The following is a 288,358-nucleotide window of genomic DNA, read 5'->3' as shown; positions in this document are numbered from 1 at the left end:
ATTTGAAATCTGGTGTGTATTTTAAACTTACGGTAGATCTCAGTTCACCCTAGTCACATTTCAATTGCTCAAAAGCCACATGTGTCACAGCTACTGTACAGAACAGTGGGTGTCCAGAGAGAATCCCTCGTGAATCATACTCTTGTCCAACCTGTATCTTTTCACCTTGTGGTTTCTTTTTATAAGGAAAAATTCTTCACTTTACTGTAGTCACATTGGATCGATCCTTTTTTTGGTGATATTTTGCATCTTGTTTAAGAAATCTTTCTCTATGGTGAAGTGATATAGTTCTTTATTTTTTTTATCTATTAGAGTTTTCAACTCATGTCCTTCATATTTAAGGTTTTGATGCGTGCAGACTTGTGCATGCAGGCTTGGTGTTTGTTTTTTAAGGTAGAGATTCAATTTTACTTCTTCATGTAATCAGCTCTTCTTGAATAACCCTCTTTGTCCTACTGGTCTGCATTATCAGTCCTGTTATATTCCGGTTCCCATTACAAGTATTGGTATGTTTCTGAATTCTCTCTTTACTTCCGTTTCTCTTTTTGTCTTCTTTTCAAATACCAAATGTCTTAATTACAGTAACTTTAAAATAAACCTTATCTGGTGGGACAAGTCCCTTTGCTTGCTTTTTTCCTTAGGAGTTTCTTGGTATATTTGGCCCTTTGGTTTCAGATATAGTTTAAAATCACTTTGTCATGATCTGTGAAAATCCTTTAGCAGTCCCTTCATTTTCATGGTTAAGCTTCCATTTTCAGATGAATCATGTTGCACTTCTGGTCTGCCTTTTCACCTGTAAAATGGGAATATGTAATCTCATTTTTATATGATTATTTCTATGATTAAATGAAACAATGCACATATAGTATCTAGCACAGTGCCTGAAACTCAAAAAATTTCCAGTAACTGAACAAGTAGTTTTATTATTATTAGAGCTGGGGCATGGTCAGAGAACACCTGCTACATCTGAATTTGAGATAAGCAATGAATACTTTTTTAGTATAAGTGTGTCCCAAATACTGCACAAGATATACTTATATTAAAATTTATTTACTCATCTGAGATTCAAATATAACTGAGCATTTTATGTTTTGCTGACTCTGGCAATCCTAAGTGTGTGTGTGGTGGGGTGCGGGGCAGGGAGGTCTTGTTACTGTGACTACTTCAAACTGGGATTATGCTCTAGTGATTTACTGCAGCAGTTGCCTTTAGATGGTGTGAGGTCCTATGCCTACTTTTGGCAAATGTAGAAACTGAGGTCCAGAGGCTTAGAGCTGGTTAACTGCAAAAAAAAAGTGGGATGCTTCTCAACTCTCATCTCTGGGTTTTTTCTAATGCTTCTAAATGGACAAAAATACACAGCCAAATTTTCTTTATCCTCCAAATCATAGAGAAGTAGGGACCTTTACCACACTGATGACAGACCTTTGCCCATATATGGGTTCTGTGGCCGGTCCTGCTCCCCAGACCAGTATTTGGTCACCCATGGAATTAATTCAGGTCTGAAATGCTCAGGATTCTAGAAAGTACCATGCTGCATGGGAGTTGAAGGGCATGAGGGCAAGTGACTGGTCTTTGAAATGATAGCCTTGTCAAAGTCTTAGTTACCATGGTGATAGGGATCAGAGATACAGATAAAAGCATAGAAATCTTCAGATACAAAAAGGGAATAAAAAATGATGAAGGGGAAGGACAGAGTAACTGATGAGGAAAGATAATGCTTCTTCCTAGCATCTGGAGGGGCTGAAGGACAGATTGGCAGAGAAGAAGTGGGGCTCCACTGGGAGAGGCAAGTGGTATAACAAGGCTTAATATCAGAATATTCTTTTCTCAAATGAAGGCTCTTAGACTGAGAAAGGGCTCCCGTGGGCCTCTTAGACTGATGAACAGTCCCATTGCCGAAGTCATTTAAAACCAGAGCTGAACAAGGCAATGGAAAGTGAATCACAGGAAAAAGTCCCCTGGATATCTTTTGGGATGGACTTGATAATCTAATAGGTCTCTTCCTTCTCTCAATTCCTGTGAATCACTGGCTCATCTGAAAACATGATGCTTAAAACTCTCAGGGAACCAGAAATTGAGAATTTAATTGAAAGTAATTTTCATACAAGTGAAGCATGGTCCAGAAATTCACTGTGTGTATGTGTAATTTTTTTTTTCCTTAAATTCAGGATAAGGTGAGAAACTACTCTCAAATCCTTACCAGGTCAAGGCTTTATTTTCAAACTTGTTGAGTTGTTGCTATTCCTAACCTCTAGTTTCAAATTATTCTTTGTGACACTTGGCTGATTATGTCTATTTGACTTCATTTTTCTAACTAAATAGTCTTTTCAGGAAATAGATCTCCCAGCTTACTTCCAAGCTCTAAATAAACATCCAGAGTATCTGTGCGCTATAAAATCACCTTGTCTATGATAGTGACCCAAGGCATGAAAATTGCCCTCCCGGTGCTAAATGCCAAGCCTGGTTGACCTTCTCAATTTCTCTGCTGCACGTCTGAAAAACAAATCCAGCTGTTGTGGAGAAACATCAGGAGTATACACCCATTATATAAACATTCATGTTTTCCTTCCATTGCAGATGGCCTCAAAGGAGATGAATTGCATAAAAACTCTACCTGTTAGCAGCCCTTGATTGCTGTCATGTTCTTTTCCTTACATCATTTCTAATATCCCTGGCAATAGATGTCTTTTAAAGGCAATTTTGGTAGCAGCTATTATCTTTTGCCTCATATCTTGCTTGCCCTCCGTGAAATGAATGAACAAATACTGCTGATTCTACCCTTTCTTCTCTGACTCTTCACCTCCATGCCAACCGCTGCAGCCCATTGTCACAGCCTGAAGGCCTCGCTTCTGCCCTGCTGCTGACAGCCACATGGAGTTTGCCAAACCAGAGCCTTGATCCTATCTCTTCCCTGCTCAAAAATTGTCAGTGGCTCCCAGTTTTCTTTCTATGTGGCATATTCCAAACATTAATCTTTCCAATACCACCTCCATTGTTTGTTTGCTATTTTTCCTTCTATCTTTGCTGTTGTTTACTTCATATTTATCTTTACACTTTTTTACTTAAATGTATTCTAAAAGGAAACTTTTATCTGTAAGTAAATGGAAAACCAGTATTATCTATCATAATAGATGCTAACAATAAATACAATGAAAGCAAAACAAAACAGAAATAGTGTCTCCTGAGACGGAGCTGCCTGAGGCTATAAGCCTGAGGCCTGCTCCCTCTGTTTACAGGACTGGGCAGGTACTGAGTTATTCCTCCAGATCCATTCCCCCCCCCCGCCCTTCTCTTGCTCTCTGCCGCAGGAGGCTGAACCCTATGGACTAGCCTGGGAGTTCTGCCAGGTTCTTGCTTCCAGTTGGGCTTTGAGAGCCCAGCAGGGTCTTGGAGGGAGGGAAGCTGTGTGTTCCCTCACCTCCCTGGATTACTGTAAACTCTAGAGATAGTGACATCTGGGCCTTTACTAACCCTGGGTTACTGCCCTTGTGGTAAGCTACTCATGTATGTGGTCAATAGCCCCTTTGTTAACCCTTCCTGGCTTCTCCTACTTTTGGTAGTGACACCTCTCTCTCCTTGTGAAATCCTTTACATCATACTGGGACCTGAACCCATGTGCTGGGACTCGAACCCGACTCAAACCCAGGCAAAACCCTGCTTAGGACTTGAACCCAGTCTAAACCCTGATTGGGACTCATATTGTCTCCATTTCAGCAAACCCCGTGTGTCATCTGCTCCATGTCTCCCATGAAGTACACAGTTAAATTCTTCAGGCTCCTGGCTGAGCTGAGACTTTAATGCAGGCTTTCTGGCTACTTGTACCCACCTCTGACACCAATTGGTTATTCTGCCACAAAGTAGATTGTGTTGGAGCTTGTTTTATCATCAGGCCTTCTCTCTGCTTATAAGCCTCCATTCATTTGTTGTAGCCACACGTCCCGGGAAACAAACTCGCTCAGAAGGACAGTGCAGATAGTGGAGTGCAGTTTATTACACCGGCGGGCCCAAGGCAGATTCTCCATTTAGCCAAGGATGCTGACCAATCTTTGTGAAAACCTTATATACCCTAAGTGTATAAGGTTCCCTGAAACTAGTCTGAACAAAGGAAAAAGAAAGATACAATCTTTCGTGATTCATATGCCTTAAGCCTAGGTAGTTAACAGTGGACAATTATCAATAGGCTTGTGGTCATACCCCAATAAGCATAATAGAATGTATGATTCTATTCGGTTACACAGATAATTAGGGTATTCTTTTAGGCATGGAGAGCCCTGGGGCTCTTCCTTCCAGGGGCCTGGTTTTCCAGCTGGTATGTTGTTTCCATAGATACTGGGCATATAGCTCAAAGTCCACAGTCCGGCCCAAGATGGAGTCCTGCTTTCAAGATAGAGTCTATTCTGTTTCCTCCTTCACATTCACTTAGCAAAGTGGTTAAAACCTGCAAACTTTCAGGCACATGTTAGGTGCTGCACATACACTGATGGGTAAAACATCCCTGTGTCGCAGAGATAAAAGGCATAAAGAGGATTGCAGAAACCCTTATAAGAAAGCCATTACCTTGAGACTCCCCATTGCAATATGCAGCCATTGGTTTACCATTTGGGATGAAATTGTCCTGTGTTTGGAGGTCATCCTTCCTTGGGGGACAGTTTCCATCACATACACTCCTCAGAATAAGTCAGAGGGTCAAGATACCACATATCAAAGCTCATCAGGGCTTCCCTGATAGCTCATTGTAAAGAATCTGCCTGCAATGCAGGAGACCCCAGTTTGATTCCTGGATCAGGAATATCTGTTGGAGAAGGGATAGGCTACCCACTCCAGTATTCTTGGGCTTCCCCTGTGGCTCAGCTGGTAAAGAATCCTCCTGAAATGCAGGAGACCTGGAGTGGATCCCTGGGTTGGGAAGATTCCCTTTGAGAAGGGAAAGGGTACCCACTCCAATATTCTTGCCTGGAGAATTCCATGGACTGGCAGGCTACAGTCCATAGGGTTACAGAGTTGGACATGACTGAGTGACTCATTGAAAAAAAAAAAAAATTGAATCCAGCCAGTTTGGGTACAAAATGCCACCAACCCAATTTGAGGATGGCAGTGAGTGCAATCTGTATTTTAAGTATGGACTATTTTGTCTTCCCTGAGACAACTTACAATTGACCCATTGACATAGCTCATCTTTTTGTCTTGACCAAAAGAATGTAACTTGAGGAAGATTGTAGAAGTAACTCTGGCTTCTCTATTATTTTAGTGGACAGAAGAGTGTTAGTGTGTGGGGTTGCCTTGGGTCATTCATCTTGGGTGGCTAGATATCCTTCTGTGTGTGTCCAGGAGAGGAGGAGGACGTGGAGAATCCCTATCCTGGTTTCCAGAGAGAGCCTGCCTCTATGGAAGCCTGTGGGTACCTTTCATGCTATCTCCCTATAAAGAATGAAGAGTTGAGTTTCCTCAGCAAGAATCACAGCTCTCTGTTTATGTGTTTTGTATGAATAGATGTGATATATTTTATTAGTTCATTCTGACAAGAACCCTCTGAGGTTGGCACACTTTTTGCATTTACATATGAGGAATCTCAGGCTCACTGAGCTCAAGTACCTTGCCCAGAGGACACCAAGCTGGTGAGTAGCCCAGGTCTCTGATGCCCAAGCTTGTGCTTCCTGTTGTCTCACATTTCTTGTCAAGACACTGTGTTCATGGTATTTGGTTAGGCTGACCTGACCTGTGAGTATCTGATAGCTTAATACCTTGGCTAACCTCTCTAGCCATTGCCTTGATGGTACAATGAGTGATATTCTAAAGATAAGTCAGGCCCACTGCTATAACCTGAAGAGAGAGATAGAAGCACTGAGCAAAGCCCACAAGAAGGGACTCTGAATCTCACCCCTGCAATGCTACCATCCCTGTTTGTTTGTTCTTTTGCTTGCTAACCACCTCTCTGTCCAGACCATAAACTCCACAGAACAAGGGTCATAATTATGATGTTCACCCTTCTATTCCTGGTGCCAGCAATAAATACCTGTTGCATGCATGAATTCTATCTAAATTATCCAGATATACTACATGTTATTTAATTCTATTTACCAGAATTTTTCAGCAAAGAGTTCTGTCCTTTTTGACACAGCATATTACAATTTGTGTAATTTATTCATAAACTCCTTCATAGACTACTAATAAATTCCTGTGGGACACAGTCCCTTTGTATGCTGTCAGATCCACCACCATAAGGAGAAGGCAATGGCACCCCACTCCAGTACTCTTGCCTGGAAAATCCCATGGACCGAGGAGCCTGGTAGGCTGTAGTCCATGGGGTCGTTAGGAGTCGGACATGACTGAGCGACTTAGCAGCAGCAGCCACCACCATAAAGTCTTCACATGAAATAACTTGAAAAGATCTTCTTTGAGGCTATGCTGACTATGGATTTCTGAATAGCTGTGTCTGGGTTTCTCTTTGTGTCAGAATATCCAGTGTGGCATGTTGGCATCTCTTGTGTTAAACGATGGTTGGGAGGCAGCAGAAGAGAGAGATGAGACGTCTCCACTCCCTGAAGTACACACACTTAACACACCCAGGAGGTAAATTCCTGGTGTGGATTTTAACACACATGTCGCATGTGTACACAGTTGAGTTATGTGTCTAGATGACAGGATGATCTCTGAACAGGGGCTCCACATCTCTCACAGGCAGGAAATCCAACCCCGCATCTTGCTGCTGCCATGAAACCCGGGGCACTATAAAGTTTGTTTTCATCCCCAGATAAAATTGAGGCAAACCCACACATCGACTGAGACCTCAGTCTGTCTGTGAGCTTGCAGCCCCCCTCCCCCATTTGATGGCTTCCCTCCACTCAGCAGATGGGGAACAGGAAAAGGGCCTCTAGAGAGCCAGCATTCTACCGCTTTCTTTGAATTTCGCCAAATGACTTTGCAAGCGCTCTCAAAAGCCACTTATTACCTCTGTGGGTGTGAAAATACCCTGTGCAGTTCAAGGGTTTGTGAAATCACGTGAAACAGATTTGAAAGCTGCTCTGGCAAAGTGATTGCAGTCCGAATTAGCTGTGTCACCAAGCCATATCCTGGCTTAAACGATGTTATTTATATCCAACTGCACTCAACAACTGCCGAAGCCATCTGTGGCTTACCAAACCCTCCCCATAGCGTTGTCGCCTAGCCCCTCCTTTGTGTGCGGGCAAAAAGGGTTGCTCCTCTAAACCTGTGCTTGAGAAAAAAAGTCCCTAATAGTGACGCGCATAAACTCATTGGGATTTCTGGACATGCTATACAAACCCAGAAAGTTGTGGATTAAGAGGCAGAAAGAAGACAAGTCATTGCCTTCTCATGCCTTTAAATGGATCTCTCTCTGGAAAGAGGAAATGTAGGTATATACAGCAATAACTAGCATCACCGAGGTTCAATGTTTTTTGTCTAAAATGGAAGACCAGCATCCACTTCCCAGGGTTGGTGAGAGATCCTAGGAGAAGATGCACTCAGGGCTCTTTGATATGGGCGGCTAATGAGCTCCTGGTACATAGCCACCACGGCCCAAGGTCATCAGAAAGGCTGGGCAGCGTGTGCGCGTGTGCAGGCTAAGAGCGTAGTAACAGCTATCAGGATACCGGATCTGGTCACGTGGGTCCTGAGCTCTGGCAGCTGTTGGGCGCTGGTTCCAAAACTGAAGTCTCATTCATCTGGGCTTATAATTGAATGGGATGCATTTTCCTGGGAGCCCAAAAGGTTCTGTGTGGCCACCTTAACTAGAGACCAAAAGTACAGCGTTTGCATTTTGATGCCTCCATCTGCTGTTTGATGATCTTACTGTTTGCTTTATCAGTTTTTGTGTCTGCCTGTGTTTTCTGTTGGAAAGTGAGGTGGTGGCAGATATGGAACTTTTGTATGTTAGGGACCTAAATCTGACATCATTTAAGGGTGGCAAATACAAATACTTATTTCTCACTACTGCCTTGAAAATAGAATTACTTTGCCTTCTTGGTAATGAACCACATTGCTTTCTACGTTAGTCTGATTTCACAACCACATCCCCATGTTGGGAATCTGTATAGCTCCCTGGTGAGATACCAGCAGCCATAGCTGGGGCAGAGTCACTGCCTTAAATGATTCCAGAATTTCCCCATCCAGTCTACCAGTGCTGAAGAGGGTAAGAATTTACTGCTGAGGGTCTGGGTCTGGGAGAGGAGCCAGAGCAGTCTGCCAAGTGCAAATTTATTTGGAAGGGCCAGTGTTTAGCTAAAAAAGAATTGATACAAAGTTTTCATTTTATTCCATTCAGTATCCATGTTTGTTCTAATATTGATATTTAAAAGTGTTTAATTTATTGTCCCCCAACACAAAAATGTTTAAGTAGAATTAAGACTATAAGAACATCTTTATTAAGTCTACAGTTTCGCTGACTCCCAGCATATGACATTTGCTGACTACATGATTATTAGATATGAGATTTGGAACTGTAAGTCAAATTCTTAATCACCCTTTTATTCCATATTCAAACTTAACTGGGTTTATGTAAGAATAAGTGGGAAGGAACCTAGCTATGGTTTTGGGAAATTTTAGGGGAAGTATATCTGCAGTACTGATGAAGTATATGACGTTCATGTCTGCTCTAACATCCAGGGGAGAATTGTATGTTAGGTTAAAACAGAGATCCAGCCTTAGTTGTCATTCATGATTTAATCATTTAGCCACCACCTCCTAGTCTTATTTGGGCTTCCCTGGTGGCTCAGATGGTAAAGAATCTGCCTACAATGCAGGAGACCCAGGTTTGATCCTTGGATGGGAAAGATCCCCTGGAGAAGGACATGGCAACCCACTCCAATAATCTTGCCTAGAGAATTCCATGGACAGAGGAGTCTGGTGGGCTATAGTCCATGGGGTCGTAAAGAGTTGGACATGACTAAGTGACTTAACACTATACTCCACTCCTAGTCTCATTTAGGCTCTTACCATGAAAAATATTAGATAGTAGATGCTCCAGATATTAAAGGTTCAGATGACCTTTCTGAGGCAACTTGCCTTGAACTAGATAGGTAGGGACTGTTCATCGTGTGTTCAGAGGTAACTTTTCTGACCCTCTTCCAATGTACAGGATGAAATAGCTTTAATTCTGCCCAATATAATTTTACTCATTGGAAAAGTGTGTGTGTGTATATATATATATTTATACAAATAAATATATCAATACAACCTATACGCATCTAATATATGAAGGCCTACTGTATAATAGGTATGAGAATTAGCAGTATACCAGTAAAATATCAATAAATTATACAATTAAGGCCTCTGGTCTGATGGAGCTCATATTCTAAGGTATGGAGAAAGATGATAAACACCCTAAATAAAATTTCAAAACCTGATATGTCAACAAAGAAAAATTCTAAGTGTGTAAGTTTGCCTGCTTTTGAGAGGCCAAAGACAGCCTCTCTGAGTGGACATCATTTAAACCATGATCTTTCTCATTTTAAAAAATTATTTATTTTTGACTATGCTGGGTCTCCATTGCTATGCATAGGCTTTCTCTAGGGGCAGTTAGCAGGGGCTATTCATTGGGAGGACTAATGCTGAAACTGAAACTCCAATATTTTGGCCACCTGATTTGAAGAACTGACTCATTGGAAAAGACCCTGGTGCTGGGAAAGATTGAAGGCGGGAGGAGAAGGGGACGACAGAGGATGAGATGGTTGGATGGCATCACTGACTCGATGGATGTGAGTGTGAACAAGCTATGGGAGCCGGTGATGGACAGGGAAGCCTGGCGTGCTGCAGTCCATGGGGTCACAAAGAGTCGGACACGACTGAGTGACTGAAATGAACTGACTCTAGTGGCAGTGCATAGGTTTCTCATTGCAGTGGCTTCTTTCGTTGGGTAGTTGTGGCTTGTGGGTCCTCAAGCTTGGGCTCAGTAGTTGTGGCACATAGGCTTAGTTGACCCATGGCATGTGGAAACTTCCTGTAGCAGGGATTGAACTTGTGCCCCTTGCGTTGGCAGGTGGGTTTTTAACCACTGGACCGCCAGGGAAGTCCTAAACCATGATCTTAATAATGAGTAACTGTACTGACCGTGGGGCCTCCGTGGTGGCTCAGTGGATAAAAATCTGCCTGCAATGTCGGAGACATAGGAAATGAGAGTGTGATCCCTGGGTCGGAAAGATCCTCTGGAGGAAGAAGATAGCAACCCACTCCAGTACTCTTGCCTGAAAAAAATCCCTGAAAAATGGACAGAGGAACCTGGCGGGCTACAGTCCAAAGAGTCGGATACAACTGAATGACTAAGCAAGCAAGCATATGGACTATTGGGGAGAAGAGATTTCAAGGCAAAAGGTAGAACTAGCTTGTTTTGTTTTTTGTTTTTTTTAAAAGAAGCCTAGAGAAGGCCACTATGTTGGATCCTTAGAGAGAAGATAGTGGCATAAGATAAAGTGGGAGAGGTAGGCAGGGGCAGATTAAGTATCTTATTGTCATTGAAACATGTTTAGATTTTATTCCACCAGCAATCTAGAGCCATTGAAGAGAGACACGTGATGTGAAGGGTTTGAGAAGACCATACAGACTGTTCTGAAAGTAACAGACTTTCAGGGCCAGTTAGAAGACTCTTGTGTTTATCCAAATGTGAGCAGTGGTAGTGGGGGACTAAGGTGGCTGTGGTGAGGAGGGAGAGAAGTGGCTGAGGAAAGAATATGGAAGTAGAGCCGATCAGACTCACTGATGGGTTAGAAAACTAATACTGAGTAATAGCTAGAGCAGTGCTGTCCAGTTGAGTAAAATATGGGTCACTTACATCATCTCAAGTTTTCTAGTTGTCACATTAAAAAAGGTTGGGAAACAGATAAAATCAGCTGATAACATTTTAGACATGCGGGCTTACATAAAATGTATTCCAATATGTAATCAATACAAAAATTACTTTTACTGAGAACTTCACTTTTTTTTTCATTTTGAAGTATGGTATATGTTTTATGCCTGCACCCCTTCTCAAGTCAGATCGGCTACATTTTCAAGTGCTCAACAGCCGGTGTATTGCAGTTAGGCCCAGTTGGCCTTACATCTGAGCATACTGCAACCCAGTGTGATTCTCTGACTAGGTCTCCCCCTCTTCTGGCAGCAGCTTTCTTCTTTCTAATTAGGTGAAAAGGCTCTTCTTTGTGTCCCGGAGGGATGAATTGTGAACGCTCATATTCCCTGTCAGCTTCTACATAAATAGTTTCATGAATATTTAGTGTATAGGATGATGGCCATGACCCTGCCCTTCCTGGGGCTGGGCTGGGCTTTCCCAACTAGAAGGGAATTAGGGAAATTAGGTCTCAGGGTCTCTCTTGTCTACACCTTGTCTAGAGCCTGTGGATTTCTGAGTCTCCTCTTGCCACAGAGCCAGTAGTGGACAATTGCTATCAATAGAAAAAATGAGCAGAAAATGACTTTACATTAACTCAGGGAGTTGATGATGGACAGGGAGACCTGGCGTGCTGTAGTCCATGGGGTCACAAAGAGTTGGACACTACTGAGCGACTGAACTGGACTGAACTTTACGGTAATATCAGGGCTGTGATCATTATTATAATTCTACATATCTAAGTATCTGCAAAATGAGTAACCTTACCTTGGGGTCCTTTTAAAAATTCTTCTTTCTGAAAGGGGTCTTTAAATTCACCAATTCCACTAAACACTGTTCAAAGTGGTGCACAGTTTCCAGAAGCTGGGTGGGTGGGTGCCCATGAAACCAACTCCCATTGCTTGACTCGGTACCCATGAGCTGTGCCTTAAGTTATAACTAAAATGCCAAATACATGACTTAAGCGCTTAAGTAAGGACCTCAGGACTTCAGTTCTTAATCTGGAAACATGGATATTTAGTCTTACTTTGCCTTTGATATCATGTTCACTTTTGATACTTTAATATCGTATCAGGAAAGTCCTTTTAACCTGTAACAATGCAAATTAAAAGTACTGTATTTTGGCTACCTCAAGGATTTTGGAAATGTTCCTGGAAATATAGACACCCTTTAAAGAAAGTAATTCTATGTGAATATAGTATTTCTGAGTTCTAAATTATGGATTTTTAAAGTAAAAAAGAACATTTAAATTAAAAATCTTCCAAAGACAGAAGGATTTGCAAAATGTCTAAACTTCACGTGTGTGCCTTGTATACTCTATATAAGCCATCAGAAAAGAATGTATGGCTTAAAATTGTGTCAGCACCATAGGTGGTCTAGCCATCGTCTCCATATCCTAACCCAGTGGTTCTCATCTTTTAAATACATAAGGCCCTGGTAGAACTCACTGAAATTTCAAGCTTCAGGGCTCGATTTCTTTGGAAATCTGCAGTGAACCTTCTCCCCAGGTGGGAAACAATGCAGCACCTTACGGGTGACACTGCTTGTTGGGATTAGACCACCCACCTGTTCTAGGTCAGAGTGGCCATTTAGACTAACAGCAGAGCCATCCTGGCTGAGCCCCTACTTCAAGGTACAGGCTTCCCTACGTTAACTGGATCCTTGCAAGCTCATTAAGTAGTTGGTGAATGTTTTATGCATGTTGCACATGAAGGGACTAAGGCTCAGATGAGGCAATGCATTTATTTCCATTATTAAACAACTAGTGATTGGACAGAGGCTGTTTCCAAGGGGCTGTCTCCCAAGGCTACTCCTCTATCAGATTGCTTGCCAGATAAACATTCATACTGGGACCTTACATCCCTGCTGAATCAACTGAGTGAACCCAAGGGTCACCGTGGACGCAGGTTGTTTCCAGACCTGTAGGTGTGGCCTGTCTACTCAGTGAAGACCCCATCTGGTTCTGGCTTCACAATCAACTCACTTGCATTCTCTTCTATCCTTGATCATCCACTGTTATTCATATCTGGCCTCTGCCAGACTTGTCCTCAGATCTGAAGTCTCTGCCCTCCATTAATGTTTGCATGAGTGAGCTTGAAAAATGCATTCATTTGAGAAGGCAAATTGCCTCCCTGTGTATGTTTTAACATGAGTTCAGTAGAGTGACACTTTCAAGAGCTGACTCATTGGAAAAGACCCTGATGTTGAAAAAGATTGAAGTAAGGAGGAAAGAGGGGTGACAGAAGATGAGATGGTTGGATGACATCACCAACTCAATGAACATGAGTCTGAGCAAACTCTGGGAAAGCGTGGAGGACAGGGAAGCCTGGCATGCTGTAGTTCATGGGGTCACAACCATTTGGACACAACTTAGCAACTGAACAACAACAAGAGTGGCATTGCTGGGTTTAGCATAGATCATAATGTTTTGAGCTAATGCTGGTCTAAATCATTTTCCCGCTTGGACTATGACAGATTAAATTTCATAGATACATGAACCAGAGACTCCCCCCCACCCCAGGATAAAGGGCTGCCCAAAGAATTGGGAAGCTCTTCCCATCAGTGTAAGTGAACATGAGCTACAAGTATGAATAGATTGCTATTGCTTTTGAGAGCACTTCTGTTAAAGCAGGCTTAGAAGGAATCCTAACTAGACATCAGTATGATGCTGCTAGTAATCACCTTATCTGACCCACTGGTAACTCAGGTTGGATAATGGAGCAATGGATCCTTGTGTGCCTCTGGAGGTCTCCTGATAGGCAGTGAGGGATCTGTAAATAAGCCAGAAATTCAACTGTGAGTATAACCATGAATATCTAGAGGCTAATTCATAAAATAAAAACACTTATCTAAAATTAAAACAGGACAAGACAGAATTGAGGTATCGCCTTGTTGTCCAGAAAATTGGCTGTCTACGTTCCACTTTAATGCTGCAGAAGGGCATTTCTTGTGGGATTACATAATTATTTTGATGTCTTAATAAATGATTTTGCTTTGGAAGGTTAGAGTAGAAAGTCAGCATAAAGTATAAAGTCAGTATTAAGTCAGTATAAATCATATAGAAGGGAGGGGACTGCTGTAGCACCAGTAGCTAGGGAACCTACCTGCCCTGCCACAGGGGAAAAAAGGATGAGTAGTTATGGTGGAGATAAAAATTTATTAACACAGGAGTTTTATTTTTTAAAAAAATCATTCTCCATCCCTTTGAAGAAGCTATTTTCCATGCCGGCTCAGTTTCTCTTCTGCATTTTTAAGGAGAGTTACTTTGCTGGTTCATTTTTATAAGTTTTTGTGATGCAGAACTTTGGGATTGAATGTGTGTGCATGCAATATACAAACACATGTGTGTGTGTGTGTGTGTGTGTGTGTATATGTATAGAGAAATGCACTTATATAAGTACATGACATATATATATATACTTATATGAGTGGTATATCTGACATATATACATACAGATATACATGTGTCTCTATGTCGATAGTTTATCTGTTTCTCAGAATCATGTGGGCTAGAGAGTTAAGAGCATTTCTGGTTAAAAATTGAGAGTAAACGATTTGGAGAGGTTCTGGAATAGTTGTGGAGTTTATAAATTGGAGATAACAGGAAAGAGGATTTTAAGAATCACCTTAAAGAGGATTTTTTAAGAATCGTTTTAAGAATCGTGTGTAAATTAGGGCTTCAGTCATATTCTTTGAGAGCTGCAAGACTGAAACTTTTCAGATGCTTTGGCTGATAGACCCGTGTCTCTGTTATGAGGCAGTACTGGGACTGAATCTCATGGGGCCCCATAATGTATTTGATTTACAGAAACATAAGCTACTGTTCCCTGCCCCCAACACATACAGTCCTCCTTAGGCATGCTATATGCATTTTACTTCACTGGGAAACATGATTGGTGGGCAAGACATCAGGAAAGGGAAAGAATGATTTGTAAAACTAAAACAAGTTGAAGTTTATCTTCCAGAAAAACAAATCTCTTTATTGGCGTTCTCAAAGATACAAACGGAGACACTGTTAGAGAGAAAGAGACAGGAAAATGAAGCGACTTGTCCAGTCAGCTCCTTGCTTACGGAGAAGTCTTCTTTCCAACCAGTGCTGCTTTTCAAAGGAAGAGACAAAAGGAAAGTGAGCAGTGAGAACACGCATGAGTGTTGCTAGTGAAAATGAGGATTCCAGGTCCGGAGATATTTTTTGGTGGGTTATTTTTTGGCTTTGTCTCTGATTTGAGTATACTCCATAAAAAGAATGCAGTGTGTGTGTGCGCATGCACGTGTGCATGAAGGTTTGTACAAGTGCATCATTTTTCTCAGTATCTTTCTCATGGTATCTACATCCTAGATGATGCTGGTTGTTCTCCAGTCACAGGGCTAAGATCTGATTACAAACTGGGTACTAAGAGCTTTGGGATTCGCAGGTGGCGCAGATGGTGAAGAATCTGCCTGCCGATGCAGGAGATGCAGTTTCGACCCCTGAGTCAGGAGATTCCCCTAGAAGGCAATGGCAATCCACTCCAGTATTCTTGCCTGGGAAATCGCATGGACAGAGGAGCCTTCGGGGTTGTAGTCCATGGCTTTGCAGAAGAGTTGGACACAGCTTTGCAACTAAGCACCAACACACTGAGAGTGTTGATGAATCACTGACACAGATTATAAATCTTAACAAGTCGTTTAGGAAAGAACTTGATGGACTAGAAATTATGGCAACTTCTCGTTTATTGTAGGCTCTTTCAGAACTGGATGATAGACTAGAAATTATGGCAATCTCTTGTTTATTATAGACTCTTTCAGTACAGAAGAAAATGGCTATTGGTCAACTGTATCTTCAGATTGTCCCCAGGCCCAGCCCCCACCAGTCCCCCACCAAAAAAATTCTAGATGTTATAGGCTTCATGTTTATCTGTGTGGAAGCTTGCTTTGTGAGGCCATGAATAAATAGTTAACAAACTGGGAAATAAAAATATAGAAACAATTCTCTTGTGTGTCAGAAAAAGGGAGGAAAAAAAAAACAAAGCCGTGTACTTGAGTGCACGTGTGTGTATGTGCAATCTCAATTAAATTAACTGCTTTTAGAGAACTGTTGCTCTCAACACTTCAGGCAAGAACAAATTCTACCAGCAGGGAGAAGAAATCCAATTGAGGGGTGCATGGCACCATCTACAAAGGGTGAGAAATCACTCTGTCAAGCAAGAGAGGATGGAAATTAAACAGGTATGAAAATTACATGCTCCCTGGAAGAGTGGCTTACGCTCAGAAATTGACTGCCGAGTGGGGGGTATGGTAGTAAACTGCTGTCTGTGTAATTTCATCCTGTCACCAGGTAACTGCAGCGGTAGTCAACATGTTCCTACAACAAAGGGGCCTGTCTGCTGTGCGCGCAGAAGGACACGCTGACGGGCCATCAGCGTTTCTGCACTAAAGCACCAAGATCCCTTCCTGGCTCTTAGACCACCACTAGCATTCTGAGGGACAGCCCCTGAGAGCAGCGAAGTCGTTTACATCTACTAATACCAGTCGCACACATACCAACTCCCTGTGAAACACAGGATGAATGAAAGTACCCCACATCTGGTGAAACTTGGGGGGAAAGCTGCAGGGTAAGCAGCGCACTATAATTAGATATCACAGTTGTCACAACTAGTAACGACACACCAGCCTCAGGCCCATGTCCGTAGCATGGTTGCCGAGAAAACCCCAAGTATTTCCAGTAGCTGCTGAATCTCTCTCTTTGTTATTCCGCTGAAGGAGGCTTCTTACATGTCTCTCATAAGGATAATCTATATTTCAAATCAGAATATTCTGCATTCTAACCATCATTAGTAACTGAAGACTTGAGGCATACCTCCTGGCTGGCTGGGACGCAGCCGACTGTGGTCATCCTGCCACTGAGAGTCACCTTTCAGGATGCGGAGGAATCATTCCTTGTGAAGCTTCTGTGAGCCAACCCCCAGTGTAAATTCCAGACTCTTCTGTACTGTAAATGGGGGAAGATGCATATAAGCCTATGTGGATGGAGAAGAACCCTAGATGTTTGTATTTATGGCTAGAAAAGCTTGGGAAATGTGGTCTCTTTTTTTTTTTCTTCTACAAATAATTTGCAGAAGTTTAGAGCAAGGGTCTGCAACCTCCGGGGTCTAATGTCTGATGATCTGGAGTGGAGCTGATATAGAAATAAAGTGCACAATAAATGCAATAGCTTGAATAATCCTGAAACCATCCCCTCCCACTACAGTCCATGGAGAGATTGCCTTCCACAAAACCAGTCTCTGGTGCCAAAAAGTTTGGGGATGACTGGCTTAGAGTATTCAGGTGACTTGCCCAAAGATACTTGGTGGGTTGGAGGATGAGCTGGATCTGGAACTTGATGCTCCAAGCAACATGCTGAATCCCATGATCAGTCTTTATTTTCACATCACTGCTTTGGGCTCTGAAGTTAGCTTCTCATGGTCAGATCCTGGCCTATGTTTACACTGACTGAAATACCTTTGTCATATAACAAATCTATTATATGATCAGGCTTATTAATGCTAGTTGCCATAACAGACAAATCCCCCAAAACTTAATACCCTAAGATTATCTCTTGTTCATATTGGATCAACTGTAGTTTAGTGGCCCTCATAGCTATGCTTCCAGGAATATGTGACCTGCAAGGTCTTGAGTGCAGGGGTAGAGAGAAATGGATAAGACATATTGGCTCATAGTCCAGTGGTAAAATTTGCCACATGACCCTGACCTCAGCATTGGGGTAAGGGGCTGAGTGGGGAGGGAAAGTGGAGGTGGGAATGCAGAAGGGGCACATGGATGCCTGGAAAGCAATCCAACCCAAATTCCAGCATCTCTATGAAGGAGGAAACAGACAGAACAGGCTCTATCTTGAAAGCAGGACTCCCTCCTGGGCCAGACTGTGAACTTTGAGCTATATGCCCAGTATCTATGGAAACGACATACCAACTGGAAAACCAGGCCCCCAGAAGGAAGAGCCCCACAGCATGTACCTAGATTCTCCATTGCCTAAAAGAATACCCTAATTATCTGTCTAACTGAATAGAATTATACGTTCTTTTATGCTTGTTGGGGTGTGACCGCAGGCCTATTGATAATTGTCCGCTATTAACTACCTAGGCTTAAGACATATGAATCACGGGTTAACTTTGATTGTATCTTTCTTTTCCTTTGTTCAGACTAGTTTCAGGGAATTTGGGGAGGTAGGTTTGGGCACGTACACTTAGGGTATAAGGTTTTCACAAAAACTGGTCGGGGTCCTTGGCTAAGGGGAGACTCTACCTTGGGCCTGCTGGTGCAATAAACTGCACTCCACTCTCTGCATTGTCCTTCTGAGTGAGTTTGTTTCCCAGAACGCGTGGCTATAACATCTAGACAGTGCTCTATAAATAGCTCTCAGGTTTGGAGATGGCAGCTCTTATATGGACATCTAAAAACTAAACAAACAAACAATCCGCCTTCCCTTACTCATCAGTATCAATGGCAGGCAGGATACTCATAACAAACACCCTTACTGAGATTCCAAATAATTTCCTACTATTTGGAAAAAGACAGAATGGAGTCACTGAATAGCCCCTGGTCTTCTGTAAGCTGAAATCCACCAGACAGTGGAAAGGATCCTATCCTCCTAGGTTAGGGGGATTCCTTGATTAAGCTCCATAAAAGGAATTCCCTTGCCCATTGTTTTCCAGTGGATGCTGGCCTCCAGAGACATCCTGGGGAATTCGTCTTCCTCTCTCTGTCGTCTTTTTGACATGTGTAAAGTATGCATGGAGCATCATTGTCTCCTGCAGAGCTACACAGATTCCTCAGTCTATTTCCTGTGTCGGGGAGGGAGATGCAGATCTGAGAGTCATTTTAAGTCTTAAAGAGGAAGGTTTTTTAGTTCCAGCTTCCAGTTTCTTTTGGCAGTACATTTCCCTGGAGAATTAAGTAGGCTTCTGATAATTGCTTCTACTGAGTTCTGTGTGTCGGTAATTATACAGTAGTCAAATCTACTTCCTTTTTTTTTTTTTTTCTTCTTCCCCAAATTAACGGCTGCTATCTCCAGGCTATGGTAGGGGTGCAATACAAAAAGTAGGAAAGCCACAGCCCCCTCACTTTTTTTTTTTTCCAGAAAAGGGCATAAAGTATTTAACATGTAACTTTCATAAATCAAAAAGGCAAAGATGAATAGCTCAATAGAAACAAAATAAAGTATATAAGGAGGCATTTCACAAGAAGTGATGTAACTGACCAACACATTTAAGAAAAACATCTTCACAAATTTTAAAAAACAAAATGACATATTTTCTACCTATTAGCTTAGTATGGATTTAAAATTTTATATATTTTTAAAATAAAAAATTATATGCATTTGAGGTGTCCAACATGGTGATTTGATAAACATTAAAGTATTAAAATGATTACTACAGCCAAGATAATATATTACCTCAAATAGCTACTTTTATTTGTGTGATGAGAGTGCTTATGGGAAATTTATTCTCTTAGCATGTCTCTAGCATCGAGTACAGTATTATTAACTATCATCATCATGTCTGTGCATTAGATCTCTAGACTTGTTCATCCTCCTACATCCTTAATTGAGTCTTTCCTCTGAAGCATTTTATCCAGTTGAAATATTTAATTGGGCATCTGAAGGGTAAGACCCCAATGTTGAGGCCTTATATTTATATATTTTTAAAGTTTTATTTACATATTTCCTTGTACTTATTTTTATAAACTGACCTCTTCTTCCACTAGCTCATCTTTCTAGCAGCATCTTGCCACATGTAGCTACTGACAACCAACACACACTAATCATATGTTTTCTATATGATAAGCATGTAGTCTGCTTGCTAAGACAGCAGGGACACAGAGTCACTAGATTTGCTGCCCCCACAAAGCAGCAGTCACAAACTTTCTATCGTCTGCTGTCCAGTCCCTTGCTACCTGCTACCCAACAGCTACTCTGCTGCTTATATTGTGTGGTTTTTGTTATGACAGCATACTGCTTCTGAGTTTCAATTTCTGTATAAGGAAAATTAATACCAAGATGGCAGGAGTTTAACACAATAAAACCCACGTGGCCCTGCCCTGTCTGGTTGCTTTTTGTTGATCAGTCTCTAAGTTCTGTCTGACTCTTTGCGACCGCATGCGCTGCAGCACGCCAGGCTTCCCTGTCCTTCACTATATCCCGGAGTTTGCTCAGATTCATGTCCATTGAATTGGTCATGCTATCTAACCATCTTATCCTCTGCCACCCTCTTCTCCTTTTTCCTTCAGTCTTTATGAGCAGTAGAGTCTTTTCCAATGAATCAGCTCTTTGCATCAGATGGCTAAAGTATTGGAGCTTGAGCTTCAGCATCAGTCCTTCCAATGAATACTCAGGGTTGATTTCCTTTAGGATGGACTGGTTTGATCTTGCAGTCCAGGGGACTATCAAGAGTCTTCTCCTGCACCACAGTTTGAAGGCATTAATTCCTTGGTGCTCAGACTTCCTTATGGTCCAACTCTCACATCCATACATGACTATTAGAAAAACCTTAGTTTTGACTATATGGACCTTTGTTGGCAAGTGATGTCTTTGCTTTTTAATATGCTGTCTATGTTTGTCATAGCTTCCCTTCCAACAAGCAAGCATCTTTTAATTTCATAGCTACAGTCACCATCCCCAGTGATTTTGGAGCCAAGAAGATAAAATATGTCACTGCATCCTCTTTTCCCCATGTATTTACCATGAAGTGATGGGACCAGATGCCATGGCCTTAGTTTTTTGAATGTTGGGTTTTAAGTCAGTTTTTTCACTCTCCTCTTTCATCCTCATCAAGAGGCTCTTTAGCTCCTCTTTGCTTTTTGCCATTAGAGTATCATCTGCATATGTGAGGTTGTTGATATTTCTCCCAGCAATCTTGATGCTACCTTGTCTGAGATGTATGCTGTCCACAGCACATGTCTCAGTCTAGAAGGTATACTTCCACCCAGAGTCCATTAGGTAGAACGAGACATGGGGAACCAACCTAATGGCGAGGAAGCCTGGGGACCTGTAGGGAAGCCTTAAGAATATTGTCACATCTCCACCACATGCACTCAGACACTGCCAAATGGGGCTTCCTGGTCAACTGCTACTTTTAAGTGTAGCCACAGCATCCAAATTCCTTCTGTTTTCCCAGATAACCCAGAATTATTCTCCCTGAATTTTGTCTTCAAACTCCTGCCTGATCCACTAGAGAGTTGGCTTTGTAAAGGAAAGTGGTCTGGGTTGGTGGTGGCAGGCAGGGGTCTCTCTTGAGATTCTGCAAAGCTCTTTCAACCGCACTTTTTGGTATTCTGCTGGGTGACCTCCCGCCCCTCATTCTAGTCTCTTAACTGAGAAACTCCTCAGTTGTTACTTATTCTTCCTTCCCTTCTCCCGATATAGCTTCCTTTTCAGGTTAGGAATACTAGAGTGGAAAGAGCTTTAGCGTTTCTGTTTATTTAATTTTTAAAATAAGGTGTCTTTGCTGTTTCTGATTTTAAGAGGAAAGCATGTTGAGATAAATTTGGAAAATCTGTTAGTATATAAAGAACAAATCACCCACTATTTTATAACTTAGGATGACCACTGTTAGTGTTTTGTATTATTTTATTCCTTTCTTTTGTTCTAGGCATATCTTTTTATATGTATTACTTTGTGTCCTGCTTTTCTTAACAGTGAACATGGGTATTGGGTATTTCTGTAAGCATAACTGGGGGGAAATTAATATGTCATGCAATTATTAACCATTTTAAAGTCTATAATTCAGTGGCATTTAGCATGTTTACAATGTTGTGCAACTATCATCTCTGCCCAGTTCCAAAATCTTTGATCACCCAATAGGAAATCATACCCATTGAGAAATCACTCCCTATTGCCCCAATTTTCCCAGCACCCAGAAACTACCTATCGGTTTTCTGTCTCTATGCATTTGTTCATTCTGGATATTTTTTTGAAAAGTGAAATCATGTGACATACAACCTTTTGTGTCCAGCTTCTGCTACTTTACATAATGTTTTCAAGCTTCATCCACATTATATCATGTATCAGTCAGTACTTCATTCCTTTTTATGGCTGAAACCTACTCTCTTGTTTAACTATAACGTATTTTGTTTATCCATTAATCAGTTGATGGACATTTAAGTTGTTTACACTTTGGGACTATTAGGAATAGTGTACTATGAAAAATAATGTACAAATTTTTGTTTAAATCCCTGTTTTCAGTTATTTTAGGTGTATGTCTAAGAACAGAATTTCTGGTAATCCTATGTTTAAGTTTTTGAGAACCTATCAAGCTACTTTCCGTAGAAGCTGTATCATTTTACATTCCCATCAATGTACAAGGTTTCCAATTTGTTACTTTTTTATCAATTTTTTTTCTTTCTTTCTTAAATTATAACCATCTCAGTGTGTGTGAGGTTGTGTCTTGTGGTTTGAATTAGGATTTCCCTAATGACTAGTGATATTGAGGATATTTTCATGTGCTTATTGGCTATTTGTCTATCATTCTTGGAGAAATTCTTTTCAAGTCCTTTGTCTACTCTGAGTTGTCTTTTTGTTGACACTTCGAAGTTCTTTATTCTGGTCGTTAGACCCTTATCAGATATATCTCTTCCAAATATTTTCTCCCACTCTATAGGTTCTATATCACTTTCCTGAAGCCCAACAGTTTAGATTTTTGTGAAGTCCAGTTTATTGATTTTTTTCTTGCTTGTGCTTTTGGTGTCATATGTAAGAATCCATTTCCAAACCCAAGGTCATCAAGAATTTAGCCCTGTGTTTCCTTCTAGAAGCTTTATAGTTTTAACTCTTACATTTAGGTTGTTTAATCCATTTTGAGTTATTTTGCATGGTGTGAGGAAGTGGTTCGGTCAAAATCATTCTTTTGCATGTGTTTGTCTAGCTGTCTTGATGGCGTTTGTGAAAGAGATTATTCTTTCTCAAAGTGAATGGTCTTGGCACCCTGTTGAATTCAGTTGACCATAGGTATATGGTCTTATTTCAGGACTCTCAAGTCTATTGTATTAATCTACATGGCTCTTACTATGCCAGCAGCACCTCATTTTATCTATAGTAAGTTTTGAATTTGGGAACGGTGAGTCCTCCTACTTTTTTTCTTTTAAAATAGTGCATAAATATACTAGTTTTCAATGCCCCACATTGAATTGTGTGGATATACCTCAGTTTATTTTTCTAGTCTCTTATAGTTGGAAAGTAGATTCATCCATTCAGGTATCAAATATTCATTGTGGGCCACCACTAGCCAACAGTTAAAAAAAAAAATACAGCTTTGGGAAGCATAGTAATGCTTGCCACAACAATTGAAACTGAAGGATGTTCATATACAAAATTGCATTAATAGACTATATGCAAATAAAATATTAAAAATGAAAAAAGAGTACAAGTAGAAAACATTATATTTTCTCTGCTTGATACTGTAGGAAAGTACCCTCAGACTTCCTTCAAATATACCACATGTCCATTCAGACACATTTTCTATATTTGGCATGAGTCATATAATCATTTCCACAAGAATCTCAGACTTAATCCCTTTACTGAGATTTTCGTTGCCTTCCACACATAAGGACTATCATCTATCTGATAAAGATAGAGGGATAAACTGTGACATTCTATCTTATTGATAGTAGAAATTCTAGTATTCTGGATTTTCTATACCTATGTGAATTCTTGAGTTGTCTTATATCAAGGGTGAGACCAGTTTATTTTTATTGTCACTCCTAAAAATCTGAAGGTAGACTGGGATGATGCACCCCTGTGTATTCAGTTGCCCAGTCATGTTTGACTCTTTTGCAACCATGGACTGTAGCCCACCAGTCTCCTCCATCCATGGGATTTCCCAGGCAAGAGTACTATAGTGGGTTGCCATCTCCTTCTCCAGGGAATCTTCCTAACCCATTGATTGCACCCAGGTATCCTGCATTGGCAGGAGGGTTCTTTGCTACTGAGGAACCAAGGAAGCTCTGGAATGGAATAATGGCATTCTGTAAATAAAGAAAGCTAATTTTCTCAGGTTTCTGCTTAGATGATATACAACATACAAATCCATTTGAACAATTCCTGGTTCATAGTAGTGAATAAATGTTTTCCAGAAGGTTCCCCCATTGCTACTCTGCCACCCCCCACCTGTGTTCCTTTACCAGTGTGACCTAGTCTAGCCAGAGGTCATCAACAAGGATGTGCTCTTTTTTTTTTTTCAGTGTTGAAATGATGCATTTATTTCACAAACGGTATCAGCTTTCAGCAATCCCAGTGTATAATCATACAAAAGCTTCTGGAGGATGTGCTTTTAAGAATACCACTTTAATTCTGACCCTAGAGAAGCCTTCTTTCTTTCTTTTTTAATTTCCCGCATGTCCTAGTTCTGTGTTCAAAGCTATCTGAGAGTTTTGGATGCTTTCTGACAATGAGCAAGTTCAGTAAATTTAATATCCAGCTTTTTGGTCTGAGCATAATAGCATTTAAAAAGATATTACATAGGACCATTCCTCACTGATACTCCAGTTGAAGGGTAGTAGAATATACCATCCCCAAATATTCTACTTTTGCATATGGATTATTTTGAGCCAAAGGCAAGTTAGAAGTGGCCGATAAAAAAGAAAAGCTCTCTGCTCTTCCTAATTTGCTCAAAGTTAGGGTATAAATTTGTATAGGTATACCCCTTCCCTCTCTACCAAAAAGGACAGAAATTAATCACTCTAGGCACTTATGAGCCAAGAGATGACATAAAGTGAATCCACATAGCAAACCTTGCTAACACTGGTACTTATCTACCACTGTGTTCAGTCACTCAGCTGTGTCCAACTCTTTGCGATTCCTTAGACTGTAGCCCGTCATCTACCACTAGATTCCTTATATATTTGATTTTCCACAATCTGTTGCCCCTAGAAGCACAAAGTCCTTTTCTTCTGTCTTTTCAAATTTCTAAAAATTTCTTGTTCTTTTGTTAAGATTCTGTATAAGCCCGTGTTCTAACGACATCTTTGAATTATTATCACTGGATACTCCCATGTGTGTGTACAGTGCACATGTTGATAAAACTTTGTTTTTCACTTGTTAAGCTCTTTTTTTTTTTTTTTTGAGTCTAATTTTGTCGATCTAATTTCGTTAGGGCTACAGTCAGTATCTTTTGTCTAAGCAGAAGGTTGTGGTGTTTTCTGACACCAACAACCAATTCTCCAATGCCAGCTAAGTGTCATCCAGCTCAATTCAGCTCTGACATTGTCTACCTGGGGTTAGCATTGTTAAGGGCTAGTCTTACAAGTTAAGGGCTCAGTCTTACAAGCCTGCCTTTACTTCAATGCCAGTTGAAAGTCACAAGTTTCTGATGGGCTATACATTCAGGGGTTCCCACCACCCCCTCCTCAGCTTCAGTAATTTTCTATAACAACTCACAGAACTCAGTAGAGCACTTTACTTACTATGACCAGCTTATTCTAAAGGACACAACTCAGGAGCAGGGGGAAGGGACGCAGAGCTTCCGTGACCTCTGCAGTGCGTCACCTTCCCAGCACCTTTATGTGTTCACTAACGAGAAGCTCTCCAATTCCTGTTAGTTAGGCATCTCCGTAGAGGTTTCATTATGTCGACCTGAATGATTAAGTCATTGGCCGTGGGTGATGTGACTTAACTTCGAGGCCCTGTCTCCTCCCCGGAGGTCAGAAGCTGGAACTGAAAGTTGGAATCCTCTTATGCCTGGTCTTTTGGTCTCCAGCCCACTTTCTGAAACTATCTAGCAGGGTCCCCCCATTCCAAGTCATTGCAGATACTCTTATCACTGTAGAGACTGCAAATGTTTTAAGAGCTAGGGATCAAGACCTTACATTTATTTATTATTACATTGCACCCCCCACCCTTACCCCAGGAAGATTTTGGGGAATCTGAGTTAATGTAGAGGGTAGCAAGAAAGGAGCTAACTCCACCTACTCACTTTCTCCCCACCCTTCACCTGGCTTCTTTGTACAGCAGGAAATCAACTTGGAGAAGCAACCGTATCAGAAGTGCTTTAGTTCATCTTACTGCCCCGATGCTATGAGAAAAAGCAGGCAATGTCTGCAAACTATCTGAATGTGAAAAATCTTTCTGCTGAAGGCAAAATCAAGAATGGGTGAGAGAAAATCACTAAGGGTGAGAAAGTACTAGAAAGTTTTGAAAAGTTGTTGAGTTACAGCCTGCTATTGTTCTCTGCCCTACACTCCTGAAAGATTATGAGAGCTTCAAATAGTGCCCTTTGACTGAACAGTGCTTTATAGTTGCAGTGACCTTGTGTTTGAAGCTAAAGCAAATATAGTAGTTAAAAATGCTTCTCTGAGTTCCTACATTTCCCCACTTTTAATGAGTATTTTCCTTACCTGTAATTCTTCAATTTTTATCATGACCCTTTATCATGTCCTTCATGTTACTCATCCTTTCTAATTGATTCCCCATCTCAAATGTGATGATCCAGTGCTGCTTGCAAGGTTATTCTTTTATTTTTTTGCAAGCTTTTAATACTCACATTTCTGCTTCTCAAAGTTCACACTATCTATCATGAATGACACAAGAACACCACCATAGGCCACCCATATCTACTGTGTTACCCCTCAAAAAACAGGTTAGTAATAATTTATCCTGATTTCTTAAGGCTTTCATTCCAATATGCTTTTTTTTCTTATAGGGCTGCTTTTGCATAAAAATTAATAACTATTTTCATTTTAGGCTAACAGAATAATTGAGTGGAAAGTACTAGTGAAGAGGAACAGTTAAAATTTTACATAACCTCCTGCTCCTTCTGCCTCTGTAACTCAGCCTGCTCCTTGCAAAGTCTGGATCACGTAGGTCACAGTCTCAGAAAGTGGGGACTTACAATGCCAGGAACTGGAGCTTATCTCACCCACCCTTGTCCTGCTCTTTGCAATTGCCTAGCCCCTGCAAACCTTCTTAATTATACCTGTTTGTGTAAAGGTCAGGCATCCCCCTCCCCATCTTGATCACTGTTCCCGCACACATGAAACCCTTTAGTTTAAGTCATTCTATTAGCAACTAGTGTTGCCCACTATAGTAGGTCTATAAAAACTCTATAACCCCTTTGTTCAGGGCTCAGAGCTTGGAGTGTTAACTCCTCTGGACCCACTGGTGTAATAAAACCTGAGTTCTCCAACTCTCCAAGTGGGGTGCATGGTTTCTCAATTACTGGTTTCTGCAACACTAGGAGTTCCTATATATCCTTAAAGCTCCTCCCATCACCCTCACCACAGATCCCCCAGTTATTAACATCTTGGATTAGTGTGCTTTTTAAAAAGCAATTAGTTACAATTGATTTGCTCATACTACTACATTATAGTCCATAATTTACATCAGGGTTCATTCTTTATCCATTCTGTGGGTTTTGACAAATCTGTAATGCCATGTGTCCATGTGCCTGGTCAGTTGCTCAGTCACATACTGCTCTTTGCCACCCCATGGACTGAATAGCCCACTGGTTTCCTCTGTCCATGAAATTTCCTAGGCAAAAAATCTGGAGTGGGTTGCCATTTCCTTCTCCAAGGGATCTTCCTGACCCAGGGATTGAATACATGTCTCCTGCATCTCCCGCATTGGCAGGCAGATTCTTTACCATAAAGGAAAGCCTTTATGTGCCCACCATTGTAGTAGATACAAAGAATTATCTCACTGCCCTTCATTGTCCTCTGTGCTCTACCCACTAAATCTTCCCCTACAGAAATCTGGCAAGTACTGATCATTTTAGATTGGCTTTTTTTTTTTTTAAACTTTGCCATATGCCTTTAAGTTTCCTGATATCTTCTCATGGCTTGATAACTCATTTCTTTTTATTACTGAATAACATTCTATTGAATGGATATACCATAGTATATTTATTCATTAGGGCTTCTTAATTGTGAAATCTGAAATTCTGGCTTTCTTTAGTACAACCAAGAGATTAATTACTCTAGATTACAATTATAACATATTCATCTTGATTTCTATGGAAAGTCCTGATTTTTCAAAATTCAAGATTCTATAAGAGACGAGTGGAAACTGTACTTCATCTTCATCCTCCATCTGGTCTCACATGGGGAAAATTTTGTGTGAACGTCAACAATATACTGGACATGCTAGAGGACATTGTGAATTCTAAGTCAGTATTCTCATTTGGAAAGCATCATACAAGGTAGAGAACATTCCCCACTGATTTCTTTTGGTAAGTTGTCATCTTTCTCATTAAGAAAGAAAATGACATGTTATAATACTTCTGATGTTTGTACTTATCTCAGATATATTTATGTGTCCTTTATGCCATCTTCCAGTCTTCATTTATTTTGTGTCTTGGTCTAGTACAATACCAGATTGGGTAGTTTATGAAGAACAGAAATTTATTTCTCACAGTTCTGGAGGCTAGAAGTACAAGATCAGTTTGCCAAGCATGGTTAGGTGAGGTCTCTCTTTTGGTTTGCTGACTTCTCATTGCATCAGCACTTAGCAGAAGGAGTCACAGAGCTCTTTGGGATCTCTATCCCTAAGAGCACTAATTCCATTCATGAGGGATTCATCCTTATGACCTAATCACTTCCCACAGGTCCCACCTCCTAATACCATTACCTGTGAGGGTAGGGTTATTGGGGGATATAAGCATTCAGGCCCTAGCATTTGGTAGGTGGTCTCCCCATCAGCACAAAGCTGGATGAAATCCAGGTGACTCACTTGAAAGATTCTCTCCCCCACCTCACCCTCTAGTGAAGCTCATGGGCAGGTGAAAAGATGGAGGCAGCCCTGATGGGCAAGTTTGTCGCTAGGTAACCCAGGTAGGAGGACTAATCTAGTGAGTTCTGAATGAACATGTGAAGCACACTGTAAGGAGGGAAATAGTGTAAGTTCTTAGAGAGCAATTTCTGTGTCTTCCATTTCATCCTCTCTCCTCAGAATCTAGTGGCGTTACCTTTCATTGATAAAAACTCAGCATATTCAACTTATTGGAATAGGACGGAGTTTTGGGCATAGTGGATATAAAAGTCAGTCTTGTTTAAGTAGGGTCTGATTTGTTTACCCAAGGGGGTAAATTAGGAATGAAGAAACCTGAATTTAAACTTAATCCACTGATGATTTATTGAAGACCTAATAGACGCTTGAAATTATGCAAGATGGATTAGGAGACAGATCAGAAAGGAATTTCCATCTCAGAGTCTACAGTTTTAGAAAGTCTGATTTATTCACAGCAAGTAGAAAGAAATCTATGTTGTGAGAGAAGAATAATAGAGGTAAAGGAGTTGGTAGAGACTTCTGCATGGGAATATCCTGCAGCATTGAGTACCATGAAGGGAGAACTGAATATTCCTAGAGCGACATGTCTGAAGCCCCAGGTGGTGAAAGCTATAAAGGCAAGAAGATGGGCAACTGTCCCCATCCTGTTAATAAGCAGGGCTGAGTGTGAAACAGTGTCTCTGCCTTCTGCTTCCTACTCCATCCCACTAGAATTTCCTCTCACTGATTCTTTTCTCTAGCTTCTAATATCCTTTTCTTTCCTCTGTCTCTTTAAACTGGCCGCAAATGACTCAAGATTCAGCAAATACATTTTTATGCAGCTTGTTTCCACTTTTTGAAGACATGTGGAGTAGGTTTTTATGTCTCATGATACTGAGTTTTGTTTAATATCTGTGGAGAGTGACTATGCTAAGCCCTTTTAGGCAGGAGTAGGTATATCTTATTCACCCTGTGTCAAGAATAGTGCCTGGGTTGCATCTGGTATCTCTAAGCTACTTTGTATAAAGATTTCAGGCTGGACAATCTGGAGTGTGTATTTATGAGCTCAGTGGCAACAGAAATTCTGCCCAATCACTTTTAAGTATCTCTCCTTATTTAAAACATGGGATGAATAACCATGTTTCAAAGTTTACTTGTAAAAATCAGAGAAAATAAAAGGGTAGGAAAACATCTGAAACCATTAAGTATTGCATGTTGCTATTTGTGTGCATGACATCAGGAGCTCTCAAAAGAATCAAATTTCCAGGCCTGAAAAAGGCCCCATCCAGCCTTTCTAGTTAACTGGGTTTGATATGTTTTTTAAGTTTCTTCAAGCCTTGTAATTGCACATTTCAGGGTCATCTCATTATACCAAGCTCAAGACACGTCTCCTGTGAATCTTTTCACTTGGGCCAATATTTCTAAACCTATTTCCTTTCTTCTCCCCCCACCTCTCCACTACTGAGTACTTTAATGCATGTTAGAGAAAGGTAAATTCTTTGCCTTTCTAACTTGACACAGACATCAAGGTCCTACAGGTTTATCTGTAAAAGGGGTCATTATGCAGCACAGAGCTCAAGGTTGCATAAAGAATATCTGGAACCTTTTCAAATTTCAGCCCATTAGCAGATCTGTCCCCCCACATACATCATTAGAATCTTCTGCGAAGTGAATTTAAATGTCACTGCCTTTGTAAGGGATGTATGGGTGATGCAGCATGTCAGGAAGATGCACATAGATAAGCCAGTCTCTTCCAGACTCAAGGCTGTAGGGATCTGGCCCCAAGATGTCCTCTTGACATGCACGTGTGGATTATAAAAGGCTTCTGAATAAAAGATGCCAGGAGAAGAGGAAGGGAAATGACGTGTTGAATAATTTCCAGGCTCTTAAAGAATTTGAGAGAAGAATAGACAGGAGGTTGGGAGTTCTAGGCCACTCACTGCCCCAGGAATACATACACTTGGGCATGTGCACACACAAACTTACATACCCCATCCAAACTAAACAGCACTGGGAATGGACAGATCACTTCTTTTTTTGAGTTTAAACAATTTTACTATTAAATAAGATTTATTATCTTACTGTTCTCCAGTCAGATATCCAAAATCAGTGTTTTGGTAGGGCCAAGTTTCTTCTAGAGAATGTGCTTCCTTTCCTGTCCCAACTTCTGTAGATCATCTGAAGCCCTTAGCTCACGACCTCCTCCTCCATCTTCACAGCCAGAAACAATGGGTTCTGGTCTTCTCATGCTGCCATCTTTTTGGTTATATAATGCTCTCTCCTACCTTTCAAAGACCCTTGTAATTACATTGGGCCTACTGATGGAGAATAACCTGCCACTTTAAGTACTGCTTCCGTGGACAGGTCACTTCTGAGTGAAGTGATTGCTCAGGAATAGTGTCAGAGCACAGGTGGATTTGGGCTCCCCTTGTGGCTCAGCTGGTAGAGAATCCGCCTGCCATGTGGGAGACCTGGGTTCAATCCCTGGGTTGGGAAGATCCCCTGGAGAAGGGAAAGGCTACCTGCTCCAGTATTCTGGCCTGGAGAATTCCATGGACTGTATGGTCCATGGGGTCACAAAGAGTTGGACGCGACTGAGCGACCTTCACTTTCACGGGTGGATTCCCACTGTCAGTCCCTGCCCTCATTTACTGCGCCCTGGGCAGCTTCACAGTCTTTCACAGGTGCTTTGGGTTGTCAAGGTGAGCTCTTCTGTGGACCAAAGCACTGTCTTCATGTTGCAGCAGTTTCCTCCCAAGGTGGCATGCCTCAGCCATTCTCTGTCATTAACAGGATAGTGGGCCTCAGTTTCCCTAAGTCAGCATCATCTTCTCTCTTGATGATAACTGTCCTCAGGGGTGCTGCTCTCCTATCACTTAAGGGAGCCCACCAGCTCTAGCAAAGATAAGGCGGGATGAGGACTCAACACAAAATCCAGTTCAGAATAACTTAGTTTATCCCAAACCCCCAGCTGGTTGGCACTAAGGTGGCATTTGCTAATTGCTGCCTTATGGAATGAGAACCCAGCAGGCACATTTCATAAGGGAAATGAGGCAGCCAAGAGTGTGCAAGAGTGGGTATGATGAAGTGTCAGGGAGAAAGAAATTTTCCTTTACTCTTCTAGGCTCTTCTGGCTGATCTGAGAATTAACTGAGCATGAGGGATATTAACAGGAGAAAATAAAAAATTAAAAACATGTGTACATGGGAAAGACCCAGGAAAACTGACTAAATGTGCCAAAATAGTTGAACCCTTCCCCTTAAATACCATCTTCAGCTAAAGACAAAAGAGGATATTTGGGGGTAATGGCTTGGGACTTCAAAGGGGGGAAGGCAGTTCACATGATGATGGAGAATCAAATGTTTGCTGGGCCAGGCAGAAACAGGAGACATTGAATGGACCCTGAATTTCCTTCTCTACATGTACTCATGTAGTCTATATATTTTGCAGATATGCCTGGAGATGGCTCTATTCCTGGAACAGCCTTTATCTAAATTCTCTAGCCAGATAAGGGGGAAGTAAAAAGAAAGACTTCCCGACTATCCCTTTTCTTAAAAATAATCAACCTAAGTTGATCCTCATGCCAAAAAGATACTTTTGGCCGGGAACATTTTGCTCTCCTACATTGGGTGGCCAGATAAAATACAGGATGCTGGTAAAAGTTGAAGTTCAGGTAAATGATGAATAATTTTTATATAAGTAGGTTCCACATATGCCCACTTAAATTTGAACTTCAGATAACCAACAAATAGGTTTTTAGTATGCTGCTGTTGTTGTATAGTCACTAAGTCATATCTGACTCTCTGTGACCCCATGGACTGCAGCCCTCCAAGCTCCTTTGTCCATGGGATTTCCCAGGCAAGAATACTGCAGTGGATTGCCATTTCCTTCTCCAGGGGATCTTCCTGACATAGGTATGTTCCAAACATATCCAGTTACATTTAAACTTCAGATACACAAATAAATTTTTAGTATATCACAAACATGCCCAGTTGAATTGAAATTTCTAAAACAAGGATTTTTTTTTTTCCTGCAAGTATAAGTATGTCCCATGTAATATTTGGCCAAGGAGGTCAAATTAGGTGGAGAGAAGGGAGGCCCATGACTGCTAGCCCTTCAGTGTTCTGTGGAATTTGGGGAGTTTCCAATGGAATCAGAAGAAAGTGTGAGGAAAAGTGCTGATATAAAGAAATGCCATCCTCGTCAAAAAGGAAAGACAATTATCACAGTCACTACAAATGGAATAGTTGGAATTAGGCTGAAGAGGAAAAATAACTAATTATTGTAATCCCTAAATGTTTTGGTTATACTTTTAATTTCTAAATTTTGAAGCATTTTTCTTACAGTATGTTCTTATAGTATGAGTGCTTTACTTTAATTCAAGTAAGTTCCACTATTTACTCTAGAATTTGTTTCTTGGAAAACCTGTCCAGCAAGAAATATATCATTGTCCAAGTTCATCTGATTCTCTTTCTCCCTGCTTCCTAAGGGGCTTCCCTGGTAGCTCCGCAGTAAAGTACCTGCCTGCAAGGCAGGAGATGCAGGAGACTTGGGTTCAGTCCCTGGGTTGAGAAGGTCCCCTGGAGGAGGGAATGGCAGCCCACTCCAGTATTTGCTCCAGGAAAATCCAATGAACAGAGGAGCCTGGTGGGCTACAGTCCATGGAGTCACAGAGTCGGACACGACTGAGTGACTGAGCACACATCTGCTTCCTAAAACCTGTTCCATTTATTTGCACATGTTAAAAAAAAAATGCTCACTGTTTCTTCCCATAACCAGAACCAAACATGTAGTTAATCATTTAATGTGGTTTCTCTCCCTGACATCTCAGAGGGGACTCTGGGCATTTTTTAATAGAAACACAAGGCAATGTTTCTGTGCCCCTTGCCCACCTTGGATCTGGCTTCCTCCTAATTTATGCCTTTCTTCTCAGAAGTAGTTCATTGCCAGCCTCTGCCTTCTGCTTCATTACCAAATATGCACCTCCCCTGGTATGTTTTTCCTCGGGTGAGAGGGTGAAATGTCTCAGTTTAATAGCTTGTGAGCAGAGACGGCACCTGAGTAGCAGCATGATGCTTGGCCGCCTGCAGCTTCAGTGGGAAAGGATCAATCTGGCATATAAAAGCAGGCACAGATAAATTGCTAAACACTGTAGTACAATGATAGCATACATCTCTGAAATGAGAATCTTGAAAATCAATAAGAATTGAAATTGAAAAAGGAAGAATTGTAGCTGTCAAAATGCAGAATGTCGGCAGGATATTTGAGTCGAGGTCCACGCTGGCGTCTCATCCCTGGCGCCCAGGAGGATCATCTGTTAAGAAAAGTTGTCTCCGGGGTGACCTTTGTCATGTCTCTTTGAGAAACACTGCATCTCAGCCCAGGAACTGGATTCTTCCCCAAATCACGATTGACCTACACATCACGACATCCAAAGGTTAGAGGGTGTTTTCTGAGTGTGGGAGGGGTGTCCAAGGACAGATGTGAAGCCAGGGTTCAGAGGTCATGTGGGGAAGGGGGTCTGGATATAGTGAGGCTCATTTGAAACACACATATGATTAAAAACAACAATGTGTTTGACAGATTTGCTAGGCGTACAAGCTGCAACAGGGCACAGTGAGAAAGTGAGTTGCCATAAAAACACTGGACCCAGAGACCTCTCTCGTCTCTGTTATAATGTGAAATTCAAAATAAGTGGCTTTACATTTTTTAGTCTCCTTTTTAATCTTTATTTTTTCCCCCAAATTGTACGAATTTATATTAATACAAATAGTTCCTATTGCTTCATATTCTTGCCAATCCTTGTTCATGTCAGTTATTTATGTTCAGTTCAGTTGCTCAGTCATATCGGACTCTTTTTGACCCCAAGGACTGCAGCATGCCAGGCCTCCCTGTCCATTGCCAACTCCTGGAGTTTACTTTGTGTTGGTTTTCCATTTGTTTTTGTTTAGTTATTCTAATGGTTAAGTAGTAGTGGTTTGGCATCACACCTTTCTCTCCTTATTTCTGATGATATTGGACTCCATGGTATTTGTGTAGCACCATTTACAGATCTTTGTTTGTAAACTGAGAGGCTTTTTGCAAATTTTGAATGTGGAGTCTTTTTTTTCTCATTGACTCATTCTTTATATCTTCCAAATACTTTATCAATGATATTAATTACAAATATCATCTCCCTTTCTATGTGTTTCCTTTTTCCTCTTAATCGTGTCTTCTGATAAACATTCTTGATTTTAATGTAGTCCAATTTATATATTTTTTTATGGCTCATGTTTTGTCAGATTCTGTTTGGATCTTTATTTTTCTACCCATTATTTTTTTAAGAAAGATGATGTTACAGCATATCTCTTTGCGCATTGACTATCTCAAGCTATAACTAACGAGCATATCTGTTCAAGGGAACAATTTTGCTTTTCAAGGTAAATCATATAGCATAATTCACAGACCAACCAATATTATCAATTGCTTTAGCAAACTGTGCTTTGAAAATGTACAGACTGCCATTGGCTTGAAGGTAGAGAGATGAAAGGCCATAAACAGACTTTTGATTAGGCCTCTGTTTATACTTCATAGTCAAGCTTTCCTGAGTAACATTCTCTACAGCAGCACTTCCCAAACATCAATGTGCCTCTCTAGCACTCAGGGATCTAGTTAACAGGCAGCTCTAGATTCAGTAGGTCTAAAGTGGGACATGAGCCTGTGCATTTCTCCTGGGTGATGTGCATGCAGCTGGTTAGTGAATCACACTTTGAGGAGCAAGGTTCTAGCACAGGGCAGACTTTGCTAGCATGAAGAATACACAGGAACATTACTTATGCACTAGGTGCTGCCTCAGTAAGATTTTTAATAGATTAAAATGTTCTTTTTGCTTCCCCCCACCAAGATGTAGATAAATGAATTACACAGACCTGTAGCCTTGCTTTTTTTTTTTTCAGATATGAAGTTGACAATTTCAGTTGGCAATTGCTAATTTCAACTTAAAACTCTAAAGTGGTTCACTTGCCTTGCTCATAACTAACAGAAGCTTCTGAGGCTGAATCCTGTACCGCTGAAACCAACCAGTGGTCCAGCATAGATTAGTATCTGAAAGAAATGTCTGACTATAGAATTTGGAAATAAAAGTTTAACTTGAAATAAGTTTATATCCTTTCTCTTTTATCCTCCAAATACTTTTCACTTAGCTTTCCCCAGCCTATTATGAAGACTAACATAATAACAACACTTTACATTTTAGTATCTTGAGCAACACAATGTTTAGAAATACCCTCTGAATTTGCTAACTGCATTTTAAGCTTCAGTTCAGTTCAGTTGCTCAGTCCTGTCCAACTCTTTGTGACCCCATGGACTGTACCACGCCAGGCTTTTCTGTCCATCACCAACTCCCAGAGCCTACTCAAACTCACATCCATTGAGTCGGTGATGCCATCCAACCATCTGTCATCGTCCCCATCTCCTCCCACCTTCAATCTTTTCCCAGCATTAGGGTCTTTTCTAATGAGTCAATTCTTCCCATCAGGTGGCCAAAGTATTGGAGTTTCAGCTTTAGCATCAGTCCTTCCAATGAATATTCAGGATTGATTTCCTTTAGGATTGACTGATTGCATCTCCTTGGAGTCCAAGGGACTCTCAACAGTCTTCTCCAATACCATAGTTCAAAAACATCAGTTTTTCAGCACTTAGCTTTCTTTATAGTCCAGCTCTCACATCCATACATGACTACTGGAAAAACCATAGCTTTGACTTAGCTGATTTCAAAGAAAAGAAAAATAAATAAAAAGGTTTTCAGGGGGAAGCCTGGTTAACATGGTCTAGCCAGGTGATCAAGGTTAGCATTGCCAGTGATATGTTACACTGATAGCGGGTACCCCATTTGATATAACACAATGAGCAAGTCACTTTAAATCTGCAGCCTCTTTTCCCAAAACCCATAACCCATAACCCCAAGGTAGCCATGAAAAAAACTCAGACAAACCTAAATTCTATGAAACACCTGACCAATTCCTCCTCAAAAATGTGAAGGTTATTGAAAAGACTATGAAACTGTCACAGACCAGGGGAGACTGAGGAGACAGGCTGACTAAATGCAGTATCATTCCCTGGATTGAATTTTGGAAAAGAAAGAACATAATTGGAAACCTGATGAAATCTGAATCAAGTCTAGAGTTTAGTACAGTATAGATACAGTACTGTATCTATACTGGTGTCCTAATTTTGACAAATGTACCACAGTAATGTTAAAACATTAGGGGAGGATGAGGGGTATATGGGGAATTAAGTAATACAAAAATCAAAACTACCATGGAGTCAAAGACAAAAAGTGAAGAACATCTCAGAGTCTTAAAAAACTAAAAAAAAAAAAAAAGAGTCCTTAAATCATGAAAGTAAGCTGAATCTCTCAGCTTACATTTACCTAATTGCTTTGAAAGAGTCTAGGGGAACTGTTGAAAAATCTGCCGCGTGACTAATCCCAAGTTGGATCCCAATGAAGAGAATTGGAGAGATCCATTAGGTGGACGAGACCGTCCATTTTCCCGGAACTATCGACCGCGGCGGTGCCCTCGTTCTCCGCGCATGTGCCACCGGAGAAGCTCCCCTGCCGGAATCGAGTTAAGAGGAAACATCACAATCAATAAAAGACACTCTATTTTCCATTTGCTCATTGTTTTTTAAGGGCTTATTTTGTAACAGCACAAAAAGGATTCAATTTAATATCAATTCACCTTCTGGGTGGGGAGAGGACTCTAGATAATTGACTTTTAGTGCCTGATAAGGCTTGTAACAAGGCTCGCATTTGCGAACATTTTGACCAAATGGCAACCTCAGCCATGGAGGACCCAGGGTAAGCGGATGCTCGGCATTACTCTGTGACATCGGAACCCCTTTCAGTGCAGCAGCAAAGTCAATGAATGTCGCTTGAGCACCCACTGGTTGCCGAAATATGCTGGTCAAGCCCCTCTCATAGTTCTCAGTTAGGAAAGTTGATCCAAAAGAGTTCCTACAAATTTGCCTGCCAGGCTCCTCTGTCTCTGGGATTTTACAGGCAAGAACACTGGAGTGGGTTGCCATTTCCTCCTTCAGGGGATCTACCTGATCTAGGGATCCAACCCATTATCTCCTGTGTCTCTTGCATCGGTAGGTGGATTCTCTGCAACTAGCACCATCTTTCATTAAGCTTAAATGGTAAGATCTGTACATCTTTGGGCATAGCCCTGTCTTCAGTGTAGTAGACGCTGAAATATTTGTTGACATGAAGTGTAGAAAAGTTCTAGGAAAATGTTTTCTTATTAGCTTCCTTGTGCTGGGATCTTTGAGGGAGCCTAATAAATAACAACCCCCTCTTGAATTTTGACCAACCTGAGAAATAAGAAAGAGCAGGTGGCAAATGTAGACTAAAACAACTATTTTATTGCTCATAAACTGAGGTTACAGGACATGGCTCATTTGTAAACCAACATGTTTCCTAACTCTCAATTCCAAAATTAAGAGAATGAAGCCACCCAGATACAGTCTGTATTATGCTCGACTGTGTCTGAGTGGCGTTGAAGGTCACTTACCTGTCCCTCCCCTGTTCCACTCCACTAGAGTTCACTCTACTGCCTTAATGTCCCCAGTGTACATTTGCTGTATGTCTGTTTTGGTGTTCACAGCACTTCCTGGTAGTCTTAATAAATTGCATTATAAATTATAGGTCTATCTTCCCCAGCCTCCAGGCCAAGGTTATAACTATTTTAGGTCAAGTCTTGGCATCTATTATTTCTATGTCTTTTGTGCCCAGTGGAGTTCTAGGCACAGAGTTAGTTTTCAGTAAATATTTGTTGAAAGAATAAGCTCTGTAATTCTGTGATTCTGGAGGTAGTTTGACATCAGCTTTCTCACTTCATTTGCATTGAAATCATCACAATTATTATATGGAAGCTTCTTTATGACACACAGTAGCGTAGGGACAGAAGGGGAAACTGAAGCTGTATGTGATATTGATTTTAATAGGCACATGTTTGCTTAAGGAAAACAGCTGGAACTTGACGAAGTAATAAGTAGTAATTAGCACAAGTTTGTGGCCTGTGTGCTAACTTAACCACCTCTCATATTTGCAGTGTTTTTTTTTTTTAAAGACTTAAGGACATTGTGAACATAATATGTTCTCAAAACTGAATAGAGTTATAAGTTAAACTTTTTGTTCTTCATATTCTCATTAACTGTTATATGCAAAATGCCTTTGAGGGTATTTCTGTAAGGAATGTTGATCTTAGGTTCCAGTGGGGTATGTGGTGCTTGGTAAAAATGTGGATCCCCGGTATGCATCCCTAGTGTTTTCTGCTTCAGGAGGTCTGGAGGGAGACCAGTGTTGAGTATGTTTAACCATTATCCAGGTGACTCTGATTCAGGTATCCTATTCCTCATCTTAGCAGTAAGGGATCTTCCAGTTGAAAGGAACAGTGCATGCATGCATGCTTAGTCGTGTCTGACTCCTTGTGACTCCATGGACTGTAGCCTGCCAGGCTCCTGTGTCCATGGGATTATCCCAGCAAGGATGCAGAGTGGGTTGTTGTTTCCTCTTCCAAGGGATCTTCCCAACCCAGGGATCAAATCCACATCTTCTGTAGCTCCTGCATTGGCAGCAGATTCTTTGTCACTGAGCCACATGGGAAGCCCCTGAAAGGAGCAGAGACCTGCTCAACTAGCTCAAGGTTAAAGGCCATCTTTCTTTGGTACAGAAATATCCCAGGAATCTAGATGGTACACAACCTAACTTCTATAAGGTCCAGACCAAGGCAGCTCCTGGGATTGATGTGAGCTTCACTTCTGTTTCTCTCGCTTTCTCTAATTTTGTTTTCCTATGTATCTGATCTCTTCTAACCCTCAGCCACTTGCCTTGAAGTCTTTCTGCGTGTGCCACCACCCACTGCATCCCAACCCTTCCAAAGTTCTCAGCGCCGCCTGGGGACTTAACTGTGTCGTTTGTTTTAAATTCCTAAGAGAGAATCTAACTGGTGTGGTGCATCTTCTGGAGGCCTGGGACATAAATCAGAGGTCAGGACAACCTCTGGAGAACCAGTCGTGGCTGGCTATTCATTCCTCATCCAGGCAGCTGGAGGCTGGTAGCAGAAGGGAAGGATCTGTAGAAGTTAGTAGCTGGAAGGTGAAAGGGCTTCCTGGGTGGCTCAGCAGTACAGAATCTACCAACAATGCAGGAGTCGTGGGAGATGAGGGTTTGATCCCTGGGTCTGGAAGATCCTTTGGAGGAGGAAATGGCAACCCACTCAAGTATTCTTGCTGGGAAAATCCCATGGATAGAAGAGCTCGGTAGACTATAGCCCATAGGGTCACAAAGAGTCTGACATGACTGAATGACTGAACACATAAGTTATGGTCAGTAAGGTGAAAAGTTCATTACAAACACTTGTACCTTCTCACCATTTCAACCTTAGGCTTTGTGACAACTGAAAAAATAGGGAGTGGATTCCTCTTAACAAAAGACCTTTACCTTAAGGAAAGTTTGCCACAGGATAGGCAAAAGACACTGCTATAGAATTGATATTTTAATAGCAGAAGTTCTCGGAGGGGGTTGTTCTAAGATGTTTCCATATTGCAGAGCTTTTAGAACCCAAAGGCTAGTAGATAGGTCATACTCAACCAGGGAACAGCCTCCAGTCAGTTGAGTCAAGCATCCAGTGCTTCTTAAATCTCAATACTCCTGGGAATTAGTTATATTAAGTCCCATCTTAGCCAGGTAGAGTTTTCCATGTGCTTTTTTTTTTGGTGGGAAGTGATTTTATTTTTTATTCATCAGAGTCAGTCTGAGTATAATTTACATGATGCAACTTTACTTGGATCAACTCACTTCACATATTAGGAGTAAAAATTCAAAAAGCCTCATACTCAGGTTTGATTTCCTGGGTAACATAATAATTATTTTGAGTTTTATGTGTATTTCTGCAATAAGAAAAGCTACAAATGTTAGAATCGAGAACCAAATTATTAAAACTTGAAAACTGTCCCTAGGTTAGAAAGATTTCATTTTGGACAATGCAATGAAACTTAGTAATTATCCATGTTGTGTGTCTGTGCATTTGACAGCAGTGCCTTCAAAATATTTTGATATGCAACCTTTCTTCTTTCTCTTTGTGTTGTCAGACAACACGCCAGCTGTCAGATGGAGAAAAGCAGGAAACTTTGGCATCGCTATTCCCGCCACCTTTACCACGGAGTCCCTATAAATAGCATAATAGGATAAACCCGCCACAGAGGGAGAGCAGCAGGTGGTACTCGATGTAGCAAGAGCTGAAGGTGTAAATGAATTTCAATGTCTTCATGATACCAAACAACAATCAGATTATAGAGAATGAAGCTTTTGTTATGGGAGAGTCCAATATTTCAAGAAAATAATAATGATGGTGATACTTTTCATTATCATGCAGCGTCCCCTTTGTAAGAGGTTTCAAAGAAAAAAGCGCTCTGTTTTCAGAACAGCCAATTTCCCCTCTTCTGTCTGGAGTCTCTCTGAACTCTATCTATTCAGAAAGAGGAGGTAACATTGATCTGAGCCAGGTGGTAGGTGGAGGGAATTAAGTGTGTTGTTGAAATGTAACTGTAAAATACATCTTGCTCTAATTACCAGAGAAGGAAGCCACAGTGGCCTCCCTCGGGAATGTTCTTACTTGTTATCCTACTTCTCAGCTTGTCTGTTTCCTGCCCACTCTTTGCCATTTCAAATTTGTCATGACTTCTAAGGCCCATCTTAAGTTCTTTCTCCTTTCCTCTCTGCCCTGAGTGCTCCATATTAAAGGAGGCTTCCTCTGACCACTACACCACCAACAGAACCACAGTACGTCACCGGTTCAGCATCTGTATTGTCCTTCAGCTGTGTTTTACACCCTGTGTTTATAACTGCTTGAGAAAACAGGAGGTGACTCGGCCTCCAGTGGGCTCTCACAGCCTCCAGCATGTGTCTAGATCCATAACAGTCACCTTGTGCTTTAATTCGAATCAACCCAACCAGAACATCTCCCAGCCCCACGGAGAGACCGTTGACGACAGAAGTCGTGGCCCCTCTCACCTTGTGCTGTCTTTTCTTACCTTCTGCCGCTCTCTCTGCCTTCTCAGCTCCCAGCCCTGGCCCTTCGTGCACCTCTGGTCCTGCACTTGCCGCTCAGGCTCGGCTTGAGGTTCAGCTCTCAGTTTGGTCAGACCCACTCTCCCCCCTCTGCCGTATTTGTAAGTCCCTCTGAGTCCTGGTCCCTCTTTCTCCAGCCTCCAAGATGAGGAATCAAACCACAGATGCTCAGCTGCAAACATTCAACCTTATCTCTTGCTATCGATCAAATGCAAGGCAAGCTTTGTGTCACTGCCAAATCCGGGCATGGTCTGATCCCCCTCCCTTTCTCTAGCCTTGTTCTTGTCCTTCTCTCCCCTTCCCTCATCTCGTTCTGGCCTTTCCACCCCTTGAAACTTCAGGACCTTTGCACTGCCATCCCCAGAAGGCTTTCCCTGTGGCTGGTCACATGTCTGGCTCCTGTTCCTCTTTTCAGGTCATGCTTAAATGTTAGGTCACCTTTCCTAAACTGAGCTCATCCAATCACTCTCAACCCGTGTTTACTATCTTCGCAGCATACATCATCATCTCTAATTAACTGGCTTATCTATTACTTTGTTAATGGCATCCCACTCCAGTATTCTTGCTGGATGAGAAGCTTCTAGGTCTACAGCTGGTGGGGTCACAAAGAGTCAGACACGAGTGAGCACACACAATAGAGTGTGATGAGTGCAACTGCAGTTTCTTTGATTTACCATCTCTTGCCATCAGGAGAATAGAGGCTCCTTGAGAGTAGGGATTTTATTTCTTCTATCACTGAGAAGGCATTGAATATGGAAAATGCCTCATCATAGTTGAATGGTTGCACATATATGGAAGGAGTAAAAACTTAGAAAAATAAAGTTCTTTATTGATCTCTGCTCTCTATTTTCTTTCACTCTAGAGACCAGGCCCTTTCTGTTTCTATGTATAGTTTGGCACCTAATTGAAAAGTAAATTGTTAATGTCAGAGATGCCAAGTTGTCTTAGTAAACTGGGGCTGGATAGCCATGTCAAGCCTTGATTAATTACCTGGTTTCCTCACATTTAAATAGAGAGTGACACTAATTCTCATCGAGCATTTGCTGAATCTACCATGTGAACGAGACAGTGGTGCTGCCTATACTAACTGTGTGGCGCATGAACTCCACCAACAGCTCTTTTTGCTTGGCCCTACTTAATGTTCAGATGGGGTTCTGCCCAGTTGTCCTGGTTGATATATACACCGACGCAGACAACTGGGAAGATCAAGTGACATTAATTACCTGCATTGCACAGACAAGCAATCCAAGGCCCAGTCACAAAGCTGAAAAATAACTTGAGCAATAAGAAGTGAATATACATTCTAGCTGTGAAAGCCAATTTTACGTGATTCCTTTTTTTTTTCTTTAACATGATTCCTTTTATATCACTGTCTTTCTCTTGGTCCTCTGCCCCATTTTTCCAGTTTCTTCCATTCCTTACAATCAGTCTACCTGAATGACGTTTTCATGACCAACAAAAGGTGACTCCCATGGTAATCTATGGGGTCCTTCGTGATTTCCCTTAACGAACTTTCCCTTAGTGTTTGTGGGAAATTTTGGAGGCAGTTTCCTTTCTTCACTCCAGGGTGAGATCCGCAAGCTTTTTTTTTTTTTTTTCTGGTAAAGAGCTAGATAGGAATTTTAGACATGACATGAGATACAGTGAATTTCTGCATTTTTTCCAACAACTTAAAAATGTAAACTTATTCTCTGTTCCCAGATAATTAAAAAACAGTCCAGTTGGTCCTGTAAAGTATAGTTTGATGACTTTTGCTCTTAGGGAAGAGCAGAAATATTAGCCCTGGATTCTTAAGCCAATACTATGTTGAGTTTAATATAATATACTAGGTATGTAATATAACATATACACTACATAATATACATATAATATAATAAACATGTATTTTTATATGCACACACACGCTGAGATTTCCCAGGCAATGTCAGTCTCCTAAATTGTTGACCTTGCCTCCTGCCATAAACACATGTCTCTTTTTTGGGGTATGTTTACTTTTACTCTTATGTCCTGGCAGCCTTCTGAGATTCTTTAACATCATGGAAGGTTAAAAGCGTTGGCCATAGGAGAAATGCTCTCCCTGGGGTGTTGCTGAACCTGGCATAAGCTTTATCATGGTGTTCCCTATCTGACTGTTCTTTCTTTCTCACCTTCTCTCCTTAGAGGTCCAACAGGGCCTTTCTGCTCATTCATTCTCCCAGCTCCTTTCTGGGACACATCACTTAACCAAATTGTCATTTGACTTAATTCCCAGATTTTTAGTAAAGAATAAAACTTTGTCTTGAGAGCATTGCTGTACTGGTAAACCACTAAAGCAAACAGGATTAGGACTGTCTATAGTCATTTCTCTCTGTGTATGAGTTAAGGGCCTCATTTTTAAGGGAAGTAGAAAGTAAGAGGTTTAAGAACTTCTAGATGATTCCAGACTGAGTTGTTGGGTGAGGCCTTAAATCATTTTTGAGTGTAACACAGTGACTTGACTTATGTCTATCAAAAGTTCTTCCCAGTGGGCTGTTTTGTTTTCATTAATTTTTACTAGAGTATAGTTTTGATTAATTTTTATTGGAGTATAGTTGATTTACAGTGTTGTATATTTCTGCTAACCCTAAAAAAAATGATGAACTAATGCCCAGTGATTTTTAAGAGGACTTTAAACACCTTCCAGAGACAAAGCCACAAAGACCCCACACATGAGTCCAGAACAGAGCTGCATGCTGGTCGTTAGACCTGGTCCCAGGTACTTGATATTATTGCCTCTTGCCTCCTTCCTGGTATAGGGACGGTTATACTTCTTGCTACCTTGCAGTTAGATGACGTCTATGACTTGCTTTGGGTTAGTCAGTGTGAGAGGAAATGACATGTATCTCTTCTAGGTGGAAATAGCTAGCTGCCAGGAGAAGATGCTGAAGTGCTTCTATTTTTCCCGTTTCAGGGAATGTGGGAGCAATACTGAGATGAAATTTCCATTCACTGGGATCTTGAGTAACTACAATAAGCAGAGTCCCCCCATCAAGCCACATAGAAAAAATGTGGTGTGACAGAGAAATAGACCTCTGTGCTTGTAAGTCACTGAGATCTTGAGTAACTACAATAAGCAGAGTCCCCCCATCAAGCCACATAGAAAAAATGTGGTGTGACAGAGAAATAGACCTCTGTGCTTGTAAGTCACTGAGATTTAAGGCTTTATTGTTACTGCAGCATGACCCAGCCCATCCTGACTGCCATAATCTGGCTAGCCCAGATGCTTAAGAGTTGAATAAGAAAAAAATATCTCTTAAGCTGCTTGTTTGGAAGAGTCACTGTTAATAGTGGTTTCCAGGTAGACAACTTCTAGAGACAGCTGTGCCATGAACCACCCTTGTTGAGCTGGAGCTATGGGCTTTGTATGTCTTTGAATAGGAAACCAAAGGCCAAACCTCTATCACAAAAAGGAAAGAACATGCCCTGGCAAAAAATAAATAAATAATCCAGATACTGGGAGTGAATGCCATTGCATTTTATTCTGCAAAAACCTACAGAGTGCTTCTGTATGCAGGGCACCATTAGAACTTCAGATTGTTTGACCAGACAGTTTCTGAAAGAAGAATTGTAAATATTCTCTGTTTTTTTTTCTTGTTTTCTTTGTGGTCAAGCAATCTGCTCTGAGGACATATAAATAGCAGCTATTGTATCTCTGTGTAGATAATTTACAAGTGTGTTCTCTGAAAAGGGAAACATTGATGAGAGTAGAATCCTGTGGCTGAACCCTGGAAAAGACCACTGTCTCCTTTGTAGTGTGCATGGGGCGGCTGATCCCTTCAGTTTGCTGAACTTGATCAGAAGAGGCCCCTGGCTACTCACGTGACTTGGGTTTGTTTTGACCCCCTTGGATTGAAACTTATTGCTAGTTTAGTAGGCCCTCTCTGCCAGCATGAGCAGGTAATGTGAAAAATCAAAACTGACAGCACATTTAAATCAAACCCCTATGCCAGATTGTGTGTCTGTACATCTCATGGAACAATTTAAATCCCTAGATGGAAAAGCAAACAGCTCTACTGAAATTGCTGAAGGGTGTGTATCGAAGGGAGAACTTACTAACCGCTGAGAACCTGTGGCCAGGCACACCAGGTCTAGATTGCAAGGAGGGAACTTCAGCCGCTGACCATTCAAGAAACCTGGAAAAGCCACACAATATTAAGGTAGCCCTGCTTATTTTGTCCTCCCCACACTTGCAGCCACTTCAGAATTTCCTGCCCTAAGCAACATCATGAAAGAATCATCCTTTTCTCCTCTTACTGCAACATATCCAGATTTATTCAATACTATTTTTTTGGTGACTCTCCACAAGGCTATCATTTTGTTAGTTAATTAAAGAAAGGTAAAACTCATAAACAAGTAGTCTCTTCAGCCCTGGGACTGGGTTCCTTCTGCCTGCAGGTCTTCTGTAGTTGTATTTTACCAGGATATGAATATAGAGAAGAAATGTCGGAATTTTTGAATCATAAATATTTCCGTGTGGGATAGGAGAGTAGAAATGTGGCAAAGGAGGCAAATCAGCGGCTATTCTGAGAAAGAGGAAAGAATAAAAATGTCTATGTTGGCAGAACATTCAGTATTCACCTTTTCTGTCCAAAATCATTACATGAGCCGTGATGTCAATACTTTTGATACAGAAGCCAATACTGGATATTACAAGTAGAGAATTTCTTTTTTGTTAATGTAAAGAGTCAAGGAAATAGCAGTTCCTTTAACATTATGAGTTCCATGGTTAACATGCTCAGAATTGAGCAGACATTCAATTTTGAACACCTTTGCTTCATGAGGTGGGATTAGATGAGTGTGTTGCTTCACATGGAAAGGTTTGTCAGCGTCCAGTCTGCGTATTGCAACCAGTGCAGCCGATGGGCCCCAGTCAGCTCAGAGCTGGTATGTCCCCTGACCTCTGGTTCTGCCGTGGCTGCAGCAACCAGTTCTCAAGGGCTTTAAAGCAGGTTTGCACAGGTAGAAGTAGACAGCGTCTTGCTTGGGTGCGCGCCACCTCCCTCCTGTGTTTGTGGTAGGGGTTCTCTGACCCTGTGGCACAGGGTGACTGTCGGAGCTGCTTGGCAGTTACAGCTTCGGGGTCTGAGAGTTAATGCACCTTAGGTTCAGCCTTGGTCAGTGGGCGCTGAGAGTCAGGGATACGCATTTCCCCTTCTCACCCCCAGCCGGACACTTCCAAAGGCACATTTCAGAAGGCTTCGCAGAAGCTCCTTGGGGATCAGACATCACAGTGCCCATGGTGGGGGCCACTCTGATAGCACATCTTTGCATTGGCCTCCCCCCTTCCCTATCTCCACCTCCCAGCCCCTCACTCCTGCCCCAGATACCCATTTGCCAAAAAAACCGCCTGCATACAAAGTTTGTCTCAAGATGTCTTTTAAGGAAACCTGTCCTAAGATACGTTTCTGTTCATAGGCCTCGCCCACCTTCTGCAGAAGTATACCATTGTAGACTAAATTCAGTCTGACTGCTGTCGGGACATTATTAGTGAATATGAAAGAGCCCCTCATTTTTCCATTTCTAATACGGTTTTAGCACCAGGGGCCAGTGGACTGAAATGATCCCATTAAAATGGTCAGTGACCTATTTTTCCCTTTTGATATAGGAGAGGTTCTTTTAACATGTGTTTCTATTTCACTGTATTGCTCCTCTGTAAGCCTCGTTACAAAGCCTTGACCTTATGAAAGAAATTAAAGTATAGGGCCATTTCTTGATATTCCCCTCCATTCTCTGTATGCTTTTGATCTTTGTAAAGTGTAAACAGTCTGGAGAGAGTGCTGACGAGGACAGCACCGTAGCCTTGATCCCCGCATGAGCTGATTAGACTTGCATGGCAGAAAACCACCACACAGTCTGAAACTGCATTCTGAATTCTGGTGGACCATCTAAGCATTTGCTCTTGGTCTCTTGGTAACCCTGGGTGGCAGATGACAACACACCTTTCATTCTCCATCCTGAACACTGCATGCAAGTGCCTGTGATTCGGATGTGTAGTGTTGCCTGTCATGAGGACACATTTATGTCATGGGGCGTGTTCAGCTGAGGGTTTCCCAGGTGGCGCAGTGGTAAGGAATCTTCCTGCAGTGCAGGAGACCCAAGAGACATGGGTTCAGTCCCTGGGTCGGGAGGATACCTTGGAGAATGAGATGGCAACCCATTTCAGAACTCTTGCCTGGAAAATTCCATGGACAGAGGAGCCTGGCGGGCTGCAGTCCATGGGGTCACAAAGAGTCAGACACAACTGAGCACACACGCGTTTAGCTGGCTGAGCAGGGCCCAGAAGAGACTCCTGTAGGCAAAGCGCTTCGATGGTCAGGTGCCCACGGGTGGCAGGGATTAAGCTCTCCACTGCCCGATGCCTCTGCTGCATCAGCAGGGTTGGTTCCCTGCTAAGCTGGCACAGCCACCGAGACACCCGTGTGTGTGTGTGTGAGTGTGTGTGTAAGGGCGTGGGCACCAAGCTGAGAGAACTGGAGTCCACCACGCTGCTGAATGCTCTAAACCCCACGAGCTCAGGGTGCGTTGACTGTGGCTCTTTTCCTCCTCACCCCAGATGAGCTGATGCTGCTGCCATATTTCTAGTGGCAGTGATGCATTTGGCAACTCAGGAAGCTACTGTTGTCCATGAATTTCGGAGAATGCCCAGTGGCCCCGCAGGATGTCTGCAGCTGGGCAGAGACCTTGTTAAACGTAGAATCGATTCTATAGGGTGAAGTATGTTTGTTTTTAATCTTGCAGTCCAGAGTGTAGGGTGTTCTTTCTTATTTGTACAACATAAAGTTAACCATTTTAAGGTGTACAAGCAGTGGCATGTGGTACAGTCCCAGTGATGTAGGACCACGATTTCTGTCTAGTTCAAAATACTTTCATTCCCAAATGAGTCTGCACAGGGGAGTGGTGATGTGGCTTTAATGCCTGACATCGATAATCACCTTTTCAGGGGAGTAGTAATGTGGCTTTAATGTCTGACATCGATAGTCACCTTTTCAGGGGAGTGGTGATGTGGCTTTAATGTTTGACATCGATGATCACCTTTTTATGAGGAGGGGAAAAAGAAATCCAAGAACAAATCTTATGCTTTTTAATATTCTATTTTAAAATAACATATGCTTTTGGGCTCCTTCAAATTTATAAAGGCAATACATTTTCAGTGCAAAAAACTAAAAAAAAAAAAAAAGTCATGAAAATCAGAAGTACCACCAGACACAAAGCAAGGTACATACAAGGCCAGTTTGGAAAAAATATTCTCAAATCTTCTGTGTCTGGGTGGAGGTGTGGACCTGTGAAAGAATTTGCACAATGACTTTTTGTCAGCCCACTGTGTGATGTTCCTAAGTCTTTTCTAGTGTATGTGAGGGTGGGTTAGGATCACGTCAGACCCGAGGCAAAAATCTGAGCCCTGCAACTTTCTAGCTGTGTGACCTCGAATAAGATGGGTAAAATTTTTCTGAGGCTTGGCTTTCTTGCCTGTAAAATGGAGTTAATAACCTGCTTCATGAGGCTATCTTGAAAAGGAAATGCCTTGCACACAGTGTGAGTGCTGAATAAATGACAGTTTGTAAAGAAGAAGCAAGAAGGGCAAAACCAGGCAGAGAGGCAGATGTTTGGGGGCTCATTCGGCCCAGACCCCAGGCAAGGGCCCTTCCCAGTCATTTCATCTTCACAGCAGGTTTGATTTAAGCTCATGCCTCCACAAACAGTCAGACTCCCACATACTGATGCTGGAATGCCAGATATCTACTGCTGGGCACTGTCATCTACTGCCAGAGACTGTCACCCAGTTTAAAGCGCCGTGACTCTGGGTAGTGAGTGATGCTGTGGTGCACCAGCCCCAGAGGGAACGATCGGAATGCGCCAAGTGGTGCGACTGGGCTGCGTGCTCTGTATCTGGCTGACTTGGTCAGCTGTAGGGAAGGCTTTGGAACCAGCACCTTCCAAGGCTGTAAGTGACACTCTTTGACAGGCAGGGCCCTGGTGGCCTGGGGGTGGCGGCTGTCTAATTCATGTAGCTGAGAGGAGGCTCACATCCCAGATTCCCAAGAGCTGGTTTTGTGCAGGGCCTGAGTGCCCCATCTTCTGTGGTCCAGTTATGGAATGAAATTTAGAATCCTACTACTTCTGCCTGGGTGATGTGTCCCGCCCCTTCAATTTGTAATGCACTTAGCAAATCGTCAAACACCTGTGTTAGATACCTTTCAAGGTGTTGACATCTTGAAGTCAGAAGACATGGTCCTGGCCTTCCTGGGAGTCCCTGTCTAGAATAGCCATTCCCCAGAGTACCCTATAAATTTTTCCTCTTGCAAGGTGTTGTCCGTGGCCAGAGGGCCTGAGTAACAGCGTATAGGGCATGACTCTTGAAGAGTCCTAGCACACATTAGCATTTGAAACTTCTAAGATGTCCCACAGTAAAAGCAAAAAGGAAAATTAAGTGTAACTTGATGTTTGCCACTCTTGTCTAAACATGAAATCTTTTTGCCACTTAACACTTATTAACATCTCTGGGAACTGGTGTTCCCTGCTGGTCTGGAAGAAATCTGTCATAACCTAACAGAAGTTTTACAGAGACTGATACACAGAACTATCCAAAGATTATCCTTCATATAGACGAAGCTCTATGGAGTGCCTTCAGAACCTTTGAGATCTGATTCCATTTCAGAAAGTTCTGAAGAGAGAAAGATTGCAACCTGCAGTGTTTCTCTCACAAACCAGCTTCTGTATGTCAGAGAGGCTAGCAGGTGTGTGTGTGTGTACACCCACTGACAAATTGTTGGTGTGATGGGGACCTGGATACTCACATCCCTCAGCCCGTCAGTCACTGTTGTTTGATGGGAATTCGGTCAGAACACTGAGAGCTTCAAGTTTCTCAGGAGAACATAGAAATCTGTATTATTTAAATATGAAGTTTCACAGCATTAATTTGTCTTCCAATTTATTAAACATTGTGCCACCCAAGCACAAAGAAAAGGACAACAAAATTCTACTGCCGAGTCCCATAGATGAGCTGCCAGGTTGTGACCTTGTGCTGGGGAGATGGCATTGTGACCTATTTGCAAAGTAGTGAGAGGCATAAAACCAAAGGGTCTGTGAGGCCACGCTGACATAATTACACTGGTGACCAGACCCTCCATGCACTGGGGGTTTTCCACCTCCATCTGCTTTGCCTTGTCAGTGGCCTTGGTATTAACTCAAATGATATTTCTTCCTCCCTGATGCAGTGTCTGCAACTAGCTTCCAGGACAGCACAGCCTCCTCCACTCTTGTTGCTATTCTTTCTTTCCTCTCCAATGTTGGAAATGTTGGAAAGCACCAGGCCTTCATGTTTGACCCAGATTCCTTCTTTATTTGCACTCACTTCCCTAGAATCTCACATGGCCTCGTGGCATTCAATGCCATCTCTATGCCAAGAACATGAGTATTTATCTTTCCAGCCCACTTCTCCTTTCTGAACTCCACACTTGTATATCTGAGTCTCTTGTCATCTCCAATCTAGTAGCTCTTGAACCTGGCAGAGCCCAAGCAGACATCCTGGTCTCCCCAGGCCCCTAAATCTCCTTCACACACAGCCTCCCCACCTTAATAAGGGTCTTGACACTAGTTGCAATGGGGCCACACAGTTAACTCTCTCACTTCCTTCAAATCTAATTAAATGTTTGCTTCTCCCTGAGTTAGATGCCATATCCCATCCTTGGCACCTCTGATTTCTCCCATTCTGATTTATCCTCTTCCAGTGCACTTCTAGTATACAACATATTCATATTTACTATGTTTTATTTTTTCTTCAGCGGCTGCCTCATCATGCTAGAATGTAGATTACACAAGGGGAGGAAAAGTTGTCTATTTTATTTATTGTTGTACCCTTAGATTCAATATCAGGCACACAGTAGATGCCCAATATATTCTTGTTGAATGAATCAATGCCAGTTGTCACTTGGCAAAGAACTCAGGAGAAGATATATTTATAAAAGTTCAAGCTTGTCATTAAAGTTCAAGTGTTGTCTACTAATTATATGGAACTGCAAACCATTGGTGTGGTTTGAACCACAAGCCATCTGAATCAAATGTATTTGGTAGATCAAAATGTATTTGGTAGATTGAAAAACTATTATAGTAGGGGCATGGTTTAAGAAATAGTATATATTATATAAGTATACATGCATATATATGTACTATTTTAACAAAAAGTTTTCCTAATCAGGAATTTGATATCTTGTTCTATTGACCAGACATTGTAATGGACATCTCACTGTTTAAGCATTCTACTAGCTTTCTACTAGGCTTCCAAATTGAAAATTAAAAAAATTAAAAAGGTACTGCTGACTTCTCCCTCAATTGAATAGCTCATTTCCCAGTGTGTTGCTAATCTGCAGTTTTGCCCCAAAGATAGTATTTCAAAAACTTTCACACTGAGTTCCTTTGTGTATCAAAGACAAAGTTATTATCAAAATTATTACTCATGTTCTTTGTCATGCAAAAAAGCATAAGTAATGTTTTTAATAATGCAAGCCATTAAAAAGTGGATGGGCTGAATTCATTGTGTCTGTTTCTCACCCACTTTGGGAAAAAGTTTTCTCTGCACAAAGGTGTAACCCCTTGCTGTCTGTATGAGTTTTTCCCCCTGTTTTTGATACAGTGTTGAACATGTATTTCATTTATAGATTCAGAACCAATGCTGCAAATTTTTAAGCTCCTTTCTTTTTAAGATGGAAAGGCTTTGTAAGAGGCTCACTGTGAGGAACAACTTTCTTTGGAAAGAATTGCTTTGTAAGAAAAGAAGCATTAGGGTTTTTTTTTTTTTTTTTAATTTTAAAGTTTGACTGATATTCCTTTGTTCAAAATGGTTTAGTGGATAGGTCCATTGGACAGATGCTGTTTTAGGAGTTAAAATTCCCATCAGGTTTGAGGTCTATCATCACTGGCAACCTTGGAAATAGTCATGTGGTACATGGAGAGCAGTGCCTGGCCCAGATGTCCCTATCCCCCTATCTCAGGTCCAAGTGGACATCACTGAGGTGTTGGGTTCCCTGTTCACTGAGTCTCACAGTACTTTTTTGAACATGGCGGTCCATGTAGCTGCCACCAGTCAATGTGAGTTGACATGTGAAGTGATAATATTAAGTAAGAAAATATTTTTAAAAGATGAATGGTAACATCAAGTAAACTAACACTCATTAACTCTGGAGTCACCGTCATATTCCAGCTGCCTATGCTGCTCTCTCATCACATTTCTTAGAGTCTAAAGTGCAGGTTCCTGGACAGGCTTTTGACCAATACCTGGTGGCTCTCTCTGGGATGTCTCAAACCTTCATAAAGGGCTTTGGAGCAAGAGACATAGTTATAAGAGCTTCATCTTGGCTTATCACGCCAATGCACTTGGAACATCTTGGCTGCACAAGCTTCTCTGTTTCATATTCCTTAAATTACTTGAGTTACAGATATGATATATTCTGAGTTTCCTTCAGTGGAACCAGGTAGCCTATAGCTTTCATTCGTTTTACATATAGTAGTTGTTCTAGTTACGAGTCTCAGCCTACAAAGCAGTTCTATAAGAGAGGATAAGGAAAGGAGGCCAGGGAATAGAATAGCTTCCCAGAGAGAGAAAAACATATCGCCACTTTCTGAAACCCCAAACCTATGGTACTTCTCTGAAGCTGGAAGATACTATTTATTTTTCCTTCTCATTTTCAGAGAAGAAATGTGAAAGGATCAAAAGAATGGAATGGCCTGGATGTCAGTGTGGTCTGATTAGGTTGCAATTAGCTTTTTTCTCTCTTCACTGAGAGAAGCAGAGACCGTCTGCGGAAATTGTTTAAATTCCTGTGCCTTCCAGGGAGGTTGTTCTATTTGCCGCTGCATTTATTGGATCGCCGGGGAGCTTGACAGCCATTCCAGACTTTTGCTGCATTAGCACTGGTGCTGCCCGTGGCCATTAGATTAACAAAAGGGAAAATTAACTTTCCTCCAGCTGAAAATTAACACCTCAGATTAATTAAAAAGCAAATGCAATCAAGGCCCCTGCATTTTTCTCCGAAGGTCCTTTCTATGAGGCTTCAGGACTGCAGTGAGGCAGCTTAGCTCACAGGGAGGGAAGGGCTGAATGTTTCATCAGGATTCATTTATAATGTAATTTGCCCAGTGTGAATAGAGTGGAAACCGGCAAGAGTCTGTAGCCTCTCTTGCTCCATACAGAAGAGATCGTCACGGCTGGGGTTTCTCTTCTTTTTTGGATGAGTGGAGGGAAGTAACATGTGGGTCTGCATGATGCATTCTGAAGTTAGGTTGCTTCTGTCCCCAGCCCAGGCACCCCGTTACTGTCTTTGTGACTTTGGGCAAGCTCAGTCACCTGTTAGAAACTTGGTTGCCTCATCCACAAAATGGGAGATAAGTAATGAACTCACAAGGCACAAAAGCCTTAGTACATAAGATGTATTCCTTAGATGGTAGTCATTCCGGGCAGCATTTTTATGGAGGAGGATGAGTGGTTAGAGGTACCTTGGCACTTAATAATAGTCTGATCTTACACACATAGCCAATATTGGCAGAATTAGCCATTTTTTAAAAATAATAATTATCCATTGTTACTTGATCTTTGGGACTAATACTCATATTCTAAGATACTTGTTTAAATTGTGCTTTTGCAGAATATAATTTCATTTGGAGGGACTTGATTTGACAAAGGGAATATCAAACTCCAATAAGTTATGTAACAGCAAATTCCTTCCTGTTCATTTTACTTATTAATTTTTTTCACTTTGAAGATCACCTCTCTGCTTTAGAAATGTTATGTTTTTTTTTTAATTCCTCTGACTAAGATTTTCTTCTCTACTCTTCCTCATGGTGTTTAGAACTTTTTCACTGTCTTGATCCAGTCATCTCTTTGTACCTCAGCCCATAGACTGCACTGAAATATACCCTAGTCACACTGAAGTTCTTGCCATTTTAAAAACCATCATAGATTTTCATACTCTCTGCTTTGGCTCTTAACAGTTCTTCTGTCTTTAAACTTTTCTGCCTTCTTAATCTGGAAAACTCCTCTTGTTTTTCAGGCCTATCTCACATCTTTTCTCTTCTTCTTTCAAGCTTTTCTCTAATCTTATCTCACATCCTGGTCCCATCCTTCTTTGCAGTAATAATTCATTTCTCCTTACTTTATATTGCCTTTTAATTTTGTGTATGTTGATAACAGTACCATCAAAGTGTTACCAATTTATGTCACAATTGTTTCCTACAATTTCTACAACACTACACTATGTCAGGCATTGCATGAAGAATGCACTTATCTCTTCTGAGCTTTAAAATAGCTTAATGAGGTGAAAACTATGATTTTCTTATTTGGGAAATGAGGAAATTGAGGCTCAGATGTGGTTGGTGCAGCCCCCTAGCTAGTGTATGAGAGAAGGAAAGCTAGAATATGGACCCATCAGTCTTTAAAGTCCATCTTCCAAAACACATGCTGTCCTTCCCAGCTGTTTCCAGGACAAATTCCATTTTATTATAATTTATGCACATGTCTGTCTCTCTTTTTTTAAACTGTAAGTCCTCTGAGGTCCAGGAGCATGGCTCATTTGTCATCCTATTTCCCACAACTAGCATGGAGTCTGCTGCCTGGTGGGGACCCAGATTGTGTTAGAAGAATTGGATCCACGCAGGCAGGGGCTGGCAAAGATAAGAGTTGAGGACAGTGGCCCCCTACTCCCTGCAATATGACACAGTCCCATAAATGACATTAGTTTGTGTGCCCCTCAGACAATGACAGATGATTCTCAGTCTCCTTGAGCACATTAAGATGCGATTACATTCTGTGAGCTCGGCTCTCCAGCCTTCTAAATTAGAGTGGTGAGCACAGTTTCTCTGCTCCAGTCACGTTTTGCTGCAGCAGATTCCATTCAACCTCCTGACACCAATTTGTGTGATATTTCAGCATTTAGCACACAGACGGAGAAAATGGTATTCCCGCCTGTGTCCTCCAGGCAGACAGCCCACTCACGGGCTTGGCCGTGTGCTTTGTGCTTCCCCAGTCTAGTTGACACCATTGAAATTCTCCTCCTGAAATTCACTCATTACAGTCTCCCATGATCCATCACTGTGAAACTGATTATCACGGTGTTGTCTTTTGCCATTATTAATCTTTGGAGATTGATGCTCTCTGGTGCTTCTGACTGACTCACATGATTTCAGCTATTAATCTTTATCTCAATCAAATTATTTACTGTTTTAACTTGGAAGGTCTTACTGCCTCTGGGGTTGAATCTTATAGGCTCTGATGGCTTCACAGTGAAAGCTATTTAAAAAAAAAAAAATCCCACAAACTTTTATGTTCACAAAACCTACTCTCAAGAATCCCTGGATGATGATGTTATTTCCTTGAGCCCCTTTCCAAATGCTGTATATTCTCCCCTGTTTTATCTTTCCTCTTCCATCATAGGGCCAATTAAGTGTGGTACCAGATAAATGACCCCCAAAATCTCTGCAGTCAGATGTCTGATTCGTAGGAGGCCACTGTGGTGGACATAAGCTCCTTGCAGAGCTCCTACTGCAGAAAGCATAACCAATTGAGGATCCCAGCTGCTGCCATTTGCAAGTCACCCTGGGTTCCTAACAAGACCACTCCCCCTACAGACTGCTGCTGGCTAATAACTGAAAGTGTTGGGAATCCTAAGGCAGACTGATTCTGGGAGAAGAGACAGTTGTCTACCAGTTTTGACCCTACTCCCCAGGGTCTTTGCTGAACCTGCCTTAGGTGGCAGGACCTCCTCTCTGTCTCTAGTTCACTTGGGGTCAGACTGCAGCATGATCTGACTCAAAGACCTAGAGTAACCCAACTCACTTTCTACTTCTGTCCAGATAAAGACCTGGGCCACACTTGGAGAATTTAACTTTAAAGGAAAATTACATTGGGCAGATGAAAGAAATAGGCAAATCAGAAACTAGTATCCCCTAAAGGAGAAGACTGAACTAGTAAAATTATTAATGCCATGAAATTGAAATAGCTGGTTTCTAAGATAGGGCATGTGGAATTTGTTATTTCAAGGAGTCATACTGCCTAATTAACCTAATTAAGATGCAAAAATATTCATTAAGATGTATTCACATACTTCTCAAACAATTGAAAGTCAAAGGTAGGGGAAAAACAGGACAAATCAGAGAGAGTGAGTTTCTATATTCTGAATCACCCTACAGATACTAATGTGTTTTTGATTCTGTAACTGGAATGTGAGCCATTTTTTAAAACATATGTAGACTAGTTTCAGACTCACGCAGTAATAATGAGACATAAAGAGATGGAAGTGGTAGTCATTAATAAGACTTAGGTTTCTGGAGACAGAAACCAATCCCAACTAATGATGTTTTCAACAACGTATCTTTAGGAGAGAGGGTATTTTTTCTTTCTCCTCCCCACTTTTTCTGATAAATTAACTGAACTATATAGGTGCATGTTTTCAAAAAACAGTTTGGGTTTCAAATTAAAACAACCATTATTGGAAATGTGAGTAAGCAGTGAAACCTAACTAAAAGACTAATAGTACTCATAGTGATGACTTAGATATATAATTCTTAGAGTTTATAAAACACTTTAAAACAGTTGTCAAGTTTACCCTGCTCTGTATGATCCTATCTCCCCTAATGCCTTCGTACTAGAAAATACAGCAACAGGGGAGGAAATTGAGGCTCAGAGTAGTTGAATCTCACTCAAAATCACACAGCTATAGGGGGTGCTGAAACTGGATGGACCCCGTGGTGATGAGTATTACTCCGCCCACTGTCCCTGCTATGACCTTCCCAAGGTGAAATGTGACAAGTACAGGTTGAAGATTCTGGCAGATCTTGGCTGTGTGATTTGGGGAAACTGATGACTCTCAGAACCTCAGTCTCCTCGTCTTTTCTATCTCTTCTTGAGCATGTGAGAATGGTAGGTAGCAGAGTCACAGTGGAGAGAAATCAGAAAAGCAGCTCATTTTACAGTTGTTATAAACCGATAAGAAGTTGATTTCAAATACTTACTCTAAATTCCTTCCCAATGAGTAGATTGCCTTTGTGTCTTTTAAAGAGACACATAACATCCTTAGTGAACATGAATTCCATTCTATAAATATTTATGTGACAACTTCTCTATGATAAGCATTGGACCTAATGTTGTGGATAAATAGATAAATTAGATGCTGCCAGACTGTCTCCCTTAATCATTTGGGGGGAAGGCTTGTTAAAAATACAGATTCAGATTCTGCTCTGCCTCATGGGTTGTAGAAGCACTGATCACAAGCACCAAAAGCACTGCTGAGTTTTGGAGCATTCTCTGAGAAGTTCCCGCTAAGTTGTCAGGGTTTATTTTTCCTCCTGCCTTTCCTCTTTCCCTATACCAGCTTCAGTGAAGATGTGGCTCTGGATACACTGAGAGCCTAGGCATCAAGCCCTGAGCCTTTGGAGTGGGAGCACCGATTCCAAGACCCTAGACTACCAGAGAACTAACCCTCAGTGCATTTCAGTTCAGTTCAGTCGCTCAGTCGTGTCTGACTTTGCGACCCCATGAACTGCAGCACAACAGGCCTCCCTGTCCAACACCAACTCCCTGAGGCTACCCAAACTCATGTCCACTGAGTCGGCGATGTCATCCAACCATCTCATCCTCTGTTGTACCCTTTTCCTCCTGACCTCAATCTTTCCCAGCATCAAGGTCTTTTCAAATGAGTCACCCCTTTGTATCAGGTGGCCAAAGTATTGGAGTTTCAGCTTCAGCATCAGTCCTTCCAATGAATACCCAGGACTGATCTCCTTTAGGATGGACTGGTTGGATCTCCTTGCAGTCCAAGGGACTCTCAAGAGTCTTCTCTAATACCACAGTTCAAAAGCATCAATTCTTTGGGGCTCAGCTTTCTTTATAGTCCAACTCTCACACCCATATATGACTACTGGAAAAACCATAGCCTTGACTAGATGGACCTTTGTTGGCAAAGTAATGTCTCTGCTTTTTAATATGCTGTCTAAGTTGATCATAACTTCTTACAAGGAGTAAGCGTCTTTTAATTTCATGGCTGCAATCACCATCTGCAGTGATTTTGGAGCCCCCAAAAATAAAGTCTCTTACTGTTTCCATTGTTTCCCCATCTATCTGCCATGAAGTGATGGGACCAGATGTCATGATCTTAGTTTTCTGAATGTTGAGCTTTAAGCCAGCTTTTTCACTCTCCTCTTTCACTTTCATCAAGAGGCTCTTTAGTTCTTCTTCACTTTCTGCCATAAGGGTGGTATCATCTGTGTATCTGAGGTTATTGATATTTCTCCCAGCAATCTTAATTCCAGCTTGTGCTTCATCCAGCCCATGATGTTTCTCGTGAGGTACTCTGCATATAAGTTAAACAAGTAGGGTGACAATATACAGCCTTGACATACTCCTCTTCCTATTTGGAACCAGTCTGTTATTCCATGTCCAGTTCTAACTGTTGCTTCCTGACCTGCATACAGGTTTCTCAAGAGGCAGGTCAGGTGGTCTGGTATTCCCATCTCTTTCAGAATTTTCCACAGTTTATTGTGATCCACACATATTGACTATGATTTGGCATAGTCAATAAAGCAGAAATAGATGTTTTTCTTGAACTTCTTGCTTTCTTGATGATCCAGCAGATGTTGGCAATTTCATCTCTGGTTCCTCTGCCTTTTTTAAAACCAGCGTGAACATCTGGAAGTTCATGGTTCACGTATTGCTGAAGCCTGGCTTGGAGAATTTTGAGCATTACTTTACTAGCGTGTGAGATGAGTGCAATTGTGCAGTAGTTTGAGCATTCTTTGGGATTGCCTTTCTTTGGGGTTGGAATGAAAACTGACCTTTTCCAGTCCTGTGGCCACTGCTGAGTTTTCCAAGTCTGCTGGCACTTTCACAGCATCATCTTTTAGGATTTGAAATAGCTCAACTGGAATTCCATCACCTCCACTAGCTTTGTTCATAGTGATGCTTCCTAAGGCACACTTGACTTCACATTCCAGGATGTCTAGCTCTAGGTGAGTGATCACACCATCATTATTAACTGGGTCATGAAGATCTTTTTTGTACAGTTCTTCTATGTATTCTTGCCACCTCTCCTTTATATCTTCTGCTTCTGTCAGGTCCATACCATTTCTGTGGTTTATTGAGCCCATCTTTGCATGAAATGTTCCCTTGGTAGCTCTAATTTTCTTGAAGAGATCTCTAGTCTTTCCCATTCTATTATTTTCCTCTATTTCTTTGCATTGATCGCTGAGAGAAGCTTTCTTATCTCTCCTTGCTATTCTTTGGAACTCTGCATTCAAATGGGTATATCTTTCCTTTTCTCCTTTGCTTTTTGCTCCTCTTCTTTTCACAGCTATTTGTAAGGCCTCCTCAGACAACCATTTTGCTTTTTTGCATTTCTTTTTCCTAGGGGTGGTCTTGCTTCCTGTCTACTGTACAATGCCATGAACCTCTGTCCATGGTTCATCAAGCACTCTGACTATCAGATATAGTCCCTTAAATCTGTCACTTCTACTGTATAATCATAAGGGATTTGATTTAGGTCATACCTGAATGGTTTAGTGGTTTTCCCCACTTTCTTCAATTTAAGTCTGAATTTGGCAACTAGATGTTCATGATCTGAGCCACAGTTGGCTCCTGATCTTGTTTTTGCTGACTGTATAGTGCTTCTTCATCTTTGGCTGCAAAGAATATAATCAGTCTGATTTCAGTGTTGGCCATCTGGTGATGTTCATGTATAGAGTCTTCTCTTGTGTTGTTAGAAGAGGATGTTTGCTCTGACCAGTGCTTTCTCTTGGCAGAATTCTATTAGCCTCTGTCCTGCTTCATTATGTACTCTAAGGCCAAATTTGCCTGTTACTCCAGGTGTTTCTTGACTTCCTACTTTTGCATTCCAGTTCCCTATAATGAAAAGGACATCTTTTTGGGGTGTTAGTTCTAAAAGGTGGTCTTGTAGGTCTTCATAGAACCGTTCAACTTCAGCTTCTTCAGTGTTACTGGTTGGGGCATAGACTTGGATTACTGTGATATTGAATGGTTTGCTTTAGAAATGAACAGAGATCATTCTGTCATTTTTGAGATTGCATCCAAGTACTGCATTTTGGACTCTTTTGTTGACTGTTATGGCTACTCCATTTCTTCTAAGTGATTCCTGCTCACAGTAGTAGCTAAAATGGTCATCTGAGTTAAATTCACCCATTCCAGTCCATTTTAGTTCGCTGATTCCGAGAATGTTGACATTCACTCTTGCCATCTCCTGTTTAACCACTTCCAGTTTGCCTTGATTCATGGATCTAAACATTTCAGGTTCCTATGCAATATTGCTCTTTCCAGCATTGGACCTTGCTTCCATCACCAGTCACATTCACAACCAGGTGTTGTTTTTGTTTTGGCTCCATCCCTTCATTCTTTCTGGAGTTATTTCTCCACTGATCTCCAGTATCATATTGGGCACCTACCAGCATGGGGAGTTCACCTTTCAGTGTCCTATCTTTTTGCCTTTTCATACTGTTCATGGGGTTCTCAAGGCAAGAATACTGAAGTGGTTTGCCATTCTCTTCTCCAGTTGACTGCATTCTGTCAGATCTCTCCACCATGACCCATCTGTCTTGGGTGGCCCCATACAGCATGGCCTAGTTTCATTGAGTTAGACAAGGATGTGGTCCATGTGATCAGATTGGCTAGTTTTCTGTGATTGTGGTTTCAGTCTGTCTGCCCTCTGATGCCCTCTCTCAGTGCCTACCATCTTACTTGTGTTACTACATCTACCTTGGACATGGGGTGTCTCTTCATGGCGAAACCGCTGCCCCTTACCTTGGACGTGGGGTATCTCCTTTCTGCCGACCCTGCTTCTGCACCACCCAATTATCGCCAGCCACTCCTGTGCTGCGGCCGCCGCTTGCCACTCAGCTGCAGTGCCCTCTCTCAGCACCTACCCTCTTACTTGGGTTTCTCTTACCTTGGACTTGTGGTTTCTCCTCTTTGCTGCTCATAGCTCCTGCTCCGCGCAGCTAACCCTGCTGCTGCTGCTGACACTTGAGTTGTGCCAGATTCTGTGTGACCCCATAGATGGCAGCCCACTAGGCTCCACTGTTCCTGGGATTCTCCAGGCAAGAACCCTGGAGTAGGTTGCCATTTTCTTCCCCAGTGCATGAAAGTGAAAGGTGAAAGTGGAGTCACTCAGTCATGTCCGATACTTCGCCACCCCATGGACTGAAGCCTACCAGGCTCCTCCGTCCATGAGTTTTTCCAGACAAGAGTACTGGAGTGAGGTGCCATTGCCTTCTCTGCAGCTAACCCTAGGGAGTATCAAATAGTAAGAACTCACACAAAGGAAACCTTTGTGTACAACCCTAGGGAGTATCAAATAGTAAGAACTCACACAAAGGAAACCTTCAGTACAAGACCCGGCATCACCCAACCACCAGTAGCAACCCTGTGCAGGACACCTCATCTAAACAACAAACAAAACAAAATTACCAACCACCTCACTCAGCCTTGCCCATTAGAGGAAAAACAAACAAACAAACAAAAAAGAACTCAGCACAAATCTCACCCTATATGAAGCTTACACAAACCACTGGACCAGCCTTAGGAGGGCAGAAACCAAAAGGAAGAAAGAATTCAACCTTGAAGCATGGGAAAAGGAGACCTCAAACACATTAAATTAAAAAAAATAATGAAAAGGCAGAGAAATACTAAACAAATGAAGGAACAAATTAGAAACTCAGAAGTCCAAATAAATGAAGAGGAAATAGGCAAACTACCTGAAAAAGAATTCAGAATAATGATAGTAAATATGATCAAAAACCTTGAAAACAAAATGGAGAAAATGCAAGAATTAATTAACAAAGTCTTAGAAGAGTTAAAGAATAAACATACAGAGACAAAAAACACAATTACTTAAGTTAAAAATACTCTAGAGGGAATCAACAGCAGACTGTCTGAAGCAGAAGAACGAATCAGGGAGCTGGAAGATAAAATAGTGGAAATAACTTCTGAAGAGCAGAATAAAGTAAAAAGATTGAAAAGAACTGAGGATAGCCTCAGAAACTTCTGGGACAATATCAAATGCACCAACATTTGAATTATAGGGGTCCCGGAAAAGAAGAGAAAAAGAAAGGCTATGAGAAAATATTTGAAGAGATTATGGTTGAAAAGTTCCCCAACATGGAAAAGGAAATGGTCAATCAAGTCCAAGAGGCACAAAGAGTCCCAAACAGGATAAACCCAAGGAGAAGCATGCTAAGACACATACTAACCAAACTAACAAAGACTAAACACAAAGAAAGAATATTAAAAGCAGGAAGGGAAAAGCAACAAGTAACACACAAGGGAAACCCCATATGCTTAACAGCTGATCTTTCAGCAGAAACTCTGCAGTCCAGAAGGCAATGGCAGGATATGTTTAAATTACTAAAAGAGAAAAATCTACAACCAAGATTACTATACCTGGCAAGGATCTCATTCAAAATTGATGGAGAAATAAAAAGATTTTCAGACAAGCAAATGTTAAGAGAATTCGGTAGCACCACACCAGCTTTACAACAAATGTTAAAGGGACTTATGCAGTCAAGAAATACAAGACAAGAAAAAAGATCTACAAAATCAACCCCAAACAATTGAGAAAATGGAAATAGGAACATATATGTCAATAATTACCTTAAATGTAAATGGATTAAATTCCAATGAAAAGACACAGGCTGGCTGAATGGATTCAAAAGCAGGACCCATATATATACTGACTAAAAGAAACCCACTTCAGACCTCAAGACACATACAGACTGAAAGTAAGAGGATGGAAAAATATATTCCATGCAAGTAGGAAGCAAAAGAAAGCTGGAGTAGCAATCCTCATTTCAGACAAAATAGGCCTTAAAATAAAGAATATGACAAGAGATAAGAAGGATACTACATAATGATCAAGGGAACAATCCAAGAGGAAGACATAATAATTGTAAATATCTATGAACCCAAAATAGGAGCACCTCAATACTTAAACACTAACAGATATAAAAGGAGAAATTTACAGTAACACAATAATAGCAGGAGACTTTAACACACCACTCACACCAAATGACAAAGCATCAAAACAGAAAATTAATAAGGAAGCACAAGTCTTAAATGATACATTAGATGAGATAGATTTCATTGATAGCTTCAAGAAATTTTATCCAAATGCAGAAGAATACACCTTCTTCTCAAGTGCACATGGAACATTCTCCAGGATAGACCACATCTTGGGTCACAAATCAAGCCTTGGTAAATTTAAGGGAATTGTACCAAGAATCTTCTCCATCCAAAACTCTATGAGACTAGATATCAATTACAAGGAAAAAAAATGTAAGAAACCCAAACACATGGAGATTAAACAACACATTTCTAAATAACCAACAGGTTACTGAAGAAATCAAAAGGGAAATAAAAAAAAAATTTTAGAAGCAAATGACAATGAAAACACGACAACTCAAAACCTATGGGATGCAGCAAAAGCAGTTCTAGGGAAAGTTTATAGCAATATAATCCTATCTCAAGAAATAAGAACAATACTGAATAGACAACCTAGCTTTACATCTAAAACAACTGGAAAAAGAAGAACAAAAAACCCCCAAAATTAGTAGAAGGAAAGAAATCATAAAGTCTAGAAGCAGAAATAAATGAAAAAGAAATGAAAGAAGCAATAGTAGAGATTAATAAAACTAAAAGCTGATTCTTGGAGAAGATAATCAAAATTGACAAACTTTTAGCCAGACTCATCAAGAAAAAAAAAAAAAAGAATCAAGTCAACAAAATTAGAAATTAAAAAGGAGAGGTTACAACAGACAGTGCAGAAATACAAAGGATTCTAAGAGACTATTAAGAACAACCATATAGCAAGAAAATGGATAACCTGGAAGAAATGGACAGATTCTTAGAAAAGTTTGATTTTCCAAGACTGAACTGGAAAGAAATAGAAATTATGAACAACCCAATTACAAGCACTGAAATTGAAACTGTGATAAAAAAAAATCTCCCCAAAAGCAAAAACCCAGGACCAGATGGCTTTACAGGATAATTCTATCAAACATTTAGAGAATAGCTGATGCCTATCCTTCTAAAATGCCTTCAAAAAATTGCAGAGGAAGGAACATGTTCAAACTCATTGTACGAGCCCACCATCACCCTTATACCAAAACCAGACAAAGAAACACACACATACAAAAACTACAGGCCAATATCACTGATGAACATAGATGTGAAAATCCTCAACAAAATTTTAGCAAAGAAAAATCAGCAATACATCAAAAAGTTCATACACCATGATCAAGTTGGGTTTATTCCAGGGATGCAAGCATTCTTGAATATACACAAATAAATCAGTGTGATACAGCACATTAATAAATTGTAAGACAAAAACCATATGACAATCTCAATAGATGCAGAAAAAGCCTTTGACAAAATTCAGCACCCGTTTATGATTTAAACTCTTCAATAAATGGGCATAGAAAGAACCTACCTCAACATAGTAAAGGCCATATATGATAAGTTACAGCAAATGTTATTCTAAGTGGTGAAACACTGAAAGCACTTCCCCTGAGATCAGGAACAAGACAAGGGTGTCCACTTTTGCCACTCTTATTCAACATAGTTCTGGAAGTCCTAGCTACAGCAATCAGAGAAGAAAAAGAAATAGAAGAAATCCAGATCAGAAAAGAAGTAAAGCTGTCACTGTTTGCAGATGATATGATACAATACATAGAAAACCCTAAAGATAGAAAATTACTAGTTAATCAGTGAATTTTGCAAAGTCGCAAGATGCAAAATCAAAAGACAGAAATTACTTGCATTTCTATATACTAACAATGAAAAATCAGAAAGAGAAATTAAGGAATCACTTCCATTCACCACTGTAACAAAAAGAATTAAATATATAAGGCACTAATGAAAGAAATCAAAGATGACATAAACAGATAGATATCCATGCTCCTGGGTGGGAAGAATCAATATTGTGAAAATGACTATACTACTAAGTGCAATCTATAGATTCAATGATATTCCTATCAAATTACCAATTAATTACCAATGGCATTTTTCACAGAACTAGAATAAAAAATTTCACGATTCATATGGAAACACAAAAGACCCTGAATAACCAAAGTAGTCTTGAGAAAGAAGAAGGGAGCTGGAGGAATCAACCTTTTTGACTTTAGATTATACTGCAAAGCTATAGTCATCAAGACAGTATGGTACTGGGCCACAAACAGAAATATAGACCAATGAAACAAGATAGCCCAGAAATAAACCTGTGCACCAATGGGTAACTTATTTTTTACCAAGGATGCAAGAATATACAATGGGGCAAAGACAGCTTCCCAGTTCAAAAGCACCATAGCATCTAATCCATTTTCCCCAGTTAGGTTACTTACATTAATTATTAATAACTAAACAGATTATAATATTTGGGATATATGGCCATGACATAGGAGGAGGGAACTAACTCAACATAAAAGAAAAAAAGAAGACCACATTCCATACATGTATGAGTTATGTTCTTCTCCCCTTGCTCTGCTTGTGGGGGCCTAGTGGAAAGAAAGGTTGATCTGGTGAATCCCTGACTCAGGAGAAACGAAACATAGAACTCAGTCCCCCAACATCCAGTAAGGCTTGCTCTCTGGCTCTGTTTCCTGATTGGTTGTTGGGTGGGATGGGCTCTGTGAGAGTGACATGCCCTTCCAGTGAACATTCAGAGTCTAGCAGAGAACCTAACTCATTGGTTGTAGAAGGTTTTTGTTGATGAGCAGTGTTTCTTGTCTAGAAAACCAAACATGAGAGGAACATTGAAACATGTATATTATCATATGTGAAGCAGATTGCCAGTCCAGGTTCGATGCATGAGACAGGGTGCTCAGGGCTGGTGCACTGGGATGACCCAAAGGGATGGGGTGGGGAGGGAGGTGGGAGGGGGGTTCAGGATGGGGGACACATGTACACCCATGGCTGATTCATGTCAATTATGGCAAAATCACTACACTATTGTAAAGTAATTAGCCTCCAATTAAAATAAATAAGTTAATTTTTAAAAAAAGATTCCAGAATGTTCAAAATGAGTAAAATTCCAGATACATGTTGACCAGTGAAGCATATAGCAAGGTAATTTGTTGCTGCTGTTCAGTTGCCCAGTCCTGTCTGACTCTTTGTGACCCTGTGGAATGTAGCACGTGAGGTCTCCCTGTTCCTCACCATCTCCCAGAGTTTGTCCAAGTTCATGTTGATTGCATTGATGATGCTGTCCAGCCATTTCATCCTCTGATGCCCTCTTTTCTTTCTGTCCTCAATCTTTCCCAGCATCAGGGACTTTTCCAATGAATTGTCTGTTCACATTAGAGGACAAAAATACTGGAGCTTCAGCATCAGTCTTTCCAGTGAATATTTAGGGTTGATCTCCCTTAAGATTGACTGGTTTGATCTTGCTGCTGTCCAAGGGACTTTCAGTAGTCTTCTCCAGCATCACAGTTCAAAGGCATCAATTCTTTGGGGTTCTGCCTTCTTTATGGTCCAGTTCTCAGAACTGTACATGACCACTGAGAAGACCATATCCTTGACAATATGGACCTTTGCTGGCAGAGTAATGTCTCTGCTTTTCAACACACTGTCTAGATTTGTCATTACTTTCATGCCAAGAAACAATTGTTTTCTGATTTCATGGCTGCAGTCACCATACACAAAAGGAATTGAAGAAAGTACAAAAATCTCTGTTGTCTTCCAGAAAGTTTGGATGTCATGGAATTATTTATTCAGATCTATTTATGGAGTTTCTACTATATTTTAAGGATTGGGCTATTAATAATATCAGCATCATTTGGGAGTGGACTGTATTACTATTATTCTGCAGATGACCCCAAATCAACTGTTAGGTAATACCCTGGTATTCCTTCTCTTTCCTGTCAAGCAGAAAGAAACAGTTTGACTAAGTGTAGTAGTGGCAGAGAATCAATTGAACTCTTCTCTGCGTGAAGCCCACACCTTCAAAGGTGGAACTCACTTCCTATCAGAGGAATGAAGTGTATATGAATCCAAGCTAAAAGCTTTCTATCACATTGCCTTTTAACATTTCTTGCTACTTTTAGAAAAGGGAGAGAGAATCAGATTCGGTGGCACCACTTCTAATGGAGTCTTTACCTTTGATGGTTTGTGAAGGAAAAATCATCGTATGTGCTCTCTAAGAAATGCTTTCTGTCTCACAATGTCAGTTTGCTTTTTCCAGGCAGGGATAAGGATTCACATGTGGCACTGTGATCCTGGGGTCTGGAGCAGACAGACTGGTAGCTCCAAGGAGGTCATTAGGGGCAGCCTCCGCTCATGCACTGAAAATGTCTGGGGATGGTTTCCCTCTTGAGGTGGCCTGTGTCTGAATCAGGCCCTCTTAAGCCCTGGTTTTGATCATGTTGACATCTTGCTACCTTCTTGCCTCTTTCAGGCAACACCTCGTTATGGTAAAGTCAGGCAGGGTCCTCACTATGATGGAACTGACCTATGACATGAGTAACTAATCGTCCTTACAGCTGGACTGATTCTCTCTCTAGCCATCCAGAGTCCTCCTGCCCCTACACTGAGTCCCTGGGAGAGTGGTCAACTTTGCCTGTTTCCATATTCTTTTTCAAAGTTAACATTTAATACATTTATCAATATTAATTGCAAAATTTGTGTAGGCTTTCTGAGTTTAGAACACATAGGAAAGCACAAAGAAGAAAAACATTTCTTCATCTTTCTATTGCAAATATTATGTATTTGAAATATATATCTGTTGTTGTTTAGTCACTAAGTCATACCTGACTCTTTGCAAACCCGTGGACTACAGCATACAAGGCTCCCCTGTCCCTTCACTATCTCTTGGAGTTTGCTTAAAAAAATATACAATTTTTAGATACTTTATATTTCTTTATATATAGAGTATATATATTTTATATGCTTTAATAATATATAATAAAAATATATAAAGAGAAAACACAAAACAAAGAATTATAAAGTAAAAATATACATTAAATTTTTTTTTCTGAACACAGATCATATTGTATATATCATGCTGTTATTACCTTTCACTCAACATTGTATTGGAATATTGCCTTGTCTTTAAATATTTTACAGGAGAAGATTAAAACTGAGGATTATTCTGTAGGATTGATGTGCCAAAGCCTATTTAAACTAGGTCTATTATTAGATATTTGCAGGGTTTTTCCCCCTGTTAACTTTGTGTACTGTTCTGTATGAATGCAGAGCTATACTTGCATTCACCTCTTCTTGAACATCTGTGATATTTTTTTCTCCCAGGATAGAATCTTCAAAGTGGAATTTAGCTGTTTTAACCGATTTATTTTAAAAGTTTTAGGAGCATACATCATCCACTGTTGATCCAGGGGGACTCTTGGATTAAATTCACCTGCACACTGCACATGGAGGCACGTGTCTTAGTTGCTCAGTTGTGTCCGACTCTTTGTGACCCCACGGACCGTAGTCCACCAGGCCCCTCTGTCCATGGAATTCTCCAGGTTAGAGTACTGGAGGGGGATGCCATTTCCATTTTATATATATATAAAATATATATATATATATTTCCATTTATTTTTACTAGTTGGAGGCTAATTACAATATTGTAGTGGATGCCATTTCCTTCTCCAGGGGATCTTCCCAACCCAGGGATCGACCCTGATTCTCCTGCATTGGAGGTTGATCTTTGTCATCTGAGCCACAGTGCACTTGTAGTGGTTTATAATCTTGCTTAATTTTATAGGTCAAAATAGGTATCTAATTGTTATGAAATTTTTGTTTCTAAAATTGTTATTAAAATTTTTGTTTTAAAATTGTTTTGATAACTATGCATTTTTAAGTGTTTTCCTCTTAGGATGACTGATTTTTTGTGTATTTTCCTTTATTATTATTATTTCTACTTTATTTGTATTATTTTATGTATTGTCCACTGTAATTAAGATATCTTTTTATTATCTTGTGCTTAACATAATAGATAATTCAAAGGCTTTTCTCTTTTATATTTTAACAATTAAATTTTGATTTAATTTTTATGTGGCCAAATATTTCTAAAATCTTTTTTCATGGTCTCTTCCTTTGCTTTCTGATTACCTCACACAGAAAGTGAGTAAATTAGAAGGAAATGTAAACTACATTCCCCTTTAGTTATTATAGGATTCGATTTTTTTTTTTTTACCTTGGAATTAACTGAGATATATGAGAAGTATATATTTCCTCCCTCCCACAAAAAATTAATCTAGCTACCATTTATGAAATATCTCAACTGATTTAAATGCTTCCTTTCCCCTATATTGACAATGTACATATTTTAAGATTTAATTAACTTGTATTTTTTTCCACCTGTCTACTCTTGGGTCAGTGCAATAGTTTTAGTTATTATAAAATTTAAATATATTTTAATAGCCAGCACTTTGCATTTCCTGGATTTTTCTTTTTTAATTTGGAAATTATCTCAATTTCTACTTTTTCATGTGAGTTTTCACTTTTTAATTTTTTAAATTTTATTTTATTTTTAATTGGATGATAAAACTTTACAATATCATGACTGTCTCTGCCATATAACAACAAAGGTATAGGTATACATTTGTCCCCTCCCTTTTAAACCTCTTTCCCACCTCCCCTTCCATCCCACTCCTCTAGGCTGTCACACAATACTGGCTTTGGGTTCCCTGTGTGTGTATATATATAACAAATTCCCACTGGCTATCTACTTTACATATGGTAATGTATATGTTTTAATGTTACTCTCTCAAATAATCCCACCTTCTTTCTCCCCTACTGTGTCTAAAAGTCTGTTCTCTATGTCTGCATCTCCATTGCTGCCTTGTAGATAGGTTCATTAGTACCATCTTTCTAGATGCCATATACATGCATTAATATACCATATTTGTCTTTCTGACTTACTTCACTTTGTATAATAGGCTCTAGGTTCATCCACCTCATTAGAGCCAACTTAAATGCCTTTATTTTCATAGCTGAGTAATATTTCATTGTGTATATATGTACCACAGCTTCTTTATCCATTCATCTGTTGATGGACATCTAGGTTGCCTCTGAGTTTTCCCTTTTGATTATGTAGAAGAACTTTGGTTGTGAATGTTCCTTGAGTGCTTAAACTGACATTGTCAGCTTTCTCTCAGATTTCCCTCCTTCACTGCCTTATAAAAGGCTCCCATCTTAAACCACAAACTTCTATTGCAGGTGTCTCCAATCCCTGGGATGTGGAAAAATTGTCTTCCATGAAACTGGTCCCTGGTGCCATAAAGGTTGGAGATCACAGCTCTGTTGAGTGCTAGTTAACACCAGACACCAGTAATGGTTTATTAATCATTCTTAGCCTTCTCTTTTACCCCTCCCCTTCTCTCTATTCGTGTAAAGACTGTCTCTCAAACTACACAGTCGAAAAACTCAGACTCTAGGGCAAGTTATAGCACTGTTTTTGTCTGTATTTCTTTTTTCATCCTGTGGGATTTGGAAAGTACCAACATGCCCTCAAACTCTCTAAAGACCCGGAGAACATCAATGAGAGCAGTAATCTCAATTTGTAACTTGCCATGCAGTTGCATTTGATCTCCGTGGAGAGAAAATGAATGCTCTTTCTCCTGAGGTTTGCTCACTTGATAACAGCTCAGTGATCCATGCTAGAAACTGCCATCTCCTTGACCATAGGGATCAAGAGGTAGAAACTGTATGTCTTTACTGCTTTCTTCCACAAGTTGAGTGATAGGCATTATATCAAAATCTAATGTAATACTGTGTATCATTGCAGGGGCAGGGGGGAGCCTTTTACAAACGAAGAGTTAGCATACATGCTTTGCAAGTAAGTTTTCCGTCCCATTAGTTTCACATTTCCCTGTCACTTGCTCTTTTAAGTGACCCAGGGTGTCTGTCACTGTTTGGTCTTTTCTAGAGTCTTTGAGTTCATGCAGACATCTTCTGAGAGGCAGTAGGGCATCGTGGGCAAGAGCAAGAGTTGGTGACCTTTTCTTCATGAGGCAGATAGTACACATTTTCAGCTTTATGAGATGCAGGTCTCTGATGCAGCTACCCAGCTCTGCCATCATAGTGAAAAAGTCACGGACAAGATGTAACTGAATGCGCGTGGCTGTGTTCCAACAGAACTTCATTTACAAAAATAGGTGCCACATTGTGTTTGGCCTGTGGGACATGGTTTCCTGACCCCTAGTTAAGATTATAGGTTCTGAAGCCAGCTTGCTTGGAAATGAATACCTGTTCCTCAGTCTCTAGGTATGCAATCTATAGTAAGCTTCTTAATCTTCTTGTGCCGCAAAATAACAGGGTCCATAAAATGAGGATGGTTATAGAATCTAAAGGGTCATTGTGGAGATTGAAGGAATTAGTACAGATAAAGCTTTATAATTTATGTGCCTGGAAAATAATAAGCCCTAAACTGTCAAATGTTGTATTAGAGGTCAGTATACTACACAGACCATTGATAAATTCATCACTGTGAGAACGTTTTCAGCTGGCTTTACTTTAATGTATTATTTTTAAAATTTATTTATTTTTAATTGAAGGGTAATTGTTTTACAGTACTGTGTTGGCTTCTGTGTGAATCAGCCACAGGTTTACCTGTCTCCTCCCACTTGAACATTTCTCCCACCTCCCTCGCCATCCCACCTCTCTAGGTTGTTACTGAGCCCCCGTTTAAGTTCCCTGAGCCATACAGAAAATTCCCATTGGCTCTCTATTTTACATACGGTAATGTATGTTTCCATGTTCCTCTTTTCACATGTCCCACCCTCTCCTTCCCCCCACCTTCCCAGCCATGTCCATAGGTCTGTTCTCTATGTCTGTGTCTCTGCTGCTCAGCAAATAGGTTCATCATCAGTACCATCTTTCTAGATTCCATATATATGTGCTAGTATACGCTATTTGCTTTTCTCTTTCTGACTTACTTCACTCTGTATAATAGGCTCATTTACAAACATGTTTTAATAAACCTTTTTCTTTCTCTTAATTTCTATTATTTAGACCCGAGGTCCTCCTCCTTCCCACCCAGTGTAACATACTTAAGGACCTGCCGATGGAAAAGTGTGTCTGCTGCAGGCTCTTTTGTTTTATTTCCTGAAGGGCAGATTGTAGGGGCACCAGCCTCTTCCCAGGGTACTGTGTAAAACAAAACAAGGTCGGCTTTGTTACAGCCACAGAAAAGCTCATTGCTTGTATTTCTTTTCACACGGTTTGCCAGTTACTCCATGGTTTCTTGGCTAATTATTTCCAGCATGGCACTGATTGAGCTGTTAATAAAGTGTGAAGGTGCCTCACAGATACATTCTGAGTCCTAAAGAAGCCAGCTACATCTCCAACTGCAAACGTCTGTGTCCTCCAGTCTCCCCCAATATTCGGGCGATAGCGTCTCCAATTGTAAAATTAATCAAACTTCTCTCGGTGACAAAAATGTTAATTTAAAATTTTTGTCACAATTACAAGGAGTGTTATTGCAGCTTTTGACTTGTAATTAATTTCTCCTTCTCTTTCTCCATCACTGGGTTAGACTCCTTTGTAATAGTGATAAATGAAATAGCTGCCTGACCTTTTTTTTTTATTATTATTTAAAATAAATTACTTTACAAGAAAAAAATTACCTCTAGGTAATCAACACCTTCAGATAAACAGGGGAACACGGGACATTAGGTACTTTATTGTCTCTCTCTCTTTCTCTCTTTTTAATTTGCATGTCTTTCGTGATTGAAATGACAAATGGGAAAAGAGTGAAGTGAGTCTCCTTTATGGCTGTGTTCTCAAGTGGAACTAATTTGGATTGCCATGTTGGTTTTTATGGGGATGGGGCAACACCAGCAAAATCAGAGTTTTTGCTTCCCTTTTGCAAAAGGGAATAAAAGGAATGCACAGGAGGGAAAAAGCAAACAAGATGCTTTGAGCAGTCACTAGAGAGTTTAGTGCCCTCTCAGTGTGGATCAATCCCTGACAACTCCCATGTGGGCTGATGACTGGTCACAGCTGGGAGCTTGCTAGAAATGCAGAATCTCAGGCCCTGCCCTGGTCGCACTGAGTCAAAGAAGCTCTTCATGTAACCTGCTTATATTACCACAGTATGGAAAACACTGGAGCCCAGACTTAGAGATGGGGTGCCCGTGGCAGGGAGGTTACGAGTGAGCTTTATAAACAAACAGCCAAGTCCTAGGTACATCACCTCTACTTGCCCAGAGATTGAAGGCTAAGACATTCAAGGTGCATCTTTGAATTGCAGAAAGTGGATGATCCACAGTCTAGGGATAAAAAGCATACTCACACGCAGGAATCACTTTTCTAATTCCCCTGCAAGTGGGCCGGCTTTGGTGTGACTATCAGAACTGTCAACTTTCAAAGGGCAAGGAACATTCGGCTCTATCACAGTACAAGGTCCCCAGACACCTGAGTGAGAGAGCGAAAGGGGAACCTAATCAACTGGACCTTACTGTGGGAATTCAAAGCTGTTGGAGTGAGGTTGTAAAAAGCTTTGGTAGAGCCAGTGGCTCTGTTTGTTTGTGTGTTTAGCGAGAGTGTTTGCAAGAGAATGAATAAAGATTGCTTACCTCTTGAAATCCAGTGACAGGGAATGGGAACATATTAGCTGGCTGAGATGCTGGAGACTGAGAACAGCATGTAGATGCAGCAACACTTACCGGGGACCCACTGCATGCCACCCGTGCTGGGCCCAGGAAGGGCAGTGCCGCCATAAAGACAAGAGGGGCTCTACTCGGGAGGAAATCGGAGAGTCTGAATACAGTGGGGCAACAGACTCTGCCTCTCTGGGGCTTGGTTTACTGCTCTCTTTGGAAGGCCTTACTTTTCTCATTAATCCAGTTGGTGGCTCTTTATTTAGCTTCCATTTTTGCTCCAGATCTTATCACAAATAAAGCTAATGAACCGTGGTGACCTCTGGGGCCACATGCACGCCAGCTGGGACAATTTGAGTACCACTTCCTGATGTCATTGGGAAGGTGCTTATTTGCTCCTGTTGTTATTAGTCATTACGGTAATTAAAGAGGACTTTTTTTTTTTTAATCTCCGTCTTCAACAGAAGGCTCTGCAAATACAGATTCCATACACAGTGCTTTTCTGGGGAAAATAAGACTGGCTTGGGATCTCTGTTGTGAAATCCTCTGTCAAAATTAATTAAGGGAATCCTATAATTACAGTTTATGCATCACGTGGCCACCTGACGGCTTGTTTCTTAATATCGGCTTAGTTTTTAAACACACGAAATAGCAATGAAAAGACTAAATGACCCCTCTCCTCTTTTTTTTTAATTAATAAACCTTAAAGGAGCTAAAATATCTTTGATTTAGTTATATCTTAATGACAATAAGGTTAGGAAAAAGCTGTTTCCTCCCCTTTTAAACCTGCTTGTGTTCATTATAAATCCTCAGATTGGGTCCCAGGGATAGGAGTCCCTACAGACAAACTGGTATTGTTTTTAAAGCCAGACCCCGTTGCAGACAGCCATATTGCACGTGGCAAGGCTGGCAGGAGATAATTACCAGCCCCCGGGGTTCAGAAGGAGGCACACGCCTCCAGACTGAGCTCCTCTGGCCCTTGATAGACTGAGTTATCGCTAACACACATATGCCGCCAAATATATTATTTCATTCACCAAGTGGAGATTTAAAATGACTTTGTAACATGCCAGATTAGGTTAATTATCTTTTAAGAGTGTTTTTTTAAAAAAAAAAATGTTCTGTAATAAGGCTTCGGGGGACTTGATGTGAGTTGGCCTTTTTTATTTATTTAAGAATCGGGCGTTTTTGTTCCTTTCTTACCTCTCCCTCCCTTAAGGGAAAGCCAGCGAGTGTCCGAGCAGGGACCTTCTTCTGCCAGTTCAGTGTTACTTTCATGGAGACCGAGGTCCTCCGGGGGCTTCCCCTCCCAGCTTTTCTATTCTTATCCCACTCTGTGTCCCCGGGAGTCTGCTCTGAATGAGCCATGACTGCGCTCAGCTCTGGTTCTTAAAGGCGCCCACCCATGTCTGTCATCTTGATCCTTTGACAGAGACCTTTCGGGTCAGCAGGGCAGGAGGCTCATGAAGGCAGAGCCAGGGCTTTCTGCACCAGAATATCCTAGCACTGGGCATATTGTTGACAAGCAGACAGTGAGGGGTATGTGTCCAGTGGATGCTGGGGATGAGATCCTGTCCCCAGACTGTTGCTGGACCTCAGAGGTGGTGGAATGTGCCAACTGTGTGCTTTTTCAGCTTAAAGTTTCTCCAACCTCTGTTTTCTGTGAGTTTGAGTCAAAACGCTCTAACATCATATTCAGGGTCCCCTATCAGGAGGTCCTTTCAGACCATTTCTCATTCTATATACTAGACTTTCATTTTACTCCAATTTTGAAGACCCTGAAGGCATCACTTGCCCTGTTGATATTGGATGTCCAACGTGCTCTTCCCTTTCCCTGGAATAGTCTCCTCCTGCCCTGAGCTACCCCTCACGCTCCTTTGCTGGTTATCTCCCACTCCCCTTTAACTCTCTCTCTGGCATTATTTTCCCGGACAGCCTCTCTGAGCCTCCACCCCTGGTTCAGGCCCACGTCTGCTTCCATAGCACCACATACCATCCCCCTATTCCCAGACTGCTCAGGAGTTTCCCCTTCTAGATTGGGAGTTCACTGGGGGCAGAAGACATACCTGTCAGTTACAGCTTGACCCCAGCCCCCAGACCACAGAAGACACACCTGTCAGTTACAGCTTGACCCCAGACCACAGCTCTGTAGAGACCAGGCTCTCAGTCCCTTTGTGTCAAAGGCATAAGATGCCCCTGCCTGGTCATGGGCAAGCCAATTGCCCTGAGATTGGAGACTGAGGCTCCAGATTTAGTGGCATTATTCAGAGTGGAAGATGAACTTGGGAAGAACCTCCAGAGAGAGACTGGAGATGTGCATGACTGGTAGGGATTCTGCCATTATAGTGACTGAGAAATGTCTTGGTCCTATGGGAGCAGGCATGCTCCAAGGAGGCCCCATAGAAGAGTGGATACCAGTATGTCAGGATCCCTGGGCAATCTGATTTAAACAGTACTCCTGTCACGAAGAGTCAGACACGACTGAGCAACTGAACTGAACTGAACTAGTACCCAAGTGTGAAAGTCGCTCAGTCATATCCGACTCTTTGCAACCCCATGGACTATAGTCTACCAGGCTCCTCTGCCCATGGCATTCTCCAGGCAAGAATACTGAAGTGGGTAGCTGTTCCCTTCTCTAGCGCATCTTGCAACCCAGGGATGAAATCCAGGTCTCCCACGTTGCAGGCGGATTCTTTACCATCTGAGCCATCAGGGAAACCCAAGAACTAGTACCCAAAGGCAGGCATTATTTGAAGTGTGTGAACTCCTGGAATTGAGTGGAAATCTTATTTGTGACGGGTAGAAGTTGTTACACATCTCTGAGTGCCTTGCCTTCTCCATCTCCATTAAGTAGGATTACATTTTCCTGCTCATCCCTACTCACTTTTATATGGCACAAGATACAACATGTCGGTTAAGCAACTCTGTTGGTAAGGGATTCTGAAGGCTTTTGTCTCAGAGGTCCTAAGGAGTATATAGAATATTTCATTTCATCCTATGGCATTGCTACCAAATTCTTCCTTACTAGGTATATATGAGAACTAGTTTCAATTAGTATGTCAAGGAGCATCGCTATGTTTGTAGAATGGCCTGGGAAATAAGAATTGTACAATTGCTACTCTTTTCTAGGACTTTTGTTTGTTCTACATGCTGAATAGAGTGCTTTTAAGAATTCTGTTGGGCTTCCCTGATGGATCGGTGATAAAGAATCTGCCTTCGAATGCAGGAGATGTGCGTTCAGTCTGGGTTGGGAAGATCCCCTGGAGAAAGAAATGACAACCCCTCCAGTATTCTTGCCTGAGAAATTGAATAGACAGAGGAGCCTGGTGAGTTGCAGTCCATGGGGTCGCAAGAGAGTCGGACACACCTAAACAACAGAAAGGATTGTATCACCTTGTAACCTTGTAATATTCAGGCAGGTATTATTGCCCCTACTTTATCAATGAGGAAACTGAGGCCCATAGAGAGAGAGAGAGAGATTTCCCTGACTGCCCTCAGCATGTCATTAGTAAGAGACAAAGTCACATCCAGGCAGTTTGTTTCTAGAACCCGTGTTCTTACTCCATATATGTTGTAGCTGATCTTTGGGCTTCGTTTCACAGTTAAGCAGAGTGTGGTTCAGAGAAGTAATTGACCCAGGGTCCCCCTGTGCTCATGGTTGGCAGAGCAAGCTTGGAACCAGCTCTGGTTCCCAAGTCAGTGTTCTGTTTCCTGATGGTACTGCTGGTTTGGAAGCAGGGCTTTACCGAAAACTGCAGGGATTCTGCTGATAACGTCCTGCATACATCCTGCCGTATGGATGCATCAGCTCGGAGCCGCTCATACCTGGGAGCCTCTTTTGTTCCCAGTTCTCCATGAAGCAGACACTCTGGTTACTTACGTCCCAGCCCCATTGCATCTGTGATTAGTGTCCCTCTCAGTGGGTGTTCTGATGGCAGTAGCGTTGCTACATTGTCTCGAATAGAGCTCCTGTGATGTACATTATCACCAGCTATGAATGTCAGTGGGGGCATCACCAGCGTCTCTGGAAGTCTTTTGTCTTGAACACGCTGAGCATGGAATCACTCTTTGTTCTTCACTATTATCAAGTTCAATGTTGCAAAGCTGAAAAATGAGCTCTGACATGGGTCCTAGGAATCTTTTAGAAAATATTCTTAATGATGTACCAGTAAAAGTGTTCCTTCTTTTGGCAAGATCTGTTCTCCAGATGACTGAGTTTGTAGGCCAACAGTGGGTGCGGTACAGCTGAGTTTGGTTTCTGCGAACCCATCGGCCATCTACCAGAGAGTATTCTTGTTTTCTACCGACCTTCCTGACAAGACTTCTTTGCCTGTGTGTGATAGACAACGTTGTTTGCTTTCATTCAATAATTATTCAGTGCAGGTCAACCTCATGCCAGACGCAGAGACAGAGGGTCAATAAGACCATGACTCTTCACCTTGGGGGAGGTGGAGAATCACCAGAGAAAAGAGAGCCGTGGAAGACATAGCTATGCAGCGGCCGAAATACCGTGAGGGCCACAAAGGCGAGCAGCGATGGTGATGGCATGGGCGGGCCTAAATGCCAAGGACCATCAGGGTGGCCTCTTTGAGGAGGTTACATTTATATTAAACCTGAAAGAAGAGAGAAAATCATGAGGGGACAAGTGTTCCAGGAAGAGGAAATCACATATCTAAACACCCTGAGGTAGAGAAAGGTTTGGCAGTTTCTGGAACCTGAAAGTGAAGCAGGCCAGCAGGAGAGTGGGGTGTGAGGGATGTGGGATGCTGTTGGGGACCTAGGTGAAGGGTCTAGGTTGTACAGGACCACACAGACGTTGGTATATTTATTACACCCATGTGGTCCTGTATTGCTAAGTCACTGCAGTTATAGGCAGAGAAGTTCTACTAAAGTAGCTATTAAAATAGGCAGAGAAGCTACTAAAATAGCTTCCTCTTGTTATTCTGTCAAGATTGAATTGGGCTGAAAACTAGAAAATATTGCTGAAGGAAATTTAAAAGATAAAAATAAATGCAAAGACACCCCATGTTCAAGGATTGAAAGACTGAATAGTGAGTACTATGATGATTGACTTCAACTAGCCTCATCCTAATCCAAGGCACCAGCTTCTGCACAAAAGCTTATCTTAGCCTCTGCACAAAATACTTTCTGACTGGTGTGTGGGTTCACACTCTTTCCCCTTCTTCAAATTAAGTTTTCTTTTTAAAGGTGGTAAAATATACCTAACACAAAACTTACCATTTTAACCATTTTGGTTGAAATAAAAGGGTCCTTGTAGATCTGTGAGATTTATAGGGATGGATTATCACCCATTAGTTGTTTTTGTTTGTTTCTTTTTTCAAATCTTGAGCCAAAAACAGAGAACCTCTTACTGTATTTTACTTTGAGTGAGCAACAAGAGTTGTTCAATGGAAAGAGAAATTCCTTAAAGAGACCCTTGGTCCTGGATAAATCAGACTTCACAAAACTCGATATAAGAGTTTGGTTTATCTGAACCCATCGGCCATCTGCCAGAGAGTATTCTTGTTTTGTGCTGACCTTGGGTTTGGGCTGATCTTGTTTTGTGCTGACCGACGGGTTCAGATAAACCAAATGAGCAAACAAAAACCATCTTTTAGGTGTTGACTCCATTGTACTTAGGTGTTTGTTTAAATAACATTTATCTCCAGAGGGAGCCTGGGATTAGAAAACCTGAAACTCGAATCTTAAGTAGTAACTATCAAAGACAGCCTTTTATATATCTAATGGAATAATGAGATTCATTTTACAGACCCATAATCTAGCCTGAGTTTTTAAGAATTCATGTCTTAAGGCAAGAGAAATCTTTTTCCTCTTTTTTTTTTTTCTTCCAACCAAAGATCTCTTAATCCATTCACTGCCTTCAGAATGATACATAAGCTTTAGAATGTGAGAGCTGGAAGGGAGCTGAGAGGAGACAGAATACAACCCCCTCATTTTACAAATGAGGAAAATCTGATTAACTCATTTGTCCAAGGTCCCACACCTAATAGTGGTGGGCTCAGGACTAAAACCCAGATGTCCCGATTCCTAGGAAGTACAGACTGCTTCCAGCCTCAGAAAGGGGTAATTGCTTCCATAATTTGAAATTGAGATGTGTCGAAATCCTTCTGAGTTCATTCTCATCCTAAGATGGATGTGTAATTGTCTAAGGCATCATCTGTTATTGTGCCAAAGATTCAACAAACTCCTCAGTGGGAAACCAGTTCTAATTTAAGTCAGAGCAAATGACGATTTTTTTCCTATTGTGGGGCATGACAAGTTTCAGAAATAATGAGCTCCGTTCACCAGACTTCTCTTTGGCTTGGGTATTGAGCTCTAGAATTGTTCTTACTAATACCCTCTGAGGCACTGAAGGGTTATTCATGGGTTCTCAGAGCCATGTTTTATTATAGAGATCATTCACACCAGTTGTGCATAAGCGCATACCCACAGAAAGAGGACTTTGTATTGTGTGCGTGTGTTTAGCTGAATGTGGAATGGTGTGCTGAGGTTTATGATCATATTAAGATGCAGGTCTCATTTTTATGTAAACCCTCTCTGGCCTGAGGCACTCTTCTCATTACAACCCTACCTGCTATCACCTCCTGCCAAAGGAAGTTCATGGTCACGAACGGACATTTTTCAACTCATTGAAAAATATCAAAAGACGGATAGTTTATTAATGTCAAGCATTTGAACAGCTGGTTGAGATGGAGGAATGGATATAAGTGTTCCTGAGAAACCCCTACACCTGGAAAGAGGCACTGCCTTTTGTGTTATCCAAGCTTCCCCATGCTACTTAAATGCACCCTTACCAAAGCTTCTCTGTGTCTGCTGTGTGACCTAAATAATGTTTCTTAACCCTCTGAAGACACAGGCTCTGTGGCACATCTGATGAAAACCATCGGCTTCCTCCGATACCACACCCCCAATGCACATGAATACACACCCCCAACATTGCTCGTAATTTCAGAGGGCTGAATGACCCTCCGCAACACATTGAAAGGCCCGAAGCTAAGAAACCCTGGATAGCATGCTGACTTTATCTTAGAATTCAGGACTTAACAAGCTTTGAGGAAATTGTCTTTGGTTTCTTACTTGAAGTTTAAACCATGAACACTGATCAATATCTGGCCACACTCCATAGTAATTGAAATAAATTTCTCATAAAACATTCTCTTAACACATACCAGGTTTATCATGCCAGGTAACATGCTAGTGCCTGAGATACCCTCACTTAGAATTAAAATCTAGTTACGGACAAAGTCAAACTAACACATACGATGCTTGGTTGATCACAAAGGAGCAAACCCAACCAGGTAAGGTTCAGAAGGCAGAGAAATCTCCTTGGGTCACAGCGATGAAATGGTCTTTCCAGAAGTGGTAGGAAGTGATCTGTTGTATGAAGCCTGAATAAGTTTAAGTTGGAGGAGGAAAGATATAGGGATGGGAGAAGGATATTTTGAGCAAAGGGGGCAATGCATTAGCAAAGCTGTTGGGGAGAATGTCAGATCAAATAAGCAAGAATGTGAGTACCAATGAGTACATACAATAAAAATTTTCTATTTCTAGAACTGCCTAACATAAATCTTCAAAGCTGATGGTTCTATTGACCTAAATCTGGTAATAAGAAGTAGTTATTTAACCAATCAAACTAAAATGGCCACAGTATGGAGTTAGACGTACAAAATATCATTTATTGAATGCCTTGTGTTCTCAGCTAAAAGAGCTATTCATTTTAATCTTTTCTCTGTAATTCTTTTCAGTTCAAGGGTATTTTCTGTGTGACAGCAGCTCTTAATAGGAGACTCAAACTTCTGCTGGTCTGTCTTACCTTTTTTATTCTTTTTTTTCCTACGGTTAATAAAACAACTTAGATTTTTGTGTATTCAGGTTTGTTTATCTAGTATTTGAATATGTATATCTGTGCATTTGCATATCCATATACAATTGCATATGTGCAAACATACTTACATGTGTGCATAAAAATTAGGAAAGGACTCTGAAAGCTTTATTATAAAGTGCTGACAGTGGTTGCCTCTGGGGACTAGAACTGGAAGGCGATGACGGCAAGAGGGAAACTTTATTTTACTCTGCATGCTTCTGTATTGTTGTAACTTTTTACAAGGAGCATACATTACTTTTGTAATTAAAGATAAAGAGAAAAAAAGAAGGAAAGAAATTGAATTTGACACACCTCCAAGTAATATGAAGCCTTTTGAAGGTATGAAGAAAAACAGTTGTGCCTCAAGGGAAATTTATTTCATCAAAACCTGTACTTTTTTTTTTTGTCTTAATATGATGAAACATCTTGCCCTGGGTTTCCAGTGGGCCTGCTTTGTGTAAATGTGCAGAACTCTGCTAACAATTTGACAATTTATAGTACCTGGAAGAGGTGTTTGTTAGACTGGCTTCTCATCCACGTGGTCACAGGCACACGTGCTTAATGGGTACTGGTGCCCCTCACTCTTCCTCTGGAAAATTTCCCACAATCTCTCTCTCCTCCACCCTGTGCCTGGGGCTGTTTCCTGCACCATGCCCCTGGTCTCGGGATGAGCTCAAGAACATGACTATGGTGTATTTGACAGAGCTCCACCCTTCCTGCTGAGTTCTCACCTGTCTGTCATAGGCAGAATGAAATGCATGTTCTCAGTGTAACATGAGCTAACCAGACACAGAGCTTGCCACTCGGGGGTAGGGGTATTGTGTACCTGCATAAACAGATGGGAAATATAAAAGGATGACTCGTAACTAAAGTGTAAAGGTCAAATACATTTGGGGGAATAGACTTTTTACTGTGGAATTATGCTGTAATGTGATGGGGCAAATGAGCAAACAAATAGCATGTCTAATCTAAAGACTACTGTGTAAAATCACTCATTTAATGAAAAAAGTAATGGCAGGAATACATGAAAACACTCTAACATGCTGTATGAAGAAGGCAGGAACATGGATGTTCTCTAGTTTTGAGAGCATCAAGTTGCTCTAGGAAGTAGAAAAAAAGTGTTTAAGGAATGACTTACCACATGCCTTTCAGGATGAATGTGATAACTGGAAACAATAATATAGAAATGCAGCATGGCATGGTAGTTAAGGGCATGGCCACAGGAGGTCTAAATTCTGGCTTCTTAAGGGCTGTGTGACCTTGGACAAGTTACTTAATCTCTCTGCTTGAGTTGGCTCATCTGTAAAATGAAGTTAGTTGTAGTGACTACCTCTTGGGATTGTTAAGGATTTTAAAGGAGCTCATATTTACACAACATTTAGAAGGTATGTAGTCCGCAGATGATATGATGAAAAACTGAATTAATAAATATATGAAGCATGTATTGAGCTCTTAATGCTTGCCAGACCCTGAACCAATTGGGTTGTACATTATTATTCCTCAGAACCCTGTAAGAATCTTATGACTGCTTCCATGTCATAGATGAGGACAGTGAAGCTCAGAGAAAAATGTGTATTTGTTTAAGATGGTGCCAGCAGCAGAATTTACATACAGGCACTCAGATTTCAAAATTCATGCCTTCAACTATGACCACCTATTAGAGATGAAAAGGAAGGAATTAAAGAAATTCTGATCCCAAACTAAGCATTCAATCCCTGACTTCAGATACTGTTGAGTGCAGTGGGTACAGGGTTTTCTTTTGGGGTGATGAGAAAGTTTTGGAGCTAGATGGTGGCGATGATTGTACAGCATGGTGAATGTACTCAGTGCCAAGGACTCATTCATTTTAAAATGGTTAATTTTACATTGTATGTATTTTACCACAATAATACAAAAAGACTGGAGGTGCAAGGAGAAGCCGCTCCCACATGAAGAATATTTTAACTGTTAATCTTGTCATCAGCTACTGTAACCAGGGTGCCCTAAGACAACCGTCTATCTTCTCCTTGAGGCTGGTGTCTCTTCCAGAAGCAGGGATGCTCTTCCTTTTATTAAAAAGACATTCAATGCAAATTCTGGGTGTGATGAAATCTCCCTGTGGCGAACACATAACAACTGTCCCTCCCATAAACTGAGAGGCCTAATTGTACTTTCCTTCCTGATAATTCAGTTCCTTGCATATTTTAAATCCTGAAAGTGAGAAAGTAGAAAAGCTTAGAGTCCAGGAGGGATTTTGTTTTCTATGAATAATAATTTTACAAGATTGAAGGCACCAAAGAGGAATGAAATTGAGGGGGACTATTAAGAAATAAAGCATAATTTGTTTTTAATTTTTGTTTTTGCTGAAGTCTGTGTTGAGTCCATTGTCTGGTGGCTGAATAAGAAGAGCAGTAGTTTTAAAATCCTTCTTGGCTGCTTAGTACCAAAGATTAGGAAAAGTTTAATCCTTTAGTGAAGAGAATAACAATTGACTGTATGTTGTGGTCATGGGGTGCAAATATTAAACAGAACAAAATTGTTGACTGCTCAATTGATAGTAATAAGGAGACTTATTCAGGGTGGCCTAAGCTGAGCTGACTGTCTAAGAACTAGTTTGTCTTATTTATCATATTTATTATTTCTAACCCCAAACAGGGGTATCAGACCGAGTCATAAAATGTATATCTACAACATGAATCACAGCATTGTCAGAGAGCCCTGTGTGCCTGACTTCTTTTGTTGGCCATGAAGATGAGGCTGAAATCCCTGTCTCCTTTAAAGAACTTCTCTCATTACAGATACCTAGAGGCAGTTAAAAGAATTTTTATCTTGTGGGAAACCCATATGCAAAACCAGATTCTGACATATCTAAAATATGTGCTGCTTGTGCTGACTAATGAAAGAGGCCAAAATAATGGAACAGACTGTTGTTGATACAAATGAAAGCCTGGTTATGGAGCCAAGGCTTGGCTAACACCAGACGGAAATCAGCACCAGCTCCTTACCATTACCCTGCACACTATTTAATTCCTTAACAACTTGCCAGAGGAAACTCATGGGGTAATGCTGCCAGCTCCTCAGTTTTCCAGTTTCAGGACATTATGTTCTGTACTTGGGAAACATGATACTGCTTCTGTTGAATTTGAAAAGGGTGGGCTGACTGGAGTTGTCAACTGGGCTGACTAAATTTTCCAAGGGATTTAGGATCACACTGCTCCATCCCATGGAGATCCTCAATTTAGGACTTAATGTTTTTATATACTCCTTTTAAGACATGGTATTGTTTATAATGTTTATTCTTACAACATTTGGTCAGTTCACTTTGCTAATGTTGGGCATGGAGGATATAGAAATGAAACATTTAATAATTCTTTGAAGGAGTTAAAATAAGATTCTTTAGAGATTTTTTGTTGCCACTGTTGTGATAAGCCTCAGTAGACTTAGAAATGTAAACCCCTGAATTCTATATGATAAATCGATTTGCATTCTAAAGACAAATAAGCAAGCAAACAACCCTGGCAGTGCTATTCTAAAGTCAGCATTACTGGTTTTTGTAGCTTGTGAAAGAGAAAATGAACCTGTGCAAAAACAACAAGAAAACAGCAAAGTCCCCCCAGAACAACAACAAATAAACAACAACAACAACCAAAACAAAAAAGCAAAGCTCCCTGGAAAGGTGAGCTATAGGGGGCAGCTTCTTGACGATGTCATGTGGCCTCATCCCTCATATCTCCCTTTCCTAAAGCTTAATTTATTTCAGAAGTGAAGAAGCACAGAACATGTGGAAGTACAGAAGGGTTTCAGGTTGGATGTTGACAATTGTTTTATTTTATTTCACAGTTCTATGATTGGAAGATGAGATGGCAGATTCAGTGGTTTAGCTGCTTGGATGTTCTTGGACTCAGGTAAGTAACATTTCTTTATATTTACTGATGAGAAACCAAGAATCCAGTTATCCCAAAATTGGATAATGTAGACAACAGAATAGTCCATGCTGAAGAGTCATAAGTAAGTAAAATATACATGAGGAGCAAAGTGCTTTTTTGGACTTCATTGGCTTCACTCATTCCCAGGATGATAAAATGTTCTGCTTGTGTGATAGTATTTTATGCTTTTAAAGGTCTGAATCATTGAACTTTACTAAGTGTTGCAAGATGCATTATTTCTCAAAATTTCTTTGATGTAAGTGTGATCTGCATCTTAATTGTATGGTCTGGAATGGTTACATTTGTCCAGGATGCCAATCTCTGTTGGAAACATGGTATCATATTCCCTAGTCTACCATAAGTCATGCATTACTGGTATGAGGATTTGTGGGTTTTCTTTAAATAACGTAAGACATAGCAGCAGCAGAGTGTTAGCATAAACTTTTATTCCAGTTATTATAAATGGTATGTGTTACAATGTGAAACATGTCACCTCTTTTTCTGATTTCTGTTTTTGTAAATAATACTTGGTGTTATAGACTCTCTGGTGATCTCAGAGCATCTTGTCTATGTTAATGTGGAATGGCATCTTGCTTATTTAAGGTAATATGGAAAGGCCCAGAAGACAAAAATCTTGTAAAATTAAAAAAGGGGTGGGAGGGTAGCAGTATGTCTTTCCCAAGAAAATAGAATTATGCCCTGGGGCTAAACTTGGGCTTTCTTTTCCTTTGCTGATCTGGATTTTATTATCTATTCTTTGGAGATAAGAGATTAGACCCTGGTCCTGAAGCAGCTGTTTAATTGTCTCATGGAAGGTGAAATGGATTTCTAAGAACCTGCCTTCCTATGTGTCTTGGGACCTTATTTGTCATTTGGGTATCTTGGACAGTTCTCCCATTTTGGCCCTTCATATGATAAAGGGCTTCCCCTGTGGCTTAGAGAGGAGACCTGGGTTCGATTCCTGGGTTGGGAAAATCCCCTAGAGAAGGAAATGGAAACCCACTCCTGTATTCTTGCTTGGCAAATCCCATGGACGGAGGAGCCTGGTGGGCTACAGTCCATGGTGTCGCAGAGTCGGACAGGGTGGAGCGACTAACACACATGATAAAAGCCCTTGAATTGCATGGTCTCAGGACCCTTCCACTAACAAGTTACTGAGGACTCCAAAGGGCTTCACTTACGTATTAACTATATTATATATTGAAAGTAAAAAAATTAATTTATATATTTATCTACTTTTAAAATAGCAGCAATAAACCCTTGATGTAGTAGCTAAATATTTTTGTGAACAATAGCTGTATTTTCCCCAAAACAAAGTGAAATTAGTGAGAAGGGTGGTATTTTACAGTTTTGCATGCCTTTTTAATGTATAGATTTATAGAAGACAAATGGGGTCTCTGATCTGTTTCTGTATTCAGTGTATTGTGATCCATTTGTTTTGGCTGAGGTGTAAATGTAATCTGGTCTCACACAGATGTGTAGCTATAAAAGAGATGAATATTTTGTGTCCTCTTTTAGATCATTGTGGGGTTTTGTCTTTGATAATATACCCAAATTTTGACAAGTGATAGTTTTTCTCAAGCTAGTTGTTGTATGAAATTTGAAAACTGAAGAATTAGTTTTATGTTTTGTTATATTATAATTATTGATCTTGCTTGTATTTTGAGTAGGTCTTTTTACCTGTGAACGATTTTGTGACATCATTCATTGACTATTTGAAAAATATTAGTTCAGACCTTCCAACTGCTAGCACATTTCAATGTACAATATGAAAAAAATCATTAATATCACCATTTATCTTATCAGAAAAAAAAATCTTTGTTTTGGGAGTCACTTAAGCTTACAGATACAAATATCTAGCTTGTGCTTAGAAACTCACTTTTTATCATTGGCAACCTATACTGCAAGATGTTCTGTGGAAATGACAGTTACATTTTCTTTAATTTAGAAAGAAAAAAGTCTGCCAAATACTGAAGTGTCAGTACTATTGCTTGTCCACTGTTCTTGCAAATAAAAGTTGTATTCCACTAAAAAATAAAAGGTTGGGTCCACTCTCTGCTCAAACAGTCATTCAAATGCTTTTCATTGGGACAACCATCCCTACTTCAGTGCTAACAGAAGGGTTTTATGCCACTTTCCTACTTTGTCATGCAGAATAATCAAAAGACATGTACTCAAGGGCCTGAATTTAATAGACCGATTTTTTGGGAAAACGCCCTTATCAGGGATATTTTAAAATGTAACTTCCTCCTCCTCCTTCTGTAAGTGCCTGTTTGTGAGGGAGAGAGGAGAGGGGAAGGGAGTGAAAGGGAGGGAAAGAAGTGGGAGTGGAAAGAAGGAGACTGAGGGAGATTGCTATGTTCTGTGTTAAGCCACTTAGCAGTTTTACCGCGATTACTTTTGCGCCATCAGTGTATGGGTTGAGAGTGAAAACAGCAATAAGGTCTTAAGTTGATCACGACTATCGTTTTGACCTGTCAGTTTCCCCAAGAAGCTCCTTGCACCCCACATCTGCCGCAGCCCTCTCCCAAAGGGTTCTGTAGACCCCATTTTGAGAACTGATGCTCTAAGCTAACTCTTGGTTCTGCAGGGTCATGCTTCATGAAGCTTTGTCCTGGCTGTCCTTTGTTACTGACTTTCTGAACTTAACTAACTTATCAACTGTACTGTGACTACCATCCCGAGTGCTTTGCCTATGTGAAATATTTATCTCCAAGTGAATTGCTTAGCAGACATTCCCACTGAAAAATAAGTTAAGACAGAGATTGTCTGAGAAGAAAAAAAATATTAAAAAGCATTGATCCAAACCTTTAGTGACTAGGTAATATTATTGTGATCTAATCACAGTGGCAGAATGTTCCTCAAGCACTGAAACGAACAGCTCCGTAATTTTCACACTGTGCTCTACGACAGATGGCAAAAACTGTTTTGATTTTCCCCAATATCTGAGGAGCAGCAAGTAGAGCTTCTACCACCCATTTTACTCTCGCTCTGTCATTTCTGGCCGGCCTGACAGCACACCACTTTTTACCTCTGTGATCTGCTCTCTGGATGACTATGTTTTCAATAGCTAGTTAGTATAAAAATAAAATGTGCGGGTCCCATCACATAAACTAATTAAGGCTTACAAAGTGTCAAAATCCAAAAGGCAGGGGGAACAGATTAGGCTTTGAGCAGAAGAGACAGAGAAACCTGACAACTAATGTGTTGCTATGGCAACAGGAGAATCAATATCCCTCAGCTGGGCAGCTAGTTGACAGTAATTTTTCCTAGGTCAGAGAATTGGAGAGATGGAGAACCATCTTCTGCTATGCAAAGAATCGCTCTCTCCTTTGTAACAAAAAAGCTTCTGAAGGATTTGTAAATCCCTGTGGTACAATTCCTACCAAGTCTAAGAGAAAGTGACGAACCTGATCTTGGAGAAGGCCCTTGACACGTGAAAGGGAGTTCTGTTTATCACTGCATTTTCTTATGATGCCCTCATTGTCTTCTCCATAATCAAAGTATAAAGACGTGTGATCTCATGCACACTGTTTTCTGTAAATTAGTGCCATGAACATATCTGAAAACTGGCATGTTTTATCTTTTTCTTCCATTTATGAATAACCATAAAAACAGTCAAAGAGGCAAAGAATTTCTGCATGTGATCTTCATTACTGTGTTGCCACATGCAAAATTAGTATTTTCCTGGATGTGGCCAGGCTGGCGAGAGGCAAATTTCCCTCCACCCCTCTGAGTTCTTGCGGTTAGACCATACAAGACCGATTAACAGGAGAAAAAGAAACGAATTTTAATCACACGTACAGAGGTCTCATAGAAATGAGGCCTTAGAAATGGCCAACACAGGCAACTTTTAGCTTCTTAGACAAAGAAACAATAAATTTAAGAGGAGTAGGCAGCACAAAGAAACTCAAGTTTTGGATGTCCAATTAGTGACAAATCTAAACAGGGTCTGGGCTTGGGGTAGTCAATCAAAGAAGTAACAAGTTTTATTGATACAGGCTTCCCGGATTCTGAATCCCCTATCTCTCTAGAGGTTAGGGTGTCCTTTTTTGCCTCTAGAAGCAGAGAGTACAGCCTTTCACATGAGAAATTTATTTCCTGCTTCCAGGCAGACAGGAGGGTCAGAGTGTCCCTCTTGTGCTGGCTGTTTCTTAAGTAACTTTAATTGAAAATAACAAATATGCCATGAGGCACATTTGGGAGCAGACTGCCCTGAACCCCAGCAGGTGTCCCTGATGCTCTAACACCCCATCATGACTACTGAACAGATTGAAGCAGACCTTACTTCGTGCTTTGTGGAAGTTTGTCATTGAGCAGAAAGAGGTCCTCGATGTTAACATCTATTTTCCCAAACATTTTTCTCAGGCACAGCAGGTTTCTGAGTTGGTTGGTGCATAGTAATACCTGATCCAGTAGAACAAGAGATTTCATACCAAACCCACTTAAAAAAATGATGCAGTGCCAAACGGAATGGTTGATAAATTACAAAATGAAGAACAAATATTTATTCCCTCTTTTGTAGCAGTTCCTACTCTAAGGGTCTACATATTCTTCCTTTTTCTTTTCCTTCCTTCCTTCCTTTTTTTTTTTTAAACAACATACTCTTAATGAAACTATTTTGAAACACTGTCCAAGAGTCCATATACAACACAGTCACATAAAGTTCCACGATGTCTGTGGTGACAGCTCTTGATGACTCTCTCTTATTAAGTGCCATGATGTGACATTATGGCAAAATTAAAATACAGGCATGCAGTTTTAGTACAAGGGCATTAACAGAAATGTCATCCCTAACAAATGAGGCACTGGGAAATCTGCCCTGTAGCCAGAGAACCATGCTCATTTTTGCCTTTTGTTATAACTTATAAAAACAAACGGCCTGATGTAAATGCCTCTGGGTTAGATTTCCAGTAGAGAGGCAGGCGACAGGCTCCAGTGGGAAAATAGGGAGAGGCAGAGTTTCTGTTTGTTTGTTTCAGACAAAGGATTTCTGGCCTGGGGCGGTCCAGCTGCAACTGCTGTCAGTATTGAGGTGATGGGACTGTTTTCCTAACTAGATCAAAAAGAGACAATGCTGACTGTGATTCACTGTATCAGTCAGAGAGAACGGGGTGCAGAGGGAGAGGAGAGGAAGAGGAGTAAAGAAATGAGAAACGGGTGATTGTTAATTCTCATGGAAATTATCTGCTGGAGCTGCCGCTCTGAAACCAGAACAAACCGTGGCTGGGTCCATTGGCAAGACCAGAGCCTGAAGGAAAAGACGAGGGAAGTCCTGTGGTTCTCTCCTCTGGGAGGAGGTTGTGGGCGCTGTGCCTTCTGAGAGAGAGAACTGCAGACCTCCGGTGTGACTCAGCTCAGGTTTATGAAGAACATGCTTGACTTCTTATCTGCCCACTACATCCTGTTGTAGTTTTTCTGTCTTCGGCATCTGCATGGTACTGTTTGGAGAACATGGCTTTGGGGCCAGCCAGGTGTCAGTTCTTACCAGTAGCTGGGTGAAATGAACACTGGCCAGAGAGACCTTCTCTGTCCTCACTCAAGCCACCTTGAGTGCGTGGACATGGTGAGAATCTGGACTTGCCTGGGCCTGTGCTCTCCTAGTCTCTTGATATTGGCCCATCGCTTGGGCTACTCTGAGAAATCTGAATATATTAAAAAAATTTGTCTCTTTAATTCTACAATCTGCCTTTCCCCATCCATCCTTTTTTACTTTCAGTTGAGAAAAAAAAAATATAGTAATAAAAGAAAAAGAGAGAAATAAATAAACCTGAGTAATTGAAAAGAAGGACTCTATTGGATTTATTTGTGCATAAAAACATATTACTGAGGGCCTTCTCCATGGCAGCTGTGTTCCTGGGGATAAACATGCCATAGAACTAGCAGACACAGTCTTTGCCTCCAAAGGCCATGGTGCATTGAATCAGTAAGACTGCTATTCTGGTTCATTTTGTTACTTTGGTTAAACAGATACTTGGAGGTTAGCTTAAGGTATTGACTTTCTTATTGTTCTTAAAGATGTTTGAGTTTTGTATGAATTCGGAATTCATCAATAAAATGATTTAGAGAAGTATTAACTGATTTTATTGGACATTCCATCCAAATTTTCTGTTTTATAATATAGGCCAAATTCTATACCCAGGAAAAGCATTATTAAGGTTAATAATGGTGATTTCCAGGCTACATAGGCATGGTTAAGTAGCTCAGAAAAATACCAAACTGGGCTCCAAGTAGCTCCTTCTCTTTGAGTCAGATTAGCTCTTGGAAATAGCTATGTACCTTTCAGTGGAATGAAGGAGTTATCCTATTGTTGTTCATTTGCTCAGTCATGTCCCACTCTTTGCGACCCGTGGACTTTGCAGCATGCCAGGCTTCCCTCACCATCTCCTGGAGTTTGCTCAAACTCATGCCCTTTGAGTCGGTCATGCCATCCAACCATCTCATCCTCTGTGGTCCCCTTCTCCTCCTGCCCTCACTCTTTCCCAGCATCAGGGTCTTTTCCAATAAGTCGACTCTTTGCACTGGGTGGCCAAAGTATTGGAGGTCCTAAAGTGCTTCAAAATGTCAACCAACACTACATGTGACTATTTAAATTTAAACTTAAACTAAATTACAAGTAAGTTAAATTTAAAACTTAGTTTCTCATTCGTGCTAGCCATGTTTCAAGTGCTCAGTAGCCACATTTGGCTACCACATGGACAGAACCTAAAGCAGAATGTTTCCATCACCCCAAAAAGTTCTACTGAGCCGTGCAGCTCACATTCATTCCCGCCAGCCATTCTTGTGCATCTAGTATGTGCCAGGAATGGTCCTGATAAAGTCAAGGCACAGTCTCTGACCTCAGGGACATCTGGTCCAGTGTAGAAGCAGGTTACAAAGAAGACAAGCGGAGGCAGTGATAACATAGGTGAAGGGGAGGACCAGGGTGGCTGGGATGGGCAGTAGTAGAGACGTGTTATGTAGCAGGGCAGGGAGGAAGGGCCCTCTTAAGGAGCTGGTGTTAGAGCTGAAAGCTGACAAGTGAGAAGGAGCCAGTCTGGTGAAAGCCAGAAGATGGTGTTTTGGCACTAGGGCTGACAAGAGCAGAGCCACTGACGGGTAAAGAGCTAGCCTTTCCTGTTGCGCCTCTCATTACAGAGGTTTGCAGGGAACAGTGGAGTGAGGGTGGCTGACAGAGTGACATTTCTTTCCCTGAGGTCTACCCCAGCTTACAGGGGTACTTTCCTTGTTTCTGGGCTCGTTTCCCATCTGTATTAGTACATTTTCTCTGCTCTGGTAAGAGGCCTATTCCCCTCGGCCTCACTATGAAGCTAGGGAGATGCTGAAGAAAGCACCTGTAGCTTTCATGTAAGATAGTTATGTTTCAGGGACCTGACATGCTCTATCTGATTGGAGTTAACAATGAGCTGGGGAGGCTTGTCTGTGCTAATGTTTTTATTATCTTTATGTGCAAAATTTCTTCCCAATTTAGACCTATGGGAGCTTCTCTAGGAAGGTGGGTGTCTGCTTTTGAGGCTTTTGCTGTTCTTTGAGTAGAGTTCTGAGTGCCCAGAGGGGCTAAATACATCTTCCAAGTTCAGGACATCGGGGCCTTTGAACCTGGGAGGGATTCACACATCCTGCTATGTATGCTGTCCTCTGAGAACTTACAGGAAATCACTATGGAGAACTCCTTCCCCTCCGGTACATGCAAGAGGCCACAGCTCACACTGGCACTGGCCAGTGGCCTATAGTTAGAACTCTCTGTGATCTCCAGAAACCCTGGCCCAGCTCTTGGAGAAGGGGAAGCAGTATATGGTTGGCCTGGTAACAAGACTTAGCAGAATTCTTATTGCATCCACCTCCCATAGATGAACAGTAAGAGCACCCCTTGGAAAGTAGGGCTTAAACCATTAAATCTTTTATTTATTTTCAGTAGGACACTCTGAGAACTGGGGCTGGAACTGTTGCTTGCTGAGGAAATGGAGTGGTAATGAAACTAATGAGGCATTAAAACGGGTACATAAAAATGTCACAGTGTTGAGACCATGCAATCAGAAGGTCTTCTGAGAAAGTTCCCCACTTATCAGAAAAGTTACCTGGAAATAAAACCCCAACCAAGCAGGAAAATAGTCCCTGAGCATATTCTGTGAAGATTATTCTCATTCATTGTTCTTTCTGGTTTCCCAGATGCATAATTTGAATCTAACTACAAAGCATACCAAAGAAAGCAAGGAGCATCTTTTGCAAGTAAGAGATGGATTGTATCGCTTTCTATATTATGTGTCTCTAATAGCCGTACACATTTTTTATATTCAGGTGTATACTGTTGCCCATATCAAATATGATTTTCAACTGGGGAGAGTTAATCAAATGTGATTGAAAGGGTGCTTTATGAAAATAAAACCAAGCATTATTTAAGGAGATGATTCTTTTTTTTCTTATGAGAATATAACAAAAGCAACCACAAAAAAGTTTTGTCTCAGTACTTAAACTGAGAGTATTGTGAGTGAGAAGGAGTGCCAGGTACTCTGTAGGGCCTTTAGTGATATTTACAAACTGATGTCCATTGATGAGTCTTCAGTGAGAATTAACAATCATACTAATTCTTAAAGTATTTCATTAATAGGATCCATGGCAGGCAGGTATAGAAAGAAATTATGTTTTGGGAGGGTTTAATTTCCCTAGTAGCTTTGTTGGAATTGGGAGAAAATGATGGAAGGGAGGGTTGGTCAATGTGGTTTATTTGGATTTGATTATTCTTAATGGGAAAAAGTTTATGGCTCTGTGTATGTGTGTATGTGAAAGAGCAGGGGAAAGAGGGGGAGAAACTTGCTCGTTGCCTGCGAATTGAAGGGTGTTAATAAAGGAGATGTCTCCTAGCTATGTATAAACCGGGGCAGAATGCCCCCAAGAAAAATGTGTCTATACACCACTAAGAAATTTTTTCTTAAATTTGATTCATTTTGTATTGAACTGAGTTGCATTCCCTTTGCATTTATACACAGAAGTTCATGATAAAGCATCTCAAATACACCACATATATTTACTTTTTCTTAAATTTGATTCATTTTGTATTGAACTGAGTTGCATTCCCTTTGCATTTGTACACAGAAGCTCATGATATATCATCTCAAATACACCACATATATTTACTTTGTGGGTAAATAAAAACAACAACATATATGCAGAGATATGTAGACATAGTTCCATGACATAGGCTACTGGAAGTATATTTCTATTCTGGATAGACTAGCAAGCAGCTTTTTCAGAGGTAAAATAAAATTAGAACCTGTTGAGTAAAATTGTCTTCACCATGAATCAATTTTATTCTTTAGCATCAAATGGGATTCTCTGTGCTCATTGAGGATGTATCTTCTTTTTGTATTTTTTTGAGTATTTAGGGGGGCCTGGTACATAAATCTGAAAATATAATAGCATTTAAATTTACTAGCTAACCAGATCATCTAGGATTATTAATAATTTTATGGATCCAATGACTCTTTATTTAATAACTGAGTGTTTCCCCCTTTACCACTTTAAGCCCAGTTCTGAAAACTATTTAGTTCCATGAGATTCTTCTGTAGAAATATGAGAAAAAATTATATTTTCTGCATATTCATATAGAATTTTGAAAGGTTACATGGTACATTTTTGTTGGATTTCCTTTTTCTTTATTGTCAACATAGGGTGATAAAGAAGAATCTACTCATAAAATTCACCCATTGCAGTCCATTATAGTTCGCTGATTCGTAAAATGTTGATGTTCACTCCTGCCATCTCCTGTTTGACCACTTCCAATTTGCCTTGATTCACGGAGCTAACATTCCAGGTTCCTATGCAATATTTCTCTTTACAGCATCGAACCTTGCTTCCATCACCAGTCACATCCACAACTGGGTGGTGTTTTGCTTTTGCTCCGTCTCTTCATTCTTTCTGGAGTTATTTCTCCACTGATCTCCAGTAGCATATTGGGCACCTACCAACCTGGGGAGTTCATCTTTCAGTGTCCTGTCTTTTTGCCTTCTCATACTGTTCATGGGGTTCTCCAGGCAGGAATACTGAATGGCTTGCCATTCCCTTCTCCAGTGGACCACATTTTGCCAGAACTCTCCACCGTGACCCGTCCGTCTTGCGTGACCCTCTGCAGCATGGCTTATAGTTTCATTGAGCTAGACAAGGCTGTGGTCCATGTGATCAGTTTGGTTAGTTTTCTGTGGTTGTGGTTTTCAGTCTGTCTGCCCTCTGATGGAGAAGGATAAGAGGCTTATGAAAGCTTTCTGATGGGAGAGACTGAGGGGGATACTGGGTCTTGTTCTGATGGGCAGGCCCACACTCAGTAAATCTTTAATCCAATTTTCTGTTGATGGGTGATGCTGTGTTCCCTCCCTGCTATTTACCTGGGGCCAAACTATGGTAGAGGTAATGAAGATAATGGTGACCTCCCTCAAAAGACGGCATGTATGTACTGCTGCAGTCCATGCCCCCAACCCTGCAGCAGGCCACCACCGACCCACACCTTCACTGGAGACTCCCAGACACCCACAGGCAAGTCCGGGACAGTCTCCTGTGGGGTCACTGCTCCTTTCTCCTGGGTCCTGGTGCACCAGGTTCTGCTGTGCCCTCCAAGAGACTATTTCCCAGTCCTGTGTAAGTTCTGGCAGCTCTGTGGTGAGATTAATGGTGACCTCCTCCAAGAAGGATTATGCCATACCCACTCCCAGAGCCCCTGCGGCAGGCCACCGCCGACCTGTATCTCCACAGGAGACACTCAAACACAGTTCTGTCTCAGTCTCTGTGCGGTCCCTGGGCCCTGGTGTCCCCAAGGTTTTTTTGAGCCCTCTGAGCATCTCTAGTGGGAATGGGGTTTGATTCTAAATGTGAATTCACCCCTCCTATCATCTTGCTGGGGTTCTCCTTTGCCCTTGGACATGGGGTATCTCCTCACAGCCACTCCAGTGCCTACTGTCTTACTGGGGTTTCTCTGACCATGGCCATGGGTATCTCCATACAGCCGGTCCAGTGAAGCACAGCCACAGCTCCTGACCTTGGACATGGGGTATCTGTTCAGGGCTGCTCCAGTGAACCACAGGAATCCCTTAGAATCCCTTAGAAGAAATGGAGTAGCCATCATAGTAAACAAGAGTCTGGAATGCAGTACTTGGATGCAGTCTCAAAAATGATAGAATGATCTCCATTCATTTCCAAGGCAAATCATTCAATATCACGGTAATCCAAGTCTATACCCTGACCAGTAATGCTGAAGAAGCTGATGTTGAACGGTTCTATCAAGACCTACAAGACCTTCTAGAATTAACCCCCCAAAAAGATGTCCTTTTCATTATAGGGGACTGGAATACAAAAGTAAGAAGTCAAGAGACATCTGGAGTAACAGGCAAATTTGGCCTTAGAGTTCAGAATGAAGTGGACAAAGGCTAACAGAGTTCTGCCAAGAGAAAGCACTGGTCATAGCAAATACCCTTTTCCAACAACACAAGAGAAGATTCTACAGATGGACATCACCAGACGGTCAATGCCAAAATCAGACTGATTATATTCTTCGTAGCTAAGGATGGAGAAGCTATATAGTCAGCAAAAACAAGACTGGGAGCAGACTGTGGCTCAACTCATGAACTCCTTATTGCCAAATTCAGACTTCAATTGAAGAAAGTAGGGAAAACCACTAGACCATTCAGGTATGACCTAAATCAAATCTCTTATGATTATACAGTAGAAGTGACAAATAGATTTAAGGGACTAGATCTGATAGAGTACCTGATGAACTATGGACAGAGGTTCATAACATTGTACAGGAGACAGGGATCAAGACCATCCCCAAGAAAAGAAATGCAAAAAAGCAAAATGGCCATCTGAGGAGGCCTTACAAATAGCTGTGAAAAGAAGAGAAGCGAAAAGCAAAGGAGAAAAGGAAATATATACCCAGTTGAATGCAGAGTTCCAAAGAATAGCCAGGAGAGATAAGAAAGCCTTCCTCAGTGATCAGTGCAAAGAAATAGAGGAAAACAACAGAATGGGAAAGACTAGAGATCTCCTCAAGAAAATCAGAGATACCAAGGGGACATTTCATGCAAAGATAGGCTCAATAAAGCACAGAAATGGTATGGACCTAACAGAAGCAGAGGATATTAAGAAGAGGTGGCAAGAATACACAGAACTCTATAAAAAAGATCTTCACGACCCACGTAATCATGATGGTGTGACCCCTTACCTGGAACCAGACATCCTGGAATGTGAAGTCAAGTGGGCCTTAGGAAGCATCACTATGAACAAAGCTAGTGGAGGTGATGGAATTCCAATCGAGTTATTTCAAATCCTAAAAGATGATGCTGTGAAAGTGCTGCACTCAATATGCCAGCAAATTTGGAAAACTCAGCAGTGGCCACAGGACTGGAAAAGATCAGTTTTCATTCCAATCCCAAAGAATGCTCAAACTCCTGCACAATTGCATTCATCTCACATGCTAGTAAAATAATGCTCAGAATTCTCCAAGCCAGGCTTCAACAATACATGAGCTGTGAACTTCCAGATGTTCAAGCTGGATTTAGAAAAGGCAGAGGAACCAGAGATCAAATTGCCAACATCCACTGGATCATCAAAAAAGCAAGAGTTCCAGAAAAACATCTACTTCCTCTTTATTAACTATCCAAAGCCTTTGTGTGCATCACAATAAACTGTGGAAAATTCTGAAAGAGATGGAAATACCAGACCATCTGACCTGCCACCTGAGAAATCTGTGTGCAGGTCAGGAAGCAACAATTAGAACTGGATATGGAACAACAGACTGGTTCCAAATAGGAAAAAGCATACGTCAAAGCTGTATATTGTCACCCTGCTTATTTAGCTTATATGCAGAGTACATCATGAGAAATGCTGAGCTGAATGAAGCACAACCTGGAATCAAGATTGCCAGGAAAAATATCAATAGCCTCAGATATGCAGATGACACCACCCTTATGGCAGAAAGTGAAGAAGAACTAAAGAGCCTCTTGATGAACGTGAAAAAGGAAAGTGAAAATGTTGGCTTAAAGCTCAACATTCAGAAAACTAAGATCATGGCATCTGGTCCCATCACTTCAAGCAAATAGATGGAGAAACAGTGGAAACAGTGGCAGACTTAATTTTTTTGGGCTCCAAAATCACTGCAGATGGTGACTGCAGCCATGAAAGAAAAAGACGCTTACTCCTTGGAAGAAAAGTTATGATTAAACTAGACAGCATATTAAAAAGCAGAGACATTAGTTTGCCAACACTGCCCGTCTAGTCTAGGCTGTGGTTTTTCCAGTGGTCATTTATGGATGTGAGACTTGGACTATAAAGAGAGCTGAGTGCCAAAGAATTGATGCTTTCGAACTGTGGTATTGGAGAAGATTCTTGAGAGTGCCTTGGACTGCAAGGAGATCCAACCAGTCCATCCTAAAGGAGATCAGTTCTGAGTGTTCATTGGAAAGACTGATGTTGAAGCTGAAACTCCAATACTTTGGCCACCTAATGCGAAGAGCTGATTCATTTGAAAAGACCCTGATGCTAGAAAAGATTGAGGGCAGGAGTAGAAGGGGATGACAGAGGATGAGATGGTTGGATGGCATCACCGACTCAATGGACATGAGTTTGGGTAAACTCCAGGAGTTGGTGATTGACGGGGAGGCCTGGCGTGCTGCAGTCCATGGGGTCGCAAAGAGTCGACACGACTGAGCAACTGAACTGACTGACTCATAAAGTGTCAATAGCTTTTACTTCAGTTTCTACCAAAATTGCTTTTACTCTTTCACCTCACAAAACAGCATAATAGTAAATTGTTTCTTATAGCAAGTGAATCAGATGGTATATGAAGTCCAGACTTTATTTGGCCCTTGTGTGAAAAACAAATCATTATTAGTCTTTTATGAGTATATTTGGTTGATCTTCATGCAACCAACAGGAAGAATAAATGCACTCTTGGGGGAAAAAAGACTTTGGAAAAGGTATAAAGTTTCTAAGATGAATATGTTACCTCCTAGAATTTATTTGTTAAAGCCCAGCATCTCGGAATGTGACCTTTGAAAATCAGATCATTGTAGATGTAATTCCTTGAGGTCATGCTGGTGTAGATGTCTGCATGCTAAGTTGCTTCCATTTTGTCTGACTCTTTGCGACCCTATAGACTGTAGCCAGGGGATCTTCGTGACCCAGGGAGTAAACCCACGTCTCTGACATCTCCTGCATTTGCAGGCAGGTTATTCACCACTAGTGCCACCTGGGAAACCATACTGGTGGGTCCCTAATCCAATATGACTGATGACCTTGTAAGAAGGGGAAATTTGGAAGGTACACACACACACACACACACACACACACACACACACACACACAGACATAGGGAGAATGGCATGTGAAGATGAAGGCAGAGATCAGAGTGATGCTTCTATAAGCCAAGGAAAGTCAAAGATTACTCGCAAACCACCAGGAGTTAGGTGAGAGACTTGGAACACGTTCTCCCTCTCTCTCTCAGCTCTCAGAAGTAACCAGCCCTACCAATACCTGATCTCAAACTTCTAGCCTCCAAAACTGTGAGATGATGCCTTCTGTCGTCACTACTCCATCTACAGTACTTTGTTATAGTGGCCCTCAGAAACGATTACAGATTGCAGGTGGAAACACACCACAGTTGGGATCACCATGGCCACTCATTGTTTTCACACAGTGGTGGTAAAAAAAAAAAAAGGAAGGCTTACCAAGAAAGAAAAGGTGCTGGCAGTATTGGACTATTTACCAATGTCGTCATAAAGAAGCAGAGTTATTAAAGGATCTGCAATCACTGGGTAATTCAGCCCTTGACGTTGATGGATGGAACTTGGCTTTTCCTTTCTGCCAAAGCTGCTGAGTGGATAAATGTTTTATTCATGAGGCCCGGGGCAGGAAGGGATGCCAAAGGTTTAAGAATATTTTAAGAAACTCTCTGAGACATCAGGCGAGTTGTCAGGAGGCGTTAAGAAAGGATGCTGAGGTACTCCATCAACCCAGCTGGGCAGTAAACCCCTTGCAAAGACTAGAAGTGATGCCTGTGGTCTTGGGAAGCCATTCTGTTTCTCTGTGTGTGTGTTGTATATATTTTGCATTGACTTGTATTCACGGTCAAAGCTCAAAGAAGCAGAAGTTCCTGCTATAATTTGAGGATCCTTCTGTCTCGCTCAGGAGCCCAGTTTACTCAATTTGGAGGATAGTCACAGGCCTTGAAGTTCTGCCTGCTCATGGATCTAGTTTCAGGGTCTTTCCCCTGGATTGGCAACCGCCTGAGCCGAGGGAGTCGTTTAAGTGACAGCAAATAGCTTTAGCTTAAAGTCTCAGGAGGCCCATTAGCTGCACATTTTAATTACCTATTAACAAAACAGTTTTTCAAATTCTTTAGCACAGCAGACTATTTTCTGCTATGAGGAGAGAGAGCAGCTTACGTGTGGACGAGATGGAAATGTGACTCTCATCTTTACCTCTCTTAAAAGAACTCTTTCATGTAATAGCAGGTTCTAGAAAATAATGTTTGTACTTACTTAGACAGCATTAATGATGCAAATTCTGAGTATATGCAATGAATTTCATTAAAATGTCCTGTGTCATTTAATTCTCTATTAAGGTCAGATAATTTAAATAATTTATAATATCTATTAATAAAGTTTTAAAATAACTTGGAATCATATAAGAGAACCAATAATAAAGTGTGGCAGTGACATAGCTGTCAACCTAAGCCTTTTCTTACTGCCAAGGAAACATATGCCCAAGTCCATATGAATCTTGCACATTTTAAAACTCTGTTGAAACCATACCAGGTTAAAATGAAGAGATAAAATAGAAAATGTATCAGTGGATGAAAAACAGACAAGTTCTCGGTATCCATTGTTGTTTATTTTTGGGGGGGGGTTTCTGTATTAAGACCCTAAGAACTTTCCTTGGATTCCTGGGTAGAAACAAATCAAAGAGAAGAAACTGATAGGGACAGCCTCTCTGAAACATGCTGTCAAGATGCATCAGAATATGCCATGGTATCCTCCCCTTTCTATCTGTCAAAACCATTGATTATTTTCAGTAAAGAAAGCCAGTGACAGTTGCTGGAATTGTAGAACCCAGCATAGCAATAGGTGATTCCTGTCACTCTCTAAATAGACAGGTTAAGAAAAAAATTTACTCACTGCATCAGAAGCATTATTTTGGAAGCATGATTAAATATAGTTTCATAAAGGATGACAGTAAAACAGAAAACAAATATCTATTAGTTCCCAAGATTCTTCTTGGGTTTATTGAAGGTTTCCGTGAAACTGCTTATTTTACATTTCTCTCTCAGAACAGACAACAAGTTAAGAACTTACTTGAAAATTGTAGAATGTTTGAACTTTGTCCTGTGTCTTTACTGGATCAAGAGGTACTTTCGTAACCCTAGAGTCTTCAAGTAATCTAGAAGTGTCATGATTCCTTGGAAATGCATCTGGCCAGACACTGCTGGTCACCAGAGTCGCTTTGGATCTGGGTTATGTGGGAGCAGTTGAGTAGCTTGTGTATGTAAAACTGTTCAAGCATGCATTCCTTGGTTGTCTGGTTTCCCAGAAGAAGAACAGAACCCAAGATGAAGGTTTCCTAAAGCCTGAAAAAGTAATGAACCCAGGGAAGTCTTGCAAGCAGCAGCAGTGGTATGTCCGCAAGAGCCAATTTTGGGGGGCACCCAGGATCTGGGGACAGTGACATGATACAGGGAAGCTGTGTTATGGTTAATGTCAGGGTGCTCTTGCCAGGGATTCCTGAGGTGTGATGTAAGCCTGGATCCCATCTTCCCAGGTTCCTTTCATTCTGAGCCTGGTTCTTCAGTTTGTTTTCCATGAATGTGAGTTTCACAGTATTCTTCCAGTAAATTCCTATTCTGCTTCTATCAGCCACAGTCTGCTTATAATTTTCTTTTCTTAGAACTATTGAAATCCTACTGATGAAATATTGTGACTTCATCTTCCTCGCAAAACCTCAGAGGGCTCAGAATGCAGTCAGGTTAGAGTAAAGCTATTAACCAGAGCCTACTATATGAATATAAGATGGTATTTGGTGTTTTTTCTCAGTGTCAGGTTCAGTTACCTCAACAGGCTCAGCCAGTGCTAGAGTGCCAGACACTGTGCTAAAAGCCTATAAAAAACTTTTATTGAATCACTTCAATAATCTGAAGCCAGAAGTACTGTTATCACTACCATCCTATTTTTGTAGAAACTGAGGCACAGAGAGGTTATGTGCTGAGCAGCACACAACTAGGAAATTTGAAATGAGTTTGAATCAGAGAGCTGTCTGATGTGTAAGTTGTGAGCCTCACAGGGAAGCCTGGCATGCTACAGTCCATGGGGTCGCAAAGAGTTGGACACAACTGAGCAACTGAATTGAATTGAAAACCTTGTGTACACTTAGTCATTCTACTTTTGACTATCTAAAAATCAGTTTCAAGATAGTGCTACTGAGACCTTGAGAGAAAATAGGTCTGCAAGTGATCTTTAATGAATTGTATGTAAGATAACCCCAGAAACAGATCGTAATTTTGTATGTCTAAATAGGTGTTTAAACAAAAGACATCCTGTTTGCTTTTTATGGTTAAAAAAAAGGAAGGGAGTGATCTTTGGGAAGGTAGGTGAGGACAGGCTGGGGAAACAGGGGATACGGTATATAGTTCTTAAACATTTAGGTTTACTAGTTATACTAGCTGCTATCACCCAAGGGGCTTCCCTGGGTGGCGCTAGTGGTAAAGAACCCACCTGCCAACACAGGAGACATAAAAGATGCGGGTTTGATCCCTGGGTGGGCGAGAGCCCCTCAAGGAGAACATGCAGTCCACTCCAGTATTCTTGCCTGGAGAATCCCGCGGACAGAGGGGCCTGGTGGGCTACAGTTCACGGGGTCACAACGAGTCTGGCATAACCAAAGTGACTTAGAGCAGCGCAGTCATCACCCAGTTGTATCTACAGCCAGCTAGAGTTATAGGCAGAGCAATATGTTTTTTGAGATCTGCATTGGTTTCAGAAAAGAAAAAAGACACGGTGAAGATGTTTGCCTGGTACATCCTGGTGCAGTCTCACTTGGAAAGCACAGTATCCCAGTGTTCTGTTCTGCCATTAGCTACATGCACAAGCAACTGCATTATGAGAGACATTTAAAGTATATAAACATCAATGTATCTACTTGGAATTCATAGTAATGAGCTTTGCTCAAAAGGATAATTTAAAGCTCTTCAGAAGAAAGATGTGAAGGATTAAAAGTGCTTAATTGAGGAATAAGTATATTGGAACATATTGGTTGGCATGCTCTAATGGGCATTGTCAAAGAATCCCCTAATGCTTGTTTGGGGAAAATGCTCTCTAGTTTATGTACAACATTTTAAACATTTTATACAGTTAAAGCATGGAGCCCTTGGAGATTTTCTATCTTCAGCTAAGCAAAAATGTGTTCTTTTTTAAAGTTTCCTTAAAATATTTAAAAACAAATCTATTACAGAAATGTCAAGAAAAGTATCCCAAGGAAGAATTAACTTACATTCTAAGAGTAAATGTAAAATACACCCATCTCTAAAATATATTATATATGTTAACTTATGTATTAGTTAATTAAATGTCCTACATAATATATAAAATGAAAATATATCTATACACACATGTGAATACATATGTGTTCTATGTAATAGTCATAATATAAAAAAAATTACTACAATATGATAGATTAGAACTGATTCATACTCTTGTTTATTGGTTTTCTCCTGGTGTAACTAATTCTGCTTGTCTTTGGAACACATTAGACCCTTAAATCTTGTGATAATTTGAAAGAAGTATTGCTTCCAGCTGCTGCTGCATAAGCAAACCAAGAGGATAGTTTGAACTGGCATGAGAAGAACTTCCCATACAAGCTTCATTAGTAAGAATTCCCTCTTCTGCACCCACATTTGCATGCTATTGTTTGAGGTTTAGTAAATGCAAAATCCCTAAAAGGCTAATAGAATGGGGCAATAATCCATGATCATTGCTGATATACAAATGCCAGAGTTCGTGTGTGAACTACCTGTGTCTGATTTGCCTTCTAAAAAGGCTTTCACTTCACTTATATGTTTTCCTCCAGTCTTCATTTTTTTCTTCCTTCATTGTGCTGTGGAACTAAAAACTCTTAAGAAAGTGAAGGAATATCAGAGCAAATATTTTGGATTTAAAGACGTTAGACTTGAAAGAAGAGTGTTAAAGTAAATAGAACTCAAACTCTACATAGTGTGATATAATGGAATTTGTGAGCCCAGAAATGCTATTTTTTTTTAAAAGAAACTTGTGCAGAGAATTTGGTAAATACTTGGATGATTGATCTACAATGAGTTAACAAGGAAACTGGGAGTAACTTGGAGTTATTGGGAGAACTTTGACTTCATGGATACAAACTATCTCCCTCACCAGAAAAGGAATAACTTCCTGAGTAGACAAATTAAATCTGACTTGATTTACTTCATTTATTCATGAAATATTTATTGGATGTCTATTGTATGCCAGGCTTTGTTCTTGAGGGTTAGTGTATGATGTATGATACAGCCATGTTCCCGGCTGAATAGGGCTTAACTTTGGGGGGGTGAGAGTGATTATGGTATTATATGCTGAATGTAAGGGCAAGTAGAGGATGCCAGTCTCAAGGACCTGGGGAGGTTTGCAGGAGGAAGGGATCAAGCTGGCGTTTAAGGGGATGAGAAATAGTGGGAAAGGTGAAGTTTGGTGGCTAAGAGGGTTCCACACCAAGGGGAAGCCTGTGGAGGTGCTCAGAGGTGAGGGAGAGGCTAGGATACCTGAAGATATAAAGGGGCCCCCTACACTGCAGCTAGTGACCTAGACACACGTCGCAGTGGAGTGAGGAGAGCTGTGGAAAGACATGGCACTAGCCCATAACAAATGCCTTCAATAACCAGTAAAGGGAAGCAAAACCAAATGAAATGAAGCCAGGTCACTCGGCTAGATTTCAAGACTAAACGAGAAACTCTGCCTGGATGCTGGGACAGACGGACTGCACATCACAGAGATGGATTTACTGTAATGGACACAGGAAGGCTGGCAGTGATGGACAGTGTTTGGGGAAATGGCTGAGCGTGTTTAAAACACCATTCATTCAGGAACGGCCCTCAACAGGCTGACATGGTTGATGATGATGAACATGGAAAAAGTGTATTGTTTTGAAGATAGATGAGGGTGAGGGTGTATAAAACATGGCTTTCCTTTTGGAGGAAATTTGGTAGGTTTTCTAGGGAATCTATTATCAATTCCCAGCAGCTTCTACTCCATATAACTCTGGGGTCATGATTAGTTATCTGTGATTGGCCTGTCTACATTAAGAAGGCCACTTACTTTTAGAAAGTTCTTTTTAAAAATTAAATGAAATCTTTCAGTGAGTGTGGAGAATTGCCCAGGAAACACCTATGTGTCTTCCACCCAACTTTACTAAATATGACTGGTGCCAAATTTGTGTAAGATACTTTTGAGAAATAAAACATCAGGTTGATTTTCCATGTACAACACTCTCCAAACCCATTCCCCTCCTTCCCTCCAAAGGGAACAATTATCTGGAATTTGGTGTTTCTCTCTCCTATATGTGTATGTTTTTTAAAAATAATTTTACTACATTTGCATCTATCCTTAAAGAATACACAGAATTGATATTTTTATAATTGTAAATGGCATTGTGCTTTAGATATATATCATTCTACTTTATTTTGCTTTTGTGATTTTTTTCATGTTGATATAGTAAGCTACAGTTGATACCGAACTATTCAACAGTATTCCATTCTATGAACATATTATATTGCAACACTTGCTTCTGTTAATAGATATTTACTTTTTTATTGAAAAATTTGCTGTTATAAACAATTGTATGGCGGGAATCATTTTATTCACTTTCTTGTGAAAGTATCGACTGGGTTTGTATGCCTGCATGTGGGATTTCTAAGCCACAGGAAACATCCAGTTACTATTTTACTACATGTGGCTCTCCAAAGTGATCTTATCAATTTGCACTCCCACCAGCTGCATATGGAAGTTCATATTTCTCTATATTTTCATCATTACATCCTTTTGTCAGATATTTCCATTTGTGTCAGTCTAATAAGCGTAGGATGGTCAGTGTCTGGCCAGGAACATTCCAGATCTTTTAACAAAGAAAAGTTAATAGAAGGAATTGATTAGACAGTTGATGGGACAGCTGAAAAGCAAAACAGTTTGGTGAAAAAATATCCACAACTGTAGGAAGCCTCTGTCAGCCCTAGGCCTAGAGAGAAGCTCGGCGAAGTTGGTACTACCAGAGACCAGAAGCTAGGGTCCCTGTCAGAAACTGCAACCAGGGTGGGAGACGGGAGTGGGGAGCTGAAGCCGTGGAAGCTGTCAGTGCTGCTACAGGAATCACAGAAAAGAGGGGAGAAACCTCAGGCTCCCCTCCTCTTGTGCTGGAATATCCCTTTAGCACCTCTCACTGGCTACGCTTACCCGGAAATTCTAATTTACCTATCCTGCAGAAAGAGCAGAGGAAGAGAAGGTGATAGATCTGAAAGCAGACAGTTCAACGGAGCAAATGCTGTTGCGTTATGGTTTTAGCTTGCGTGTCTCTTGAGTGAGCCTTTTTAAAAATGTTTGTTGGCCATTTTGTTTTCTGTGATTTTTTTAATTTGCATTTTTCCTATTGGCTCTCCATTTCTAATTTATTTTTAGGGATTCTTTATATATTCCAAATATTATTCAGTTATATGTATTGTGATTGTTACTCTGCCTGTGGCTGATTTCCACTTTGTTTATGGTGGTGATTTAGTCACTCCATCGTGTCCGACTCTTGTGACCCCATAGACTGTAGCCTACCAGGCTCCTCTGCCCACGGGATTCTCCAGGCAAGAATACTGGAGTGGGCTGCCATTTCCTTCTCTAGGGGATCTTCCCGACCCAGGGATTGAACCCGAGTCTCTTGAACTGCAGGAAGATTCTTTATCGACTAAGCTACCAGGGAATTCCCTTGTTTATGATAAAAAGTTTTAAAATCTAATATACAAACTCGTCAGTCTTTACCTTTAAGGTTAGAACTGTGTTTTGTTCAAGGAGTTCGTCCCTATCCTGAGTTGTACTCCACTATAATCTGTTTTTAAAAGTTAATTTCAGTTTTCATATTTGTTTTTAATGCACTGGGGGCTCATTTTGTTTATACTGTGGTCTATATCTTAAATTTTTCTTCTGTAAAGATAGTCAATATTCCCAGGCCATTTAAAAATACTATTTTATTTATCTTTTTTTGCTCTGTGTGTGTGTGTGTTTGGTTTCTTCTGGTATCAAAGTATTTTGGGGCATCTACTCTGTGTGATTGGTGTAGTTTATATCCATGAACCACAACTCACTGTCTTAATACAGTTTTGAAATAAGACCTGATTTTTAGTAAGTTTAGTCTATTCACCTAGTTTTATTTCATATTTGGCTAGGATATTTCAGAATTTTTAATGCTTTATATGAATTTTAAGATTCTTTTTTCAAGTATTATGAAAACCTGTTAAAATTTTATGTTTTGCTGAATTTATTGGTTAATATGAGCAAAATGATCACTTTTATAATTTTATTTTTCCATTCATTAATATAATATATGTCTCTCATTGTCTCTCATTAGGTCATCTTTTATATATTCTTTTGTTTTCAATATAAAAAACATTATATATATTATAATTTCCTCCACAAAGTTATTACACACTTTTGATTTTTTCTTGATATGTGATAGTTTGTATTACCATTAAAATGGCATTTCAAAAATAACATTTTTAATGCATTATTGCTTGTGCCAAAGAACATGGATAATTCTATGGATTCACCTAACATCCAGAAATCTTGCTAAACCTCTTTATTAACTCTAACTATGTCTATAGATTCTCTTGGATTTTCATGAAGACAAAATCATACTGAGTATGAATATGGTAAATTTATTTCTTCCTCTCCAACCTTATGCGACTGACTTTTTGTGTCCTACATTGGCCTGAACATTTTTAACAGACATGGTGTGACAGCTGCTTGTTCCTAGGTTTGAAAAGTTTTCTATTGCTTCACCATTAAATAGAACTTTAACTCTAGGATTTTTTGGTTAATTTTTTTCAGCTTACAATATCACTTTTTTCCCTCATTTGCTGAAAGTTTTTTTTTTAATTTAATGAAATAAGTATCATTTTATATCAATTGTGTTCTCTGCATTTATTGAGATGATCATGTGCTTTTTCTGAAGAGTTCTTTGAAGAATGCTGCTCTGCTGGAGTCCAATCTAAACTTGAAAAACACAAAAATCAATGCTATGTATTTCGTATGAACATGTGAAAAATGCTTTTTAAAAGGACTGTGAGACTACATACAAAAATAATTCAACTGGTCCTTTTGGAGGAGAGAGAAAAAGAGATTGAAAGGGATGGGTGGAAACAGGACGAGGATGGTGGAAAAAGGCTCATTAGATTTATCTGTAATGGATTAATGTTTCTTTTAAAGGGGAATGTGTTCATATCATAATTGTTTTAGCAATGTGTGTGCAGAAAAAGCACATATATCAAATTAATAATGATAAATTTTGAGTCACAGATATATGGGTGAACACTACTCCTTTTTTTGTACTTTGCTATACCTCTATAATTTACAAGAACAACAACAACAAAAAAAAAAAAGTATTATTCGTCTTGATTATGGGTGGCATATGATTTAAGTTGTGCAAGTTCAAGTTTGGCCTTAATATTTGGAATCAGGAAGTTGAAAGTGTGAACTTTGCTTCTTCAGTCAATTGAAACTCATGTATTTAAATACGTAATTGAGTATGGACTGGGTGAGACAATTATATAGACTGACCTAGTAATATAGATGGAAAATATAAGCAGACTTTTTTCAAAGCATTAAACCAACATGGGAATCAAAAGTGAAATACTGCTATCTCATATGAACCACTAACAGTGTTTCTTATCTGGATGTAACAATGTTTCAGGTGTCCAATTCGTATTCCCTTTATATTTAAACTGTGTACTTTTCTCTGGGAATGTCTGTCCTACTTAATTTTTATATTTTCCTAAGTTTGGAACCCAGGGACTTGAAAAATCAAGCTTTTCCCTCATGTATGACATAGAGTAAAATGTCACAGCATAAGCTTCTGAGTATCCACTGCTAGGTTGTCCAACCAGCAGAGTATCAGTGTAACATGGGCTTAGCCTGCCAGTGGAACAGTGAGAGATAGAGATATACACACACAGTACATATTTGTGTGGATAGATACATACACACATATGTGTATACATATATATATGTATAGGTATATCTGTGTGTGTATACACATCTGCACAGCTATATATATGTACAATGTGATACTTCAAGGGAAAGTGCTCCCCTTTTGGCTCAGATAGTAAAGAATCTTCCTGCAATGCAGGAGACTTACTGGAGACATGGGTTTAATCCCTGCATTAGGAAGATTCCCCTGGAGAAGGGAATGGCTACCCACTCCAGTATTCTTGCCTGGAGAAGTTCACGGACAAACCCTGAGGGCTACAGTCCATGGGGTCCCAAAGAGTCAGACATGGCTGAGTGGCTCACACTTTTTCAAGTAAAAGAGTGAAAGTAACCATATTCAGAAAAAGTAGAGTTGGATTCATGCTCCTTTTATGCTCTGTTCTTGGTTTAATTTGGGATGACATGTGAGGAGGGAATGAATAGGGGAGTGAGTATTAACCCTTCCATTGCTTGGGCAGTTAAACATTTAATCCTGGCCTTGTGAGCGTGTGTGCTAGCGAGCAAAACAAAAGAGAAAGGGACTTGGTGAGAATTTTTTTTTTTTTCTGGCAGGTAATCCAGATATTTGCAAAAGACCTGGAAAGACCTGAAAGCTGTATCAGGCAGGATGTACAGAGAGTGAAGATGAAGTGGGTCATAGAGGGGTGTGTGTATGTGTGTGTGTGTGCGTGCCTGTGTGTATAAAATATAGATTTAATCTCGAACAAGGTGAAAAAAAATAATCAAATCTTCTCTGATTAAATGTCAAATGGCTTCAAAGAAAAATGTTTTCCCAAATGGTAATAGAGGATTAGCCTATGGAGGTGAAATCAAAGGCTAGACTCTAAGCATGTGGGACAGGAGAGGGGAAGGCCATGCTTGCTGTTGTGAAGAAGAACATCTAGGGAGAAAAGTGGACAAAGGTGTGAGGAATAGGCTGGACAGTATCCACTCTAACTATTTCTCTTCTGACAACCGTAATCGATGCCTCTTCCTGAGCTTGTTCATGCTTCTCAAAACCTCATCCTTTATGATGTTTCCCAACTCCAGAATCCATCCTCATGTGGTCAAAATTAGTCCATGGCTGTGAGAGCTCTGTGCCTCGGCTATTAATAAATCCACCCATTGCTGTTAGATACACACATGATGGGCAAATAGGCTTTTTTGTTTTTGTTCTGGGTAGGCGCAGAGCTTTCAGGTATGTTTTTCACACTTTGTCATGCTGTTTGTGGTTACAAACAAAAAGGAAAGAAATTGGAATTTGTTAGGCTTGCATAATAGCAGGAAGGATATTTTATTAAAACATCAAGTCTGCAGATGTTAGAGATCTAGGTTCATTTTAATCTTTGCTCTTAGGACTATTATTGTACTAAACATCAGGATAATAGCATTTTCAAAGTACCAGCAATGGTTGCTTTATGTGGTTTCATAAGGATGGACACATGAGCAACTCATGGCTGGAGCAAGGTTTGAAACCCAGAGCTCTATTATGTTCTAGCTGAGTAACCTTGGACAAGTTGTTTAATTACCTAGAGCTTCAATTTTCTCATGTATAAAATGTGATAACCACACCTGTCTCATAAGTTTCCTATAAGAATATAATGTAAGAAAATTCAGCATAACACCTTGCACAATGCAAAGTACTCAGGAAATAGTGACAGTGATATTGAGGTGGTAATTACTAACATTGAATTTATCAGTAGTGTATTTTGTGCTTTTATGGCAGCAGTACTGTAAGCAGTGGCATGTACACACATCCAACTTCAATGACTTAAAACCAAGTGCTGGCATATTTTTCTCATGTACAAGGAGAGGTACCCTAGAGTTCATATGGCTGATAGAGTAAATCCTGAAGTACCCAAGCTCCTTCCATTTTTCTATTGCACTGCCCTGAGCCAGTGACCCTAAGCTTCACAGCTGCAACATTCTCCTGCCCCTTCAGAAATCTTGCCCATGATCCAGTGGAAAGAAGAGAACACACAAATGGCAGAAGATGTGAGCCAGCTGAATCTGTCCTTTATCCATCTGGAAAACAAAGATTCTAGAAACTCTACCCAGTGGACTTCCTGTTATACCTCACTGGTTGGAATTTAATCACAGAAGCATCCCTGGTACAGGCAGCCTGGGGAATCGTCTCCCTTAGTTAGGAAATTTGCTTCCCCAAGGAGAACTGTGGTCCTGATAGTAGGAAAAGAAGGATGAATAGACATCAAATAGGCAGCCAGCAGTGTTTGACATAGTTTGACATTAAGAATTATTTTGGTGCCTGCCCTCTCCAAGTGTCTATGGCCTTAGTAGTGAGAGGGAGGGGGTGGGGGGAGACAAAGGGAAAGAGAAGAGGAGACATGTGTTGTCTGGTTTAATAGAGGAGCTGGACTGTGCATGGCACAGCCCAGTAACTTTTAAGAAGTAAGCAAACTTTAAATGATGAGCAAGAGTTCTTAGTACCTCCTTAATGTTCTCCTGTCATAGAGGACCTCATGGTGTATTGGTTAAGAATGTGGTTCAGAAATGAAGCAGTCGTTACTTGGAGTTTTGGCCATGATCCTAGTTCAGTGTTCAATGTTGGACAAGTTATTTAATCCTTTTATAACATGAACTCCTATGAGGACAGTAGCTTTGTCGGTTTTGTCACTACTCTATCTCCATCCCCTAGGAAAGAGCTTTGCTATCAAAGGCTCTCAGATATTTGTTGGAAGGATGGATGGATGGATGGATGGATGGATGAACTTCTTTGAACTCATTAGCAATGAAAGGAATTAATAGAGACCAACTTCAGAGGCCGTGAAGAGGCTTAAATGAGAGCGCGTGTTGTAGCACTCTCTGCTGACTGTATTGCTCCTCTAAGGCTCCCTGAACCTGGGAATCTCTGTGAGCTTGTTTTTTTTTTTTTCCTCTGCCTATCAGTGTTGGGGTCTTGACCTGCTCCATTTCTGACCAGGGCTGGTCCAACCCTCCTTAAGCAACCTGGTAGTCCTTTGCTGCCAGGAGGTCACCATGCTGATGCCAAACTTAGTGTGACACCCCACCCACACAGCACCCAACAGCCCATACCTCCTGGGCTTCCCCTGTCCTGACCCACCTCACTTTGGAGTAATAGGTATTTGCAGGGCTGCAGGCTTTTTTTTCCTAAGGCAGCTGTTGATTTCCAAGTCTGTTGGCTTCTTAGATGAGACACACTATTATGGTAACACTTAACTTTAGTACTATTGTGTTTAAAGCAAATACCCATGAAGTGTATTTCTAAAATGTATTGGATGGCAGGATGAAGGTATATGGGCATGCATCTGTGTACCAGTCTGTATACATACTTGCATTTGTGACTTTATTTTAGAAAGTTTGCTGAGCTTTCAATATCAGCTCTTTCAAACCTGGCTTCTTGCTAATTAAGGGTTAGCATGCTAAATTAGCAATAAATTAATACTCATTTTTGTGCTAGCACACTAGAGTGGCAGGGAAATTACCTAAATTAGATTCAGGTAGTGATACTCATCACAGCCAAGAATAATGGAATCTAAAAGGGCTTTTTTTCTGTGAAACGCTGAGAGTGAGGGATATCCATAAAATCAAAAACTCTGGTATCCTTATTTAGTTACTTACAGTAACTAAAGTGGTGATTTAAAAGCAAATCTCCCTCAGTGGCACGTGCCAAGTCCCACAACACTTAGCAGAGGCCAACTTAGAAGGTTTATGGGAAAATTCAGAATTAAGGCTCAGACTGGCCTCATGCTGACAAAGTAAAGGTCGCCAACTTGGGTTGCAGTGCAAGTAAAGGCAACACCAGCAGTCTATCAAAAGCCCAAGGATTCCCTAACATTTATGAGCCATTTCAGGATGGTTCACCGTCATCAACTCCTCGCCATTACACAGCAGGGGTTCGGCACCAATGCCAAAGCTGGGATACCGTCTTTGGGGATGGTAGTCCTTGCTTATGCTTTCTAATTTGAATTATTCAATCCCTAGGCATAGCCATGTTATCCATGGCCCTTTAAAGTGTGTTCTCCTCTGTCAGAGTAGATAGCATCACCAAATGTAAAAGTAACTACAACCAGCTTGATGCTTTATTTCTTCTCCAAAGAATGACTCACTCCTCTATAGAAGTTTACAATTTACAGAGGTTGTTCACGTGCATTGTGTCATCTTGAAAAGACATAATTTCCAACCCCATGGAACACCAACTGTGGGAAAGCATCAACCCATGCCTCACCATGCCTCTGAGATCTGTGATTCTTGAGGGCTTGTCTGGCCAACTCTGGGGTCTGGCCCCATGGATTTAGGTCTGGTTTGTGTTTCTACCCCAGCCATTCACCCTGCTCTGGCTCTTCCTGAGACTACTGACCAGTCATTGGCCAGGTCTGGGCATGCCAACTTGGCAGTAATTATGAGTGAAAGATGTCAGTGGCAAAGCATCACATTCTGGATATTTCTACACGTAGTCAGTATCTGCTTTTGTAAGCGTGACTGAGCTCCAGATGGCTTTGCAGTCATAAGGGAATGACCAATTGAATAGCTATTATTTCATCCAGTTGATGCTGTGCTTTTTGTGCAAAGTGAAACAGGAATGCAGAAGCACGCACATTTTACACCCGCCTGGTTCTTGCTTTCAATAGCTGCTGAAAAATATAAGCCATTCTCCCTAGGAAGCAAGCTCCTGGGGAAAGGCTATATGCAGCAAGTGGAAAACCATGTTAATTTTCAGCAAATGGTTATCCAAAAAAGAGAAATTTCTACCTGAACTTAATCATTAGTGCCTTACTCCCAACAGAAATATGAGTATTTATTTCATGGAATCTCCTGAATCCTCCTCCACCAGTAAAATAAAGCTGAGGAAATAATCCAAATTAAAATACAATATCTTATAGATCTTGTTCAAAGTCCATGAGTCCAGGCAAGAACAAAAATAAAGCTTTCCCCCTGACGACAGGCTATTAGATACTCTGAGATCAGTCCATGTTCATAGAGAAGAGAACATTCTCCCTCTCTCTCTTTTTCTTTTAATTGTGAGGTATAGTTGATCTACAATGTTGTATTATTTTCTGGTGGACAGCAAAGTAATTCAGTTACACACACACACACACACACACACACACACACACGTGTGTGTGTGTTCTTTTTCACATTCTTTTCCATTAAGTTTATTACATAATTTTGAATCTAATTCCCTATGTTGTACAGTAGGACCTTGTGGATCTGTTGTATATATAGCAATTTGTCTTTGCTAATCCCAAACTCCTTATTTATCCCTCCCCTACCTGCTTTCCCCTTTGGTAACTGTAAGTTTGCTTTCAATGTCTGTGAGTCTGTTTCTATTTCATAAATATTTTCAGTTGTCATATTTTAGATTTCACATATAAGTGATAGTTTATGGTATTAGTCTTTCTCTTTCTGGCTTACTTCACTTACCATGATCATCCCTAATTTGAAAAGATACATGCACCCCAGTATTTATAGCGGCCTTATTTAAAATAGCCAAGACATTAGTTTACAAAAGCCAAGACGGAGGCAACCTAAATGTTCATCTACAAATGAATGGATGGAGATGTGTTACATGTATGTGATAGAATATTACTTAGCCCGTAAAAAATAATGAAATGATGGCCTAGATGGATCTAGAAATATCTTTTATTTTTTTTCACATTCTAGATGCCATTGTATCCAGTGCCTCTTTACATTTTTTTAAATGTGAACCATTGTTTAAAGTATTTTTATTAAATTTGTTACACTATTGCTTCTGCTTTATGCTGGGTTTTTGTTTGTTTCTTTGTTTTTGGCTCTGAGGCACGCTGGGTCTTAGCTCCCCGACCAGGGATTGAACCTGCACCCTGTGCATTGGAAGGCAAAGTCTTAACCACTGGACTGCCAGAGAAGTCTCCCTTTTACATTTTTAGGATTACTATCCAAATATCTAGAGATTGTTTTCATTTGCTCTCAGTTATCTTGGTAATGAAGGCTTAATTATTTTAGCAAATAGTGAGAGTGGTTAGTTGGCACCTTCCAAAGCTACATTTCCCAACTACTGAAATGTCTAGAAAATGAGAGATTGAGGGAGTAAATTTGGAGGTAGTTGTCACAAGAGCTCACAGCTATTAAGTGGCAAAACCAGGAACTAACTCTAAAGTGGACACTTTTGATCACTGTGTTCTATAGTCTCTCCACTACCGGCTTCTTGTAGCAATAAGATGAGTTAACAGTAGTGGCCCGTATAAAAATAATAATAATAGTAGCAACAGTCGCATCAGCCATTGTTGGCTGCTCTCGGTTCTCTGACACATGGCTCTCTCCATAAGACAGCTTATTTCATCAGGGCGAGCAAGGAGAGTCTACTGTCAGTATGGGGCTGACAATTTTCAGTGATGTAATCCTAGAAGTTGGCACCACATCACCTTTGCTGTAGTCTATTGATTAGTTGCCAGTCCTGCTCAGGACTCAGCAGGAGCGGCTTACAGAAGTGCATGGTGAGTTCTGCAGTCTTGCATCAGCATTCAGGAGTGAAACATGACGTGATACCTTCCATCAGAGGGAAGTCTTGGAGCTGACTTAGCCACTGTTAAGTTCTCCTATGTTTGGGTCATAAACAAAGGCTCAGAGAATCCAGTAAAATGCTATTTCCTTAATTAAACAGATGAACGAGAATTGCATTCTGCAGAGTAGGCTTTAAGTAATAAGGCTAACTTAGGATAGTTCTGTCATAGAAGGAATAGCAACCCACTCCAGTATTCCTGCCTGGGAAATCCCATGGACAGAGGAAGCTGGCAGGCTACAGTCCATGGGGTCAGAAAGAGTGGGACACAGCTGAGCAACTAAACACCAAGGACAATTCTTAGGAGGCGACTTTGCGATCTGTTCTCCACTTCTGCTGCACTCATCGCCTCTGCCGTTGCCTTTCCGTCCAGTGCCTCCTTAAATTTCTCATCTCACATGTTTCTGCATCAGTGCCTCCTTGAATTTCTCATCTCACATGTTTCTGCATCAGGATGATGGTGTGTGTGTGTGTGTGAAATACTCATTTTTAATTACACAGGCTTGGTAATAAGTGTGTATTCATGTTGGATCAGCCTCAGATGCCAAAATCCTTATTTTCAGCTGATTATATCTTGAAATGATTTGTGACCTCGGGCATCTGGAAATTGGAATGCATCATTGTTTTACTAGTTGAACATCAAGGGACAGAAATTAAAGGAGAAGGGAGGACAGTGGCAGCTGTGGCCCTTAAATCAGCCGAGATGAAGGTGGATTGAACGACGTTTGATAACTTGGGAAGGGGGGTGGGTCCAAATGTCCACCCTGTTGCCTTCTCGTGTTGGCATGCAGTGACAAGCCACAGCCAAAGGTACCACAGGCCCTTCCCACAGGGAAGGGCTAAGAAGTAGGTCAAGCACGATGGGTTAGGGTCTAGTGTGATGCGGCAGGCAGGACCAGCTGTGGAGGGCAGAACTCCCCAGGGCAGCGATGCATGAAGTGAGGAATACCCATCTCGCCAGTCACAGAGGCCCGAGGCCCCAGGCCCCCTGCCCCTCGTTTGCAGCTTGACTTCTGCAGTGTGGCCATGAGGCAGCAAGAGAGAGCCTTGTCTCTGAAGCCATAAAAATAAAGACCTGGAAATAGGATGCTCAGGCCAGTGGGTAGAGACGCGGTCAGAGCCGTTGGTTCTTAGACCCAGAAGGAACTTTTTAATGCCTCTCTATCTAACGGGTCCATTTGGCAGACAGGGAAACTCAGTCCAGAGGAACTTGCATGAGATCCCACCGATAGAGCCCCATGAAGGCACGTGGGCCCTTTACGCCCTTTGCCCCCTTTCAGTGAGCATCCCCGAATGCTGGCACCTCTGCAAGCTTCACCAGCACAGAGTGGGAAAAGCTAGGTTTTCGTTTTGTTTCTTCAATCGGTGTTGTGACTGGGTTTCTGGCCACTTCTCCTAGCCATCGCGGACAGTGTAACCATCTCATCGTGTCTTCCAGTGGCCTTCCCAATGAATGGTGTATACATCTCTGCCCCTACTTAACTCCAGTAATCCACATGACTTGTGCAATGTGAGTAAAAGGACAATGTTTCTCTTAAGAGCCTACACGAGGTTCTTTCTGTCTTTTCCTCTGCCTTGAGATGGGCAGTGTTCCGGACAGAGGCTGACCCATCAGCCTGGATCCCAGAGGGAACATGAAGCTGGACAGGGACGTAGCCAGCTGGTGATGGATTGGCAGTGTGAGCCGCCTCTGTTATGGAGGTTAATTCAGGCTATCACCACAGCAGGAACTGGCCCATGCTGTCTGACTCTGTGTGATGGGTGGACTGCATACACTCATCCATGTGTGTAGAATCACTTTTCCCAGGAATACAGCCTTTCTCCGGGTGCACCTGGGGTCGTCACTGCTTCCTCTTCCTCCTCCTCGCTCCAGCCAGCCACCAGGTGCTGCATTTCCACTTTCTAAGTCTCATATCTCTCCATCCCCACTGCCTCTGCCCTCCTGCAGGTCCCTCATTGCTGCTGAAGCTCGCCTTGCCCCCTCAAGCCATTCTCCTCAATCAGCCGCCAGAGGGAGCAGGGGGTTGCTGCAAGATCATTTAATGTGGCCAACACAGTCCTTCCAGCAGTGGCCCTGCTTCTCCCTGTGTTCCTACGAGGACCCTTCTCTTCACTCTTGTACAAATTCTCTATTTTATTTTATTTATTTGCTGTTGGTTGTTTGACTTTACCACCCACCTGCACCGCTTCGCCCCGAGGTGTCCTCATGCATCTCCCTTCTGCGCTACCCCTCAATGCCATTTTCTGGGTACCTCCTACTTACTCTTTGAACCTCACTCATCAAGCCTCAGTGTGGAACTGCCTCCTCTGGGCAGCCGTCCCTGGTCACCAGAGTGTGACTTAGGCGTGAGTCCTCATCACCGCCCTGTGTGACGCTGTACTGAGATTGTCTGACAAGTGACTGTTCCCTGGTTAGACTGTACCCACTGCTGGGTCCTCAGAACTTTGCAGAGCAGTACCTGGCATCTAGTCGTTGCTCCTTCAAGCTTTTTTTTTTTTTCTGAATGTTGTTTTATATCCTAAAACAAAAGAAAACCGTGCCCAGATAATGGAATAAAGACTTTATCTTGAAAATATATATTTTTTATACCAAGTGTTCATATTTCACATAGAGGAAAGATAAAGTTGTTGGAAGGAACTAGAATTTCCAAAAATACATGGAATGAGCTACATATATTGTGAAATATGGGTCATAGTTCTGTCTGTTTTGAGGGTACAAAAATCACATTTTTAAAAAATCAAGATAAATATTTAAAACCAAATGTTAAAAAAAACAACCATAGGTGCTTGGGGAGTTTGGCTAGGAGTGTGAAGTGAGGGAGGAGCAGAGGGTGAATAAGAACTTGCTTGGTTCTGTGGGTCCTGGTGGATTCAGTGAGGGGTTTGTGTGCATGAGAACCGCGTTTTATTTTTTAAAAAAGTACTTCCTCCAGAGACTGTTCACCAGGGAGTCCAACCTTTCCTTTCCTGTTCTGCAAACTCAACCTGGTTCAGGAAACAGAGTTGGGAGAGATGTTAAGAAATACAGAGCCAGTGAGGAGAAGCGGTGGGAGACCAAGCGTGAGGCAGACCCAGGGGCCCATGAGGGTATCCCGGTAGCTGTGGCCTGTGTGCTGGGCAAAGAAGCTCAGCTGGGTAGTGGTCTTCACCTCAGTGACTCTTAGGGGATTGTTCCCAGTACATGTTGATTCATGTAAGAATTATGGGTCCTTTTTTATGGCTAGAGTGTCCCCACTTCTGGTCAGTCCAGAATGTAAGGCACCGTGGGAACATCAAGTTTCTCAAAAAGGTGTGGGTTGACACAGTGTGACTCTGAATGGCCATAGGGCCTCACATGTATTCATGATAAGAATCCACTTGGGCATAGCTACTAGACAAAATGACTTTGTCAGTAGCTAGGTAAGTAGGTAGATATGTACATAGGCTGACTGACAGATGGATGGTAATATGTAACTACAGAGGGGTATATACGAGTGGATAAAAGAAGACTTTATAAGGAGCACAATCATGAAAATAGAATCCTCCATGACACACATCTGTGATTTATTAAAAGTCAATACAGAAAGTCTAAATAAATATGAAGTCCTACCAGAGGCTTAATTGAATTAATCCAACCTTTAAAACATCTATAATTGATTTGTATATTCAAAGCATGATTAATACATCATTTAGAGTGAGGTATCACCCAGGACACGTTGATAAATGTATAAATCCCCTTCGTCCAGGCATGAGAGAATTTCTCAAGTAACAAGAGAACTCATTTCTTCCTGTGATAACACAGTTGGTCTCCAATCATAAAAAGACGTAAGCATCATAATGAACAGATTAGGTGCAGAATCATCAACAAGGTAATGGACCTGCTAAAGCAACTAGCCCTTTGAGTTGACCCGTGTGAGAAGTGGAGCAAGGTTATGTACAAAATGCGAGGGCTGCATGCGAGCTAAGCATGATGCTTTGTCCATAACCAGCTGCAGTGTGTCTGACCTCAAAGAGCATGCGGGAGGAGGTAGATTCGACACGGCTCTTGCCCCAGAACCAGCAGTCCTTCCTTTCCACCTGCAGTGGCCCTGCAGGCTGTGTCAGCCCCACACCTTGCCCTTCTTCAGAACGCAGACCCCTTTCTCTTTAGGTGAAAGGTAAAAGGGTTCATATCTCAGTTGTATCCTACTCTTAGAGACCCCATGGACTGTAGCCCATCAGACTCCTCTGTCCATGGGATATCCCAGGCAGGAATACTGGAGTGGGTTAATGTTTCCTTCTCCAGGGAATCTTCCTGGCCCATTGCAGGCAGATTCTTTACCATTTGAGCCACCAGGGAAGCCCTTGCAATCACCAGAACCAACTCTGAGGTTCTAATCCTGGCTGTTAATCCCATGACCCAGACTCAGAAGTAGACACACAATGATCCCAGGTGAACGGGTCACAAAAACCCGGGCCATGAGTCAAGACAATCAGAATTCTTCGTGGGGTGTTTCTAAGGGGATGGTGACCTTTCTTCGCTAGCTGTAAAGCCATGAGGATTGGCCATTAGGGAAATGAAGTCAATGTACAGAAAAGAAAATGAGGAACAGCCGGGGAAAGGAGAGCATCAGCTTCCAGATGACATTGGAGTCCCTGAAATGTCTCCAGTGGCCCCAATCTTGCCCTCCCGAGACCTTGCTGTTGGGCATGTGCAGAGCTGTGAGCTTCCTCCTGTGTCCTTTCAGTGAATACCAGTTGTCTTAGTTTGATGTCCGTTTGTGTCACTTGCAATGAAATGAGTCCCATATAGTTTCCTTTCTTTCACACTTGTTGCTAAGTGCCTACATTATGGATAAAGAATGCCTCAAATTTACCCTAAAGAGCGTCATGCTCCATGAAGGGCAGAGAAAGAGGCATTGGTAACTTCTTGTTTAGGAGGGCAATGGGTGTTTGCTGAGATGTGAAAACTTCTGTCCACATTTGAAAATTCAGTCCAGGTTGTGATAGGGTGAAGTTTTCCTAAAATGACTCTGAAGGTAAATACTTTTTGCGTCTCACAGTGTGAGTTGGTGTTTTAATTAAAACTTTTGAAAACAAAAGTTTTCTGAGTGAAAGAAGTATGAAAAATACCAAGTTATGCAAAAGTATGCTGCAGGAACTCTCCAAGCCTCTAAAGCTAGTGCATTTTGGAGTATTGAAGAGAGGACCTGAGTGCTCAGAAAAGGAACACGGATTTCCAGCACACTACTGGAAAGGCTGAGATTAAACTTCAGTGACAGGCAGCAGAGCTTCCTGCTGGCTCCAAAGTTTACCTCTGCCGGCTCCAGGGACACAGAGGAATTGAACTTTGGAGAATGGAGACATTTCTCTGACACTCACCGCAGTACCTTGGGGCAGGATATCAGAATGCCGTCTCTATTTTTAAGGAGGTAGGAGCTCACATTTTCCATTTATATTCTAGCTTATTGTCTCAGTTTCGTGTACCTTTATGCTTTTGCTATTTATTGATTTGACCAACGTGATTCACCGTTGAGCAAACAGGGCCGCGTTAATGCGTTAAAAGCTCATTATGAGGATAATGGACACAAAGTAAAAAGGAATCAAATGATGCCAGTGTAAAAGGTTTTTCCCTAGACAGCTGAAAATAAATTGAAAACAAATTCAATTAAAATAACAGTCAACCTCTTTATTCCCTCCTTGGTGTGATTCCTCTAAGGGAGGGGCCCAAAGTCAGCACATTGGTTTGAAAGGCTGCCCCTCCTGCCCCGGGCAGACCCAGGCGGACTAGAGGGGTCGTGTGCTGACCAGGGGGCTGTTTTAGGGAGCTGTGCTTGACAGCCATGTCTTCCTGCCTCTCCCACACTTCTCTGCCTGTTTTCACAACCCTTTCTACTTTCTCTCGGTGAGAACTTATGGAGATTTCTGGAGGTGAGGTAGATTTCCTGTCATCTCATACTCTTCCTTCATCTCAACCTTAGGGCCCAGCCCGAAACCTCATCTGTCCCAGCCTGTGCCCACACCCCCACCCACACGCACGCACCCTAATGCTGCTTCAGTTTCCATCAAGCACGATCGTAAACCTCTACCAGCAAGGATTTTCAAGCCAGACCTGGGAGTTTTACACTTCTTTCCTTTGCTTGTTTACTTTACCACTCTTTTCTTTTTATCATAAAAGTAATACTTCCTCTATTAGCAAGACAAATGAAGCAGTGGTGTATCTTAAAAGAAAATCTTCATCTCCCCTTTGTTCCCTCTAACCAAAGTGCTCCCGCCCTGGCCTGCCAAACATCACCGACGTTTCTGCCTTAGTGTCAGCCACGTCGACGTTTTCCCCTCCCCTCACTTCCCTGTATCCAACCAGCCCATCACAAAGTTCTTTTGATTCTGCCTTCAAAACTGTTTCACATCAGTGCATCCTTTCTCCGCTCAGTTATGTACCCTCCTCGCCTCTGTCACTCTTAAGAGATGTGTTAGGTGCCTAAGGCTGCTGTTAACAATGGCCCAGAAACTGCGTGGCTAAGCCAAACGAGAGGATCATCTCAGAGTTCCAGAAGCTCGAAGTCTATAAATCAGAGCCGACGGGGCCATGCTCCCCCTGGGGCCAGCAGGGAACTCCTTCCTGGCCTCTCGCTGGCTCCTCAAGGTTTGCCGGCCTTCCTTGGCGTTGCCCGAGCTGCCGCTGCATAAATCAGCCTCTACCCCGGTGGCCAGGTGGCGTTCGTCCTGTGTCTGTCTTCACGTGGCCATTCTTTCATAAGGACACTAGTGGTGTCAAATGGGACCCCCATCAAAACTAATTACATCTGTAGTGACTCCATTTCCAAACAAAGTCATGTTCTATAGGGCGGGGGATGAGAACTTCAACATATCTGGAGAGGAAGGGGAGATACATTTCAACCCATAACATGAGGCTACAGGTAACTGCCCCCTCACCCCCCACTTTGTACCTCTTACTTTCCCAAAGCAGAGCATGCTCAGCAGTCAGAAGAGTTCTTTTAGATCCGCTTCAGATCCTGGCACACCTCTGCTTACAGCTGGGGAAAGGGTTTCACTGGAACCAAGAGACAGTCCAGGCTGCCTGGTGTGGCCCAGGCGCTGTGTGCTCGGGACGCCTCCCAGCTCTTCAACCCTTGTCCTAAAGCCTCTTCCTGTCCCACCCACCCGCACCCCCCCATTCTGCCTGCTTTTTCTTTTTCTTTTCTGCATGCATCAAAACTTCCTCCATCAAATTACACTGTAGATGTTTCTTTTCCTTAGAGGCTTCCTCAAACTCCTTCAAAGTCATCCCCCCAAATAGATTGTTTTTCTCCCTTCCTCTGCTGTAGGCTTAACCATCTGTGAAAGTGATAGTCCTTCAGTCATGTCCGGCTCTTTGCGATCCCATGGATTGCAGCCCACCAGGCTCCTCTGTCCATGGAACCCTCCAGGCCATCCCCCTTCTCCAGGGCATCTTCCCAACCCAGGGATCGAACCCTGGTCTTCTGCATTGCAGGCAGATTCTTCACTGTCTGAGCCACTGGGAAAAGCACTATAACATCTGCACTTACGTGATTATTAGGATGCTTGCCTCTCTTACACAGGACTTGACAAACTATAGCTAATGGGATAAATTTGACCCATGGCCTATTTTGAAAGTTCCTTGAGATAAGAATGATTTGTACAGTTTTAAAGACTGGAAAAAAATTAGGCAAAAGGAAATATGTTACCAAGTCTTCACGTGGCCTGTACAACCTCAGATAATTACTCTCAGGCTCTCTACAGAAGCTTCGTTGGCCCTTGGTCTTACCCACTGTTGGCTCCCTGAGACTCAGGACTTTGTGTCATTCACTGATGTCCCTGGAAAACTTTATAAGGAGCCAGACACCTAGGAGGTCTCAGTAGATAGCTGATGGCGAAATAAATAAGTTGTTCAATGAATGGTTGATTCCCCATGACTATTGGTTAATCTAAGAGGGGGAAAAAAAAAAAACATCTTTTAATAACCATTCAAAGGGAATTCTGTGGTAGTAGGTACAGATTTTGAAAATCTGGCAATGCAGTCATTGAATACTTAGTGAGGACTGGTACTATTTCAGACAATGGGTTAGACTTTTGGGAAGGAGAGTGTTAAAGCATTTCCCTTGGGAACTCAACTAGAGGGGAAGAAATAGAGTGTAGGGAAGGTTTTAAGCAGGAAAGCACATGATGAACTGGTAAGAAATTGTCACAGTGGATTGCTGAAAGGTCAGCTCCGCCTCTGTGGTGGGAAACAGGAAGTAGGTAAAGAAAGGGAAGACCTAATTTATCTTCTCAACACACAGCTGTCCTCCCCCAGTGACAGCCAAGTCCTACCCAAATGCCCAAGTTGCCGCTTTGCCTCTGGCCCAAACAGGACCGTGTCTCCTGAGTCAGGCCCCTGGTTGGTTCCTTGTCCTCAAAGTGCAGCTGTAGTGGACAAAACAAAATGCTTAGCATTCTCAACCCCTCAGAGTAAGAGAGAAGGCTTGTCGTCTTGTGCCTTCCATGGAGACTCTTGAGGAAACTGCTGGAGGCTGCAGCCATCAGCCACCATCTCTCCCCACGGGGCCAGTCATGATGGCTGTCATGAGAAATTCTGCCTCTGCCTGTATTTTTCTTTCTGGATTGCTGCAGTTCTAACCCCTATTTTCAGAAGCAGGATGAATCTGAGATGCACAAGTTGCTGGGTGACCTAGCTTCTTGTAATTCGTCGATTCCTTTCAAATTTGTTCTCTTGAGCCCCAAGGAATCAAGCTGAAGGGTAGCATTCAGCTGTGGGGGAGGCCATTGTTTTCCCCACTTTAGGCGAAATTAGAATCAGTTTTGTCTTGGACTTAATTCAGAGCTTTACTACAGAGTTTACCAGGATCTTTTATTTCCTGCCTGTATTTAAATGTTCTTTTTAGTGTAAGTCCTGAAGAGGCTCCTGTGTCATGCAAATGTGCAGGAGTGTTATCACACAGCCGGCAATTCCTCCCTCTGCCTCACCGGGCCCTTTCCTTCTCTTCCTGCAGGGCTCCCTTTGAAGCTACACCCTCATCCCAAGGGTCTTAGTTCAACCGGAGATGCTGAACATGCCTGTTTGTTTTTTCTTCCTTTTTTTGAGGCTCTCAGCCAAAGTGTATTAGTCGCTCAGTCGTGTCCCATTCTTTGCAACCCCATGGACTGTAGCCCGCCAGGCTCCTCTGTCCGTGGGATTTTCGAGGCAAGAATACTTTCCTCTTTATTCATCAGTGCCCAGATTTCAGAATATTTAAAATACTTGAAAGTGAAAGTGTTAGTCACTCAGTTGTGTCTGACTCTCTGCAACTCCATGGACTGTAGCCTGTCAGACTCCTCTATCCAAGGGATTTTCCAAGCAAGAATACTGGAGTGGGGTGCCATTTCCTCCTTCAGGGGATCTTCCTGACCCAGGGATCGAACGCACATCTCCCATGTCTCCTGCATTGGCAGGTAGATTCTTTACCGTCTAAGCCACCTAAATTATATTATTTATGTATAGCAATATAAGATGAAATAAAACTCAAATTCACTTATTCACAAGATGATGGAGGATTTATTTTATAGAAAGAACATGCAGCACAGTAAGTCCTGTGCTTTGATGGTGAGGTCCTCCATTAAAGCTGCACGAGGCCATCACCATCCATTTGTGTCAGTTTCCTCCTGTGCCTCTGTGGGATCCTCACCCAGAGGTGCCATCAGCACTGGCCATCCAAGGCCCCTGAAAATGAGGGCCCTGGATACACGCTGTTGGTCATCTTCTCTGTGGCAATAGGTCTCTGATTTTCCTATTATTGTCCAGTTTATTTTCTTTAGAGCATGTTTTCTGATGTATGACTCTCTCATCTAATTTACCTGCTTGCATTCTGTCTACCCCTCTGCTAGAATGTATACTTGTGAGAGTGGGGTTCATAGGGTGCCAGTCACTCCAGTATCCTCAGTGCCTGGCATCCAGGAGTGGGGATGGGGTGTCTGTGAGCTGTCTACAATGCACAAGGTGTGGAGACGGTGCCCCGGCTGGTGTGGGACAGTGGTTCAAGCCACAGCCAAGCACCTGGTCCGGCAATTAAACCTCCACTTGTTTCCTTAGCAGTGTTGTCTCGGCTACTTGGGTGCATGGCTGAGATAAATGTGTTTAGTTTTAAGATTTTAAACGTGAAGCATTATGTAAGTCTTTTGGCCTTGATCTTCGTTTTCTTCCTGTTCTCTTGCTTTCTTATTCTGTAATTTACTGCAGTGACTCATCTCGGACTCTCCCTGGATTCTGCTGTCATCCTGTTTCCTGAATCCTTCTTCCTTTACTCCATCCATCACCGTCATGACGGATCCTTTCTCTGTCAAGTTGGGTCCTTATTGTCAGGACAGGGGGCTGGTTACCTGGGTCTCCTCTGCCAGTGACCTGGGGCTCCATCATCCCATGACCTGTCTATCTGACGGCAGGATTTGGCCTTGGCGTTAACTAAATATCTGGATCAAATGTAGAGAATCGAATTGGGACTAATGGAGGCAGACAGACTCGCGTCCCAGCTCATCCGTAACCCGCGGTGAATCCTTGTACAAACGGCTTAACTTTCTGTGTTTCATTCTCCTCACCTTTAAAATAAGGACAGCAATAGTATCTTCCTCATCGAGTTGCTGTGAGGATGAAATACATTGCAACGTGAAGCCCGTATCAGCATCTGGAGTACAGTAGGTGCCCGGTATGGGTCAGCTTCTTTGGCATTCACACATCTGCGCACTTGGCTTGGGAACAGATCTCTTAAGGAGCCCTGCTGTGGGGCGCTGGGAGCCTGCCATGGTGTGGGAGGCTGTCTGTGTGCCCCTGCCATCACTGCTGTAAATGGGGGCTTGGCCTGCGCTCCTGCCTGGGGAGGAAAGCTGGGGACCTTGGCAGCGGCCCCTGGGACGTCAGCATCTCTCTCCACCCCAGAGCTCCATGTACCTCTTGACCGGATGCGCCACGGGACCTGACACGTGGCTAAGGCCCCAGGGAGACCAGAGGAGAAAGCAGAGGAGACCCGGACGCCGTGGTGGCCTGAGCCCAAGCCACAGCCGGGAAGCAACAGGCTGTGATGAATTGCTAGGCCGGGAGAGGGACAGAGCGCCAAGGAGCAGCATGAGGAGTACGTCGGGCCTGCTCCCTGCTGAATCGTCATCTGCTTCGCAAGTAGCGAAGGCAGGTGCTGTCTTGAGAGACGCGGGCGAGTGCCAAATGCCACGGACCCAGCGGCACAGCACTGAGACTCGAGCTGTGAGCATGCAGAGACCATCAGTGACAACTGAGCCCTGCTTACCCCCTGGATCCCAAAACACTGGACCGAAGACTCTCAGCCCCACCGCAGCTTTACCACTCCCAGTATTTACACGGCTCTCAGCCGCTTCCCCCAAGCAGTTCTCCGGCGCAGCCAGCAGATGGCGCGGTTTCTCCTGTGTTCCAGACAGAAGTTCTCAACCAGCTAAGTTTTCGCTGCCGATGACCGGGGATAATAACCACCGGTAATATTTTGAATATAAAATGTAACAAGCAAAATACATTGGAGGCCACACATTGGGATGGCTTTTAATTTATTTTTAAATTTTGTGGACACAAGATGGAATATTCATTAGAATGTAGAAAACACTTTCACGTTCATTATCTTTCACGAAAGAGATCAAAATAGACTTTTAACTCCCCTTTTGAAAAATAGGTAATCTCCATATGAGTCCTCCATCTGCATTTAATTGGAAGATTTTAAATTGGATCATTCAGCCCAAGATTGTGCAGCAATATTATCATTGCTATAATATTGATAATGATAATTACAGAAATGATAGCTATTATTTATTAAATGCTACTGCAGACCAAACATTTTACATGAATTCTTGTTTAATCCACAGAACAAGAGCATGAGACATGGATCACATGGTGATTTTTCTGACAAACTTTAAGAATATGTCTGTATTTATGCTCACTGTCTCGGGAATAACCAGGGACATCTTTAAAACTTAACACTATTACAGGGTATATGCATGTGTGCTAAGTGGCTTCATTTGTGTCTGACTCTTTTCAACTCCTTAGATTGTAGCCCACCAGGCTCCTCTGTCCATGGTATTCTCCCGGCAAGAATACTGAAGTGGGTTATTATTTCCTCCTCCAGGGGATCTTCCCGATTGAGGGATCAAACCCTCATCCCTTCCATCTCCTGCCTTGGCAGATGGCTTCTTTACCACTAACGCCATCTGGGAAGCCCAGAATTACTGGGTAGGAACTCTTTAATCATCACATTGCTGATGAGGGGAATAAGGCCCAGAGAGGTTTAGTCATACTTCTAAAGTCACACAGCTAGCAAGCAACAATTAACTCTAGAGTGCGCACTCCATCAGCTGCTAAGCTAATGGCCCTCAGATCTTAATTGCCTGAGGGAATCTGCTTCTGTTTAGTTCTTGGTCTCACAGCAGTTTCTTCATTAGTCCGAGGTTTTGCTTATAAGAGCATTTTCTCAGTGCTCTATTCTCTGCCTCTCTGGGGTTTGTTGGGTTGGGGTTCATCTCCGAGCTTCCATCCACCTGGCTACTGAACCGAACATCCAGCCCGTTGGCTAGTCCAGACTGGTGTTCGGAGCACACACTCAGTAGTCCCGAATAATCGCTTTTTTCTGAGTTACTAGAGGGGTCTGATGGCTCGGCAGAGCTCACGGGTGTGAGATGTTCGCCTCGGCAGTTCTTCCAGGTCCTTTCTGTCTCCTGTCTCAGGCGCAGGGGACCCTGCTGCCTGCCTCCCCAGTAATCAGCGCGGGGCTGAGCAGATGGCTCCTGCCTTCTTAGCTCGGGCCCACCCTTCGTGCAGTCTCCCTTCTCTCCGCTCTCTTCTCTGTCTCCTCCCACCCCGCTTTCCTTCACTGCTTGTGCACCTCACTTCCAGACACACATCTGTGTGCCCATTTGGACAAGAAGGGGCTGGTTTGAGGTCTGCTCTTCAGCTTCCCATGCGCGCTTTCTCTTGTTCGCACTTGTGTTTTGAAAGTGCCTCATTGGCATACAGGATGGAGTTTCTGTCCGAGGGCTTGTTTTGAGGACTGCTGAGAATTTCTGTCTGGAGAAGGCAGCTGTCTCCTACATTTCAGTGAGTGTCCCCAGTGCCGAGTTAGGGATCCTGTTGCTTCTGCAAATGGGGCTGTTGCTGCTATCCCAATTACCGCCCCCCCCTCAGCCTTCATGCTGGCCAGTTGCTAGGCTCAGATGGACCACGTCCCTCCTCCCTTCTGCTGCAGTGAGAATACCCTGAGCCCAGAAAGATGTCCTGGTTCAGAGGTCGCGCTTTGAGTGGGGAGCCACAGAGCGTGTCCTGGAGCTGAGGGAGCCCTGAGGAAGCAGGAAAGGCAGGCGGCATGCTTCCAGCTCCATCTGTTGTGGCTAGAGTAACAGTCCCTAGAGTGTTCCGTGGAGTAACATTGGGTGCCTGTGGTACACACACGTGCACATGCACACACACACATACACAGGGGAGCAAAATGGTTTTCTGGTCCAACACCCCCTGGGACCATTGGGTCACAATGCTTTCTCTCGGAACCCTTAGTTCTTAAGGGGGGGGGGCGTAGCTTGGAGCAGTGTCTGAATTTTGTAGGCCAAGGAATCTCTTCTGGCAGACTATTTCATGGTCTACGGAACACATGCTTAGTCTACAGAATGCATGCTTAGGTTTTAAGAGGTTAAAGGGCATGAAGTAGGCAGCATACTCTCAAATGACTCATAAAAACACATTCTAAGATGGATGTGTGAAAAATAAATGTTAGAAATGGGTGAACCTGGGTAAAGATTATATGGGAGTCCTCCATATTTTGTTAATTTTTTCAGTAACTTTGGAATTATTTAAAAATACTCTCCAAGAAGGTGGTTGTTTAGAAATAAGGTTCACCTCTGTGATATAAAATGAGAAAACACACACCACCAACCCTGAGAAGCTCTGGAGATGGGGTTTGCATATTGGCCTCTGGTCCTCTAGATGGGGAGCCCCAGTGCTCCACATGGCCTCTTTCAGGAGTTGGGCAGAAATCTCGATGCTTTTGGTTCAGGCTCATGGTGGGAGGTCTTAGTTTGTTCTCTTCCCGGAGGACATTAAAGAGGACTGTTTCTGCTCCTGATGATTGGGATTGGGACTGAAAGTGGCAGATAAAGAGAATAAAGACATCACATGGCAACAACTACTTCTGTGGGGTTTGGGAGATCCTTTCCCTCACCTAGAGAGCTCTGCAGGTTTGGATGAGTGCAAATCTCATTACAAAGTTTATGGATTAAAAACCAGCATTTTCAGTCTTCTGATCTATGATTATGATGTCAGAGTATTTGTGTTCTTGTTCACTTACTCAGCCATGTCTGATTTTTGGTGACCCCATGGACTGCAGCATGCCAGACTTCCCTGTTCTTCACCGTCTCCCAAAGTTTGCTCAGACTCATGTCCATGGAGTCGGTGATGCCATCCAACCATCTCATCCTCTGTTGTCCCCTTCTCCTCCTGCCCTCAGTCCTTCCCAGCATCTGGGTCTTTTCCAATGAGTCACCTCTTTGCATCAGGCGGCCAAAGTATTGGAACTTCAGTCCTTCCAGTGAATGTTCAGGGTTGATTTCCTTTTGGATAGACTGATTTGATCTCCTTGCAGTCCAAGGGACTCTCAGGAGTCTTCAGCACTGCAATTTGAAAGCATCAGTTCTCAAGATGTAAGAGCATAGATGATCAAACTCCATGGCTGTTTGTGATCACATAATTAGAAATTGGCCACCCAGATACTTCCCCACATGGTGCCTCACATTTGCTCCTGGACGGATCTGCAAGCTGCTGTCTGTCCTCTGTCTGTCTCCCCTGTCTGTCTCCCCTGTCTTGGACCTGCTGCCCCAGGTCCAGCTCTCCACATCAATCAATGCCAGACTGCTGGGCAGAAGCTTCCAGGCATCAGGGTTGACCTTGAGAGCTCCGACAGGGCTGACTCCCTGTGCTCTTAAGGTCCTCAGTCCTGGGTGCCACCATGTAGCTGGCACCAGACAGTGGCAAAAAAAGAAACTCTCCTCCCAAATCCTCTCATACTTTGTCCCTTGGACCTCAAGCCCACCCTAATCACACCCAGAGTTTCCCCACTTTTCTCAGGAACCATGATTCTGCTCGGAGCCAGAAGCTTGCCAAGGCTCACATGTGAAACATTTCAGTTCAGTTCAGTTCAGTCGCTCAGTCGTGTCTGACTCTTTGTGACCCCATGAATCGCAGCATGCCAGGCCTCCCTGTCCATCACCAACTCCCGGAGTTTACTCAAACTCATGCCCATTGAGTCAGTGATGCCATCCAGCCATCTCATCCTCTGTCGTCCCCTTCTCCTCCTGCCCCCAATCCCTCCCAGCATCAGGGTCTTTTCCAATGAATCAACTCTTCGCATGAGGTGGCCAAAGTATTGGAATTTCAGCTTCAGCATCAGTCCTTCCAATGAACACCCAGGACTGATCTCTTTTAGGATGGACTGGTTGGACTTCCTTGCAGTCCAAGGGACTCTCAAGAGTCTTCTCCAACACCACAGTTCAAAAGCATCAATTTTTTGGCACTCAGCTTTCTTCACAGTCCAACTCTCACATCCATACATGACCACTGTGAAAACCATAGCCTTGACCAGCCGGACCTTTGTTGACAAAGTAATGTCTCTGCTTTTTAATATGCTATCTAGGTTGGTCATAACTTTCCTTCCAAGGAGTAAGCATCTTTTAATTTCATGGCTGCAGTCACCATCCACAGTGATTTTGGGCCCCCCCAAAATAAAGTCTGACACTGTTTACACTGTCTTCCCATCTATTTCCCATGAGGTGATGGGACCAGATGCCATGATCTTAGTTTTCTGAATGTTGAGCTTTAAGCCAACTTTTTCACTCTCCTCTTTCACTTTCATCAAGAGGCTTTTCAGTTCCTCTTCACTCTCTGACATAAGGGTGCTGTCATCTGCACATCTGAGGTTATTGATATTTCTCCCAGAAATCTTGATTCCAGCTTGTGCTTCTTCCAGCCCAGCGTTTCTCATGATGTACTCTGCATAGAAGTTAAATAAACAGGGTGACAATATACAGCCTTGACGAACTCCTTTTCCTACTTGGAACGAGTCTGTTGTTCCATGTCCAGTTCTAACTGTTGCTTCCTGACCTGCATACAGGTTTCTCAAGAGGCAGGTCAGGTGGTCTGATATTCCCACCTCCTTCAGAATTTTCTAGTTTATTGTGAACCACACAGTTGAAGGCTTTGGCATAGTCAATAAAGCAGAAATAGATGTTTTTCTGGAACTCTCTTGCTTTTTCGATGATCCAGCAGATGTTGGCAATTTGATCTCTGGTTCCTCTGCCTTTTCTAAATCCAGCTTGAACATCTGGAAGTTCTTGGTTCACGTATTGCTGAAGCCTGGCTTGGAGAATTTTGAGCATTACTTTACTAGCGTGTGAGATGAGTGCAATTGTGCAGTAGTTTGAGCATTCTTTGGGATTGCCTTTCTTAGGGATTGGAATGAAAACTGACCTTTTCCAGTCCTGTGGCCACTGCTGAGTTTTCCAAATGTGTTGGCATATTGAGTGCAGCACTTTCACAGCATCATCTTTCAGGATTTGAAATAGCTCAATTGGAATTCCATCACCTCCACTAACTTTGTTCATAGTGATGCTTTCTAAGGCCCACTTGATTTCACATTCCAGGATGTCTGGCTCTAGGTGAGTGAGTGATCACACCATTGTGATTATCTGGCTTGTGAAGATCTTTGTGGTGTAGTTCTTCTGCGTATTCTTGCCACCTCTTCTTAATATCTTCTGCTTCTGTTAGGTCCATACCATTTCTGTCCTTTATTGAGCCCATCTTTGCCTGAAATGTTCCCTTGATATCTCTAATTTTCTTGAAGAGATCCAAATAAATGTAGAGCAGACAAAAGACAGGACTGTGTCTCCTCTGACAGGACAGTCTCAGACTCTGCCCATTATCCCAGCTGCAGACACACCCAACACTTGGTACTTCCCCCCCGCTTAATGTTTCCCACCCCAGACTCCTCTCTGCTCCCAGACACGACACCTGCTGTGTGCGTTTGAAGAGCCCTCAGGAAATGGTGAGAGAGTGGACATAGCACCAGGGATCGGAGTCACCCCTCTCAGTCCCTTTTTGTGTGTCTAGCTCGGTGCTGATTGCACTCCTGTGGCTTATCTTATTCAGCCCTTCCTGTCGCCACGTGCTGGTGGTTTTCGCATCTTTCAGATGACAAAGCTGAGAGCGTAGATAACTTGCTCGGGATCTCCCAGTTAGCCAGCACTGGGACCTGAACAAGTATCCAGAGCTGGTGGACCCCAGAGCCTGTGTCCTTTGCCTCCTTCTCCCAAACCCAGAACTGATGGGGGTGCTGTCTTCCAGAGTCTGGGCTCTGGGGAAGCCTGCCCCAAATAACCTGTTCCCTATCACTCCTGTCAGGAGAGTTGTAGGGCCGTTCTCAGTCATTCTTACCCTCACTAATACCTGTGTTACAAATCTTAATGATGGAGTTGTTAAAACTAGTCAAATCTTAATAATCTAATGAAAACCAGCGAAACACCTAATATGTCCAGCTTTTATATTTGACTTTGGGTTACATTAAGGCTTTGGGGAGCAGCAGTCTCTGCCTTTATCTCCTTGGCTCTGGCTGATATTAAATTGAGTTTGTCTTCCCAGGGTGCCAGTGAATCCAAAGAAGCAGGGATAGCTCAAAAGACATTGAGGCCCCAAGAAAAGTTGGCCTGGGAGTTGACCATCTAAAATAGATAACCTACCATGTAATTATTTGAAAGCAGATGGTGGAGATTTCATGTGGGTTGCCAAATGGGTTTCAGGTGAGAAACCTGTTGCTTCTCTGTCTAGTTGAGTTCTGAAGCCATGCAAGAAAATACAGGTGAAATTCTGCTGACCGACACTCATTCATCCTCAGTTTTGTCCCCATGATCTACACTTACCTTAATTTCCTCTCAATTATTCTCAGACATTAACTAATACTGACTAACTGCAACTGAAAATAATTATTGCTATCTGTTCCCTCTGTAAATATAGCTTGAGCAAAGAGCGGGAAGAATAATGGCATATTTACAGAAGGCAGCTAATTAAACTGAGTTCCAATTGCTTTCACTTTGCCAGAAGGAGCCGTTTTCACAGCAAAAATTGGGTGGATGCATGTATGCTTACCAGGAACAACTCAAGGTAACATAATTCAGGGTTCCCAGGACAAAAATTTAGCACAAGACAAATTTACATGAGCAATAAAAATCTCATTAAGAAAGATGTGAAGATATTTTTTACTGCAACGCAACAGCCTAAAAGGGGTATCATTCCAGTGGGTTTATTTAAGGAATAGTATATATTTCATTGTTTCATAATAGAAGGAGTTGCAGGGGACTCTTAGTCAATCTTTGAAGAACCCTTTAATCTTATTTTTGAATCTCTCCTTTTCAGTTTATGAGAATACTTCAGCATTCTTGGTCTTGTAGTTTCTAAACTTTGTAACAAATCTGAGCATTGCTGAGCTTAATGTAAAAAGCTGTGATGTTGGACCTCTCACCCTTGCTGTCTCTGTTTCAGAAATTTGGTCTTAAACACAACTTGAGAAAAGTCACATTGCTCCAGTGGTTTGATTCCTGGAGTTTAGTGGAGCTCATTAGAAACGGGCACATGAAGGAACCTCTCTGACAAATCTGGGTTTGAAAAATAGGACCTTACGTTCACCCTTTCTTTTGGATTTGTTCAAGCTCAAACCAAACATAAACCACAGCTTCCCCAAACAACAACAGAGAAACCACACTGGGCAGTGTAAAGATGCTCGCTAGATTCCATCCCTGTAAGGAAGAGTGTTCCCCTTGTCCCGGCTTCAAGGGAGGAACTCAGAAACCTGCTGGCACGTTCAGACTGGTCCTTTTACAAAACCTTTTCAGTGGCACCTCTCCAGTGTGTTTCCGGATGCTGTTTGATTTTTCTTCCTGCCTGCGCGAAATTCCTGAACTTGTTCCTACCTACTGGAAGTAGTGATTTGGCAGACGTGGGCACTTTTTCCATGTTTAATTAATTCCTCTAATTTTGTGGTAAATGAGAATAATGGGGCTTAATTCTGCTATTTATGTAAAATTGATTGGTGATAATAGAGAGCACAGGGGATTTGGCTTTACAAAGGAAAATTAAGTGACCTCTCCATCACGGTGCCTTGGCACGCCTCATTCCCTCACCTGGAGAAAGCAGAAACGGCAGCACAGCAGATGTTGGGTGGGAAACGAATGTAGGTTTTGTGACCTTTGCAGCAGTTGAAATACAGAAGTTTGTGAGATCTTGTTTAGCGGTTTAAATGAGCTCAAATTGGACTCATTTTAGACGAGAAGATGTGCAGACAAAACCTGTCTGGCCGAGTTTTCTCATCTCATATTGGGTACAGTTTGGTCACCTTAATTGTAGTATATTCCCATTATTGTGCTCTGAACAAAGCTGGAGGTGGGTGAAGGAGAGAGGGGTCTCTTCCTGGACATGCTCTGTGTTAAAAGGAGAGGGCACAGGTGGTCTCAGGGTAGAAGGTTTTAGAATTCTCTGGCTCTTGAAGCTTTGCTTACCCCTCCAAATGATCACAGATTCTCAGTAAATGATACATTGTAAGTAATAAGAAATAGGTATGGTGTTGTTTAGTTCCTAAGTCCTGTGGGACTCTATGACCTCATAGACTGAAGACCGCTAGGCTCCTCTGTCCATGGGATTCTCCAGGCAAGAACACTGGAGTGGTTGCTATGCCCTCCTCCAGGGGATCTTCATGACCCACGGATCAAACCCAGGTCTCCTGCACTGCAGGCAGATTCTTTACCACTGAACCAGCGGAGAGGCCCTCATGGTTAGGTATAGGTAGGCTTTAAGTATGAACATCTGTATCTATAGGGTTGTATCTGTCTCTGTTAAGTCTGTCTCTCTTGCTCTCTCTTTTGGCTTTCTATCTGAGAAGACTTCAGCACCTGACTGTTGTAACAATGAAAATTATTATCCTTAAGTATCAAGATTTAGTTATTATCAGGGTGGATTTTTGGTTTTTTTAATCAATCAGGCAAAGGGGGTTGCTTTTGCTTCTGTTTGGCACCATCAAATGCCATTCAGCATTCAAAGCATGGCTGAATGGCAAATAGGACTGGAAGAGACAGTCACAAAAGATGAGGCAAATCATGTGTTTTCCTCCTGATAGTATGGCCTGGAAATTCTCGGGTGAGACAGAAAAAATGTTGAATCCTGGAAGCTGATGCCAAACCCCAGAGATCCTCTGGAATGGACTCGTATTATTTAGGCACATAAAGAAAAGAAAGTGAAGTCGCTCAGTCATCTTTGACTCTTTGCAACCCCCATGGACTGTAGCCTACTAGGCTACTCCATCCATGGGATTTTCCAGGCAAGAGTACTGGAGGGGTTTGCCATTTCCTTCTCCAGGGAATCTTCCCAACCCACCCAGGGACCAAACCTGGGTCTCCCACATTGCAGGCAGATGCTTTACCTTCTCAGCCACCAGGGAAGCCCATTTAGTGACATAGAGCTATTTAAAATTGTTGACAGTGTATTTATCAGTTGATGCTAATTACATATTGTACATCTTTCATTTGTGGAAGTTCTGAGAATAATACCTTAAAGTTATAATTGTTACTTTTGAAATAAGTAGGCTATTTTTTATCAATACTATCCCTTGTGTGTTAGTCTGATTTTGTACTACAGTGGAATGGACAGAAATATCTGGTAGTATTATTTTCCCATAAGTCAGTTTTTTTTTTTCTCCAATAAAGTAATTCACCCTACCTGTACTTTGAAAGTCAACACGGAATTATAGGAAGATTTGCATTTAAGAAAGCCTCTGCTTCTAACTGAAAACAAGAACAGAACAAAAACAGAACACACACTGCCAGCAGGCCATGCCCTGGTTTGGTAATTTGCTGGCTGCGGTCCATTTACAGTCAGATCGTCAGTGATCTCCCTCAACTTTCTAAGTGCTTTAAAACATTCCATCTACTGAGGTTTAGGTGGAAAGTGGCGTTGAGAAAACAGAGAGACCTAGGGGATCAATTGCAAATATCACTGCATAATTAAAGATATTTTCTTTTTTTTTTTTTTATTGACTCCACACCAGTATAGTTTTGATAACATTAAAATTCAGGAACTAGCACTGCCCTCCTGGAAAACAAATTTAAAGTACCTAGACAAACACCCAGATTCACTTGTCAAGATACACTTTTTTCCTTTAAAAATCTTCATGGTAAATAAAATCAGATGATCATTTTTGCTTGTTGAAACTACTGAATGAGAGGATTAGGGCAAGATATGCAGTTGCTGTGAAATGTTTGGATCTTCTCGAATCATCAAGTAAAATCGGACAGAGAAACTGGTTAGCAAAATCAGAATCCACGGAATAAGCCTGAAGGAAAGCATGGTGACAAGGCATCCCCAGTCCTCAGAAGACAAGTAGGCATCAGCAAGTGTCTGGAGTGGGGGAGGGAACAGAGGCAAGCGACGGGGCATCAGAAAGACCTGAGAACAGGAGGAAGAGCCCGTGAAAGGCCCAGCAGATACTATGACTACGTGAAGGGCTTGCCAGGCCAGTTTTAAAACGGCAGCGAACACTGGGAGTGGTTTTGTGCATCCCATCACAGGGAGAATTCTGCTAGCTATGAAGGAGCTGGAGCAATCTTTCCTGCATCAAAACTGACCCACACAGTTTTGTTCTCTTTTCAGGACAGGGTACTATGCCAAGGAGAAACTGCTGGAAGTGGAATCAAAACTCAACAGGGGGAAAAAAAAAAAAAACTTGACAGGAGAGGGTCAGTAGATACAAAAGAAAGGGAAGATCCAGATAAACATGTGAGATGGGAACAGAGATAGAAAATCCAGAAAAGCAAGTCACCATATTTTTAATACTACATTCAATAGTGGTTGGAAGTACTTAATACTACTTAATACATAAGTAGTAGTTCAGTTGAATTTCCCAGTTTAACTGAAATTAAAAAAATAAAAAAAGTTGTCCCCAACCAAGCTTCCTTCTAAACGTTCAAGGAAACTAATTTCACATAGAGAAAGACAAATGAAAATATCCAGGTTAAATCTCATACAAAGTTGTTAAAAGAAAAAGAGAATAAGTAGTAAAATATATCCTTTTAAAGTATGAAAGTGTGACAAATATATGATCAGAAAACAGATGAAAATTGTGACATTCTATTTCAAAACAAGTTAAGACATTAAAAAATTATATAAGATATGAAAAAGACAACAAAAATCAAAATTAGAAAAATTCAAATTACATGACAGAACTCAAGAAAGGATTAGAAATAAAAACATAAAAAAAGGTTTTAGAAATACAGTTAGTGGCTAAACTAGAAGAACCAAAAAAGTTAATAAAATAGTGTCGTAAGAAAATAGAATAAGAAAAGGAACGCATTTTTAAAAAAAAAAAAAACAAACAACCCAGAGGATTTGCATGGAACTGAGAAATACCGAAAATAGGCAAAGAAGCTTCAATATATGAATAATGAGAGTTCCTGAAAAAGAAAACTGAAGCAAAGGACCAGAGCAAATACCAAAAACTGTAATTGAGATTTTTATGGATTTTTTAAAAAATGTAAACGCATATTGAGAAGGCATACTTTTTGATATTCACCAGCAACAAGATACATTCCAATAGAAAGACTAAATTTAAAAAAGAAAACAACAGGAAAGGGGAAAAAAAACACGAACCCTTGGGCATGTAAGCAAAGCAAAAGTATGTTTTATGAAGGAAAGGAAAGGAATACTAGACTTCATCAGACTTTCTGACAACACTGTAGTTCAGAGGAAAAGGAACGAGAGAAGACATAGGGAAGAATTCAGTCAGTCAGTTCAGTTCAGACGCTCAGTCGTGTCCGACTCCATGCGACCCCATGGACTGCAGCACACCAGGCTTCCCAGTCCATCACCAACTCCCGGAGCCTACTCAAACTCATGTCCATCCCATCAGTGATGCCATCCAGTCAACTCATCCTCTGTTATCCCCTTCTCCTGCCTTCAGTCTTTCCCAGCATCAGGGTCTTTTCCAATGAGTCAGCTCTTCGAATCAGGTGGCCAAAACATTGGAGTTTCAGTTTCAGAACCAGTCCTTCCAATGAATATTTAGGACTGATTTCCTTTAGGATTGATTGGCTGGATCTCCTTGCAGTTCAAGGGATTCTCAAGAGTCTTCGACACCACAGTTCAAAAGCATCAATTCTTTGGTGCTCAGCTTTCTTTATAGTCCAACTCTCACATCCATACATGACTACTGGAAAAACCATAGCTTTGACTAGATGGACTGTTGTTGACAAAGTAATGTCTCTGCTTTTTAATATGCTGTCTAGGTTGGTCATAGCTTTTCTTCCAAGGAGTAAGTGTCTTTTAATTTCATGGCTACAGTCACCATCTTCAGTGATTTTGGAACCCCCAAAAATAAAGTCTCTCACTATTTCCATTGTTTTCCCCATCTATTTGCCATGAAGTGATGGGACTGAATGCCATGATCTTAGTTTTCTGAATGTTGAGCTTTAAGCCAACTTTTCCACTCTCCTCTTTCACTTTTATCAAGAGGCTCTTTAGTTCTTCTTTGCTTTCTGCCATAAGGGTGGTGTCCTCTGCATATCAGAGGTTATTGATATTTCTCCTGGCAATCTTGATTCCAGTTTGTGCTTCATCCAGCCTGGCATTTCGCATGATGTACTCTGCATGTAAGTTAAATAAGCAGGGTGACAATATACAGCTTTGATGTACTCCTTTCCCAATTTGGAACCAGTCTGTTGTTCCATGTCCAGTTCTAACTGTTTCTTCTTGACCTGCATACAAGTTTCTCAGGAGGCAGGTCAGGTGGTCTGGTATTCCCATCCCTTTAAGATTTTTCCACAGTTTATTGTGATGCACACAGTCAAAGGCTTTGACTTAGTCAATAAAGCAAAAGTAGATGTTTTTCTGGAACTCTCTTGCTTTTTTGATGATCCAATGGATGTTGGCAATTTGATCTCTGGTTCCTCTGCCTTTTCTAAATCCAGCTTGAACATCTGGAAGTTCACGGTTCATGTACTGTTTAAGCCTGGCTTGAAGAATTTTGAGCATTACTTTGCTAGTGTGTGAGATGAGTGCAACTGTACAGTCATTTGAGCATTCTTTGGCATTGCCCTTCTTTGGTATTGGAATGAAAACTGACCTTTTCCAGTCCTGTGGCCACTGCTGAGTTTTCCAAATTAGCTGACATATTGAGTTCAGCATTTTCACAGCATCCTCTTTTAGGATTTGAAATAGCTCAACTGGAATTCCATCACCTCCACTAGCTTTGTTCGTAGTGGTGCTTCCTAAGGCTCACTTCGAATTCCAGAATGTCTGGCTCTAGGTGAATGATCACACCATTGTGGTTATCTGGCTCATGAAGATCTTTTCGGTATAGTTCTTCTGTGTATTCTTGCCACGTCTTCTTAATCTCTTCTGCTTCTGTTAGGTCCATACTATTTCTATCCTTTACTGTACCCATCTTTGCATAAGATGTTCCCTCTAATTTGAAGAGGTCTCTAGTCTCCCATTTTATTGTTTTCCTCTATTTCTTTGCACTGATCGCTTAGGAAGGCTTTTTTAATCTCTCCTTGCTATTCTTTGGAACTCTGAATTCAAATGGGAATATCTTTCCTTTTCTCCTTTGCCTTTAGCTTCCCTTCTTTCTCAGCTATGTGTAAGGCCTCCTCAGACAGCCATTTTGCCTTTTTGCATTTCTTTTTCTTGGGGATCGTCTTGATCACTGCCTCCTGTACAATGTCATGAACCTCCGTCCATAGTTCTTCAGGCACTCTATCAATTTTAATCCCTTGACTCTCTTTGCCACTTCCACTATATAGCCATAAGGGATTTGATTTAGGTCATATCTGAATGGTCTAGTGGTTTTCTCTACTTTCTTCAACTGAAGTTTGAATTTGGCAATAAGGAGTTCACGATCTAAGCCACAGTCAGCTCCCAGTCTTCTATGTCTTGGAATTCATAGGGAAGAGTTAATGTCTACCAAAAATAATCTTCCAGTGTAAAGGGCACAGACAATTATAACATGTGAAAATTCAGGGACTATCATCCCAATTTAAATGAATCTCCTAGAGTGTCACCTTTATGTCACTAAAATGACTATAAGAATCATTATACAAACCAGCAGAAGACATTAGGTGAACTGTAACTTGTGTGTCTTTAACTAAAAAGCAAGAAGATGATGCTAAATAGTGGCTCTATGACCTGACAATGCAGATGTAGTACAACCCTAAGCTGGAGGTGGGGGAAGGTGATTATAAGATGCATGTAAAGAAGCATTTTAACTCTTTTCAGGAATAATAATTGGTGGTGTTAATATTGCTGTTCTGAGACTTAGGTATGTATATAGGTGTAATCTAGAAAAAATGAGGAACATTCCTATAGTCCTGAACTTGAGTTTTGTTGTCCCAAATCATTACCCATTCGTGAGGTACTCAGGCATTGAGCATTAATGACTGCCAGCATCAAGAAAGAGTAAAAGCAGAGCGGTACATGTCTCCAGGAAAAATTGAATGCCACCACTATCAACTTTGCTAAAGGAATTAAACCTGATCTGACCAAGCCTCTGGGTTTGACTGTTATTTTTGAAGAAATACCAAGGACAGAGGAATTTATCAAATTGCCTTGAGTATACAACCAGCAGAACTCCAAACAACAGGAAATTCCACAAGTCAAATGCACAGTTTCTCCAGCAGGTACATACTGAAGGATGGAGGCAATGATCTCAACTCAGAGACCGTCTCCATCTTGCTTGTGTTTTGGAAAAGTAGTAGGAGTATCTAAGAACTAACACTTCTGGAATTATTTTGAACTTCGGTAGCAGGATAAGAGAATTTAGGAAAGATTTGAGGATTCAGTTTATGACAGTGATAGAAATAGCTGTTATTTATGGAAAGCATATCATGTGACTGTTCTGTGATTAATAACCATAGATATATTATTCCCAATCTTCAAAAGTCCTGTGAAATAGTGACTATTATCCCCATTTTATAGCTGAGAAAATAGAGACACGGACAGCTTAAATAAATGGTACAAGTGCTTAACTAACATTTAGCTGAGCTGATACATATTTAACCCAGTCCTAGGGACACTCCATTGTGATAATTTTCAACTACATCATGTAAAAATTATATTTAAAAATCCATATTGAGAAACCTACCTTGTAACCTTAATGCTATCATTTAGGAATTTTAAAAGGCTATTTGTGTTAATATCTTTTGTTACTATCCAGACATAAAGCTAAAGACTGGTGTGGGATTACTATTAATAAATGCTTTAGTCTTAACCAAATGGTACTGGGATTGAATTGCCAGTGTACCAGAAAGAATTTATTTTGCATATTAATTTTCTGCTCACTTGAAATGTCGTATTTTTTAATTCTAATTCTGTGCTTTGAGAATTGTCATGACAGCTTCTAAACATTTTATCACTATCAATCTTATTTTGCATGTTTCATTTCATGGAGATTTTGTTTAACTACTTGCTTAAAATCTTGGTTTCTGATAGAATCAGAACAAGAAGATTTTGATGATGCCCCTGAAGGCAAAGTGAGAAATCTTTAAACAGTGATCAGTATTCTATAACCCATCCCTTGTACTAGGGAGCTAAGCTTGAAGAAAAGAACTGCTGAGACGCTGACCCAGTGTAACTGGTTCTCTGCTTAGCACAGGCCAAATATTCCATATGGAGTAAGCAAGGAGCAGTCTCAGAAAATGGCACCAGTTTTAGGAAATTTCTCACCCCGGTTGGGTGGCATATAAATTTACAATTTATTCTACACTATAATATCTTCATTCAGATGCCACCATGAGAAACAGCGTGATCTGAGAGCATCATGGACCACCCCAGAGATTTCTGGAGGAGATTGCAATAATAATATTTCAATTTGCTGTAAGGCCAGGAGTTTCAACTATAGAACCTTCCTCTTCCTTCCTATTTCTTTTCCTATCCAACTCACTCGCGCTGAGCTTAAAGCCCATCTTGAAATGGTGTTAAATCTAATACCACTCTCAGATTTCATCAATCTTTGAAGCTGGCCAGGACTGCATAGAGTAAAAAGGCAAGCAAAAACAGGCCCCTGTAAATTAGAGATTGGCAAGTATTCATTAGAACACCCAGGTTCTGAAGAAACTTTCCCCTCCAAAATACAGGGATTGAAAACTGAACTGGTTTTCTGCTCTGAAATGCCTCAACAAATTTAAAAGTCTCCTTTGTAGTGATTTGTGAGACCCTGTGTGTCCATGGCTCATACTACCTTGGTTTCTTTATTTTCAATTTAAAAGTGGAGGTGGTAACTTTCGCTGCTTTTCAGATTTACCAGAATCCCATATTTCCCCATCATCTGCATGTTGTTGATTTAGCTCCTGTCCTGATGGCTTTTGCATCCTACAGAAATGTAGATAAACTTGGACCCCCACCCAGAAATATGGAGAGCCACAATGCAGCATTTCACGTTGAAGGTCAGTGCATATTTAAAAATATAGAGATAAACAATTAGCCACAGATTTGTTTCAGGTCCAGGAAAGATGAAGTCAGAGGGGAAAAACCACCCTCTTCTCCTTAGGAAATTTTGTAGAGGAAGGGGATTTTTTAGGAACTGTTTAAATGATGGATGAGAGACTACTAACTTCACAAGGGTTCTGTATTGGTGAATAAAATAGCTTCAAATCACTTCAGTATTATGAGAAGAGTACTACAAAAATGCACATCCAGATCTAGGTTAGAAGTGGTCATTTAAATTTGATCACCCACCTATTTTTTAGATAATCTAATTCCTCTTCTGAATGCTGGTGTGTATGTGATTTTGTGTGTGGAGTATCCAATTTTGGTTGATACAGGCAATAATTTTAAGGATGATATAAAATAGCCATAGGATCTTTGGAAAATGTAATAAATTTGCAGAGTGAAGTGTCTTAGGGACTGACAAAGGCTATTTTGCATGGCTTAGTAAAGGTGAAGTGTCACCTCTGTTCTCTTCAGCAAAAAAGTTTAGTGATTTCAATGAAAGATTTTTATGGACAATGATCATATGCTTCTCTAGTGTAAACTTTCAGACTGTAACTTTTATAGTGGCCAGGTCTCCCTAATTATGTTTTATTTGAAAATTTGGCTTTTTCTTTCAATTCTTAAGAAATTATCAATATCAAAATATTATCATCTTTAGTAAATACCCTTAATCTCGGTGGTTCATTAATTTATAAGCTATAAGTAAGAAAAACAACAGAAACCCCTGAAAGATTTAACCAAAGTTTCTAATTTTAGACATAACTTTGTCTGAGTTCTTTTGGTAAGTCACTTATCCTCAGGCTTCAATCTTCCCTTTTGTGCAAAATCCAACGAGTCTTCCACCCAAAACTTATTCTCCCAAATGGACAAATATATGAATAGATGCATGAGTGATTCATGGATGGATGGATGAATGGGAGAACGAATGGATGCATGGTTGAGCATATGGACAGATGTGTGTTTGAGTGTGTAGATGGAGTAATGGCTGGATACATGGATGACTGTGTGGGTGAGTGCATAGATGAATACAGGTTGATGAGTGCATGAATGGATCCATGAATTAAAGGAGAGTGGGAAGGAAGGATAGGACCCAGAAAATGAAATCTTTTTATAAAAATGAATTCAGAAGAAAAATGTGCTGAAACACAGGTGGAGGAAGCACTAAAATTCATTTAAGTGTATCTTCCATCCCCAAAGATACTATAATGCCTGAAATACTTAAAAATTAAAAAAAAAAATTTATTTGTGCCACGCCCCATGCTAGATGTTTCCTATGTTTTCATTTGTAGGAAGCCCCTGTGGTTTTTGTGACTGGCACTTCATAGTGAGAATCTTCCATCATTATAACAACATCTTCGCAGTTGATCACCTGTTAGTATTTGTCTTATGACCCAGTCCAGTTCATTGCCTCATCTGTAAAGAGAGTTACTAAACACAAGTCTGAAGGGTTCCTCAGTCCATCTAGAGCCCCATGGTATACATAAAGCCCACCAGGAGAGCTCTTGTTGTGTTAATTTGTTTTGTTAGATTAATGATTCTTCTGTTAATATTTAACCTTCTGTCAAATTGTGATGCATAGGGTTGTACATCTAGATCAATACAAATGAATAATGGGACAGACATTTTTTTTCCATCTCATTTCTTTTCCCACTAGTACACAACGCTCTGTTTTATGGGCAGTGTGTATTAAATGGTCCATAATTAATTAAACAGAAGATGACGTATGCTATCACCACGTGAAAAGAAACACCCATATGCAGATTACCAAGTCCTCATTCTTTCTGTGAAGCAAACTGGGGCCAATTTATTAAACTTTTCTAAGTCATCTCTCTCTCTCTAACCTTTCCTGAGGATTTGGAATATTGAAGGAGTCTTTCTGAGGTCTGGATTGAGGAGAGAGAGGCAGTACAGTATGCTTCATGCAGTGCATGCAGATCATGTGCTATGTATCATGTCTAGCAAAGGAAATCTGAAATCTTCTGTGTGTTTAAGTGATTAGCAATATCCAGGACATTATTCCCCTTCCCTCCAGTGGCTCAGATGGTAAAGAATCAGCCTGCAATGCAGGAGACGAGACCAGGGTTTGATCTCTGGGTAGGGAAGATCCCCTGGAGAAGGAAATGGCAACCCACTCCAGTACTCTTGCCTGGATAATCCTGTGGACCTAGGAGCCTGGTGGGCTACAGTCCATGCAGTCACAAAGAGTTGGACACACCTGAGCGACTAACACTTCTCACTTCTCTCCAAGTAGACAGAGTCAGAGGGTATTATTGGCAGTGATACTAAATAAGGAGTGAAGAATACTTGGGAATTCTAATAGCATAGTCAACATTCTACAGTTATAAAGCCTTCTCCTAAAATAGAGAAGCAGTACAGGTGGACCCCTCACAATATCATTTTTCCAGCTCTTAACTTTAAGAGCATTTTTGCTTATTCATTCTCTTAACTAGTTTTGTCAGGCCAAGTCCTCACTCCACATAGTACCCAGACTACACAGCTTAATGCCGTGGAGCGTGGCACACACTGATAATCTCCTCTGCTGTTCTTTCAGTTGTTTCTCTTCTTCTTGAAGTGGGGCCATTTCCTTGAATTGCTGTAGTTGAGAACTTCTTAGTCATCCCTTACATGCTAGGTCCCTGAGATTGGACAAATGAGTAGAGAAGTTGTAGAACTGAAGTGTTTTGCTTCAGTGATGATTTCTTCAATGGTGAGAATCACGAGGCTGTTGTCCAGTGCTGTTCATTTCCTGAAAAGGTGATTTTACACTGCAAATGGTGCCTGTGACCATGAACACTTAGCTGGAATTTAGCTATGTAAACTCTGCCAGATTGAAGAAGTTTCAGCTCAGGAACTGTCTCCCAAGTTCCTGTGAACACCAGAGTCTTGTAGGACACATTTGTTCTTTATGACTTGAGACTGTGACTGCATTTCCATAATTTCCAGCTCTAAGCTGCACCATTGCTTTTCCTTCCGAATTGCCAGCCTCAGAAGCAGGAGCCATGGAGTCTTAATGTTGAAGGGCAATCACATCAGCCTCTGTTTCCAGTGACCTGTGGGCTCACGCTTACTGCTTGAAGGCTGACCTAGAATCCGAATGAGTGGAATTCAAGCTGAACTTGCTCTTCCGGTTGATGCTTTGGCCATCTATTGACCTTCTGTAGCTCAGGAAAGAGTTTTTAGCCCTGGCAGCATAGATAAAAGAGACATGGGTTGTATCTGCCAGCTTGCCTGTGTTTTTTGCATTCTTCCCTGTGTTTTTTACTTTTTTCACTTCCTAAGTCAGTGAGCAGCAAGTTTAAGCTGCATAAAGCATTCACTATTTGCATACTTGGTGCACTTAGCTGTTTCTCTGTTTAGACTATAGGGCCAAAATGATTCCAGTCTTATGGGGCTCTGTTCAACAAAACTGGTAGAATAAATGAAGTGATAGATGAATGAATAAATAGTATTCAAATGAATTAAAGGTGGTTTTGCACCCATAATTATTGTTGAAGTTGAGGACTTTTACCCAATGTAGATGCACCAACTCTGACCCTCTAGTCTGATCTAAACTACCTTCTTTGAAGATAACATCATGAACTACATTAGTAGGACAACAGCCTTGAGTTCTTCCAATTGGTGGTGAAAGAGCCTTTCATCAGAAAACCACTGTTAAAATAACTAGCTTATGATTATTATGGTCACATGTAAGTGGCTTCCTGGTCAGGCTAGCAGCATGTTTGCATAATGACCCTTCCGCTCTGCCTTTAACTCCAGCTCCTCTCCCCCAGCCTCCCACTCTGCACCCCTGACTGCTGCCTCTGGGGTGTACACGCCATGCTGCCGGGAGCCAGTGTCGTCCTGAGCGCTAGGCCCTCTCCCCTAGCTCAGGCTCCCGTCGAACCTGTTCCGGTGCTCACACGATGCTCCTGTATTCTTCCTTGACTCTTGTGTGGCCCTTAGCTTTGCTGCTCTTCAGATAAGGTCAGTGAGGTTATTATCAGTGGTAATCACCCCTCCAAGGCTTCCCTGCCAGCTCAGTTATAAAGAACCCACCTGCCAATGCAGGAAACTGGGCTTGGATCCTTGGATCAGGAAGATCCTCTGGAGGAGGAAATAATAACCCAAGTATTCTTGCCTGAGAAATCCTATGGAGAGATTGGGGTTGCATAATCCTATGGAGAGATATGGGGTTGCATAAGAGTCGGACATGACCGAGCAACTAAACAACAATAACAATTACTCTTCCAGCCCTTCAAGTCTACATTCCAGAGCTTGGCTTATCCCTTCAAGAGTAACATCCAACAAGCCCACACTCAAGGGAGAAGATGACTGTGATTCCAGGAAAGAACCATAGACTTGAAGTAATAATCAGAGAGTACAAGCTACCCAGAGATGTCATGCAAACATCATTGAGAGTACTTCAACCATTTGTGTCATGGTGTTTCTGGGAGTCTTCTTTAGGAAAGGCACGGTTTGCTAACACACTATAAAATTTTGTATAATAGTAGCTATTACAGTTACTAAATGCTAACGTACTGTGCACTTCCTATGTCGTAGGCTCTCAATTTAATCCTCATAAAATGCTGACATGGTAAATTGTATTACATCAATTTAAGACCTAGGAAAGTGAAGTTCAAAGAAATTTTGTATCTTGACCAAGAGCACAGAGCTAATGAGTGAAGGAGCCAAGATCTGGACCTAATCTAGTGTCCTTAACCACTATTGCCACCAATTGCCCTCCTCCCCCCAAGAAATAAACCTCTCTGGGCAAAAATATCTTCTCATTTATAACACAGAGAATTAGCATTATAGCATTTCAGGTCCCTAGGAAGATTGCAAATATCAGGAAATACAATTGTTGTCAAGTACTATGCATATAGGAAATGCTAAATCAAGCTAAATTAAATTCAACAGAGTTCTAGACAGTTAACAAGCCTTTATTAAACCCCTGCTGTGCTGGGCACCCAGCCGTGACTTGGGTTAAGCCTAATACTACTTAATTTATGAAAATGCTGCTCTAATTATTCAGTTTCTTAAATTTAGGTGCCCTTAAGAAGAAAGTACAATTTATAATTAAATATAAATTGTTTATCCCAATTCTGATTTCCATTCCATATAACACACCTTTAGGAGGTATCAGATGTTAGTAGACACATTTTAGAGGGTCTGCCTAGGTCACAATTACTACCTCTCTCCCATCGTTACCCCTCTCTTGACACCCTTGTGGAGGTGGGTTACTTACAGCCACGTTGGAGCATCTGTTCTAAGTAGGGCCATTCAGGTTTATTCTTCCATGACTTAAGTTCAGAATCGCTCATCATTTTTTTTTTTATGTGGCTGACCTCTACCTCTTGAACTTGGAGAGACTGGACTATTTTGGTGCCATTTAGATGGAGTCTCGGGAGACCAGACTACAAAAGTAGGGAGGGGGGCACAATACATTTGCAGGAGACAAGCAACAATAAGAAAAATATGCATCTAGAGACACACACACACAGAGGAACTGACCAGACCAAGAGAGCTCAGAGCCATGATGAGAGATGTGGACTTGAAAACAGAAATTCTTAGCATAGTCCATAGTGGTGGTAAAGCTCACTACTCTTAATACTGTTCTTTGCAGAGTGAGGACTTTGTCCTGATAAAATTTATTGAGAGCATGGATAGGCAAGGATGTCTTTAAAATTAACTGGTAAAGTCATACTTCAAGGAACTAAGGAAAATCTAAACTTTATCCCTCTTTTCTGTTCTCAGACAGCGTCTTGGAATTTTATATCATGAATCAGAAGGAATTCCCAGGTGATGTTTTACATCTGATTTAGCATCATCACCAGTATTGGCCTAGGCATTACTAAAGGACACGGTTAGGACTGGCCATGACTTACCACTTTGCTTCCTACTCACCCCTCTCCTTAGCCCTTTTGATACCAAGACTAGCTTTCTGATTGGAGTACTGCGTCTTCTTTGTAAAATGTGCTAGTCTATATGAGGAGCTCCTGGCCAAGGCAGATCTACCTCAGTCAGACTGAGGTCATAGGGCAGTGTTGGGGAGCCACCTCTCCTTCCCACCACAGCCAGGGTTTCCAGCATGGCCTCACCTGTACTGGTAAACCCTTGCTACTCTGCCTGTGCCTTCACCCACTTGAACTTCTGACCTGTGCTGTCTTCTGAAAGTTTCTAACTGCATTCTTGATGTACTGACTGCTCTGATCTGGGCCATTTCTGGCCTTCAGAGTCGTTGCAGGGCATTTCTGAAGGCCCTGGAGAAGGAGCTGGGGATAGGTCCCTGCCTTCATGGTGTCGATGGCATACGGGAGAGACAAAGAGGGAAACATTTGAGCATGCCACGGAGGGTGACGCCTGCCATGTTGGGCTGTCTGAGCAGCCTAGAGGGTGCCCCCCTGAGAGACACAGGATGTCTTGGAAGGCTCCCTAGCAGAAGCAGCGTGCAGTGAGGCAGTGCTGGAACAAGCTGGGCAAAGGGTGAGTGGATGGATGATGTTCAAGGGTGAGGGGCCGCCTGTACAAATACTCAGAGTTAAGAAGTGCATGGTCCTCTACTGACCAAACATGATGGTCAAACTGGGACCTTGGGCTGTAGGAGAGGGAGCTAGGGAAGTTGGTGGTCTGATCATGAAAGGTCTTACGAGCCTTGTTAGAGGTCTTTTGACTTGAAAGAGGTGGGAGAGCAGGGAAAGTCACCCACACGTTTTGGCTTGAATGTTCCAAAGATCCGAGTGGTTGAATTGAATCCAGAGCCGCTGGTCTATTGAACTTACAAGACAACCTACATGTTTGCCTTGGTTGCAGGAACTCTTTTTTTTTTTTTTTTTTTTTGTAACTGTAAAAGGCAGAAGTCCCAAGAAATTAAACATAACAGGTGTTTCCAGTTTGGTCTTGTTACCTCAGCTCACCAGAGAAATCAGTCATTTTGTGTTTGCCCTATGAATGCTTCTCTGAATTTTCATTTCCATGGCAATATCTCGAGAGACAATCAGAAAGTTGAACAAGCAGGATTTGTGGGACATAATCACTGGAGCAACTTTATTTTTGTCTGACTCAGGCCACTTAAGATTCATTGAGCGGAAGGCATTCTTCCAGTGTTGCTGGTTGAAAGTTCAGCCGTTCTCACAATTTTCTGATCTTTTTAAGCACTGTAATCACTTTAAAATTTCACAAATAAATTTAGTGACTTAATTCAAATGTTTCAGTCTCTGGGGGAACAACTTGCCAGTCCATTCAAGGCCACGGTCTGGGAAGGGATGTTGTTTAGTCGCTAAGGAGTGTCTGAGTCTTTTGTGACCCTAGACTGTAGCCCACCAGGCTCCTCTGTCCATGACATTCCCCAGGCAAGAATACTGACTGGAGTGTGGGTTGCCATTTCCTCCTCCAGGGGATCTTTCTGACCCAGGGATCGAACCCACGTCTCCTGCATTGCAGGCAGATTCTTTAGCACTGAGCCACCTGGGAAGCCCAGTATTCTACCATGTAGACGCATAAGCTCAGTGCAGCCTGTTGGGAAGGACTAGGAAAAAGGGAAGGGATGTTTCTCATGCTCCTTGCTTATGAAAAATGGTATAGGATAGAGAGGGATTCGCTGGCAGAAGTCAGGGAGAGCCTGAAGGAGGAGACAAATGAAACAGAGAAGGAAGAAATCATAGCAAAAGTGCACTTTCAGTGGACCTTTTGAGAAACACTCTCAGGAAACGAGTCATTGCTTTGGCTAGAAGTCATAACTGATCACATAGATATGCTTAGTTGGAGCCTTGGTCTGTAGCCTAGAGTGTTGTTTTAGTTTTAGAGAAGCATTCCAGGGATTCCTGAGAACACGTAGCTTATAAAAGAGCTTTTGGGTTTGTAAGAAAAAGTCTCACTTAGGATTCCTCAGCAGTCAGACAGACCATTAGCTTCCTCCATCCCCAAAGCACTCTATATTACATTATAAACTTTCCCAGGTGGCACTAGTGGTAAAGAAATCTCCTGCCAATGCAGGAGACATAAGAGACATGAGTTCCATCTCGGGGTCGGGAAGATCCCCTGGAGGAAGGCATGGCAACCCACTCCAGTATTCTTGCCTGGAGAATCCCATGGACAGAGGAGCCTGGAGGGTTAAGGTCCCAGGGTTATAAAGAGTCACTGATGAGAGTCGCTGATGCGACTGATGAGACTTAACACGCACACGCACATAGATAACCAAACTGAAGACCAGAAGGCTTAATACCAGGCCTGACGCTCAACTCTGCAGTTGGAAAGCATTTGTAGTTTTTCTTCCCAATTTTTGCTTTTCTCTTTTGTGTGCATGATATTTGGGGCCTTCTAATCAGAAAGCATCTGGGCAAAGCAGAGTCATCTTGTGTCTGCAGTAAGATGTCTTCTGGAGTACATGCACTCTGGTCCCAGGAGAGGCCACAAAGTCCCCATCCTCACCAGGGTGATGGTGGGCAGCCCCAGTCCACCCTTCAGGACTGACGGAGCAGCCGCCACTCTACCTGGTCTGGAGGGTAGAGCAGAAGTCCTCACTGTAAGTCTCCAGGGTTGGGCTGCTGAATAGATTTTTTTTTTTTTTTTTTGAGTGTCAAGATCTCAGTGGTAAATTTTGGCATTCAAATTACCAATTGTATTATCCCGCTCAGAAAACAAGTACCTTATGTGGATGAAAACTGGAAGGTCAATTTAAATTCATCTCATAAAAACTCCTATTGACTAGGACATTTTAGTTATCTTTATTCAATGCCTATTCCTTGCCAGGTACAGTGTCAGCTCATGTATTCTTACAAAAGGTAGTGAATGCATTTTGGGGGTGTCCTTCCAGGTCACTGGTCCCTCTTAAACTAACCTCTCTATCAAAAGCAGTAGATCTCCACAGGAGCCATCCCGTACAGAATGACCCTCTGCCCCAACCTCATCAGATTAGAGCAAGCTTGGATACCATCTTACCCCAGTTGGACCAATCAGAACTCCTTCCTTGTGATTGGGAATTGAGATCAACAGAAATCAGAGGGGAACCTTCTTCATGTGGCTGACAGGGAGCAGCTATGCTCAGAAACTCTGGTAATGTTGGCTTCTGCTAGCAGCCTGGAGCAAAATGAGAAACCAACAGAGTGGGGAAAGATGATGTAGACTCACAGAGAGAAACAGTCAAGAGATGGAGAGAGAGCCCTGGATGAGTTCCTGGCAGCACCCCATGAGCAGTGTCAACCTTTCCTGAGGCCTGGACGCCCTCCTGGCCTTGGTCTCCTTGGAGGGTAACAGCGTATTCTGCTTTGTCCAGTTTAGTTAGCCTGGTGCTCCCTTTCATCGTTCAGACAGTGAAGTCCACAGTTACCCTATTTCTCTGTGGCCTTAATTTTCTCCTTGTAAGAGAACCCCCTTTTGCCCAAGTTAGCTCAACCTGGTTTTTCTTACATACATAAGGGCCAATGTACATATAAGGACCAAGGCATGTAACAGCCTGAGCAAATATATGTTTTAGGGAGTTACCTCCATCTTGCAGATGAGAAAACTGAAGCTCTGCAGAGTTGGACAAGTCACCCAAGGTCAAACAGCTAATACATACTAAGCTGGAATTTGAACCAGATCTGGCTACCTCTAAATGCATTTTCCTTTGGGTTTTGGTGTTTCTCAAGGACACAGACTTGGGTTGCTTTTGTAGTCAATGGCAATTTTGTCTGTCTCAAAGCCTCTGAAGACAGATTGGGTGTCCAAAAAATGAATCTCAAACTTTTCTGATTAAATATCTGCTTTCCAATTGCTCTTTGAAATATGAGATAGAAAATGGCAATGCTGATGAAGATGAAATGAACTCAGACGGAAGCCTGAGCTGAATTTGGGGAAGATGATTAGTGAATAGAGAGCTGGTAAGAAACAAAGAGGTTGTTTGCCTTTTTCCTATTATCCATGTGCTATTGAAGAGGCAGACACATTCCCACCTGAGAGCACTCTAATTAAAAAGGTCTTTTGGATAAGAATCCAGATGCAACAGAGGGACAATAAATTAAAGTGTATGTGTTCTTTGTACTGTTCTGGTTTCATTAGCCACTGGACCACATCTTTTTCTATTACACACCAGGGATCATTATATAGAAGGGTAGTGAATGCAACGACTGGCTGAGTCTAGAAGGCCCATTAGACACTGATTCCTAGGCTTTCCTCTTTCCATGTCAAGTCACATCTTTCAGAAATTAGTCATTATATATATTTTAATTAACCTTAACTGAGTGCCACTTTTTTCATATAGGTCAGCTCTGACACAGTGAGTATAATGTGGCTGGATTGTCTCTGCAGAGATGACCTGGTTCTGCTTAGAACTGCAGAAAGTGTTTTGAACTAGACTTACCAGGTGGCACTAGTGATAAAGAACCTGACTGCCAACGCAGGAGATGTAAGAGACACGAGTTTGATCCCTAGGTCAGGCAGATCCTCTGGAGTAGGAAATGGCAACCCACTCTAGTACGCTTGCCTGGACAATCCCATGGACAAAGGAGGCTGGTGGACCACCATGGGGTCTCAAAGAGTCGGACACAACTGAACAACTAACGCTGTATCACTATGTCCCGAAAACAAGCAAGGTGTCCTCGGAGATGGACCCACACTGCCACCAGAGGGAACCCCATCCTGTCACCACCACCCACAAAATCCCACCACCTTTCCTGATACATCCATTGTTGGCACCAGTCAGGGATCCTGGAAACTAAAAAATCCCAACCCCAAGAGGATGACTGTTGGCATACTTATCTGAGTAAAGTGCATGTATTTTCCCCTGCATTTCACCCTGTTCTCTAATGGCAAAGGAAGTGGCTCTAACTTTACCAGTCAGCAATCAGCAGAGATTAATAAGAGAGCAGAAGTGCCAATTTGTAGGAGAGGTATTATTTCTTAAATAGCACGCCAGACTCCAGAATTACCTTGAACTTTTTAAGAGCCAAGAATGGGCAAACCAGTTTTCATGACTTTTTCTTCTTTCTTCTTTTCAATACATTATCATTGTTTTGTTTGCTAACATAATTTGCTCTCACTGTTTCCAAAGGGGAAGGGTTGTTGGAAGGAAGGAAAAGAAAGATGAAGGGGCTGAGAGGTGATGCAAGGAATTGGGAAAGTCCCATAAATGATCAGGGCCCAGAAGATGACATAATACCAGTTAGTAACTTTAAATTGCCTGGCAGCGTATGCATCGCTGACTCTCTTAATGGCTGATCCTCACTGAGAAAGATCATTTAATGCAAATCCGTCATTTCATTACAATTCTCCAGTTAGTGTAAATCAAATTTCAAGATTTTTTTCAACCTTGAGCCTAAAGCCACAGAGAACAGATACAGTTCAATGCCTGGGGCAGTTTCTCCTCCAGCAGGCCGCCTTCCCTGAATAGAGTTGTCCAGTTTTGCTGTTTTATTGATCAGGCTTTAGGAAAGAGGCCCCAGACCCATGGAGCATCTTCTCTATTTATGTGGTGCACCCTGGATGTGGAATGAATGGTGGTGGGGAATCTAATACTGAAGGAGGACAGTACAGAGTAAGCATGATGACTCTTGACCTGCCAGTTGGTAAACCAAAGTATGTTATCCCCACTGATGGGCAACACACCAGTAAAGGGGTTCCTGGGGCCAGGAGAAGAAACATTTGGTTTTTCCGAACATTCTTCACATTTCATTTTGGAAGAACATATATCCCTTTTGTCTTTTTGCTATTAGGTATTCCAGAAGAAGGAGGGGAGTGGTCAGGTTATTTGGAAAAAGAAAAAAAAATAAATAAAAATAAGAAACAACAATTGTCTAAAATTGGAGTCAGGGGCAAATCATACTTTGTTCACATTTGAAGGAAAAGGGCCCTTGAACAGACCCATGCAAAAGTAATTCCCAAATGATTCTTTTCCTTCAGCTTAAGATATTTCTGTGTGGTGAGAGTCACACGTTTCTCAAATATATTTACACCTAAATTACTGTACCAACATTTAGATCATTCCCAAGTAACAGTGTGAAACCAGCAGCCTCAGAAATATTTATAACCTAGCCACGTGATTGGTGGCACAGAAATTGCTTTATAAAATACTACACCTATCATTTTCGATTGCTGACTTAAGGTGAATGATCTGTATACAAATATAAATTATCTGTGTTAAGGAAGTGGTGATTAAACATGGGCTTTGTGTATTAGTCATTAATCTTTCCATTTAAATGCAAATTCTTCATTTCAACCACTACCTAAAGATACTCACATCTAATAAGAAACAAGTTGGATCTTCTGATTTATTATTTCAGACAAGGCTTTTAAAAATATGCATTTTCTTATCATAGGGAAGGGTGGGTTCTATTTACATTCAAAAAATATGCACTCCTAAAAACCCAGCCAACCAAATATTACATGAAACTCAGATATAAACTTTATATTTTTAATTCGTGACCATGGAGTGTGTGTTTGAGAGAGGGGTCTGGTGGTGGATATCCTTTCTCCTTTGGTGATTCGCAGGTTATGGACTACGGGGGGGCTTGGAATTAATATTGGATTTTACCAATACTTGTCCCCACCAGGCATTATCTTGACAGTCAAAAAAGAATTATGTCTGGCCTACATATTTTAATAGTGATTAATAATATTGTATGGTAGAAGGCCGCCATATCAAACTCTCAACTAGACTTCCTCATTTAATCCTCACAATGGCCCAGTGATGTGGGTATTATTTTTATCTCTAGTTGACAGATCAGGGGTAAGACCCAGAGATTAAGGAGTCGGACTAAGATTATATGGATATTGAAAGAGCCAGGACTCAAGCCCAGAGCAGCTGACAACCTGTGAATTTAGCTCTGGACCCTGCTGCCTTCCCAGATTAAATTTTAATTAAAGGCATTTCTGGCTATTTTTTTTTTTAATCAGTGTTTAAAAAATTATGGTTCTTAAGTCTGAGGAGCCTGGGAGCCCTTCTCTAATTGAATGAGGGCCTACAGTTAATTGACTTGGGTGTTATCAGCAGAACACTTCCTGAAACTAGGAGGTCAAGATAAGGTGGGGCAGGGAGCAGGCAACAGTGTGCAGCCATTCATTAGCTAGCTCACCTGCCAATCTAAGGCCATGGCACAGACTTCACAGCAGGTTCTCAGGTACCCTTCCGAGAGATGAACCATAGAGTCATAACTACTAATGAACTATTCTGTGAATATAAGCTCTCCTGTTCCTTACTAGTTGACCAGGGCAAGATGGCCCCAAAGCAAAAATCAGTGGGTGATATGAAACCCAGACTGAGTTAGAAAACAGATTTGGTGAGGTGTTTTTCCTCCTTTAAAAATATTTGAGGACAAAAGGAAAAAAAAAACCTTCTGTTACTTGCCACCTTGGGAAAAAATGTTAGTAGCATCATCTAGTAATGTGTGTTGAGATTACTCTCTGATACTCCTACCTGTTACTCTGTGATAGACCTACCTGAAGCATCCATAGAATGGACATACTTTTTTTTTTTTAACCCAATGATTTTAGAGGTGAGATCAAATAGGAGAAAGACCATGGTACTAGCTTCTTGGGAACAGCTTTGCCCTGACAGTGTTAGGATGGAGCTTGGAGTTGGCCATAATGTGAGTATCACTGTCTCAATGGACATGAGTTTGAGCAAACTCTGCGAGATGGTGAGGGACAGGGAAGCCTGGTGTGCTGCAGTCCATAGGGTCATAAAGAGGCGGGCATGATTGAGCGACTGAACACCATTATCTTGGAAATCAGCAAGTTCTATAAACCAGGGCTGCTGCCCCAGCCTCCCTCCTTCTTCCCTCCACCCCCCACCGCTGTGCCCACCCAACCACCCTCCCAGCCCCCAGCTCCACACATCCAGTTGGTTGTGAAACATTTGCCAGCAGAGACACTAACTCTTCTCTCCCTCCACTTGGGTGATTTTGGGCAATAGCGTTCTGTGCAGAGGACTTCAGTGTCTTTGTCTATAAAATGGGAATAGTAATCTTAGTGGCTAATCATCTAATTTTGGAGTTTGTTAAATGAGATCAAGGTGAAGCATGTTTCAGGGTGCTTGGCACCTGGTCAGTACTTGAGGAGTTTTGGCTCATTCATTCTCATTGCCATTCATTAACCAGAATGGGCATGATCTTTCTAATACAGACTCTTTCCCTGTGATTTCTCTACTTAAATCCTTCAGTGACCTTACCTGGCACTTTCCCTGCTCATGGGTCTCAGCATCTAATCATAGCTCCTTAATGGAGAAAATGAAGCAAATGGCCCATCTGGAGGCAACCCAGTGGCCTTCTCCTCCTGCTCTAGAAAGAGCATTTCCCCTTGGCTGGTAGAGGCCACAGAGGCTCTGGAATTATTTAAGGCTCTGTCCTTGGAGTCCCTAGGAAGTAATAATGAAGGCCAGGAAGGGCTATTGTGGCTCACTTTATGGGCGAGAATCCCTCCAGGTCTGCAGTTGCAGAAAGAGGTCAGAAGCTGGCAAAGGCTTATTTCAGAGACTTTTTAGGACCCTTGCCTGCATGCTAAGTCGCTTCAGTCATGTCAAGACTTTTTGTGACCCCATCGTCTGTAGCCCACCAGGTTCCTCTGTCCATGGAATTCTCCAGACAAGAATACTGGAGTGAGTTGCCATGCCCTCCCCCAGGGGATCTTCCTGGAGGGATCCAATGCGGGTCTCTTAACATCTCCTGCACTGGCAGGCAGATTCTTTACCGCTAGCGCCACCTAGGAAGCCCTATAGGACTCTTGCTACTGCTAAGTTGCTTCAGTCGTGTCCGACTCTGTGCGATCCCATAGATGGCAGCCCACCAGGCTCCCCTGTCCCTGGGATTCTCCAGGCAAGAACACTGGAGTGGGTTGCCATTTCCTTCTCCAATGCATGAAAGTGATAGGACTCTTAGGTAGCTAATAAACTTTAGTCCATTCCACCCACAGGGCTTCTGTTAGGCATCAGAAGGTCTTCAGCTGAGAGTTCTCTCCACAGCCTACTAACTGCATGACTGTAGACACGTTTCTTTAAAACCTGTTTGAGCCTTGGTTACTCTTCTATACAATGAGCAATCAACTGCCAGCTTCATGAACTTGTCATGAGGGCTACATGAGAGTAACATCCAGAAAGCCCTTCAGCTCTGTGCCAGCTAGAAGCTCCATCACTGCTATTTTATCACCCCTCCCTGGACAAAGTAAACCCAGTCATGCGAAGGGGGCCATTCCGCTGCGTTTTTCTTTGTCCATTCGGATGAGGCATGTGTTATAGCTACCTCTGTGATTCTAGAAACATTCTCTTTCTTTTTAGGCATGCGCTGACACCAGGAAGAACCAGTTAGTAGCTTCAGTCAGTGATGAAAACAAAAGTAGTTCAGGAGTCTAGTGCCTGTAGAGATCAGCCCACATCTGACCTCTCCAGTGTTCCCCTGGTTTCTGCTGGGGCAGCCCGACCCCACCCTGCTCCAAACATGGCTCACCTGCTGTGAGAGCAGGAAGCAGGCAGCCTCTGAAAGCGCAAATAATTGCAAAGGTTACAGTTGTTCATGGAGTTACAATTAACTGCTCTATTAGGTGTTTTACAATCTTGGCGCTACTGCAGACAGAAAATGTTTAATCAGGATGGAAAGCACCTCCGAGTTAATCCATTTTCATGGTGGAAATTGCAGTGAAGTTACGAAATCAGGCACAGGAGAAAGAGCCAGCCCATCTTCCTTGCATGCTGGATCCCCATTGCTGTCTCTCCTGCTGTGGGTGGGAACTTCATCACTCAGAACTGTCCATGCAATGAAGTAACTTTTTGTTATAGCAAAATTTACGTATCAACCCTTTGTGAGGTCAGGATTCTTAACAGTGGCTCTGCCATCAGAGTTCTGTAAGCCTTGAGCTAAGTGGAAAATAGCAGTGTGCAGCCTGATCAAGCCTGAAAGATCAGGTGGGTTTTCTTACCTCTCCTCTTGGACTTGGACCTCTGACACTTCCCTGCAAGAGCCCAGATGGTCACGTGTCCCCCTGCCCTCATCCAGCCCTGCCTGAGGAGGGGGAGATAGGTGCTGAAAATGTTCAAAGGGGGCTGAGCCCTGGTCCCCTGTGGCTTTGGGCGTCATCACATATACATAACGGCCCCGCGCACAGCTGCTGCGGAACTGACCAGTAGTCAGTTTTGTTCTTACAGGCTCCACTGCTCTGCTGCTGGGCTGGGCCAAGTCATTTAGCTGCTCCACATTCCCCTTTCTTCACTGTAAAAATGACTCTGTGGAATTCTTGTAAGAAGCAGAACTACGGTATAGTATGTGCCCCACAGGTGGAAGCCACTGGCTTCCCCTTGCTGCAGTGATGAATGAAATCCATCGTGTTCTGCAACAGAGAATGTTTATTGTGGGTGCCATTGTTACTATTAATATAACAGCTATTTGGATCAACTTTGTCCTAGATAAAGGACAAAGGCCACCCTATTTATCTAATCATATCATTAATATTCTCAGACAAATGTATTCGCTGACTTCAAAACCTCTTAGCTTTTACACAGGCAAAAATAAATATGCACCATAAAAAAGTAACCCCTATTATTTTTTCAGTCAGCTCCTCATCTTTAAGAATAGGAGGTCTTGTCCTTGGTGGTGATGAACTTCAAAGGAGTCGTTTGGACAGCCTGAACCCATTCCACAAACAGCAGGCGTCTGCCTGTCACTGCCCAGGTGATGGGCACTTTGGACTTGGTTTCTAGCACCTGTGCAATGCAGAGCTCCCTGTGCAAACACTTGACTGGCTCTGGATGGGGAACACCCAGGCTCCCGAGTCATTCAGGTCTGGAGGGTGCCAGGTCATCTCTTTGTACAGTGTGTCTGTCCCTACCTGCAGAAGGTGTTTATTTTTAGCTCTTCACACTGTTTCTAGCACCATCCCTCCTTTGGAGGCTGACAGTTTGTTCAAGGGATCTTAAACAAGCTGTGAAAAGGAAGAAACTCTGAGAACACAGAGGCAGCCGCGCAGCTGAGTAGGTGATTAGAACAGAGTTCACCTTCCGCGTTAGAGGCAGAAGGCAGCTTGGGTGAAGTGTCAGGCAAGTTGGCCAACAAAGTTTTAAAAGATGGCCTCGGCGACACTCGCTTGGAGATTTAAGGAAACAATGCTTGAAAGAACCTGGGAGCATGAAGGCAGCCAGACACAGAGGCTCGGGCTGAATGTGCGACTTCTCACAAATAGCAGGACTCTTGAGCTCAGACTGCAAACGCCAAGGGCAGATGCAGGGAAAGAAATCCAGGGTCGGTGACATTCCCACAGGGCCAGCTGGCTGGTGCCTGCTCAGGCTAATTCGAGGTGGTGGGAGGTCTGTGTTTGAGATCACAGCCCCGGTTGTGATGTTTAGAGTCAGAAGCCTAACACCACCCCAACAGTCTCTGGACACCTGCGGGGGACAGAGCTCCAAGGTTAAAGTAATCAGCCAAGACAGAATCTCTGAGCAAGTTAAGTCCCCCAGGGTGAGATTCTTCGTGGCAAGGAATGAAGGGGGAGAGGCTGGGAACATTGCCTGTGGGAGGAATGTCAGTGTGGAGTGCCCTTGATGAATATTAAATAGCAGTAGTGACATCATATGCCACCAGGTGAGCCTGCAGGGCTGAGGTCAGCCTGGCTGGGTCAGCTCGAACTGAGGGCTGTGACTCCAGGGGGCTTGAGCCCAAGAGTCTTCAGTACAAAAGAGGCAAATGGGAAGCAAGACAGTAAATCCCAGAGGCTGTGAGGACAGCTGCCCGTCCCAGACCCGCTGCGGACATGAAGGGGTTCATTACCACAGCCAGTGGGCAGCAGGCTGGCTGCCTGGCTGTTGTCATCTGCGGCAGACACAAAGGATGTGAGTGGATTCACAGAGCATGGAGGGAAGCCCGGGAGAGGATGCTCCTTCCTCCCAAAGGTGTGTACCCCTGTGTGGGTCTTCAGGACAGGTTCAAAATCCTAGAGGCAGCTGAGAGGAAGCGTGGGCTTTCGGCCGCTCGAGAATATTGCAAAGAAATACATACCCTGCTGCTAGATAGTGAGGCAAGCATTCTCCTCCAGTGAGGAGAGACTTGCAGAAACAGGACACTGACCTCTCAGAACAGCAGAGCATTCTCCTTTTGCGCTCCTTTCGGTCTCCATTTATGACCATTTTTCTGAGGGTGAGGTGTGCGTGGATAGTTGACCGACTTTCCCGGGTCATGCGGCAGCCAGCATGGCTGAGCCCCAGTGACTCGGCTGGTTGTTTGTGAAAGATGTTCAACCTTAAAATAAGTGATGTAACTGGACATCAAGTCTCCCAAAAGCTGAGTTGGGCGGGGGGTGGTGGTGGCAGTTCTGAGAAGATCATGGCCTTAGAAATCAGAACGAACTTCAACTCAAACCCAGGTCCATTGTTTACTAGCTCCATGACTGTGGCTAAGTTCCTCAGCTTCCTCACCTGCAATCTGGGGAGAAACCATGCCAGCTTGGTGAGGCTACGAGACAATGTGTGTCTGCCAGAGTTGCCATTCAGTTAATCCTCTCAATCTATGTTAAATAATTAAACCAACAAGAAAGCAGAATCCAAACAGCCATCTTTGTGGTCAGAATCCGCAGATGAGCTGAAACATGTTAAGGACCCACGGCTGCAGATTGTGTTCTTATGGTGTTCAAAATGATGTCACAGCTACTTAAGTATCCACTGTGGAGAATTCTCTAGAGCAATGTGTCACAAGCAAATAACACTATCTCCCTGGTATTTACCAGTTAATCTATTTCATGAAAGGAAGAGAGAAAGTAGGAGAGTCTGGGCCATCGAGGAGAATCATGTGTGGATGTGGGTTTTTCAAGTTGTTTGGGAAATAAACAAATCAGTGATGCCGAAAGACAGGGTTCTTCCAGCCATAGGCAATGGGAAATGGAGAGGAAGAAGGATTTCCAGCCACTTGGATGGGGGAGAAGGGCAGAGCAAGGTAAAGACTACCCTGGGGAGGCATCTGAGAGTCAGCACCCACCATACACAGAAATGAGTCTGGAGATAGCTGAGCTCTTCTCATGGGTCTTCCGAGCATGATCGTGAGTGAAGTGCAGATCGTGAGTTTGTACTATTTGAACAAGAGCCAACATGGACAACCAGGCAGCATCCATCAGCTCAAGCTGAAAGCAGGGGACTTGGGGAACATGGAGCCTATTACATATGAACAACCTATATCATCATCATAAATATTTTATATGGGCACATGTGAGCAGGTGCCATATTTCATACATTCACTGTAAATCTAAATACTTTATTGTTGCCAGTTTTACCATTGCCCTCCACTGAACTGAGCCATTTATTGAGATTGACAGTATTTGGTTATATCGCCAGTGATCATTCCTGTCAGCAATTGGCCTGATAATTTCTCCCAAGGAAATATTTGCCTCCTACTGGCAAACCTTGGAAACTTATGGGTGTGTTTGCCTTAAAGTGATTTCTGAAAGATGTACCACTATGTGCATGTAGTAAGGAAAAGGCTTATCTTCTAACACATAGTAAATTGAGAAGAGCCGACTCATTGGAAAAACCCCCAATGCTGGGAAAGATTGAGGGCAGGAAGAGAAGGGGATGATGAGGATGAGATGGTTGAATGGCATCATTGACTCAGTGGACATGAGTTTGGGCAGGCTCCAGAAGGTTGTGAAAGACAGGGAAGCCTGGTGTGCTGCAGTCCATAGGGTGGCAGAGAATCGGACAAGACTGAGCAACTAAACAGCAACGTTATAGAGGAAATCAGTTACTGGGCTTTGTTGAAGTATGGAAAAGGCAAAAAAAGGCTCTAAATGAAGACCTTGATATAATTTATATTTCTGTATAAAATTGTGAGTGTGACTAAATACCCAAATCATGGTATATCCATAGACTGGAATAGTCTCCCGTGACAAAAGAGAGTACTGTGCCCATGCGTGCTACAATGTGGATAAATCTCAGAAGTACTGTGCCAAATGAAAAAAGCCAGGCACAAAAGAGCAAATACTGAATGATTCCATTTACGCAGATATCCAGAATAGGCAAATCCACAGAGACAGAAAGTAGATTAGTGGTTGCCTAAGGCTGGGGATAGAAACAAGGAGTGACTGCTAGCAGGCACTGAGGTTTCTTCTTTCAGTGGTTGAAATAGTCTCAAATCAAATTGTGGTGATGGTTGCAGAACTCTGTGAATTTAATAAAAGATTATTGAATTTGTGCACTTAAAATGGAGGACTTTTATGGCATGTAAATTATATCCTAATAAAGCTATTAAAATGAAAAAAAAGGGGGGGGGCAGATGACTTTTGCTAAATGCAACTGGAAAATCTCTTTAGAGCCAAGATACTGAAAGAAGTTTTGAAACTTCCCAGAAGGATGATAAAATAGGGCACTGGCTGAACCAAGGATTCTGTTCCTCCTGGTTACAACAGCACCCGTCACTGTCTGGCAAGGATGTGACCAGTTTCCCTCAAGGTTGGCCAGCTGGCATCTAGACATGAGTCAGTATATGCATGGAGATAGATGCCCCAGCTCAAAGGAGAAGGGAACATAATGAAACTGGATGGGACCCATCCTCATAGGGTGGGCAAAGAGGCAGTTATAGCACCAGGAAAAAAAAAGGGAAAGCTGAATCAGGGGAGACACAATCCCAAGAAGAAAGAGGAATTCAGCAAGAGTCAAAGCCCAAATTGAGTGCCAGCCGGAGACAGTTGTATTACAAGCAGCGCTTATACCCCGGTACAGCACCACGGAGCGGAGGTGCAAGGTTCACCGCCCGGCGCAGGTAGAGGCGCCTCACACAGTATCTGCCTGTCAGCGTGACATCCTGCCAGGAGGAGCAGTCCGGCTTATTATTCATAAATGTGATTGGGAACCACGCTTGGGTATTTTTCCACATCTGTCTAATTAAATGTAAGTCCCAAAAGGCAGAGACCAGCAGGAGCTCCAGTTCATGCTCTCAGCAGAGTTTTCGGTGCTGGATAAATATTAAACAATAGTCTAGTAATAAAAGACTAGCATTTTCCACAGGGCTTTTGTAGCTGAAATGAAAAGAAACCCTTTGAATGGAGTAGCAGGAGTTCCTCCTGGTTTTCATATTTCTCAGCAAGAGGCTTGCTCTCCATTGTCAATCACATTTTTCATACCTGGTAAACCAAGCTGACTAAGGATTATAAATGAAATAGTTCCGTGGTTGAGGATAGCTTTGTAAGACCTCAGGTGATAACTAGTTCTTGTTAGAACTAGGAAGCAACTGAGGAGTCAGTTCATCATGTCAGTTCCTCTGAAAGAGGTTGACCGGGCTCAGCCTAATGCTAGATGGGCACTGTCTAATGGCTTTTTTGTGACGTTTTAAGTGTCCGGTAACATAGAAATTGCATGCAGCTGATGGCTACCATATTGTATAATGGGCCACCAGACGTCCTTAAGTGAGAATGATTCAACAACTTTTTGGTAACCCACATCAGGGTTCATTCGTACACGACAATGAAAAATTATCACTAGAGATAATCATGATGATCTCTCCTGTTCATTCAACAAATACTTATTGTGGGATTTCTGAATGCCAGGCCCTCCTTCAGACTCTGGAGACACCTCAGTGAAAAACGCGCACACACACACACACACACACACACACACAAAAATACAAACAGACAAAAAAATTGGCAAGATCCATCCTGCTCTAAAGGAGTTTGTAGAAGCAAAATAAAACTGAAAGGGAAGGAGCAAATGAATGAATGGGTACAAATAATAATCAGTGTTTTCAAGAAGCACACAAGTAGTGAGACAGATATTGAGCTCCTTTAAGCAGATCGGGGAGGTCTCTTTGAGAGGTGGGATGAAAGCTTTAGTGGGAAGAGAAGTGGGAGGGAAAGATTGTTCCAAGCAGGGTAAATATGCTACAGTGAAACCCCAAGCAGGGTGGAAGAGCTTGAGGCAAGTGAGCAACTAAATGAAGGTGAAGGGCATGATCAGTGACGAGGAGAGAGGAACAGATTGTATTGGTGATATAAGGCAGGAGGCAAAGCATACATGGCTCTATACTCTGTTAAAATAGACTGCAAAGTCTTGGGAGGATTTCACATAGGAGACTGACATCAACAAGATATGATGCAGAAGTTTATTCTGACTGCAGAGTGGAGGGTGACTTGGAGGAGGACAGGAGGAAGAGTGGGGACAACAGTCAGGAGGCGGCTGTCGTCGGTAAGTGAAAGGGAAGTGGTGATATTGTAGTAAGAGCCTGAGCTTGGACATAAAGGTTGGGGACGGATTTGAGCACTGATTTTGGGAAAACGATGGAACTGACTGATGGATTGGATATTAGAGCAAGAAGAAAATGGAGGAATTGAAGATCATTCCCAGATTTGGGGTTTGAGAAACAGATGGACTTCTGGCATCACTGGTGATGTTGGAAATGGAAAGGAGATCTCTCTCCCCACTCTAACACTGTCTTGGCTTTGCAGGTCCACTAGTCTTTCACTGATTGTGCAATATTGAGTGATATGAAGAACTGAATAGGACCTTCCCATTTAGAGCTGATGTGTTTCTGTGCCCAGACTCTCCCTTAAAAGTACCTTTTACATAAAGTGTTAGTTGCTCAGTCGTGTCCCACTGTTTGTGACCCCGGGGACTGTAGTCTGCCAGGCTCTTCCGTCCATAGAATTCTCCAGGCAGGAATACTGGAGTAGGTAGCCATTCCCTTCTCCAGGAGATCTTCCTGACCCAGGGATTGAACCCAGGTCTCCTGTATTGCAGGCAGATTCTTTACCATCTGAACTACCAGGGAAGCCCAGCTTTTCTATAATGGCTCCACTTAACTCTATTAGGCTGTAGACCTATAAGACAAGAAGCTTCTAAGCCATTTGTCCCATTGGCTCCCAGCCTTTTAAAATGCGGGACTCCTCTGTAACAACAAATTATGGGTCTCCATATGATGGCAATAGTATTAGCTCTCTGCTTCCTTTAAATGGGATATGGACTGGAAAAAAGTTACCAAACACAGAGACTCTGTAGAATTAGATTAAACTTTCAATGTAGCCGGACAAGAATGTGGAAACTTACTGAAACAACGTGACCTGCAAGACAAAAGAAGTCACAGGTGTTAGAATCCTGTTAGAGTCAGGAAAATAGTGGGAATTTTGAAATACCATTGCCCTCCAGTTATACAACCAGCCCTCAAATTATGTCCCAGAACTACCTAAGCCCTTAAATTTAAGAGAGAATTATGTGTGTTTGTATGTATTCTTCTATTTCTTGGCTCACATTTAGCATCCCTATCCAGATTCTTGAGAGTCCTTGGACTGCAAGGAGATCCAACTAGTTCATCCTAAAGGAGATCAGTCCTGAGTGTTCATTGGAAGGATTGATGTTGAAGCTGAAACTCCAATACTTTGGCCACCTGATGCAAAGAGCTGACTCATTTGAAAAGACCCAGATGCTGGGAAAGACTGAGGGCAGGAGGAGAATGGGATGACAGAGGATGAGATGGCTGGATGGCATCACCAACTCGATGGACATGAGTTTGGGTAGACTCTGGGAGTTGGTGATTGACAGGGAGACCTGGCATGCTGCAGTTCATGGGGTCACAAAGAGTCAGACACGACTGAGTGACTGAACTGAACTGATCCAGGGAGAGAAGGCGCAGTGTGTGGTCAAATGGGGTAATGTCTTCCTCTCATTTTGTGCTGTATTCTGGAAAGCCTGTTCCTGCTCTGTGCCTTATATCACTTACCCCAGGCCAGCAGGGCCTGCACTGATCCCTTTTGTGCATTATCTCACCTTGATCCTAGCAAAAATCCCATGAGATAGACTTCATGTTTTATAGTATTAACAGATGGTGCTGTTGAGCCTTCAACAGATAAAGAGTAACCTTACTTTGGTTATCCATTGATTGAGAAAATATATAGCAACAAAACTGACATAAATTCAACAGTGATTTTGGATAAGTTTGTGTCTCATTCATTGCAACAACATTTTTCTACTTTGGAAAATTAGTTACAATGTCATTCACATAATATTTTAATTGTGTTTAGAATGTCAAGAATTTGAGATCCTCTTGCAGTTATCATGCTCCTCCCAGGGGTCTTATGGTGAAGACTGACATCTTCTTATCAAACCAAGCCCAAATTACTTGAAGTAATTTTAGGAAATTAAAATTTAAAGGGGGCAGTGATTTGGCCAAGGGCAAAGAACTTGCTGATCACACAGTGGACCTGGTTCTTACATCTTTCTATTCAAAATTTTTACTACTGTGTCTCGTTCCCTTGTGAGGGAAATAGGTCATCTGCTTAAGACCTTAGAAAAGGATGGCGAATAAATGAGCCCCTCTAGGAGAGTTGAAAATTCTGCTGGTAGACGTTGCCTGGAGAGTATTGGAGAGTAGGATCCAGAGGCCCTATCTGAATTCACTGGAGACCAATGTTGCTGTTCACTCGCTCAGTCATGTCCGACTCTTTGGGATCACATAAAATGCAGTGCACCAGGATTCCTTGTCATTCACTATCTCCCAGAGTTTGCTGAAACTCGTATCCATTGAGTTGATTATGTCATTCAACCATCTCATCCTCTGTCATCTGCTTCTCCTCCTGCCCTTAATCCTCCTCAGCATCAGAGTCTTTTTGGCTCCTTGCATCAGATGGCCAAAGTATTGGAGCTGCAACATCAGTCCTTCCCGTGAATATTCTGGGTTGATTTCCTTTAGGGCTGACTGGTTTGATCTCCATGCTGTCCAAGGGACTCTCAAAAGTCTTCTCCAACACCACAGGTCAAAAGCATCAATCCTTCAGTGCTCAAGCTTCTTTATGGTCCAAATCTCACATCTGTACATGACTATTAGAAAAACCATAGCTTTGACCATACCTTATCAGTAAAGTGATGTCTCTGCTTTTTAATATGCTATCTAGGTTTGCCATAGATTAATTCACAGGAGCAAGCATCTTTTAATTTCATGGCTGCAGTCACTGACCACAGTGATTTTGGAGCACAAGAAAATGAAGTCTGTCACTGTTTCCATTTTTTCCCCATCTATTTGCCATGAAGTGATAGGACCAGATGCCATGATCTTAGTGTTTTGAATGTTTTAAGCCAGCTTTCTCACTCTCCTCTTTCACCTTCATCAAGAAGCTTTTTAGTTCCTCTTTGCTTTCTGCCATTAGGGTGGTGTCATCTGCATATTGGAGGGAGGTTGTTGATATTTCTCCCAGCAATCTTGATTCTAGCTTGTGATTCATCTAGCCTGTCATTTTGCATGATGTACTCTTTATATAAGTTAAATAAGCAGGGTGACAATATGCAGCCTTGGTGTACTCCTTTCCAAATTTTGAACCAGTCTGTTGCTCCTTGTACAGTTCTAACTGTTGCTTCTTGACCTGCATACAGATTTCTCAGGAGGAAGGTAAGGTGGTCTGGTGTTCCCATCTCTTTAAGAATTTTGTTGTGATCCACACAGTCAAAAGCTTTAGTGTATGTAGTGAAGCAGAAGTAGATGTTTTTCTGGAATTCCCTTACTTTTTCTATGAATGTTGGCAATTTTATCTCTGGTTCCTCTGCCTTTTCTAAATTCAGCTTATACATCTAGAAGTTCTTGATCCTCATACTGCTGAGGTCTAGCTTGAAGGATTTTGAGCATTACCTTGCTAGCATGTGAAATGAGTGCAATTGTACAGTAGTTGGAACATTCTTTGGCATTGCCTTCTTTGGGATTGGAATGAAAGCTTACCAGCACCGTATTTTAGGATTTGAAATATCTTCCTGATGTAGTAATTGATTTATGATTTCTTCCATGAGTACTTGACTGGGAGTTAAGTCACTTGTGCCATGCTTTTTGGTGTGAAGTAGTCCTGTCTTTGTGGCTTTTAGGTGAATTTAGGCTGCTTGTCTTCGTAGTGTGGAGTTGAGCTCCACATTCTTTGTGTCTATAGGTGCCAGGTCAAATGCCTTTTAAAAAAGAACAGAATTGCACTAGTTCTGGGAACTGAAAGAAATTGTCCATCTCCTTTCCGTCCCACTCATCAGCTTATGATTTTTTTGCTTACAAGCAGACACTGGCAGTAAAAATGTTCCAAGCCCAGTGTACAAAAACCTTCTCTGGCAAGGAAACAGTGGACAAGCTGGACTGAGAGAAATGGGATTATTATAACTACAGGGTTGCCCTTGACATTTATTTAGAAATTTAAGTTGAAAAAAACCCAAAGATTAGCATTTAAAATTTTCGCCACTCCTGTTTACCTCCAAACAGCAATTGTATATCTGAGTATACAGCTGTGCTTATAAGTAGCATTGGGAAAGCAGAATTTTCAGTAGGAAACCTGAAACCCAGACAGAGGTATTGACCAGAAATATAAGGGCAAACTAATTCAATTACTTTCAGTGGAGTTTAACCTATAATCTTCACCCAAGCACATGGGCACCTCAGACAAAAAGAAAGAACTCTTAAAATTGATTGTTACCCCTTGAAAGAGTGAGCGGGAAGCTAACCATGTGTGTATGAGGTTTCTTTGGAGGGCCAGGAATCTCTTTCTGTCAGCACAGGATAAACCATCATGGAACTAGGAAAAAAATGAAAATCAAAGTGAAAGTTATATACTCTTTTTTTTTTTTTCAGATGACCTGGTATAATTACTGAAATGCTGAGTTGCTTCTTCTAAAGGTTTTTCCACTAGAAGGAAGAATGTCAGGGCCACTCCCTTAAACCTGGTCACTTTTTCAGAACATCTATGAGAGAAAATAAGATGAAAAATGTATCTATATTCTTTTTTTCTTATGAGGGACTGGTAAGCAATTTGATCTCTTTTATCTGAAAGTTTTGCCAATGTTTTCATCAGTTCCTGTGGAGATGGCTGTGATTCCACTTTTTCTTTGAACAAAAACTAAATTGGGTTTCTTCGCAGTGAGAAATAGAAGGCTTGCTAAAAGCACTGACATCAAAATAGTGCTTATGGTACATTTGGGGAGAATGTGTTGAAAAACCTGTGTCTGGTGCTGCCAGTACCGAGAAGCCCATTTTGGCTTACTTTAGGCAGCTGTGATCTTCTGGAAAAAGCCCGAGAGATGTACTCAGCTAGAGACAGTGTTGGTATTTCGCTTGGACTCACTTTTTGATTCGTTCATTTGTGTCTCTATTAGCAATTTATTTTTAATTCAGTGTTCTGTGGAGAAAGCATCTTGCTGGGCACATTTTAGGTGCATATGCCTGACATGTTGAGAAATGAGTGTAACACAACTCCACACTCAAAATAAACAGGTTGTCTTTCCCTTTCCCCACCAAACGATATTTATAAACCTCCAGGATGAGATTGCTAACGAACGTATTTTCCACTGTCAGTATACCCGACCTGGCTGTGTAAGCGCTTAGTCGTGTCCTTTGAAAGAACTCGGTTCTGCCCTGACCACCCAAGGTGCAGGGGTCACTGACCGTCAGGAAGGCTGACCCTCGCCAGGTGACCTGAATTCAGGATGGCAGTGCTTCAGCACTAATCTAAGAAACTCCCTTCAGTTTCCATGTTCGTGGACAGTCGGTGTACTTGGCTTCCTTGTAGCAATCTACTTCCTCTGGGTTCTACACATTCAGTAATAAAATCAGTTAGCACCCAGCAGATCTGTGGTGAATCCTAATTCCACTATTCTCTGAGATACTTAAGTTTTCTAAGGCAGGTTACTCTTCTGTTTGAAAACCGGTATTAAATATATATATATACACACACTCTTAAAAGGCTATTGTACAGATTAAATGAGAAGATGCTTGTAAAGTGCTTAGCACAGAGCTGCACATATTCATAATTGTTAGTTGCTAAGCCAATGACTAGATAACATTATTGGCATTTATAAATAGCTTTGCATTTGTTTACTGTCTTGAACAGCATCTGGAAAACAAATTATCCACATTAACATCCCTACTTCCATTTGATTTTAAGAGCATAGATGATTTATCTGGGCTGGATTCTGAAGCCCGTGTTAAGACAATTAGACTGCAACTGAGCCTACTTCCTCCAGGGCCCTGACCTCCTGGGCAGTCATGACGTTTTGAAGAAAATTGCTGCTTCTACATACTGGCCTTGGACTGAGTCTTAGGGACTCAATCAAGTGCAAAAAGGATTTTTTTCCCTAATAATTAAAAAAGTCTGCAAAGCAAAAAAAAAAAATTATCTGTATATTCTTCAGCTGAGTATTAGTGTCTCTTCAATTATAGGCAATTCTTAGCCCTGTGTGCATTCTTCTTCTGGAGCTTCTATGAACCATTGATTTGGAACCAATCCCTGATGCCTCTGTATTTGTAATGTATTCTGAATGGTATTCTGAGTGGTTTCCTCAATTCCAGTTTAATTTTTTTTTTCCCGGTGTATCTGATATGCTGTGAAACCTGCTGATTATGGTCTTAAAGCTAATGATTGTAATAGGTTCTGTTGCAAGGACTATATTTGGTTCTCTTTTGAATCTTCATGATCCTTTAACAATAATATTCTTTCTCTAGAGTTCCTATATATTCCTTGTATTTTTGATTTTGAACATATTTACTTTATAGTTTCAGTCAGATGATAATCTTCAGTTCTTGAGATGTGAATTCTCCAACTTATTGTATCAGCTGATTCTCCCTCATGGTTTTTATTTATTTTTTTTTTTACTATTGTTTTCTTGTGCAGATCATCTTTTTAAAAAAAATCATTAGACTTATCATTGGTGTTATGTTGAGGTAGGTGGAAACTTCTCAGCATTTCTCAGCAAGTCCTTTATGTCCTGAATTATAGAAATACCACCACGGAGGAGTTACACATGGGACCTCCTATACTTATTTTTAGGTTTATTTCTAAGCTGGGGGTTCCCACGTCACATGGCTGTTTGAACTATCCCTGATCATCATGTGATGTAGGCTGCAGTTTTTGATATCTTCGTGTATAACTATTTCTCCCACCTGTAACTCCGGCAGATTGAAACCTTATATGCTGTAACTCTAGGCAAATACAGCAGGTTTCTAGTCTTCCTCTCAGAGAAAGAAAAGTATTTAAAAACTTCAGTATTTTTGTTGTGGGCTCAAGTCTAGTGCCCCGCCTCTCATTATCCAAGATGGTCCCCATGCATCAGGTCTATTCAGATTCTGTGGTCCTCCTGTTTCTGGGGATTACCTGTTGCTCACAAGCTCTGACATGTAAGTACCTACTTGTTTCGCTCTTCTCATGTTTTTTCCCTCCATTCCTTGTGTGTTTTTTTTTTTTTTTCATTCCTTGTGTTTTTAATAGGATTCTCTTCTGGGCGCATTTGGTGTTCCGGGTTACCCCAGAACCTTTTCTTAGAGAGCACTGCTCAGGCCTGGCGTAACTCATGGAAACTGCCCACCCAACCCGTGGAACCCAGAACTGATACAGTGCTTTGATGGCAGCTTCGGACCTTTTGCTAAAGCTGAACCACTGTTTTCTTTAATTAGTTGTCTTGAAAGATATTGTGTGCGAGTGCATGTATGTGTAAAAATGCCCTAGGCATTTAATCATTAAAAAATACAAAGAGCAATTTCTCAGGAGGATACTTCCTTACCTAAAGAATGGACTAGAAATGCAGCTATACACCAGCTCCCGATTGTCTCAAAATCTAAAAGATTAAATGAAGGCAGTTTTTTTTTCCCTTCCTAGCACTGCAAGTCAGTGTTTGTGTTTTCAGCAGTAAATAGATCCCGTCGCTGGTGAGTTAGTTTTCAAACAGTCTGTTGCTAACAACAATAATAAAATAGTTTATTCTTTTAGACCTTTCTCCTTTCTCTTAAAAAAACAGTTCCTATGGTATAAAATAGCCACGTTTCCCTGGAGTAGAACAAGCATAAGATGAAAAATCAGGACCCAAGAGTTGGGAAGTTGGGGAAGAGTAGAGAAAGAATGATAAGGACCTTTCTTTCTAGGTGCTGGGACAGGAGGGTCAGGATGAGGTCAGGCAAGTGGGGTGTTTACCGCAGGCACAAATTTAGGGAGACTCCAAGAAACTCAGTAATTCATGTAAATTATAATTTTTATGTAATATATTTAAAAAATTGACAAACCGTGAGCCCCAGGCTTTTTGAGTAACCTGAGCCTGCTTTGGTAAATAACGTTTTATTTTACCAAATCCTCAATCTGGTGCAGGATTAGGCTGAAGTGAGGAAGACATAGCTAAGTGCAGGGTCAGATACTGTTCTTATTTAAATGTCACTATTATGCCCATCATTTTTTTTCCCATTAATGATTTTTAAGATAGTGCCTTAAAATATTACTTATCTTCATTACCCTTTTTATTTATTATTCAAGGGGAGTGCCTTAGTGATGTCTCTGTGGGCCTAGCCCTTAAATGGAAAACTATCACAGAATTGAGGATATTCCAACGGTGATGGTTAAGCAGTTATATTTGCGTAGCTACTGATGACAGTGCCAAGTCAACACTCTGGGAGGTATGAACTTAGAGGTTCTCATCCTCAGTTTTGTCATCTCCAAAATGTTGGCAATAACAGCACTTCTTTTCAGGATCACACTGAGGATTAGGGTAGGCCGTTAGCACAGCGCCAAGCGCATGGGGCTGGTGAGAGAACAGCAGTAACAGAGAACAGGGAAGATAACGTTGAGTAATTTCTAAACAAGGAGTGGCCTTGTTTAGGGCCTCAGTTATCTAAGGACCTTTCTTATTGGGGGTCAAACATATATAACATAAGATTTACCATTTTAACCATATTTTGGCATACAGTTCTGTGGCATTAAGTACATTCCCATTATTTTGTAGCCATCTCCAGAATCTCTAAAGGGTGTGAACTCTATCCCACAAGCTTGAAAGGACCATCAGAGGCTTTGGAGCAGGAATCTGGGCTAAGGGGACAGGTGGGGAAGATGAGTCTGGGAAGAGAACTGACAATGATGTGGAGGAAGAAGGAACAGGAAACAGGGAGCCGTCGGGGGGCTCTGCAGCGGTTCAGGCGTGGAAGAGCTAAGGCATTGACCGAAGTGACAACAGGAGTGGGAAGAAAGGGCAGAGAAAGAGGTAGCTGCGTGTCACGAGATAAGGAGAGAAGGTGGGAGGAATCAGATGAATGAGGTTTTTTTTTTTTTTCCATTTATTTTTATTAGTTGGAGTCTAATTACTTTACAATATTGTAGTGGTTTTTGTCATACATTGACATGAATCAGCCGTGGAGTTACATGTATTCCCCATCCCGATCCCCCCTCCCACCTCCCTCTCCACCCGATCCCTCTGGGTCTTCCCAGTGCACCAGGCCCGAGCACTTATCTCATGCATCCAACCTGGGCTGGTGATCTGTTTCACCCTAGATAATATACATGTTTCGATGCTGTTCTCTCAAAACATCCCACCCTCGCCTTCTCCCATAGAGTCCAAAAGTCTGTTCTGTACATCTGTGTCTCTTTTTCTGTTTTGCATATAGGGTTGTCGTTACCATCTTTCTAAATTCCATATATGTGCGTTAGTATAGTGAGTGAGGTCTTTAAAGAAGATACAGCTCATCATAAAGTTCCCTTAGGCATAGAGACAGTGGAGCTGTGAGTTACAGACATGCTTGGCTACCATACTGTCATCAGCTCCCACTGGTGGAGCCGCTTCTTCAATTTTCAGGAATTTTATGAGCCACTTGTTAAACACAACCTTAATTAAAAATTAAATATACATTTAAAATTAAATAAATTACATTAGGAACAAAGTTTATAAAGATTCCATACCTATCACTTCCTGATTATTTCACTACTTTTAGTATGATCACTGCTTTTGAGGTTATTTAATCTATTCTATTAATATATATAGTAAAATACTATATAAGAGTATGTTATGGAACATCTTTTCACAATTCCACTTTCATTGACATTCTGTTAGTAGCTGGAAACTGACCTTGGTGAGAGTATTTACACCAGGAAATTAGCAAGCTACAAATTGGGACTGGATTCATTTTTACATTGACTAAGATCTAAGAAGGTGATAGAAAAATGTTAATAATGCTGATTACACTTAGGGGTATGTTGTATCAGTAGCCACTATCCTAGAAATATATTTTAAATCGAGATTGAATGGCTATGAATAGAAGAGTTCAGCGAAAATGAAAAATCATTCTACAACAATCGAAATTTAAAATATAGAACATTGGATGTTTTACTATCACTTGTAAATTGTGTGCTGCATATACTTTGTGGGCTTCCCTAGTGGCTTAGTGGTAAAAAATCTGCCTGCCAATGCAGGAGATGTGGGTTCGACCCCTGGATTGGGAAGATCCCCTGGAGAAGGAAATGGCAACCCACTCCAGTATTTATGCCTAGAAAATCTCATAAACAGAAGAGCTTGGTGCTTTATAGTTCATGGAGTCACAAAAGAATCACATTCAACTTAGCAACTGAATAACAACAGGTATACTTTGTGTCAGTAAAACTTATTATTGCTGTTTAGTCACCCAGTCATGTCCGACTCTACGCGACCCCACGGACTAGAGCATGCCAGGCCTCCTTGTCCCTCACCATCTCCCTTATCTAAAACTTACAATAAGTAATTGTACAGTAAAACTGAAAATAATATTATCTTTATTTATGTATAATTACTTTTGGCAAATCAGTTGTTGGACATTTACCTGCACACTGCTAACCATAATCTAATCTGATAAAGAGATTTATTTGCACAACATGAGTTAATCATTCTCTCAACCTTAAGCCTGTCTTTCCAAAGGACAAATGACTTGTTCTCCAGTAAAAATGAAAAACCGGACACATCCTCTACCTAATCAACACTGAAATTATTTTTCCCCAGGCAACCACACTATTTCAGCATCTTACTTGTTTTCCTCTTACCTCCAGGAAAAGTTAGCATTGCTTGACCACCAGTATACCAGGTACCATGCAGTGTGTCTTATTCACATTTCAGTTCTCACTTGCCTCTCCAAGGTTCCAGTTTATAGACAGAAAGACCAAGGTAGCTTTATTCTTCTATGTTTGTCTAAGTAGTAAGTAGTGAGGGAGAGATTTGAATGCAGACCTTTCTGGTTCTTTCTGATCTCTTGCTTCTGATGCCTTTTCTACCATATTGCCTGCAAAAAAAAAGTGTCTACTTACAAATAGATATATTTGGCAACAGTGAGTGATCACTCACTATGCCCCAGGTGCAGTGCTGGGCACCAGGAAATTGATATGAAAAGTCTCTGAAGTGTCTTCTGACTCGCAGGAGTTCGTCCTGCTCCCCAGTGCTTACATGACCAAGTAGCCCCAGGTCTTCAGCAGCTGCCCCAGCTTTGCAGTCAGAGAAAGCTCTTCCCAAACAAGCTGCACTTTCCTCACAGGCTGATTCCAGTCCGATTTCATCTGCTCCAAGGTGGAGACATTCATTTCTTACATCCCTTCTGCTCGCCTCCTAAACTGCCCTGAAGAATCTGCCTCTCATTGCATGCTGATGCAGAAATGAAGCAATAGGTGCCTCCAGCCAGAAGGTCCACACGGTGGTACAGTTATCTTTAGTTACAAGGCCTTCTATCAAAGCCGTGTGCCACTGTGCATGCTCTCAGCTCCTCTGCCTGAGATGCGTCCACAATAAGACATTTCAAGGGCTACTGAGCACCGTCATTTCCCAAGTGGATCAGTACAAAGATCATTTAACATTGGAGGCTTAGAACTAGGGATATGGTAGAAGAAGTTTTCAGCACTGGGTCTTCCTGAGCATCCCTTCTCCTGTTATTCCAAAGCTGGCCGGAGTTTACAAACACCTCAAGATTCTGGTCCTTGCCCTGTATTTCCTCTCTCTCCCTGTCTCCACTTACCAAGATATTCCCCTTGCCTTCTGCTTTGCAACTAGACCACTAATTAAGAGAGGAGTTGGAAATCATGTTGATGCATATCTGTGATGCAAACAGAAGCAAGACAGAAACAAGGTCTGCTAAAGATAGAAAAGTGATCCTTCTGTTCACCAGTGACTGAGACATAAAGATTCTAAAACATTAACAGTACAAATAAACCAAAGATAAACAAACATATATATTGAGACTTATATAAAAGTTGGAGCAGGCCCACATATAATGTAATGGCATTTATTCTCTTTTTTTTTCTCAAGAGAAAAAGAAAGGGCCATTCACAAACAGGAGAACCCACTATCTAAATGTCTGTGTGGATGTGCCCTGTGTTTTGAATCTGCATAAATACAGAGCTGATCCTTGTCCTTGAGCGGTCTGCAGCCTACATTTCCCAAACTGGCAAATACTTGCTGGTTCGTGCAAAGCCTAGCATCTCCCGTAGTGAATGTTTTCCTGTTCACCAGCAATAATCTATGTACCAGGCTCAGGGTGCATGCTTCCAGGGCGTGGTCTGACCTGTGCCCCCTCCCCACCGTACCCAGAGGAGGGAGAGCAACCATCTCACATTCCAGGAATGGGAGGTGGAGAGAGCTTGTGCTGTTTGCTCACTCTTACAGAGGTAGTAATGAGGCGAGGCTAGAATTCAAACCCAAGTCATCTGGTTTGGAGGCTTGGCACTTGGCCTCCATGAGGCGCGGGCCCAGAGACCACCCAGACCTGGGTTCAAAGCCCTCTCTGCCTCTTCCTATATTAATGTTGGTGGTGGGGATGGGAAAACAGACTTTGGTTTCCTTCCCTAGCCTCAATTTCCTCCACAACAAGTAGAAACCAACCTCTCCAGGTATCCTGAGGATGGCAGAGAATGTGAGGGAAGAGCTTCAAATAGGGCCTGGCAGGTAGCTGACAGTAATTAGTCACTGATTTGGATGAATAGCTCTGTTGTGAAATACTGCCCAAACTTCAACCAGTAAACATTAGATGTGAGTACAGAAAGAATTATTATAAAAACCTGAATTCATCTGACGTCGATTCACTCATTATTTGCTCCTCTGTTCAACAAATATTTATTAATCATCTACTCTGGTGTGAGACATTTGCTTCAGTTTTTTATGTGTACTTTTTTTTTTAAAATGCAATTTGAAAACCACAGTGGGCAGGAGATAGGGTTTCTGGGGCATCTTTTCAGCATCCACCAATCCAAGCTTCTGGATCACCTATTGTATTGCAGGTACCAAGCTTGGCTCCAGGGTGACCCAGATGCGCTCCCAGCTATGTCCGGGGGAGGGCTCCTTGTGGATCCCGAGAGCCAGCATGTGGCATCTGCAGGGGTGAAAACAGAGATTTCTGAGTGCCAAGCAGAGGCAGGGATTCAGGGAATGGAAGACGTCACCTCTAATACAACTTTTGAAGGTGTTGGGGACACAGGAGGGAGCAGGCAGGCCAGGGGAACAGTGAGAAACCCAGTCTGGTTGAAGCATGAGGTGCAGGGCAGCTTGGGGGTGGAGCGTCCATTTACCCTTTGGAATCCAGTCTTCCTGTTGGCATGGCAACTACTGCAAAATAAATTCAAGGTGGTACTTCAGATGAAGCCTTGGAGACTGTCCAGAGTCATTTAAATTGCTTGTTTGTTATGTGTAAGAATTTGCCTAACCTCCAACCTACAGTTGCTGTTTGGCAATCTCTTGTTTATGGTGCTGATATTATTTCTTGGGTCATTATCTCCCTTAAACCTTTGTGTGTGTGTGTTTTATTCTCCCCATCTCAAAAATATGCCCAGATATCATGTTGATTTTTCCCAGGCTCCCATGAGATCCCCTCAGCCTTCTCTCTCTCACTCTGATGGAAATGCTGTCAGGGTGGTGTTTGCCATCTCATTTCTCAGCCCTGGACCCCTGCACTGAGCTGTGGTGGATGTCACAGGGCATGCAGCAACCCCCTCCCCGGCCTGTGGGATTCCAGAAACGGTCTGGAATGGCAGTCAGTGCTGATGCTATAAAAGTCTCCTAGATACAGAACTGCCCTGCAGACCAGAGCCACATGTCTGCTGTCCCTGGCTGATTCTAAAGGCAGAATAAAAGAGAATTCATGATACACAAATGAATGATTTAAGGTTCCTTTCTGACTGGGGTTCTAAAACCAACAGAAGTCTTCAACTTCTTAGATCAGTGGTGGATTTGCCAAAGCAGAAGAAGTGTCTAAATCTGCTCTTCCTGCTTCTCGTGTGTGTGTGTGTGTGTGTGTGTGTGTAGTGTGTGTGTGTGAGACACTGATAGACATACAGACAAACCATAGGGACATAGGGGCGGGGAGGGGAGGGTCAGAAGGAGCCAGTGTGGCTTCTACCTTTGTAGGGAGAGTTGATGTGCATCCCTCCAAGAAACACTGAATAAAACTTTTCAGGCACAAAAATGGAAACCCCATATGTGGACTCTTTGGGGACTCAGTTCACACCTTTCTCTGCTTTCTTTCTCCACGTCTCTTTTGAACTTCAGGGGAAAGCATTTCCTATGCTGCTCGCTTCCCTAGCTCTCAGATAGTAAAGAGAGAGAACTAAGGGGCTTAAATATCAAGATTTGTAAAATTGGGCAAACTGGCTTCACAAGGTTTGGAGCCAGAGTGATGAGTCTGCATCAGGCTTGGTGATGATGGGAGGTGAGTCAAGCAGGCAACACACGCAGCAGACCCTTCTCTCGCCCTTATTCTGTTCCAGGTGGTGTTCTGAGAGCTCTGCATGCACTGGTTGTCTAACTCTCCCAACTGTCTTATGAGGTAATAATGTTATTATTAGTGTTGCTTTATGTCCTTTGTGCAGATGGGGAGACTGATGTCTGATATGTAAGTAATTTGCCCAAGACCTCACAGATAAAAAGTATGAGTGCTGGAATTTGCATCTCTGCCTCCAACTACAGATGAGTGGTTTTTCAGTTGGGGGCAGCTTTTGCCTCCCATGGGACATGTGAGACATTTTTACCTGTCATACCTCTGTGGAGGACTGTTACTGACATCTAGGGGATAGAAGTGAGGGTTGTTGCTAAACACCCCGTTTAACATCCTTGAACGTCCTGGGCTTCCCTAGTAGCTCAGATGTTAACGCATCTGCCTGCAATGCAGGAGACCTGGGTTTGATCCCTGGGTCAGGAAGATCCCCTAGAGAAGGAAATGGCAACCCGTTCCAGTATTCTTGCCTGAAGAAGTTCACGGACAGAGGAGCCTGGCAGGCCACAGTCCGTGGGGTTGCAGAGAGTTGGACACGAATGAGCAACTTAACACACACACACACATCCTGAGGGCTGAGGCTAAGGGCCCCTGCCCTGGAAAAGTCACATCTCACAGTGCTGGTGCTGAGCAGGATGGCGGAGGCTGAGCACCAGATATAAAACTCGAGATCAACTGCTCACGCTGTGAATAGCCCAAATCCCCGCTGGCCAGCCGGGCCGCCCCACTTCTTAGTTCTATGATGCAGGGAGCAAGCTTCTTCTGAATGACTTCTGCTGGGCTTCTGGCTAAGCTTGGCAGGGATCTATTGGCTTTTTGCCTAAGTCATCGCTGGGGACCTGGGTTTGGAATCTCAAGACCACATGGTAGGGAACAAGAATTCCTTACCTGCCTGTCCCCCCAACCCCCACCCTGGAATCTTCCATATGAGAAGCTTTCTAAGTGGGAGGTCCTTAGGAAACAGTTTGTGACTTTATAGGAAACAACTGCAGAATGGAGACCTATGCAATCCTTCACTGAGGGGTTTTTTAAGAGCTTCATCATGGCAGTTTGCTTTCAGTGTTATAGGAATCAAGCTTTCTCCCTGGGTTCCCCAAGGGTTTGCTTCCCTTGACCCAGAAAGGCTTAGTTTTAAGACTACCATCGGGTTTGCTGTGTTCAATCTGAATTTCCCATGTACTTTTGGTGAAGCGTGGTCCATGGCCCAGCGGTCCTGTCATCACTTGGGAGCTTGCTAGAAAAGCATCACCTTGGGCCGTGCCCCAGATCTACTGAATTAGAATTTATAGTGTAGCAAAGCCCCAAGTTTCTCATATACACTGGTCTGTAGAATTTTGATGTTCACTTTGAAAATTGTTCTAAGAACTGTGGGTTCAAATAAATGGGAACTCTCCTCTGTGTAAGCCCTGGATTCTGAAATTATAGAATGTTTGTCAAAGGGCTCCAGGGCCTTGCTGAGGCTCAAAAATGCTATGATGTCCCAGATTCAGGCGATCAAATAGTTTCCAAACAATCCTTCCAATGAATCAATGCAGAAATATTTGAGCTACTTCACCAGTGACATTTCATATGCTTTAAGTTGAGCCCTGGGCTCCTTGCAGGGACCCCTCCCACTGAGAAGGAAGATTTCCTATTAACAGCCACTCTTTCTGGTTGTGACAGGTCATCACTCTTTTGACCTGACTTCTTCCATCACTCAGCAGTTCTTAATCCAGTTGCCATATCTCTAAAGGGATGCAAGTTTATCTATTGCCTGGTCCTCTGTCACTGCCTTCCCCTCCCCGTGGGACTGACATCACTTCAACATGCTCTTAAAAGTGATCCCTATTTTTTTAGTTAAAGGTCTAGTTTTAAAAGGGGCTTCCCAGGTGGTGCTAGTGGTGAAGAACCTGCCTGCCAATGTGGGAGATCTAAGAGACACAGGTTTGATCCCTGGGAAGACCCCCAGAGGGAGGGCATGGCAACCCACTCCAGTATTCTTGCCCAGAGAATCCCCATGGACAGAGGAGCCTGGTGGGCTACAGTCCGTAGGGTCGCACAGAGTTGGACATGACTGAAGCAACTTAGCATGCACACACTAGTTTTAACAACCTTGCTCCAGGATTCCTAAACCAATGTCCCCACCCTCCATCTGATTGTGAGCACATGTCTCATAATCTCTGTCATGTTGGACTCACTCTTCCCTCTCATTTAAGCCACAAGGCTGTAGGCTCTGCCTCTATCAGCTGAACGGTTGATGTTGTAACATAGATTTCAACTAAGGCAGCTGCTGCCCTGGGGAGATGCTGGGATCGTTAAAGAGGTGTGGCTGGGCAGTGCACACGGGGTCACAAAAGCAGTGTCTGCGGGGACCACAAGGAAAGGGCAGCGCGTGTTACTGCAGGGTCTGTGGGACTCTGATAACCGAGGGGCAGATGGAGAGGTGACATGAGCCATGTCTACAGTCCCAGCTGGTTGTTTCCAGACAAAGAGCATCAGTGCCTTTATATTATCTGATTTATTCTTTTTTTTTTTCAAGTGTTGTGTGTGCTCAGTCATGTCCAACTCTTTGCGACCCCATGGACTGTAGCCCACCAGGTTCCTCTGTCCATGTAATTCTCCAGACAAGAATACTGGAGTGGGTTGCTATTCCCTTCTCCAGGGGATCTTCCCAACCCAGGGATCACACCAGCATCTCTAGTATTCAGGAGATGATGCAAATTTAGCTTGTGACATCTTCATATTTTTAAATATTGGTTATAATTCAGTCTCCTCCCCCCCCCAAAAAAAAAACTGGGTGGACAGAAAGAAGGTCTCACATCTGCAGATCTGAGTTAGACTTCAGGATGGTGGTGATGAGTCACTGTTTACATCTTCAAACTGAGGCTGTGAAGAAGGGCACATTCTCATCCCCATTTGATAGGTGAGAGAACTGAAGTGAGGAAACTTGCCCAGCGTTTTAGTGCTAGTGAGTGTAAGAGCCAGAAGATGATGCTGGTGAGCTGAGGCATGGGGACAGCTGAAGCCAGCCAGGGTCAGGTTCAAGGTCAGCACTTGGAAGTGGGGTGGGGTGGAGATTGTCCCTTCTGTGGCCTGCAGGTCTTAGATCTCTGCTCTCATCACCCTTTACTTGCCAAGCCCAGCTAGGAACAGCTTGGACTATGACAGCCAGAGCAGTAAGTTACATGGACTGCTCCTCTGTTTGACAAGAATTACCCAAGAATCAAGGAGAAGGAACCCTCAGGTAGGCAGAAATTCTCGAACATTCCCCCTGAGAAATAGCAACACTTTGCCGGTGAGTTCACTGTGCACATTTGCTGCTCTCTGGATGGGTCCCAGTTGGGCCAACTTCTGTTCCTGGCTGTTTGTCTATATCCTGGCAGCTCAGAGGTGTGATTTCTCCAAATGCCACATTCCTGCTGAGCCCACAGGATGAATTGTGCAATTTCAGGTGAGCGCGTCTTTAAACCTTCGCAAGGGCTTATAGTTTCTCCTGTCCTGCTTACACGGCAGGCTCCACTTGGAAGATTGAGGGCCTGTGAGGATGCAGGGCTGACAGTGGAGAAGGTGAGATGCTGGCTGGAGACTGGTGAGGATGGCGAGAGGGCTGTGGAGCAGCTCTGCCTGCCCGGGCAGATGCCGGGCCCCCACTTTGAGAATCGGGGTCATATTTTATTGTCTGAAGTTTCCATTCATTCATACATTGAGCTGTAATAAATATTTTCTGAGTATCTGTTGGGAGCCAGATATTGTTGAGTATCTGGGGGAATCTTAACTATTAGGAAGGCGTGCATGCATGTTAAGTTGCTTCAGTCATGTCCAACTCTTGGCAACCTGTGGACTGTAGCTCACTAGACTCCTCTGTCCCAGGCAAGCATATCGGAATGGACTGCCGTTCCCTTCTCTAGGGAATCTTCCCGACCCAGGGAGCAAATCCTCGTCTCTTATGTCTCCTGCATTGGCAGATAGGTTCTTTACCACTAGTGCCCCCTTAGGAAGGCAACTCCACATTATTATGAGTGTGTATGATGGCAGGTGGAGGCGTTGACTTAGTCAAGGAGGCCAGGGACACTGTCTTGGGAGAACATGTGGCCCAGCAGTGATAGGAAGGTCAGAAGTGCTCAAAAGGAGCAGGCAGAGTCTGAGCCAGAAGGGATAGCCCGTGGAAAGGGCAGGCATCTGCCAGGGATGTCACCCATGCTCCCCGGAAGCCTCCTGGGAACCCACAGAGCAGGGCGCACAGCACGGGTTTGAGGCCAAGGCTTTTAATCAAATCAAGTCCCAACTGGACCCCTTAGAAGCAGCATCTTGGCATAGGTTTCACAATCTCTCTGATTCTTACTTTCTTTGTGTCTAAAGTGAGAATCATAACAGAATTCCGTTCACAGGTTCGAGTGAGGTTTTAATAAGGTGATCAGTATGAAGTAGCGCATACAGTGCCTACCACTGAGGAGGGCCCCTAAAATGGTAGTTTCTTCTAACCGCATCATCTTCGTCATTGTCGATCATCATCATCAAAGACCTCATGGGAACAGGCCTTTGACACTCTTTTAGGAAATCGCCACAGACATGCAGTGGGAGGGGTGGGGTGGCCCCTCTGTGGTGCTGGAGGGCTGTCGAGGCAGTCAACCCTAGCTCCAGCAAAGCGCACTCAGGCTAAGCTCTTTATACCAGAGCAGTGAACCCAAGGTGAGGAAGAAACACAGAAGGTCACGGGCATTTCCGGGGCTTCCCCAGAGAGCTGAATTGCTTATTTATTTCTCTCCACCACCAAAAGGCAAGCTTTCTGAGAAAAGGAACTTTGTCTTATGTCTTCTTAATTCTTTTCTGCTAGAAGAGTTTCTCAGTCATTGTAGGTACTTAATACTTCCTGAGTGAATGAGGGAGTGAATGAATGAATCATCCTCTGGCCTGGTGCAGAGATCATTTTGCTAGAGAATCAGGAAATGGAAATGACAAATTACTGAAGAAGCATTATGTGGGAGACCTGGGTTTGATCCCTGGGTTGAGAAGATCCCCTGGAGAAGGGAAGGCTACCCACTCCAGTATTCTGGCCCAGTGAATTCCATGGACTACAGTCCATGGGGACACAAAGTCAGACACGACTGAGTGACTTTCACTTTCACTTCACTCATGTCATCAGTACTTGGGCATAGCTTGCCATAAATTGCAAAAATTACTAAGTCTTATTAATTGCCTTTATTAATACTAAGTGCTCAATGTGAGTTATCTCACAATACTCAGCACCTCTGAGGTAGGCATTATTGTCATCCCCATTTTACAGATGAGGAAAATGAGATTTGCAAAGCTTAAGCAGCCTATTCAAAATCATATGTCCATGAAGTGGTGGATCCTGGGTTGGTTCCTGACTCTGATTGTAGAGCCTGTACTTCCAAGCCTCTCTAGCCTTTCCCTTTCCCAACTCAAGATCAAAAAAGCCTTAAACTCAGCCTCATTCTTTCCAGGGCATAAGGATGCATTTTGGGAATGACAGGCCATGTGATATTGGGAGTCCAGGTTCATTTTCCGGTCCTCTAGTCTGAGTAGGGCCTCCTCGCTGCAGCAACCAAGTTCTCTCTTTGCGGAGCAGGGGCACAGCCACGTGCCTCTACCCCCAGCCCCAGCTCACATATCAAAATATGTCTGTTCAGCGCCCGTTTCTTCCAAGTTTCTCTGTGCCCTAGTTCTCCCAAGTAGCTAATTTGAGCCAAGTTATTAAACTGTTGTTTCAGACCGTTTCTCCAATCTCTAGTGCATATCACCGGAAGGGATTTGAGAACCGAGGGCTGGAGCTCCCAGCCTCCCACCCTTGCTTCAAACGAAAGGGCTCAGCTTCTGATTCACCTCAGTCCGCTCCTTTGGCTTCTGCATGTAAAGAAAGGACTTTAAGGTGTAAGTAAGGAAATAAAAAACTTTAAATACATTTGGCTTGCTGTAATCCTTAGTTCAATCATTTAGAAATATTTTGGGGTGTGTTCCCTGTGCTTAGCACTATTGTCAATGTTAGAGGGGAACAAGAGGCAACATGATGGAGAGATACGAATTTAACTAACAAACAATTTTATATGGAAACAAGAAGACTAATAGGGTTAAACAGAAGGCTAAAAACCAATGACTTGCCATGTAGTTAAATAAAAGTATATGTCTGAGTCCTAATCCCTGCAACTTACAAATATTACCTTCTATGGGAAAGATATGATAAAGTTAAGAACCTTGAGAGAAGGAGCTTATCCTGGATTATCCAGGTGAGATATAAATGCAGTCACATGTATTCATATAAGAAAGAGGCAGAGGGGGTTTTAAGACAGAAGAGAAGCAGAGAAACCACAGAGGCAAAGACTGGAACGATGCAGTCACCAATCAAGGAATGCCTGGACCCCCCTGGAGCTGGAATTGTCCCAGGAAGGGTTCTTCCCTAGAACCTTCAGAGGGACCAAGATGGTGCTCATATCTTAATTATTTGATCTCTGCCTTCCATCATTTTAAGCTATCCATTTTGTGGTCATATGTTACATCAGCACCAGATAATTTGTAGTATCAGCCATATACATGGCTACTTTAGACTGAGTGGTCACAAAAACCTTCTTAGAAGAGATAACATGTGAGCTAATATAGCAATTACAAGAAAGATCCTGTCTATGAAGATCTGGGGGAAGAATGTTCAGATGGCAGAAGCAGTCAGCGCAAAGGCCCTAAGGCAGAAATAAGATTGGCTGGTCCAAGAACTCAGAGAAAGAACAGTGTAGCTGGAACATCACATGAAAAGAAGAGACATACAGGAAGTGATGTTGGAGATGAAGGAAGGAAACAGATTACAAGAAGTTTCATTAAGCTGGAAGGAGTGTGGATTTTATTCCAAGTGTGAGGGAGATCCAGTACAGATTTATAGAAGAGTTTGGTGTTTTCACTTTACATTTTTAAAAGGTTACTGGCTACTGTATGGAGATTAGACTGAAAGAGGCAGAGTTTTGAACAGGGAGGCTAGTAGAACACTATTACAGGGTTGTGCCTCTGACTTGAGATAAAGTGGTCACTGAGAAGGGAAAAGTAAACGGATTTGGAATTGTTGTTCAGTCGCTCAGTCATGTCCAGCTCTTTGTGACCCCATGGACTGAAGCACGCCAGGCTTCCCTGTCCATCACCAGCTCCCAGAGCTTGCTCAAACTCATGCCCATTGAGTTGGTAATGCCATCCAACCATCTCATCCTTCATCATCCCCTTTCCTCCTACCTTCAGTCTTTCCCATCATCAGGGTCTTTTCCAGTCAGTCAACTCTTCGCATCAGGGGCCCTAAGTATTGGAGCTTCAACTTCAGCACCTGTCCTTCCAATGAATATTCAGGGTTGATTTCCTTTAGGATTTACTGGTTTGATTTCATTGCTGTCCAAGGGACTCTCAAGAGTCTTCTCCAATACCACAGTTCAAAAGCATCAATTCTTTGGCACTCAGCTTTCTTTATAGTCCAACTCTCACATCCATACATGACTACTGGAAAAACCATACCCTTGACTAGATGGACCTTTGTTGACAAAGTAATGTCTCTGCTTTTTAATATGCTGTCTAGGTTGGTCATAACTTTCCTTCCAAGGAGTAAGCGTCTTTTAATTTCATGGCTGCAGTCACCATCTGCAGTGATTTTGAAGCCCAAGAAAATAAAGTCTGTCACTGTGTCCCTTGTTTCCCCATCTATTTGACAGGAAGTGATGAGACTGGATGCCATGATTTTTGTTTTTTGAATGTTGAGTTTTAAGCCAGCTTTTTAACTCTCCTCTTTCACCCTCATCAAGAGGCTTTTTAATGCCTCTTCACTTTCTGCCATAAGGGTGGTATCATCTGCATAGCTGAGGTTATTGATATTTCTCCCCACAATTTTGATTCTGGCTTGTGCTTTATCCAGCCCCGCATTTTGCATGATGTACTTTGCATGTAAGTTAAATAAGCAGGGTGACAATAAACAGCCTTGACATACTCTGTTCCTAATTTTGAACCAGTCTGCTGTTCCATGTCCAGTTCTAACTGTTGTTTCTTGACATGCTTAGAGGTTTTGCAGGAGGCAGAAAAGGTGATCTGGTATTCCCATCTCTTTAAGAATTTTCCACAGTTTGTTGTGATCCACACAGTCAAAGGCTTTAGCATAGTCAATGAAGCTGAAGTAGATGTTAGGTCATGGAGTAAAGTCAATGGGAATTGTTTCTGGAATAGATATGATGTTGTGGGGGAAGTAAGAGAAGATTTGGCTTGAACCACTGGAGAGAGAATGGTGTTGCTCACTGAGATGGAGGAAGAGCAAGTTGGGAAAGAAATCAAGAGATCTACCCTTCATTGTACTGGACAGGCTTCTCAGGTGGCACTAGTGATAAAGAATCTGCCTGTGAATGCAGGAGATATAAGAGATGTGAGTTCGATCCCTGGGTTGGGAAGATCCTCTGGAGAAGGGCATGGCAACCCACTCGACTATTCTTGCCTGGAGAATCCCGTGAACAGAGGAGCCTGTCTGGCTATGGTCCATAGGGTTGCAGAGTCAGACGTGACTGAAGCAACTTAGAACACACACATGGGCTTCTGAGTCTGGGATCAGAAGCTGAATCTGTGTTGCAGATGTAGATTTGGTATCTACTGACAGACATCTATCTGTACTATGGGACTTGGTGAGATTGTGTAGAGAGAAAGTATAGACAGAGAGATAAAGGTACCATAATAGGGCCCTGAGGTACCAACCTGAAAAGACCAGGATGATGAGGAAACAGACAGGGGAGCAGGCGGACCAGCAGACACAGCAAGAAGGAATCAAGTAGAGTGTGAAATCTCAGAAGCCAAGAGAAAGAAGAGTTTCTCTAAAGAGGGAGTCATCAACCATGTCAAAATGAGTTCTTCTTGCCTGGTAACTTACATACATTTTCACTGAGGAATTAGTGTCTTAGGTTTCAGGCCAATAGGTTTCTCCCAATTGTCATGTCATACAACTGGTAGTGGCTCTCTAGAGTTCTGTGATGATAAATATTCTGGTGTCTTACCTGAGCTTGGCAGGAAAGCCTGCTATGATCCTTTGGTGATATCTGTGTGAGAAGTTGGGGCAAGAGTTCCTTGTATTTTATGACCCTGCCCAATCCAAAGCAAAGACTTGAGTTATGACAATTTCAGAGACTTCAGTAAGTCACAGGAGGTTAATTGAAGCTAGGGCAACCCATCAAATCACATGTCAAAAGTCACATCCATCTTTATCTAAGAAGCATCCTGCAGTGGATACAGGCCGATCTCTGAAAGAGGGACATGTGGAGGGGCAGAGACAAGAGTGGGGGCTATGATTTAACCACCAGTGGGGCATCAAGGGGCTTCCCAGGTGGTGCAGTGACAAAGAACCCACCCACCAATGCCAGAGACACAAGAGACACGGGTTCCATCCCTGGGTCAGGAAGATCCCCTGGAGAAGGAAAGGGCAACCCACTCCAGTACTCTTGCCTGGAGAATTCTGTGAACAGAGGATCCTGGCAGGCTACAGTCCATGAGATTGCAAAGAGTCAGACGTGACTGAGCACACATGCATGAGACGTCAAGGGCTCTGGAGTCTGATGTTTTGATTCAACGCTGAATATGATGATATGGGTATGGTCATCTAATTTCCTCATCTACTGAGTGGTATTAATAGAGTTGTGGCCACAGCAATATTAAGACCTTGTCTCCTGGGGATTCTAAAGCAAGATCTGTTGGTTGAACATCCAGGGTGACATCCTTACTTTGGGTTTTCTGTGATACAGTGAGAAAGGCCACAGCACCCACCTTATAGAGAATCTTAGACATGACAGGTTCTCAGTAAATGATCTAACAGACTGGCATTGCCGTGTCATTGATTGCATGCTATTGTGACACATGTTATCAGCTTTCCTTAGATAGCAATCCCTTATTAAAGATACAACAACACAAAACGTGTGACTTCGATTTTCTTATGCTCCTGGGCTTTTAGGAGAGTGCCGTGTTGACACTAGTGGATCACTACCAGCTGTCGGCTCTCTGTCGGTCAGATCAGGGTAATGGATAGAGAGGCTGTGGGGAAGAAACTTACAGAACAGGAAGCAGATTTCTCTACACAAGTCAGCATGTGGAGCAAGACATGGGGAGAGGGTAGAAATTACTTAGAAGTCTGGAGGAGGGGGTTGAAGAGAAGGGGAAAGTGAGAGGTGTGGTCAGCATGGGCTAGACTACTTAAAGACAGGAGAGATCATTGAACAGCTATTAACACCAGGAAGAAAGAGATATTGGAGAAAGAGATATCTAAGAAGCTGTTTTAGGAAGATTTTTCAGGGTGTGTGATAGAAATCCTCTTTGCCACCTCAAGGACCATTCAGTATACATGTACATTGCTTTTCAACACTTCTTGGAATTGTGGGGGAGGGTGTGTGTGTGTGTGTGTGTGTGTGTGTGTGTGTGTTTAATAACTTGGTACTTAAATTGGCCTCAAAGTGGCCCAGTTTTATTTAGGTTCCATTGATGATAAGGTGTCTGCATGCTCATCGTCTACTCTGACCTTCATATCATATAGCTTCTGCAAAAACTTAACAGACTCTAGTTTTAAATTGTTTGCCATCCAAATACGGGGGTAGTAAGCCTTGTGCTGTGTCTTTGAGTTCACGATCGGCAGGCTGTAGACTAATCCCAGGTTCCCTGACCCTCAGACCAGTGGCTTCTCTGCTTCCCTCCTTCCATCATCCCCCGTTTGCTCTTCCCCTTCCTCCCTCTCCTCGTCCCCTCTCCCTGTTTCTCACTCTGCAGGCAATAACGATGGCCATGAACCACAGCAGGAGACATTTCCTAACCTGCTTCCTTCCAAACTTATAGCTGAAAGGTTTTAGTCCCAGAGTCCAGAGCAGTGTCTTTTGGGGAACAAGAAGGCCTGTGTATGGTGCTTAAATACATGATGACACCAGAAGACTGACTGCCTCGGTTTTCAGTGGAGAGACTCACGGATAGCAGGCTCATGGTGGTGTGTGCATCTCAGCGCTCAGTCTGCAGGCAGAGGACCCAGACCACATGGGGCTTTGACAACTTGCTTGGGCCAAGCTGACTTGTAATAACCCGGGAACACAGAAACCGTCTTACAGGTTTTTGTGCTGCCATTTAACGTGCCATCCTGTCTGGGAGAGCTGCTGTCTTCTGGGGCCCACACGCCTGCCCTCCTCCCCGCTCCTTGGGCTTCTGGAAGAGCCCATTCGTGTGTAGTTTGGCTAAGAAATATCCTGTTGCCTTCCAAGTGGATGCTTTGTTGTTTCTGTTACACAAGCATCTGAAAAATCAGCATTTCCCGCTCAACATCAAGCCCAAATTGATGGCTGTCTCCATATAATAAAGTGGCACATTTTCCTCCTCTCTTCTAACTGGAAGACAGAGGTCTCAACAGAGAGAGAGAAGGTGTTTATTTCCGATGAAGTTTCATCCCAGAAACTGGACTGCACCATGGAGACTGAGGAGAGGGAGGGAGGGAGAGAGCAGGCTGATTTTAAATACCCTGTAAACGCTCCTTGAGCTGTATTAATGAGCAGGGGCCTGTGAGGTCCCTAGAGCCCTCGTGCGAATGAGCGAAGGCAGAGTGTAACATTTCATAATGGCCCCAAAATTCATTGGTAAGTGGAAGGGGAAAGGACTATTCATTTCCTGAGTGGCCATCCTCTTTGCTTATTTGGAAATGCATTAGTTCCCCAAATGCAGAGTGAATAAAACGCTCATGAATGAAGAGATGGGCCTGTAGGCTTGTAGGGAAAACAGGAACTCTTCACTCTGATCCCCAAAGAAGCCGCAGAGGGATAGAATCTGGGGATAGAATAGTGCATCTGAGCAGAAGCCAAGCAGAGATTCACCCCTGGCCCTGGACATGAAGGCAGGAAGCAGGAAGGATCCAAATTTTCCTTCTCCAGTCTTGCTCCCTGCTGTCCTGGCCCCACCGGCTCACTGAGCCAGGCAGGCTTGCAATTGGCTGGGTCTGGCCTCCAGGGCCCCCCTGTGGTCCCTTGAACCCTCCAGAATGGGCTTGCAGAGTCTCAGGCCTGGGCTGCTGACAGGAGTAGGTGAGCCTCTGGCAGAACCCACCGCTGATCTCTTCCAGCAGTCGTGGAAAGCAGAGGGCACACCTGCTGCTTGCCTGGCTTCTGGCCCTGGTGGCCTGTTGGCTCCCCTCACCCTTAACAGCTGCCTTTTTATTTGCTGTACCCAGTGCTGTCAAGTCACCTTCTTTACAGACAAACCTCTGGGGTTCCTTCTCCTCAACCTGCAGAACAGCTTTTATAAGATCTGAGCCTTATTCCCTTCAAGAACATGAGCAGCCATCAGATCAGTTCAGTTTAGTCACTCAGTCGTGTCTGACTCTTTGCGACCCCTTGGACTGCAGCATGCCAGGCTTCCCTTTCCATCACCAGCTCCCCAAGCTTGCTCAAACTCATGTCCATCGAGTTGGTAGTGCCATCCAACCATCTCATCCTCTCTCGTCCCCTCCTCCTCCTGCCTTCAACCTTTCCCAGCATCAGGGTCTTTTCTAATGAGTCAGTTCTTCACACCAGGTGGCCAAATCATGGAGTTTCAGCTACAGGATCAGTCCTTCAAATGAATATTCAGGACTGATTTCATTTAGGATGGACTGGGTGGATCTCCTTGCAGTCCAAGGGACTCGAGAGTCTTCTTCACCACCACAGTTCAAAAGCATCAATTCTTCAGCACTCAGATTTCTTTACAGTCCAACTCTCACATCCATACATGACCACTGAAAAACTATAGCTTTGACTAGACGGACCTTTGTTAGCAAGTAATATCTTTGCTTTTTTTATGCTGTCTATTTTGGCCACAGCTTTTCTTCAAAGGAACAAGCGTCTTTTAATTTCATGGCTGTAGTCACCGTCAGTAAGTGATTTTGGAGCTCCTCCAAAAAATAAAGTCTGTCATTATCTCCATTGCTTCCCCATCTATTTGCCATGAAATGATGGGACCAGATGCCATGATCTTAGTTTTCTGAATGCTGAGCTTTAAGCCAACTTTTCCACTCTCCTCTTTCACTTTCATCAAGAGGCTCTTTAGTCTTCACTTTCTGCCTTAAGTGTGGTGTCATCTGCATATCTGAGGTTATTGATATTTCTCCCCACAATTTTGATTCCGGCTTGTGCTTCATCCAGCCTGGCATTTCATATGATGTACTCTGCATATAAGTTAAATAAGCAAGGTGACAATATACAGCATTGACATACTCCTTTCCCTGTTTGGAAGCAGTCTTCCCATGTCCGATTCTATCTGCTGCTTCTTGAGCTGCATACAGGTTTCTCAGGAGGCAGGTCAGGTGGTCTGGTATTCCCATCTCTTTAAGAATTTTCCACAGTCAATAAACACAGTCAAAACCTTTGGCATAGTCAATAAAGCAGAAGTAGAAGCTTTTCTGGAACTCTTTTGCTTTTTCAATGATCCAACAGATGTTGGCAATTTGATCTCTGGTTCCTCTGCCTTTTCTAAATCCAGCTTGAACATCTGGAAATTCATGGTTCATGTACTGCTGAGGCCTGTCTTAGAGAATTTTGAGTATTACTTTACTAGCGTGTGAGATGAGTGCAATTATGTGGTAATTTGAGCATTCTTTGGCATTGCTTTTCTTTGGCATTGGAATGAAAGCTGACATTTTCCAGTCCTGTGGTCACTGCTGAGTTTTCCAGATTTGCTGGCATATTGAGTGCAGCACTTTCACAGCATCATCTTTTAGGATTTGAAATAGCTCAACTGGATTTCCATCACCTCCACTAGCTTTGTTCATAGTGATACTTCCTAAAGCCCACTTGACTTCGCATTCCAGGATGCCTGGCTCTAGGTGAGTGATCACACCATCGTGGTTGTCTGGGTCATGAAGATCTTTTTTGTATAGTTCTTCTGTGTATTCTTGCCACCTCTTAATATCTTCTGTTTCTGTTAGGTCCATACCATTTCTGTCCTTTATTGTGCCCATCTTTGCATGAAATGTTCCCTCGGTATTTCTAATTTTCTTGAAGAGATCTCTAGTCTTTCCCATTTGATTGTTTTCTTCTATTTCTTTGCATTGTTCACTTAGGAAGGCTTTCTTATCTCTCCTTGCTATTCTTTTGCATTCAAATGGGTATATCTTTCCTTTTCTCCTTTGCCTTTAGCTTCTCTTCTTTTCTCAGCTATTTGTAAGGCCTCCTCAGACAGCCATTTTGCCTTTTTGCATTTCTTTTTCTTGGGGATGGTCTTGATCACTGCCTCCTGTACAATGTCATGAACCTCTGCCCATAATTCTTCAAACACTCTGTCTATCAGATCTAATCCCTTTATTCTATTTGGCACATTCACTGTATGATCACAAGGGGTTTGATTCAGGTCATACCTGAATGGTCTAGTGGTTTTCCCTACTTTCATCAACTTAAATCTAAATTTTGAAATAAGGAGTTCATGATCTGAGCCATGGTCGGCTCCCGGTCTTGTTTTTGCTGATTATATAGAGTTTCTGCATCTTTGGCTGCAGAAGATGTCATCAATCTGATTTCAGTATTGACCATCTGGTGATGTCCATGTGTAGAGTCTTCTCTTGTGTTGTTGGAAGAGAGTGTTTGCTATGACCAATGCATTCTCTTAGCAAAACTCTATTAGCCTTTGCCCTGCTTCATTCTGTACTCCAAGGCCAAACTTGACTATTACTCCATGTATCTCTTGACTTCCTACTTTTGCACTTGAGTCCCCTATAATGAAAAGGGCATTTTTTGGTGGTGTTAGTTCTAGAAGGTCTTGAAGGTCTTTATAGAACCATTCAACTTCAGCTTCTTCAGCATTACTTATTGGGGATGATATTGAATGGTTTGCCTTGGAAACTAACAGAGATCATTCTGTCATTTTTGAGATTGCACCCAAGTACTGCATTTCAGACTCTTCTTGTTGACTATGAGGGCTACGCCATTTCTTCTAAGGGATTCTTGCCCACAGTAGTAGAAATAATGGTCATCTGAAATAAATTTGCCCATTCCAGTCCATTTTAGTTCACTGATTCCTGAAATGTCAATGTTCATTCTTGTCATCTCCTGTTTGACCACTTCCAATATGTCTTGACTCATGGACCTGACATTCCAATTTCTTATGCAATATTGTTCTTTACGGCATCGGACTTTACTCTCATCACCAATCACATACCCAACTGGGTGTTGTTTTTACTTGGGCTCCATCCCTTCATTCTTTCTGGGGTTATTTCTCCACTCTTCTCCAGTAGCATACTGGGCACCTACCAACCTGGGGAGTTCATCTTTCAATGTCATACCTTTTTGCCTTTTCAAACTGTTCATGGGGTTTTTATGGCAAGGATACTGAAGTGATTTGACAAATCAGTGAATATGTAACTTAAATACACTGAGAAGCTGGGCTAAATATTGTAATGAATTAAGCCCTGAACCCAAAGTCAGAAGATCTGGTTTTGAGTTCTGACTCTAAAATTGAACTGAGGGAACTGTAGAAGAAATTTGGTTGTGAAAAATTTTATTTCTTATTTTTTTTTCTTGTATTTTTTTTCTCATGATTTTTTTAAATTTGGAAAACAGTATAAATGTAATATTTACCATTTTAATAATTTTAGGTGTATAATTTAGTGGCTTAAAGTACATTCACAGTATTGTACAGTACAACCATCATCAGTATCTCCTTTTAAAACTTAATCACACACCATGGAATATTACTCAGCCATTAAAAAGAATTCATTTGAATCAGTTCTAATGAGATGGATGAAACTGGAGCCCATTATACAGAGCGAAGTAAGCCAGAAAGATAAAGACCATTACAGTATACTAACACATATATATGGAATTTAGAAAGATGGTAACGATAACCCTATATGCAAAACAGAAAATGAGACTCAGATGTATAGAACAGACTTGTGGACTCTGGGAGAAGGCGAGAGTGGGCTCTTTCAAGAGAACAGCATCGAAATATGTATATTATCTAGGGTGAAACAGATCACCAGCCCAGGTTGGATGCATGAGACAAGTGCTCGGGCCTGGTGCACTGGGAAGACCCAGAGGGATCGGGTGGAGAGGGAGGTGGGAGGGGGGACTGGGATGGGGAATACATGTAAATCCATGGCTAATTCATTTCAATGTATGACAAAAACCACTGCAATGATGTAAAGTAATTAGCCTCCAACTAATAAAAATAAATGGAAAAAAAAAAAAAAACTTAATCACCCCAAATAGAAACTCTGCATCCAGAGCAACAGCTCTCTATTTCCCCCAGTCCAGATAACCTCTAATCTATTTTCTGTCTCTATAAATGTACCTATTCTAGATATTTTATATATGTGAGATCATATAATATTTGTTTTGTGTATCTGGTTTACTTCACTTAGCATAATGTTTGTAAGGTTCATCCATGTAACATCACGGTTCAGAACTTCTTTCCTTTTGTGGCTGAATAATATAACATTTTGTGTACATTCCACATTTTGTTTATCCTTTCAATTGGTTAGGACATTTGAGTTTGTTTTTACATTTTGGCTGTTAGGAATAGTACTGCATTGAACACTGGTTTACAAGTATCTGCATCTCTGCTTTTCAGTTATTTGAGATCTAGACATAGGGATGGAAGTCCTGGGTCTTTTGGTAATTCTAGGAGTCAGCTCAAAGAAGAATTCTTTGGTCTTGACTCTGGGGAGAGGCAGTGGGCCCAGGAACCTCTGGGAAGTGTCTGAGGGCAAAAAGCAGAAGTTCACAGACCGGAAGGGAGGGAGTTGTCCCTACCTGTCTCCTGCATCGCGCTCTTCCTTCTTTGTACCTAGAAGGAAAATGCTCCAACTTAGGAGGAGGAGAAAATCAAGTAAGAAATTGAAAAAAAAAAAACCAACACACACACACACACACACACACACACACCCTTCATCAGCCTTACAGGGAGGAAGCGTGACTGGCAGGGTTGGGAGCAGAAGCACTGGGTGTGATCAGTTCAATGATCAGGAGAATGGTGAGGCTGGGTCTCTTGGGTCCCTGATGATCATGGTGACAGCCCTGGCTCGATGGGGAGGGGAGAGCACTTCCTCTCAAAGCAGCAGAGAAAAATCCTCTGATTTGGCACCTTTGCAGCCAGGTAGGGGTTTTGTGGTACAGAGGGAAGGAGGATAAAGTCTCTTGTTACAGAACTTCATAGCACCTGGCTGAGGAGAGCTGGACATCAGAGTCCTAGAGGCTAATTCAAGAATTTCTCCACTAATTGCTAAAGAGGCTCGTTTTAGCACGGATGTAGGCTGGTGCTTTGGGGTGTAGGTGGAGGACTCTTCCTGCCAGAAAAGGCCAGAGGCCACTTGCAGTAGAAAATTGTTATTTGCTATCTGCTGAAACAATAGAAGAAAATTAAGCAGTCACCTAAGAGCACATTTGGTTAGCTGTCAAATGCAAAAAAAAAAAAAAAAAAAGAGGGGGAGACAAAGAGAGGGAGAGACAGATAGGAGAAATGGTAATGGCAGAGAAGCATTGACTATCAGTCAGCCCACTGGCTAATGGATGCCCATCGCTTTGTCCAAACATGACACCAGGCTGTATGTACAACAGGCTCTGGTGCCAGGCAGCAGCAGAAGCATTCTGCTGTGTTTTTTGTAACCCTTTGCCTTGCCAAATGCCTGTGAAGGAAGCTCTCCCTTAGCCCGTAAACAACCAAGACTAACAGAGTAATTCTGGCAAAGGTTGTTGGCAGAAATCTCTGCCATCTCCAGCGCCGGGCTATAAGGAGGCACCCAGTCCCCTCGTTACACAAGCAAAGTGTGGCAGGGCAGAGAGTGGAAAAAGAAGCGTGGCAAAAATGTATACTTTAGGAGGAAAAAAAACTCAAGCCATATTGAGCTGAACCACTTGGGCTTGCCTGGCTCCACTGGCCCCTTGCAGGGGGACTTGGGACAAGTTACCTAACTGTCAGTGCCTTGATTTCCTTCTGTCATGACAGTGTAGCCAGGTAGTTAATAGTGAAGGCTCAGAGCCAGGCTGCCTGGGTTTGAATCCTCCACTTACTGGCTGTGTGACTATGGGCAAAATTGAGCTCCTTGTCCTGGGTGGCATTTTTTCATCTGGAAGAAGGTGACTGTGATAGGGTGTCTGGGAGCCTGGGATGAGCTAATACGGGGAAGTGCTGAGAATGAATGGGCACTGATGGGCTAGGCCCTTCCTCCCAGCCTAGTCCCACCCTCTCTCTCCACCTCTCTTCCTGTACTCTGGCTGCTCCTGCCTCCCTTCAGTCTTGCAACAGCCTGGGCTTTCTCCTGCCTGAGGGTTTTTCCTCAGACTGTCCCAGCTGCCCGCAGCACCTGTCCGCCAAATTGTGACTTCACTTCTGCTTCAGCTCTCAGCTCCGACATCACCAGGGAGGTTTTTCATGAACTCCTGGACGAGATCAGGCACACCACCCCACCCCTCATTTCATATATTTCCCTTTATCCCGTTTATCACAGTCTGCATGTTTTAACTTGTCAACAGATTTTCCCAGAGTCCTTATTAGAATGTCAACTTGCTTCTTCACCATTATAGCCTCAGCATTTTAGTACACGGCCTTTGCTGGGTGTTTGTGGAATGAATAGAGAGTGAGTGAGTGAATGTATGGAGAAACGTACCCTTCCCTTGAGCTGGCCTCTCACCTTCTTATCTAAGAATGAGAATTGGGTTGTCATGGAGCCAAGCTTAAATCCACTCTGATTTTTTTTTACAAGGATGAGTGTTAACAATAAAGTTCTTTTGGCATTAGGGACAGGTGCTAGTGATGGCTTGGAAACACAGTGGTACACACTGGTGCCCCTGAACCTGCAGGGGACAGAAGTTGGTCTTGAACTCAAGAAGGTAGTCAGGTAGAATAACTAAGAATATGGTCTCTTCAAGCAGACTGCCTGGGCTAGAATTATCGCCAGCTTCATTAGCTGTGTGGTCAAAATCTTGGTCAAAGTCTATGCCTTAACTGTGTTCTCACTGACAAAATGCTTCCTGGGGTCATTGTGAAGAAAAAAGAAATATTTGTATACAAAGCATATACTATGTCCTCTATAAATGCTAGTGATTTTGTTTTTATTCAGGTATTATTTTTCTCAAGCACTCATAATCAAATCCCAGGGACAGAAAAAAGGAAAAAAAAAATCTGACATTTCTGAATCCTGGTCTCATTTAATGTGTCAGATTCCTGACTCTAGCTGAGTGGAAATGTAATTAACAGAGCCATTTAAATTTATGTGTGTTCAGGATAGCTTGGTTAATGTTAACCCAAGCGTTTATGATCCCTTAAGGTATGTTTACAGTAGCTCCTGGAAAAAATGTAAAATGTGCACAGTGATTTGGAGAGGTAGGCTTTGGTGTCTGCAGCCCCCTGGAGCATGCAAATAAAAATTCAGCCCATCCAGGTGAACGTGCCTGGTACCTCGAGGGCATCATTGAAATGCATGTGTATGACCTCAGACCACACTTCTTTTTCCAAGGTTGCGCAGCTAAGCCCACTGAAGCGTGATCTGCCTGGACATTTGGCTAAAGACTGATATTTCAAACTGTGCACCCCTGTGAAAAGGTGTTTGTTTTTTTTTCCTGCCAGCATCAACAGTTCTTTAGCCTACTATTGTTGTTCAGTCACTAAATCATGTCCAACTCTTTGCGACCCCGTAGGCTGCACACACCAAGCTTCCTGGTCCTTCACTGACTCCCGGAATTTGCACAATAGGGTTCAGCCTATTTGCAGCGGAATTTTTCTCCATTGCTCCTTCGCCACCATCTCCATTTTCTAGAGAGAATAGCCTAATGTACCCAGTCTGCTAATGACTTATGTGCAGCCTGAAGAGGAGGGGCCCTTCTAGCCTTGACCTCCCAGGAACCTGCTAGCACTGTGTTTCTTTGGACTTTGGATGGAGGCTACAGGGTGGCTCATGGTATTCCCACTGACTAATTGCACCTCTGAGTTACTGGAGCCAAAAGAGTGTCTGGATGGTGCCTGGAAGACTAATGCTCATTCCATGTTGGCTTGCGTGGGCAGTGCGTGATAAGCAAAGTTTTTGATTAATCACTCCATAGCCCCATTTATGTATGGATTAAATACTGTGGTGTAGGCAGGCATTTTGATGGAGAAATTACTCAATGTTTCCAAGCTCACTGATTACAAAAATATGTATTGAGTCTCAACTACATCCTAGGGACTGATCTAGTCTCTGATTACTCCGTGATGAGCAAGATAAGCCAGATCTCTGCTCCTAAGCAGCTTACACTCTAAGCAGGGATGTGGATGATAAATAACTAACTGAAATAGGTGAAAAGATAATTTCAGGTGTGGTACATGCCAAGCATTTAAAGAGACTGGATGGCACAATGGGGTGTTGCTGTGGTTAGGAGCAACTAATTGTAGTGCTGGAGATGACTCTTGAGAGTCTCTTGGATTGCAAGAAGATCAAACAAGTCAGTCCTAAAGGAAATCAACCCTGAATATTTTTGGAAGGACTGATGCTGAAGCTGAAGTTCCAGTACTTGGGCCAACTGATGGGAAGAGCCAACTCATTGGAAAAGAACCTGGTGCTGGGAAAGATTGAAACAGGAGGAGAAGGGGGCAACAGAGGATGAGGTTAGATAGCATCACTGACTCAACGGATATGAATTTGAGCAAACTGGGAGATGGTGAAAGACAGAGGAGGCTGGCATGCAGCAGTCCATGGGGCCACAAAGAGTTGGATGCAACTGAGCGACTGAGTAACGGCGATAGGAGCAACTACATAGGCAGTGAGACCTCTATGGTAGAAAGGAGCCAGGGTTAGGAGGATCTGGGGAAAGAGGCTTCCGTGCAGGGGAAGAGCAAGTTCAAAGTCCTTGAAGACAAAAAAGAACCTGGTCCTGTGAGAGAGCTAAAGTTAGGGGCCTACCTGAGTGGCTGATGTCTGGTGAACAAGAGGGAGGCAGGAAAGAGCTGGGTCAGGTGGAGCCTAGTAGATACTTTTCAGGAGTCGGGTATTAATCCTGAAGGTAGGGGCAGTACTGTGGGTTTTGAATAGGGATACAACATGATGTCTCTGAACCCTGTAGCAGACCACCCTGGATGCTGTGGTATCCTGACAACAGGGGCTCCTGCATGCATTCAGATCTGTTTTTTCCATCTGCAATCCTATTCTGAAGACTGACATAAAAATGAACTACATTGCCTCTTACCAGTAGCAGTGGAGTTGCTGAGTCATGTCCGACTCTTTGCGATCCCATGGACTAGAGCCTACCAGGCTCCTCCATTCATGGAATTTTCCAGGCAAGAGTACTGGGTTGCCATATCCTTCTCCAGGGGATCTTCCAGACCCAGGGATCTAACCCAGGTCTCCCACATTGCAGGTAGATGCTTTACCATCTAAGCCATCATGGAAGCCCCTCACTTTTCCTCTTCTTTGAAATAATCATTTGGTGCCCTGATATTACCCAGTCACTGTAAGGACCATGTTCTTATGCTTCCAAAGCTGCTGGCTTTGGCTTAGGTTTAGGAGTATATTTGATTTCTTTTATTTAAAATCACCCTGTTGGGGGAGGGGGGGTAAACCCTTTATTTTCAGTGGGGATTTGAGGAGTATTTTTGCAGTGCATCAAGTGGAGAAAACTGATACAAGCAGTAAAGAAAAGGTCTACAAAAATACATAGTGCCTGCAATGACATTTCTCAGTTAGTTCCAGCTAGTGGTCTTAGTAGAAAGAAGTCAAACAAATGCAGACTCATAGTAGGCAAGGTCATAATTTTTCTCTCTTTGGAGCCTGGAGAGAATTGTGTGGAAGGCAAGTGGATTTAACTCCCAACAATGAGAGTGGTTTCTTATGAATGAGTATTTTTAGAGATGACTTCTGGATGATGGCATCTGGATGTTTGGTCGCCCATAGGCTGGAAGGTCAGAGCTCCAGTGACTACCCACCTGTCCATCACTGTCCCTAGCACTTCACAAATGCCTACTGAGAATGGATGGATTTCTCCTGTGTATCTATTGTATTAAGTAGCTTGACAGGAAATGATGGCAAGGCCATTTGCCCTGCAGTGGTTGGAAAGACAAAAATATATAAATATATCCTCTTCTGCTCACAAGGTTCAAGATACGACCTATGAGTAGGTAATATACAAATGGCACATGGAATAGTGACTCATTGGAAATGAAGATGGCAGACCCTGAGATGTCATGGTGTAGATGGGTTGTCACAAAAAAAGCAGGGGTTGGATGGAGTGCACGTCCCTGATTTAGATACCCAAATGTCTGACGCATGAGGAAGAATGGCCAGTATATGACAGTGATGGGGGGAGGGGGTGGTAGAGCAAGAGGGTGTTACAGTTCAGTGGCACATGTATCAAAGGATCAGCTTTTTGCAGCTCCTATGGGGTTGAATTGCCATGAGCTGTTTGCCAGGGTTTCTGTCTACTAGACCACAAGCTTCTTGAAGGTAGTGACAGCACCTCATCCAATGCTGAACCCCCTGTGCCTGGACCATGGTATGTAGTCAATATGTCTTTGCTGGACCAAAAAAAAAAAAAAGTACCCCTTCTTGGTATGTTCACCTGGAAAACTCCTTTGTGATTCACCAACTCCTGGTCAGCTCTAGCAGTGAGCTGTTCAGGTCCCCTTTTCTCAGATACTTGCCTCTTTATACAGCACCTTTCTCCTCATTTGTGATTACTTACTTTTGTGACTCTCCTATAGAACAGCAGGCTCTGGGAGCAGGAGAACTGTCCATCATCTCTGCAGTCCTGTGCTCCATGCATTAAGTGCTATTTAGTAGATGCTAAGTGGCTTCCCGGGAAGCTCAGTGGTAAAGAATCTGCCAGCAATGCACGAGCTGCAGGAGACACAGGTTCAATCCCTGGGTCCAGAAGATCCCCTGGAGGAGGACATGGCAACCCACTCCAGTATTCTTGCCTGGAGAATCCCACGGAGAGAGGAGCCTGCAGTCTGTGGGGTCGCAGAAGAGTCAGACACAACTGAGCGACTGAGCATGCCTGCATAAGTAGATGCTTAATACCTTCAGTTAAAAATAAAAAAAGATTTTACGGATATCCTATGTGTTTCCTATCCTCTAAATCAAAAGATTTAAGTTGACTTAAGAGTTTTTCTGAGAGAAAATGCGGTAAACCCATGAGATTGTGTGTTAGTCACTCAGTTGTGTCTGACTCTTTGTCACTCCGCCAGGCTCCTCTGTCCATGGAACTCTCCAGGCAAGAATACTGGAGTGGGTTGCCATCCCCTTATCCAGGGGATGTTCCCGACCCAGGGATTAAACCCAGGTCTCCTGCATTGCAGACAGACTCTTTACCAGCTGAGCCAAACCCATGTGAAAGAGATGAAGTAACAGAATAGAATGATATATGATAAGTTGTAAGACCCTACAGTGCACAGTGTTGCTATAGGAGTATCCTTATATACATGTGACCTGACCAGTGTGCGTATAGTTCTGACCTTTTAGGAGATGAGCAGATCAGAGGATGTATACAGAACCCATAGATGCAGTGAATGGGTGGTGGTGGCAGTCTTGAGTGGACTTTGACAAGTGGAAAAATATGGCAGAAGCAGAGTGTGGACTGAGCCTTCCCCCGGGGTTCATTGAGAGTGAATTGAGAGATGTTCTCTGATAGCTGTTGAAAGCCAGGGTTCATCTTGAGTAGATAAAGCTTTTCAAGGTGCTACCAGTAGATGAAAGAGCTACGGAGATCAAATCTGACTGGTGTCAGTCTCAATAAGCTCCCCTACTCCCCACAGAAAGGACGTGCTCATTCTTCCTCTGCTAGAGTAAACTCTGCTATGTAAACATCCAGCTAAATACATCAGGTACCTGCAAGGATGGGCAAGAAATTGTGAAATGCCCAGGGAGGATGGGCCTCTCAGCCCTGGATTCAGTCTGATTTCACACTAGACTGCCTCCTGCCAGGTCCCCACCCATGTATTAGGATCAACAGGTCTCGTTGGGTCAGAGCCCAATGTGGTTTCCACTGGCCACCTCCAAAACTGTTCAAAAGGCTCAGCTGAGATCACCACTAGTCCATTCTTGCTCCAGGAGATATGCCAATCTTATTTTACTCAGTTAAGAAACACACACTAAGCACCAAGTCCTAGCCAAGCATGAGAACGGCAGGGAGCCTTGCCGGCCTTCAGGATGGTGGTGCTGGGGGCCGGGGAGGCACCACCAGGTCTAATGAGCTGTGAAGGGGCAGCAGTGTGCAGTGGTTTCGCCTTTTAACTCTGGACTGAGTTAGGCCTGGGTTTCAAATCTCACCTTCTACTGCTTACTAGCTAGGTGATGCCGGGTACTTTAAATACCCTCTAGGAGCCTCAGACCCACCACATGTGGTGGTGGTTGTGGTTCAGTGGCTAAGTTGTGTCCCATGCTTTGTGACCCCATGGGCTGCAGCACACCATGCTTCCCTGTCCTTCATTATCTCCCAGAGCTTGCTCAAGCTCATGTCCATTGAGTCAGTGATGCCATCCAACCATCTCATCCTCTGTCATCCCCTTCTCCTCCTGCCCTCAATCTTCCCAGCATCAGAGTCTTTTCTAGTGAGTCAGCTCTTTGCATCAGGTGGCCTAAGTATTGCAGCTTCAGCATCAGTCCTTCCAAGGAATATTCACGGTTGATTTCCTTTAGGATTGACTGGCTTGATCTCCTTATTGTCCAAGGGACTCTCAAGAGTCTTCTCCATCACCATATGTAGAGTGATGATAATAACTGCCATTGTAAGGACTCAGTAAAAATAATGAGCATAAAAGAATTAGCCCAGTTTCTAGAAAGAGTAAATGCTCGATAGATCTATCTTCTTCTCTTCCTCCCCCTTTTATTGTGCCTATTACTGTTCCCATCCCTCCTGAAATTGTTCCAATTGCTTCTAGTATTTTACTCCTGCTGCACAGAGGTAGAAACTAAGAAGAGGAGAGAGCCTGGAGGATGGGAAGAGGATTCTTACAAAGCTCTGGGATAAAGAAGTATTCATCTCAGATCTTAGAGAATGAATACAGTTTCCCTAGGAAGGGAAGGGATATGCAGTCACCTTGGGCAGAAGAATCAACGGGACCTACCTACCTATCTATGCATCCAGCCACCCGATTCTTTTTTTCACGTATTCAGCTCATATTTTCCACATATCTACTGAGCATACAATATAACTTTCATAAACTCCCACCCTGATGCACTCCAGACAGACAGACCTTATTTGAAAAACCAGAAGGGCACAATTTCTAAGGTCCAGTGCCTCCTGCATTAGATGCATTTTCGAAAAGTAACCTGTCAGTTGATTTTTCATAAATTGAATCAGATGGTCAAGTTTTCAGATAGCCCAGGAAAGCTTTCTACAGAAATTCTGTGACAGACCTTCTGATGAAGTAGAACATCCTTACATGATATGAAATGTCATCAGCCTTGCATTTATTTGTTGATAAACCTAAATATTAGATCCAGTCTCTCCTCTTACCCGAGGTATGCTGAGACACATGTTCAGCCAAATGGTTAACTGTGCTATGCCAAGCAGAGGAAAACATACTTCTACAAGGAAACATCATTTAGAATGGGGTTTCAACATTTGTATCATGCCTTTTTAATTTGGTTGGCAACATCGGAGCTAGATCATTAGAGTGAACCAATGAAGGACATTAATATGGTTCATTGCAGTTTTATAAATCTGGAAGCTAAAGGCTGGGAAATGTATGAATACTTTGGTCCGTGTGGTACCACCACCAGCAATGATGAAGTGTAGTTCGCTAGTTCACAACTTCTGATTCCAGCAGCAGCCAGGGCCTGTGTGGGTGCTGCTGAGACTAAACTTTTGGGTGTGTGTAAGTGTGTGTGTGTGTGTGGCTAATCGTGACTCAGGTTTTCAAAGGTAACTCAGGTTTCAAATACTGAAGAAAGTGACTATCTGGGGAAAGGAGCAGTTAAGGGATTTTGAAACATTGAGCAGATTTCTAAAAGAAGTATTTTGGGCTCATGAGTTAGAACATCACATAAACAAAATATAAATGTAGTCTAAAGATAAATGCATATTTGTCTTTAGTGTTGCATATTTTAGATTTCTCATTGCTGATGTATAATGGAGTGTAATCAAAGTTTCCATACAGGAATATTTAGGAAAGGAACCATTTTTGCTGTGTTTCTACTTCAGCCCACAAAAAAATCTTGAGAAAGACAGGGTAGCAACTTACCCCAAGGAATCTTTGGAGAATTTATTAATAGTCATAAAATGCTGTTGGTTATCACTTAGATCATAGGAATACATGCCACAATTATTTCAAAATGTAATGTTTATGTATCAAAACATTATACTGTAGGTTTCTTGCCCGGTGGGGATAGAGAGTGATCTAGTCTTGCAGGAGAACGTAACATCTTTAATAATTAGGATAGCGTACAACCACGTGGCCCTTTGTGGTTTTATACAGGACTTAGAACCATATTGTTTTATTTATCCCCCACAGCAACCTGTGGCTGGTTAGTTATTACCTTCATCACTTCATAAGTAAATCTGAAGCTCACACAGATTAAATCTTCCAATCAGGGTAACAGAATAATAAGTGGAGTGCTGTCGACTGAACTGTTGCCTCATTTCCAGTATCTAAATGGGAAGCTAATTTCTGGGGGGTGGGGGGAAACATGCCTTACTCACTTTATCCTCAAACTCCAAGGCAACCTGGAATTCTGCTTCTTCTGTGACCCACTTAGATCTGTTTGTGCCTCAGTGGTCAGGGAACTCTACTTCCTTTAGACACAGAACGCTTCCACCAAATTAAAGGTCAGCTTGAGGAGCAGGGCTACAGAGCTGGCATATCCGTTGTTGCCATGTTGCTTCTCTCTGCATTGAACCTGGTGATGGACGCCCTGCCTGTGTTCCCTCTTGGCCATTAGCTCACTGTTTGTCGCTTTACTTCATTTGTGCTCATTTATTAGCAAAGATTGGAGTCAGCAGCGGGTGTCTGTTTCAAATGAGAACAGAGTGCAGTTAGGTTTTCATTTTTATTTGAAGTCCGAGGCGAGTTTATTACAGATAATTAGGTCTTTGGAATTGTGAAATCACAAGCGACACAGGCCTCTTGCCAACTTAGGCAAGCGCAGTTTTCCAGTTACAAAGAGGCGTGAAGTATCCAAAAGGAATAGGGTATCTTCAGACCCTCAGGCCTCCTCCATGCTTTCTGAGGGGATTAAGTTCCTTCTGTTCAGATGCTCTCTGCCTGGAGCGTTCTCCACCTGGAATTTAAAACAGACTCCACCCAAAGCTTGATTGAAATGTCACCTCAAAGAGAACATTACTGTCCAGAGCAGATAGCCAGTCACATTTAAAATCCTATCATGATGTAGCGTTTGTTGGTTACGTTCATGTCTGTGTCTTTACTCCTTGCCTTTGTGCAATTAGACAAAGATCCGTGAGAACAGGGCCTTTGACTCTTTGCTCTTTGCTGTATCCCCAGAACCTTACTATATGCCTGTCAGCAAATGTTGAATGAAGGGAGGACTTTAAGGATATAAGCCAAATCCATCCTCTTTGATTGCCCAATGTGTTTTTTTGTTTTTAAATAATTTTATGTATTTATTTTGGCTGTGCTGGACCTTCATCGCTGTGCAGGCTTTTCTTTAGTTGTGGTGAGCAGGATCCTCTCTGGTTGTGGCTCGTGAGCTTCCCATTGCAGTGGCTTCTCCTGTTGCGGAGCTCGGGTCCTAGGGCATGCAGGCTCAGTAGTCGTGGCCCTCGGGCTCTGGGGCACTGACTCAGTAGTTGCGGCTCCTGGGCTTAATTGCTCAGCGGCACGTGAGATCTTCTTGGACCAGGGATCAAACCCGTGTCTCCTGCATCTCCTGCACTGGTAGGCAGATTCTTTACCACTGAGCCACCAGGGAAGCCCCTGCCCGATGTGTTAACTATTGAGTTATTAATTTGTAACATGCTCTCTGAAAACGCCGTGGCTTGGGGTAGCAACCATTTATCATTTGTCATGCAGAGTGCAGGTTGAGTGAGAGCCGTCTGGTCTAGGCTGGGCTTGGCTGGGGCAGGTCCCTAGGGTTGATTTATTGAGGTGAGGTCCCAATAAGCTGGGGCCATACTTGACACTGTCAGTCTGAGGGTCCAGGTCGGTTGCACAAGTCTCCCATCCTTCTTGGACAAGCGGGCAGCTTGGGACATGCGTTTCTCAATGTAATGGCAGAGGCACAAGAGAGCAGTCTATGAGGCCTCTTAAAGCCAGGCTCGGAGTGCCCACCAGCACTCTTGGCACGCACTGCCGTTCATTTAAACAAGACAGATGACCATGTCCAAATCAAGGGATGGGAGGGTACAGTTTGCTCGTGATGAAGCTATTGCACAGATGTGGATGGAGGGAAGACAGAAGAACGAGGGCCAGTAATGCCACCCACCACACTCAGAGATACAGAATAATCACACATGCGTAATAAAAAAAAAAAAAAAAAGCACAAAGCTGGCACCCTGCTGGGTACAAAGGGCTGGTCTCCTGCATTCCACTGGTGCCTGCTGTTCTCGTTCTCCCACGGCAGTCTCGTTGTATGACATCTTTCTGTGTCTTTTCTCTTTTTCTCTGTCCCTCTTGCATTAATGTGCGTTTCTTGAGTTTTGCCAGCAATTTCTTCTTTCTCTCATCTAAGCACTTTTATATCTTCTCTTAAATAAAAAGATATTTTTATTTTAATGGTATTTATTTCATGGTTTTAAATTCCCTATTACAAAATTTAAGAGACAAGTGAAACAGTTACACTAAATTCAGCAGCTTTTTATTTAATGTAGCCTTGTATTGATTTTTCTATTGTTATTTATACTCTGTATAAAACTACTTCTTTATCTGTTACACATACATGCACCTTACATAAAATGCTTCTCTTCTTCCAGACATTGTTGATGACAATATAAATTGTAAGCCCTCTCAGGTGGACAATTTGGTAGTCCATGTCAAAATTTAAAACACACGTACGATTTAACTCAAAGTTCCCATTCGAGAATTTTATCTGACACGAATATTTGTATATGTACTCAAGAGTGTTCATTGCAACACTATTTATACTGAAAAATAAATCTGTAAAGAACTTAAATATCCATTAATAGGAGGCTAGTTAGATAAAGTGTGATACATCTACACAGTGGGAACTCATGTAGCCTTTTAAATGAATGAGGTAGCTCTTTATATGACAATATAAAAAGACCTCCAAGGCATATTATTAAGTGTTGAATTCAATGTATAAACTATCCAAGTGCACAATAGTACTTAAAATAGACATACAAGTTTGTGTGTAAATACTTAAACACATGTACATGCTTGTGTATATATATGAAAATTTTCTGGAAGAATGAGTAGAAAACTGTTCACAGTAGCTATCTTTAAAGTGACTCTTGTGTAAAAGAAGAAGAAACTTTTTTCATCAGGTATTTTGATGACTTGAAAATTTAATGTTCTGCTTTATTCTTGAACAAGAGTTAGCAAATTGCAGCCCATGGGCCAAATTTAATCTCCTGTTTCTTTCTGTAAATGAACTTCCATGAGAACCCAGCCCTGGCCATTCATTTAAGCATTGTCTATGGCTGCTTTCACACTCTGGTGGTAGAGCTGAGTAGTTGTGACGGAGACTAGTGAGGCATAAAATATGTGTTATCTGGCCTTGCACAGAAAACATTTGCCAAAAAGCTTGCTAAACAGACTTGAGTTGCAGAGAGCTGAAGAGTAGACATCAGCAAGAGTAGAGGAAGGTTCGTTTCTGAAGGGTGAGCAAAGAATAATCTATCTTGGGGAGAGATTTTTTTCAGTGCAACAAGCAATGAACATTTATTGAGTAACCACCAGGTGTTGCCAGAACTACTCCGGAATGTGTTGGGGAAAGACAGAAGGATGAATAAAATGTGCTGTCTTCCCTTAAGGTGCTCACCATCTGGAGGGGGAGAGAGACACATGCTCATACAGGGTTCCATAAAGTCAGAAATAGGTGAGAATGTATCATGCCATCATGATCCTCTTTAATCTGTGAAAGCAAAGGTTTCTTCACTGTAGCCACTCTCTCAGTAACCTTCAGGTAAGGCTTGGAGGACAGGCATAAAGGAGAGGTTTTGGGAATATATGGGGCAGGTATGCCTAGCTCTGTGCTCTGGGGCGTCCTTGGTGAGGACAGACCCCCTGAACTGCCCTTGAGAGCTGTGTTTTCTGATGAGGGAGCAGAGCATGAATCAAGGACAGTGTGACCCATCAGTGCCAAGCGCGCCTCACCTCTGCGGGCGGCACACAGTTCGTGTCCCATAGTCTGAGCCCCTCTGCTTGTGGAAGTCACCATCTGCTGGGAGGATGGAGTCTCCTGCTGGGAGCAGGCATTGGAACATCCACCTGCCTGTCTCAGATTCAGAGGATCTGGGGCTCCACATCTTGAATAGCTTCTTCATCTCCCTCCCCACATATAGGTACCTATCCCATGCCCAATCCATGTTGCACCTACCTTGGTTAAGACTCTGGGTGGAAACACCTTCAGAATCATGTAGATGAAAAGAGAGGTTTTGCTTAAGAAAACAGGGTATCTCTGGGAACTTCAGAGCTGAGACGGATTTGAATTAAGGTATGGGAAGGTCTTTGGATCCAAGACTGACCTCCTCTTTATCTTTAAAATTATGTAGTCTCTCATCTATGTTTACTTCTTGTGTGTTCTCCGTTTTGACCTACTGGCTTCCTTTGTTATTCCCTCCATCTTGAGTTTGCTTTTCCACCTACAAATAGTCAGGTCAGGCTGAGGTTATGATATATTGATCCAATGCCAAATATGAAACAGGGGATCATTAGATTGACCCACCTCATGGGAGTCAGCTGAGGTCCAGGCCAGCGATCGATCATGTAGCATAAACCTGGCTTCTAGGACCCCAAGTCAGGTGTATATGTGTGTATGTGTCCCTGAGTGTATAAAATATCACTTGACCTCAGCATGTAGCTAGAAAGGGTCAGAAATTAGGCACTCCATTTTCCAAAACTTGCCAATCTTGCCAGTCAGATGAATATCCATAGGACTTCTTGACAGCATGCTTGAATTCCATTTAATGACCTATAATCTTTGGTATGGACTTGGGCCAGCCTACCCCTTGCCCCCATACAAGTCACAATTAAAAAAAAAAAAAAGGTGGGGGGAGACTTCTTCCTCTCCAAAAAAGGCATAAACAAATGCTTTTTAAAAATGTCTTATATTTCATTATAGTTTGATTTGAGGGATAGCCTTCCTGCTTATCTTCTGGATCTCACATAGACCCTTGTGATCTCAACCCGAAGTTTTGGCATTTTTCTACTAGAACAGGTTTTCAGACGTTTGAACTGTTCTGTGACTTATGAGGTTTGGGGACAGTGGAGAAGGCTGACACTTTTAATTAATCATATGCATGATGGCCTAATCCATCTTCTTGACTGTGATCTCGCTTGGGGTCAAGAGTCAATACATAGGGCACTGCATCCCAGTTAAATAAGTTAAATAAACACTTAATTGATCAAATGTTAAATTTAAAAAATCCCTTTATTTAAAAGTCCAGCTTTACCTAAAATTGCAAGTTATGGCAATGCTCTGAGATTAGATGAGATTCTCCTAAAGAAAACTGGCTGGAAAAAATTTCAAGTTTTAAAACCACTTATTTAGACTAATTATTAGACAATGCTGCCCAAATATGAGCCAAGCCACATGTTGAATTTTAGATATTTTAGTAACAGGCACATTAGAAAGAGTAAAAAAAATAACCAGGGAGAACTGATTTTAATAATATATTTATTCAACTTACTGTATCTCAGATATCATTATTCAACATATAATCATTATAAAAATTTTAATGAGGTATTTTATGCTTTCCTGTATATATTTTATTCTTAAAAGCCATCTCAGTCTGGACAAGTTGCATATCAAGTGCTCGGTGGGCACATGTGGGTAGTGGGTACCCCATGAGTCAGTGTAGCTATAGCAGCTCATGGCATTTAAACAATTATTCATCATAAGATCCTTCTGAATCAAGTGCTCTTTCAGAACATTTAAAATAAATTTCAAGTCACAAAGGTGAAATTTACATTAGAGCCTTTTAAGAATGACTCCATTTCATAGAAGAAAGTAAACTTTAAAGTGAAATATTATGGAATGGAGTTAAAAGCTCACCTTTAGTGTGGATTACTGATAACCACATCACTTCTGAAGGAAAACTTAAGTATTTTAAACAAGGTTCAGAAGTTATAGAGCACGCCCAGTAAACACTTTGCTGGTGATGAAACAGCATTTTTAATAGCAAAGGCTTCCAGGTGTGGGGGAAGTTCAGAATCTTTGCAGCATGTGTGTGAGAAGGGTCTGGAACCGTGTCCTCTCTGGTGTTTAATGGGCAGCCTGTCAGCGGCACTTCACCCACTTTAAGCCAAAAATAAGAAACTTCAAGGGCTGTTGAACACTTAGAGAATTTTCACAGTGGAGTGGGCAGGGTTGTTTGTGCAGAAGCTGTGTAAATTGTCGCGGCTGGGAAAAGTCTGAATGCCCAGTGGCCTCAAACCCCTAGCTGCCTGGTGGATGAGCAGCAGGCAGTGTTCACGTGGTGAATGGGGACGTGAAGCCCTTGAAACTGGTGGCCCCCAGGTTCTCATGATGCAGTGGACATTCCCCCATCACACAGTGTCATGGTAAGGTCCTGGACTTTGAGCCAGGGGAGCTAGGACAAAGCTCTTGACCTGCCACTCTTCCTGTGAGGGTGAAACAAGCGATTGAAATTTTCTCCGTTTTAGGTGCTGTCTTTGTCAGTGTTCTTGAGATAGAGAGATTTATCATAAGGTATTGGGTCATGTGAATAAAGAGGCTGAGAAGTCCCAGAGTCTGCTGTCTGCAGGCTGAGACGCAGAGGGAGCAGCGGTCCCTCTGAAGGTCTGAGCGCCGGAGAGCCAGTGATGTGGACTCCAGTCTGAGGGCCTGAGAATCAGTGCTCTCTGGAGCATTGAGGGCAGGAGAGGATCCATGTCTCAGCTCAGCACTCAGGCAGAAAGTGAATTCAACCCTCTCTGCCTTTTTATTCTGTTCAGGCCCTCAGAGGACTGGATGGTGCCCACCCACCTTGGGGAGGGCCACCATCTGCTTTCTGCCCAGTTCAGCTATTCAAATGCTAATGTCTTCCAGAAACACCTTCACAGACGCTCCTCAAAGTAATGCTTAATCAGATACCTGGGAGTCCTCAGCCTAATCAAACAGACATGCAAAACTAACCATCACAAAGTGCCTTATCTCAAAAACAGGAGGATTGAGTGGGATCACCTCCAAGGCCTCTGGTGTCTCCATTATCAGATTCTGTGATTCCAAGGGAATTGTGTTAGTAGCTGTGGGCATGTGAATGTGTGTGTAGCAAAATATGGGTGTTAGCTCCTGATATGAGCAAAGAGCAGTTAAACAAAAGGTGAACAACTCAGCTTAGTCAATGTTGTAGGTTCACAGGGACTCAGAAATAATTAAAATTCTCTTTTTTGGTCCTTTTTAAAAATTGATGTTACTAATATATGTATAACTCTGATTCAACCTATGCAGAAATATATATGGAAAACAATGCAAAGTTTCCTTCACCTTTTCCTACTCCAACTCAGCTTCCCAGATGTAAGTACTGTCACTGGTTTAGTGTGCATTTTTTCAATCCCTTTCTACATTCTTGACTGTATATTTAGGAACTATACAAACATTCTTACTTTTAATGTATGTGGCATCATATTATATGTGCTATCCTGTAAAGTGTTTTTTTTTTTTTTTCACCAATAATACGTCTTTAGAGATCTTTTTGTCAGTGTATATAGGTCAACTTCATCCTTTTGAACAGATTCCATAGAATTACTTTCAGTTCAGTTCAGTTGCTCAGTCATGTCCGACTCTTTGTGACCCCATAAGCTGCAGCGCACCAGGCCTCCCTGTCCATCCCCAACTCCTGGAGTCTACCCAAACTCATGTCCATTGAGTTGGTGATGCTATCCAACCATCTCATCCTCTGTCGTCCCCTTCCCCTCCTGCCCTCAATCTTTCCCAGCATCAGGGTCTCTTCACAGACCCTAGTACATAATTATATACAATAATTGATTTAAACATTCTCCTAAATGATGAGTATTTAGGTTGCTTCCAGTTTTTTTCCTGTTATAAGGTTGCTATGAATACCCCCGGGATCTCATTTTTTATGTGCATGTATATTTCAAGAGATAAAGTTCAAGAAATGGAAATTCTAAGTCAAAAGGTCTGGTATTTTTACTTTTGATGAATACTGCTAAATTACCTTCCACAAAAGCTCCATGCATTTATGCTCTTAAAACGGTGTATGAAAAGGCCCATCTCTACACAAAGAACTAACACACTAACGGTCTTTTTAGAAAAATTTTCTAATCTTAATGTTGTATTTTACAATTCCCTAACTTCTGGAGAGCTTGGGATCTTTTCAAATATGATTTGGACTTCTGCATTTTCTGTGAGATGTTCTCTTCATGTGTTTCTAGGGAGTTATTTGTCTATTTCTTACTGCTTCACAGGAGCACTGGTCATAGTCTGGACATTAATGGTGTCCTTTGTCTTTCAAATACCTTGAATAATTTTTTCCAGTATATGTATATACATTTTTAACTTTATGGTATACTTTGCCACATAGAAATCTTTAATCTTTACCTATTTCTTTTTTGGTTCTGCTTAGTTTAAGATTATTTTGCAGTAATTCTCCCAAACTTTTGATTCTATGATTCTGAAACGTAAATATGCTTACATTTATGTATATTATTGTTGGTGTCAAAATATTGGTAAAGGGCCTTCGCAGTAGGCATCATGACTGATATTTCCGAAGATCTCTTGTCAGTGGGAGTGTAGTGTTTTTCATATGCCCATCCCCTCCTTCCGCCACGGGGCACTCCTGGCAGCTTGCCTTCCTGCTCTGGCAGAAAACAAGGCCAAGTCCACGGTGAACTGACCTGTCGGGGGTTCAACCTTGCCCTCCGGTCGGTTTTGCGGCAGTGCCAGCAGCAGCCGCATTTATTCCAGCTTCCACTGGCCTGTGTTTTCATAACCAGAATACACTAACTTCCGTCTTCCCAGAGTATTTTCCCCCCACCCTCTTTCACTGCATCACTCCCTCCTTCTCTTCCTTCCTCTTTCTCTTCTCCTTCCTTCCCTTTCTCTCTCTCCCTCCTTCCTTCCCCACCTCCTCTCACTTCTCTGTTTGCCTCCTCCTCCCCTCCCTCTCTCCACCCCTTCATACCCACACACGGAGTGAGCATCCTCGGTGTCTTCGAGTCTGTTCCCGGTGCTCTGGGGACACATCAGTGAACGAGGCAGACAAGTCCTGCCCTTGTGGAGCTCACATCGGGTTCTACCAGCACTGCTGTATTTGTCAGGCTTGCAGTCTTCAGAGCTCACATTCAGACACACCACAAAAGCGGTGAAGAGCATGGGTTTTGGCATCTGAGTTAGATTCTGGCTCTGCCTCGAAGATTCTGTGTGACTTCAATCGAGTTGCTTCAGCTCTTCTTGAGTTTTGGTTTGCCCTTTGCATTCGTGCTGTATGATGGAATGTGTTTAATTTGTTGTAAAGCCCTATATTAAGATGAGTTAAGTGCTATTAACCGCATTTTGCAGATGAAGAGACTGAGATTCAGATAAATGAATGTATGTTCTTATGATCATAGAGCTGACAAGTGACAGAGCTAAGATTCAGAGCTACTTCTGAAGCAAGTGTTGGTTTTTTTTTTCATTTATTTTTATTAGTTGGAGTCTAATTACTTTACAATATTGTTGTGGTTTTTGCCATACAAACGATGGGTTATTGAAGTGAAAATATCCTGCTGAAGGAAACAGGTGCCTGAGCTGTGTGGTTGGCTTTCAGATTGTGATCCCTTCCCTCAACCCACACAGAGGCTGAATGATGTTTCAAAGGCATGGCGGGATCATGACTGATGAGCTAGAGGAATTCTAACCCCCTTCGAGGTTCACATCCCTTGAATCTAATCTCCACAAGATGTCACCTTCTCTTCCGTCCATGTGCTAACATGAGGGGTGATTCTTCTACACCCCTAGGATGTTTAGAACATCCCTGAGAAGGTCGCTTACCTTCCTGGCTAAGCCACTGGCCTGGGCTGCTTGCTGCAGGGCATGAAAGCAGCCTTCAGAGGCTTTCTCTTCCAACCCAGGTGGCAGCTGGCCGTGCTGGAGAGAAGCGAAAGGGCTCTTGAGCCCAGGAGAGACCAAAAGGCCTTTCATTTTGCCTTTTAATTATCACTTTCAAAGTCCCTTTTATCTTGCCACCTCCACTCCAATGGGCTTTTGAGGGCAGGGCATCTGCTTGTCTTTTCATGCCTAACTGGACTGATGGGAAAACTTTGCAAACCAGGAACGTGACTGCAGACAACGTGGGGAGAGAAGTTTTTTTAATGTCCCATCTGGCACTTTCCCTGATAACCAGACAAGCCCAAGAGAGTCCTTGCTGAGGCAGTGATATGGAGCATAATTAAAGAATAATTAAAACACTGTTGAATCGTTTCTTCACCTCTGCTTGCTGAACTCCCCAGAGCAGAGTAGGGGACCTGCCCTGACTGGAGAGTAAACAGCACTGCTGGGGAAGGGGTGGATGGAGAGGGGGGGCGAGGACAGCTGGGTGAGCAGAGCCTGTCCAGTCACATGCACGGCCCCCTCCACGCAGGCCCAACAGGCCCTCATGGTGGGTGGGGAGGGGCGAGCCTTGGAGAAATAAGTTGCGTCTCCTACCAGGCCAGTCTTTTCAAATGAACCTATGCTTTTACTCATATCAATTCATTTCTCTCTCCACTCATATAAAACTCAGTTACTGCAACAGGTTTGTGAACAAAATAAGCCCAACAAACAGTTGCTTGAAAATCAGCAAAAGTCACAATTCATGTTTCTGTTTAACGGTTTCTAAGCTGGGTAAGTTGCTTTTGTTACTTATCTGATTTCAGCCCTCCCTGGGATGCTATTCCTATCTGCTGTTCCTGCTATCATTTGTGTGTGTGTGTTGTATTTGAACTTGCTTATTCTTAATCAAGGAGATATCTTCCAGAATATAGCAAAAAAAAAAAAAAAAAAAAAAAAGCCTAACAGATGAACTAGAACTATTGCTGTGTGGCTTTGTGCAAACTCAGAAAGCGTGTCCCTGTCCCTAGATGTGGGAAGCCTTGCTCCAGGATCCCTGTCTTTAGGAACAGAGGAGAGGGTGAGGCGACAGCCCCCGGTCATTCTCAGCAGGCACCCTTGTTCAGGGGGCAACCAGGCATGAACCCCTGTCTTGATTCATTAAAGGCCCAATAGAACTGAACAAGGATGGGGCCCAAGAGCCCGCATTTTCCACTGACAATACTGGATACTCAAGTTGGTTCTTTGGTTATGTAGATATGTAGATTCTTGAGTCGCTCAGTGGTGTCTGAGTCTTTGCAACCCCAGGGACTGTAGCCCTCCAGGCTCCTCTGTCCTTGGGATTCTCCAGGCAAGAATTCTGGACTGGACTACCATTTCCTCCTTCAGGGATCTTCCTGGCCCAGGGATCGAACGCAAGTCTCCCGTGTCTCCCGCATTGGCAGGCAGGTTCTTTACCACTGTGCCACCTGGGGAGTCCCTTGAGCAGTACAGTGGAGCTCAAACTGGCCTTTGAAGACCCTTTCACATTCCAAAGAGGAGCCTCAGAGGCTGATACAAAGAATGAGGTAGGGGGTCAAGAACATGTCTTTTTCATCAGTTCAAACTTTACGACCAGCACAACATTGAGCTCTGCGATGAAAGTGGTGGGGGGAAGAGATCCTGTGGCTACTAACAACAGATTGAATGTAATCTAGTCTGTACTTCAGATCCAGCTGTCTAGTCAGTGGGAACCTTCTGGGAAAGGCTGTGTGTCCTTACCACTTACGCTGAGCATAGGTACAGAGTTTACCACCTTATTTTCTGGTCATGATGATCATTGGCAAGTTTCCAGATATTTCTAGGTGTTTCCAGATGGGGAGGAAGAGAAGAGTTTCTGGATGCTCCAGAGTTGTGCATCCTCAGGTGGTTTGGGAGCTTGAGTGTCTATGGCAACTGGTCCCCACCTGTTGCTCATCCAGTGGACCTGGTTGTGAGCAAGAAGGAGCCATGCCAAAGTAATCCAGTCTGTGACTCAGGGATGGACTGGCTCCACTGTTCATTACTGCGTGTGTGGGGTGCACTGCCATGCCGCCTGCTGAAATGTTGTCAGCGCTAACCATCCCAAGGGCTGGGAAGTGGAACTTGACGCATGTTTGCTTGTCTGCAGATAGCAAGTGTCCCAGACAACCAGTGTGCTCCAAGAAGTCCACAGATAGAGGAGGGGGCTTGGGTCGCTCCTTCTGGAATAACAGAGCTTCTTTTGGAGCCCAGAGGACAGCTCAGTTAGGCTTTGTTTCCATAGACAATTAAATAGCACTTCCAGTTCTGAACACCCAATCCAATTGCTGATGACATGTGACTGTCTCTGAGAAAAAGACTGCGTTCTGGTGGGTGTGCTTTCTGACCCGCTCAGCTGTGGGACATCCACCTTGGGCTGAGTCACCCAGCCTACTTCATGGGGACAAGCCTGACGAGAAGCTGGGAGATGAAGGCTGGTTTGTGGCCCAGATTGTCCCATGTAGAAGCTGTCCTTGGGCTTAACCCAGGTGGAGCTGGAGCTTTCTCAATTGCACCTGGTAAATCACACAATATGACTCATATGTAGTAATTCCTTGGGTTTCTACATGTCTTTTAGACTTACCCTCCTATAAAATCTTGAATATGGGAAGGCTTACTTTCATACCTTTAGGCTCCTGTAGACCAAGAAGAAAAAGTGGAAGGAAGAAAAAAAAAAAAGAATAAAAGACAAGGCAGGAAACTGATCAGTGGCTGTGACTTCGCAGCTCTTGAGAATGCGTGTCTCCCTATTCTTAATATGTATGTGTGTATGCTCAGTCGTGTCCAACTCTTTGAGACCCCATGGACTGTAGCCTGCCAGCCTCCTCTGTCCATGGAATTATCCAGGCAAGGATATGAGAGTGGGTTGCCATTTCCTCCTCCAGAGGATCTTCCCGATCCAGGGATCAAACCCAAGCCTACTGTGTCTGCTGCATTGGCAGGCAGACTGTTTACCACTGAGCCACCTGGGAAGCCCCATCCTCACTACAAATCCTAATGATAGTAAAATCATATCACAGTCACCATTTATTGAGTGCTTACTCAATTTTGGAGGGTGCCTCACAAGCATTAATTAATCTAATCATTTATTTGTACAACAAGCTTTGAGTTTCTTAAAATCTGAGTACTGTGCTAGCTACTGGGATTTAATAGTGTGCAAAAGTAGCCAGATTTCCACCTTTCTGAAGATCACATTTCTGGAAGGAAACTAACAGTCAAATGATTGATCAAAGAAAGAAAATTATAAATGAGGAAGGTGTTATAAAAAAAGGAGTGTGAGACAGGATTGGAGCTTCATGGAGGCACTTAACCCAATCTCAGAAGGTAGTTAAGCTGGGGTGCAAATAGTGAAATGGCTATTAAGCAAGGGAGATGATGAGCAAAGCACTCAGTAGTTTGTGGACTTGCAGGTATCAAGTAGCAGCTGGACAGATAGAGCTGTGCTAAAAGTGACAAAAAATAGAACATGATGAATACCCTGGGATTGACAGGAGGGAACCTTCTTTTCCAGCTGGATGGGATGTAAAATTCTGCTGCCGATGGGGCCTTGAAAGGGGCCTTGATTGCACCAAGTGTGACGGGGCTGTGCCCACCTGTAAACCCTGCTACATGAGACATTTGGGTGTGCTTCCTCTGTGTATGGGTTTGGCACCTTGAACAGTCTCAACAGTACCCTACGGCAGCAGTTCTCAACAGGGTCAGCTTTCTCCCCAGGAGACATTGGGCCAGAGCTGAAGGCAATTTTGGTTGGCACATCTGGAGGGTGGGGGCAGGTGTCTTTAAAGTCATTTAGTGGGTAGAGGCCAGGGATGCTGCTAAGCATCCTATAAGGCAGAGGACATCTCCCTACAACAAAGTTACTGGACCCAAAACGTCAGCCTTTCCCAGAGTAGGAAACTTGGCCCAATGACTTCAGCAGGTCATGGGATCAGCAGTTAGAAACTAATGTCCCTGGTCTCTGGAGTACCTTTCAGAGACTTAACCAGTTTCAATGTCTTTCCCACCATAGGCTGCTTACCTGTATCAAAAACTTTATGTTAATAGTTACTGAAATGTTTGTTGTTATTGTTTAGTCACTAAATTGTGTCCAAATTTCGGTGACACCATGGACTGTAGCCCAGCAGACTCTTCTGTCCATGGAATTTTCCAAGCAAGAATACTGGAGTGGGTTGCATTTCCTATTCCAGGGGATCTTCCCAACCCAGGGATGGAACCTGTATCTCCTGCACTGGCAGGCAGATTCTTTACCACTGGGGCCCCAGGGGAGCCCTGAAACATTTGTTACTGAATCCTATATTATTCATCTCTCTAGCCCCTTCCATAGGACCTTCTATGAGAGAAGAAGGGAATGATAGAACCAGTAAAAGGACGAATAAATGAATGAGCCACTCTTCCCTTTGACCTTCGAATGTATGTACCTCTTAAGATTTTTGAAAGACTGCTAGAAAAATGAAAATCCTGGCTGGAACTCTTTGTTCGTAGGGAGGATCTCAGATCAACTTCAGTTGGTCTTAGAATCATCTTAGACATCTCTTTCCCTCACACCCTACATCCAAGGTAGCAGAAAATCCAGTGGGTTCTATTTGAAAATATATCTCACATCTGACATCTACCTGTCCCCTCACCATGTGGTCAGAGCCAACATGAGTCCTCATCTAGATTTCCTGTTCCTTCTCTTTTTCCCTTTCCCTTTCTGCTCACTAGCTACGGCTCTGACTGCATCTCTTATCCTCAGGCCTGCTTACTTAGTTTCAGACTGTGAGCCTCCTTCCTGCTTCTGGGACAGCTATAGCTCTTTTCCTGCCTCAAGGTCTTTTTCATTTGCTCTGGCCTCTCCCTGGGACAGACTTTCCCCTGAGATTCTCATGGCTCATTGCTTTACCTCATCCTGGTGTCTGCTCAAAACAGAAGTGTTTCCTGACTTCTCTCTACAAACTAGTAGATCTCATCCTTTTCTGTCCCCTTACTCTGCTTAATTTTCCTTCATAGCATTCAATGTAGCCTGACATTATGTTCTGTATCTATTTTTTTATTCCTTCTCTTAACACTAGTACCTATGTTACATGTGGCCCAGGACTTTCAGCCAACTAGACATATTCCCAGTACCTAGAACAGAGACTGGCCCAGCATGGTGCTCCATAAATTATTTCATAAATGAATGAAGGATTCAACTCCATTCCATGGGAACAAATGGGGCCTTGAGAGGTGGGACAGGAAGGGCAGGAAATGTAAGGAAGAAGAAAGATTTCAGTTCGGGTCTGGCAGTGGGCAGTAAAGTGAGGGGTGGGTCAGAAAGTCCCTGTAAAAGCTGCAGGGGGCGGGAGGCCTCTGAGCTTGTGCGCGAGGACAGATGTGGTTGTCCTTCACCAACAGCAAGGGTACAAGGGCTGCCAGGACCTACTTGACAGTCTTGGCACATGTCACCCATCGCCTCTTTCCCCATCCCAAATGTCATCCTGCTTGAGGTGGTCTTTGCCTTCTGCCAGGGATCAGGGGCCAGCTTCCCTTTGACTTTATCCTAGAACACTGTCGATATCCATTTAATTAGCATTTGCATAATCACCACCTTATCATTTCCAAGTCTAATTTATTTTAATTTCATGTGTGCTGATTTGATGATCAAAGAGTTTGTGTTTTGTTTCCATTCAAAGCATGGCATATTTATCCTCCTTTTAAAACTATTATTCCCACCTGTCTCCATCAAGACCCTCTTGGAACATAAAGAGGCATGGCAGATTGGGATGGTTCATCGCATTTAGAATCTCTCTGATAGGTTTCTTTTTTACCCCCTGTAAGCCATCAAAGGGAGAAGGCAATGGTACCCCACTCCAGTACTCTTGCCTGGAAGATCCCATGGACGGAGGAGCCTGGTAGGCTGCAGTCCTTGGGCTCGCTAAGGGTCGGACACGACTGAGCGACTTCACTTTCACTTTCCACTTTCACGCATTGGAGAAGGAAATGGCAACCCACTCCAGCGTTCTTGCCTGGAGAATCCCATGGACGGGGGAGCCTGGTGGGCTGCCGTCTATGGGGTCGCACAGAGTCGGACATGACTAAAGCGACTTAGCAGCAGCAACAAGCCATCAAAGAGAACCCATTTACAGTAGGGCACTTGTAAAAAATGGATGAATTTGCTGTGACTGTTTTTGCCCCCCTCAGCTTGGAGTGTCTTTCAGAACAGATTCCAGATCTGAAGGCTTTAGTCTCCTCGTATGGTCAGAGAGTTGGAGACAGGATAATGTCATGATTAAGAGCACAGTTTTTGCAGTCAGGCAGATCCAAGTTCAGATATCTGTTCTGTACCACTGTGCTCTTGGGCATGTTACAGAACCTCACTGAGTACCTATTTTGTTATCCATCATTTTTTCCCCTCCATCATAATAGGTGGACAATAATGGAATATTATGGATCTGTTTGGCACTTATCTTTTTGTTGTACTTTGAATGCTCTGTGGAAAGAGATGAAATATGGGTACATAAGTGTTCTATCAATATTCACTCAATGTTTATTAGTTTCTACCATTTTTGTGTGTAGTTTCACACAACCAGACACTGCAGTTCATCTGTGGCAGGTGTGAAGCTATATGCAAGGGATACTAGAAATATAAGTAGGACACCCTTAACTTCACATGTTGCCTTCACTCTTGGTTCAGTGGGAAGACCAGCATTTACACTCATGGTGGCGACAGAGTGAGCTGAGTGCAGTGATTGAGTTCAAGATCAGTACTAGGTCATGAGGGAGCTAAAAAAAAAAAAATTGCACCATTCTGGGTGAGAGGAGACTGAGGGTGGAGTCACAGAAGGGTTAGCATTTACATTCAGGCCTCAGAGGATGAGTAGGAATCGGCCAAAAAGGAAGGGGAGACTGCAAGGATGTTCTGTGTGGAGGTAAATCAAATGCAGAGGCTAGCCCAGTACTGGAGTGCTTCTGAGAAGGCACGTGCTCCAAACCTTAGGTCCCCCAGATGCCCAGAAACTGCCGAAGGACAGACTGGACCACGTCAGACTATCGGACACACTCATCGTTAGAGAGTCGGTTCAAGATCCCCCATGACAACGTATGTCACACTCAATTCCTGAAGTCCTTGTCCGTATTGATTTCCTATCCTTCCAGAAGGCAAATACACTCACAGAGGTTTACAGTGACCGGCAGTGACAGCTGGAAAGTTTCCCATAGAAACTGAACCATTTCTGAAGGATCCCCGGTTCATGCTTTCATGAGACCATTTCTTTTTGACATTTTGAACTGGCCTCTAAAGACCTGTCAGTATGAGTCAGAATATGAGAAACATTAAAACCTTTCCATCTTCTCAATAGTGTTAACTTACTTTTTAATTGGTAGCGTGTGTGTTTATCAGAAGGTTCAGTCACATTATAAAACTCCAGCATTGGCCAGCGACCCAGAGCAGTCCACGGGGACTCTCACATCTGCGGCTTTTTTCTCTGTTCCTCCTCTCACTTCCATCCTTTCCAGCCCAACTTTTCTACTCACTTGATTTCCTTTTCAACCCATGTGGTCACCCTTCTGATAATGGGCTTCACTGATGTTACTTAAAAAAAAAAAAAAAAACTGAAGGCTTGGGGCAACCCTGCCTCGAGCAAGTCTGTTGGCGCCGTTATTCCAACATCATCCCTTCACTCACTGTCACATTTTGGTGATTCTCACAGTATTTCAACTTGTTATGTTTGTCATAAAACTTTAATGGATGAGGAGTTGCTTCTCACTGATGAGCAAAGAAAGTGATTTTTTGAGAGGGAATCTGTTCCTGATGGGGATGATGGTTGAAAGGACGATAAAGGATTTAGAATATGACATCAACTTAGTTGATAAAGCAGAGGCAAGTTTGGGAGGATCCACTCCAGTTTTGAAAGAAGTGCTAAGGCAGGTAAAATGCTGTCCAACAGCATTGCATACTAGAGGAACTGTCCATGAAAGGGAGAGTCAATCAACGTGGCACACTCCAGTGTTGCCTTATTTTAAGAAGTTGCCGCAGCCACCCCCACCTTCAGCAACCACCGCCCTGATCAGTCAACAGCCGTCAACATGCAGGTAAGACCGTCCACTGGCAAAAGGACTATAACTCCCTACAGGCTCAGATGATGGTTAGCCATTGTTAGCAATAAAATATTTTAAATTAAGATATGTGCGTTGTTTTTAAGACATAATGCTATTGCATATTTAATAGACTACAATTTAGTGTAAATATGGCTTTTATATGTGCCGGGAAACAAAAAGGTGTGTGACTTGCTTCATTGCAATATTCACTTTCTTGTGATCTTGAACCAAATCTATACGATCTCTGAGGTATGCCTGTAATGCCGGTGGGGGTAAAATTGGCACAGCTCTCATGACTATGATTTAGCCATGTTCTCATGACTTGATTTTGAATACCATGGGGCAAGGTGATGCCAGTTCTAGGAATGTCTCTTAAATAAATCTTTATGTTAAAGATTTAACCCGAGATATGAACTTGGCCCACTTGTTTAAAAGAATAGAAAATTGAAGAGGAAACTCTTTGGTAACTATTAGTATGGGCTACCATATATTATGGTATATCATAAAGGAAAATGTTGGCTTATATTTAATGACATTGAAAAAAAGTTCGTGTTCTACTGTTAGGTGACAGAAACAGATTGCCAAACAGTGTATACAGTGTGATGTCATTCCAACGAGCAAAAATGGAACTAAGTCTTACTATAAATAGTTATAGATGCAGATATAAATACATAGATACGTGACTACCCTTTTCTTCTTTCCTATACTTTTAAAAATGCCTTTTAAAAACACACACATTACTTTTAAAATTAGAAGGAAAAAGGTGATGTCCATTTTAGGAAGAAAAAGCATGGCCCTGGGTCTCCCTGACCAGATACCCTAGAAGCCGTCTTTATTATTAGCTTAGAGTCCAGAGTGCACACTGGTCTTTAGAATTCCCTAAGTAATAATGGCCTCCTTGAGGGGGTGATCAGGCTTTTCCCCCAGGAAACCTGGAAATAAATAACTCCCCGCTTCCTACTCTGCCTGGGGAGAGAGCTACCCTCAGCAGACGCCTGGGAAACTCAACCTTAGTGTTGACACAATGGTTTTTATCCCCCCTAGTTGTGGGAGGCTTATCATCCGAGTTTAAAAGAAGGACTTATGTTATGGTCACTGGCAATTTCTTTAGCACATGCATTTATGGTCTGATAAGTGCCATGCGGCTTCTTGTAGTCCAAATAAACCCTTGTCCTGCGATAATTCCTTCACAGTGGCTGAAATCTTGATTTCAGTATCTTCACCGTACAGGTGGGATGAGGAAAGCTCGTTAGAGAGCCGGCCACTGCTCCTTATATCAGTGATTCATTCTGTAGCCTGGAGCTTAATATAATCTTCCCTCCACACGGTCCATTGAACTTTGAGGATTTCAGATCCTCAAATTCAGAATTAGAAAAGGAATTACATGAACAGTCATATGTTCAGCTTTCCTAGGCTTTGCCAGAATCTGTTTATACCAGAAGAAGGAAGGGGCAATGTTTTTCTTTTGGAGCTGTCATACCTCTGTCATATCCTCTCTTGTGGCTTCATAAGTAAGGGCAACGACAAGCATTGATAAGCTTTTCTCTACCAATTTACCATATGCTTTTGCATTCATCACCTCACCTGATCCTTATAATCACTCTCTGAGTCAGGTATTATAATCCCTGCCATTTTCCAGGTTAGGAAACGGAAACACATAGAAGCTAAGTTTTGCGCTCAAGGGTATTGATCAAGACTCTTTTCGTTGCAAATCCAAAAGCAAAAAAGGGAATTTATAAACTTGTGTAAGTCCAAGAGTAGTGCTAGTTTCAGGCACAGAAGAATCAGGTGCCCAGGTGGTATTGTCACGCTTGCCCTCCATGGCTGGGCTCTCTTTCCTCTTTGCTTGCTTTGTTTGCAGCAGATTCTTTCCATACAGTTTGGAGTGGCCTCTATAACTCCAGGCTGTGTCCTACCAGCTCCGCAACCCCTGCAGAAATAGTTCCCAACTGTTTTATACAAATTCCTAAGATTGTTATTTGACCCATCTTTTGTTCTTCTGTCCAGACTGGTACCTGCCTTCTGTGCCCAGGAAATGGAGCATTCTGCATAACAGCCCCCGGGTGGGGTGAGGTCAGCCACATGGTGTTATGTGAACTAAGAGGGCAAAGGAGTTCTTCAAAGTGAGATTTGGTGCTGTTTGCCAAGACGGCATAAACAGGAGGCAGGCAGGAACACCCACTTTGTAAAACTGTACCGAGTTGGAGTGCTGATACGTGGTGAGGTGGCACTCTTGGTGGACGGTAGCCTCTGAGAGCCTCCACAGGAAATCTGGAAACCACTGTGCTCTCTGGTCCCTGACCCTTAAAGTACTTGACCATTAGATTATCTGGATAACCTTGAATTCATCTGTTCATTCAGTATTTTCCTCTGAATTAATGCAAATAGCTATGATTGGTAAAATAAAAATTGACCTTAAAACATCACTGAATCCATAGTGGGCTTTGGTCATTATGTATTGTTCTTAATATACAGAAAATGTTTAGGTATTATCCTGTTCAGGATTTCTAGAAATATTTCATCTCTAAAAGGAAGTCTTCTTATTCAAATTAATTAGGAACTCCTAAAATATTGAAATAATGGAAGGCCATCTGAAATAGGGCTAGGAGCTCATCTCTACCATTTTTCCTAGTGACTTAATGTTCCTTGGGCCTCAGTTTCCTGACCAGTAGTATGGACATAAACTCTCCTGTCTACTTAAGGTTATAGTGAGGCTCTTGTGCAGAAGTGCAAGTATAACAGAACTGCTATCAGGGTTTTTTTTTGATACTTGTAAAATATTATTGTTGATTTGATTCCATGTTCAAGGATATTGCTCTTAATGTGTTCTGGAAACCTCTAATGGCTCCTAATGCAAAAATATGTTTGTCCATTTCTCATATGATTGTGCAGATCAATGAAGGTCTGTCTTACTCCATGATGAGCAAGAAGTTTATAGATTTTTTTTTAAAAGATATGCTTCTTCCAATGGTATATATTCCAGGAAGCACATTTGATCTTCCTTATACCGAAAGCACACGAGTGACTGTAAACAGTGATCGACCACTTCAACTTTCTGTTTACTTTCCTCGTATAGTATTACATGCAGAAGAGTGCATATATTTTAAGTACAATCTTGATGAATTTTCATAACTGAGCGCATCTGTATATCCAGCACCCAGTTCAAGATAGAGGACATCAGCTAATCCCCAGAAGTATACTCTGTGGTCTCAAGCATACTCTGTGGTCACTTGCTAAACCCCTCCTAAGGATAAGCTCAACCTGACTTCTGATAGCATAAATATGTTTCATTTGCTTCTTGAGTCCATCTAAATGAACTCATTTTCTGTCTAGTGTCCTTTTGTCAACACTGCATTTTGCAAGATATATTTATTTTGTTTTGTGGAGTGATAGATGATGCATTTTTTATTGTTGCATAGTATTCCTCTCTCTGTGTGTGTATCACAACCTATTCTTTTATGGGTATTTGAGTGATCTCCAGTTTGGGACAATTCTTAAAAGCACTGTTATAAAAAATAAGCACTGTTATTGATATTCTATTATTGGTCTTTAAATTACACATATGTGTAATTCTTTCTGGTCACAGAGAATGCGTAAGTGTCAGCTTTAGTAGACACTGCTCACAGCTTTCCAAGGCAGGTGTACTGATGTATAGTTCCATACTTGCTGAAATTTGGTGTTTTCTCTCTCTCTAATTTTTGCCATTTTAGTAGATGTGCATACTTTTAATTTGCAACTTGTATTGTTGCTTTTAATTTGCATTTTCATGATAAGTAATGAAATTAAAACAATTTTTCATATTTATGTTGGCCCTTTAGACATCCTTTTTTGTGGGCATATACTTATTCAAACATTTTGCTTATTTTTTTATTTGGGTTAGTATCTGTTTCCTCTTGGTTTGTAGGGAGTAGTTTGCCAGTTTGCTGTGCCTATTTCTTCAGTGGGCATTTTTTTTTTTAGTTCTAATGTTCATTTTTTAATATAAAATCTTTTAAATATCTCCCAGTCCTCATGTTATTTCATTAATTATCAACCATCATGGCAGGACATTTATTGAGCACCCTTTCTTTGCAAGGACAATACTAGCTATTAGGTACACAATGGTGAATAAAACAAATGTGGTCCTCACCCATATGGCACTTACTATCAGATGAGGGGGAAAGACCATTAAACAAATACATATGTCACTGAGAGTTGTGGCCATTTACAAAAGTACCATGAAGGATTTAAATAGGGTGGAGGGTGGGGATTGTAGATTGGAAAGACTTCTTTTCAGTTCCAAGAGCTTGTCTATCATTTAATCTGAGACCTGAAGGCTAATGAAGATGCAGTGTAAAAAATAAAGGAAGGTTTTTCTGAGCAGATATTCCTTGAGGAGAGGAAACACCCTACCTCATGTCCTGAGATTTTCTTTTTTTTTTTTTCCATTTATTTTTATTAGTTGGAGCCTAAGTACTTTACAACATTGCAGTGGTTTTTGTCATACACTGGAATGAATTAGCCATGGATTTACATGCATTCCCCATCCCGGTCCCCCCTCCCACCTCCCTCTCCACCCGATCCCTCTGGGTCTTCCCAGTGCACCAGGCCCGAGCACTTGTCTCATGCATCCAAATGAAGCAGTGTGTCTAGAGCCATGCTGTGCTTCAGTCATGTCTGACTCTGTGCGACGCTATGGACCGTAGCCTTCCAGGCTCCTCTTCCATGGGATGCTCCAGACAAGGGTACTGGGGAGTAGTTTGTTTCCAGCACAGGTCAGCAAACTTCTGTAAAGGGTGAAAGGAAGTATCTCAGGCTTTGCAGACCACAGACCGGGTCTGTGTTGCAACCATTCATCTCTACTGTTGTGTGAATAGCATAAAAGCAGCCAAAGACAACATGCAAACAAATGAGCATGGTTGTGTTCCAATAAAACTTTATTTACAAAGACAAGCAATGGACCAGATTTGATCCATAGCCACAGTTTGCAACCCCTCTTATAGACAATGGAGAAAAATGTCAGTTTGTTTCTTGGACTACCTTTGTAGGCTCCAAGCTGATCTTCCAGCTTCCACTCTTAATTCCCCTACAATTCATCCCCTGCAGAGTATCCACAGCAAATGTTTGAAAGTCCTAAATTATACAATGATACTCTTCTCTAATTAAACCTCTCTGGAAGCTTCCTGTTAAACCTAGACCAAACTGTAGAGCAGAGTCAGGCTTGGGCAAAATGGGACAGGAATTTGTAGCCGTTGATTCACAGCCTTTTTTTTATTGGAGTGTAGTTGATTTACAATGTTGTGCTACTTTCTGTTCTTCAGCACAGTGATCAGTCACACGTACACGTATGTCCACTCTTTTGTAGACTGTATTCCCATATTGATTCACAGTCTTGATTTCATAGAGCATCACTAAACCTGGCCTTACATCCCTGTGCCTGGGGTCTGTGATGACCTGGGCATGGAAGGGAGGGATGGGATGTGATACAGTGTATCATCTCCAACTACTCTTCAGCTCAGAGCAATCTCCCCTTCTTCTGAAAACCCACACACACCTTGCTCTGTGCACATCTTGTTGTCTACTTTCTACCATTCACTAATATGAGAAGCCCTCTAATTGCTGGCTTTTGTCTGGTCGGTCCATATCCACAGTACAACAGCAGAAGCATGGTACTTGAATGAATGATGAATATTACTTGTGTTCTACCCCCTTCAAGCATAGTGAATAAATCACCAAATAAGAGAGTGAGTAGATCAGATTTCGTAGATCAGATTTTGTAGAAATAGATCAAATTTTGTAGAAGAAAGAAGCAGCAAAGATGATCCTGGAGTTTGAGGCCTAAGGGACAGGGATGGGTGTGTCATTATTGGGAATTGGGGAGTCAGGTGAAGGTCCTGGCTTGTCAGGTTTCAGAGATGATCGAAGTCCAGTGTGGGCCACCAGCAGTGTCCAGGGGGCAGGTGGAAATGACATCTGGAGCTTGGGAGAGTGATCTGGGCTGGATCTATAAGTCAGGAATAAACTATCAGGGTAAAAACATTACAGCTAAGACTGAATTAAATGCTGAGATATAGAAAGAAAAGTGATCCCAGGATGAAAACTATGTTAAAAGGTAAGAAGTGAAAAACAGAAAAATTTTCCAGGAATAGCAAAACTGAATGACTGTAATATTTCTAGGTTTTTAAATAATAAAGTTGTACAATAGGAGTGAAAACCTGATGTCCCTCAAGTTCAATGCCACAGTCATTTACTTACTTTGGTATGAAGTTACATTCAAATTCATGAAATAGCAGGAAAAGTCATTAATCTAGATTCTCAGCGAGAAACTCAGTTTCTTAAATGAAAAAAGAAATCTCTTCTTCATTCTAAATTAGTCTACTATGAAAGGGCACAGGATACTGCATCCTTAAAAAACTAGATTTAGAGTCAAGCAGGGCTTGAGGTCAAGTGATGACCCTGCCATCACCAGCTGCTTAATCTTAAAAATATCTTCACTATGTTAAGCTTCAGTTTCCACTTCTTTAAAGTGGGATGGTAGCATGTTCCTCAGAGCATGGTTATGAGGATTCAATGAAATGATCTGTATAAAAGGCCCTGGAACTGGCAGGGCACAAAGAAATAGATGTTAGCAATTATGACTTAAAACCTATCTTCCTCATCATGGTATTGAACTCTGTCTCTGGAAGTCCTTGATTCAAACACACCTTACAGTGTAAGATGTCGTCTTGTTGCTGTCGTTCAGTCACTGAGTTGTGTCTGACTCTTTGCAACCCCACAGACCGCAGCACTCCAGGCTTCCCTGTCCTTCGCTATCTCCTGGAGTTCGGTCAGACTCATGTCCTTTGTCAGCAAAGTGATATCTCTGCTTGTTAATACACCATCTAGGTTCGTCATCACTTTTCTTCCAAGGAACAGGTATCTTTTAATTTTGTGGCTGCAGTCACCATCCACAGTGATTTCGGAGCCCAAGAAAATAAAATCTTCTATTGTTTCCACATTCCCCCCATCTATTTGCCTATTTCTTATAGCAGGGTGACCTGAACCCTGAATTTAATCTTGCAGTGTCCCCACCTGTAAGTGGGGCAAATAACAGCATTCCCTTCCCAAGAATTAAAGTTCTCAATAAAGATTGTTTTGCAGTTTGATAATTTTCATTATTACTAGATAGGTCAACACAATGCAAATTTTATTTAGTTACAATTAAAGGTCAACTTAGGAGTACTTGAAGAAGGATGATCATAACATTCAGCATCTCAAACTCAACAAATGATTTCTGACATCTTTTCTTAAAAGTCTGCAGATTTGCCCCAGTCAAAGTAGCCAGGTTGATAGGAACTCAGAGGAGTGTTTGCAGCAGGAAGGAGCCCCCCAGTTCTGTGCCTCACAGGTTCTCATGCCCAGATTTGAGACCCCGTCTCATTCCCTTCTCTCCATTCCCAGCACTCCTAGTGGAGGGGGATGCCTTATGGGAGCAGAGTCCGAACAATGGGGGTTATAATCCTACTTGCCTCACCCTATTGAGAGGATTAAATGACAGGGAGCGTGAAAAGCATGTAGCACAGATCCTATGGCTATCAAGTGATCCATAAATAATAATCCTTATAAAAACTGAGACCCAAAACACGATTCCCAGCTGAACTCCAGGTGGAGAGGCAGAGGCATGGAGTTGGCTGAGCAGGGGTCTCAAGTCTGCAGAGTCAGACTCACACGAGGCAAGAATGGAAGAGGGCCGTCCCACGCTGCAGTGGTTTCCATCCACTGAATCTCCTGCTGAAGGGTCTCGGCCCCCCCTCTGGGCTGTCAAATTATCAGTAGCTAAAATGAATGCAACTCCTATCACATGATGAACTCCTAACATCATGAGCGCTGTGTGGGTGCATGGGAAGGAGAGGAGGGGATGGGGCAGGGAACAGAGACTGCTTTCAGGGTCACCCAGGAGGCAGTGGTTGTTCCTTAAAGCGGGGGGGTCATGGCCTCTATCTTTGGGGTAAATACACCCACATCCCCTAGTGACTAACACAAAACACTTTGCCTTCTTTACTGGGGGAAAAAAAAAGATTCATAAGGGAATTAATAAACAAGCCAAAGAAAATTCTCGTCTGCCTTTTAATTATAGAAGAGTGATTGCTATGCTAATCATAATCAACATCAAGGTCAAAAGTTTCCACCACTCTGGAATGAACATTTAGAAAATAAATTAACCAGAATACCAGTGCTATTTCTGAACTCCCAGCTCACATGGGTTTGAAATAGAATGCTGTATCTTTTAAGTGTCTTTAAAGAGGAGCTATATAATATTCATACACTGTTTGAATAAATGTCACTCCAAACCTGCTAATGCCCAAGGCAGAGGGTAACCGTGAGGAGGCCCATGATTCAGTGTGACTGCTTAGACTGCTAAGGTAAAGGTTGGTAATCTTGGTCTCGCCTCATCTTTGGCAGGTGTCACTATAGAATGTGTTGAAAGTACTTACATCTCTGGCTGAAGCGGGTGATGAAATACACATGTATTTGGAGAATTATTTTTCATTCCCCCTGCCCTGTCCCAGTATTGGTCTCTACAGTACAATAAAATAACCCTTGGATGTCTATGGTTTTATAGACTTAGACGCCTATCTCACATCATATACAAAAACAGATTCCAATAGTAAAACAAAGCAAAATCAAAGTATGTTATCGATACAATGAAATATTTTTCCACAATAAAAAGGAAAGATGTACTGATACACCCTACAACCTAGATGAACCTTGAAAACATTATGCTAAATAAGAGAAGCCAGACCCCTAAGGCCACACATATATTTATAATTCCATTCACATGGAATATCCAGAAGAGGCAAATCTACAAGAACAGAAAACAGATGAGTGGTTTCCAAAGGCTGGGATGGGGAAAAAAAAGGGAGTGACTGCTAATGGGTTTGGGTCTCCTTTGGGGTGAAGAAAGTGTTTAGGAATTAAAAAGGAGGAATGGTTTGGAGTGTTTTGAGTCTTCTACATGCCACTCAGTTGTGCATTTAAAAATATGCAATGACTGGTTTGTGTTGTAAAAGTTTAAGGACATTAAAATATATAGTATAATATTTGTATCATCTTTAATGGTGGGAGAGGGTGGCTTCTTAAGTAAGGCCGAGACCTCAAAGCCTTCAAGCAGAAAAGGAACTATTTCTGCATGTGAATTAGAAGCATGTGTATAGCAAAAGATATCATAACGAGTGTCAGAAGACAAACAGTAAACCCAAAGAAAGTTCCAGGAGACCAAAGAAGGTACAATATGGTGACATCAAAAAATACCTTCAAACCTATAAGGAAAAAGATAAGCTCAGAGGAATACAAGTAAGCAGTTCACAGAAAGTGGCATGTAAATGACAATAAATACTTCAAAAGATATTTCATTAGTAGCCAAGGAGAAACAGAAGAAAAATAGAAGTTTTGCCCATCAATTTGGCAAAAATTTAGTTGTTTTTGATGATGTAAGGAAAGGGTATGCTGACAGAGGTGTGACCTGTCAAAAGATGCTTGGAAAATGATGTCATAGGATCTATACAAATGTAGACGTGTTCTCCTTTAACACAGCAATTCTCTTCTTGAAAATCTATTCCAAGAATAAGAATATAACTGTAGTTATAATTTTTATTATAGCATAATTGTTAATACAATAACAAGAGACTGTCTGAACATCCACCAGTGAACAGTTAAGTAAATCTATGCCTACATATGGGGGCTTCCCTGGTGGCTCAGAGGTTAAAGCGGGAAAAGGTTAAAGCCTCCAATGCGGAAAAACCGGGTTCGATCCCTGGGTCTGGAAGATCCCCTGGAGAAGGAAATGGCAACACACTCCAGTATACTTGCCTGGAGAATCCCATAGACGGAGGAGCTTGGTAGACTACAGCCCACGGGGTCTCAAAGAGTCGGACACGACTGAGAGACTTCATTTCACTTCTTCATACCTACACATGGGGCTTCCCAGGTGGCTGAGTGGGTAAAGAATCTACCTGCAATGTAGGAGATGCAAGACATGCAGGTTCTAACCCCGAGTCAGAAAGATCCCCTGGAGGAGGGCATGGCAACCCACTACAGTATTCTTGTCTAGAGAATCCCAGGGACAGAGGAGCCTGGTGGGCTACAGTCCATGGGGTCACAAAGAGTCAGACACGACTGAGTGACTGAGTAAGCGTGTGTCCATGCATACCTACATATATCTATGTCACGGAATATTAAGCAACTATTAAAAGAATGTGTTAGAAACATACTTATCCATGTGGAAAGGTGTCCATGTTATATTGTTGGGTTAAAGAGAAACGAGTTTCAGAGTAATAATCTTTTAAAATATGAGAAAAGAAGAAAATGAACATAAATGTATATATGTGTGTGTGTGTGTGTGTCTCCTCTGAAGAAGAGTCCTGGTCTTCCCCTCTGGTGTGCTAGAAAGACCAGCAGTTACAGTGAATTCAACTCCTGGTGCTGACCATGGGGGCTACATGACTGCATTTTGTTAGCAGGCCAGGCTGTGTGTCCATGTTCACACTTGCTCATATGAACCTAGAGCAAAGAGGGGAGGAAAACATACCCAGTGGTGGGAGGCAGAGAACAAGAAGAATATTCTTTTTTTTTCCTTTTCTATATATTTTTGTACTCTTTAAATTTGTTTGATAAGTCTGTATTATTTTTGAAATTTAAGGAGAAAAAATCTCCAAATAATATGTATATAATGACTCTGATTTATACCTCCTACAATTATCATTTACAAGCTCCAGGCACTTTTAATGGTCACTATTTGCCTATGGTTACTTAGAGTTTCTTTAAAAGAACATAAAAATGGCAAATACTACATTTTGCCTAATATTTTCCCCTGGCTGCCAGAGAGAATGACCTGAATGCAAAAAGAAAGACTCTGGGAGACTTCAGACTTAGCTGAGGGCTCCAAAAATCTCCCCAACCCACACCTGACCTGATGCTGAAAGTCCTGCTTCCCTGTCCAGGATCCATAACATGCACTCCATCCTGGGATCTTCTCCCTTCTCTGGATGGCCTGTTCCAAATTCAAAAAGCTCTGCCCTCTTGAAAATTCCTTTTTTTTTTTTTCCAACAATGAAAACATTTTGTATTGTGGTATAGCTGATTAACAGTGTTGTAATAGTTTCAGGTGAAAAGTGAAGGGACTCAGCTACACATATACATGCTCCCACAAACCCGCTCCCATCCAGGCTGGCACATGACATTGAGTGGAGTTCCATGTGCTATATGATAGGTCTTTGTTGGTTATCCATCTTAAATATAGCGCTGTGTACATGACCTTCCCAAATTCACTAACTATCCCTTCCCCCTGGCAACCATTAAGTTTTTTTCTAAGTCTGTGAGCCTCTTTCTGCTTTTATAAGTTCATTTGTATCATTTCTTTTTAGATTTCACATATAAGGGATGTCTTCTGATATTTCTCCTTCTCTCTCTGACTTACTTCACTCAGTATGACATTGCCTAGGTCCATCCATGTTGTTGCAAATGGCCTTATTTCATTCATTTTAATGACTGAGTAATATTCCATTGTATATATGTACCACATCTTCTTTATTTTTTCCTCTCTTAACATTTATGTTGCTTCCATTGGCTATTGTGAACAGTGCTGCAATGAACATTGGGGTGCATGTATCTTTTCAAGCTATGTTTTTCTCTGGATATATGCCCAGGAGTGGGATTTCAGGGTCATGTGGTAGCTATATTTTTAGTTTTTTAAGGAACCTCCCTACAGTTCTCCATGGTGGCTGTACCAATTTATATTCCCACCAACAGTGGAGGAACATTCCCTTCTCTCCACACCCTCTCCAGCATTTGTTGTTTGTGGATTTTTGATGATAGCCATTCTGACTAGTATGAGTTGACACCTCACTCTAGTTTTGATTTGCATTTTTCTAGTAATTAGCCTGGTGGGCTGCTGTCTATGGGGTCACACAGAGTTGGACATGACTGAAATGACTTAGCAGTAGCTACAGCAGTGATGTTGAACATCTTTTCATGTGCCTGTTGGCCATCTGTATATCCTCTTCGGAGAAATGTCTGTTCAGGTCTTTTGCCCATTTTTTGAGTGCATCGTTTCATTGGTGGTTTGTTTGGATGCAATTCAGCATCATAAGCTGTTTGTAAATTTTGGAGACTAAGCCCTGATCAGTCATATCATTTGTAAATATTTTCTCCCAATCTGTGGGTTGTCTTTTAGTTTTATATATTGTTTCCTTTGCTGTGCCAAAGCTTTTGAGTTTAAGTTTAAGGTCCCATTTGTTTATTTTTGCTTTTATTTCTATTCTTCTGGGAGATGGATCAAAAAAGATGTTTCTGTGATTTATGTCAGAGAGTGTTCTACCCATCCTTTCCTCTCCAGGTTTTATAGTGTCAGGTTTCACATCTAGGTCTTTAATCCATTTTGAGCTTATTTCTGTGTATGGGTTTAAGGAATGATCTAATTTTTTTTTTTCTTTACATGTGGCTGTCCAGTTTTCCCAGCACCATTTGTTGAAGAGATTATCTTTCCAACATTGTGTAGTCTTGTCTTCTTTGTCATAGATTAATTGACCATAGGTACATGGGCTTATTCTGGGTTTTATATCCTGTTCTATTGATCTATATTTCCATTTTTGTGCCAGTATGATACTGTTTTGATGACTGTAGCTTTGTAATAACGCCTGAAGTTTGAGAGCCTGACTCCTCCAGCGCTGTTTTACTTTTTCAAGCTTGCTTTGTCTATTTGGGATCTTTTGTGTCTCCAGACAAATTTTGAGACTTTTTTTTGTTCTAATTCTGTGAAAAATGACATTGGTAATTTGATAGGGATTGCGTTGAATCTGTAGATTGTCTTGGGTAGTATAGTCATTTTGACAATATTGATTCTTCCAATCCACAAACATAGTATATCTTTCCATCTGTTTGTCTTCTTTGATTTCTTTCATTGGCACTTATAGTTTTCAGAGTACAGCTCTTTTGTTTTCTTAGATAAGTTTACTCATAGGTATTTTATTCTTTTTGATGCAATGGTAAATGTATTGCTTCTTGAATTTCTCTTTCTGATCTTTTGTTGTTAGTGTATAGAAACGCAACAGATTTCTGTGTATTAATTTTATAACCTGTAGCTTTACCAAATTTATTGATGAGCTCTAGTAGTTTTCTGGTAGCATCTTTAGGATTTTCTATGTATAGTATCATGTCACTGAAAATTCTTTTACCTTGAGTCAGATCTTCTTGCTCAAGGGTCCCCATAGCTGAAGTGGTTTAGAGCACAGACCTTGCAATCAGAGGTGCAGAACTGTGTCCTGGTTTGACTACTTAGTACTGTGTGACCCCATGCAGGTTTCTTACCCACTCTGTGACTCCATTTCCTCATGCAGAGAAGAGGGAGGGTCACATGTCACTCACTGACAAGGAGGATTAGATCTGATCACGTCTGGCAAATGCCCAACCCAGAGCTTGGCATGTTGTAGGCGTCCAGTAAATGGCAACTGCTTTGTTTCATCCTGGAGCCAGATGTAGATGACTTCTCTCTGTCCTAACATACAACTCAGAACTAGCACTTTCATTCAGTAATTCACACATTTGTTTGTTCATTCATTCATCCATTCATTAAGTATCCAAAGGCGTATGGCACCTACTGTGTCCTATACAGTCAGGCCACACACCCTCAGTCTCCCCATCAACTCCCTTACCTCTCACCCTTTCCTGCTTCTTACTCGTCCACTGTGGCCCCATGGGCCTCCTTACTGTTCCTTAAACACATTCGACATGCTCGTGCCTCAAGGCCTTTGCTCTGACTGTTGGTTCTTCCTAAAATACTCTTTTCACCTGTCATTTCATTCACATGTCTGCTCACCTGTCACCCAGAAAGAAAAGCCATCCTCGACAGTAGCACCAATGGCCATCATTTCAGTCCTCCTTGTTCTGCTTATTCTCCTTCGCAGCACTGGCATCTATCTGTCTTTGTCTATCTCAACAAGTTAGAATGTAAGCATCACAGTAATGGGGACTGTCTTCCCTCCTTTAGGTCCCCAGTGCCTGTAGAAGAACCTGGCCCCTCGCAGGCACTCAGGAACAATTGCAGGGTGGCTGTGTTCTCCAAACTGCGTGTGTACCTCCCGTGAGCCAACGTGCTCATGCAGCGGGGAACAAAACCGGCGAGGTGCTTTCTGCTTCAGTTATAACAATTCTGAACTGACACAACATGGTTTTAACAAGCCAGCTAGCAGACTGTCATAGTAAACGTTGTTTATGTACAAGGCATCTTTATGCTGAGGGTAATAAAACAGCCCTCTGGTGCCAAAATCCTCAATCTGAGTGACTGGTTAACTGTTAGGCCATAAATAATTCGAGTCGGCGAGAAATACTCTCACTTCAGCGTGCGGCAGTACGCTGTCACTTTCCTGGATCCCATCTGACAGCACGTTGGCACGTTATAGACTAAATATGCAGCCCGAGGGGGGCCATGGCCTGGCATCGGGGCCTGAGACAGAGCAGGGTGGACCCTGACAAGTGAGGGGTGAGGGGCTGGACCCAAGGCCAGGCTCACCAGCAGCATTCACTGTGTAGGTCTGTGTAGGCCGCAGCTCGGGGACCATGATATTATCCTGGTCAGTGGGCCCTGAGGACACTGCGGGGTGGGACGAGCACTCACCAAGACTCCCCTCAGGACAGGAAAGCAGCTAATGCTTAGGCAGCTTCTTCCCACCAAGCCTGCTGACCTGACTGCATGGGTCACGTTCTCAGCACTCTGAGCATTTCAGAGCTGGAGCATAGACCTGGGTTTAGGAAATCAGGTTTGGCTGATGGCTACCCGCGTGCCTTCGAGCTAGGTAGCTGACCTTTCTGAGCCTCAGTTTCTCCAGCTCTAAAATTGGATGAAAACAATTATGATTCCACAAGTAAGGATCAAACATGATAATGCACATCAAGCATGTGATAACATGCCTGGCACGTTGCCAGGCCCCAGCTCTCATAGTCACAGTTGTTCAGATGAGCTTTAACATCTGACTTAAGGATCCCCTCCCATATCCACAATGAATGGTTGCTTGCATGTTCCATAAGATAAACATGCAACAGACACAAGACAGATGTAGACATGTTTCTCTGACAGCTAACATCCTTGACATAGTCTCCAGGAGGGTACTCTTGGGGCAAAGAATCCCTGTGGGGTAGACAGGATTCAGTAAGGCCCCCAGTCACTCCCATACCAACTAATTCAGCTGCAGTTTCAACTATATCAACTTAGTGATTGACATAACGCACGGACACAGTATAGCAAGAGACACAGCCCAGACGCTGGGGTACCGGTTGCATGTGACCACTCTGTGGCCTTGGGAGCTCCCTTCCCCTTGGAGCCTGGGTTTCTTTTGTGTGCATGAAAGCTGTGTCTCTATAAGTTTTATTTTGAAGCAGTCTTAGAATACCATGGATCCAGACTCCCCTTTATTAGATGCAGATTCACCGTCTGAATCAATGTTTGTAAACAAACAGATCTATAATGTATATTACTATCACTGAGGTTTCATATTAAATAGGATTAAGCATTACACACATATGATTAAAAGTATTAAAGAGGAACCCTATTAAAATAGGATTTGGCACCTGGCAGCAAGCAAAAACACTCGAATTTTCTGTCCATCCTTCCTGTGTCTCTGGAGAACTGAGAGTTATCCTAAAGGTGAAATTGTTTGAAATATCCCACATCCGTATATAGACTTTTCATTCTTATCTTTACTCTAGCTTAGTGGTCCTCAGACTGTAGCACATTTCAGATTTGCTCTACATGCCTGGTAACATAAAATAAGCATTTTCTACTTCATGGGTATTTAAGGGATTTTTAATGGCTTTTTGCCCACGTGTTGTATAATTTTTCTCTTGCTTTAGATCATAGCTTCTGAAGCACAGGGCCTCACAATGAAACAAACAAAACCTTGAACCAGATAATTTCTGCTGTTTCTTCCCTGCCCAGAAAATAAAGGTAATGGCAGTGGCTGCTTTAGAGTAAGACTGAAAATCAAAATAGGTCACCTCCCAAACGGTCTCCTAGGAATGTGAGTTGCTAGAACAGCCCAGGGGCAGGTTGTGACACGGATGTTTCTGCAGCACCTGAGCCACACCCCAGCTCTGCAGTAGGGAAGGGAGGGTGACCTGGGTAGGGCTGCCTCTGAAGGCCCTGATGCAGGGTGAGCAGTGGAGGGAGGTGGGCTGTCAGCCTGCAGAGCAGACCTGGGAAGGCAGGGAGGGGCTGGATGCTGCCTCAGGAAGCAGAGGGCTGGGCCAGTGGAAGATTCTTCGCTTCTTTCCTAGTGCCAGAGGGTTAGGAAAGTGGAGGGAGAGGGAGCGTGGGAGAGGCTTCAAGAATCTAATCCAAAACTTGGATGCACAGCTCCTGGGCATCTAATGGGCCAGGTCACGTGTCAAGGGGGGACCTCACCCAGTGGCTCTGTAGGAAGGTGCACTTGAGACCCTCGGGGGCAGTCCCTGGGGGGGCTCAGCAGCGAGGCCCCCAGGCTCGGGACACTCGGCCAGATCGGTGCGGTCAGTCCCCGGAGGCTCTAGGCAATGCCTTGGCAGGTCTTCTCATGTGGGCTCAAGTCCCGGCTCTTCTTCCTTGCACGATCACGTAGGGATGTGACTAAGGGCATGCACCTGGGGTGGGGAAATGAGGCTTGCAGCAGGCTTTTCAGCATTTTATGTTTGAGACAGGAATCCCTTTCAGGTTGAAGGGGAGGTTTCTCTGAAATAGAATTTAGCTCAAGAGCCAGCAGAGTCTGATGTTTATACACATTCCCGCAAATGGGAGTGCAGAGAATGTTAAACACGTTCAGAAATGATGACAGAAGCACTGAGTTTAGGAGGCTGAGGCAGAGCAAGGTTGAGCACCTGGAATCCAGCCTGTACCTTGAGGGGGACAGCTGCCCGTGTGCCTAACCTTGCAGGGTGTGTGTGCAGGTGTGTGTGTGGGTGTCTGAGTGTGTGCATTTGTGTGTGTGCATGTGTGTGTGAGTGTGTGTGTTGTGTAGATGGGGGCATCTCTTCTTGTTGATCTGAAGGCCCGCAGAAGCCTTATACTCACTCCATAGGTTGGTGTGAACATTAATGAAACCATGAATATAAAGTATTTGGCACAGTCTCTGGGGCATATTAAGTGTCTAATCAATGCGAGTTGTCACAGTTGCCACTTCATCTGGTGGGATTTGCTGGGAGGGAGAGTGAGTCACAGGAGGATGAAGCTCCCCAGTTAAGGGTCCAATTCTTCCTTTATTAATGATTATCAAATCCCTGAGGGCAGGGAAAGTCAACACCGTGGTGTCCACTCTGTGTAGAATATGGCTCAAGGCCAAGATTCCTTCTCTTTCTCCCAACTTGTGGCCTCTCTCCTTCTTGAAAGATGTTTAGCAGGGTTTAGGGGAGAGGGGAGCAGAGCTGACCCCACAAACCCCAAAGAGCAAACACCCCCTTAACCCCAGGACTGGCTCCACCTCTCACGTTCTGACACATCGCCCATGTTTATGAGAAATGAACATCTTTTGCCTCATCCCGTAACTTTGGGGATTCCTGTCGTAGTTCAGTGGCTGATGCTTGACACAGAACAGCGTCGCCTCTTGTCACTATCTTTTAGTCTTGCTGAAAAGCAAGCACAAACTGGACCCAAGGCCTGTGAGTTTGTTGCCGGCCTCTCTGGACGTGCTCTCTCCTCAGCTGAGCTGACAACATGAACGCCTTTGCCCTTGTGCATTTTCTGGGTCACTGTCTGGCAACAGTACTTGGTTCCCAGGCCATGACAATGGGAAGTGACAAGGACATTTTCCTGACAGCGCAGGTCATACCAGAAGAGGGAGCTGACATGAATGGATGCAGACCCCAGACAGGTCCAACCCCCGGGTGACAGGGACCAGGCCCATCAGACTCACTGGAAGTGTCTTCCTTTAATCTTTTCTGTATCACTAGAGTGTTGGAATTTGGTTGTAAGCAACAGAGCCCAAGTCTGGCTGACCTGTGCAGATATTAGCTTTGCCTCAAAGGAGGGATGGGTAGCTCACGGAAGCTACCCATGGACAGCCCAGCCTCAAGAAAGCACAGACTGGAGCACGCAGGGGGCTGAGTTAGCAGAAAGGCCCCTGTTGGGGCTCATCTCCCCCACCCCATGCCACACATGATCCGGATTCCCTGAAGATAAGGCTGCCTGACCCGCAGGGCCCCAGGCCCAGTAGAAAGTGGAGCAGTTCCCCCAGGAAGTCCAAGTACTTGAAACACAGTGGTGGCAGAAGGCTGCCAGGCGGTAGTGTCCACGGAAAGGTCTGCAGCCGGCCCTCCCTCGAGACCCATGGGCCCCTTTCATCATTGATCCTTCAGACCAGATCAACCTGCACAAGCGGAGGAATCTTTTCAGGGCTGCCGTCCCCTCGGGAAGGTAAAGATCCGCCTTTTCTGAAGACTCTGTCAAGAGCTGGGTTCAAAGGGCACATCTAAACCACCTCACCTTCCAGTCACTCCTACACGCCTAGCCGGACTAAAATCTTGTTAATTTCTCTCCGCCTAACCTCAACCTCTTTGGCTGCTGAATAAAATCTTTCTTATAAAGCACAACCTAGATTTCTTTGATAATGGCCATTCTGACTGGTGTGAGAGGATACCTCATTGTGGTTTTGATTTGCGTTTCTTTAATATATCAGTGATGTTGAGCATCTTTTCATGTGCCTCATGGCCATCTAAGTGTCTTCTTTGGAGATATGTCTGTTTAGGTCTTCATAGGGAACTATGGGGCTTCCCTGGTAGCTCAGCTGGTAAAGAATCCACTTGCCAATGCAGGAGACCTGGGTTCGATCCCTGGGTTGGGAAGATCCCCTGGAGGAGGGCATGGCAACCCACTCCAGTGTTCTTGCCTGTAGAATCCCATGGACAGAGGAGCCTGGCAGGCCCCAGCCCATGGGGTTGCAAAGAGTTGGACACAGCAGAGCGACTAAGCACAGAACAGCACAGCGTTGGGAACTATACTGAATGCTTGTGGTGACCTCAGTGGGAAGGAAATCCAAAAAAGAGGGCATAGATGTATACGTATGACTGATTCACTTTTCTCTACAGCAGAAAACACATTACAAAGACATTATAAAGCAACTATACTCCAATACGAAAAATAAATAAAAGAGAAACAAACAAGGAAACACCATCTACAGGACAGGATAGACTGAAGAGAAGGAATCTTGTATTTTGAGCCAGAAAGCCTGCTTCTCTTCTTCCTGAGCCTCTGGTTTCTGCTCTGTGAAATGGGAATGGCCATTTCCTGTACCACCTCACAGGAAGGAGGAGAGACTGGAATGTTCTTAAAAGTTCTTTACAAGTGATGTGTCTGAAAGGAGAAGACCTGATCAATATCCATGAACAACAGTGAGCACGGACGTGATTTATCCATTGAAAGGCCACTTGGAGCGCAGTGAAAGATCAAAGCAACAATCTAGGTGTCATACATACCTGGAGATAAAATGTCGAGAATTCCTTAGAGACTCAAGCTAATACTGGCAAATGGAAGAGTTGGGAGTGCTAAAAGAAATTAATTTGAGACTAAGGAGCTATGGAGATCAGATGTCTTTCATCCATTTATTAGTTTATGCACCAAATAAACAAAGCATCCATCACTTGATAGACATTTTATTGAATGCTGGGGATATGAGGTAAATAACACATAATCTCCTAACCCAAGAGGAAAGTTGGGAGTTTTGTCCCTAATGGGCATTTTCAAGGTTTGCTAACACACAGGGTCATCCCAATGTCTTTGTAAAACTAGGGCAAGAAAAGAGATGCTAATGTGGTACTGAGATGGCTTGTGCCTTGGTTTCCCGGGGTGGACCGAGGAAGATCCCTGTGAGGATCTCTTTAATCCCCTAGAACTACCATGTTCCCTCAAAGTCAGGGGGAAGTCCTGCTAGGTATAGAAGCAGAATGAAAATTTGAATAATGAATTGTCCATTTCTCTCTCTCATTTGAAACTAAACAAAAGTGCCCTAACCTTTGGAATCAACTATAATTTCAGCACCTATACCCACTGTGTAGTTATAGCAGGGTGGCTAATGTATAATATATGAGCTAGTGGATGGATATCTTGATTTAAACCAGTATTTTTCAGGTTTGGACTTAATTTTGATATCTCTGTGGAAATTAATTGGAAGTCCAAGCTAGTCTAGGGCTCTAAAAAGTTCTCTTCCTTTTTAGTATAGAGGACTCAACTAAGAGAGATGATTTTAATTTCCATGTTGTTAGAGAAATACTTGAGGTTATTACATACTTATCAGAAACAGTTAACAATTGGCCATCACTCTAATTGTTCAGCCACTTTCTGAGAATGACTTCAGTTGCCTCTATAATACCTTTGATCATGTCGTTCTCTAAGAATGGAGATGATTGATGATTCTGTTAACTTGACCCACAAAAAGCATGGCAGGCAATGACATATATGTGCCTTTATAGTCTCTGGACTAATGAAGAGTATAATTAAATCAAAAGGGAACTTTTCCAAATGAGTGCTTCAGGACTGATACTGAATATGTAGAGACGTGTGTGTGTGTGTGTGTGTGTGTGTGTGTCTGTTTAACTAAAGAGATTTGGACCAGGTAAAGAATCCCTTGACAGTGTTAAATCACACAGTAAATTACAGTGAGCTGTCTTCTGCAGCTTCACGTGAGTGATAGGAGCATATTAAGTGGAACTGGGCCCATGGGATGTGAATGCAATAACAGGACTCCTACAGTAAGATCTGTGATTGCAACATTTTAAATAGAATGTTTAATTACCTTTGACTTGCTTCCTTCATAACCTCCCCCTTTCTTTTGTCCTGATAGAGGACTGTTCTAACAAAATGAAGAATATTCCAGAGAAGGGGAAACAAATACCCTTTAAAAAGAAAGCAAATAAATTAGCATATTACTGTTTCAAATACAGTAATGCCCATTCTCCTTTTTAACCTAAAAGTAGCTTGCCTCATATTTGACTACCATTTTATTACCAAAAAATCACCTCAACCTGGCACCTTCTCTGTGCTTCAATTCGTTGCAAGTAAAATCCAAAGTAAAAATGTCAGCAAATCCGCTCTGTGACAACTTAGAGGGGTGGGATAGGGTGGGAGGTGGGAAGGGGGTTCAAGAGGAAGGGAAGTCTGTACACCTGTGTCTGATTCATGTTGATATACGGCAGAAACGAGCACAGTATTGTGAAGCAATTATCCTCCAATTAAAAATAAATGCATTTAAAAAAATAGCAATTTAAAAATTTAAGTCCAAAATTCCATCATCTTGCAGAGAGGGGTTTAGCATAAATGAAATTCGATTTTAAGCAACATCTCGGATGTTCCCATTTGCTAGTTTAGCCACTTTAAGTGGCAGTGAAAGCCCAAGGACTTTAACATAAAGCACATCAAACATGGCAGTTTTCACCTTGCCTTACACTGAAGTTTAAAGTCCCAAAATAATATCCTTTAAATTTCGGCAAAAACAATTCTCAAGAGAACTTTGCTGTGCACATATAAAGGTAGCTGACCTTTCTGAGATATTCACTCTCAATATTTGAACAAGCAACATATAACACAAAAATACTCACTGCTATCCCGCTATCATCCCCTGCAAATTCCCCTCCAGAGAGTTCCCAGATGGTGAAGGGAGGCGGTGGCGCTGGAGTTCCGTGATGAGAAGGCCCCCTGAGCCTGTTAGGCTCACCAGCTTAGAAACATGGCTATTTTTCCAGTCTCAGGTCTGCACACGACAACAGTTCTTCTCCTTCTTGACGAGAAGAGGATAAAGATGGTTGTTGGAAATTATATTTAATCAAGTTCCTTTATGAGCTCACAGTATTTACAACATTTCAACACCCAGTCGTATGAAGAAATTACCCATTGCCACCTCCATCAGCCATGTGGCCAGCCCTCCCCACAGACGGAAACGAAAGATGTTTTGGGAGGGAAATAAAAGCTGGCCCCGGGGACATTTCACAGAAGCCACGGAGAAAATGAACTTTGTGATGTGCCCTAGAAAGTCTTTACTGACGTTCGCGTGTCAGACCCACAGTCTGTTACTCAGGAGTTCTCCCTGCTGTGTTGACTTTTCTTGATAAATTAATAGAAGTGAAGCCACTTGAGACTCTTATTTGTTCAGACTCTTAGCTAAAGTTTTAGATGAAGATCAAAATTTCAAAGTCTCTTCCACTTTCTGAAGTTACCCTAAGTCTGGTTTTAGGAGAGGTAACATGTTACAGTCTGGCCCCCAAGACCCTGCCAAAGGAACGTAGGACAGGTTTAAACATGCCCTCTGCCGTCTCATGATGGGGTATTTCTCTAAGAGAGATGATGACGTGGAAGGGGGCAGGGGAGAGCCTGGGGGTGGGGAGGAGGCCTGTAAGTATTCTCATCTCAACTTGATAGAGGTGGGTTGCCGCTCCTCTTTAGTCGCTTAAGTCGCGTCCAGCTATTTTGCGACCCCACGGACTGTAGCCCACCAGGCTCCTCTGTCCCCGGGAATTCCCAGGCAAAAATACTGGAGTGGGTTGCCATTTCCTTCTCCAGGGGATTTTCCTGACCCAGGGATCGAACCTGCATCTCCTGCTTGGCAGGTGAACTCTTTACCACTGAGCCACTTGGTTGGGCCCCGAGAGGTGGGTTCAGTTCAGTTCAGTTCAGTCGCTCAGTCGTGTCTGACTCTTTGTGACCCCATGAATCGCAGCACGCCAGGCCTCCCTGTCCATCACCCAACTCCCAGAGGTTACTCAAATTCGTGCCCATCGAGTCGGTGATGCCATCCAGCCATCTCATCCTCTGTCATCCCCTTCTCCTCCTGCCTCCAATCCCTCCCAGCATCAGGGTCTTTTCCAATGAGTCAACTCTTCGCATGAGGTGGCCAAAGTATTGGAGTTTCAGCTTCAGCATCAGTCCTTCCAATGAACACCCAGGACTGATCTCCTTTAGGATGGACTGCTTGGATCTCCTTGCAATCCAAGGGACTCTCAAGAGTCTTCTCCAACACCATGGTTCAAAAGCATCAATTTTTCGGCACTCAGCTTTCTTCACAGTCCAACTCTCACATCCATACATGACCACTGGAAAAACCATAGCCTTGACCAGATGGACCTTTGTTGGCAAAGTAATGTCTCTGCTTTTTAATATGCTATCTAGGTTGGTCATAGCTTTCCTTCCAAGGAGTAAGTGTCTTTTAATGAGGTGGGTACCGAGGGACAAATATGTCAGCATTCAGAAATTGAGCATTTCAGATGTCTCACTTTGTTCTATGTGCACTTTACCTAAATGAAAAGGAATAGAAGGACAGGAAAAAAAAAAAAGCATCATAGTAAAAAATCACACATAGGTGCATGTATGAATAACAGCCCCTGAAAGATGTCCACAGGCTGATCCCTGGAGCCTGTACTTAGGTGATGTTGCCTGATATGAGAGACTCTACAGACTGTGATTAAATTGAGGATTGTGAAATAGAGAGACGGCCCTGGATTGTCCTGGTGGGCTGATGTCATCACAGAGGCCATTAGGAGGAGTCGGCAGGAGGAGAGGGGAGGACAGAAGCAGAGGTCGGAGGGGTGCACTCTGTGGACAGAGGAAGGAAGGGGCTGAGAGGCTAAGAATGCCGGCAGCCTCTAGAAGCCAGGGAAAACCAGGCAAGCGCTTTCTCCCCTGGAACCTCCAGAAGGATCGCTGCCCCCCCACTACCACCTCGACGTTAGCCCAGAGAGACTGGGATCAGTTCTCTGACCCCCAGAACTGCAACATAATAAATTCATGTGTACGCCAGTCGGTCTGTGGCCCCTGGTAACAGCAGCGATAGGAAGCTCGGACAGGGTGCATCACTTGCCAGAATCACACCCGAGTGCTCTGCCTCTCCTCAGTTCATCTTCCCAACTGCCCCAGGACGGAGGCCGATGCCATTATTATACTCATTCTGTAAATGAGGACGGTGAAGCTCAGACAGGTCAGCTGCGCCCCGTGGCCCCCACACCCCCCACCACCGGAGAGGAGCAGCCGTGATTGGAGCCCAGACGCCAGAGCTGCAGGCCTTTGTCCCTCGCTGCAACCCCTGGGTGGGACGGGCAGAGCTCCTGAGGTCGTGGTCCATCCCCACCGACACGTGCTGGCCTCAGAGTCGGCATGTCCAGCCTGCGGTGCTCACAGCCAGGCCTCCGGGACGCGGGGCTGTGGGCCCGTGGGGTTGCTGTAATAGCTTTGGGGACTGGAGACTTGCTTCCGGGCCTTGGAAATATTTCACTTGTGCCCACTGGGCATCGCATTTCACAAACGTGTGTCACTCAGTCCACTAAAAATCTAAGTCTCCCTCGTCCTGCATGGGGCTGGTGCTGTCAGCTGTGGTGTGTGCACACGAGCGTGCGTGTCTGGCTGTGTGAGTGAGGGAATTCTCCCAAGCTACTGGCTCTGCCCCCCCCCCCACCTTTGCGACTCTTTCTATCAGACCCATCTTTATTTACCAAATGGGCGGTCAGAGGACAGGACGGCCAGCCTGTGCAGAGCCAAGCCTGTGTCACTGGCTTCCTGAGCTCCACATTTATCTCAACTGAGTGTAGAATAGTACTTGCCCAGTTAACAGCAGGAAACGCACATATTTCTCTCCACCTTTTGGATGGTTCCTCCGCATCACACAGAGTGGCTCTGTTCTCTACTTTCCCCTTGCCCAAAGATCAGGGCAAACTGGTTAGGATTAAGGACTTTAGGGGCAGTCAGAACACCAACTCCACTTCCCACAAGCTAGGTAACCATAGCAGGTAACCTGTACCTGTCATACAAGGAGTGTCTGAAAGAGGACGCTCTCATTCTTCCAAACCCAAAAGGATGTCAGATTTTTCAAGAATCTCAGAGATCATCTGGTCCTGTTTCCACGTTTTGTAGGTGGAGAAATCTGGCCAAGGACAGAGGTGAGTAGGCAAACAGCCAAGAGAGAAGCGGGTGGCCATCCCCATTGTATGGTCGACTGTCAGTGCAAGGTTGACTGATGGTGAAAAACGCCTTCCCATCAGAAGCACTTCCGGTAGACGATTAAGAGCTATGATATGGTAATCATTTGAACAACTATGGTTATTAGTCTTATTTGCAGACACAGCGTTCAATTATGCAGAGCACTCTAGTGCAATAGTCCCTTGGAAATTTCTCAGCCATCAGCACAGAGAGTCTATTTTAAAAGAATATATTCAGCACTTTCCTCAGACCTACTTATCATACACAGGAGACCAACTACCTATGGAAAATCAGCTCACTACAAGAGGAGGCATGGGAGCTTTAAAACAGTTCTTATTGCACAGTAACCAAATAATTTATTGAAAGAAAGAAAAAGAAAACACAGGTTTACCTTCCTGCCTTTGGGGCTGTCCAGAAGGCTGTATTCAAATCTCTAAGTAAGCAGAGGTTAGTTTCTCAGCCTTGTTCTCCAGAACATCCCTACACGAAGAGATCGATAACTCAATGTCCGTGGAGCCCTCCCGATGCTCAGAAGCGGGTCTTCTGTGTTTATTTGCAAAGCGAGGGGAAGCGGGCCTAACATAAGCAGACCTAACAAGACCACAGCACGTCACACACACACACTCACACACACAATTCAATAACTGTATGGCATGGAAGCTCTTCTGGAAATCTCAGAACCCAAACCATCCCTGTCAGAGCCACTGCTCTCACTATCGAAGCAAGAAACCATGCTTACCAGAATCTCCCTTTCACTGGCTGAGCTGCCCCATTTCCCTGCCGTGGACCATGAGCCGGCTGGTGCTCCTAGAGGAGTCCTGAACAAAAGCGCCCTTGCTCATCGGGAGCTCGTCAGAGTTCAGGGGGATCTGACCATAGAAGAAAACTGAACAGTGCATCCTACTTTGGACTTGAGGGATTTTTTTTTTTTTCAAATAACTTCTATAAAACTGGCCCAAGTGGTACAAAGGGATGAGGGGCAGGGCTCGGTCTCGACCTCTCGGTTGGGTCAAATGCACACCATTGATGGATATGGCTGCAATGGAAGTCCAGAAAGCACAGCGATGGGCTTGGCTTTGTGTCCTGAAGTGAAGGGTTGTAGCTTCCTGGGCCCAGAGGCTGGGATGATGGGCTTTTCAAGTCTGCGCTCTCAGCTAAAGAACAGGCAAAGCTTTCAGGGCAGGGAAATTAACAGGAGCCTTTTCTACAGGTTCCTTTCAGGTTAGAAAGGATTCGGTTTAGTGAAGAGGCCGTCTGGGGAGACCTTTTGAGTAGATCTGGATATTCACCTGGCTTGTCCTCTAGAGGAGCCCAGCAAGAAATCTGAGAACCACCTTTACCATAAAGATCACACCTTCCTACACCCTCACATTCTCCCTCCCTCCGCCTCACTCCCTGGTCTGCCCACTGCATTAGGGGTCCTTGAGGTTTCCTTAGCAAGGGAAGAATGGTGAGGGAATGTTCCCTTGCCCAGGAGCCTATCCACCTTATGGATGTCCTACTGCGTTCGGACACATTGGTGTGATGAAATTCGGTACCTGGGGAAAGCACGGCAATACTTGCTAAAGACATCTTTTTTTTCCGTTCCACTGGGCATTTGCTCTGCCCTGTGCTCAGAGGCTGGGTCCCACTCAGCGATGAAGGCAGCTGCGGGGTAAGGGATGGGAGGCTGTGCTGCTGTGAGATTGTCAGCTCTTCGCTTACTCGTTTATCCAGTCTGCATATTCTTATTCAGAATTTCCCATGTGTCCCTTTGTTAGGTGTGTGGACGCAGCATGAATAAGAAGGTCAGTTTATTGCCATCCTGAAGCTTGCAATCTAGTGAAAGTGAAAGTGTTAGTCACTCAATTGTGTCCGACTCTTTGCAACCCCATGGACTGTATCTTCTGTCCATGGAATTCTCCAGGCAAGAAGACTGGAGTGGGTACCCACTCCCTTCTCCAGGGGATTGCCCCAACCCAGGGATTGAACCCAGGTATCATGCATTGCAGGCAGATTCTTTACCATCCGAGACCCCAGGGAAGCTTAGTGCGGGAGGCAGTAAACAAATATACATGATGTTTCCAGAGTGTTATACGGGGGGAGGGATGAAACAAACAAGAGGAGGACATGGCGAGTACTGGGGGGGGGACCCCAGCAGAGTGTGGGCAGAGAAGATCTCTAGGAGGCAGTATTCATGTTGAGTCTTGAACCTTGGGGGAAAACCACCGAAGACTCAAGCCAGAAAAAGAACATTCCAGCCAAAGGAAAATAGCAGGTGTCAAGGCGCTTGGGCAGGAGACATTTTGGTATATTTGAGATTATAGGAAAAGCCGTCTAGTAAAAGGGGGACTTGGGGATGAAAAGGAAGAAAATCGACAGAGGTGGGCAGGGGCCGGGTTCTAGGGAGGCTTGGAGACCAGGGACCAGTGTTCGGGGTTCAACCTGTGCAGTAGGACCCCTATAAGGTTTCAAGCAGAAAATGATGGACTCCGGTTGACACTGTCTAGTGAGACTCTGTCTCCTGTGTGGGGAATAAACTAGAAGATCAGAAGCTGGGAGAAGGGGCTAGGAGGCTATCACTGAGGTCAGGCCAGAGGTGACAGTGGTCCAGCCCAGGGCGGTGATAGAGGGGAAGTGATGGATTTGCATGGGAGGAGCCCCCACATGCTGGCATAGGGGATGGCATGTGATAGGTGCTCAATCACGGTTTCATCTGCAGTGAACCCACTGCTGGAGTTTTAGGCTCAAATTCAGTGTTCGTCTCTGATGCACCTTTGCGCTGTAGGAGAGAAAAAATAATGTTCCCTCTATCCTTTTGGGTTGTTGGCCGAGACCCACCTATAATAAAAAGGCAGATTAACGTGAGGAAAAAAAACCAGAATTACATATGTACCAACAGGAGCCTCGCAAAGATATGAAACTCAAAGGCAGCTAGGCAATGGAGGCTGATGCACCATCCTGAGGGAAAGATGGGGAGGGCAGCTCGGGCTTCAGAGGAGGTGGCCAGGTCACAGCGGGGGAGATGCTGGGTGAGCCGAGGTCCTCCTGCCATGCACGCAAGTGTCTCAGGCAGAAAAGTCACGTCTGGTAAGAGCTCTCTTCCTGGAACAGGCCCCTATCTGCATTCTCTTAGGCAGTTAAGAGGGAGATGAAATGTTTTTTTTTCCTGAGTCCCGTGTATGCATGCTCAGCTGTGTCCAACGCTGTGACCCCACGGACTGTAGCCCTCCAGGCTCCTCTGTCCATGGGATTCTCCAGGCGAGGATACTGGAGTGGGGGGCTATGCCCTTCTCCAGGGGATCTTCCTGACCCAGGGATCGAAGCCAGGTGGGTCTCCTGCACTGCAGGCAGAGTCTTTACCGCTGAGCCACACTGGGTCTGATTGCCTTCAGCTGCATGTGCCTGAATTACATATTTGGGGGTTGCATCTTGTGCTACTCCACAGGGCAGACCCTCTCACCTCTCTCAGTGAGGGCACAGCGGGTCTGCAAGTCCTTCGTAAGCGGCCAGCCACCCAGACGCAAGGGATGGATGTCTCTGGAGATGTCTCTTCATGCACTGATTCTATCAGGGGCTCTTGGTGTTCACTGACCGAGGCTTAACTGCAGGTAACTGGGGAAACTGCATTTTATTTCCACCTCTAACTCCGACTTTGAGCTTAACTCCCCATGCGCCCTTTCTACAGCCGGAAAGCAGGTGATTCTCCTTGACCTTCCATCACTGACTTAGGAGGAATCTGCCCAGAACCTTGTCAACTCAGATGCTCATTTGGCTGATGGAACCAGGCTGCTTCCACAGTCCCATCTCAAGAAAATCAAGGGGCACCCCGGGGCCTTTGGGGGCATATCCAGCATGGAGAGCATTTGGGTACATGACTGACTATATGCTTTATTAGGGATGCTAATGTGAGCCGGAAGCTTGTACCGTGAGTGTTAGCATTTAGCTTCAATTAATGCCCAGCCTCACCATCCAGCTGCACCAGAGCCTCCAGGTCGTGGACGCTGAGTGTGAGAAACACGCTCACCAGCCCAGACTCAAAGAATGGACTTGGAGACTTGAGGCGCAGTGGGAGGTGAGGCTTTAATGATGCTCTTGCAAGATGGGGTGTCTGGGGGCAGACCCATCCAAAGTCATTACATGGAGCAGGGTATCCCCAGGACGCAAGTCCCTCCCCCAGTTCCTCATAGCTGAGTACTATGGGATGGACGTCCTTCCCAGATGTCGCCTAGGTTTGCTCCCTCCCTCTTTATGGGCTGGCCCCTCCATGATATCTCATTTTCTCCTCTCCTGCACACCTAGTTCTGTTCTTATGTTTTAAATTCACTGATAGAATGAACCCATGTGAAAATCCTAAGTATCCCGCCCTCCCTTTATTTGCCTGGACTTTGTAGTTTTGTAACCCTAGCTATCAGCTATTATATTAGCAAGCTATTCTTGAAAATGGACTAGTGTAAGTTTTATATTTTATGCCCAACCTTTTTGGCACCAGGGGACCAGTTTCAAGGAAGACAGTTCTTCCATAGACCAGGGGATGGTTTCAGGATGATTCAAGTGCATGACATTCATTGTGCACTTTATTTCTATTATTATTATATCAGCTCCACCTCAGATCCCTGGGTTGGGAAGATCCCCTGAAGAAGGGAATGGCAACCTAGTCCAGGATTCTTGCCTGGGAAATCCGTGGACAGAGGAGCCTGGTGGGCTATAGTCCATGGGCTCTTAAAGAATTGGACACGATTTAGTGACTAAACACCAACAATGAAGTTGAGTTTTCAGTATATCACTGAGCTCAGTCTCTCCTCTAGGCTGAAACAACTTGCGGTGGGAAACAGGGCTGATGGTGTTGGGAGAACACATGCACAGAGTGAGTTTCTTCCCGTAACTCTGGGCCGTCTCCCATGTAGCCTTGCATTTGCACCGTATTGATGTGAGATTATTTTCATTGGGATAAAACCCTGGGCTGTGTTAAGAGAGGAGTGCAGGGTTGTTGTGATTACTTCTTAGGATAATCACAAAGAGCCCCCGTGTGGACTCCAGCAAAGCCATCTGGAGCCCTTCCTTTCTGTGGTTTCTTTCAAGACAGTCTTTGTGTTTTAAGACAAAGAAGAGGAAAGTGGCGTGCAAACGCATTCAGCGTGTCCCCCTCAGCGCTTACGTAAGTTTAATCCTCACTGATGACTTGCAAACACAGAGGATACACAAACTTACTTTTGACCTTTGCAGTAAAGAAAGTCATCTATTTGCTCTGCTCTCACTGGTGTTAAGAGAAGTTACACTTGTGAATCCCCAATACATCAATGAGATTACAGACTCCTGGGGGAACCATTTAATATTTTTTATAACTATATATATTTTAATGTTGAGCTGAAAGAAAGTGGAAAAAAAATTTAAAAACGGATGTCGTGTATAAAGAACAACTCAGACTGACCTTGAGCCTTAGGTATTCTTTCTCAGAGCCCAGCTCCAGAGACTGGCACCCAGGAATGTCTGATGGGGAGGGGTTGAGTTGATGGGGCCAGTTACCAGAGCCCCACACCTTCCAGGAAGGCTGGTTTGATAGTCTGCCTGAGTCCTTACCCTTTACCCCCACCCAGGGTTTCAGTCTTGCTCTTTTTCCTCTAATGGGATGTGGCAAAGGCTCCTACTGCCCTGGGCATAGTCAAGGAAGAGGCTGTCTTTCCTTATGTACCTGCTAAAGAGCAACCGCCATGCTGGGTGCTGGAAATGCATAGTTTCACTCAGTCCTCACTGGGGTTTCCCCAAGACCAGTGAGCCTGGTATCCCCAAACCTCAGATGAGAACAGCTGGAGAGCACACAGCTGACAGGGGAAAGTGACTCCAGTCAGACTGATCGCCAAGCTCGGAGCAGTCAGCCTTTTCTTTTAAGGCACAAAGCACTCTTGTTTGGCTCTGCCGACCACAAATTCTTTGTCACAACCCGCTTCTGTCCTTGTAGAGGGGAGGCACCATTGACAACATGTAAATGACAGATATGGCCACATCCTGCTAAAATGTTTCCTATAAATGTGGGTAGCCGGATTCAGCCAGTCGGCCACAGTTTGCCGACCCCTGTCCCTAAATGCTTGCTGTTTTTTTTGCTCCTCCAGGCTTTTCAGTGAGGACCTCAGGCTTTGGAGTCCCATAGAGCTGGGCTCACACTTAGCCTCTGCCACTCGCTTGCTTTGTCATGTTGGAGAATCACTTTACCCCTGTGAGCTTGGCTCCTCATTTGTGAAACGGGCTGAAGGACAGTCTGAGAGCAGTCATGTGAGGGAACGGGTGTGAAGCGTTGAACCCCGAGCTCCGCTCTGGGATAGATGGTGACTGTGGCCTCCAATCCTTAGAGATGCTCCGATGATCCAGCTCCTGACTCTCAGGAGAAAGAGTCAACCTAGGCTTCTGGTCCAGGGCTCTGCCGGCGTCTGCGTAGTGAAGAATCTGCCTGCCAAGCAGGAGTCATGGGTTCGATCCCTGGGTCGGGAAGATCCCCTAAAGGAGGAGATGGCGAGCCCCTCTGGTATTCTTTGGGTTTCCCCAGTGGCAAGAGTTTCCTGGGTTTTCCCCAGGAAAGAGTCTGTCTGCAGTGTGGGAGACCCGGGTTCAACCCCTGGCTCGGGAAGATCCCCTGGAGAAGGAAATGGTAACCCACTCCAGTATCCTTGCCTGGAAAATTCTGTGGATGAGGAGCCCTGCGTGCTATAGTCCATGGAGTCACAAAGAGTCGGACACGACTGAGCGACTTCACTTTCACTTTTCTGGTATCCTTGCCTGGAGAATTCCATGACAGAGGAGCCTTTCGGGCTACAGCCCACAGGCCCCAAAGAGTTGGACACAACTGAGCAACTTAAACAAAAGAGGCTTGTTGTCCACCACTGATGTGTGTTCAGAGTAAGCAGGGAATGTTCCAGGTCCATGGACCAGCTTTCAATCCAGTCTCTGTCTCCAAAAGAGCAATTTGGCATCAGGAAACAAAAGTCAGAAACTTACAATAGGAATTCATGCCGCTAAGATCCCAGGGAACATGGAGTCCAATACTAAAGCATATGGGGGAAAGCAAGGCATTTTAAAAAGTGCTTTTTAGAGAAGGTAAGAGACACAAAGAGCCCCTCGCTGTTTTACACTTGTAAGGAGACCCCTGCTGGACTCCCAATTCTAATCTGCAGTAAAAAGCCACAGGGCTTCTGGTTCCCTTGACTTGCTTTCTTGTTTCACCATAGCCTCTGGCAGGAAAACTCAAACCAGAGAGGTGCCTTAGAATTGGCTTCAGCAGGGACTTTCCTGTCAATCAGCTGCGAACACTGGAAACATAAAGGTGGTGACATGACACAGTTTGTTTTTTATTTCTTTTACTTGTGATACGATCATCCTAGAGGAACCATAGCCATCAGCTGTGTGCTCACAGCTCCCCTCGGTACAGAGCTCTGGAAAATTAAACCGTAGAATTGGATTGAAATAATAATGGTAATGGTGGTGATGAGCCCACAGCGGGCTGGGGGTGAGGGGGCTGGAGTCCTGGCTCAGCTCACAGAGTCAGGGTAAATGGGGTGGGTCCTCTTGTTTAGCAATGGAAAAATGGTGTCATGCACACTGATCTGTTTATTCCTTCCTCTCCTATCACCTGTCTTGTAGTTGTTTAAGTGCATCTATTAAGCTCACATAATTTAAAAGTCCAGGGGTCTATTGGTTTCAGGTAGGGCTAGATCCAGGAAATTCAAACCATGCCATTAGAGTTTAGTCTGTGCTTGTGTTTCCTCTCCCCATCGCCCCCCACCCCCCACCTTTCTACCTGCATCTCTCGCTTACTTATTCATGAAGAAGTTAAGAATTAAAAGGTCTCAGTGACAATAACATCTCACACTGAGGTACAGAGTTAGGTGGGGGGTAATCAAAGAGGATATGCTGAAGGAGGAAGCATCTGAGTTTGCAATCCTAACCCCCAGGGAGGCGAGTGATCTAAAGAGGCTTTGTTCAACCTGTGCTCTCTGAACACCCGCCAAAGAGCCTGCTGGGCTTGCTGGTCATGATGCAGTTTCCTGGGCCTCGTCCCAGACCAACAGAGTGAGATTCCTGAAGGGGCAAGGCCCCGGCTATGCGTTCCTTTAGCATGTTCCCTCTGGATGTTGTGTGCATTCCAGTTTAAAGCAACCTTCCTGAGTTGTGCACACAGACCACCCTGACTTAGCAGTGAGTTGTGCTGTAGGCAGACAGCCTCCCCGAGGCCCTAAGAGATGGCCTCCTCTTTTCCATGCAGCAGTGCAGACAGCATGGATGTCTTGTGAAGAGCCCGCCTCTAGGTAGGCAGAGTAGACATGAAATGCACGGGGAGTTTCCATGAGTTCCTTTCAACCATCATTGCCATTTCGGAGAAGGAGAGTGTAATGTCCCTAACTCATGTATCTTCCCGCTCTACGAGATCCTAGTGTGGGCTCTGAAGGGAGGTGGCTAGATTCATGATTCCTGCTCTGCCCCTTATGTATATGCTGGGTGACCTTGAGAAAGTTATTACCATCCAAGTCTAAGTTTTCTCATGGGCAAGACCTGTCCCCCAGATGGTGGGTGAGGATTAAGAGATGAATCTTTGGAGGCATTTAGCATGCTGTCTGACATCTAATAGGTGCTGAGTAAACCTCAACTGCTGTGATTTCATTGATCTTATCGGTACTTGATCTATAATCTGCCCAGAGACGAGAAATAAGATTTTAATCTGGGAAAGCTACCGGACTTCTACATCTTCTGCAAACTACCACAGGGTCAATAGAGCCTTAGGGAAAGATTTGGCTTCTATTAGCTTCTCTGCTGGCCTTAATTACATAAAATTAATTGTGGATAATCATATAGAAATGATAATGAATATTTAGTTCATTTCCATCTGGGACTCACCAGAGCATGGTAGTGAAGAGCAAAAGTTTTGGTGCAAAACAGATACACATGTGAGCCTGATTCTGTCACTTACTAACTCTGTGACCTCGGGCACGTTACTGAACCTCTCTTAATTTTCTAGTCCCTACAATGGGGAGAATAATAGGATTCTTCTCTCTGTTTTGTGAGGATTTACTGGTTGCTGGAAGTAAAGCACCTACTTGCTCCATAGAAAGTACTTTACCATCATCACCACCAACCTCCACCACCGTCTTCAAAGACTCTGTCAACTGGGGTGTCCGTGTGCTCCACGTACTGTACAGAAGGAGACTTTTGTTGGGTTTAATATTTTTCGTATTTTAAAATGGCAATGGAGTAGGTTTTTAAAGCTTATTTCTAAGCTTTTTTACTAACTACATTTTTTTTTTTTTGACTGTGCTGAATCTTAGTTGTAGTACGCGGAATCTTCAGTCTTCATTGTGGCGCGCGGGTTCTGTAGTTGGGGCGTGTGAATTCTTAGTTTTGGCACGTGGGATCTAGTTCCCTGACCAGGGATCGAACCTGGGTCCCCTGCATGGGGAGCGAGGATTCTTAACCACTGGACCACCCGGGGAATCCCCTATCAACACTCCTTACATTACCAGAAAGGAACTCTACCGGCCAGAGAAGAGAAGCTTGGGTTAGGAGAATGGAGGAGAGGGACGGAGTGACATTTCCAGGTTGTTCCAGGACTGACCTTTGGATGTGGGGAAGAGGAGGGGGTGATGAGGCATGTTACTAGACCCTCTTGGTAGATATATTTCTCTTCCTCCCCGTCTCTTGTCCTTGCCTTCTCTTCCCTTTTCTTTCTTTAGATGAATATGGAGATTTAGAGAATTTTTTCCCCCTGAGATTGGGCCATCACTTTAGATTCTGGCAAAACACAGAAGTGCCCATTTGTTTCCTCCTGTGTATTCATTCTTGCCACAAAATAACACAGAGCAGAGGGAGGCGCGATCAGAGGCATTCCTGTTCAAAGGACCAGCTCCTCAGTGGTCACTGCTACCGCGGGAAGTTTCTTCTGCTTCTCTGACTGTGTAATGGGATGGTTCTGAAGTGATTCTCCAGTGTAATGGTTTTTCTCGCCTTGAGTTATATTCTTTTTTGGCCGGTTTTCCCTGAGGCATCTGAGCTGAGAGAGATTTCCCCCTGCCAGCCACTCAGGCTGTGCCCGTCGCATCAGAAGCCGCAGAGGAGCCGTGTTCTGCTGCTGGGACCCAGGCCGCACACTGCTGGGTCCCTGTGGCCCCCGGGGGGCAGTCGAGGTATTTTCGGGGTCAGTGAACAAACGGTCTAACCCCCCTCCTCCCGGTCACGAGGTGAGAAGTCACTGTCCTCCCACTTGCCTGTCAGCCCTCAGGAGCAGGACTCCGTCTGCCGGGGGGTTTTCACAGCTCGCTGACATTCCCTCACGTCCCTTTATAACAAAGTGAGGAGGCCGGCCTCTCAGCCGCTGACTGTATGCAGTTAGAGTTTAATAACTTTATATATCCCTCCTTGCGGTTGGCCTCTATTTATGGCAAGAGATACTGGTTTTCCACTTGCCACAGTGATTTTTAGGTTCCTTGAACACTCCTGAGTCACAGAGAACTGAGTAAAAGAAAAGATTTAAGCAAATAACATAGGTGTCATGTAGGTACATCAAAAATGTTGGCGGTTAGGGAGGCTGTGAAGACTGGAAGTTTGGGGAAACTGAGCTTGGTGCAGTGACATCTCTTCCCTTTTTGGGGTTCACTTCCATCGTGGAGCCACCATCTCTTGAAGCCAGCTGGCTCCATGCATCAGTTGGTGAGAGTCTTTATGAAGTCACAAAGCCCAGCTCTCCAGGGGCGCAGAGGCACCGTGCTGGGGAATCCCTTTGTGTTGGTCCTTGGTTATGAATGAAATAGTTCCAGGAGGCTCTTTACCTGGGATGAGAGTCAGGGCAGCAGGGAGATGGGAATTCAGAGTTTGGTCACCTTGGGTTTCTATCTCAGCCAGGGAAGTATCACCATAGAGTCTGGATTCACACTCCTTGGGTTCAAATCCAAACCTGCGCTCCAGCACTTATTAAACTGAGTAACCACAGGCAGGTTGCTCATCTGTGGGCTGCGGTTTTCCCATCTGTAAAATGGGATAATAATAGAGCTTACTGGTAGGGTTGTTGTGAAAGCTTGAGTTAAGAATACAGAGTACCTGTGAAAAAGAACATAATCTCACAGTAAGTGCTTAATCTTAGGTGCTATCATTGTCACTGTCATCATCATCATTATCTCTCCTTGGTTGTAACATCAGACGGGTATCAACTGTCTCAAAAGATGAGAGGTCCATGGCTGATACACAGTAAATGCTGACTCCCTGCCATTCCTTCTCCTGCAGATGCCAGACCGGAAGGCTGGTGCAGTCTTGCACGGCTACAGACATATGTGGCTTTGGTACCTGACTTAACTCTGAGCAGCGGCGTGAGCACACTGCGGCTGCCTCCCGGGCACCATGCCCCTGGGATGTTGGGTGCACACCGTTCTGGGAGGTAGACTGAATGTCACTCATTGAGAATGGTACCCATGCCTCATGATGGAGCTCTCTGACCAAGCAAGCCAAGCCAGGCCACCCATCTGTAAGAGTCCTTTTGTAAAAGCACAGTCCAGCTCTAGCAGGAGTGATCTCTTCTTCTCTTAAGATCTTTAAGATAGAAACACTGACAACATCAATGTCTTCAGCAGCTAAGCCCAGGTTTAACCCCAAGCTCCTTCTGTAAGTCGGTAGTGGGCTGCCCCATATTCCCTCTGTTCATCTACTATCGATCTAAACTAATCAGTTAATTAGCCCGGACAAGAAGTCTTCTGTGGTGTTAAATAACTCTCAAAATCTGCTGGAGATGCTTGAGTTACTTCATTGGCTATAACTTGACGTTCATTACTTCTACACAAAGAGATGTTCAATGGAGGGTCTGGAAAACAAGCTGGAATCTGCACTGACATCAAATTCTGTTTGTTTATAGGAAAAACAAAATCGTCCCTTTAGATCAGTGCTTTTCAAAGAGTGGGCCCTGAGACACCAGTATCAGCAGCACCTGGGAACATGTCAGGCCCCACTCTAGACCCACTGAACCAGACAGTCTGCAGGCAAGGCCTTGTAATCAGTTCCTGAAGCCCTCCCAGTGATACTCACAGAGGTGAAAGCTTGAAAACCAGTGCTTTCAACTGTCTCTTCATAGTACAGACTTGTTTTGTTTTCTGGCAGAGAGAAGAGAAAAAGGAAAGTATGGAAAAGAGAAAGAGAGAGGAGGGGCAGGAGAGGAAATCAGAAAGATGGGTAAACAAGACCTGAGCAATATGGATGGGAAGTTGTTTACCAAAGTTTGACCTTGAATAGCAGCATGGGGCTCATTTAAGATCTGGGAATATTATTCCAGAGACTTAGAAACAGCATGGGAGAAGAAAATATTCATCCCCGACCACAGTGAGTGGACAGGACACAGAGAGTGACCAAAATGCTATATTGTCAAAAGTGTGTGAGGACAGTGCGGTGTTTGCAGCGTGAATAAAGAGTGGGGGAAAGCCCCAGTGGTTCTCAGGGTGGACTCACAGGAAATACTTAGTAAATGCTCTTTGACGTGACAGAGACCGAACCTTCGAGGCCTAGGCTGAGTTTCCCCAGCTCGTTTGGATCTGGAGAAAGTAGGTGGGTTCACTGGGCCTGGTCTGCAGGCGGAAGCAGGAGGTGGCCATCAGGCCTCTGCTGTGTCCCCTCCCCCTGCCTTCTGCGACCCCGCTTGACTTCTGGGAAAGAGTCTCAGGCTTCATTCAGTTCAGGGACACCCACTCTTACTCGTGTGTGATGTTAACAAGTCACGGACTTCTAACTTCAGGCTCCTCCTCTACGGAAGGAGGAGAAGAGTTGCTCTGGGATGTTTGTGCTCAGCATTGTAGCAGGGACACCTATCTACACACGCAATACCTGGCACACAGCAGGTGTTGGATAAGTATTTATTAAGTAAAAGAAAGGGAGAAAAGAAGGAGAATCGGTTAATTTTTTATAAGACTCGTATGAAATACTGCTTTGAAAATACTTGGCGTAGTTCTTGATACTACGATGCACTGTAAGTGGTAGCTATCATGATGAGGACAAGGAGAAAGAAAGCAAGCCTTCTAGGTGCCTAGAATTGAGTCTGTATTCTTGCTCAGAATGTAGTTCCACTCCTCCCATTCCTCTTTCTCTGCAATCCATTCTCCAGCTTTGACTTTGGGGCCCCCTCACTTTTGGCACTGAGTTCACGGCCTTCAAGTTCAATGCATAGTAGGTGTTCAAAATGATCATAGAGCTGAAATGGACTGCAAGTGTGTAGCCACACTTGAGGTTGTTGGTGGTGGTTGTTCCAAGTGGGACTGACATCTTTTCGGTCTCTATAACTAAAGAATTATGTGTTATTTTACCTTGTCTTATTTCTAAAATAGGTACTCATTAACCATTTGGCTAACACATTTGCCTCACAGTCATAGTAAGCATTTTTACTAACATCCTTCCCATATGTGATAAGTTATAGAAATGCCACTAGTTGCTTTCATTTACATAATTAAAAGGATGTTCTCATCTTGAAATTTTTGGATATTCCCTGCCAAACTCAATACAGGAAAGAAATTGGAAGTGGTATTTATTACATTTGCTGAAAGTCCTTGATTTTCAGTTTTTCTCCAAAGAGCATACATATGTTTTGGGAATCAGGCCTGAGTGGATCCCAAATCCACCTACTATTAACTTTGTGAACTTGAGCAAGTTCTCTAACCCCTCTGAGCCTAAATTTGCATCTGTATTATATCTAGATTTTATGTGGATTAAATAAATAACATTTGCAAATGTATCTACAATAAATACACACCAAAAGTTAGCTTCCTCCTTTCACCAGCAAGTTGTGCAAGTATACCCAACAAATATTGACCACTGGCAAAGTCGGTCATTTTCAAGCTAGGACACAGAGAAGTATGCATGGGAGAGGAGTTTATGTTCCATGAGACATCTGAAAGAATTGTTGGGGTCTGAGAAGTATTATTCTGTAATCTGAGATCAGCTGTGTTAAAGACACTCAATGGGGAAAGGTCCTTTCAGGTTCCTTGCCAAAAATAGAGTATCGTTCTCTTCTGCATTTTGCATCCTGATGGCAGGTGGACAGTGAAGAAAGGAATGGGCTTAGCGTTTGAAAAGTGAGTACTCCAATCTCATCGGAAGACACACCTTCCTTTAATGCTTTTAACAGTCACCGCTTTGTTTTTCGTGACAAGCACAGGGCTGACAATGGAAACCGCACCCCCCCCCCCCCGCCCCGCCCCACCCCACACATACAGTTATCCACCATTTGCCATAAAATTAGCAATTCTCCAGCTCAAAACAGCAACAACCTCGTGGGTATTTGTGCCCAAGGAGAAGTCACAGAGAACAAGGAATTCCTCCCAGGGACTCTGTTCTGACCTCGGCATTGTTTTCCATCGCCTTTTGTAGTATCTCCATGCAGACCAGACCTGCCTTAGCAAATGAAGTAAGAGATGGTTTTCCCCACTAGTATCAGTAGGCTTTGTAAGTTCTTGAAACGTCTCTGATAAAGTCACCCTGAACGGTCCCTGCTGGGTCATCATGCTTCCCAGCTAGGCGTGGGCTCGGGGCCCTTCGGGGCTGCCCCCCACCGTCAGCCTCCACAGCCTCCCAACCACGGCAGGGCCGCAGGAAGACACGGCAGTGAGGAGACGCCTGGGAGCACAGGCAGAAACGAGGCTCTCGTCGGGCTTTAACTTCAACAGGGAAAGCAAAACTGCAGGCAGGCTTCTAATATGACCCAACTGTCTGTTGCATCAGTGACTAAGTGTCTGTTCACTTCTTTGCCCAAAAGCCAGTGAGTAAAATGTGGAATTAACCCAGAAGGCAGGGACCAGGCCTTTTGGGGACAATTGCTATTGAAACCAAGATGGAATCCATGTTTGACCTGCTAAGGATAAAATTAATTGGTATTTTTTAGGGCTATGCTTTGGACCACAAAGTGGCAAGCCTAGAGCTGGGGGAGATGACCAGCATTGGCCATCTTCCCTCGCCGGCACTTTATCTTCTAAACACATCCTGTTCAGACCGCAGGGCTTTCCACTCTCAGCTAGGCTTGGGAACCGGAAGGCTTCCAGGTCTCAAGAAGTCACTGCCAGCAATGAATAATTCAGGCTTCGGTGAGGACATACAAGGAGATTGGAAACAAGATGCGGTTCTGTCATGCCCAGTCTGCGGGCTTATGCTGTGTCAGAAACAAAGCAGTGTAGACCCCTAAAAGCTATGTCCATGTCACACCCCTGGAATCTGTAAATGTCACCTCATTTTGAAAAGGAGGCTTTGCAGATGCAATGGAGGTAAGGATGTTAAGATCTTCAGGGCATCTCTGGATTATCCCAGTGGGCCCTGAGTCCAATATCAAGCGTCCTCGTAAGAGAGGCAGACAGAGAGTAGCAGGGGGTGTGGAGAGAGAGGTGAGCTGAGAGTGAGGCCCAGGAGCTCCGAGGCTGCCAGCAGAACCTCTGGAGACAGACTTCCGGAGCCTCCGGCGGGAGCCCAGCCTGGCAGGACTGTGGACGTCTGCCTCCACATCTGGGCCGGGACACACTTGTTGTTCTAAGCCGCCTGGTTTGGGGTGGATTTGTCACAGCAGCCACAGGAAACACACACCATGTTGGGGATGGCGTCGCGGTCAGAGAGCAGTCCATAAGCCAAGAGATGCTCAAGGAGGCTTTTTGTGAAGAAGAAAAATCCTGCCTTTGGTTCCTTGGAGCAGTGCTACTGGTATGTTTTATTTTCCTCTATAAACTCTAATCCCCCATTTTATTAATCTGCCAGAGAAAAGAAAGGGCCTGCTTCTGTCATCTTTCCTTAAAGAACTTGACTGTCATGGGCAAGGGACGTTCTTCCTACACCAACATTGAGAACCTTCCCATTCTTTTCCTTATGTTCCCGCCACTACAGCGTCCAGACCAAGGTGTCCGATCCGCACGTACCATATCGACCAGTTTCCTGAAGCTGATTTTGCCCCTTAGGCTCTATCAGCTCTCTCTCTGCACCCAAGGCGAGAAGAGACTATAACAAAGGGAAGGATGTACATTCCTCCTTCTATTATCTTACTTACCTCCGCAGAAACTGTCTAAATCGCTCAGCCTTAACAGACCTTTGGTTTACAGGAAGCATAGCGGGTCTGAATGATCAACATGCTCATTTGTGAGGTTCCCAGATGTCAGATTTTTAAGTTAACCAACACACAAGATAAATATTTTAACTAGCATTTTTATTTCCCATCCAGGCCAAGGGACAAGTTAGAAAAGTTCTATTCTAAGTACGTAGCTGAGGAAGCGTGGAAGGGCAAGTGGGTGCCATGGTTTTGAAGGCAGCCTGTCAGTCATGGTGATTGAAACACAACCCCGGTGGTTTCCACAAGCATAATAAAATGCTTTGCAAAAGGCTGTCGAATTGTATGATGTAATAAAGTTTGCTTAGCTGCATTTCCAAGGCCGCAGGGCCCTAACGCACGAGGCCCGTTTCCTTATGCCTGGGGATTTGTTCCCGTTCCTTCCGTGCCTGGAAATGACAGGACATAAAACCAGACATTTAGTGAGAACGAATAGCATTTTTAAAATCACGGTAATAAACACAATGTAAGTTTGCTCACTGCTGATCTCTCAGATGGCCATTAACATGTTACTTGAAGCCACACAGACGCAGGTGTATGATGGGGTGTGGGCGGATTCCAGCCCTGCTGATGCCGCGCTCCCTGGATCCCCACCTGCTCTGGGCTTTCTGTCTACAGCCCAGGCCCCAGGGGTCAGCTGCATAGTCTCTTGTTTTCTGGACACACATCTTACAGAGCAAATGAACTAAATTCAGACCTTGAATTAGGTAAGAATAGACTCTCAAGCAGAGCCTTTATCACAAGTACCCAGGAAGCTTGTTAAAAACACAGATTTCCCCAGTCTGTCCTCCACATTCTGAATTAGCAGGTGCGGAGTGAAGGCCAAGAATCTGTGCTTGTTAACAAGTTCTCCGTGTGAGTCCGAGGCACCTGCCCCCGGACTGGGGAATTCTTGAGCTCGTATGTCTGTAGTGTGCAGAATCAGCTTTGCTGCAAGGCGAGTTACCTGAAGGATTTAGGCTGGGCCTAATGCAAATGAGTAATACTTCCAAAGAAGGAAAGTTGGAGGAAGCCCTCTCATCTTATTCCTAGGTCACAGAAATGCATTTCACAGCTCTGACACCCTCTTCACCCTGGAGGAGAACTTGTTGGAGCCTTGGCTTTTGAACATTAGTTAATGCAATTAGTAACATGGGTGTTACATGGAAGGACTGACGTTGAAGCTGAAACTCCAATACTTTGGCCACCTGATGCAGAGAGCTGACTCATTGGAAAAGACCCTGATGCTGGGAGGGATTGGGGGCAGGAGGAGAAGGGGACGACAGAGGATGAGATGGTTGGATGGCATCACTGACTCAGTGGACATGAGTTTGAGGAAACTCCGGGAGTTGGTGATGGACAGGGAGGCTTGGCGTGCTGCAGTCCATGGGGTTGCAAAGAGTCAGACATGACTGAGCAACTAAACTGAACTGAACTGAACATGGGTGTGGTCAGGAGTCAGACTAGCTGGGACTGCTTGCTTGAAGGACATTGGAAAGGGCAGACCATTCCAGGAAAAAGAAATTTAAATAAGAAGGGAAGAAAAAGGAGAATTTTACAGCCTAGGTTCCATAGTTTGAGGGAGGTTGAAAGAAAGGGCTCTTAGGAAATGTTGGGGCAGCTACCACAGATGTGATAGATGAAGAGATTTTGAGAAACATTTTTGAGTAGTACAAAGAGACTTCCCCTTTGGGGTTTTCCAGAGACCTAAGTGAAGCTTTACAGAGCCTTTAGTTTCCTGTTTGCTATTTACGGCTTTGAGTGCAACACTGCAGGCAGACCTGGGAGAACAGGGCGCAAAGGCCCGGCTGCCCGCTAACTCCAGCCTCTACGTCAAGGATATGCTCAGTACAGGCCCATTTGACCCACCGGAGAGGACACACCGGCGCCCGCTTCAGTCTCTGGCTCATGGAGTGTGTTGTCAGCAGGTCCAGCACTGTACATTTTCTGCAAGTTCGTAAGAAGGGCAGAGAGCAGAGGGCAGGCCAGGCATTCCTTTGGAATTAAATCCGCTCCCTTCTGGGATCCAGAACATAGCAGCCCACTCACTTCCGCTTCAGCCTTTATGTTTTAGCTCAGGGCACACTCGCTGCCTCCCCAGGTCCCACGTCTGTGAGAGAGGCAGCTACCCATCCATTTGTACCCTTCCCGACCCCGCAGAAGGGGGCCTGTCTCCCTGTTTTCTGACACTGGGATCGTCCCTATCTAGCCGGAACACATAGGTCATCTCCCGATCATTCATCATCACCCTGGTCCTTGAACAATTATTGACTTAGAGGCACTGTGCAGGCCTGGAAATGGATATACCCTTTCTCTTCCTCCGCCTCGCCTGTCCAGGGCAGATTTATGTCCTAGGAGAAGTTTCCCTCAGTTTTATTTTTGGTCTCTTGAACACCGCGGCCCAGTGTTATTTCCTTCGCCCGCCTTTCCTGGCACCAGCCCTGTGATTTCTGCCTCTCCCTCGATGCCCGTGTCGGTTCTCGAGCAGGCTTCCCGTCCGTCCACTTCCGATGCCTCCTGCATCGTATCCTGCTCACAGCCACGGCGTTCACACCATCTGCCTGGCCGCTTGAGGCTCTGTCTTCAGCAGCTCCTGGTCTCCTACTCGTCTGGAAGCTCGTGGGGCACAGAGTCCACTTCTCAGCCTGAGACGTGGGGCGTGTCCTTTCCTGGCAACAGGACACGTGCATGGCGGGGTGACGGGGGGAATGAGAGGGAACACGCATTGGTGCTTAGGGCAGTGTAGGCACGGCAGATGGACCCAGCGCCGTGAGCCGCGCTGTCCTCACCGTTGTTCGTGCCCTGGACTGAGCTGCCAGGCAGGGCCACCCGGCAGCAGGGACCCAGGAAACGTCAAAGCAAGCGGAAGTCAGCGCTCAGATACACGGGGAGAGTCAGCCTCATTGTCGAGGAGGGGGCATGCGGGCGACACACCCACCCCCGCGCCGTCCTCTGGTCGGACCTTGCGTATCAGCACCGTTCGTGTCTCCACTTCCCTTTGGATCGCACCTTCAGACGGTGGTGGTTTCAGCGTTTACCTGGGCGTATCAGCAAATGTGTATACTGAAGCGGGAGGGAGGTTCTAGGCAGGGTGCACACAGGTGAATAATGAGATCCTCAAAGTGCTCCCAGCTCCTTTGGGGAACCACCTCACCCCACGGGAGGCAAGACAGCAAGTTACCAGGTGCCAGGTGAGAGTCCAGAAAACAGGGGCTTCTGGAGTTCCGGGAGCAGGAGCCCAGACTGTTTGAGGTGTGACAGATCTCCCCACTGAACACGTGCCTTTCAGATATTTCTGTGTTCCTGAGAAGCACAGGGCGGATGAGCTGAGACTGTCCCGCCCCCACGAGGAGGAGGACGCGGTGGCATCACCAAGGTCAGAGCAGGGCGAAGGCAGAAGGGGGGCCGCGTGGCCCGGGATGGTAGATCTTTGGGGAGGGGACCTTTGCGTTAGGAAGGGAAGTAAACTAGTCTGGTGGAGAAAATTTAAATACATTTATATATTTATTTTTATTTATTTTTGGCTTTGCTGGGTCTTCGTTGCTGCAAGGGCTTTTCTCTGCTTGTGGCGTGCGGGCCTCTCGCTGTGAAGCAGGCCTTGGAACACAGGCTCAGCAGCCGTGGTGCTGGGGCTTAGCTGCTCCGCAGCGTGTGAGATCTTCCCAGACAAGGGATCGAAGCCAAGTCTCCTGCTTTGGCAGGCGGATTCGTTACCACCAAGCCACCAGGAAAGCCCTCAACTAAGTTTTGAGTAAGACCTGCTAAGGGCTGTTCACCCATCTCTCCCTGAAAGCTTCAGGAGAGTCTCTAGAATCCATCTGCAGTTTGTCGTCATGACGGAGTGAGTACAGGGGGTCAAGGGATCCCAGCTGGGGTCTGAATGAATCACGCCCAGTTCCCCTTAAGAGGTCTCTCTCCACAAAAAAAAAAAAGAAAAGAAAAAAGGGCAGAGTCCTTTGTTTTAAACAGATCCAACCTCTGTGAGTATGTGTGTGTTCAAGGCAGGCTCTTCTTACTGTGTCAGTAAAGGAGGCTCCTCCGTTTTGACCCCATTCTTCCTGCATCCTAGAGAGCCAAGGGAGATGGGCCTTCTGCTTTGAAGCTAAGAAAACAGATCACTGTCTCTCTTTCTAAAGAGGAACCTGGATGCGAGCTGCCCCCAGGTGACCTAACTGGTTGTCTTTTTTCATTGTTCAGTCACCGAGTTGTGTCCTACTCTTTGTGACCCCATGAACTGCAGCAAGACAGGCTTCCCTGTCCTTCACCATCTCCTGGAGTTTGCTCAAACTCACGTCCATTGAGTCGGTGATGCCATCCAACCATCTCATCCTCTGTCATCCCCTTCTCCTGCCTTCAGTCTTTCCCAGCATCAGGGTCTTTTCCAGTGAGTTGGCTCTTCACATCAGGTGGCCAGAGTATTGAACCTTCCGCTTCAGTCCTTCCAATGAATATTCAGGGTTGATTTCCTTTAGGATTGACCAGTTTGATCTCTGTGCTTTCCAGGGGACTCTCAAGAGTCTTCTCCAGCACCACAGTTTGAAACCATCAGTTCTTCGGCGCTCAGCCTTCTTTATGGCCCAACTCTTACATCCATACATGACTACTGGGAAAACCATGGTGACTTAGGTTAGTTGCTGAGTCATGTCCTACTCTTTCGATCCCATGGACTGTAGCCCGCCAGGCTCCTTTGTCCATGGGATTCTCCAGGCGAGAATACTGGAGTGGGTTGCCATTTCGGCTTTGACTGTATGGACCTTTTTAGGCAAGATGATGTCTCTGGTTTTCAATATGTGGTGTAAGTTTGTCACAGCTTTTCTTCCCAGGAGCAAGAGTCTTTTAATTTCGTTCTAACGGGGTGGAGTGTGAAAGGAACGTTCGGGACCATGAAAATGCAATCCGCTGTCATCTGTCGTTCGGACAGTGTTCCTCACCGCTGCTACTCCGTGGGAATGCCCTGGGGAGGTCTAAACACTGCCAGGCCTCCCCTCCACCCTCAGAGACTCTGATCCAACCGTCTAGAGTGTGGCCTAGTTCTCTGGCAGGGAATTACTGGGCATGAAGTCTCAGGCCAGTTCCAAAGTGTGCTCCCAATAGAATGCTCTGAAAGCCCCAAAGCAATGGGGGTACTGCAGACAGGTTTCAGGAGGCTTCCGTGGCAAATATTCTGCCTCTGCGCTGGTTGGCTGTCCTCCGCTTTCTCAGCAGAGCCACATGTACAGGGCAAGTATTGTCCATCAAAAGTAGTGCCTCTTGCCCAAAAGGATGAATGCACGAACTTGTTTTCCTTCCTTTGTTTTTCTTCCTTTCTTTCCTTCCAACGCTGACACAGAAATGGTTTTAAAACAAATACTGTATATTAACACATGTGTGTGGAGTCTAGAAAAATAGTACCGATGACCCTGCAGGGCAGCAGTGGAGAGGCAGACACAGAGAACAGACCTGTGGATGCAGTGGGGAGAGGAGAGGGTGGGACGGATTGCGAGAGTAGCATGGAAACATATACCTCACCACGTGTGAAACAGACCGCCAGTGGGAATTTTGCTCTGTGACTACCTAGAGGGTGGGATGGGGTGGGAATGTGAGGGAGGTTTAAGAGGGAGGGGACATATATACCTGTGGCTGATTCATGCTGATGGATGGCAGAAACCAGCACAATATTGTAAAGCAAATCTCTTGCAATAAAAAACAACAACAACAAAGTAACTACACTCGGGCACAAAACAAAGGCATGAGACTCTGACACGAAATTCCTCTGTAACAGTTCTCTGTTATAAAAGTAACTCTTGGTTTGTAGCAGGCCCCGGTACAGGGCAGACAGGCATGGAAAGTCATTCTGCTCACACAAAAAACAAGGTGAGCAATTTTCTAAGGGCAGGCACCCCTGACCCCTGCTTCTCAGATTTTTTCTTAATAAACTTGGTCTGAGAAATTGGATCACAAGAGCCGCTGGTGGCAATCTCTTACAGCATACAGGTAAAGAAGAAGCTGGGGGAGAAGGGACAAGGATCAGAGAGCAGCTCTGATTAGTAACCGAGGTGATGCAATTCTCCTTCTGTCTAGAGGCAGGAAGGGGTTACTCCACCCAAGTGCAGGGGCCGGAAACCCAGTGATGTGAGGATGGACTCTAGAAAGCAGGGCAACTCGCCAGCACATTTTCTCACTCAAAATTGTCCCTCTGCGGATTAATAACAGCTTCCTGCTACTAGAGGGTGTTAATTAACTTCCCTTTAAACAGGGTAGGGGGAGGTCTGTTTCCCAGTCCGATGTGTTTGTCATCTCGAAGGGGGCACAGAAAGCAGCTCTGGGCACCGTGGGGCCAGCCCCCCGGGAGGGGAGGCGCAGACCTCCCTCTGCCCTGCGGCGAGGTCAGGCCCACCCCCAGGCTGTGTGGCCACAGATTCAGCACTGTCACTGTGCGCTCTGAAGGGACAGATCAAACACAAAGGACGGTGAATATGCAAGAAGCATGATGCCAGCCTTGTGGCTGCGTGACTGTGCAGCCCCGCAGGGCTTGTCGCCTCTTTGATCCCACCCTGTCAAACGAGACTCACCCACCCTGAGGCTTGCTGAACCCACCCCTCGGCAACCTTGCTGTTCCCTGGGCAGGTTCTCCTGTCCCACTTGAAGGCAGTGAGGCTTTTCTCTCCCCTCTTTGGTCCATAGACATCACCTCCTTGTATCTGTGCCTTGAAAAGCCTCTCCCTAAAAGGCTTTCTCGTCCTGACAGAGTTTATGAAGAACCGGCTTCTTTATTTGTCTCTAAATCTGCAGCTTGATATTACCTTTCCCCAAGACTCAAGTCGAAATGAAAAAGGATTACTTTATATTTACTTCCGTCTTTCAGGAAAGAAACTAATTTTGAGAAAGAAAGTCCCTGCAATGTGAAACACATTCCCTCCCTTCAAACCCTCTGAGGGGCAGAGGCAAAGCTAGGAGGCCTGCGTGCTCTTTCATTTACTCTGTCTAGCAGGGACTGCTGCTGATCATGCTTTTGAGGGTCACCTTCCTTAAGCGCTCTCCTCTGCTCTAGTTGTGTGCTCCTGTTGGAAGAGAATTTTCAAGCCGAGCATGGAGCAGGACACCTTGGATAATGAATGGCTCTGAGGGTTTGCCGAGTGTGTTATGTAATTAACGGCACTTGCGTCTGGAGTGTCTGCGACTCCATAGCTGAATAAAAGGTGTATTTGCTGAGGGGTTGCAGACAAACACTCAAGAATTGTCACAGTGAGAATTTGTTGGGGTTCAGCACATTTAACAGACTAATGGGGTTATTATTACTTTTTTCCTTTCCACCCTTTAAAAGGTACTGACGTTGATAGAACTCTGTTCCCTTTGCCTTGTGTGTGAGCTGAGATTATGATCCAAAAAAAAAAAAAAAAATCCTTAGGCTAATGGATAAAAGTCTATAACCCGAAGCAGAGCCTCTCACCAAAAACAGAGATGACATGTTTAATGTTGTATTGCTGAGAAACTGATGGTCAAATAGGTTATGGTTTACCTCAGTTACTCACAAAGAACTGAGTTGCATGCAAGTTGTACATAGCACCCAAAGAGCAAGGGTTCAAAACCCTTGAAGAAGACACCACTGCAGGGTGTAGGGAATAGAGACTGTTTCCCACGACCCTGCGTCTCCTGACGGTCTAGTGCTGAGGGTAGGCATGCAGACGGTGAAAAGACAAAAGATGACGCATCCCATGCAGAGGCGTCGGCCGCCCATACGGGGGCAAGTGTGGCTCCATCTCTGTGTATGTTCAGACGGACTGTAAATACAAAGGGTTAAGTTGTAATCCTGTGAGTCAGTGTGGGCACCGGGCAACTTACATCCCCTCTCCAGACCACGGTCTCTTCCTTTGTAAAACAGCAGGTTGAATTATATGTTCTTTGAAGTCCCTTCCAGCCCAAAGATGCACAGTCTCTGATTTTTCTCAGTAGAGAGATGGAAGCTTTCTGCACCTCTAATAGAGCTAATTGCTCACTTTGGGGATTTCAGGGCCATTTAGTCCAGGACAAGACCCCCGAGGTGGGGAGGGCATAGGCAGGGCCTGCTACACGAGGGCTAGAAGGCTCAGCTCTATCCAGAGCTCAGCAGGATGGTCCGGGGACGAGGCATCGGCTTGGGGCCTGTCTCCCCCACTCTGTCCCTCCCACTGCAGACCTCCCCACCCTGGCAGACAGCGGGGCCAGAGGCTCGGGGGGCTCAGCCGGAGTGAGGTGAGGGGCCCCAAAGCTGCTCTTTCCTGGGTGGGAGGGAAACCCGTCTGTCCAGGGCGTCAGCTGGCCAGCTGCTGTGCTCGGGGTGTGCAGACCTACGTGTGGGAAACTCCTGTAATCTTCCCATAAGTCCCGTGGGGTGGATCTCAGAGCCCCACAGTAAGTGGGACTGGAACCAGACCCGCCCCACTGCGGAGATCAGCCCCTTCTCAACACTGCAGTGTCCACCGCGGTGGCAGCCGGCAGGCACACATGGGTAATGCGCTGACAGACGTGGCTCGTCTGAATGGAGGCTGGGGAAAGAGTAAGATATCTACGGGCCTTCAAAGACTGACTCTAAGCAAAGAACACAAAACACCACATTTATTTTAACACTTATATAATTTTTATATTATGATTTTTTATATTGTTATGATAGTGAAATGATAATATTTCGATATATTGGGTAAATGTAGTAACACTAATTTGTCCTTAATCTCGGAGAAGGAAATGGCAACCCACTCCAGTGTTCTTGCCTGGAGAATCCCAGGGACGGAGGAGCCTGGCGGGCTGCCGTCTATGGGGTTGCACAGAGTCGGACACGACTGAAGCGACTTAGCAGCAGCAGCAGCAGTCCTTAATCTGGCTTCTGGAAAATGTCAAAGGGCATGTGTAGCTCACATTCTCATCCTGTTGGTCAGCACGGTTTTGAGACAGTGGCCCGGGGCCCCGGCTCTAGAAACACGGGGAAGCTGGTGGGGAGGGAAGGGGAGCCCTGGGAATGTCTACAGAGTTGACATAGTATTTAAGTACCTGGGTTCTGCACTCAAGTTAGGCCTGTGACTTATTAGATGCGTTATCTTTATCAAATTACTTTGCCCGTCTGGGCGTCAGTTCATCATCGACAAAACAGGAAGATAGCATCTATGTCACAGAGTTGTTATGACCACTAAAGATAATACAGATGAAGCACTTAGCATAGTACCTGGCCCAGAGAAAGGTCTAGACTCTACAGAACTGTTGTCACTCATTCATTCACTCAGTGTTTCTGAGCACCCATGAGATGCCAGGGGCTGTTCTAAATGCCAAAGACAATGGCCCTGTCCTCAGACACTTACTTGCTAGTGGAAGATATAGACAAACAAATGAGTCTATAATATGATGACAGGTGACGCTGAGCGCTATGAAGAAAAATGAGGCAAGTTTAAGGAGGAAACGGGGCTCTGCTTTAGATTGAGCACTTGAGAAAGGCCTTTCTGAGTGGGTGGACATTTGAGTTGAATACTGAATGGAAGAAGGAAAGAAAATAATTCCAGGCACGGGGCCCAAAAAATGCCAGGGCCCTGAGGTGGGAGCTTGTGTGATATAATCTAGGAAGAGCAAGGAAGCAGGAAAGCTGGAAGCAAGAGTATGGAGGAGAGTTGGGGCCATGAGACTGGATTTTATCCTAAGTCACCGGCTATGGCCTAGACGGCCCACTGTGATTAGGCCTGGCTGGCTTTACAAGTATGGGGAAGGAACATGATCTGATGGCCCATTGAAAGGATTGCAATCTTAACAGATTTACTATTTTAGTATGTTCATCCTTTTTTTTTATGACCTTGGGTGAGTTTGAGGGCATATTGTTGTGCTAAGTCATGTCCGATTCTTTTGTGTCCCCATGGACCACAGTCTGCCAGGCTCCTTTGTCCATGGGATTTCCCAGGCAAGAATATTGGAGTGAGTTGCTGTTTCCTTCTCCAGGGGATCTTCCTGGCTCAGGCTACATTGGCAGGTGGATTCTTTACTGTTGAGCCACCATGGGAGCCCTGATTAAGGGTATAGGTGTGCATTTTAAGAGTCACAGTCAACAGTTAAGATAGTCTATATAAAGAAGGTATATTTTTAACTGCAGTATCATGAAACCTCACCCATAATGAGGGGAGTTCTTAGGCTTTACTGAAAATAATTTTCTGTTAAACTCTGTTAAACTACTTTTCAATTTCCATTAAGTAACATTCTTTTGAAAGATTAAAGAAATAAAAATTAACCACAAACAAGATCTTCAAACTTGAAAAAGAAAAAAAAAAAAAAAAACCCAACGAACTGCCCCAGTAGATAATAGATCCTTGCAAAGAGAGTAATAAAGCAAACTCCGGATAAGGGTGTCACAGATAAATCCTGATGCACTTCATTGCACATATTCCTTGTTCAAATTGATAGCTCTGGAATCTGCAGGAGTCACAGAGAGATAAGAGAGGGGGCAGAGTTCTGAGAGGCGCCCTGAGCAGCCCAGACCTACATTCTGCCTGTTAGAATGCTCCCCTTTCCCATAGTTCTCCGTGACTCTGGCTTATCATTTCTAATTAAAAAAATGACTCTTGCGATATCATGGGCTTTCATTTCTCCAAAACAATACCACCCCATCAGCTTGCAGCTCAGAATGTCCATAATTCTGTACTATTTTTTTTGGAGCCTCACTGGAATATGGTATGGAGCTCTAGCGGAGGAAAATTGCTAAGAACATCTAATTACATTCTAAGTCATTTTTTTGGCCTGTCTTAAAGGAATGAAAATGATCTGCCGGTTTTTATAGCCCTTCTTGACCTAAAGATATCTGCTGGCGGAAAGAAAATCCTCAATTGGGCTCTTTTAATGCTTTAATTATTATGTGATCTATCATCTTATGCACTGACTTGCACACTTGGTAAAATCTCTTAAAGACGCATTAAAATTGATTGGCTAATCCTCGACCATGGGGGTGGCTCTTGGAGGGCAGGAAATTGTCTGTGGGCATGGGAGGTGAGAAAGGATTGACACCAAGTTACCAGAGGGGATAAGGGAGGGACATGGATTTGACCCCAGGTAGGGCTGACACTGCACTGCTGACTTGCTCAGAATACAGTCACATGCGCGCTCAGTGGCTGTCAGAATTCCTTTCCTCAGTTTATCTTTTGTCTCCCTTTCCTCTGGAGGCTTCTCCTGCATTGCTTTTCCAAATGAGGAGCAAGATGACTGCCAGAAGCCTGAAGTCTAGTCCATATCACCCCTGAGTCCACACACCACATGGTGGAGAAGCTAGCTTGGCTAACTGGTCAAGCGCAGCGCCTACAGCTGTGCTTTCTGGATGAGATTGGCAGTTACCAAGTCCCCTGTCTGCTACGCCCGTCCTGTTTTCTGCTTGACCCTCTCCACAGTTTTCTAAATGTTTTGAAGTCCAAGGGCTAATTACAGACCCTTGGTGAAAACCCCCTATCTCTAAAGAAAACTCAAACCTGAAGGTCTTGAATGGAGCCCTTGGGAGTCCTCACTGATCCCAAGAGTACAGAATCTTGTGTGTTATGGTCCAGGGTTGAGTAACTGTGATACACTCCTCTTCATCAAATGCAGTTGTACCTTCCAGGCAAATATTCAGTCCATAATTGTTGTTGCAAAGGGAACCCAGGGCAGCACTGCCTCTTTGGCAGGGTGGCTGTGATAAGTGGATAAAGTGACCTACACAAAGCCCCCAGCACAGAAATCACCAAATACTGGTACTTTTCTTGAAGTGAGTGAAGAAGCAAGTGTACGCTATATGTTGCACCTCGGCTTCATAGTACAAGTCTTGTGTTTGGTTAGCTTGAGTTTAAGCAGAGGAGGGCATGTCTATACAGAGAACCACCCATTTTAGTGTAAAGGTGAGTGCGGGCGCCAGAGTCAGACTGTCCGGGTGCCCTAACTCTCCACGTGTGAACTGAGAGTCCTGGGAAAATACCAGAGCAACCGTAAGCTTGTTTCTACATCTGAACACCGGGACAATACTAGAGGATGGCTGTGGGATTTCACTGAAATAAAACCCGTGTAGTGCTTCATATAACTTGCCCATGATGAGATGGCCATAATTGGTATCATCAAGGATCATAAAAGATGAAGCATCATCTGTGCTGATTTTTCCTGCAGCTCTTGAAATCATAATCATCTAGGCCTTGGTGGTCCCTTCAAGTCTGGGAGGGTGGCCAAGAGGAGAATGGACTCAGATGCAGTAATGTAACTGAATGGAGGGTCTGGCTGCTTGCTGCTCAAAAGCCAGTAAAGAGGCCAGGTTGGTGGAAAGGAAACTTTTCTTTATTTTGGAGGCTGGCAACCTGGGGGTGGGCTGCTATCCAAAGGCCGACCTCCAACCCAACCCCCATTGACAACCAGTGGACAAGAGCTTTTATAGACAGAGGGAGGGGGCTACACCCTGAAACAGCAGAGTTAGCTCTGGCAGTCACATTGACGTTGGTCATCGGTGGTCTGATCAGTGTCACCTCGATTGTCTTAAGTGCAGTTAATCTTCAGCTCCAGGGCCAGTTTGTTTCCATTTCCTCGAGGCCAGTTCTTGGAACTGTGGCAGCTTAAGTCATGGCTACAGTCCAGTCATCGTGTAGTTAACTTCTTCCACCTGGTGGGGTTTTCAATATCTATGAAGACAGCTCACAGAATTTTATCTATAGCTCTGAAGGAACTAAAGGCTCCTGACTTTGTTTACAGACTAAACTATTCTTGTTTTGACCTGTTTGACTGTTTTCCTTTGTTTTGGCATTTTCTCATTTCTCTGATTAAACTTATTCTTTGGCTAAAGTTTTCTTCACAGACAAAAGACAGGCTGAGGATATGGGGTTTGAGGGGGCCGGGGGTGGAGCATATAACCCTGCTCTGTTTCAGGAGCAAAGTGTCTGTGAAGATTACATGCGACAACTGTTCTTTTCTGTTTAAACTTATTCTGGAATAACTGAATATCCAGCCAGCAGTTAGACCATACATTACAGCCACTCTTTTCCTGCCTTTTCTTTTCTCCTTAACTCAAAATTTTTCACATTTCTGATTGATATATAGTCCTTTTTTACTGTGAAATATGGGCTTCCCTGGTGACTCAGATGGTAAAGAATCCACCTGCGATACAGGAGACTAGGGTTCAACCCCTGAGTTGGGAAGATCCCTGGATAAGGGAATAGCAATCCACTCCAGTATTCATGTCTGGAGAATCCCATGGACAGAGGAGGCTGGTGGGCTGTAGTTCATGGGGTCGCAAAGAGTCAGACATGACTGAGCGACTAACAATAACTGTGAAATATAACATATGCAGAAAAGTCTTTTATACACACACATATGTATACACTATATCTACATATATATATATATATATCTTATAGAATTAATATAAAGCAAACATGTGTTGTGCCACCACTGTGATGAAGAATAGAAAGAACACTGCCAGCCTTTCTACCCTTCCACCCCACACTCCTCTTCTGAATCACAGGCTCCTTCTTGCCTCCTCCACAAAGATAACCACTGGGCTGATTTTTATGGTGATGGATTCTTTGCTTTCCTTTATATTCATTTCCTCCCTAAATGAACGTATCTCTAAATACTATCATTTAGTTTTGCCTGTTTGTGAACTTGATTCAAACACAATCACGCAGTATGTGTTCTTTTGTGTTTCTGTTGTTCTACATTCTTGCAGGCACTTGATATTGTCAGTCATTTAAAATTTTGGCTATTGTGGGTATACAGTGGTATTTCATTGTGTTTAAAGTACGTTTCCCTGATGACTAACGATTATTAGACAGGCCAAGACCAATCTTTTACAAAGTGCTTATTCAAATGGTTTTGTAATTTCTGCTGGGCTGTTGACTTTCTCTAAGTGGCTTATACATTTTTTCTCTTTTTCTTTAAAAATATTATCTTGTGGATACTGACCCTTCATTGTTCATAATGTGGCAAATACGTTCTCCCACTCTGTATCTTGCATTGCTCACTCTTACTCTCTCAATGGTATTTTTGATAAACAAAATTAATTTGAATGTAGTCTAGTTTATTCATCTTTTTTATAATAATGCTTTTGTATCTTATTTAAAAAGTCTTTCCCTATAGCATGACCATGACAATGTTTTCCTATATTCCCTTCTAAAGTTGCACTTCAGACTTTGAACTATAATCCACCTGGAATTGACTTTTGCATATGGTGTGAGGTGGGATATAGTTTCATGAGTTTTCTACATGGGTATACAATTTTTCCAGAATAATTTATTGGGAAGATTTCCCTTTCCCCATAGTTCTTGGATGTCATTTTTATCTTATATCAAGCACTCATATATGCCTGGATCTCTTTCTGGGCTTTCTGTCTTGTTTCATCAGTCTGTCTGTCTTTGTTCCAACATCATGCCCTCTGAGCTTTTATAGCCCTGTAACAAGTCAGTTTCCTTTATAGTAAGCCCTCCGGTGCTTCTTCTTTTTTTTTTTTTTTTTGAATACTCTCAGGCTATATTTCCATAAGCATTTTAGAATTAACTTTTAAATTTTTACAAAAAAAGAAACCCATTACCACCAACAAAAATTACAGGAATTTTGATGTGAGTAGCAGGGAATTTATAGGTAAATCTGAGAAGACTTGAGTCTTTATAAAATTGAGTCACTCTTATCTCCATTTATTTAATTCCTCAGTAATGATTCTTAATAACATTTTATGGTTTTCTACCTAGAAATTTGCATAAATTTTCTTATTTTTTGGTATTTGATTTCTGATGTTAATATAAGCCAACTTTAATTTTTTTTTGTATTCTGTGCGGCTGTTATGGATTGTGTCCTTCCAAAATTCACAGGTTGAAGCTCTAACTGCCAATGTGATAGGACACATGGCCTTTAGGAGGTAATCAGGTTTAGATGAGGCAGAGGCCCCATGATGGGATTTATGTACTTTTAAAAAGAGTGAAATTAAAGTTCACTCTCCTCCTCACATGAGGACACAGTGAGCAGGTGGCCGGCTACAGACCAGGAGAAGGGCTCTTGCCAGAACCCAATGTATTGGCACCCTTATCTTAGACTTCCAGCCTCCAGCACTGTGAGGAATAATTATCTTTTATTTAAGCTACCCAGTCTATGGCATTTTGTTATGGCAGGCTGAGCTACAACAGTAGCTGAGAAATTCAGAACTTAATAGTCAAAGGCCTTGCTAAGCTTTCTGGTTAATTTTAATTGTCTCTCAGTACATTCTTTGGAGTGTTCTGCATGTATCATTTTGTCTATGAGTAATGGCAGTTTTATTCTTTCCTTTTTAATCCTTCTAAGTTTTTACTTATGGCTCTTGCTTTACCGCTCTAGCTGAGACCTTGTGTACACTGTGAAACAGCAGGGCTAATGGCAAATATTCTTATCTCATTTGTAATCTCAGATGAATAGTGTTCAACATTTCATCCTTAACTATAAATCCCTTCCTAGATCAAGTTTTTCTAGAACTTTTATACTTATTAAGTTGGAGGTTGGCTTCTGTCTTTTCTTTGCCAGCATCTGCTGAGATGATTGTATCATTTATTCTTTATTAGCCTGACGAAAAGCATAAGATGAGTCTAATGTGAAACATGTCGCATTGGTCATGATGTCTCATCCTTTTCATAGATTGTGTGCACACACATGCAGTTTATCTGTATGCCTGTCTGTCTACCCATAAGGTATCTGTTAGGACAGTGGCATCTGTGTTTCCATGTGCAGTTAGTCTGTAGAATTGCTTTCTGTTATATTCTTGTCAGGTTCATGTGTAAGGCAACCCATACAACAAATTGAGAATTGGGAGAGGTTTTCTTTCTTTTTTTTTCCTTTTTTCTGCCAAAATTTGTTACAGCAGTCAAAAGATTTTCACTGAAAATCTTACTCAGATTTTTCTTTCTTAATTGTGTGGTAGAATTCACCAGTACAGTTATCTGGGCCTAACACTGTCTCTGTGAGATGGGTTTTAATTCAGCTTTGAGTTCTTTCAGTCCAGTCGCTCAGTCGTGTCTGACTCTTTGCGACCCCAGGGACTGGAGCACGCCAGGCCTCCCTGTCCATCATTAACTCCCAAGTTTCCCCCAAACTCATGTCCATCGAGTCGGTGATGCCATCCAACCATCTCATCCTCTGTCGTCCCCTTCTCCTGCTTTCAGTCTTTCCCAGCATTAGGGTCTTTTCTGACTATAGAGTTCTGTAATAGTTATCAAACTATTCATATTTTATTTTTCACTTTGTCACTTTGGGTAAACTGCATTTTTTCTGGAAATATGAATTTAAACCCAACTTTCAAATTTATTGGTCTAAGATTATTCATTATATGCTCTTCTCCTTTTTAATGAGTGCAATAACCAGGAAGATGTTTAGCATTTCGCATAACTTTTAGCTTTTTTCCCAGTAAATGCATAAGAGTCATAATCAAAAAGTAAATTACCCTCTAGGTATGGGGAAAAGAGAACCTTCTTGCACTGGCGGTGGGAATGTAAATGGATGCAGCTGCTATGGGGAACACTGGAGGTTCCTTAAAAAACTAAAAGTTAAAAAACAAAAACCTAAATGCAGAAGTGCCATGCGAGCCTGCAATCCCGCTCCTGGGCATATACTCCGAGGAAACTATAATTCAAAGAGATACATGCACCATAATGTCATTGCAGCGCTGTTTACAACAGCCAGGACGTGAAAGCAACCTAAAGGTCCATCAGCAGAGGAATGGAGAAGGAAGACGTGGTACACATATACGATAGAATATTACTTGGCCACCAAAAGGAATGAAATTGGGTCATTTGTGGTGACCAGAAAAGCAGAATAAAGTCAGTCAGAAAAACAGATATGTACATTAACACATACATACAGAATATATTACAAAGGGTACAGATGACTCTATTCGTAAGGCACAAATAGAGACAGAAGTAGAGAATGGACATATGGACACGGCAGGGGGAAGGGGAGTGGGGGACGGACTGGGAGAGTGGCATTGACGTATATACACTCCTGTGTGTAAAAGACAGCTCGTGGGAAGCTGCTCTATAGAACAGGGAGCTCAGCTCAGCTCTGTGATGACCTAGAGGGGTGGGATAGTCGGGGTAAGGAGACTCAAGTGGAGGGGAGATATTTATATATTTAAGTACACTTTCCAAGCAGGAATATGGAGTGGGTTGCCATGCCTGCCTCCAAGGGATCTTCCTGACCCAGAGATCAAACCCCCGTCTCTCACATCTTCTGCATTGGCAGGCAGGTTCTTTACCACTAGTGCCACCCAGGAAGCTGTTGCCTTTGTCTAATTATTGCTCCTTAGAAAGTAAGTTGTTGTTTTTTTTTTCCTTCTTACTATTAAATCTAACAAACTACTCTTTGATTTTCTGCAATTGTACCATGATATGCCTAGGTGTGTATTCTACACCCTCACTCTGGGTTTGGAGTGTTCTTGAATTTTTGGATTGGTGACTTGAAAAATTCTCAGCCACTATCTATTTAAGTATATCTTTCACTAAAATTCTGTTTTGGAATTATGCATATCTATTAGACTTTCTCAGTATAGTCTATACTTCTGACCTCTCATATTTTTGCCACTCTCCTTTCATCTCTTCATGGTTCTTTAGGAATATTTTCATTTTGTTGTTGTTCAGTTGCTAAGTTGTGTCTGACTCTTTGTGACCCCATGGGCTGCAGCATGCCAGGCTTCTCTGTCCTTCGGGAGGTTGCTCAAACTCATGATCATTGAGTTGGTGATGCCATCCAACCATCTCATCCTCTGTCATCCTCTTTTCCTCCTACCCTCAATCTTTCCCAGCATCAGGGTCTTGTCCAACAAGTCAGCTCTTCATATCAGGTGGCCAAATATTGGAGCATCCGCACCTTCCAATGAATATTCAGGGTTGATTTCCTTTAGGATTACATGGTTTGGTCTCCTTGCTGATCAAGTGACTCTCAAGAGTCTTCTCCAACACCACAGTTGGAAGAAAGCATCAGTTCTTTGATGCTTGGCCTTCTTTATGGTCCAACTTTTACATCCATACATGACTACTGGAAAAACCATAGTTTTGACTATATGGACCTTTGTTGGCAAAGTGATGTCTCTGCTTTTTAATATGCTATCTAGGTTTGTCATAGTTTTTCTTCTAAGGAGCAAGCATCTTTTAATTTCATGGCTGCAGTCACAATTTGCAGTGATTTTAGAGTCCAAGAAAATGAAATCTGTCACTGTTTTCCCACTTTTCCCCATCTATTTGAGATGAAATGATGGGACCAGATGCTATATTTTCATGGCTCATCTGTAAGTTCACTAAATTTCTTCTTGCCTGCCAAACTCAGGCTGCTAAATTCATTCATTGAGTTACTGTATTTTTCAGTTACAGAATTTGGCAGAATTTGGTTCTTTTTCACATCATCTCTCTATTTTTAATAGATTCTAGCTTTCTGTGGAATTTTTTTTTGAGGGGGGCATAATCTAGTCCTTTTCATTCCAAAAGAAAGTAAACAGATTTATTTTAATGGCTGTCTGGCGATTCTAACCTTGTTTACATTAAATTGTCTCCTCATAAGTTGTGTGTGCATATGTATACTGGTATTGGACATTTCATTTGAAAATATTTATAGAAAAAATTTAAGATTTTGGATGGTATTATTTTCTTCCAGAGGTGGTTTTTTCTTTGCTTCTTCCAGGAACCGAATAGGACTAGCAAATCAGAATCCCATTAATTCAGTGTCTGGGTCTGGTCTGTTTAGTAATAGAAACGGAAGTCACACTTCTTTCTTGGTGGTCTCAAAACAGCCTGCCCTACAGGTCTTGTCTTTAATTACTTCTTGAACTAATTTCTTACCACTCAAACATTTACATAATTTATTATCTCTAACGTGTAACAGAAATCAGAGGGAACATAACCCATCTATGCATTGGCATAGCCGATGGGCCCTCGCAGTTTTCGTGGCTCACCACTCATTATAAATTGGAGACAGCAGAACTTACTGCAGTGTCTCTTGGATCCTCAGAGAAGAAATAAATCCAGAAGGAGCACAATTTAGAGCTGCTTTTGCTAGCATATCCTGAATTGATTGGTTGCGAGCCCACATGATAACTTGGTTAGTGCCGGTGGAATGTCAGAATAATGGAGCAATCACTATATAAGAGGTGACTGAGGGACATTTTAGGCATAGGATGGCATGAATTGTGTAAATATTAGCTATTATTAAATGATGAGTCAAAGATGGTTCAGGTGAATTTTCATAGCTTTTCTTCATATTAACCCCCCCATGACCTCTAGGAGGGTCTTCTGTGCTCCCCCATCTTCCTTTACAACAGAGACAAAGACAAAATGTGAAAAGTGGAAGAGAAGAGAGAAGCAAGTAGACAAAGAAGAGTCTTGGGAGTGGGTAGATATTTGTGGAAGGTTTTGGCCTTATGGGACTATGCAGATTGACGTGATAAATCATCCATTTCTGGAAACGAGATGAGGATAAGGATGATGGTGATGATAGACTTTATCATCTCACGAGATACAAGTAAAGCTTGAAACTTGAAAAAGTTCCTTTTGGCATTTGGACTGCAGTCTTCTGAAAACGACTTTGTGCTGATGGATCCTGTAGTTCGAAGATTCAGAAGGGTTAAAGTTAACTTATGGACAGGAGTCATGTCTATGAACACTTGAATTAAATCTCAGATGAACAGTTCTGTAGATTCTTTAGCCCTTAGAGGCCTGGAAAGCGTCTGCCTGAACTATTGGGTATATTTTATAAAAAGCTAGATCTTGGTAAAACATTTTAAAAATAATGAAACTGAACTAAAAACCTCATTTTGGAACTATGAGGTGGACTTATTTCAAAGAATGTTTATGAAAGGGAAGGTTAAAGTATAACTAAATGGTTTTTCCTTGGAGTTATGATAAAATTATTTAACAGGATGTTGTTGCTCGGTCACTCAGTTGTGTCCAACTCTGTGACCCCACGGACTGCAGCATGCCAGGCTTCCCTGTCCTTCACCATCTCTCCTGGAATTCGCTCAAACTCATGTCCATTGAGTCAGTGATGCCATCCAACCATCTCACCCTCTGTTTCCCCCTTCTCCTACCCTCACTCTTTCCTGGCATCGGGGTCTTTTCCATTGAGTCAACTCTGCGCATCAGGTGGCCAAAGTATTGGAGCTTCAGCTTTAGCATCAGGCTTTCCAGTGAATATTCAGGACTGATTTCCTTTAGGACTGACTGGTTTGATCTCTTTGCAGTCCAAGGGACTCTCAAGATTCTTCTCTAGCGCCACAGTTTGAAAGCATCAATTTCTGGTGCTCAGTGTTCTTTAATGGGATATTAGATTTTGTTATGTCTAAAGTCTCCATGATACTATGGTTTATTACTCCTAGTTTAGACCATAGAGACTTGATTTATATTTAGCTAATCCAAATAACTGAATGTTAAAATCCTTGCTACTGAACTTTGGTTCTGTAAACATACTCTACACAAGGAAGGGAGAAGCAGCATAATTCAGTAGAAACATGCACAGCAGAGGAAGAAAAAGCAAACTAAACTATCTTTTCTTGCTTTCCTTAAGATGATGGATCCTTTATCTAAAGAGCTTTAGAACATCATACTAAAGTATCAGTAGGGCAAGGGGGCATCTCTTACTCTTTTCAAGTATCAATCTGGGGATGGGCTGAAAGAGTGATTGCAAAGACTTTTGCTGGTATTGATGATGCCCCAGCATGGGCCTTACCTCGCAGGTTTAGCACTAAATTGGCCAAGGAGCTGAAGTTACTCTTCCTCCCCGGCAAGGAAACAGGAGTACTCTGACCGGCTCCTTGGGTCTTTCTCATGGGAGGTTGCAGAGCTGAGAGGACACCCTCGTGGAGGAGGCTGAGGTTTTTTCTAAGTGGATGGGGTAGATTTCAAAAGGTACAATTGAGTGATCAGAACATGTACTCGGTAAGTAAACCTGTCCTTTCTTGTCCACCTCGACTATCCATGAGTACGATATGATACGTGTGGTCCAGTGGCTGAAATTATGGTGATTTTTCAAAAATTCTAGTGTCAAGATTTTGCTTTGACAGTGTATCTGTAGCTACTAATCATGCTGTTTTGGGCTGACTCAGTTGCTTTGCAATTGCAGGGCTCTGTTCTGAGTAAATGAGAGGCAGCCAATTATCTACGAAATAATGGTGTGCACAGAGGAGGGTTTGATGAATTACAGATGATCTCTGCTGACACAACAGGGTGTGGAGACCCGCTCCACTCTGACTTGCTATCAGAGTCAGGGGCGATGCTTGCAGATTTTACAAACAACACACCCCACAAAATCCCATCACGGGGTGGGAGTGGGGACAGGAACTGATAATATATAATGGTGTGTAGAGGCAGCCAACCCAAGAATTAAATACCTAGAGGGAAATTTAAAAAGAAAAAAAACAAACAAACTGTGAAGCTGTGTTCTAGGAAGGGCTTCGCTGAGGCTCAGCTGGTAAAGAATCTGCCTGCAACTCAGGAAACCTGGGCTTGATCCCTGGGTTGGGAAGATCCCCTGGAGGAGGGAAAGGCTACCCACTCCATTATTCTGGCCTGGAGAGTTCCATGGACTGTATAGTCCATGGGGTCGCAGTCTCAGACACATCTGAGCGACTTTCACTTCACTTCAGGAAGGAATGCAAAATTAGATGATAAATGCAGATCCACTGCCATCTAATGTGATTTAGAACAAAGACTAAAAACCGTCGCAAAACACCTTCCCAGGAACTCAGCCCTGTGCGGGGAGGTGATGCATAAATTCACCGAAGCAGAAAGCACATGCTGAATTCCTGGAACCAGAGGATTGCTGACCTCATCAGGGATCTGTCACGTGGACAGGGAGACCACCACAGCTTCATCCACAACCCCAGGCAGTTGTGGACTGTGGTTGGCTCGTCCCCTGAGTGCTGAAGGCAGCATCTGCTTTGTACTATTGCTTAAGCAACTGCCAACTCACAGTCACTCTTCTGCTCAGCCAAGGATTCAAGACATCCCTCGGGGTTATATGGAAAGATCAGGAAAAGTCTTCTGCACAACTAAGCCCATGTTGGTACTGTGATGGTTTCAAGAGGCAGAAGACACGGTTTCTAGTTTGGGAATGTTTGTGGTAGTGTGGTGGTCAGGCTGAGGATTAATTTGGGTCTGTAGAACAGGGTTGGTTACTTACTGAGGGGCTGCTAGAGTTTCCCACAGCAGACACTGCGCAGAGTGGTTGCCTGTCACAGTCCCGTTTCCTAGCTGGGGCATCTCCGAGCAGAAGGCTGCACATGCTGCTTTGCAGTATGCTGGCCGCTAAGGCAGATGAGTGACCAACAGGTCCCATCGGCCCGGAGACTGAGGGTGCCTGTGGGGGGCGGTGGGGTGTGGAGCAGGGCTTGCTGCCTGGAGCCCTCCACTTCTCGTCCCCAGGGAAGCTCACTCTGGCTTCCCCCACGCACTGTCTCCCCCACCCCCGTGCTGGCTGAGAGACTCAGGAAGCACTAGGTCAGGGGTGGGAACGGGTCTAGAGTCAGCTGGTTTGGGTTTGGGCTCTGACTTCTACT

General features: G+C 43.0%; 1 protein-coding gene across 18 annotated transcripts in view; it reads right to left on the bottom strand.

Annotated features, from left to right (window-relative positions):
• Positions 1-265,976: 265,976 nt before the first annotated feature.
• Positions 265,977-288,358, bottom strand: part of FHIT (fragile histidine triad diadenosine triphosphatase) — a 1,472,927-nt gene continuing 1,450,545 nt past the window's right edge. For all 18 annotated transcript variants that reach the window (XM_070455767.1, XM_070455768.1, XM_070455766.1 and 15 more), the window contains one exon: positions 265,977-266,285. Coding sequence is in view for 1 of the 18 variants with exons in the window: in XM_070455780.1 (XP_070311881.1) it covers positions 266,229-266,285 (57 nt within the window). In the remaining 17 variants the exon portion in view is untranslated. The remainder of the gene's footprint in view (positions 266,286-288,358) is intronic.

Source organism: Odocoileus virginianus, chromosome 26 (genome assembly GCF_023699985.2).
Source record: "Odocoileus virginianus isolate 20LAN1187 ecotype Illinois chromosome 26, Ovbor_1.2, whole genome shotgun sequence".
NCBI lineage: Eukaryota > Metazoa > Chordata > Mammalia > Artiodactyla > Cervidae > Odocoileus > Odocoileus virginianus.
The sequence above is the reverse complement of the archived record's forward strand: the minus strand, read 5'-3'. Positions and strand labels throughout refer to the sequence as shown.